At 41.2% G+C, this 265830-nt stretch overlaps 9 protein-coding genes, 6 long non-coding RNA genes and 5 pseudogenes across 47 annotated transcripts; 10 read left to right on the top strand and 10 right to left on the bottom strand.

Annotated features, from left to right (window-relative positions):
- Positions 1-3693: 3693 nt before the first annotated feature.
- Positions 3694-7733, bottom strand: LOC309857594. Its single transcript, XR_014307796.1, has 2 exons — positions 7372-7733; positions 3694-3995 (listed from the first exon to the last, which is right to left on the bottom strand). It is a non-coding gene; the product is annotated as an uncharacterized lncRNA (long non-coding RNA).
- Positions 7734-12821: 5088 nt separating this feature from the next.
- On the bottom strand, positions 12822-15265 carry LOC309857592 (mitochondrial import receptor subunit TOM20 homolog pseudogene; annotated as a pseudogene). The gene is made up of 2 exons: positions 15252-15265; positions 12822-13382 (listed from the first exon to the last, which is right to left on the bottom strand). The product of its transcript is annotated as a mitochondrial import receptor subunit TOM20 homolog pseudogene (transcript).
- Positions 15266-17336: 2071 nt separating this feature from the next.
- LOC309857593 (14-3-3 protein theta pseudogene) lies at positions 17337-18853 on the top strand (annotated as a pseudogene). Its single transcript has one exon. The product of its transcript is annotated as a 14-3-3 protein theta pseudogene (transcript).
- Positions 18854-42233: 23380 nt separating this feature from the next.
- On the top strand, positions 42234-139044 carry LOC309857599 (uncharacterized protein). 24 transcript variants are annotated; one of them, XM_082750320.1, is made up of 15 exons: positions 42238-42570; positions 46412-46601; positions 48082-48117; positions 48551-48598; positions 50555-50703; positions 53251-53361; positions 54416-54472; positions 97802-97963; positions 100429-100676; positions 101904-102103; positions 107516-107656; positions 134773-134797; positions 135913-135978; positions 136300-136461; positions 138939-139044. In XM_082750320.1, exons 1-5 carry the CDS (start codon positions 42465-42467, stop codon positions 50607-50609), a joined length of 435 nt encoding a protein of 144 aa, XP_082606446.1. In that variant the 5' UTR covers positions 42238-42464; the 3' UTR covers positions 50610-50703; positions 53251-53361; positions 54416-54472; positions 97802-97963; positions 100429-100676; positions 101904-102103; positions 107516-107656; positions 134773-134797; positions 135913-135978; positions 136300-136461; positions 138939-139044. The 24 variants fall into 24 exon arrangements, 19 of the variants coding, with proteins under 19 accessions (XP_082606451.1, XP_082606453.1, XP_082606452.1 ...); XM_082750328.1 differs by lacking the exons at positions 50555-50703; positions 135913-135978 and having other exon boundaries at positions 42243-42570; XM_082750332.1 differs by lacking the exons at positions 50555-50703; positions 134773-134797; positions 135913-135978; positions 136300-136461; positions 138939-139044 and adding an exon at positions 113233-113700 and having other exon boundaries at positions 42243-42570.
- LOC309857591 (ligand of Numb protein X 2-like) lies at positions 56314-75919 on the top strand (the record flags this gene model as incomplete). Its single annotated transcript, XM_082750312.1, has 9 exons — positions 56314-56330; positions 58892-58957; positions 59277-59439; positions 60225-60271; positions 61913-62160; positions 63388-63587; positions 69001-69141; positions 73246-73423; positions 74727-75919. The coding sequence occupies 9 exons, from the start codon at positions 56314-56316 to the stop codon at positions 74768-74770; spliced, it is 1104 nt and encodes a 367-aa protein (XP_082606438.1). The 3' UTR covers positions 74771-75919.
- LOC309857596 (ral guanine nucleotide dissociation stimulator-like) lies at positions 77180-82305 on the bottom strand. The gene is made up of 6 exons (XM_082750314.1): positions 81989-82305; positions 81483-81590; positions 79891-80084; positions 79247-79306; positions 78113-78312; positions 77180-77872 (listed from the first exon to the last, which is right to left on the bottom strand). Exons 1-6 carry the CDS (start codon positions 82124-82126, stop codon positions 77496-77498), a joined length of 1077 nt encoding a protein of 358 aa, XP_082606440.1. The 5' UTR covers positions 82127-82305; the 3' UTR covers positions 77180-77495.
- Positions 113279-120809, bottom strand: LOC309857590 (uncharacterized protein; the record flags this gene model as incomplete). The annotated part of the gene is made up of 7 exons (XM_082750311.1): positions 120493-120809; positions 119987-120094; positions 118398-118591; positions 117754-117813; positions 116620-116819; positions 116106-116379; positions 113279-113567 (listed from the first exon to the last, which is right to left on the bottom strand). The coding sequence occupies exons 1-7, from the start codon at positions 120628-120630 to the stop codon at positions 113279-113281; spliced, it is 1263 nt and encodes a 420-aa protein (XP_082606437.1). The 5' UTR covers positions 120631-120809.
- LOC309857589 (ligand of Numb protein X 2-like) lies at positions 132880-152934 on the top strand (the record flags this gene model as incomplete). The annotated part of the gene is made up of 8 exons (XM_082750310.1): positions 132880-132990; positions 136300-136461; positions 137246-137328; positions 138939-139186; positions 140414-140613; positions 146026-146166; positions 150261-150437; positions 151742-152934. 7 exons carry the CDS (start codon positions 132880-132882, stop codon positions 150333-150335), a joined length of 1020 nt encoding a protein of 339 aa, XP_082606436.1. The 3' UTR covers positions 150336-150437; positions 151742-152934.
- A 1354-nt stretch (positions 152935-154288) lies between these two features.
- On the bottom strand, positions 154289-159318 carry LOC309857597 (ral guanine nucleotide dissociation stimulator-like). The gene is made up of 6 exons (XM_082750315.1): positions 159002-159318; positions 158496-158603; positions 156907-157100; positions 156263-156322; positions 155129-155328; positions 154289-154888 (listed from the first exon to the last, which is right to left on the bottom strand). The coding sequence occupies exons 1-6, from the start codon at positions 159137-159139 to the stop codon at positions 154512-154514; spliced, it is 1077 nt and encodes a 358-aa protein (XP_082606441.1). The 5' UTR covers positions 159140-159318; the 3' UTR covers positions 154289-154511.
- A 3468-nt stretch (positions 159319-162786) lies between these two features.
- On the top strand, positions 162787-175819 carry LOC309857602. 4 transcript variants are annotated; one of them, XR_014307803.1, is made up of 7 exons: positions 162787-162906; positions 164419-164691; positions 166955-167144; positions 168821-168931; positions 173271-173295; positions 174798-174959; positions 175744-175819. It is a non-coding gene; the product is annotated as an uncharacterized lncRNA (long non-coding RNA). The 4 variants fall into 4 exon arrangements; XR_014307804.1 differs by lacking the exon at positions 173271-173295 and adding an exon at positions 169974-170032; XR_014307805.1 differs by lacking the exons at positions 173271-173295; positions 174798-174959; positions 175744-175819 and adding an exon at positions 174411-174480.
- On the bottom strand, positions 162793-166568 carry LOC309857604. Its single transcript, XR_014307809.1, has 2 exons — positions 166468-166568; positions 162793-162902 (listed from the first exon to the last, which is right to left on the bottom strand). It is a non-coding gene; the product is annotated as an uncharacterized lncRNA (long non-coding RNA).
- Positions 175820-177203: 1384 nt separating the features above from the next.
- On the top strand, positions 177204-226560 carry LOC309857588 (ligand of Numb protein X 2-like; annotated as a pseudogene). Its single transcript, XR_014316565.1, has 9 exons — positions 177204-177253; positions 177427-177674; positions 178902-179101; positions 184305-184677; positions 188367-188511; positions 192554-192731; positions 218754-218985; positions 226015-226164; positions 226472-226560. The product of XR_014316565.1 is annotated as a ligand of Numb protein X 2-like (transcript).
- Positions 196016-199967, bottom strand: LOC309857586 (uncharacterized protein; the record flags this gene model as incomplete). The annotated part of the gene is made up of 3 exons (XM_082750309.1): positions 196016-197216; positions 197468-197667; positions 199876-199967. 3 exons carry the CDS (start codon positions 199965-199967, stop codon positions 196840-196842), a joined length of 669 nt encoding a protein of 222 aa, XP_082606435.1. The 3' UTR covers positions 196016-196839.
- Positions 205590-217726, top strand: LOC309857585 (ligand of Numb protein X 2-like; annotated as a pseudogene). Its single transcript, XR_014316576.1, has 4 exons — positions 205590-205793; positions 209695-210066; positions 213508-213648; positions 217481-217726. The product of XR_014316576.1 is annotated as a ligand of Numb protein X 2-like (transcript).
- Positions 219186-222891, bottom strand: LOC309857595 (ral guanine nucleotide dissociation stimulator-like; the record flags this gene model as incomplete). Its single annotated transcript, XM_082750313.1, has 5 exons — positions 219186-219801; positions 220053-220252; positions 221183-221242; positions 221829-222022; positions 222862-222891. 5 exons carry the CDS (start codon positions 222889-222891, stop codon positions 219491-219493), a joined length of 795 nt encoding a protein of 264 aa, XP_082606439.1. The 3' UTR covers positions 219186-219490.
- Positions 226561-230832: 4272 nt separating the features above from the next.
- On the top strand, positions 230833-244040 carry LOC309857587 (ligand of Numb protein X 2-like; annotated as a pseudogene). The gene is made up of 5 exons: positions 230833-231036; positions 234938-235309; positions 238751-238891; positions 242724-242901; positions 243997-244040. The product of its transcript is annotated as a ligand of Numb protein X 2-like (transcript).
- A 167-nt stretch (positions 244041-244207) lies between these two features.
- Positions 244208-251801, top strand: LOC309857603. 2 transcript variants are annotated; one of them, XR_014307807.1, is made up of 3 exons: positions 244208-244228; positions 251256-251405; positions 251713-251801. It is a non-coding gene; the product is annotated as an uncharacterized lncRNA (long non-coding RNA). The 2 variants fall into 2 exon arrangements; XR_014307808.1 differs by lacking the exon at positions 244208-244228 and adding an exon at positions 249400-249487.
- LOC309857598 (ral guanine nucleotide dissociation stimulator-like) lies at positions 244429-249285 on the bottom strand (the record flags this gene model as incomplete). The annotated part of the gene is made up of 6 exons (XM_082750316.1): positions 244429-245044; positions 245296-245495; positions 246426-246485; positions 247072-247265; positions 248642-248749; positions 249148-249285. 6 exons carry the CDS (start codon positions 249283-249285, stop codon positions 244734-244736), a joined length of 1011 nt encoding a protein of 336 aa, XP_082606442.1. The 3' UTR covers positions 244429-244733.
- A 201-nt stretch (positions 251802-252002) lies between the features above and the next one.
- LOC309857605 lies at positions 252003-260171 on the bottom strand. Its single transcript, XR_014307810.1, has 2 exons — positions 256723-260171; positions 252003-252277 (listed from the first exon to the last, which is right to left on the bottom strand). It is a non-coding gene; the product is annotated as an uncharacterized lncRNA (long non-coding RNA).
- LOC309857601 lies at positions 256072-261334 on the top strand. Its single transcript, XR_014307802.1, has 2 exons — positions 256072-256277; positions 260179-261334. It is a non-coding gene; the product is annotated as an uncharacterized lncRNA (long non-coding RNA).
- The last annotated feature ends 4496 nt before the right edge of the window (positions 261335-265830 follow it).

The following is a 265830-nucleotide window of genomic DNA, read 5'->3' as shown; positions in this document are numbered from 1 at the left end:
GAGACTTTATCACTCCAATGTCCTGATTCCAGGTAACTTTGATTCATTCTACAAGAAGCTCCCCCATGCCTTGCCCTATGTTCTGGACTGTACAGTAGGGATAGGAGGAAAGCCCTTGTTCATTTTTCAAGCATTTATGGATCAGACCCTGTGCAGGGCACTGGGAACACAAAGGGGTTTAGCCCTGGCCCTGCTGTCCAAGCACTTACAGTATGGGTGGGTATGTGTTGGTGAAGACAGACATATCGGGAGCATCAGGGCTCGGCATCCCCATCAAACCCTATCCTGGCTTTTGGGGGAGAAGATGTGAAAATGTAAGCTATTCTTAAATAATCTAGCAGGTGACTTAGGATCAGACAGGCTGAAACAGATAGCAGGAACAGGTGGAACCTGGGAGAGGGAGTGATTGTTCTGGGTTGGATTAGTTTGGAACGATTTTCTACAAGAGAAGCAGTTTGAGCTAGACCTTCCAGAGGAGGAGAGTTTGATCACTTCCCTTAGCTCAATAACATCCTAGACATCGTCACATTAAATAAGTCTGATCTTCCACACCCAGAGCCCTAGTGACCACCTTTAGTTGACCCTGGGTGTCAGTTAACATTTTTTCCTCCGGAGTCCTGTGTTTCCTCTACACTAGTAGTTAGATCTAGAAGCTTGGCTGGGCTTGATTTTCTCTTTCCCTTCCCTTCTCTTCCCTTCCCTTTTCTTTCCTTCCCCCTTCCTTCTTTCCTCCCTTTTTCTTCCTTCCTTCCCTCATCTCTCTCTCTTTCTCTCTTTCCTCTCTCGTGCTTTCTCTCCTTCCTTCCTCCCTCCCTCCCTCCCTGCCTCTCTTCAGTCCTTGCTCTCTCTGTCTCTTTCAGGAATACTTACTTCACAGGTGGTGCCGTTGTTTCCACCAAGAACATGTGCGACAAAGGCTTACCACCTAAGTTTTCTTCTCTAATTAAAAATGTGCCAGCATCTCATTTGGATTATTTACTTACTTATTTATATTTATTTTATTTTAATATTTATTCAACTTGTCTTGGTGTTGGTTTGTTTTGGTTTGTCTGTTTTTTGGTTTTGTTTTGTTTTGTTTCATGTTTTGAATGCCTGCTCTGCTCCAGACAGATTGCCAAAGCAAATGCTTATTAATCTCAGCAGTCCTCATGGTGAAATTACTTGCTCCTGTAGGTATATGTGAAATAAGAATAAGATCAAGCCACCTAGACACCAGTGTTGGTAGAGTATCTCATCCAAAAGAAACCCAAATCCTGCTTTAAAACCAAACAAAACATTGAAAACTAATATAGCTCCTTACTGAAGATCTCTTGAGAAGGTAGAATAGGCTGAATTATACTAAACAACATCCATCAAGACTCCCTTAATAAAGCTTCTTTGTATACTGTTTCTCCCGCATTTTTTGTCACTTTCCCTATTTCCTGCTCATCTGCAGTTTGCGCTCACATACCAGGCTATCCTCCCCCACTCTTTTCTCTTATCATGTCTCCTTTTTTTTCTTTTACCAATTTTCATGGAGAGGTAATAACAGTAACTAACACTTACTAAGGGATTATCAGGAGACGGAAAGTGTAGCAAATGCATCACCTGTGTTATGAGGAAAATACTGTTCCTTTCCTCAGTTTAAAGATGAAGAAAGTGGAATACAATGCAGTTAAGTATCTTGCCCAATATCACAGAGAGTTAAAGCCTAGATCCACGATGTAAAGCCAGACAGTCTGACTCGAGAGTCTGTATTCTTTTTTTAAGAATTATTTTTATTGACATATAATGTATTATTTGCCTCAGGGGTACAGGTCTGTGAATCATCAGGCTTACACACTTCACAGCACTCACCATAGCACATACCCTCTCCAATGTCCATAACCCACCACCCTCTCCCTACCTCCCCACCCCCCAGCAACCCTTAGTATGTTTTGTGAGATTAAGAGTCTCTTATGGTTTGTTTTCCTCCCGTTCCCATCACTTTTTTTTCATTTTTTCCTTCCCTAATCCCACGACCCCTGCCCTGCCTCTCAAATTCCTCATATCAGAGAGATCATATGAGAATTGTCTTTCTCTGATTAAAGAGTCTGTATTTTTAACAGCTATTCTATACTGATTTCTTTTCCAAAATCTATATATAAGTTCCACTTATGATAATATAATAGGCTAGGAAATGACCCTGCCTTAAAAAAAATAATAATTAAAATAACAAAGTAGAAATCAAGTTCCGTAAAGCACCAGGTAACTGACAAGTTAGTGAGAAGGTACAAGATGGCTTTTTTCTCCAGTATACTCTTATCACCCTTCTCCTCTCATTGTCTCTTGATATGTTCATTGGACATGTGTGGATATATTCACCTCTGAACTTTGGTTCCTGCTCTTTACTGGCTTGCTGGGCCCCAACACACCCTGTTTTTTCTAACCAGCCTATAAGCTCAAGTTCCTATTCAATGGTGATGGCAGAATGAATAATTAGACAGAACTTAAACATCAGAATTATAAAACTAAGTCCATCACTCAGGTTATCCATTAGTAAATAATATTATTGCTGTGAAAATGATTGTATTGAAGTAAAGAAACTTTTCAGTGATAGGCCCTAAGAGAGATTATCTAGTCAAACACTTTTATACTTGAAGTTGAGGCCCAGAGAGGTTAAGTGATTTGCCCATATTGAAAATGCTAGTAGTGACCTAGAACCCAGATTTCTTTATTCCCATTTCAGTGCTCTTTTACCATATCCTACTGGACTTGTGTTTTTAAAGATCATCCCAAGCACATTTCATTTCTCCATGTATATAACAAGAATAAATTTTTGCTTCAAATTTTAAGAAAAGAGGGGCGCCTGGATGGCTCAGTCAGTTGAGCATCTGCCTTTGGTTCAGGTCATGATCTTGGGGTCCTGAGATCAAGCCCCATGTCAAACTTCCTGCTTTGGTGGGCAGTCTGTTTCTCCCTCTGCCTCTGCTTCCCCCACCCTCTTGTGTGAGTTCTCTCTCTCTGTGTGTGTGTCTCGAATCAATAAATAAAATCTTTTTTAAAAATTTTAGAAAAAGATTCTATTTTTTACAAAACTAAATCAAAAGCACTCCACACCACTAGAAAATTTTGGTATTGAACAAATTCTGTAAGTACCTATATTGTTTTAGACCAAAGCTGGTAAGAGAATGTTGCACTGTGCATAACTTTAAGTATATAACTACTTTTTTTAAAGTTTATTTACATTTTGGCATCTCATATAAAGATAGTTAACTAGTCATGATTCTCTATTTTAGTTAATTGCCTGAAGGAAGGATCCAAATGCTGTTTCCTATCCTATAAAATAAGAGTTTATTTGGAATGATAGCTCAAAATCTTTTCCAGTTCTGTACTTCTCTAAGTCACATTAACCAAAACTTAAATTTTACAATGCTGTGTCATCCTTTTTTTTTTTCTAATGCATTTAGAGGTAAGAAGGATGTATAGAACATGTCTAACATATTGTGAAAATCTGCAAAGATGTCTTAAATTATTTGAACTTCATTTGAGCTAAAACATTTTAAACTGACAAATTACTTAAGATTGTATTCAGAATTAATTATAAAGTAATTTTTATAGTGCCAGATTACATTAATATGTTTATGAAATATCTTTGAGATTGCTATAGATTTTAGAAAGCCTGCTCCAAGTAGAATTTCAACCTGTGTAATAAAACAAAGTAAGAAAATATACTTTACTGTTGGATAGCACTTTAATATTCCCAGAGCAAAAGATTTTCAGATCCTAACATTTGGAGATTCTTCTACAAATAGGACACTTCACCTTATTAACCTGATTAACTTGCAGTGAAAGTCACCAATTGACAGGTCCTACCCACACACTTCTTTCAGTGCTTCATTCTTTATATGAGTGATTGTCCAACAGTTCACTCCAACAATTGTCCATTAATTTAAGGAAAGTTTCCAACATGAAAAACATGATAATCGGAATCAAACAGTATTCTGTGATCCAGAAGAAACTGACAATGAAGATAGCTAGAAGATTAAAAGCAAAAGCAAAAAGAAAAAGAAACATATATAAGTTAGAGACAAACTATATTTTTAAAGAATCAGTGGAATTATTGAGTTTCTTAAATAAGAATAAGGGGCTACTTAAAATTTTCAAAATAGAAAAAGCAGAACTTTGAAAATAAAAATATAAATAAAATTTAATTATAAACAGAAATAGACTGGAAGAGAAAATTACGAAGAGCCCCTAGAATACAGAACAGGAAGCAAAGAGGTTAAGAGTAACAGATGGGGAAGGAAGAGAAAAAGGTTGGGGAGAGGCAAACCATAAAAGACTCTTAACTATAGAAAACAAACTGAGGGTTGCCAGAGGGGAAGTGGGTGGGGGATGGGCAAAACTGATGATGGATATTAAGGAAGGTACTTGTAATTGGCATCATGTATTATATGTAAGTGATGAATCACTAAATTCTACTCCTGAAACGAGTATTACCCTATCCATTAACCAACTAATTTAAATAAAAACCTGGGGGAAAAAAAAACACAAAAAACGAAGGCAGAAAGAACTTGAGATTCAAGGCTTAACTAGGATGCCCATCATATTGCAAGTAAGACTCCAATAAAGGCAGAATAGAAAAAGTATAGTGAGCATGAAATTATTAAAGAACTAATAAGTTTATTTTTTCTCAGAACTGATGGAAATGAGTCTCCACATGGAAAAAGCCCACTGAATATCCAGCACAATAAATGAAAAATACTCTTACCAAAGAAAAAGTCCCAAATTGCAGCATATCAAGGATAAACAAGAGGTTGTAAGAGCTTCCCAAACGCAAGGAATGCGGATAGTTCACATCCAAAAAGTAGAATGGCACTGGACTTCTCCACAACTACATTGTGAAACAATTTCTTCAAAATTGTAAGGGGAACAGTTTCACTAGTTAATTCTGAACTCAGCCAAATCAAGTGTGATAGTACAAAAGAAAGAGTAGTCCCTCCTTTCCCTAAAAAATACTTTCCATGGACCGTGGCCTATGAAATTTTGAAAGGATGTGATTTGTCCAGATGATTAAATAAGAAAGAGAAAGATATAGATGACTCAGGAGAGGGATAAAAAAGTGTCAGCATGGCTGCTATTCAACAAGCTATGAGGTCAGTCAGTTCCATATTGTACTCTCTAAACGAGAACCTTGGGAAGGAGCTCTCCAGGAAACAAAGAAATATAACATGTTGAGCATACAGAAAAAATATTAATTGCATGTAGCAGAGATTTGGAAGAGTATATAATAATTGTATTAAGTACATAGAAAACTAGAGTGTAAAAAAATTAGTAGTTATGAACTCCAGGAGAAATAATAGGCATGGTCCTAGTTCACCTCTTTGCTTAAAATATTTGCAACTCATAATAATGTAGACATTAGCTATTTATATTTATATTGGTGTTTATATAGTCCCACATTATAACATTATTTTGATATCAGAGATGGGTAGAAATGTGGGATAAGAATATAGAAGAGTGAAGTCTTCATATGATTGGGAGTTAACCAATTTTGTTTTAAATTGATAAATGAAGAAATATAGTATAAGGATATCATCTAGACCCACACTAATATTAATCTGTGGCAAAGGAGGTAAGAGTATACAATGGGAGAAAAGACAGTCTTCAACAAATTTTGCTTGGAAAACTGGACAGCTACATGCAAAAGAATGAAATTGGACCACTTTCTTATACTGTACATACACAATAATAAATCAAAATGGACTAAAGACCTAAGTGGGAGACCTGAAAAAACAAAACTCATAGAAGAAGACATAAGCAGTCATTTCTTTGACATCTGCCATCACAGCGTTTTCCTAGATATGTCTCCTGAGGCAAGGGCAACAAAAGCAAAAATAAACTGTTGGGACTACACCAAAATAAAAAGCTTTTGTGCAGCAGAGGAAACCATCACCAAAACAAAAAGGCAACCTACTAAGTAGGAGAAGGTATTTGCAAATGATATATCCAATAGGGATTAATATCCAAAATATATAAAGCATTTATACAAGTCAGTACCCCCCCCAAAAAGAACAAACAGATAATCTGATTTTTAAAAGGACAGAGGACCTGAATAGACATTTTTCCAAAGAAGACATACTCATGGCCAACAGATACATGAAAAGATGCTCAACATCATTATACAATGAAACACAAATGAAAACCACAGTGAGATATCATTTCACACCTGTCAGAATGGCAAAATCAAAAAGACAAGAAATAACAACTGTTGGAGAGGCTGTGGAGAAAAAGGAACCCGTGTGCACTGTTGGTAGGAATGCAAATTGGTACAACCACTGTGGAAAATAGTATACACCTTTCTCAAAAAATTAAAAATAGAAATTTAAAAAAGAAGCTCTGGCACATTGTTGGTGGGAATGCAAATTGACGCAACAACTGTAGAAAACAGCATGAAAGTTTTACAAAAAATTAAAAATAGAAATACCATATGACCCAGTGATTCAACTACTGGGTATTTACCCAAAGAAAATAAAACACTAATTTGAAAAGACAGATGCACTCCTATGTTTACTGCAGCATTATTTACAATAGCCAAAATATGGAAGCAACCCAAGTGTCCATTAATGACTGGATAAAGAAGATATGATTGATATATAGATAGAATATATATTCTTTATATATAGATATATATAAATAGATTAGGTAAATTAGATAAATCGATATATCTAAAGAAGATGTGATATATATATATATATACTTACTTTTAAGTGTATATATATATTTATATTATGTATAATATATATAATATATACAATATACATATATTATATATTATATATATACACATATATATAAATGGAATATTGCTCAACCATAAAAAGAATGAGTTCTTGCCATTTGTGACAACATGGATGGATATAGAGGTTATATTGCTAAATGGAATAAGTGAGAAAAAGACATACCATATGATTTTCCTCCTACGTGGAATTTAAGAATTAAAACAACGAAAAAGAAACCCAGACTCTTTAAGTACAGAGAACAAATGGGTGTTTGCTAGAGGAGTGGTAGGTGGGGGGCAGATAAAACACATAAGGGGGTTTAAGAGTTTACTTAATCATGATGAACACTGAGTAATGTATAGAATTGTTAAATCATTACATTTTACACCTGAAACTAATCTAATACTTACATTTATTTATATATATATATACACATATATATATGTGTATATATACGTGTATATGTGTATATTACATATATATGTGTATATATATGTATATATACGTATACATATATATATATATGAGACAGTATAGAGGGGTGTACCCGAAGGATGTAATTTTCACTATAAGACTTAATATAATTTTACTTAATAAACTATAACTAATAACTATATACATGTATTACCTTGATAACAATAAAATCATTCCTGCGGTTTCTCCGCAGACCACGGGAGGCCAGAGGCGGGAACCGGCCCCCCTGGCCGCGCGCAGGAGGGATTTCAGCGGAAGCTGTCGAGCGACTTTCATAAATGAAGCTTTAAAATGACCTTTTTAAAAGAAGAGTAAATCCTCGGTTTCCGTGTGACTGTGCAGACACAGCCCGGAGGTCAGCCCTGGGGGCCCGGAGCAGGCCGGTGCGTGTGGGTGGTCGCAGGCGGCCGGTGTCCAGCCTCGGGCCGCGCCAGCGCCGCAGGACGAAAACGCTCGTGTGGCCTTTCCCTGCGCCCCGACGGAGCCCGAGGCCGTTGTGAGGTGTTGGCCGCGGGCAGGACGGACGCGCCCCCACGCGCCTCCAGGGGCCCGGGAAGCTCGCGGTCATCTGGATGTACAGTCTCTGTTGTCTCTGTTTTTAAATAACAAGCCACTTAGAACCTGATCTTTACGGAGATTAAATTCATTGTCACTTCGCTTTGATCTTCAGCAATATTTATAAATTTAGTCATTGTAAAGGTTTCCTCATTTGATCCAGTTTTATACGAACTCTGGTTTGTTTGAGTCCGATGTCCAGGAAGAAACAGGACACCTTCACTTGGAGAACCGGGCTCGGGCCCAAGAAAGCTTTCCTACGAATAACGTGTTTTTCTAGGAGCCTCCGGGTGGAGACGCAGCGGCTCCTCCTGTGGTCCGGCACCACCTGCTGCTCAGTGGCAACTGTCCTGCCTCGGGAGGCTCAGGCCACCAACTGGAAAACACAATCTCACCATCTTCATTTTTGCTGAATTTATTAAGTGTAAAAGCCAATTATTTTTCTTTTGGAAACTATTTATTGGGCAGAAATACTTTTTATTGAGTAATTTTGGTCTGCCACACCTATATTTGATTTTGCTATTTGTGCGCTTTTGTTCCTAAACACAGGAAAGACCAAAAGTGCTCTCTCTTTGTGGTCTGGGGCAAGAGCTCAGATACACCCAGATTGATGGGCGCCAATGAACGTAGGAGCATCTTTTCTGGCACCCAACCAGTCAGAAGTGTTTTTGTGGTTTTGGTTGTTTTGTTCTTTTGGTTTTTGGTTTTTGGTTTTTGTTTTTTTGTTTTTTTACTACAGTAAGTATTATAGAACCAAAAACCTAATGCTACTTACTATCACAATGAAATGTTCTTTTACTAAGTTATTGCTGGTTATTGAATATCTTGTTGAGTACTGGGATCTGTTACCAAAAAGGAAATTACGTTTCTTACCATGTTTGAGCTAAGCAAATGCAAATAATTTTTTAAAGAAAGAAAAAAAAAGAAGCCTCCTCTGAGACTTGTATTCTGTTGTTCATAATTTTAGGAGTTCTGAATTTCTTGGAACAGCTGCTTGAGTGTATTTTTGTACCCATATCTTCACTTCTGCCTTTTTCTTCTTAAATTAAAAAAAAAAAACTATGATGTATTACACATTAAAGTTTTCTTGGTTTTATATATCAAAGAATAAAAACTTTTTTGTTACATTTAAAAAAAATAAAATAAAATCAATTTAAAAAATACAATATCTCAACTTCTATGAAGGCAAGAGTTAATTGTGTGTTGATTTGACATTTTGCAGAACTTAAGATACACAAACATTTAACACAACAGCAAAAACACTTTAATAAATATGCGTCTTATCTAGATTTTCTAATTTCTTGAAGTGTAATTATTGTTAGTATGCCCTTATAATCCTTTTTATTTCTATGTGATTGTAGTGTTATTCCTTCTTTGTTCCTGATTTGACTTGAGATTTTCTTCTTTTTTTAATATGGGCATTTATAGCTGTAAGTTCCCCTCTAAGCACTACTTTAATTAAGTCCCATCAGTTTGTGTATATTTTGTTTATGTTTTTATTAATTAAAATATTTTCTGATTTCTCTTGGGATATTTTGTTTGTTGATTATTTAGAAGTGTGCCATTTAATTTCCTCACATCTGTGAATTTCCATGCACATTTGAGAAGAAAGATATTCTACTGTTGTTGGGTAGAGTATTCTATAAATCTCTTACCTCTAGTTGATTTTTAGTACTATTTCAGTCTTCTATTTCCCTGTTGACTTTCTGGCTAGTTATTGAAAATGGCATACTGAAGTCTCCAGTTATTATTGCTTAATTGTGTATTTTTCCCTTCTGTTCTGTAAATTCTTCCTTCAGGTTTATCAGGGCTTTTTTTGTTAGATGTATATATTTATAATAGTTATTACTTTCTGATAGGTTGATCCTTTTATTATTGTAAAGTGTTCTTCGCCTCTAGGGAAAATTTTTGTCTTAAAGTTTCTTCTGATACTAGTACACACACTCCAACTTTCTTTTGATCATTGTTTGTATGGCATAGTCTTTTTATAGTATTCCTTTTTTTTTTTTTTTTTATAGTTTTCCTTTTTAACCAATCTCAAGTATATATTTTACAGAGAGTGAGAGTATAGTATCATGTTTTTTAATCCATTTTAGATTGTTTATTACATTTACATATAATGTAATTACTGTAAAATTAAGAATTACATCTGCCATTTTCCTGGTTGCTGTGTTTCTTATGTCTTCACCCATTGTTCCCATTCCTTCATTATTGCCTTCCTCTGTATTTGATAGATTTTTTTTTTAGTTTACCATTTTAATTTCTTCGTTTCTTTTACTGTATGCTTTAGAATTGTTTTCTTAATGGTTGTCCTGGTGATTATTATTAGCATGTTTACATAAAACAATCTAGTTTAGATTAATACCAATTTAATTTCATTGCAGAAACTTTGCTCCAGTATAGTTCCATTCACTTCCTTTACTTTGTGCTATTACTATCATATACATTACATTTTTATACATTGTAAACCCATCAACACAGTTTTAAAATTGTATAGCTGTGTTTTAAATCATATAGGAGAAGAAGAGAATTGCAATGAAAATATCTATTTATACTTTTATATTTACCTATATACTTTTATAGTAAATACTGGTGCTTTTTGTTTCCCTATGTAAAACAAAGGTATGTCTAGTGTTAGACTGAAATACTCTCCTCACTTCTTGGACACAAACAACTACTAGCAACATCTTCTCTTAGTTTTTGTTTTTTAGAAATATCTTGATTTCTCTTTCATTTTTAAAAATGGTTTTGCAGATGTAAGATTCTTTGTTAATAGTTGTTTTTTGCTTCTTTCTTTGTTTTCTTTCAGCACCTGGGATAATGTCATCTCAGTGCCATTTGGCCTCTATGGTTTCTAGTGAGAAGTCAGTCTTTACTTTTATTGAGGATCATGTTTTCCATTGCAGTTTTCAAGATTGTCTCTTGTCCTTTTCTTTTGACATTTTGACTATGAAATGTTTGAGCGTAGATCTTGTTGATTTATTGTACTCGAGTTTATTGAGCTTCTTGAATTCTAAGACTAATTCTTTTTGTTGTTGTTGTATCTGGAGAGTTTCTAGTCATTATTTCTTAAGATATTCCTTCTGCGCCTTCCTCTCTCTCCTCTCTCTCTCTCTTTCTCCCACCTTTCCCAGCCACTCCGTCCTTCTCTCTTTTTCCGGGACTCCCATTTTACATGTTGGGGATGTTGGATGGTGTCCCTCAGGTGTCTGAGGCTCTGTTAATTTCTCCTCATTCCTTTTGCTGTTTCCTTCTCATGCTGGATAGTTTCAATTGACCTGTATTCAGTTCATTGGCTTCAAGTTAACTGATTCTTTCTTCTGTAAATAATAAATATATTATTATATTTACATTTATATTATATAAATAATAAATATATTATTCAGACTAGAGAAGTTTTTCATTTTAGTTATACTTTTCAACATCAGAATTTCTCTTTGATTTCAAATAATAAGGGTGCCTGGCTGACTCAGTCAGTACAGCATGTGACTCTAGATCTCTGGGTTGTGAGTTTGAGCCCCGCACTGGGTGTAGACCATTACTTAAAAATAAAATCTTTTACAAATAAAAGGAATAATAATTTATATCTCTTTATTGTTATTCTCTATTTGATGAGACATCATTTGCATACTTTCCCATAGTTCTTAGACATGATTTCTTTCAGTTCTTTCAACTTATTTATTATAGGTGATTTAAAATCTTTGGCTAATAAATCCAACTTTTGGTTTTCTTCAGGGACAGTTTCTGTTCACTGCTATTTTTCCTGTTTATAGGCTATGCTTTTTTGTTTGATTATAATCTCTTTTTGTTGTTGTTGTAGAAACTGGATATTTATGATATATATATTTTTTTAAGTACCAAGGATCTTTATTCTCAGACCTAATGTTCAACCTGTGACTGCAGATAACATGTCACTATTTCGAGAACAGCTTCATTCTTTCCAAGTCTTCAGCCATAAGGTTATACCTTATTCTCATCATAACAAGATAAATGATTGAGATTGAAGGAGGATTAAGGAGATACACTGAAGATAAAAGCAAAGGAGAACAAACATTTTACAAGTTTATCATCCCAGTTACCCTAAAGGTTAAGTTTCAGATTTACAAGAGTAATGACAGAACCGCATGATTTCAGTGAAAACCAACACAAGTTAGATCTTTAAAAAAAAAAGGAGGGGGGGTGGGGGTGGGAGAATCAGTTCAGAAATACTAAGTCAGGCAAGCATGCAAACTTCAGAGTATAAAAAATGCAAGGCCTGGTTGTCCAAACAAATATATCCCTCAGGAGATGGTGGTGCTTAACAGAAACAAATGAATTAAAAGCTGAAAGGGACACTTCTCTGAATTAGCAGACCAATTCCCTCATTTTTTAAGTGAGGAAAGAGGGTAGACAGTAATTACTGAGGCTCACATGGCTAGATAAAGGATGTACATAGATTTAATTCCCGGTGCTATTTACTACATACATCTAAAATACGATAAATATCCAGAACACATTAAGCCCACCGATTAAAATGACAAATACACGGGGAGGAGGTGAATTAATACAGCACAGCAGCACTTCTCACGTCATATTTAAGAGATTAAAAGGAAAAAAATAATCTCTCAAAGATTTTAATGCTCAGTTTTGATAGACTCCATCCAATTCTTTAATGTAGAGCAAATGTACGAGCTTAAAAAGAACGTGCATTCTTCAGCTTTCTCCTATACTTTTTCGGCCTATCTTTCAAAACTAAGCACTGAGTATTTTTAACCTAAGTAATGTGATGTTATATGTACACTTTAATTGCACGTTTTAGGAATAAAATCCATGATATTTTGGTAACTCAGCGTATTTATAAAATGAAAAGCTTTCTACCAAAATACACTTTTCACTGGGAAAAATAAATAAAACAGACAAATGGATCTACACAAAGTAAAAATTAACTTTGGTAGATTTCAGTGTACGACAGTCCGTAACAAGCCTATTTGCCCTTTTTCCCCCAGAGCTGCTCATCTTCCAACTTAAGATTTTAAAAATATTTTGAATTGAGATTATGTTGACATGTTCTCATTCCACATCATCTTCAGCCAAGCTCTGAGCACTTACAATTCTCTAATTGTTGGAAGCTTGGTCAGAAGCATCTGGAACACTGGTGGTGGGAGAGTCCGCTGTAACCCTTGCAGCAACTGCTGTGGCTGTCCACACACAGCAACTGCATTTGTCAGATGGTCTACACCTTTCTCATACTCGCCTTGGGCTAGCAACTCTTCCCCAAGTTGTATTTCTTCAAGGAAGAATGTCTGAACAGCTTCGGCATTTTTAAGGTCAGGTAACTTGCAAAGTCCGGCTCTCTCCTTGGCAAGCTTTTGTTTCTTTCTTCGTTCTCGAAGCCTGTTCTCGAAGTTGGGGTCACTCGGACTCTTGCGGTCGAAGTAGATGCAGTACCCGCCGACGAGAGCCCCGCAGACGCCGGCGGCGACGGCGCTGTTCCGGCCACCACCTTCCCACGGCCCAGACGCAGGAGCGAGCGCGGCGGCGGCGGGGCCGGCGAAGAAGCTGTGGGCCGGGAGCCGCCGACCACGCCGCTGCGACCGGGCACTCGCCGTGGGAGACGCGGAAAGCTGCTCTCTGTGTTTTAAGTGATTTTTCTGTAAAGTCCGTTCTTTGTTGTGTGGGCACTGAAGTCTCTGTTCTGGTGCCTTAGCAGTCAGCCAATGATTGATGGGAGGTTGAACTAAGAAGTCTCTCAACCTTTGCTGAGGGGCTTGGTATATTTGTCGGGGCGTCCCTTAGTGCTCCACCGCGCAGTTCACAACCGTCCCTTGGCCTTAGCCTTCACTTTCTGCTGGCACAGAGTCTCAAAGTCAGCCAGAAAAGAGAGCTCAGAGCCTTCTCAAGCCTTTCATGGTCATGCACTAAGCTCTTTGCATGTACATGAGCCTCTAGAATCCCAGGAATATGTGGAAGTTTTTCAGGGTTCCATGTGCACATCTTAATTCTTCAATTTTCCCTTTAATTTGTGTTTGTTTGATCAGCCTCTCATTAGCCCCAAGCGTTAAAATTCTTTCCAACAGCTTCAGTGCTAACTAATTGCCACTGATTTTCTTTCGTAAGTGCTCCAAAGTAACACTGTTTGCACAGAGGCAGCTCTTGAGTCATGAAATAAAATGCCTTGAAAATGGAACCGTTTGGTGAGATGCTAGATAGGCAAATATTGACAGTTGTTTAGGTATGGACATTTCAGGGAATTCTAAACCTACCCTAATCCTATATGTATTGATAGGCTGCTAGTTTATCCAGCTACCAGAGTGGTGAGGCTCTTTGTTTTCATTGCTACTCCAGAACCTGATAGGGGAATGGGATTAAGAGAAAAATGAGATAACTAACTGAAGTCAATTTGCAGAGTTTGGAAAAAGATGATTCTGACAGTTTTGCCATTGTTGCTATTGCTTTTACTCCACCATTCCAAACATTAAGCTCTACTTTTTTAAAGACAGATACCATATGATTCCACTTATGTGTAGAATTTAAACAACAAAATGAATAAACAAACAAAAAGCAGAATCAGACCTATAAATACAGAAAACAAACTGATGGTGGCCAGAAGGGAAGGGCTGGGGGTGGGGCGGGGATGAACAAACCGTGAAGGAGCGTGCGAAATACAGGCTTCCAGTTATGGAATGAATAAGTCATGGGAATAAAAGGTACAGTGTAGGGAATATAATCAATGATATTGTAATAGCAATGTATGGGGACAGATAGTAGCTATACTTGTGGTATGGAAAGCATAATGTATACAGTTGTTGAATTACTATACTATTTTCACCTGAAACTAATGTAATGTGTATCCACTATAGTGAAATTAAAAAAAAAATAAAATAAAAAGCAATTCAAATAGTAGAAATAGAGCAAAAAAGTGTTGTAAATAAGGTTTCTACCCTAAACACCTCGACCCTGGATCCCAAACAGAATATTTTTTTAAAGATTGTGTATTTATTTATTATAGAGGGACAGCAAGAGAGTTAACACAAGCAGGGGGAACAGAGAGAGAGAGAGAAGCAGAGAAGCAAGCTTCCTGCTGAGCAGGGAGCCCAATGCAGAGTTTGATCCCAGGCCCCGGTACATGACCTAAGCCGAAGGCAGATGCTTAATGACTAAGCCACCCAGGTACTCCCAGAATATTAACTAGTGTTAACAGTTACTGTGTGTCTTTCATAAATACATGCCTAGAGAAGCATGTATATAGAGAGACAAAAGATCTGTATTTCCTTTTATACATATAGAAATATACTGTATTCTCTATTATTCACCATTTTTTTAAACTTGGTAATTTACCTTAGATGTTGCTACATAGAGCTATTTCAGTTTGTTGTTGTGGTTGTTGGTATTGTAAAGATGAACAGGGCATTATTTACACATTGTCTAGTAACAGACACTTGGATTGGTCTACTATTTTGTTATTTCAAACAATGATGGGATGAACACCATGGCATTTACATCTCTTTGACCATGTGTGCTATTACTGAAGGATAAGTTCCTAACTATGAAATGTAAGGTGTGTTTGTTTTCAGATATTGATGGATGTTGGAAAATTTCCTTCAATGATGTTTCATCAGTTTATACTTCTGTTTGTGGTAAAGGAGAATGCTGTTTCTCCTCATTGCCACATTGGATTATCAAGTATATTTTGCCAATTTCAAAGATGAAAATTTCTCCTTATTGTTTTACTTTTCTTCTCTTATAATACCTTCTCATATATTTCATATATTCATATGTTTGTGAGTCTTCTTCGCTTCACACACAGCATCTCTTTTCATATCCTTCTCTCATTTCTTTATTGAGTTTTAATTTGTAATGCTCTTTGTGAGTTAGAGTCGTTGGACTTTTGGTCTGTTTTACATATTACAAATATTCTTTTCTCTAGCTGATTATTGGTCACATGGTGTGGTTTACAGTACTTTTTTCTTTGTTAATTTTTTTTAAGTAGTCAGATTTTCCAGTCTTTCTGCTCCATTTATAAAAATTTCATCTCTTATTTCTTCCAGGAACCTATTGTTCCATTTAGTTATTTATTTGGGTGGCTTATTGTTTGTGAGTGCTAACCAGTTGTCTCTGCATCATTCCTCTCTGATTTAAAACACCACTCACTTAGGTACTAAATTCCTTTATGTAGAGAGAATATTTCTGGACTCTCTATTCTTTTCCATTGATTTCTTTGCCAATTTGTCCTTTCTGTAGTGCCAACATTTTTTTTTAATTAAAATTTTATTCATTTGACACACAGAGATCACAAGTAGGCAGAGAGAGAGAGAAGGAAGCAGGCTCCCCGCTCAGCAGAGATCCCGATGTTGGGCCCGATCCCAGGACCCTGGGGTCATGACCTGAGCCAAAGGCAGAGGCCTCAACCCACTGAGCCACCTAGGCGCCCCTGTAGTGCCAACATTTTAATGGGTATTTTTCCATATGACCTTTAGAATCAGCTTGTCTATTTCTATTTCCCTGTTGAGGAAAAATTTACGTTGTTACTTTTGTTAAAATTACATTAAAATGGGTGCCTGGGTGGCTCAGTGGTTTAAAACCTCTGCCTTCGGCTCAGGTCATGATCCCAGGGTCCTGGGATCAAGCTGGGCATCTGGATCTCTGCTCAGCCGGGAGCCTGCTTCCCTTCCTCTCTCTCTGCCTGCTTCTCTGCCTCATTGTGATCTCTGTCAAATAAATAAATAAATAAATAAATAAATAAATAAATAAATAAATCTTTTTTAAAAATGACATTAAAACAGGAATCTCAGATTTTTGCACCTATCCGTCAGAATCTTGCGGAAAGCTTGCTAAAACATAGTTGGTGGGGCCTCACCTTCAGAGTTTCTAATTCACTGAGTCTGAGTTGAGGCTTGGGATTTGTGTATCCTAAAATTCAAAGGGTGATGTTGATGCTGCTGGTCTGGGACAACTCTACTTTTGTGAAGTAAAAATGTATTCATTTTAAGAGAGTTGTTATCCTTCCAATATTCATTCTAACAGCAAGGTATGTTATTCCATTTATGTTCTATTTTCTTAGTAGAGTTTCAGTGTTTTCTTTATATTGATACAACTTATTGTTTTAAATTTATTCCTCTGCAGTTTCTTTTTTGTTGCATTGTAATAAAGGTTAGTTTAGGGGCACCTGGGTGGCTCAGTGGGTTAAAGCCTCTGCCTTTGGCTCAGGTCATGATCCCAGGGTCCTGGGATCAAGCTGGGCATCTGGCTCTCTGCTCAGCGGGGAGCCTGCTTGGCTTCTTCTCTTCTCTGCCTGCCTCTCTGCCTACTTGTGATGTCTGTCAAATAAATAAATAAAATCTTAAAAAAAAAAGAGTACTAGAAACATAAAGTTTAAAAAAATAAAGGTTAGTATATAATTATTATTTAATAATTATTTGGCAATTTGTGAATTATTATTTTAAATATTTATGGTTAGCAAGTCTTCCTTGTTCAACTTATTACAATGAAAGTGGGAATAATATTAGGTTACTTTCTGAGAATTTGGAGGACATATTAGGGAAAGAGAGGAAGGTGAGCTTTTAAAAAAAAAAAAAAAAAAAAGATTTTGGACTCGCGCCGCGGCCGCGGAGACGTGAAGGCCGTCCGCACGCCTCCTCGCGATCCGGGTCGGTGCTTGCCCTCGCTCTCCTCTCCGCGTCCCCATGGAGAAGACGGAGCTGATCCAGAAGGCGAAGCTGGCCGAACAGGCCGAGCGCTACGACCACATGGCCACCTGCATGAAGGCCGTGACCCAGCAGGGCGCCGAGCTGTCCAACGAGGAGCGCAACCTGCTCTCGGTGGCCTACAAGAACGTGGTCGGCGGCCGCAGGTCCGCCTGGAGGGTCATCTCGAGCATCGAGCAGAAAACCGACACCTCGGACAAGAAGTTGCAGCTGATTAAGGACTATCGGGAGAAAGTGGAGTCCGAGCTGAGGTCCATCTGCACCACGGTGCTGGAATTGTTGGATAAGTATTTAATAGCCAATGCAACTAATCCAGAGAGTAAGGTCTTCTATCTGAAAATGAAGGGAGATTACTTCCGGTACCTTGCTGAAGTTGCATGTGGTGATGATCGAAAGCAAACGATAGATAATTCCCAAGGATCTTACAAAGAAGCTTTTGATATAAGCAAGAAAGAGATGCAGCCTACGCACCCAATCCGCCTGGGGCTGGCTCTTAACTTTTCTGTATTTTACTATGAGATCCTTAATAACCCAGAGCTTGCCTGCACACTGGCTAAAACGGCTTTTGATGAGGCCATCGCAGAACTTGACACACTGAATGAAGATTCCTACAAAGACAGCACCCTCATCATGCAGTGGCTTAGAGACAACCTAACATTATGGACATCAGACAGTGCAGGAGAAGAATGTGATGCGGCAGAAGGGGCAGAAAACTAAATGCATACAGGGTGGTCATCCTTCTTCCCCTCAAGAAACCTTTTTACTCATCTCCATTCCTTATTCCATTTGGATTTCCTATAGCAAAGAACCCACTCATGTGTATGGAATCAACTGTTTATAGTCTTTTCACACTGCAGCTTTGGGAAAAACTACATACCTTGATTTTGTGTTTGTCTTGGCCTTCCTGGTGTGCAGTTACTACTGTAGAAAAGTATTAATAGCTTCATTTCATATAAACACAAGTAATTTCCAAACACTTCTATAGAGGACTAAAAATGTATCTGGTATTGAAGTAATCTGAACCAGTTTTGCAAGTGACTGTGTTTTGTATTACTGTGAAGATATGAAAATGTAGTCATTACAATTTACAAAGTGTTCTGCATAACTTCCTAATTTCTACATTCCTTCCTTCCCTCTTCAGGGGTTTCCTTTCCGTAAGCAACTTTTCCATGCTCTTAATGTATTCCTTTTTGGTAGGAATCCAGAAGTATTCGATTGAATGGAAAAGCATTTGGCATTTCTGCGCTGGGGGTCACAAATTAAAATGCCTCCTGTGTCATATATGATGGAGGTCTTGTGTATCAGGAGGTTTCCTTATTCATTCTTCATTTGCTGCTGTTTAAGTTGACAACTTCCCTTCCCAATAAAAATTCACTTACACCTTAAAAAAAAAAAAAAGATTTTATTTATTTATTTGACAGACAGAAATCACCAATAAGCAGAGAGGCAAGCAAAGAGAGAGGGGGAAGTAGGCTCCCCGCTGAGCAGAGAGCCCAATGCGGGGCTCGATCCCAGGACCCTGGGATCATGACCTGATCTGAAGGCAGAGGCTTTAACCCACTGAGCCACCCAGGCGCCCCAAGGAAGGTGAGCTTTGATAAGAAAATGTTACTAAAACTTTTTCCACTCGTGGCTTAAAAAATGTTTCCTTCAGGGACGCCTGGGTGGCTCAGTTGGTTAAGCAGCTGCCTTCAGCTCAGGTCATCATCCCAGAGTCATGGGATCGAGTCCCACATCGGGCTCCTTGCTCCGCAGGGAGCCTGCTTCTCCCTCTGACTCGGCCTGCCACTCTGTCTGCCTGTGCTCGCTCTCGCTCACTCTCTCTCTAACAAATAAATAAATGAAATCTTTAAAAAAAAAAAAAAATGTTTCCTTCATGTGATTCTAGGGCTGGAAAAATTAGTTGGAGTAATTAGTTTTTCTAAAGTATAGAAAAAGCTCTGAAAATCTGCAGGCTTCACTAACATGTATGAGGAATCACTAATATCAAAGATGGGTTACATTCAGATAGCTTGAATTTTGGTTATATATGTAAATTAGAGGCCAAAGGACATTCCTAGGAAGGGTGAAAGTGTAAATTGCAAGGGCAAAGGGTGAAGGGATGAATGAAGACTAACGAACAGATACTTTAACTTTTATAGAAAGTAAGCACCTTTCCGGACCATAGCATATGCCCCTATGTTTTATTGCCTAGACTGAGGATATCTGAAGACTACTTTTAAGATCTGCAAGATAAATTTTAAAAATTCAGCCTAAATATTTCTGCAAATAGTATAATCCAAATTAGTATTTCCCAATCAGCCTAGTATCTTTTTCCCTCTCCTTCTATTGGTAAAAAATAAAAAGAAAAAGAATTGGAGAACACATGTTCTCCATCCTGTTCTCCAATCATAGGAACATACTATGCTATAGGTGAGAATTTTCTTATTTACTGTGGTATGCAGAATACAAGTTCCCCAAAGATGCCTATGTTCTGATCTCCAGAACCTGTGAGTATGTTACATTACATAGCAAAGGGGAATTAAGGTTACAGATAGGGTCAAAGTTGCTAATCAGCTAACCTTAAGAGGGAGAGTATTCTAGATTATACAGGTGGGGCCAGTGTAATTACAGGGGTTCTTTAAGGTTTTATTTATTTACTTAACAGACAGAAATCACAAGTAGGCAGAGAGGCTGATCGAGAGAGAGGGAAGCAGGCTCCCTACTGAGCAGAAAGCCTGATGCGGGCCTCGATCCCAGGACCCTGAGATCATGACCTGAGCTGAAGGCAGAGGCTTTAAACCACTGAGCCACCCAGGCGCCCAATTACAGGGGTTCTTAAAAGAGCAAGAGGAGTGCAGGAAAGAAGGTGAAATATATTTCATGTGATAAAGACTCATTCTGCTCTTGTGGCTTTAAAAATGGAGGAAAGGAACCATAAGCCAAGGAAGATGTGCCATCTCAAGAATCTGGAAAAGGAAGGTTCCCCCAAAGAACCCATAGAAAGGAATGCAGCTGTCCCCAGCCTTAACTCAGTGAGACCTATACAAGGTTACTTGACCCTATACAACAACAAGGTAATAAAAAGCATTGTTTTAAAGCATGAATTTATGGTAATTTGGTAACAAATTGGAAATTAATGCAATTATTAAACTATTATGACAGAGTACTCACAAATACTGATGCTACATCTTTTTTTCTTAAATTGTTAGCATTTGTCCAAATATCTAAAAGGTTAACTTTTTTTCCCCCAATTAACAGCAAATTTTTGGAAGTTGGATATCTCAGAGTTCATTTAGGGCAATACTTATCCGGAAATCTGGTCTATCTGCAAAGTGACTAAGGACCTCATTGGCATATCACCCTGGAAAACAGCTGAGTCAGAATTAAGATTAAGAGCATTGGAGTTGGAGGCTCAGAGACCTAAAACCTCTGCTAGGACTGAATATGTGACATTGGATAAGTTATTTACTCTCTCCTCTTTTTCCTTATACTCGAACTTAAATCATAAGGTTATGGTGAGGATTACCTGAGAGGATATATGTATAGCACTTAGCATGGTTCTAGCCCATAGGCAAAAAAAAAAACACCATAAAATGAAGACACAGATTCTCAAAAAAAAAAAAAAAAAATTCATAGTGCCTTTCATCATAAAAGCAAAAAAATCTAAACGACTCAACTGTTTCCAAAGGCATAAATACAGCAATTGACATTCATAATGGCATTCCTAAATGATCAAGTATAAGGTTTTTTAACAATTCTTTTAAAGATCTTTAAAATATGTGACTTTTGGTCTTTAAAGTGGCAAGATTTTTGTACCTCAAAAATTTATGCATGTGGAATTTACATCAAGAGTGTCATATGAACAAAACATTTTATAAGGTATATTTTTACTGGGACTCAAACCTTAGCTCCTCCACTTTTTGTTCATCTGTAACATATGAAACACTTCATCTTACTTAGCCTAAGTTTTCTTCTATAAAATTTGGATAATAGGAGAGGTACTTGGTAATGTGGTTGGGAAGATTAGCGATAGTACATTTGAATCACCCCCTTGAATATACCTATAAGTGATTGTTCAATAAGTGGTGGTTATTCGTCATTGTTACTTTGTGATCCTCTAAAACTGCATTGACTAAAGTCAGTAGTAACGTAATTATGAAATACTCTGGGTATTTCTCTTCCTTTATTATAGTTTGTCTTACACTGGATACTACTGAACCTCTTAAAATTCTCTCCTTTCTCCTTTTCTGTTGGTGTTCTTAGCCTTTTTTTAACCCCTAGTTTGGTTATTTATTTATTTATTTATTTATCTATTTATTTATTTATTTATTTGACAGACAGAGATCACAACTAGGCAGAGAGGCAGGCAGGGAGAGAGGAAGGAAATCAGGCTCTCCGCTGAGCAGAGAGCCCAATGCGGGGCTCGATCCCAGGACCCTGGGATCATGACCTGATCTGAAGGCAGAGGCTTTAACCCACTGAGCCACCCAGGCGCCCCTTTTGCTTATTCTTCTTCCTTTGCCCAAACCTTAAATATTGGTGTTTCCCAATTTCTATACCTTTTTAAATTTTTCTTTTCCCCATGCACATTGTTTATGAGTATGATAATGCTTCTTATACTAGCTGAAACCTTTTCCCTGAGCACCAGTTGTATTGCTCAGAGCCCTCTTTCTTTTTTAAAGTGAGAGACAGGAATGCATTTTCTTTACGAGTTTGCTTCATTTATAGCCTTAAGTATTTATATGGTATGTGGGTATGCATTTGTATTGTGACTTTAACCCAAAAACATTAATTAGGTGGGTCTTTTCCAAATCTTTAATCTCTACTAATCTACTAATGGTTGAAAAATGGTACATGTAACTGTGATGGACATGTCTTTAGAATTAGTTAAACACATTTGCAAGTTTCTGAACCATTTACTTATTTTTCTGGGCACTACTTTATATCCTTTGTTCCTTTGCTTCTTTCTTTCCTCCATCCTTCCTTCCTCCTCCCTTCTTCTGTCCGCCCCTCCCTTCCTCCCTTTCTTTCTTTTTTTAAATTTCAAGTTAGGTAACATAGAATGTGGCTCTGCTTTCAAGAACAGAATCCAGTTATTCATCAGCTGCATACAACACCGAGTTCACATTCAAACCAGTGTCCTCCATAATGTCCATCACCCATCTAGCCCATTTTCCCACCCACCTCCCCTTCAGCAACTGTCAGCTTCTTGTCTACATTAAAGAGTCTCTTGTGGTTTGTCTCCTTCTGTTTTTTATTTTATTTTATTTTTCCTTCCCTTCCTCTTTGTTTATCAGTTTTTCTTAAATTGCACATATGAGTGAAATCACATAGTATTGGTCCTTCTCTGACTGACTTATTTCACATAATGCCCTCTAGTCCCATCCATATCATTGCAAGTGGCAAGATTTCATTCATTCCGATGATACCAAGTAGTATTCGATTGTACATATACCACATCTTCTTTATCCATTCATCTGTTAATGGACATCTGGGCTCTTTCCATAATTTGGCCATTATTGATAGTACTGCTATAAACTTGGGTTGCATGTGCCCCTTCTAATCAGAATTTTTGTATCCTTTGGATAAATAACTAATAATACAATTGCTGGGTCTTAGGGTAGCTCTCATTTTAACTTTCTGAGGAAAATCCATACTGTTTTCCAGAGTGGATGCACCAATTTGCCTTTTAACTAACAGTACAAGAAGGTTCCCCTTTCTCTGCACCCTCACAAACACCTGTTGTTTCTGAGTTGGTAATTTTAACCATTCTGACAGGTGTGAAGTAGTATCTCATTTTGGTTTTGATTTGTATTTCCCTGATGATGCGAGATGTTGAGCCTCTTTTCATGTGTCTGTTAGCCATCTGAATGTCTTTTTTGGACAAGGTTCTATTCAAGTCTTCTGCCCATTTCTTAACTGGATTATTTGTTTTTTGGGGTGTTGAGTTTGGTAAGTTCTTTATAGATTTTGGATACTAGCCCATTATCTGATATGTCATTTGCAAAACCCTTCTCCCATTCCATCGGTTGCCTTTTGGTTTTGTTGATTGTTTCCTTCAGTGTGCAAAAGCTTTTGTCTTGATGAGGTCCTGATAGTTCATCTTTGTTTTTGTTTCCCTTGCCTCCGGTGATATGTCTACTAAGAAATTTCTATGGCTGAGGTCAAAGAGGTTGCCACCTGTGTTCTTCTCTAGAATATTGATGGTTTCCTGTGTCACAGTTAGGTCTTTCATCCATTTTTAACTTATTTTTGTGTGTGGTGTAAGAAAGTAGTCTGGTGCCATTCTTCTGCATGTCACTGTCCAGTTTTTTCCAACACCATTTTTTGAAGATAGTGTCTTTTCTCCATTGGATATTATTTCCTGCTTTGTTGAAGATTAGTTGACCTTACACTTGTGGGTCCATTTCTGGTTTCTCTTTTCTGTTCCTTTGATCTATATGTCTGTTCTGTGCCAATACCATACTGTCTTAATGACTGCAGATTCGTAATAGAGCTTAAAGTCCGGAATTGTGATGCCTCCAGCGTTTCTTTTTTTTTTCTACATCACTTTAGTTATTTAGAGTTTTGTCTGGTTCCATACAAATTTTATAGTTGTTCGTTCTAGCTCTGTGAAAAATGCTGGTGTTATTTTTGATAGGGATTGCATTGAATATGTAGATTGCTTTGGGTGGAATAGACCATTTAACAATAGTTTTTTTTCTTCCAATCCATGACATGGAATGTTGTTCCATTCCTTTGTGCCTTCTTCAGTTTCTTTTATATGTGTTCACTAGCTTTCACAGTACAGAACTTTTATTTCTCTGGTTAGGTTTATTTCTAGGTATCTTATGGTCTTTGATGTAATTGTAAATGGGATTGATTCCTTGATCTCATTTTCTGCTGTTTTATTATAATTGGTGTATAGAAATGCAGCAGATTTCTGAATGTCCATTTTGTATCCTGTGACTTTGCTGAATTCATATATCAGTTCTAGCAATTTGTTGGTGGAATCTTTCAGGTTTTCTACATAAAGTATCATGTTGTCTGAGAAGAGTGAAAGTTTGACTTCTTCTGTGCTAATTTGGATGTTTTTTATTTTTTTTTTTTGTTGTTGTTGTCTGATTGCTGAGGCTAGGATTTTCAGGACTGTGTTGAACAATAACAGTAAGAGTGGACATCCCTATCATGTTCCTGACCTTAGGGGGAAAGCTCTCAGTTTTCCCCATTGAAGATCATATTAGCTCTTAGTCTTTTGTATACAGCCTTTATGATGTTGAGGTATGTTCTCCTATCCCTACATTCTTGAGGGTTTTTTTCGAGGAGGATGCTGTATTTTTTTCAAATGCTTTTCTGCATCTGTTGAGAGGATCATATGATTCTTATCCTTTTATTAATGTGGTGTATCGTGTTGATTGACCTGCGGAAACTGAACCAACCCTGTAGCCCAGGAATAAATTGCACTTGATCTTGGTGAATAATCCTTTTAGTTTACTGTTGAAATTGATTGGGTAGAATCTTGTTGAGAATTTTTGCACATGATCATTGGCCATATTGGTCTGTAATTCTTTTTAATGAGGTGTTTGTCTGGTTTTCAATCAAGGTGATGCTGGCCTCATAGAATGAGTTTGGAAGTTTTCCTTCTATTTCTACTTTTTTAAACAGCTTCAGAGGAATAGGTATTAATTCTTCTTTAAATGTTTGGTAGAATTCCACTGGGAAGTCACCCAGCCCTGGACCTTGTGTTTTGCGTTATTTTTGATGATTGATTTAATTTCTTTGCTGGTTATGGGTCTGTTCAGTTTTTCTATTCCTTCCTATTTCCGTTTTGGTAGTTTATATATTTCCAGGAACTTACCCTTTTCTCCCAGATTTTTGGCATATAATTGCTTATAAGATTCTCCTGTAATTATTTGAATTTCTTCATTGCTGGTTGTGGGCTCTCCTGTTTCATTTGTGATTTTATTTATTAGTGTCCTTTCTCTTTTCTTTTTGGTAAGTCTGGCCTAGGGATTTAACAATTGTGTTAATTCTTTCAGAAAACCAGCTCCTACTTTCATTGATGTGTCCTACTTTTTTTTTTTTTTTACTTGTATATCATTTATTTCTGCTCTAATCATAGTTATTTCCCTTCTTCTGCTGATTCTGGGCTTTATTTGCTGTTATTTTTCCTGCTTTTTTTAGGTGTAAGTTAAGGTTGTGTATTTGAGACTTTTCTTCTTGAGAAAGGCTTATATTGCTATAAAATTCCTTATAACTGCATGTGCTGCATCCCAAAAGTTTTGGACTGTTGTGTTTTCATTTTCTTTTGCTTCCAATTTTTTTTTAATTTCTTTAATTTCCTGCTTAACCCATTCATTCTTTAGTAGGATGTTCTTTTACCTCCATGTATTTGTGGTCCTTCTAAATTTTTTCTTGTGGTTGACTTCAAGTTTCCTAGCACTGTGGTCTGAAAATATGTATGGTATGATCTCAGTCTTCTTGTGCTTGGTGAGGCCTGAATTGTGATCCAGTATGTGATCTCTTCTGGAGAATGTTCCATGTGCACTCAAAAAGAATATGTACTCTGCTGCTTTAGGATGAAATGCTCTGAATATGTCCCTTACGTCCATCTGTTCCTGTGTGTCATTCAGTCTTTATTTCCTTGTTGATCTTTTTAAGATGATCTGTCCATTGGTGTGAGTGAGGTGTCAAAGGCCCCTCCTACTATCATATTATCACTGAGTTCCTTTAAGATTGTTACTAATTGATTTATATATTTGGCTGCTCCCAAGTTGGAGGTATAAATATTTGTAACTGTTAGAGCTTGTTGGATAGACCCCTTTATTATAATACAGTACTCTTCTTCATCTCTTACTACAATCTTTGGTTTAAAATATAGTTTTTCTGATGTAAGTATGGCTATTCCAGCTTTCTTTTGATGTCCACTAGCATGATTCATTAGCACGGTGTCCATTAGCCTGGTCCTCCACCCCCTCACCTTCAGTCTGGAGGTGTCATTTGGTCTAAAATGAGTCTCTTGTAAGCAGCATCTTGCTGGTTTTTTTTTTTTTCTTTTTTAATCCATTCTGAAGCTGTGTGTATTTGGATTAGAGCATTGAGCCTATTTACATTCAGAGTAATTATTGATAGATATGAATTTAGTGCCATTGTATTACTTGTAAAATCGCTGTTCCTGTAGATTGTCTGTGTTCCTTTTAAAAATGGTTTAAAAAGTTCCTGTGACTTTTGGTATCTATTTCCTGCTCTAAGAATCCCTTTTAGTATTACTTGCAGAGCTGGTTTAGTGTTCATGAACTCCTTTAGTTTTTGCTTATCTTGGAAACTCTTTATCTTTCCCTCCATTCTTAATGACAGCTTTGCTACTTGGCTGTGTTATTTTTCCCAGTCAGCGTGTTGAATATATCATGCTGCTTATTTCTGGCCTGCTACGTTTTTGTGGACAGGTCTGCAGCTAACCTTATGTGTCCACCTTTGTAGGTTAAGGACCTTTTGCCCCTTGCTACTTTCAGAATTCTCACTTTATCTTTTTTGTTTTGTGAGTTTCACTCTAATATATCTTGGTGTTGAACTGTTCTTTTTGGGTTTTGAGGGGAGTTCTCTGTGACTCTTGGACATAAATGCCTGTTTCCTTCCCCCAATTAGGGAAGTTGTCAGCTATAATTTGTTCAAATAAACTTTCTGCCCCATTTTCACACTTTTATTCTTCTGAGACTCCTGTGATACAGATAATATTGCACATTGTTGAATCACTAAATTCTCTAAGTTTGTATTCATGATGTTTTCTTTCCCTCTTCTTTTCAGCTTTGTTATTTTCCATAATTTTCACTCTGTATCACCTATTTGGTTCTCTGCCTCTTCCATCCTCATTGAGATTACATCCAATTGGTTCTGCATCTCAGCTATAGCATTTTTATTTCAGCATGACTAGTTTTATCTCTGCAGTGAGGATTTCTCTGGTGTCTTCTATGCTGCTTTGAAGCCCAGGTAGTATTCTTATTATTGTCATTCTAAATTCTTGTTCAGATATATTGCTTATATCTGTTTTGAGAAATCCCTGGCTGTGATTTCTTCTGCTATTTCTTTTAGGGAGAATCCCTCTGTCTTGTCATTATGTCTAGGTTTCTGTCTTTTGCATGTCATGAAAGAATGTTATGTTTCCTGCTCCTGAGAGGAATACTATATTAAGAGGGGTCACACACTGTCCAGGGTCTTGCACTTCAGGAAGTGTTTCTGTTGTATGCTGTGTGCACTCTGATGTTGTGTTTTGGCTGCCCTTTTCCACAGGTCAGTTTGCTCAGACTTCCACCTTGCTTGCAGTGGGAGGTGGTTGAACCTTTCACTAGGTGTGCTTTGATTTGTTTGTTGAGATAAGCCTAATTAAAAAAAAAAAACTAAAAAAAAAAGGGGCTGATCTAAGAAAAGAGAAAAGGAAAAGGAAGAAAAAACAGACAGACAAACAACTATAACCCTGATTCCAAATAATGAGAAAGAAGAAAGGAAAAGGGGGGAAACCAAACAAACAAAAAAGGGCTGCTCCTACAAAGGCAAAAAAGAAACAAACCAACAAATGAACAAAAAACTATAAGCCTAATGCCAAAGGAAGAAGAAAATAAAGAATAAAGAAATAAAAGAATTCTTAAGAAAAGAAAACCTGGTCCTATTTCCACCAGAACTGAAGCTGATGCTTTAGAGCACTCTGTGATTAGTAGACCTGGTACATGTGGGGCAGCGTATGTTGTTCTGATGGAGAGGCCCCCTGTGCTGGTTCACAGTCAGACCTGCCTTAGGAAACATGCCCCTGCTGGGTGCACAAGGGCAGGGTTTGGTGTAAGGGACTCCAGCCTCCCCTGGAGGTTCTGTTTCTCTCTTAAGTCCAACCATGGTGGTGGGGGGAAGGGAATGTGTGGAAGATCCTATCACCCCACCCTCTCAACCTGGGGGAAAACTCACAGCTGCTACTGTTTAGGAGGTCCTGATAAAAAAGTGAACAACTTCTTCTCCTGTGTTCCAGGCTTTCATCATATCACTGCACCTCAACTTCCCTGTGCCTGGCCATCTGCAAACCCTATGCCACAGTTATGTTTTTTATCTTTGTCCCATGGCTGGTATTGAAAACTCCAAATCTTTAAGGACCCAGCAAGGTGTGGACCTGCTTCTCTCCCTAGGAGGAGAGGCTTGCAGCTTGCCCAGCACCATTCTGTCCCATAAAAGCAGTCACACGGAGTGGAGTCTGTTGGGCCCCACAGTGGACAGCTGTGACCAGCATATCTGCCCTCTACACATGCTTCTGTCCCCTGCTGCTAAACAGCCACTCAGTGGCTCCTAGGGGGCCTTTTGTCCTCAGAAAAGCAAAATCCCTCTTCCACATGTACTCCAGGAGGGGGAGCGAATTCTCTCAGTGCCATTCAGGGGATCCCCTCCCCCCAGCATATTGCAGGAACCCTATATGCTGTTCTTTCTCCTGCCCTCTCCCTCTCTCCCTGGCTTCACTCTAAAAAAATGGCTCCCTCCCTTTCCCAGCACCACAGCTTTTCTCTCCCCTAGTTCATAGCTCCAAACCTCACATCGGCCACTTTCTCTCCCTCCAGTTATGCAGATTATTTTCTTAATCCTCAAATCTATTTCCTAGTTGTTCAAAATGATTTGATGTTGAGCTCCTCTGTTTGAGGGATAAAGCAAACCCAGGGTCCCCCTGCTACTCTTCCAATTTTATCTTTCTTCTCAGTGACCTCTTCTAATTGAGCATATTTAAAAGTGCACATAATCATTTTCTGCATACTTTTTCCCCACTCTGTACCGATGTTGATGCTACTGTTAATTCACTTGTTCAATCATTAATTAAACATATATTGAATGCCTACTATGTCCTAGGCCCTGAGGGTACAGTAGTGAAGTAAACAAATTAACAAATATTTACCCCTCAGGGAACACATCTGTAGTGGAAAAGACAAAGCAAATAAATATGTTGTGTGTCTGATATAAATTCTGTGGGGAAAAATAGAGGAGGGAAGAGGACCAAGGAGAGCCAAGATGCAGATAGGGTTATAATTCTAAGTGGGATGCTCAGGGAAGCCATCACTATACAGTTACCATTTGAGCAAAGATCTGAGGAGGTGAGGGAGCAAGCCATGGGGACATTTGGGGAATATTTTTCCAGGATGAAGGAACAGCAGTTGTCCATTTTGAAGCAAGAGTATGTCTCGCATTTTGGGAAAACTGAGGTAGGAGCAATAGGAGAGAGGTCAGAGAGAGAGAGTTTATAGGCAAGCATGTCCTAACTATTTTCTTAAAAATTGGTAACTATCCTTCACTACTTAATCTTTTTCCTTTTTTTCTTTCCTCTTTAACTCTGGTAAGTCACCAAGTTTTAGTGATCCTAACCCTCTTCAGTTCAGACCTTTATCATTGGTCACCCAATTGATCTACTGCTAGCTGCACACTTGATATTCAGCACCCATTCAAGAGCTATTTTTCAAACACTGTCTGTATTGCAGGGCTGCACTAGGTATTGTAGATACACAGGCCATCAAGCTTGCCCTTAGAAAATTCACAGTATCTGGAGAGAAAATCAACAGGGAGTTGGTCACGTTACAGTGAATTAAGTGCTTTGAGAAGGGAAGTACAAGCAGACTAAATACCACATGGTAGATGGGTAGCTCCAATTTTTGAGGGTTAGTGCAAGCTTTCCAACAGAAATTATCTTCCTGTTAAGCTTTAAAAGATAAGTTGAAGAGTTAGACCCTCAAAATGAAAAGAAAGAATTTCCAAGCAAAGGGACCACTTGTACAAATGCCCAGAAAAGAGAACCTAATGTGGTTTAGTGTTACCAGATAGAGGACAGAAGAGGATGACTCAAAATCAAGCTGGAGAAATACAAAGGAGCCAGATCATGTATGACCTCTAGAGGCCCTTTTAGGGTGTTTGGTTAATCCATCTGTTACCAACATCATCAGTTTCAAACTTGAATATAATACATAGTTTATCTCCGAGAACTGAAACCCACCAATGATTCCTTACTGGCTTTATGCTGAATTCAAACTGTAACAGGCACACGTGAGGTTCTCTAATCTGCCTTTGCCTCTTCAGCCTCAGGTCCCACAGGCCCCACTCTTACTTTATACACCAGCAGGGCGGGACAGCTTATAATTACATGCCAGGAGGGAGAAGTCTCCAGGACCTACCAAATGCTTGGAATGCTCTTTGGCCCTTCCCATTCTCGTGAATTCATATTTATCTTTCAAAAATAATCTCAGAGGTCATCCCATTTTTTTAAAAATATTTATTTATTTGAGTTAGAGTGAGCCTGAGCAGAAGGGGCAGAAGAAGAGGGAAAGAAAAACTCAAGCAGACTCTTCACTTAGTGCAGAGTCTGACACAGGACTCCATCCGTCAACCCCAAGACCATGAGCTGACGTGCAAACAGGAGGTCGGTATTCAACTGACTGTGCCATCCAGGTGCCCCTCAGAAGTCATCTTCTATAAGAATCTTCCCCAAAAAATTCAAAGGAAGTTAATCTTTACTCTTCCATGCTACCACCCCACTTCTGTGTGATCTTTTCATTGCAATCGCCTTCATCTGTAACAGGTTGTTTACATATTAAACTTCTCCACTGGTTTGAGCTCTTTGAGGGTCTCTGGGTTTGGTTTTGTCTGTGTATCCTTAGCCTGACAGTTAGCCACACTTAATAAGGCTCGGTTAATTTACACTAAAGAACAATGAGAATTATCTATAGGAAAGAATGAACACTAATTTATAGCTCATTTAAGTCACACAATTGTGATAGAGCTCAGCACATCTTAGCAAAAAAATCACAGACTTTTTTAAATTCTTAAATTCAGTTTAGTTAGCATATACTGTATTACTATTTTTAGGAGTAGAATGTAGTGATTCATCAGTTGCATATAGCACCCAGTGCTCATTATATCAGGTTATGTCCTTAATTCCAATCACCCAATTACCCCTTCCCCCAACCAACCTCCCATCCAGCAACCTTCAGTTTCTTTTCTAGAGTTCAGCCTTTCTTATGGTTTGCCTCCTTCTCCATTTTCATTTTGTTTTATTTTTCCTTCCCTTCCCTTATGTTAATCTGTTTTGTTTCTTAGATTGCACATATGAGTGAAATCATACAGTATTTGTCTTTCTCTGACTTACTTCACTTAGGATAATACTCTGTAGTTCCATCCATTGCAAAAGGCAAGATTTCATTCTTTTTGATGGCTGAGTGATATTCCATATAACACATGCACACACACACATAACAAATCTTTATCCATTCATCTGTTGATGGACATCTGGGCTCTTTCCATATTTTGGCTATTGTAGGTATGGCTGCTACAAACACTGGGGTGCAGGTGCTCCTTCAAACCACCATGTTTGTATCCTTTGGTTAAATACCTAGTAGTGCAATTTCTGGGTCATAGGGTAACTCTCTTTTTAAATTTTTGAGGAACCTCTATACTGTTTTCCGGAGTAGCTCTACCAGTTTGCATTCCCACCAACACTGGAAGAAGGTTCCCTTTTCTCTGCATCCTCACCAATATTTGTTGTTTCCTAAGTTGTTTATTTTAGTTATTCTGACTGGTGTGAGGTGGTATCTGGTGGTGGTCTTGATTTGTATTTCCCCGTTGGTGAGAAATGAGCATTTTTCATGTGTCTGCTGGCCATTTGTATGTCTTCATTGGAGAAACATTCATGTCTTCTGCCCATTTCTTGACTGGAATTTTTGTTTGTTGGGTTTGAGTTTGGTAGGTTCTTTATAGATTTTGGATACTAGCCCTTTATTTGATATGTCATTTGCAAATACCTTCTTTCATTCCATAGATTGCCTTTTAGTTTTGTTGACTATATCCTTTGCCATGCAAAAGCTTTTTATCTTGATGAAGTCCCAGTAGTTCATTTTTGCTTTTGTTTCTCTTGCCTTTGGAGATGTGTCAATCATCCAGAGTTTTGTCTTCTCTTAGTCTCTCAGTTCTCTCATCTGCTAAATGAGGATGATAATACCTATACCCTAAAATATCAGTGGTGATGAGATTTGGAACATACATGACATAAACTAGAAACTTAGTTAGATGTTCATGACCGGTGAGATTTTTATGAGTTGGACAAAATGTTATTTTATCCCTTTCAGACCTATAATCACTGTGATCACATTATTATAGATTGTCCCATTCAACAGTAATAGGAGTCTAGGTATTATGGATTCTGAGCATCTGACTTATGAAGACATAACTAAAGCTGTCTTTGTACTGTGCTCATGCTGTGTTCCTCTGGAGAGGAGGGCTTATTCCTTGAGCCTCCATGTTGCCTTTATGCCAGTGGCCATTATCCATGACAAATGGAAGACAGTTTCCCAGCCTCCAAACAAGGAACCTAGAAAATATTTTCTTATAAAAACTGTGCTATGAATTCTATTAATTCGTTATTAAGGTTCCCCCCCAAAGCTATTTTATTTTTAACATAAATAGTTGTGCATTTTTAAACATACAAATGTATTCACCATATTTTTATTGAAAATTGGTCTTTTTATCAAGGGGATCCAGACTAGTTTATCATCCTCCACATGTTGGTCTTTATTCTGAGCTAGCATTTCAAAGACTGAAACTTCCGTCGGTCTGTTCCATGTCCACAGCAAAAGATTCTGTACCCAGAGGACTTGTAATGAAGTAGTATTACATTGTTGCTTAAAAACTTTGTATGGATTGATGAAGAACTTTTCTCATATTATTTATATGTAGTTTGGGGGAAAGATGAAAAACAATAAAAATGGTAGAAGGGTAAAGGACTTTCAATTAGAGTGCTGGGTAATTTTCAAAAAGATTCATGTTCACTTCCCCTTTTTCATAATTTGCTTGATTTTAGAAGGTATGACTTTTAGAAAATAGGTCTATCTTTGAGATTGATGGTTGCTGTAAATTTTTAAAATTGTAGTAATTCAGATGTATTTCATGTTAATGAAATTGGTAAGAATAGTCTAAGGCAGCATTCTTAATATATACCTATATAGACACATCTTTTCTTAACTGTTCTTAGTAAAAAAATGAATTAAAAGTAGAGAGGTACAGATTTGAAATATGTTCATGTTGGGATGTGGTGCAATGCTTATAATATCTCCTACAAATATTATTTATGTGAAAATGTGTTGTGGAGCTCAAATGAAAAGCTCTGCAAATTGGAAAAGTTAATATTTCAAAACTATTTGTGTTAAGGACATCTGAGAGGAAATGATGAGACCTGGATCCTAGCCTTTTTATCACTGACTATGACCTCTGGCAAGTCAACCTTTTAGCTCTGTTTTCTCTTCTTAAAAATGAAGGCAAGGTCTAGGAGAGTACTAAGTTTCCTTCCAGCTGTAAATTTCTGTTATTGTTACTAAATCCTGATATAAGAAATTAGTCATGCTATACATAAAATTGTTTTACTCAAGAATTATTAACAGCATGAAATTTAATATTATAAATTGGTCTTTTAAAAAATAAAAATTTGAGGTTTTTTTTCCTAAATATTTGTTGTTTTATACACTATATTTCTTTACCAGACTTACTCTTTCTGAGAAAGAAAAGAAAATATTCTTCTCCTTTTTTTTTTCTTTTGGAAAATATTCTTCTTAGATAAATCTCTTACTGTTCATATTTCCTGTTGCCTCTCCCTCTGCCTACCTCCCACCCACCGCAAGTGCCTTTCCCACGCATACACACTGAAAGTAATCCTGACAACCACACAACCCACAGAGTAATAGCAGAGGTACCCTGACAAATTCCAGGCACTACTCTCTGCAGTAGAAATAGACCAACTTGGCAACTGTGTTGTGAAAATATAATTCAGAGGAAGTAAATACATGCACAATTGTCTCAAATAGTATGATTTATAGCTTTGCACAGTTTAGGGTAGAAATGGCATTTCTTCACTTACACACACACACATTTTAAACCTTTTTTCTCTACTCTCTTTAAAAAATAATGAACAAATTAGTTTCACATCTACAAATATTAGTTTTGGGTACAGATACATAGTTTACATACACTTAGCTTTTTCACCATGTTTAGCTTTCAGAAGATTATCACTCTTGAATAAACCCACTTTAGTGGGCAGTAAGTGACCAAAAGTGCCCTTAGGCACTTAGCCCATAGGGCTCAAGTCTTAGCCTTCTAGTCTGTTGTAGCAGTCCAGAGACTGCAAGGGCTAATCCAGTTTACAGAGTCAAGATCCAGAAATAATAATCCATCAGACTTGAATTTCATTAACCAAAGGAGTTTTGGAATTATGGTGAAGCCAGGACCTGGACCTGAGCTCTCCAAGTTGCCACCTATCACCTGACCTTGAGAAACATAATTGCTATGGCACACTCCAAAGGAAAGACTTTGAGAGTCAAGTCAGACAAATACTGAGAGGAACTAGAAAAGCTTTAAAGATGAGAAAGAATTAAATCAGAAAAATTCTACTTAGGTTGGAGAAGCATTTCTTGGAGAAAGTGCTTGTGGATTCTCCAAATGACTTTAATCCATAGTTCATTTATTTTATAGCATGTACCTTCAAGTTGCAATAGGAATGTACCCATTTACTAGTAAATAGTTTGGTTATTTGAGATGATGTTTCACATCTCTTGTTCTGGTCGGTGTTTGTCCTTGCTGTGGTTTGGTACATTATAGGGATCATGAGGATACTTTCATTTTTTCCTTTAATTTCTGGTTTATTAATTCTCTCATCAAAAATCTGCACAATCACCACAGATGAAGTCACTGCCAAGTGTTTCTCCTTCTGTTGTTGAATCTCCAGTTCACTTTTTGCCAGCACCATATTGGCTTTTTAGTCCCCCTGACTTTCTTCATTCTGCTCTTGCATTACTTTCACTGTTTTCGTGAGGTCTTTTTCTTCTCATACATCCTCTGTCTTGCAACTCAATTTTTGGGTTCATTTTTCTTTGCATTATCCAAGTAATCCTAAGTCATACCAAAGTCAGTTGTCTTGGCACCACTGAAATGGGTTTTGAATCCAAATACAAAGATGCCATCTCTTGTGGTCTCATACATTTTGGCTAGTTTTTCCCAAACTTTTGTCTCCTGTTCTGCTGCCTTTCTGGAGTGAAGAACATCAATGACCATTTGTTTCCACTGAGATAGTCTGATGGTGTGAACTTCCTGGTCCAGATAGTTATTGTGTCATTCATGATAGTTAACCAATCTTCAAGAGCCAAGGAGGAAACCAAGATTATTTCTTCAAAGAGTTAAATCATGGGCTGATATTATTCCTTGAGCTTGTTTCCTAGTGTCTCAGTACCCAGCCTCCTGTTTTGTTAGCATTTTGAGTAGAGAAGTTATACACTATACACTATAAGAAAGTGTACACCCAGAGAGGTAAGCAGAATAGTGAAATTGTGGCAAAAGGGCCATTTATATTTCTTACAGGATATAAAATCCAGACGTTAAAATCTAGGGCCTAATGAATGGGGAGTCTAATGAGGTACTCTTCCTACATAAAGCCAGGGACATATAAAAATACAACCAACCCAAACCATAGAATACATCAGAAAATTTGCTTTGACATTGAGAAATTGCCTGTCTTGGATATATCAGAACCACAAAAAAGTTAATAGATGGATTTGCAACCTATATTCTTACTACCCAAATAACTTCTCCCAAATGTCAAGCTGTGCATATAATAGAAAGTGTTTGCAATTAGTAGTGCCTAAGAATTTTATTACAGCAAATACAAATTCTTTTTGATTGGACTGTCTCTCTACAATAGGTTTCAAATAATTCTCACAATTAGTTTTCAAAGGAAAATAATTCATCACAACAACAACAACAAAACTAGTACACAAGGAAACAATTCTCAAGAGATTATTGGCAGTTACAACCTGATGGCAATAAAAGATTTTATAATTATCAGGCTTTGTTTATAAAGCAACTGTTTTATTTCAAGAAATTAAAGACCCTTAAAACATCTGCAGTCTATGGGAAAATGATTTTTGAATGATATAGAAAATATGAAGAAGAGCCAAATATAAGTTCTACAACTGAAATACAAAAATTGGAGTGGAAAGCTCATTGGGTGAGTTTAACAGATGAGACAAACTAGAAAAAGAATTAGAAAACTGGAAGTTACTAAAAGAAGATTATCCACAAAGAAAAGGAATACAGAGAGACAAAAAGATTATATGAAAAGAGGTTAAGAAAAATGAAGGATAGAATTAAAAGATCTAAAGCAAACTTGATCATAGTTTCACAAGAATAGGAGAGAAGGAGAGCAACTGGGGCAAAGATAATATTTGAAGAGACAATGCCTCATTTTTTTTTTCAGAATGCATGATAGACACCAATCCATGGAATAAAGCAACCAACGAATTCCAAGTATATTAAAAAGAAATCCAACTCTAGACACAGGCTAGTGAACTACAGGTTCACTATGGTGAATTCATTACAGCAACACCAAAGACAAAAATGGGGATTTTAAAACCATTCAGAATAGAAGTACAAATTACCTCCAGCAGATCAACAATTAAACTTCCAGTAGACTTCTTATCAGCGATAGAAGCCATGGAACATTGCAATGGTATCTTCCATATACAGAAAGAAACAACTGACAATCTCAAGTACTTTTCCCAGGGGCACCTGGCTGGCTCAGTCAGGGCGGCATAGGACACCTAATCTCAGGGTTGTAAGTTTGAGCCCCATGCTGGGTGCAGAGATTACTTGGGGAAAAAAAAATCTTTCAAAAAATGAATATAAATAATAAATAAATAAAATACTTCTCCCAGGAAAATATATCTTCCAGAAAATAAGAGTAGGGAGGAAAATTCATTTTTCCAACAAAGAAACAAACAAAAAGATGGAGTTTGCCATGATCCATACTAAAGCAAATTCTAAATTTATACTTCAGAATAAGTAAAATGATCAGAGATGGAAGATCTAAGCTACAAAAGAAATGAAGATTTTTTTAATGTAAAGAAATGAATAAATGTAAATAAACACTGACAGCATAAAACAATAATACTCAAGTTTTATAAAATTGAAAAGCAATTTAAATATATGAGTGAGGACTTAAATAAAGTATCTTAGGATCCTTGCATCATCTTGGTAGAAATTAGGAATGCTAGTTAACTTTCGTCTTAAAAAGTTGTGTGTAGGGACGCCTGGGGGGCTCAGTCAGTTAGAGCATCTGATTTTTTATTTTAGCTCAGGTTATGATCCTGGGTTGTGAGATCAATCCTGCTTAAGATTCTTTCTCTTTCCATTTCCTCTGCCCCTTCCCATATATCCCCACCCTGCTCTCTCCTTCTCTCTCTCTTTCTCAAAAAAGAAAAGAAAATAAAAAGGCTGTTTATAGCTTTTAATTGCTAGGGAAACTGCTTTTAGAAATAAAATATAAATTCCAATTGAATAGAAGATGAAAATGGGATTGTATTTGCCACAGCATAAAAATAATGTCAGATGTCAATGAACAAATTTAACAAAATACATGTAAGATATTTATAGAGAATGTTATAAAACTTCAAAATGGATGGATGAAAAGATATGTTGGGGTAGATCTATCTCAATTTCCCTCTCTCCCCCTGCCAACACACACACACGCGCGCGCACACACACACACACACACACACGAAGACCTAACTAAATTGAAGGGATGCACTATATTCATGGAATAAAAACCTCAATTTTAAAATATATGAATTCTTTCCAAACTAATCTATCTATAAATTCAGTGTATTCCCGATCACTATCCTAACAGGTTGGTGTGTGTATATATTTTGGGGGTGCAGGGATTTGTCAGTATGTATGTGTAATGAGCTGATTCTACAACCTATATGGTAATGTAAAGGGTTAAGAATAATTCTGAGGAAGAAAAAGAAGGCAAGACTTTCCCAAATTATAGTACTTAAGGTGGCATGTTACAAGAATAGGCAAACAGAATGAGAGTCTGGAAATAAAACCACATATATGTAGCTATCTGGTTTATGAAAAAATGTGATATTACAGATCAGTGTGGGGAAACTCTCTTTTCAATTCATGGGGCTGAGAAAATTTGCTATCTATATGGGTCAAAAGATGAAATTTGATTCTGACCCCACACTATCTATTCCTATGTTGATTGAAGACCCAAGTGTGAAAGGCAGCATTATAAACTTTTGGAGGATAAGTGAGAAGAGTCTCATGACTTTATTATAGAGGAAATTATTTAAAACAGACTATACAAACATTGTAGACAATAAATTGAACAGTACGTAAATTGTACAATTCTATTCCTTAAAAAAAGAAAAGACAACAATAAAGCAGTACAAGGACAAACCATAGAGTGTAAGGCAGGTTTTTAAAAACTATTTTATTTATTTGAGAAAGAGAGAGAGCATAGGGGGAAGGAGCAGAGGGAGAGGGACAAGCAGGCTCTGTGACGAGCACAGAGCCCCACATGGGGCTTGATCCCAGGACCCTGAGATCACGACCTGAGCTGAAATCCAGAGTTTGAGGCTTAATCAACTGTCCCACCCAGGCACCCAGAGAGTAAGGCAGTTTTAATACATATAATATACAAAGGATTCATATTAAGAAAATATAAAGAACTTCTATAAATAAATTAGAAAAAGGCAGAGGCTCCACAGAAAAACGGGAAAAACATTTAAACAGGACTTCACAAAATAAGACAGACAAAAGTTCAGTAAGCATATATGAAAGTATTTAACTTTATTTTTAATCAGGAAAATTCAAAAACGTTGACACTAACATGTTTTGGCAAGGATGGATAACAGCATGGACTCTCAGACCACGGTTGCTGTTGGGGTGTAATTTGTCACAAAACCTTTCAAGAACAATTTATCTTCCTCTTATCCAGTGGAACACATACATAGCCTAGGAACCATCAACTCACTCCTAAATGTGGATGCTAGAGAATTTTAAACATATGCAATAAGGTACATGTCTAATGTTTATAGCAACCCCATTCTAATAGCCCCAAACTGTAAACAATAGCAACAGTAAAATAGGTATATTTCTTTGGAGTTCTAGTTCTGTAGAATGAAGGAGGTAAAGTGTTTTCTTTTTGCTAGTATGACAAGCAGAAGAATTTATATGAGAAAAGGTCTTTGAGGTCCAGTCTTACACTCGGTGTATCTGGAGCCATGTTATAGATTGTAATACTGCTGTTCATTAAGTAGTCTGCTTTCCATCCCTGCAGCGCTCCTCTCCGTGGCAGCTCAGGGGTTACTTCTGCACAAGTTAAACTACTCTGCCAGATGCAAGACAAAAATGCCATACTAAAACTTTTATGAAGTTAAAGGAATACTTTATCAATTTGAATGGCTCCCCCCAAACTCAAACTTTTATCTAACTCAAACTTCTCACTTTCTTTTATAAACTTATATTTTATTTATTTAGTGTTTTTCAAATTAGACCTCACACCCAACATGGGCTTGAATTCACAACCCTGAGAATCAAGAGCTGCATGCTTTACCAACTAATCCATCCAGGTGCCCTTGATAAACTTATTTTTAAAACTGTTTAAGATTTACAGAATGATTGAGAAGTTAATTCCGATATGGCCCACATCAGTTTCCCTTATTATGAATATATATTAGTCCCTACTACATTTTTACATGCACTTTCCTTCCAGCTAACCTTACATGTTTTATTAATCAACATATAAACTGTATGTGCCAAGCATTTTTTTACAATATTTTATTTATTTATTTAAATGACAGAGAGATCCTGAGAGAGAGCACCAGCAGGGGGAGCGGCAGGCAGAAGGAGAGTGAGAAGTAGGCTCCCCGCTGAGCAAGGAGGCTGGTGCTGGGCTCCATCCCAGAACCCTGGGATCGTGACCTGAGTGGAAGGCAGACACTTAACTGACTGAGCCACCCAGGTACTCCTAGGCCAAGCCTTTTGAACTTACTAATTTTATGTTGATAGTCTTCAAAAGTTGTGGAAAGAATACACAATGGAATTAAAAGATGTAGGGAGCCACATTCTATCTTCCTCCAAAAATCATCTGGATCTTTTTTTTCCAGTCAAAATACCCTACATGTTTTCCTCATAGTCCTCTTAGTAACCATCTTATAAGTTATCACTGATAATAGCATTTTCTAGATGACTGAAGCTCTAAAACCCTTGATATTTCATTTTTTCCTCCTCCTGTTCAGTCACTATGAAATTTTTCTTTAAATTACAGTTCAAATACATCACTTTTAAGTTATTCTTATGGTGATGTCCATAATATCTAAAATGCTAGTTAGGTTTTTTAATTAAATACACACAGAGGTAATGTGTAAGTGCTCAGGCTGCCATAACAAAATACTACAGTCTGGGTGGCAACCGAAATTTCTCACAGTTTTGGAGGCTGAGAAGTTCAAGATCAAGGTGCCCATCAGCTCTCCTCTTGCCTAAGAAGGCTGCCTTTTAGCTGTATTCTCAAGAAATGGAGAAATAGAGGTCTCTAATGTTTCTTCTTCTGAGGGAATCAATCCCATCATGAGGGCCCCACCCTCGTGACCGCATCTAAACCTAAGACCTTCCACAGGCCCTATTTTGAAACACCATCCCATTGGAGGTGAAGGCTTTAACACATGAATTTTAGAGGGACAGGATTCAGTCCACAGGAGGCAGCAATGCCCAACCTCAACACTAGAGAAAGTGCTGCATTAAGAGGAATTGTGAGGCCCGAGCTTAGATTTGTCTTATGGAGGACGAATGCTAGCCTAAAGGGCCACTGGGTGTTTCATCAAGGCAGTGCAGGGGTGAAAATTGTGCTTTAGGAGAGCAAATCTGGTGGTTGCTTATGGGATGAATTTTACTGGAAGAAATCACAAGTAGGAAAAGCATTTGCGGGAGTAATGTAACAATCTCTGAATAAAGACCCACATTATGATGACAGCACCTTAAATGCACCAGACATGAAGCTTTTCCTGATGCTTCTACAAGAGTGGATCTCTTCCTTAAATCTACATTTTTCTTATGTTTAGGGGTTGCTCTTGGAACTCTTAAATTCCGCACTATATTGTGTTTGTTTCTGTACTTAGCCCTTCCACCTGGCAGTTCCTCTGGTAGGTAGCAAAGAGGCGTCAGAGCAATGCAAAACCCAAAGCCAGAAGGCAGCCATCGCCACGATGGGCCTGGATACCCAGACTCCTACCCAGCAGGATACGCTGCAAAAACTTCGTGGACTTGACCACATCGCTTGACGTCCAGGGGGTTTGCTCAGCGCCACCAACGGGATCGGCCACCCCCCACCAAAGGACGCTCTCTGAGCTTTCTGGCTGGCAACTCGCAATGACTGCGCTTATCGGGCTCCAAAAGCTGTGGAGCGGATGAATGAATTGCTCTCAGTTCATTTCCGAACTGTCAGGGAAACACAAGCTACCCCTCCTTCTTCGGGAAGGGACGGCAGCAGACCATGGACTGAGCGCGCCTCCTTTCCTCTAACAGGGCTTGGACTGCTCAATAGGGCCCTCCCCACCTTGGGATTCCACGCATCCTTTTACCAGTAAGGAAAGACATAAGCAATAATATTCAACAGGCCTGGAGTACAGATTACATCAACACGTATGCAAATACAGAACTAAGGGAACGGTTTTGCTGTTTAAGGCCAAGCGCCTACCCTTTAAGAGCACCGGAGTCCCACCCCTGCAAACCCGTCCCCGCCCCCCCCCACCCGCAGCCCGCCCCCCGCCCCCGTTTAACCCCCCCCTCCGCAGCCCGCCTCCCCCGCCCCCCCGCGCAACCACGGCAGCCCGCCCCCCCTCCCTGTCTACCCCCCCCCCCTCCGCCCGCGCAGCCCGCACCCTCCTAGGTTGCCCTGCCCCGGCGTGATGCACTGCTCTCATCCCAGGTTGCCTTGCGCGGCGGGCTCGCTCCCGGTTACGTGCGCGCGGCGGGAGCCGGAACGTGCTCTCGGGTGGTTGCCCCACCCACCTCGGCCTTGTTTGTTCAGCCTCTGGGGTTTGAAGTTCCCGCCAGTTCGCGGCTAGGCAAGAGCGATGCTGTTTCGTCCCCCCTTGGCTTTGAGGAGAGAGGAACGTCCAGAACCGCTGCAGCTTGCTTTCGGCGGTGAACCCCGGCGGCCATGTCCACGGGGTTCTCCTTCGGGACCCGCACGCTGGGCTCCACCACCGTAGCCCCCGGCGGGACCGGCGCAGGCGGCGGTTTCTCCTTCAGGACGGGGCATCTAGGTAACTGCGCTTCTGCGCCTTCCCGCCCTGGTCCTCTCCGTGAGACTCCCGTGGGTGGGCCCGTCCCTCTCCCTTCGCGCTGGGTTCCTTTCTAGTGGGTCTGGGAAAAAGAAAGACAGACTTGCGCAGCGCCAGCCTCATAGTCCTGCCGTTTTGGGCCTGGTCGGGAGGGTGGTCGTAGGGGTTGTGAGGTCCCCAGAATCCACAATGGTTCACCCAGTGTCCCTGTCGAGTGGGGTCTGGCTGGGTGAAAGGGCCTGGGGTTTCACGCTGAGCCCTAGCAGTGCGGCAGTCTGAGGCACAGAACGGAGAACGACATTGTGGGTCATTCTGGGGTTTCAGAAAAAGACAATAGAAAAATTTTAAGGGGGACAATTAGAGTTTTATCGCTGATAATTCAGAATTCATTGCAGGTTATACGGCTTTGGACATTCCACTGCTTTAATCATTTCGTGGTATTCTAAACGAGCTCACCTCTTGGTACCTCATGGAACCCTGTCCTTTTTTGCTGCAGGTTTTTGTTTTAAATACGTGTTGCAGCATTTCTTGGTGGTCATTTTGAACAGTGAGCGTATTAGTATACGTGAGTGTTATGGTGGAATGACTCACATTGTCTTCTAGTTACACTGAAAAATGTAGGTAGCTTATTTATCGTTTTTGTGCAACCTGCTAAACCACCGCTTCAGGCGATGACGAAATACAGTCAGCAGAGGTTTAGAAAGAGACAATAATAGTCAAAGGTCATTTTCATTGTGAGAGATTTAATTTTTAGAACTCCGTCTTTTTAAGGTAAAAGGGGAGGAGTTCATTACATCAAGAAGTGTGCATAGAAAATGTTACAAGGTATCTATCTCCTGAAGCTTGAGGGTTGTCATTGTAGAGTAAAAAGCCAAAAGTTATCTTCCTTATATTAAAAAGGGGAGGTACAGGGGCGCCTGGGTGGCTCAGTGGGTTAAGCCTCTGCCTTCTGCTCAGGTCATGATCCCAGGATCCTGGGGTTGAGCTCCGCATGGAGCTCTCTGCTTACCAAGGGGCATACCCCCTGCTTCTCTGCCTACTTGAGAGCTCTCTCTCTCTCTGTCAAATAATAAATAAAATATTTTAAAAAAATTAAAAAAAACATAATTTACCAAGAAAAATGGGGGAGGTACAGACTACACAGTCAAGGAAAAGTCTGGGAATTTCCCTTAATACCTTCTTTTCTCTCTGCACCCTTAATCAGCAAGGCCTGCTAATTTTAATTACCTAGTTTCCATTTGCTTCACTTCCAGTGCCACCGCCCTGTTGCAAGCTCTTGTCATTCATGGAACAGATATTTATTGAACACAGTTCCATATAATGGACTCTGTTTCAGATGGTGAAATAAATAAGGGTACTGGTTCTTTCTTCCAGGTTTTCAACCAGTAACCCTTCTCCGATTTGGCGAAAACTATTCCTATCATCTCCTACTTAGATTAGTTCAATGGAATCGCAATTGCTGTGTCAAAAATATACTTTTTTAAAAGATTTTATTTATTTATTTATTTGACAGACAGAGATCACCAGTAGGCAGAGAGGCAAGCAGAGAGAGAGGAGGAAGCAGTCTCCCTCCTGAGCAGAGAGCCCGATGCAGGACTCTATCTCAGGACCCTGGGATCATGACCTGAGCCGAAGGCAGAGGCTTTAACCCACTGAGCCACCCAGGCATCCCGATTTGGTCTCTTTAGGTAAATCATTTTAGGGAAGTTACTCTCCAAGCCTCAGTTCCCACATCTGGAGCAGAGATGCTAATGAATAAAGTACTTAACATCATATCTGGCACTTGGTAAGTGCTCCCTAAATGTTACTTTCTAAGTCCACATTAGGGCATGCTGGAGAAGTTAAAACAATATTCCTGACCTGTTGGAGTCAACAGTAACACATTGTGATGAGCCATTGGCAGATGATAGTGGGTTGAGGCAAAACTTGGTCCTGTTTGGGGTAGCTTTTAAATAAATTTCTCTCCTGTAGAGAAATTTCTCTTTTGCTTTCTTGAGTAAGAAGATACCACTTTGATGTATTTCTTCGGTAATGTATTCACATTTAATTATGAAACAGTCCCTTGTGTCTTCAGTTATCTTAAGTTGTCAAGAAATTTTAAATATTTTGTCTAAAAATACATAATTTCAGAAAAAAAAAATTTCATTGTGCATCTTTCTATATTTATGGAATAGCAGTAAAACCAAATGGGATCACTGAATTATTTGGGAGGGAGGACAGCATAACTACCATTTCCTTAATTTGAGGTCTTCAAAATTTGCCAATAACATTTATTAAAATACCTTTTTAGCTCAGTTGATTAAGTGTTCACAGTTTTGTGCTTTGTTGGTAATACCTTAAACCCTGTTTTGCCAACCTTCTGTACTTCACATACCCATGTTCCTAGAGATAATTTTAAAATCAATGATAAACTAAGACACCGGGCCCACTCCATTTTTTTTGAAAGATTTTATTTATTTATTTGACAGAGAGAGTTCACAAGTAGGCAGAGAGGCAGGCACAGAGAGAGAGAGGAGGAAGCAGAATCCCCGCCGAGCAGAGTGCCCGATGCAGGGCTCAATCCCAGGACCCTTTTTTTGACCCCCTACTCAGTGTTGATGACTGGTTTCAAGTTCTGTTCCCCTCACAGTGATTGGCTGTTGTAATACATTGTATAAAATGTGTTTAGTTGAATTTATTAAGGTCCTAATGTTGACAGTAATAACATTTATTAAGTGAAGTTAATTCACCATGCCTAATCTCTCAATATTTTGCAAAAAATCTGTTAAGTGGGCACAGTTATTAACATTTTGCATATGAGGAAACAGAGGATCAAGAAGGCTAAGTTATGTCACACAAGTCCCAGGACATTGGAGAGCTGTCCCTGGAACCCAGCTATAACACTGCTACCTCATTAAATTGCAGTGTCCCAGACATAAGCTTTTTAAAACTGACCTTGACTTCTCTTGGGATTATGTCTGTTTGGAAGGGCAGGCAGGATAGAATAAAGATACCTATATAGGATGAATGGGAGCTCCCATTATGTTATGTGTTATAGTCTCTTTTAACTCTCCTCTACAATTTTTGGAGTGTCAGGTTGTTGAGACATTTTGTTTATTTTAATAATTTGTTCTCCCACTATAGTTAGCAAATATGAGCCCTTGAGTTTTGATAAGAACATTTGAAAGTTGTGAACTTTGTTCACATCACTTGCTATCACCAGCTGTTCTTTTTGAGCTTTCAGAAACTCTGAAGAGAATTTCTGCTTATGAACACATAATCTGGATAGAGGGTAATTTTTACTTTGTATTTTCCTCTTGCCAGGTTATGTTTAGTCCTTTTCCTCTTCTCACCCCTACCCCAGTTCTTGATGCTGTTTTGGTGACAAGAAAAGTAACTGTATCTCCCTGTCCCTGCCTAAATCCACGAATATGGTGATAAAGCAACAGAGAGGTGGCAAAGATCACTTAAAAGAACTTTTCTGAGTATGTTTTATTTTTCTTTATTTAGTAGTTGGGAAAGAACAAATGTATTTAGAAATATGGACTATACGTGAGTCATTCAAGAGGAAAATGATCTACATTCATAGGACTTCTCTGTGGCCATTTTAAAATACGCTGTCAATAAAACTTAGAGAAGGAGAATATGTGATACTGTTTATGATTTCCTTGGGATCTGAAATCTTTTGAATGTGACTTATTTTTTAAAGAGAACAGGAGACTATTTGAATTGGGTTGGTTAAAAATCAATTGTTAGTTCTTTTTGTATTCTATAGCAATATATTGAATATGTGAAAAGAAAGAAAGTGTTTAACCTTGAAGAGTTAATTTTTATTTTTCTTTAGGAAATACTGGCTCCAGTAGACTTTATTTTGTGTTCTTTATAAATAAGAAACCCTTCAGTGGGGCTCAATTTTGGAACTCTTGGAAGCACTGCAACTCCTGCCACGACATCTGCTCCTTCAGGTGGTTTTGGAACCGGGCTCTTTGGAACAAAACCTACCACTGGGTTCACTCTGGGAGGAACAAATACAGGTAAGGAGGATTGTCACATTTCAGGGAGTAGCTATGGGATATTCTTTTTAAGGTTCCGGTTTATATCTCTGCCCTTTATAGGGATTGTCATTGGTGTCAGACCTAAAAAATGGTAAATATTAAGATGGAAAGATATATAGGGATGTTGACTTAAGGGCCAGTGGTAGGCCTAACATTGGTTATGATCTATTCTAGTGTAAATGAAAACACCCATTTAAGGGTTCTTGGATGGCTCAGTTGGTTAAGGGTCTAACTCTTGATTTCCACTCGGGTCATGATCTCATGCTTGCAGAATGAGACCTTCTTTGGGCTTTAAGCTCCTTGGGGAGTCTGCTTGAGATTCTCGCTCTATTTCCCTATCCTCCTGTTGCATACTGCACCCCCCTCCCCCAAGCTCTTTCTCAAAAATAAATAAATCTTCAAAAAAGAAGAGAAACAAATTTGAAGAAATGTGATTTTTTAAAGAAAGATTTTATTTATTCATCAGAGAGAGTGAGAATAAGCAGGGGGAGCAGGTGGCAGAGGGAGAGGCAGGCTCCTCACCGAGCAAGGAGCCCATTGCAGAACTTGATCCCAGGACCCTGGGATCATGATCTGAGCTGAAGGCAACCGCTTAAACAACTGAGCCAAGCAGGCATCCCAAGATTTCTTTTCAAAATAACTTATTTTTTGGTATATTTGACACAAAGAAGATATACCTCTTTAAATATAAAGAATTAATTTAATTTTTACAAGAGAGTATATAATGCAGTGTTTCACCTTAGTGAAGATAAATCAAGTTTACCAATTTGGACGTTTTTAATTTGCAAATATGGGGCAGTCAGCATCCTTTCTTGCTATAACATTATAATTTACCTTCCTAAGAGACGTTTTAAGTTTTTATATTATTAAAAGAGTTGTTTCGATGGGAAAAGGGCAAGAAGTCAAGGTTTCTGGTAGCCATTTCGGTAATAAAAATCTGTTTTTTAATACTTAAAGATATTTGGTTATTAAAAATATGTGTCAGTAATGCTGCCATTTCAAAAGCTTATTTCTTTATTTACTCTTTATTCTGTACCCGCAGGGCCTCTTGGTCTCTGTTACCACTTTATGCATTGACATTCCGGCTTTGATTGCAACTTTTCACAGCCACACATAGAAAATGTAAGAACTGCAGGAATGCGGGAGCCTCCAGTGAGCTCCTTGAAACGACTTTGTGTGGCAGTGTTGGCTTAGAGTAGCTTTCTTTCTCCTTGCCTAATGTTGTTATAAGCAGCAGTTGTTTGCATTTATAAATCTTATTCCCTATATAATTATATATAGCCGGTAATATGAAAACCAGTGCTCTAGGAAGAACGTTTCTATTAGCGGTCATGGTAGAAGATACTGGTTGTTGTAGTATCATATCCTGAGGATGACTCTAAGTCTTGCCCTTGTAATAACCCCCCCAAAATGTCATCTGCCATTAATGATTAAGTTTTATTTCTCTTTTTGTCCCCAGGAATAGCAACAAGTATAACTACAGCATTAACTCTGGGTAAGAATTTTTTGAGGAAAGATCCCAGATCTGTGGTTTTCTTCTCTTCTCTTTCTTATTATTTCACAGAGCTGGGGTATAGAAGGAAGCATGTAAAGAACCTAATAGATCACAGACACTGACTCATTATACAGCCTTTCAGTACTGGAGTTTTTAAAAAAGTCAATGACTGTTTAATTCAGGAAAAAAAACTTTAAATACAGCAATGGTTTTTTTCCTCTGGTTGTTTATTTTACATTGTATTTTTATAGTCATTTGAACCCTTTTAGTGGAAAAAAAAAAAAGCAACAAACTCTAGACCAGAAGTCTTAGAATTAAGCTTTGTTGTAATTCCAAATCATTTTGAGGTCTTAGGTAGTCATGTAGTATCTGGCAGCTTTTGGTTATCTGTAAAACAAGGGTAGGACTGAAAAGTTTTTGTATTTCTTTTCAGCTCAAAAATGCCATGGTTCTCTGTAGCGATACGCCAAAGGGAATGTGAGTAAGTAGGATGACAGTTAATAATGTCAAAGGAGGGAGAAGGGGTGTGGGGTTATGGACATTGGGGAGGGTATGTGCTTTGGTCAGTGCTGTGAAGTGTGTAAACCTGGAGATTCACAGACCTGTACCCCTGGGGATAAAAATATATGTTTATAAAAAGTAAAAAAATAAAAAAATAATAATGTCAAAGGAAATGAATGAATCAAAGGACAGTGAGGAAACTCAGTCAAAGTTAAATTTATTAATTAACATTTGAAGTAAACCAAAGATTGGTGGACTTTGTTCATTTGGATGCTACTCACCTGTGACCAGCAGAAAGTGTAACCCATTTGTTCACTACCAGAGTTTTGGACAGGATTGGCTTCGGGGCAAGCAGTCGGATTCTCTTGTTTTCTGAGATTTTAGAACCCATACAGGATTGTAGAGCACTGTACCCTGGCAGGAATTTCTGGTTGTGGTAAGGGCAATCCAGAAGTCTAATTTCTGGAAGCTGCTTCTCTCAGTGCCTTTAGGGAAAGCCAAAATGCAGGTCATTATGTATTTCCTCATTTAATAGTTTTGAGCAGCTACTACTTCCTAACTCTGTGGCCTTGGGTATACATAATGCTTTGAACATTTAGTATTAGCTGTTGGTGTGGTGATGATACTGGTGGTGCAGGTGATACTAATGTTGTCAAGAGCATGAGCATGAGTAAGGCATTCAGTGGGTGATGAGGTGAAGGTGACTGGCAGGTATAGTAACATGTTCTTGTATGACCTGATAAGTGCTCTAACATGTATGAAAGGCACCAAGAGAAGTAGAGGAAGATAAGAGTAGAAGTTTATTTTGGGGGCAGGAAACATCATTCCTGATGGAGACGTGCAACTGCCCAGTCATAAGGGGATTCAGGGAAGTAGGAAAAGTGTTTGGTTAGAATTTAGGTTTCAGAAGTGGGAATGGTAGGGAGAGAGGGGGTGTGAAGAGCAGATTGGAAGTAGATAGAAAAAGTGGTTGTGTGCCACGCCTTTTGACTCTAGGGTAGAGTTAGTATAGAGGTAATAAGAGCCTTCAGTCAGAGAGAATCACCAGGGTATTATTTTTTGTTGGTGTTCTCGCTTCTTCTTTTTTAAAGTGACTGAAATAATTCCAAGAATAGATTAAAGTTTAGAGGGACAGAAACAAATTAAGAGGTTATAATTGTTCTTGAGAAGAAGATGACATGAGCTAAGTGTTTTGAGGATGCTTTAATCCAGAGCTATTTCTGCAGTAGAATCAGCAGGATTCGTGGCTAGTAGAATGCAGGAGAGAGAAGGGATGTCAGGGGTAATTATGGTTTCTGGCTTGAGCAACTGCGTGGACCACGGCAGGGGGTTTAGGAAACGTTTTGTGTAGGGAGGCGTAGAGGTGGAAAGTTAAGGGACATCCCGGTAGAGCTAACCAGTGGAGACTCTGGTAGGTGTAGACTTAGGCCCGTGTTGCCCTAGCTGAGATCCTGTAGTTGGGAAGTATGGGAGCAGGCCTGGAGCCATAGGCAGTATCATTTAAGAACTGAACAGAGGAAGGAGATGGACAAAAGCAGACTGGAAGGAGTAGCCAGAGTTGACAGAAGTAAAGGAAGAGGAAACCGTAGAGAATGGTGGTTTAAATAGCATTGGAGGGGAGGAATATTTTTCTGTTGAGTATAGAGCAAAGGAAGGGTAAGTGCTGTTTTAGGTAAATCCAGGGGTAGAACTGAAATTGGATTTCAATATGACCACATTGATGGGACTTTTTCTTGCTTTTCCTAAGATCATAGCATCCTCTTTTAATTATTCATCATGATTTGGCTCCAACTTCTATATTTTCCTTTTTCATTCCTACCCACGTATCCTTCTGGCTACAAAAGTAGGGTCACGAACTTTTAGGGATCCTGATTGAAACCGATGTAATACATATACAGTCCTGGTAAAATAGGATTTGTTTGTTTGTTTGACTCAGAAACGCCAGCTACTACATCTGCATCTACAACAGGTTTCAGTTTAGGATTCAGTAAACCTGCCGCATCTGCCACACCATTTATCTCCCTATTACTTCTACCTCAGCTCGTGGTCTTACTCTTTCGTCTGCTCTGACGTCAACTCCAGCAGGTGAGGCAGAATGGAAAAGTCACGTTTTGTGGTTGAATTTTATTTTGTTTTTGGCTAGTGAATGTAGGTATCCACCTTATTCAAGATAACTTGAAAAGTTTTTTGCTTCTCAGTATTGACTGACTATATAAAGAAACAAAGAAGGGCCTGTTTAAGGAGCCTATAAACTATACTAGAGAAATTTATCAAGAAATGGTAGTTGTAGAGTCTTGGATCATTTGGTATCTAAGTTCGTTGCAAAACAACTTGACCTTTCAAGCTATGGTTTTAAGAATGGCTTTCCATTACAGGCATCAGCAAAGGGTATTAGTGTGCTTCGAAGAAAAGGTTTTAGAACACAAGTATTAAATTTATTCTAGTCAAGCAAAATACTAAAGTATCAATTCAATTGGCAGAGAATACTTCATATTTTCCATCTTGGATTGATTTTTCATTTCTTTCTTATTTTGAAATTAGCTTCATGTTAAGGATTCTGTCGATGTTTTGAGTATTAAGATATACTATAAATATATTTATATATAAATATAAATGAATGAATAATAGAGGAGACATGATACTATAAATAATGTAATATAATACCATGTAGGAGTGAGAAGAGCTTTCCTCTGATTTGAAAACATTGTATAATTATCTCACATAGCAATATAATATCAAGAATTTCTCTTTAACAATTTATGTGTTAGGAAAAACATATTTTTTGGCTTTGAAACATGTTAAAATCATAGCATTCCCAGTAATACATAGGTTCATGTATAATGGCTATTTAATATCAGAAGTTTACTCAACACCTCGTACGTGTCTAATACTTGGTCGTGTGGGAGAGATGAAGGAGAATGACCTAGTGTTTTCTATTAAACAGCTCTTTCATGTCCTCCGTTTAGGTACTAAATTTAGTGAAGAAACTCTGGGTCAGTGGAAGGGGAAAAAAGGAGTTGGTGAAGATAAACTGTAAAAATTGGTAGCATTCAGGTTTGCATTATCTTTCAGATACTTGTCTTTGTCACTGTAGTCTCACCTTGTAGGTATTCAAAATATCTCCTAATAACTGAATCACTGGATGACTGTAACATACATTTCTTTGTAGGATAAGTGTTTAAACATCTCTCCTAAAGAGTCCTATGAGAGCAAAACACAAAAATAACAGAAAGGGGAGGTGGAGGATTGTTTTTGTGTCTTTCTAATGAGTTTATAGGCCTGCTACAATTTTTCCTGGGCTCTAGACACACGTCAGTGCTTGATTTATGGTTGTGCTAACTAAACATACCCCTGTATTTTTTTTTTTAATGGACATTCATTTAGCTATATTTTTTTTCACACATTGTTAGTATTTAAATCCACTCTTCATATATCCCCTGCTTTTATTCAGTACCTCTACTGTTTCCTCTGTTTAAAGTAAATAGCATCTGTCCAAAAAGAACCACAGTTATGTGAGCTTGGTAATGCATGGACTTAGATGATTTAACAATGCGTGGTCTTTAAAATTTTGCTAGTTGTTTTACAAGCATACCTTCATGACTTAAGATTAACTGTAGTTTAGCCCCTTCAATTCCTTTTGTCAGTGAGGTAGGATTTAAATAAATGAAGTCTATTTCTTTCATTAAATTTTTTTTTAAAAAGCTTGGGAGTATGAAATTTGATGTTTGAACTGTAAGGCTTCTAACTCTCAGTTCTTTAGATTTCATGAATAATGAAACTATTTGCTTTATAAGATTTATAAGATTTGCTGAAATCTTATAAATCATTACCGTATTATTTTATTATTATTATTATTATTATTATTATTAATTTATTTATCTGTTACCAGCTTTCCTGAGGTATAATTGAGAAGTAAAAGTGTAAGATATTTAAAGTGTAGAGCATAGTGATTTCATATATACATGCACATTGTAAATGCCCATCAAGTTAATTAACACATCTAATACTTGATAATTTAAAAAGTATCCAATTACAAAGCATGACTAGAGGACAAGAAGTATTTACCTGGAAATATACAAACTAAAACTGCTTTTTCAGGAGGATTTAAAAAAAACAAGTAGTATGTTCACATTTTTTGAATTAACAGATAAACTCTGACCTTTTTAGTAAAGAAAAATTAATAGACCCATAAATACAGAGAACTGATGGTTGCCCGAAAGGGTAGGGAGGACAGGCAAAATGGCTGACGGGGAGTTGGTACAACCTTCCAGTTATGGAATCAGTCACAGGGATGGATATAATCCGTGGTATTGTAATTAGGTTGTATGGTGACAGATAGGGTAGTGACACTTGTGGCGAACATAGCATGTATAGAGTTTTCAAGTCACTGTTGTACACTAATGTGACATTGTGTGTCTACACTTTAAAAAATTACCTAAAACGTAAAGAAGTTAAAATTATATTATCCAGACTACATACACCATTAAATCCCAGCTTTAGACTTATTCCATGTTATTTGCTTAAAGCAATTTTGAAGAAAAATGGGATCCAGCTTGAAAGCATTTGAGAATTTTGTCCATTGAGGGAAAATCATTGTAAAGACTTTGTAAATTATATTTGGTTTGTTTGTAGGACTTGGACAGAATGCTTTAGGCTTGACTTTGGGAACCACAGCAGCTACTTCAACTGCAGGCAATGAAGGTCTTGGTGGTATAGATTTTCGTACCTCATCAGATAAAAAGAGTAAGTAATGTTCTGTTCTAACAGTAAGTTAAATTTCTATGTCAGTAAGATTTTTAGTTACATGTTCAGTAGTAAAGTTTTTACTTTTACATTTACTTTATATCTCACAAATTTTTTGTGTATTATGTGTTTAAGATTTTATTTTCATAGAAAACTGAGTTTTGTTTATGCATACGGTTATGTAGCTATCAGTGTGTGTATGAATATATGTTCTTAAGTTCGGATCATGAACACATGTATGGTATATAAGTTGATACTTGAACACATGCTTTGAACTGGTTAGGTCCACTTATATGTGAATTTTTTCCAGTAAAAGTGGAGTCCTGTAAATGTGTTTTCCTTACGATTTTCTTAATATTTTCTTTTCTCTATCTTACTTTATTGTAAGACTGCAGTATGTAGTTCATATCACATACAAAGTGTGCGTGAATAGACTTTATATTGTCAGTAAACATTCTGGTCAGCAGGAAGCTATTAGTAAAGATTTTGAGGAGTCAAATTATGTGTAGATTTTCAACTGCCTGGGTGTTTAGGACCCTTAATCCCTGCATTGTTCAAAGGTCAACTGTATTGCTTTGTAACCTGTTCTTTCTCATATGTTATATCACCAGTATTTGTCAGTTCATTAATTCTTTAGGAGTGTTTTATTGCTGCTTAAGTCAGCTTTATGAATCGATACATCATTAATCAGCCGTCCTTCCATTATTAGTGTTTGTATTCAGTTCGTATATTCTAGGAAGTATCAACATATTGAGCATCTTTATGGGGAGAGGCAATGTGGCATTGTAGCTTAAGGGGATAGACTTGAGCTGAAATCTGGCTTCAGATCCCCTCCACTGTTGATAAGCTCTGCGACCTTGTTCAAGTTATTTATCCCTCTGTGTTTAGTTTCTTTATCTGTAAAGTGGGGGAAAAGAACAGTAACTACTTGACATTGTTGGTCCAAGGATTACAGTTTATAAGACTTCAGTAGAGCCAGGCACATAATAAATGCTCTCTATGTGTTTGTTTTTCTTATAAATTTTCATTTATATTTTTTTATTATTTTTTAAAGACAACCTAGAAACTGAATCACTGGCTTAAAGAGAGGGGAGAGTTTTGGAGACTCTTGGTAAATATTGTAAAATTACTTTCTAGAAAGAGTTTACCAATTGATTACCCACCAGCCAGTATGAAAATGCCGTTCTTCCTGTGCTCTTGCAATGCTGAATATTCTTGTTAAAAAATTACCAATCCAGATTCATTTTGAAAGATGTTTTAGTTTTGTTGATTCCCTGTGCATGATTTTTTGTTTTGTCGATTCCCTGTGCATGATTTTTGTTTTGTCTTGCATTGCCTCATCTGCCTCTGATGAAAGCATGTTTCATGTATTGCATTGAATCCTCTGAAGAACTTAGAGTGAGTAACAGATGAAGGAGTCCATATATCTGTGTAGGAATTTTTTATTTGGATGTGGTTTTTATTATGTAGACGATTCTAGGTGACGTACTGTTTTAAAAGCTGGCTATCCTAAAATCCTTTTAAACTTAGAAAATTTAGGATAACTTTGAATGAAATTTGATTTTTATTTTATTTTACTTTTTTTTTTAATTTTATTTGACAGAGAAGAAGAGACAGCTAGAGAGGGAATACAAGTGGGGAGTGCGAGAGGGAGAAGCAGGCTTCCTACTGAGCCAGGAGCCTGATGCAGGGCTTGATCCCAGGACCCTGGATCATGACCTGAGCTGAAGGCAGATGCTTAACAACTGAGCCACTCAGGCGCCCCGAAAATTGATTTTTAAACATAGGGGTCTGTCTCTTGTTTTTACTTAGTTTTCTTTGTAGCCGCATCAAAATTAGAAGGAATTATCTTAGATATTTTAGCAGCTTATTTTTTAATCAGCTGAAGCAATCTGGTACCCTTGAACTACTTTGATTTTAATTATGAAACTGGTTCTCTCTTTATTGTAATTGCTTTTAGGCTCCACGTGAAAGACTTGATTGAGGCAAAGGAGTAAGAGAAATATAAGGAGTTAATCTCCCTTCGTGCCCTCCCCCCCATGCCACTCCACCTTCCCCCATTGTCTTCCTCTTGCGTTGTGCCTCAGATTTGAACCAAAGGAGTATGTAGAATAAGTGCACATGACCTGATATAGCACATCCAGTTCCTTTTAACCTGCTATACGTGTCCAGGGGTTGTTTATTAATCTAAAGGATTTCTCTGTTTCCCTAGCAGCTGCATCAGTTAGCCTGGACCTGCTGTATTGGGTTTGATAGATGAAGCGGGGTAGGAAGCAGTGGTCTATAAGTGGGGGCAGCATGGAGTAAGATCTAGAGACAAGGATGATCTTTACTCTTTTGAAGAACTGCTGGAAAACCGGCGAGCTGCAGCATGGGAAGATCAGATTCCAGATGTCATAAAGGGAAGGGCCGTGTATGTCATCTTAAAGAGTTTTGTAATTAGACGGAGGACAGTTGAGACCCACTAGGGTTTTGATGTGAATAATATGACATGAGATACGTGATTGAAGAAGAGCATTCTGGCAGCCATGTGGAAGATAATGTGCAGGAGGGCAGGAACAGAGGTGGAGTGCTGACAGTGAGCTTTGACAGCAGTCCACAGGTATTACAGATGCCAAGCTAGATGGACTAGTAAGGTCCCACGGTCGGCCAAAAACAGGCCTAAGTTTTCTATACGCAGGTTTGTGTGTATAGAGACTTCTGTAAATATAATAAAAATGGAATATCAAAGAGAGAGCAAAATAGGACGCTAATGAATAAAAAAGTTGAAGTCTGTGGGATAAAAATTAAATTCCTCCTTTATCTTACTGTGTCTCACCCAGTCAAAGGCTTGCATCGGTAGAACATGGATATCAATTTCAGAAATGTTAAACTATGAAAGAGAAATATCAACATACAAAGCAAGGAAAAATAAATTGTAGTTAGATTAAAAAGGTAAACAAAAGAAACCCTATGGACAAAGGCAAAAGGTAAAGGACAGGTTGGAAGTAAAATACTTGCTGTTTCGATGCTTTTTTTCTTCACATTTTAACATCCGAAATTGAGATGTATCTTGAAATCAAGGTCTCATTTTAGAAATAGACACATAAAGTATATGTATGAGATAATTAATATGCTTAATGTTGAAATAGCTCTGAGAAGTCAGTGAGAAACATACCTCGGATATACCTCAAATAGCCTGAATAGACCATGCCCTCAAGGAGAAATAGACTTGTCTAATTAATATTTGAAATGTTTTACTTAGTACTGTCAGAAATATGAATTTAGATGATAGTGAAGTGGCATTTCTCACCTATGTACTGGCAGTGATTGTTTCAGAAAAATGTCCATTGTTGTTGAGGGTGTGACGGAAAAATTACTTATTCGTAGTAGGTGGGAAGTTAAATTGGAACAGTTGTTTTAAAGGATCAGTTGATAATACGTAGGTTTTCCTTGATGTAATCTTTGACCTATAAATTCCTCTTTTTGTGGAATACAAATAAAGTCATGCACAAGTATTTGGAGATAAAGGCATTGACTGTAGCAGCATTGTTTATATAGTAAAGGTGTATATGTTAAGAAGAGGGTTGGGCATAAAGTTTCTGATACAGCTATGTCATTAGTATTCTGTGGTCATTTAAAACGATGTTAAGTGACATGAAAAATACTTAATTTCAACATCCTGAAAAAATATGTGCACATAACTTATGGTCATCCCGATCATGTTTAAAAATGTGTGTGTAAGTGCCAAAAGAGGTTGAAAGAGGAACCATTAAGGTTCTCTGATGGGATGAAGTTTTGTGTGTTCCTGTATTTCCTTCATTAAGCAGGTCTTATTTTGCAGTGTGAAGTAAATTCTAAAAAAGCAGAAAGTGAGTCACTGCATTTTGCTGACGGAGCATTTTTACCTTTCTACTTTTAGACATACACTAATAATGATAACCACTAAATAAGTGTTCATGAGAAAGCTGTTGATCTATCTGCACACATTAAAAACATCATCTTAAAAAATTGCTGCTTTTGTAAAATATTTAGAGACATCCGGGTAGTCTGACATATTTTAGTATTCTAAACTGATAGAATCTAAGAAAGCATCCAGTAGAACTTGCAGGAGGTCAACTGTGCTAGGAAGAATATTTTTCATAGAAGATAGTTGAAAGAGGAAGAATCTCTCCCTTGAAAGAAATAGATACAAATAGCTAGGTAATTATCTGTTTATGTGTATACAAACATGTCCCCATAGTATGTTGTTTGGAGTTTGTGACAAGTGACCTCATATGATGTCTACGAGGCTGTCCGAAAAATGCTTAGAAGTTTCTGTTTATACCTAAGTTTGTGTTAAATTAAAACTTGAATTTGGAATACATTGTTAAATGACCTGTTTTTACATAAAGCTTATTGAATTTTCTAGGTGATAAAACAGGAACAAGACCAGAGTAGGTTTACAATTTAACTTTTAAAGTATTTTATTTGAAGAATTTTATTTGTTAATTTATAGGCAGGTGGTCTCATCTGAAGTAAAAGAAACTATATAGACATTTAGAAGAAAAATTCTTTAAATCAGTTTTTGTCTAAAGTAAAATAATAAACATATGCTCTGGGAAGATTTTGGAAGGTCAGATCTTTAATTTTTAGTCATTAAGAAAGTTTATAACCAATGCTTTCTGGAATACTTTATGCTCAGTTTTAGGTATATATACCTTTTCTATATAAACTACTATACCAGTCCCATTTATTTTGTAATGATGAAGAGGGAGAAAAGCCTCTATCTATAATATACATCAGATAGGTTTGAAGATCATTATTTTTACTAGCACTTACATTTTCTCACCTAATTTGTATTACATTAGATAAAACATTTGTAAATAAATGATCAAGTTCATGCCTCCAAAATATCTTCTGTATACTTTAGCCCTATTGCATAAATGAGAAAGCTGTAGGAGACTGAGGTTTGCTTCAGGTTCTATCAAGGAAGTAGTAGCAGATCTGTGACTGAATTTTAACTCATAATTCCATTACAGCATGCCACATTTCACCTCTTCCTTTTCTCATTAAATATTTATGATTCCCTTAGTCTATCCATAGGTTTTATTTTGTTGAAGAATAAATTGAAATTCTAAAAATCAAGTAAAATATAATGAGAATCTCTATTATGAGAAGTTTGTAGACTTTCTTTAATGAATGCTTTAATATTTTTGATTGAAATAAAAGGTCAGTCATAGAGTTTTTGAGCCAGGGGAACTTAGTTCAATATTTAATCTCTTGTATTTTCTAATTTTTTTTCTTAAACATTTGGTCAGATGCATTTATGTGTACTTCTGATAGATGCCAGTCCTTTTAGAAGAGAACTCCCTGTCAGATGAATTGTTAAAGCTATTTTAAAGGTCAGGAAACAACATTTTTTTTATAAAGAGATTTGAAATCAACCATAAGAGCTATAAATGGGGAATATTTGTTTTACCTTCTCCCCTTTAACACTTATGTAGTGGAACTCAGCTGTCAGCTTTTTAGAACCTCAATGGCTTTAATCTATCTGTTGCATTTTTCTCAGGGATAGTAAAGCACTGAAGGATGAAAATCTCCTTCCTGTCATCTGCCAGGATGTTGAAAACCTCCAGTAAGTGTGTCAAATGTAATTAGATATATCATGTTGAAGAATGTTAGAATCTATTTTAAGGGGAACATCTCTTCTTCCTCTTAAACATTTTAACTTGGGTGTTGGTAAAAATTTTAATATTTTTATAAACAAAGCAGAATAATGGGAATTAAAATTCTTTTATTGTCAGTCTGAAAAAAGCATGTGAACTGTGGATGAATTTTTAATATTTCCTTTTTAAAAAACACTAGGACTCTGACCAGCCTATAGTAAATATACTTTTTCCTATAGAAAACCAAAGGTGTATTTTTTTGGAATTCAGTTTTATGTATCTTTTTAGGAAATTTGTGAAGGAACAGAAACAGGTACAAGAAGAAATTAGTAGAATGTCTTCAAAAGCCATGCTTAAAGTACAAGAAGATATTAAAACTCTGTCACTGGCTGCCAGTGGATTACAGAGGAACACCCTCAGTATTGACAAGTTGAAAACAGAAACTGCTCAGGTAAACTAACTTAAAGTAATTTTCTTGTAGGGTTTTGTTTTGTTTCGTTTTATTTAAGTCTTATTGGTTATAAGACTTGATACAGATGTACTGTAAGAAAACTGTATAGCATGTTTGCTTTTTAAAAAAAGATTTTATTTATTTGAGAGAGAGAGAAAGAGAGCATGAGAGGGGGGAGGGTCAAAGGGAGAAGCTGACCCCTTGCTGAGCAGGGAGTGAGTTGCAGGACTCAGTCTTGAGTTTCAGGATCATGACCTGAGCCGAAGGCAGTCGCTTGACCAACTGACACCCAGGAGCCCTAGCTTGAGTACTTTTAAGTTGCTATGATACTAGTAGTCACTAGTTTGTATTGAGTTCTGATTATTTATGAGGCAGTATTTTAAGCAATTTAGTTTTCATGACAGCTCTATGAGTTAGGCCGTCTTATCTTTGTTATATAAAGAAGAATATGGGCAGAGAGGTTGTTAATAAATGGAAGAGGTTGTCAATAAGTGGGAGAGCTGATACTCTTAACTAGTTTGTTTCCTAAGAGTACTTGCTGGCTAAATTGCTATATCATGCAAGCAAGGCAGAAAAATATGTTTTTAAAAATCTGTCATCCATTAAATAAAAACCATATTAAGCTTTTTAACTATTAAAAATTCTGATGACTTGCCATTCTTATGTCTTAGTTATAAATGTTAATGAGGCTCATGATTTTGCCATTCATATGTACTTGTTTTTTCTTTCTATGCTATAATCTATGTCGTTTTTTCTTTATTGACACTCTTGCCTCCCTTGTGTAGTTTGAAGTCTTTCATCGTCTCCTCCTGGCTACTTGTTCCGTCTCTGTGTACCCTGCTCCCCATCTGTTTAAAGGTGGGTGTTGCGTAGTCCTATGTAACCTTCCTGAGTGCTAGATGAATGCGTTCTTCCATAGTTCTCTGTGATATCACACAAAATACCTGTCTTTAGTCCCTCTTAGCAATTTGCTATCCCATTGGGATGTAAGTATACCTGGTTCTTTACCTAACAACTTCAGGGATCCAGTTTTAAATTTATTCATGGGGACACCTGGTTGGCTCAGTTGGTTAAGAGGCTGTCTTCCACTCGGGTCATGATCCCAGAGTCCTGGGATTGAGTCCCACATCTGGCTCCTTGCTCAGCAGCAGGCCTGCTTCTTTTTCTGCCTCTGCCTGTGCTCACTCTCTCTGACAAAAAAAAAAAAAAAAAAAAGAAAGAAAGAACAGAAAAAAAAATTTATTCTTGGATAAGATAAGAGGGGCTTTACAGTTACTTAGTTTGTAGGATTTTTTAGTTGTTAGCTAGGCTCTTTCCCAGCTGTGTACATTCTGCTTATGTTTCCTTCCCAAACCCTGTTTTTAGTCTGTTTCTACATCGAAGACTGGCTGTTAACGCACATGGATACCAGTGTGTGATATGCATTTGGGGAATTGAATCTTTCCCTATAGTTTTAGTCTCAAGTATTGTTTTATGATCCACTTTTTGTCACCATTTTTTAATTGAATGAAATAGTTTTAAAATGCATTTCTCATGCAATCTACTTACTTGACAAAAATCGTTTTTCTCAGTGATACAATATTCCAAGTTACTTGTCAGGTCCTTGCAGGAACATTTCCTGGAGTGCGGCACAACAGTGCAGAAGGGAAATCCTTTGTCCTCTTTCTTAATAAGGTGATGAGGAAACCGGGAATGAGAAAAAGCTGAATAAAGAAATTCCATAGCAATCTTTTGCAAGAAATTGAAACCCACAACTTATCTTTAGTTTGTGAGGGGAAATTCATTACTTTTACAGCTAAGGGATAGCTTCCAGTTTTCAATAAATTTATCCTATACTTGATTTTTCATGAAATTTGAGATTTTAAAAAACACTATCATTGAATGTAGTCTGCAGTCCTAGACATAAGACCACCACCCACCATACGCAGCCTCTTGAGCCTTTGCTCTGCTTTTCTGTAAGTGGCAGAGCCTCACATGTATTGCTTCTCACTAATTAATGAATGTGTACCCTTGGCCCTGAGATTGTAAAGGAACAGTGTCACTCAGGGTCCAAGTCTGGATGCAGGAGCACATTGTGGAAGAAGACTGCTGTTTCCACTCCTGTTAAGGAGTTAAGCCATCCCTGTGAAAAGGGGGTTATGCAATCAGGATCTCAGAATAGTATTTGCAGGGTACCGTCAACTGTGCTGGTGTATTTCTGGGACTAGTATGTATCCGAATACAGGTTTTTATTGAAGTATTTTTTGACACATGCACGAAGCCACTATTTATGCCAACGCCTGTTTTAAGTTTGCTACACAGTGTGGTAGGAACTTAGTTTGAGCAGAGGTTAAAATCAGAATTACATACCACTTGTGGATTACCTCTAGGTGAGTTTGGCAATGAAGCAGTGGCTATTCTGTTGTTAGGGCACAAGCTGTCTATCATTTTTCCTTTCAAATCATCTGGGAACCCCCTAATGCTCTCTCTCTAGATGTCCTGGAGCTTCTCATCGGAGACTTGCCCTAGAAAGGAGGAAAACTGATAAAGCTCAGACAGAGATTGAGAATGAAAATGGAACCACTGTAATAGATCTTCCAGGTACTTTATCCCTCGAAACGGACTGTTCAGGGACAGGCACAGAACCTGCTGAGCGCAGCTTGATATCAGCGTCTCTGCCCCCGTGGCCTGAGGAGCCTGGCCTGGACAACCCCGCCTTGGAGGAGAACACGGCCACTGACAGTATGTGCTCTTCACCTTGCTTTTGCTTTTCATCTGTTTTCAAATCAGATATTTCCTTTCTTCTCAGTACTCCCTATTACTTTCCCTCCATGGGGTGTTGTTGTTGTTCTTGTTGTTGTTGTTTTTCCTCTTCAACAAATAATTTTACTGAGATATGCTTCACGTATCACATATTCACCCTTTAAGTGTACAAGTCTTAACAGTTTGCCGTTTAGAAACAGAAAGCGAGTCTTACTTTGAGGCTTATGCTTCCCCCTCCCCCTCTTCTGTTGTAGTCCACAAATTCACTGGTCATCAGCAGGCTTCTTTTGTTTCTTTGTGTTGAAGCCTATTGCTTCTTGACTAAGAAATCCACAGCATCAAGAAGAACAAAAATAATACCTCAGCCTATGTGCTTATTCTGTGTCAGCACTGTGCCAAGCACTTTACATATATTAACTTATTAAATGCTTGTACCAATACTGGCTTTTTTTTAATGATGAGGAAATTTAGTCAGGGAGTCATTGGTCAAAGTCTGAGAGCCACGAAATCGCTATATATGTATCTGACTTCCAAGGCCATGTGTCTGACTATTGCTGTCCTCTGGTAGCAGCCACTGATCTGTCTACATGACCCACCAGGAAACAGGCAGAAAACCTCTAGTCCTAGATCTTGGGCATATCTTTGTAGTTGGCCCTTTGTCTTACTTTTAAATAGGTTTATCTCTTATGAAAATTCCAATTTTTCTACAAATCCCATTTTTCCCAGCCATGGCTATAACAATTCTTCTATCTCCTACTGCTCAGATCAAGACCCTCCTCTTCTTGCTTAATGTGGTTATTTTGTCAACCACTACGGTGATTGTATGTCACAGAGTTTGTCTTTTTTATTTCATATATACTGTCTTGCACTGTTTACAGCTGTTTCATGGGTCAGAGTTTCTCTGATCAATTAGGACAAGATGATATTGTCTATATATTTCTTTATCAGATCACTATGTGGTCCCTAGTGATCTGATGCATAGTAGTTATTTGTTGATTATTCACCTTTCGAAGAGGAAGTGTTTTGCTAATCTTATCTATTGGTGTTTTGGTCATTCTGTTTTTCTTATCCCGTGGTATTGCTTTGTTATGAATCATCTATTAACATAAGGTCATCACTAATGATAGACGATAACTTACGTGAAGATAATCAAAATATAAAACGTTTTTCTTTCTATTTTTCTCCCTCTCATTTTTAACTTGGCAGCTACGCAGCAGCCGGTTAGTTTTCCGGAATGCATTATTACCACAATTGAAATTCACCGGGCTGATCCTTATATTCAGCTAGGAATTAGCATTGTGGGAGGCAATGAAAGGCCACTGATCAACCTTGTTATCCAGGAAGTCTGTCGGCATGGGGTGATCGCCAAAGATGGAAGACTTCTTGCTGGAGACCCTATTCTTCAGGTATCAATTTTTTAAATTATTTTGTTAACTTGCCTCTTTTTTTGCTCTTATTCATCAATTTAAAACTTAGGAAATTATGGTACTGTGGAATCTGACTCATAAAAAGGTAAGTTTTACTGTTTTTTTTTTTATGCAAAAACAGATCAGAATTTATCTGTAATTTCTCCGATTTCCCCCAAACTCATGGAATGTATTTTTACCCCCATCTTAAATTTGATCCCACATGTGCCTCAGTGCGTGGCTCTCCAGGCCAGCTGGATTCCTCCTGGCTTGTACTCCATGGTTGGCTATTTCGGGGCCACCTTCACTGTTAAATTCTCTTGTCCCATTGTCTATATCCTTAGTCCCAGGGTACCATCCATCAGTTACCTTCGTTGTCTGATTCATCCTTCTCTACATGGATTACTATACTCTAGAAAAGACAGGTCACACAGCACAAGTTACTTAAAACTTATAGCATTGAATTTAAGATAGAATTCAGAAATCATGACCACCTCTTGTTGGTTCTCAAATGCACTCTTGTCCACAAACAGCCTGACTCTGCACTAATCCTTGGTGCTACCCTCTCCCTCTTCTCTTTAAAGAGAAATAGCTACTCCAACAAACGAACTAGCTTTGGGCAAGATGATATTGTGTTAGAGGGCATACTGATGAGCATGAGATGGCCAGAATTCCACTGTTCATGTGAATTCTAGAGTGTATGTGAAAATTGACCTGGATATATGACCCATACTAGTGTAAGTGGTACTTGAAGCTAAAAGAATGGATATTTAGGAGAGAAGAAATAGGCATGAATGAGAAAAGATGTCTTCTAGGAACCCAAGCTCAAGGATTCTTGCCTCCTCAATTTCACTGCTGGGTCCTTCCCCACGGTCTGTTGGTATTCACCCCTTCCCTTTTCCTTGCCACCTCTCTGGTCTGTGCCTTCACTGCTTCACGTCTAACCCAGTAGAATCAATACCCCGCCTTCCTACTCTGCTCTGAAATCTGGTACGACCATTGTCAGGTTAATTCATCTGTGACTCTGATTTCCCTGGGAAGATTGGACCAGAGAATCAAGTCCATACTGATTAATCTAACAGTCCGGGTCCTCTGTGGACTCTTACACAACCTGTCCCTTCAGCCTTCACCCTTGCTTTTTCTTTCAGCTGTAGCCATCGGTGTATTACTGAAACATCATAGGCATGGTGGTCAGTGCTGAGGGTATAATTAAGAGCTAAAAGCAACCCCTGCCCTCATAGAATGTATAATGTAGCAGAAAAGCCAGACATAACAGTCTCCTTGCTTCCCTCCACGTTCCAGCCTGTCCCCATTGTGCTACAGCTTCCCCACCTTCATCCAGAAAGCCCTGCCCTGCCATTTTCACCCATTCAGACCTCTTCTCACACTAAGTACTGAAGACATTCCTTCTCTTCACCACTTAATGCATAATTGGTCACAGAGAGTTATTCAAATGCAGTGTCTTCCTTTGGGGATGGGAGCCACCATTATTACGTACTCTGGGACAGGCTTCTCACAGAGCTGTGCCTGGAGTCGATACCCAGGACATACTTGCTGAGTCAATAAAAGAGTGGATTTGGTTATGATATCCTGTTGGGAATAGCTGTCTTCTTCATTAAAACCAAACTTAGAACCTCTAGGATTTTTAGTTCTTCAAGAGAAATGTCCAGAGGGGAAGACAGACAAACTAGGCTCCAAGAGCAGCAAGGATTGACCTTTCCACTGGGGGTTCCTGGCTTTGGTTTCCACGCCCATCTGTATTCTGCCTCTTGTAGTTTGTGATTTCCACTTCGACACTTGGGCCCAAAACCCCTCCTTCATTGCACTTGGCCTGGCTGACACAGACTGAACTTCCAGTGTTTTTTTCTTGACTAAATCTGAAGAGGCAATAGGAGAATACAGGAAGCATAACTAATCCAGCTTATGTAAAATCCAGTTTCTGATCCTACCATAGCTAGCATTAAGAGCATTTCAATCACATTATAACTTGTGTTCTTACAGTATCCCTGTGAAGTAAAGATGGTTATTATTAGAGAAAAAAAATTTTCAATAAGAACATTAAAGTAGGTAAAGTAGAGGGGCACCTGGGTGGCTCAGTCATTAAGCATCTGCCTTCGGTCAGGCATGATCCCAGGGTGCTGGCATCCAGTTTTACATCGGGGCTCTCTGCTCAGCCAGGAATCTGCTTCTCCCTCTCCCACTCCCTCTGCTTGTGTTCCTTCTCTTGCTCTCTGTCAAATAAATAAATAAATACATAATAAATAAAATCTTTAAAAAAAGAAAACAGCTTTAAAAATTTTTTTTAAAAAATAAGATAGAAAAAGTAGAAAATAATCCAGGCCAGACCTTCCGGTTCTATAACCTACCAGAGCATTTAATGATATGGGTATCTCCTACAGTGATAGGGGTAAAACAAAGATGTGTATGGTGTTTTATTTTGTTTTGTTTTGTTTTGTTTTAAGTAAGCACAAGAAAACACTCTGACATAAAGGAAACCAAGCAGTAACATAATCTAGCATCAGGAATTAAAGTAGGTTGATTGTCACTGGGAAATGTGTATAGTAAACAGAATTAACAATGAAGATTTAAGTACTGTGTAAGAAAACCCAAATTTAAATCCCATTTCATTACTCCTTTTCACAAATGTTTGGTTCATTATAACTATGGGAACACACACACCCAGTAGCCATCTTGCATTAGGAGGGAGATTCAGGCGTTGGTCTCTTGTCCCAGACTTGAGGTTTAAAAAAAATTGAATACAGATACTTATATATGATACCAAATATAATATATTGCTCAAGTTGTTTCTTTGTGTAAAACATCTTAATGTTTTGGATTCTGAGAATAACATGTATTCCATGTCTGAAAAGGAGACTAAGGAAGGCAAAATACAGAAAATGAAGAAGGAAGTCAAAATCACTGTCAGCCTAAAGTCCATAAGATAGTGACATTAAAGTTTTTTTTTTTTTTAATATTTTATTCATTTATTTGACAGAGAGAAATCACAAGTAGATGGAAAGGCAGGCAGAGAGAGAGAGGGAAGCAGGCTCCCTGCTGAGCAGAGAGCCCAATGCGGGACTCGATCCCAGGACCCTGAGATCATGACCTGAGCCGAAGGCAGCGGCTTAACCCACTGAGCCACCCAGGCGCCCACATTAAAGTTTTGAAGAACATCGTTACAAACATTTTTCTGTATATGCCTACAAATAAATAGGTACCTATTTATGTAGGTACTTAGACATGCACTCAGCTTGCAAATTCTGAGTTGGCCACCCTTTCTTTATGTCAGCTGTATGCTGTGGACTTCTTACCCTGAAAATAGATGCACCATGATATAGCTGTATAGTAGGCGTGTTGTGCTAAAACTTACATAAACACTCCCCTGTCAACAGACTTTAATGTTTTGTTTTCAAGATTAAGACATTTTGCTAAACTTCCCTCTAGAACGATCATACCAATATATACTCCCAGCAATAGGGCATGCCACTTTTTAATGAAATACAGGTATTGTCATTTAGGCATTCTGCAATTTTAAAAATCTTGACTTTAACAGAATTCTTTTGTTGTGCTTGAAACCCTGAAGTGTTAGATAGGCAGTTAGCCTAAACCCAAGCGATAGCCCATCGTTTAAAGCTTATATGTCCACTTCCATCACACACCCAGAATTTTGTCTTTTAAGAAATCAAAAAAGATCAGGGATTTGTTTGTTAATAGGTTTGCATGAGCAGGGGTCTTCCCATAAAGCTAAATTACTGGTTATAGAGTATTTGGTAGTGGTGAGGGTTAGGAGTAAAGCAAACAATTCTTAATATTGAAATGAGATCACAGAGGGGCCTCTCACCCCTCACACCGTGTGATCTAATACTCGGAAGTGTCAGAATCTCAAATATCTGGATTGTAAGCGTTCTACTTTGGAATTACCTGTTAGATCAAATCCCCAGACTCTGGTCACATGAGAAGTGTTATTCTTTCAGTTATTTGAAGAATTGTCTAAAACTAGTTTAATGAAATACTTGAATAAGTAAGTGACTTTAATAGGGCCTTAAAATTGTTTATCACTCAGAGGCACTTGGGTGGCTCCGTGGTTCAGCATCTGCCCTCGGCTCAGATCCTACATCGGGCTCTCTGCTCTGCGAGGAGTTGGCTTCTCCCTCTTCCTTTGCCCCTCCACCCTGCTCTCTCGCTTTCGCTCTCAAATAAATACATAAAATCATTTTTTTTAAATTATGTTTTTCACTCCTTTTCCAACTTGAGAACTGAAACTGGAGTGCTTTCTTAACATTAGTGACTGCAGTCATGGGGGAGGGTTCTACTTTCCAGCACAGCTTCTTGAAAGCAGGCTGTCAAATTTTCCCATAGCAATGATAGTAAACTTAGAAAGTTGTAGTCATGACCAAGAATCAGCATCAAGTAGACCAGGCCTGTACGTTAAAAGCAAAGATAAAATAGCTTTAAAAAGTATAATAAATGTGAATCTGTGTTTCAGATCTAGATCTATAAATACAGATAATGGACCTCTAAATTTAACGTGGCTGTCATCACCTCTAAAATTACATTTATGGGGCGCTTGGGTGGCTCAGTGGGTTAAAGTCTCTGCCTTCAGCTCGGGTCATAATTCCAGGTCCTGGGATCGAGCCTCACATCGGGCTCTCTGCTCGGCAGGGAGCCTGCTTCTCCGTCTTTCTCTCTGCCTGCCTCTCTCCCTACTTGTGATCTCTGTCTGTCAAATAAATAAATAAAATCTTAAAAAAAAATAAAATAAAATAAAAATTATATTTATGTGTGAGTGCACATATGGCATATATAGGCACACAATTTGTAATGTATATAAATACTAATCCTGTTTTACAGGACCTTTGTTATCATTCTTTTCAGGACTGTTTAAGGTGATCCCTATTTTTGATTTGAAGCTGTAGTGTGTGGAAACAGAGCTACACGTAGTTTCATTGATTATCAGTCTCAAAGTAGCCATCTTGGAATTTATTTCAGAAATCACAAAGGATTGTAATCCAGTTTTGAATCCGTTCGTCCTTTTATCTTCTTTGCTCTCTTTCTCTCAGTGCCAAGGCCAGTTTGCAGGGGAGGGAAGTATAAAAAGACAGTTACCCTTCAAGAAATCATGGGGAGATCAGAACCCAGGCTTTGCTTTGGTTATATCCTTGGTATTTCCAGGATTAGGGAAGGTTTACCCAAGAGGTCTGTGTGTGGCTCTTTTACCTGCAGAAGTTTTAAAGTATTAGCTCCTGAAATGAACTCCCTCATCTGCCCCACCCCCAGCAGGGGCCTGCAGTCCCCACTCAGGTGAGGCTCTGATACAGCGATAATAAGTGCATTGAAAATGACCCTCCCTATAATTTTTTTAAGTGAGAAGCATCATTAATGACTGGTGATTATATATGTGTGTTTTCTCCAGGCTAGTGGCCAGAGGGTGGATTTAATTATTGCTAGGCTGGGGAAATCCCAGCCTGGTAACCCTGTCCAGGACACAGGAGCTCAGACTAGCAGCCAGCACCATGCACAGCCGCTGTACCACAACAGACCCAGCTCACACAAGGTGAGGCCTCGAGTTTGCATGTTTTCATTCATCTGCTCTCAGGGAATCCTTGTGACAAACTGGTAAGATTTAAATGAAGGCTGTTACTCTGTTGGAAAAGGTGAGCACAGGTGTTTGGGGGTGTGGAATGTTGTTTGGCTACCTTGAGAGTCCCTGTACAATCTGTTCCTCAGCCAGTAGGGGTGGTTTCTTAGTAAGAAGGTCCCTCTGCCAGATTGATGAGAAGTGTTTGATCTTCTAGAAAGACTTCTTTGTTTGGTCCTGCTTGAAAGTGGGATTTATCTTGGTTTGCTCATTCAGTTGTAACAGGAGGTTATGTAACTGAAAAAACGACAATGACCAACAAGTCCATACTTAGCGGTTGGGCAGTTTGCCTACAACAACAGAATTCCCTATGTGAATATGAAGCACAAATCATACTTTCTGATAGGTACATGCAAAACACATAAAGCATTTCTTTTTATGTTACAGTTTATAGGAATACTACCCTAGATCATTTGAAATTCCTGTATGTTAAGCTTTTTGCTGCATCTTTCATATTTCAGTGCTTTTGTAATATATTCCTAGGTCATTTATCTGTGCCAAAAATTCTGATGCTGTCTCACTTTGGATGCAGAAATTAGTAGAAGTCAAAAAACAGTGGCACTTTACTGTGTTCTCAGTATTATTTACTTCATTTGATCTTTCATTTGAACTCAACTTCTAGTAGGCCAGAATTTTTACAACGATGCTATTTACCAACTGTGTGAAAATCACACATTGGAAACTTCCTATAGTTTTTTTGTTTTTTTGTTTTTATTTCCTATAGTTTTTAAGTAGACCAGTAAATAAGGTTTTATTTAGCAAAGCAATTTAATTTTACTTAAGGAGAATGACTTGAGAAACACATGTTTAGCTTAAAGTGGCTTCTTTTTTTTTTAAAGATTTTATTTATTTATTTGACAGACAGAGATCGTAAGTAGGCAGAGAGGCAGACAGAGAGAGAGGAGGAAGGAGGCTCCCTGCTGAGCAGAGAGCCAGATGCAGGGATCGATCCCAGGACCCTGGGATCATGACCCCAGCTGAAGGCAGCGGCTCAACCACTGAGCCACCCAGGCGCCCCTAAAGTGTTGGGATCATGACCCCAGCTGAAGGCAGCGGCTCAACCACTGAGCCACCCAGGCGCCCCTAAAGTGTCTTCTTAATGTAAGTATAATTTGAGAGAATAACTCTGTAATGTCACAGGAGCCCAAGAAAGCATTATTTATTTATTTATTTATTTATTTATTTATTTTTAAGATTTTATTTATTCATTTAGCACACAGAGATCACAAGTAGGCAGAGAGGTAGGCAGAGAGAGAGAGAGAGAGAGGGAAGCAGGCTCCCCGCTGAGCAGAGAGCCCCATGCGGGACTCGATCCCAGGAGCCAAGATCATGACCCGAGCGAAAGTGGCTCAACACACTGAGCTACCCAGGCGCCCCAAGAAAGCATCATTTAAAGGCACAAGTATTTTTGGCCCATCAGGTTTATCTTGTTTTCTGAGCTGAAGTATAGACTTGTCACTGGTCTTTGTTCAGTTAAAACTTTTAAGAAATTATAAGCACAATCTTCATCTTATTTCTGAACAGAAAACGAAATGTGTGAAGGGAACCTATAATTTTGCTTTCACAATGATGACTACGAAAAGCAGTTATTGTTTCGAAAAGGAATTTGAATAGGAGTTGTTCATATCGCTGGTCCTTGCTTTACAAGTTACATATATATACATATTCCTAAAGAATCATGATTAAGGCAAAAGTTGGTAACTGAATCCATGAATTCTACAGAAAGTGGAAATATGGGTGCTCAAAGACAACGCTACAAATTTAAGACTGTTTTAAGAACTACTTAACCATTTCAGCGTTCATATAGAGGATGATTTATGTCCTTTTGTTTGTTTGGGGCACAAATATTTTTCTTTTTACTAGTTCCTCTTCCTTAATTTTAAGTGGTGGTGTTTTAAATAGCAATGCTGAATTCTTACTCTAGGTGCTCTGTAAACCTGCTTGTTAGAACAGCCACATTAAATGTAATTTTAAGCATTAATTTAGCAATTTACCATTATCATACAGCATTTGTGATGTCAAATCCTACTTTAAAAAAATAAAGGTCTCCTAGGGAAAACAAATACAAATTCATCAAAACAACCTGTTCAGAGGATAATCATTGTTAAAAATTAAAGCACACATTACTCTATTACTAAGCCCCTGCATGGCCCCTGCTTGGAAACATTCATCCAGTGTTTAGCCCTTAGAAGTTTCCATGAATTATACCAAGAGTAATCTGTGAAGTTTGGCTAAAATGCATACATCTCAGCCATATGGAGGAATAAAACAACCACCTCTTCTCAATACCTGACAGACAGGAGCGTTGAAGTCAATGTGCTCCCAGCTGAGTTTACCTGGATTGTCTTCATAATAACGTGGGTCTTGCCCAGTTTTGAAGGATGCGAACATAGATGTCATATGCTACGATACCACCTGTGGACGTTTACAGGTTTTCTATGAGGTCAAAATTCTAGGAACTCTAGGCTATTTAAGTAGTGCCCTCAAGAAAATTTCAGAGTGTTGGTTTCAGGAGCAGAGAAGAGCAGACACCCCTGCAGGTCCAGGGCTTGACTGACACGTCGTACCTGTCCGCTGTGAAGCAGTGTCACTAAAGGAAATGTTACAGTTCTAGCAAAAGAATTTATCTAGTTCTACTGTTGATATTGTTAGTCGTGGTAATAGTTATCTTGTTATCTACACTATGCTGTTACAGTATATGTGTTAAGGAACCTTTTGAGATAGGAGCTTCCATTATTACACTTAATGGGATAGCACCCTTGTAGTGTGGATGCATATAGCATCATGCTGTATGAACATACACAACTACATATGAATAAATGTTTATGTATATACAGTATGTGTGTGTATGTGTATTTTTTTTAAACTTGAATCACTTCAAATCCAGTGTGATCATGCGTAGCTATATAATTTGGAGCAAATTACATGACCTTTCTTTTTTTTTTTTTTAAAGATTTTATTTATTTATTTGACAGACAGAGATCACAAGTAGGCAGAGAGAGTGGAGGAAGCAGGCCCCCCGCTGAGTAGAGAGCCCGATTTGGGGCTCAATCCCAGGACTCTGAGATCATGACCTGAGCCAAAGGCAGTGGCTTAACCCACTGAGCCACCCAGGCGCCCCTACATGACCTTTCTAATAAGGCTATTCCCTTCTTTATAAAATGGGGCCAACCATAGGATTTACACTCAGGACCATTGTAATGAAATGTAATGAAACCATGAAAATGAAATAATACATGTGAAGCCATTTGCTTTACGCATAGTAAATCTTCAATAAATGTTAGTTACTATTGCTATTTTAATATTAATATTGCATTGGTACACCTTGTTTTTTATAGCATTCTAATTTAAAAAAAGGTGATGTTTTAAAATTTCCTTTTCTTCTAGGAGTGTCCCCATAAATAGAAACAATCAATATCGATAAAAATTGCTTTTTCCTGAGAACACAGTTTGTTGGAAAATTGTTCTCTTCCTTAACTTTTTCAAAAATTCAGTTATTTCATATCCTTATAGCTTTCCGTGAAGGTTGTGAAGATGAGTTTGCACCCATTTCATGACCGAGCATTCTCATGAGTAAGAAACAGAAGATAGATCTATAGCTTTTTTCTGGCAGTTAACTAAATCCGCACTTTACTTTTGTACTATTCTGTCACCATTTCTCTCAAAGAATAGAGGAGAGAGAGAGAAATAAAATTAATTAGGTTGTCTTCAGAATCTTAAAACTCAAGTCCATTATTTACCTTTGTAGAATTGGCCCTCTTTTGACTTCCACATGTCAACAGTCCTGAGTTTTTTGTGTTCCATACATAGTCGTATGAAAATACAGCCGTCCAAAGTCTGACATTGTGATCCCCAGTGTTCAGTGTCATGTTTGTACCATGAGGAACTGTGTATTATTTCTTCAGTAACTGATTTTAACAGTGACTTTATCATTGCCATGGTATTTTTTCCTTCAGTTTCCTTACTTTACTTCAGCTATGTATTATTTATTTTGCAATGAATTTTCTTCTCCTGTGTTAGGATCTTACCCAGTGTGTTACATGCCAAGAAAAACACATTACTGTAAAGAAGGAACCACCTGAGTCCCTGGGAATGACAGTGGCAGGGGGCAGAGGAAGCAAGAGTGGTGAACTGCCCATCCTTGTAACCAGTGTCCCAGCTCATGGCTGTCTGGCACGTGATGGCCGCATCAAAAGAGGTAAGATAGGGAGGGCTGGGAACAGTGAAACTCTTCCCATCTTCTCCCTGCATGCAACTCATGTTTGAAAAAAGTAACAAATATTCCCCAAATGTTCTATTAAATATGATTTTTTAAAAATCTTCTAAAGTGTCCCTTCCAAATATAAGTGTAAAACCTCTCTCTAAGATTAGAAAAACGCCTATTGGGGGGCACCTGGGTGGTTCAGTGGGTTAAGGCTTCTTCTGCCTTCGGCTCGGGTCATGGTCCTAGGGTTCTGGGATCGAGCCCCGCATTGGGCTCTCTGCTCAGCAGGGAGCCTGCTTCTTCCTCTCTTTCTCTCTGCCTGCCTCTCTGCCGTTTGTGAACTCTGTCTGTCAAATAAATAAAGAAAATCTTAAAAAAAAAAAGAAAGAAAAGAAAAACGCCTAATGGGAAGGAAAATTGCTGCAGTTTGATGATGTTTCCATTCTTTTTTTTTTAAAGAATTTATTTATTTATCTGACAGGCAGAGATTACAAGTAGGCAGAGAGGCAGGCAGGGGGTGGTTGGGGGGAAGCAGGCTTCCGGCTGAGCAGAGCGCGATGCGGGCTCGATCCTAGGACCTGGGATCATTAACTGAGCTGAAGGCAGAGGCTTTAACCCACTGAGCCACCCAGGCGCCCTTTCCGTTATTTTCTAATGTTTATTTAGATCATTGCATTATTTTATGTTGGAACAAACCCTCTAAAAAATAGAACACTCATCTTTTCCTTCCTAACCTTTTATATAATCCTCATTGCCCTTTTTTTTTATTATATTACTTGTCAGGGCAGCAAACACTTTTTTTTCTTCCTTAAGCAAAAGATGCTCTAATCACAAGTTTCATTTCTTTGTGTAGACCCAAGGATCTCTTCTCTTTTAGTATTCTGATAGATTCATGCTGAGCAAACTCTGTAGGACTATATCTATAGAACTGTGTAACTCTAAAACAGGATATGTTAAAAATTTATTTCTAAGAGCAAAAGATCAGGAAAGAACTATAGAAATCACTGAAGCCCAAAGAAGAGAAATGAACATGCCCAGGTCCTGCACAGTAGGAAAACGAGGTCTAATGACTTGGACTTCCAGTCGAATCACAGTGCCTCAAGACACATTTTTTCCTATACATGATGAAATTACCTTAAAAGTTTTGAGTTGTTTTGGAATGTTTTCCATGAATTGGATTTTTCCCTCGATATCGTAAGAATGACAGAGATGTGAAAAAATTACAAATAACAGGATGTATAGGGAAGATAATGACTTGGTAGCTCATCTCATTTTTCTTGTTTATTCCTTTGGACAGGTGATATATTGCTGAATATCAATGGCATTGATTTGAACGATTGAAGTCACAGTGAGGCCATGGCAATGCTAAAAGCCAGCACCACGTCCCCTGCTGTTGTCCTGAAAGCACTTGAGGTCCAGACTGTCGAGGAGGCAGCCCAGGCTACCGAAGAGCAGCCAGGCACCTTCAGCGAGAATGAGTAGGACTCCAGCTGGTCCCCGTCGTGGGTCATGTGGCTTGGGCTTCCAAGGTACTGACAGCGTTTCAGCAGTTTCATGGAATAATCGTAGTGACAACATTTCTCAGTATGGAACACAGTACATTCATTCGTCCAGGGTGTGAGGGGGAAGGTCCTGGTCAGAGATGAAAGTGGCAATGGCATATCAAGTTATAGAAGAAAAGGGTATTTTTTCCCTTAGATTATTATATTTTAAAAGATAAGTTTAAGGGGCATCTAGGTGGCTCAGTTGGTTAAGCATCCAGCTCTGGATCTCAGCGCAGGTCTTGATCTCCGGGCCATGAATTTATAAAAAAGATTTTTTTTTTAACTTCTAAAAAATTAAAACATTCTTAAAAAATAAACCCTTTACCTTATTAAAGGTAAATTTAATAGTAAGAACTAAGCTAAAAAGCCTTGGTGTATCTGTTTATAAAAATGAATAAAGCCATTCTGTCCATGACTATTAAGAAGGTTCTCAAGTGGACCAGCCATGAGATTTGGATGTTCATGATCTTGCTTTAGAAAAGCTGTCATTTACCACACGTGTACATGCTTAGACTTCGTGTGCATTTTTAAGCAGAAAAAACAGGTCAAAGTGTGGGGCCTTTTGAAAAGCTTTTCTAAAACCCCTTTCTTAATCTTGTTAACTCTCTCTAAAAAGGCAGGATGTCAAAACTCAGTTTTCATTGGACATGAGAGACTCTTTCAGCCAAACCACTGGTGTCTGAGAGTAGGTCTTCTCACCACCTTCGGGACTGTCACCCACCAGGACATTCTGTAGTTGGTCATTGTCTGCTCATGAAAGTGTTTCAGCTCCTGATGAGTGTTGTATATACTTTGGTATTGAAGTTGGAAGAATGTGTATTACTGTCTTTGTTTCTAGATCACTTTAGAGGAATCCTAAAACTGAACTAAGATGAAACTTTCTGATTCTGAGCCAAGTAGGAAAATGACTGATTTTTTTAAATAAAAATAAACAATAAGAATGCCAGTTTCTGAGACTTCGAGCTTCATTTGGATGTAATTTGTAATAACTAGCATTTGTATAGTGCTATGTGATGGATATTTTAAAAGTACTTTCACGTAAAGAATAGCAGAAAAATCCAGGATGAATGGAATTCATTTGTCTATCATCTAACTTACTGACTTGTCCTTGTGGTAGTGAAAAAGACCAAAAAGGCCTGAAACAGTAACAGAATTCGTATCTCAGGGCCCTGTAGGCATAGATTGGAATGGTTGCTATGAAACCATGGCCGTTCTACCTAATGGTGAGGGCTCAGCCAGCAGAGGGAACTCATTTATCCTCTTGAGTACTCAGCCTGATACACTGACCTGTCACTTGAAACCCAGCATATCAGAAAGGCCCGGTCCCACTGGGGGAGAAGTGGTCTCCTCGGCGGCGCAGGAGCCGAGCATGTGCACACCACTGCTGGTGGCCAGGCCGTGCTGGCGCTCCTTTAGTTCTTGTTACCTGGTGTTCCAGGTGTCCAGCTCCCCTAAGAAGTCCAGAAATGCTCACCCCATTGATGAAGGACTCCCACTCCTAGCGGCTTTGGCCAGCCTGCCGTGTGGGAGCAGGCCTGTCTTGGGCAGGACTGCCAGGTCGCAGGTGGACAAGGAGTCTGACTGGTCTCGGACAGGAGCTGGCAGGCCAGGACCCATGTTCCCACATGGGTTCCTTGAGATTTTTGTTTGGATGCGTACCCTGTCCTCTGACTTCTCTGCCTCCATGTCTGTCCCCAGGGTGGAGCATTTTCAGGTGAATCACAAAAAACAATGATATTTCAGATGAACAGTACATGGGATAATGAAATCTATTTGGAGTGTCTGCCTGTATCGAAAGCGTGTCTATCAGTCCAAGGTCACTATTCTGTGGACTCCTGGGGTTGTGTGTTGTGTGCAGACCAGTATACACAACCAGGTATTGGGAGGGCCACTGCTCTGTGGGTACCGGCGGCTCTTTTCAGCACGTCGCACACCACACAGGGTAGCAGCTCTGCTCTTTCTCAAAAGGGAGGGTCTTTCTCTGCATTTAGCTGGCGGTGTACCAGACAAAAGAGTTATTTGTTTTGTGTTGTGCTGTTTCATTGTTTTGGGAGAAGATTCAGAAAAACGAAAATACCTATATCATCTCTACAAAAGTTTGAAAAGAGAGGAATCACTCTTATGTTCTGCAGACACACACAGAAGGCCATATTGTAGTTTCCAGGCAGAGGAAAATCCAATTGAGGTGAAGTGGCCATGACAGAGAGAAGAGAAGTGGTTGCAGGGACTGGGGGAGGGACAGAGCAGTGAGCGATGAGGAGCGCGGGTGTCTCTGTGAGGAAACGTCGTAGAAGACATGGTTGTGCAACACTCTGGATGGACCTAATGAGACCTCCATATCCCACTGCAAAGGATGCGAGTAAAATGTTATATAAACTCAAATTCTACTTTATTTAATAAATTAAATCTATGAAGTAATTATAGAGGTGAACACAGAACACAAATATGATAAAAAAGGAAATGACGGGGGAGGGGGATATATGCTCTGGGGGTCCAACCAGCACGAGCTGCTGCTCAGGGGCCTAGCCTGCTTGCTCCACGGAGACAGGGGGCGGCAGCTGGGGGGCCCAGCCTGCTTGCTCCACGGAGGCAGGGGGCGGCAGCTTGTGGGCCCAGACTGCTTGCTCCACGGAGGCAGGGGGCAGCAGCTCGGGGACAGGACCCTGCTGGTCATCCAGTAAAGGCAACATGCCAGGTGGCTCTTCCGTGGCAGAGAAGTGAACGAGGGCCCTGACGACCATCTGCCCTGGTCCCATCGGGTCAGGTGGGGTCACTGGTCTCCCTAACCCACTGTGAGCTGCTGCAGCAGGGATGGTAGAGACCAGCTCAGGCTCCAGAGGTGCAGCGGGTGCCAGAGGGGCTGCTGGAACAACTTCCAGATTTTGCTCTGGGGCCGGCGCTGTAGCTCCAAGAAGAAAAAGCATCATCAACTTGATTGACTTCCCTTTTGCCTTTCCCTTTCCCCACCACTCAGCGTAAGACCCAGCCCCCGGAAGGTATCCCCGACGGAAGCCCATGGGGACAGTGATCTGAGATGACTCACTCTCTTCGGCCCAATTACAATCTACGGAGGCTTCCTCTGGGTGGCCCACCCTGTCTCCTCCTCAGGCCCACAACAGTTACCCCGAGTCCTCCTCACCCCCAGCCTCTGGCTCCGTGGCCTTTCTGGGAGGGCATTGACTTTCTGGCAGCAGAAGCTGGGCACGGCGCTGCAGGTCCGAGCCCGGCACATAGACCTGCAGGTAGGCCAGCAGCGTATGCAAACTGGGAAACTCCGGAGGCTGCACAAAATCCCCTGGATACTTTTCCACCCAGGTGTTTAGGATGGCATAGATGGCCCTGGGGACAGACATGGAGACAGAAAAGTCAGAGGACAAGGTATGCATCCAAACCAATATCCCAGGGAACCCCTGTAGGAACCTGGGCCCCTGGGCTTCCAGCTCCTGTCCGAGACCAGTCGGAGTCCTTGTCCAATTGCGACCTGGCAGTCCTGCCCGAGACAGGCCTGCTCCCAGACGGCGGGCTGGCCAAAAGCCTCTAGGAGTGGGAGTCCGTGATCAATGGGGTGATCATTTCTGGACTTCTTAGTGGAGCTGGACACACTCCTCAGTCTGTCTCCTTGCCCACGAGCCACTTCAATTCAACTGCATGTGCCCAGGGAGAGGTGGTGTCTGGCCTCTTAATTACCCTCACTGCACTCGCCTCTGCTCCGTGAAGATCCAACCGAGGAGGGAACAAAGGGACTCTGTCTCTAGCCAGGCCTTCCCAGGACCCTCTCCATACCTCCACCGTTACCTCCTCTGCCCGTTCACTAGGTGCCATGAGAGTGGGTCTGTTTCCACTGACACTCACCTCCCACAGGGTGTGGGATGTCTGCTGCTCCCTGGGCTCTACTGGGTCACCACTCTCCCTGAGCCCCCTCTGAGCACCCAGCGTGCAGGTGCCAACAGAATGCTGTGCGAAGGTTCCTAAATCCTGCGTTCTGGGTCCCAGAATTGGGCAGAGAGAGGGTTGGGAGGTGGTAGGCATGGAGCATGACCCTCTCAGGGGTGGAAGCTGTCCTCCATGCCCCTCTGCTCTCCCACAGTGCTCACACACCTACCCCAGCTCCCCAGGGCACCTTCCTAGTTTCCAGTAGAAGCTCTCAGACCTTTACCCTAAAGCAGGAATCACAGAGGTGTGCATGAAGGTCCATCAGCCCCTTGAACTCACAGGACCCTCACTGCCCTGCAGGAGAGGGAAGGCCCTCCTGGAGCAGCCAAAGCTTACTCACATGTCTCGCTGCTCCTGGGATCTCTTGACCTCTTCATATGTGGAGTAATAGCACCCGAATCTGGAGGAGGCCAGGGGGCATCACATGAGATGTCTGCGGATGTTGGCTCTCACCCTCTGACCCTCGACTAGCCTGCAGCCCTGGGGTGCTCTCTGTTCTGTGCCGGGATCCCATTCAGCTCCGAGATAATCGCCTCCACCTACTGGGGCTTCCTGAATGCTTGCTGAATGAAAGGGCCCCAACCAGCCCATCACGAACATCTGCGGGGGCCTGGCCCTGCTCACCCCCAGGGATGACTGTTCTGGATTCATCCAGACACAGACCCCAGAAAGAATCTCAGATTCCCTTTCAATGGCAAAGGAGCCCTGCTCAAGATCACAGTGAGGGTCAGGGATTAGGCAGAGGCTTCATCATGAGGGGCACAGGAATGTTCAAAGAGCATGCCCACAGGCCCTCCAGCAGACTTTTCCACCGGCGCAGGCTGCCAGGTATCCTTTCTGACACCTACCACTGAGTCCCTATAATACCTCTGCCCCAGTTAGAAGCAAGGGGAAGTTTGGGGAAGCTTGGGGACCTGCCAAAGTCTCACAACCAGGCATTGGCCTAATCCCACAGGGCAGTTAGGGGCAGGGGAGGGTGCTCACCTTGCACATAGTTGGTCCAGCACCTCCCCAGAGCTGGCAAAGGTGTCGTATGTGTCCAGAAAGGTGTGGACACAGTGTAGATCTTGTCTGAGGATGGCAGGCACCAGGTGATCAATTGCGGCCTCCAGCTTGTTGGCCCGCTGTGCCATCAGCAGTGAGGTCCTCGTCCTCTTCCTGGTTGAACGATTTTTCCCCTGAGGTGAATCAGAGGAGACATGAGTCAGTGCTGTGGCCACCAGGAGGGTTGGGGCTTGGAGGGCAGAATGAGCCCCCAGATCTCAGGGACTTCTGCAAGAGGTGGGACAAGAGAGGCCAGAGTCCGAAAAAGAATCGGGTGACTCAGTGTCTCATTGGGTTCAGCCTAAGGCACTTGGTTTTGCTTCAGGTCATGGTCTCCGTGTCCTGAGGCTGCGCTCCTCGTAGGACTGTGTCCATAGGGCAGTGTCTGCTTGAGGATTCAGTCTCTCTGCTTCTCCCCACTCTCCCCCTGTCTCTCTCTCAAATCCATCAATCAGCCAATCAGTTAAGAAGCCTTTAAGGCAAAGAGAAAATGTTCTTGGAATCCATACAAAGAATTGAAAGAAATGATGTCTGAACTTGCTAGTATCTGAGGTCCCTTTGTGAGCGGAGTATGGATAGCACGTCCCTGCTTGAGTGGCATGGATCCTGTGATTTCTGATAACATAGCCCATTCTTTTTATTTTTTTGAAAGACTTGTTATTTATTTATTTGACAGAGAGAGAGGTGACAAGTAGGCAGAGAGGCAGCCAGACATAAAGGGGGAAGCAGGCTCCCCGCTGAACAGAGGACCCCACGCCCCCGACGTGGGCCTCGATCCCAGGACTGTGAGACCCAGGACCCATGACCTGAGCTGCAGGCCGAGGCTGAAACCCCTGAGCCACCCCGGCACCCAACATATCCCATTCTTGAGATGAGAACACAGAGATGTTTAAGGCGAGAGGGCTTAGGATAAGAAGGCACGGAGGCTGTAGGATGCCGCACTGTGCCTTGGCCTGAGAAGGGGATTACATCCAGTCCTGCCCCAGTAAAGGGCTCCATGGCTGTGATCAATGACTGGCCTTCCAGACCGCCGTGCAGTGCAGTGCAGTGAGGCCCCTGTTCCTTTTTTTTGCGGGGGGGGGGGGTGGGTCAACAATGTGTTCAATCAATACCAAAGCGCAGAGCAAGAGACAGAGTACCATGAGCCCCATGTCCCTTTGGATCAAAGTCTCTCAATTCACTCTTGCAAATAATCATTTGCAAGACTTGTAGAAGCTGAGGAATGACTGTTGGGCCAGTGGGGGCACCTGGGAGCACGAGTTAGGAAAATGCCTTGGCATGGGCAAAAGGAGTCTAAATCAATGATGAGACATGGTCTAGTCTCTTTAATGATACTCCTATAAGTATGTGGACAATGGCTGTGCTTCTGTCCAAGGCGTGGGCAGGACTATGTGGGCCAGTTTGGGGAAGAGATGGGATGCAGATTCACGGGAGTACAGGACTCTAGGAGGCCAGGTTGGCTTCTAGGAAGTGGGGCCCTTGGTGCTGCATGGGCGCCCCAGGGGTCGGGTCTCCCCAGCACCTGCACTCACCCTGAGCCAGCGCCAGACTCTGCTGGCCCTGTGCGGCTTCTTTTCCTTGGAGGAAGGAGAGCAGGCAATCTCCTCGGTCACCTCCTGCACCATGTCCTCTGGAGCATTCTATAAAGACAGTGCCCGACAGCCAGGCAGGAGGCCTTAGAGCCCTGTCTGGAGGCCTTTGCTGGTCTTCAGACCCAGGGCGCTCCATTCCAGACACACCACAGCCCAGGTGGCAGAGCCCTCCCCCAAGGAGAGAAACGTGGCCCAGCTTCAGGGCCTTGGATGTGCTCTGGCACAGCTCAGAGTCACCTCAGGAATCCCCTGTTTACCCTGCCCACCCTGACATTGGTGTGAACAAGAAGGGATCACAAGAGTATCCACTGTACTCACCCTCCTCCAGACCATGGGCAGGAACCCCCACATATCCCTCCTCCCCCCAAACTCCAGAGGAAGGGATAGGGCTTCCCTAGGACGGTTCAGAGGGGTGGGCATCGCCTAGTCTCCTCATAAGTAAGTACCTTATGGAGTCTCCCTCGAAAGGACCTGCGGCATTGTGGGGGTGGTTTTAGCCAATGTCTGCAGCATGGGATCAAGTCATTTTCCTGGGGGTTCTGGTACCCAGAGCCCCGGAAACTGGGTACACAACAGGAAAACATCTTTCTGTGTCTAGGTCCTGAGTCCAGTAACCCTGCTACTGGACTAGACTGGCTGCCTGGTTGCAGGGGTTCCAAGTTCTGAAGGCCTTTGTGATCCAGGCAGTGACATCACTTCCTGAGATGCCCTATTGGGGCCCACTCCTGGTTGGACCCCTACACGAACAGTGCTCCCGTCTGCAATCTCCTGTTCCCCCTTCTGATCTAAAGCAAACTTGATCATAGTTTCACAAGAATAAGAGAGAAGGAGAGCGACTGGAGCAAAGATAATATTTGAAGAGACAATCCCTCATTTTTTTTTTTTTCAGAATGCTTGATAGACACCAATCCATGGAATAAAGCAACCAATGAATTCCAAGTATATTAAAAAGAAATCCAACTCTAAACACAGGCTATTGAACTACAAATTCACTATGGTGAATTCATTATGGCAACACCAAGGACAAAAATGGGGATTTTAAAACCATCCAGAATAGAAGTACAAATTACCTCCAGCAGATCAACAATTAAACTTCCAGTAGACTTCTCTTCAGCGATAGAAGCCATGGAACATTGCAATGGTATCTTCCATATACAGAAAGAAACAACTGACAATCTCAAGTACTTTTCCCAGGGGCACCTGGCTGGCTCAGTCAGTGCGGCATAGGACACCTGATCTCAGGGTTGTAAGTTTGAGCCCCATGCTGAGTGTAGAGATTACTTGGGAAAAAAATCTTTCAAAAAATGAATATAAATAATAAATAAATAAAATACTTCTCCCAGGAAAAAATATCTTTCAGAAAATAAGAGTAGGGAGGAAAATTCATTTTTCCAACAAACAAACAAACAAAAAGATTGAGTTTGCCATGATCCATACTAAAGCAAATTCTAAATTTATACTTCAGATTAAGTAAAATGATCAGAGATGGAAGATATAAGCTACAAAGGAAAGGAAGATTTTTTTAATGTAAAGAAATGAATAAATGTAAATAAACACTGACTGCATAAAACAATAATACTCAAGTTTTATAAAATTGAAAAGCAATTTAAATATATGAGTGAGGACTGAAATAAAGTATCTTAGGATCCTTGCATCATCTTGGTAGAAATTAGGAATGCTAGTTAACTTTAGTCTTAAAAAGTTGTGTGTAGGGACGCCTGGGGGGCTCAGTCAGTTAGAGCATCTGATTTTTTATTTTAGCTCAGGTTATGATCCTGGGTTGTGAGATCAATCCTGCTTAAGATTCTTTCTCTTTCCCATTTTCTCTGCCCATTCCCATATATGCCCACCCTGCTGTCTCCTTCTCTCTCTCTTTCTCAAAAAAGAAAAGAAAAAAAAGGCTGTTTATATTTTTTAATTGCTAGTAAAACTGCTTTTAGAAATAGCATACAAATTCCAATTTAATAGAAGATGAAAATGGAATTGTATTTGCCACAGCATAAAAATAATGTCAGATGTCAATGAACAAATTTAACAAAATATGTGTAAGATATTTATAGAGAATGTTATAGAACCTCATAAATGGATGGATGAAAAGATATATTGGAGTAGATCTATCTCAATTTCTCTCTCTCCCCTTGCCAACACACACACACACACACACACACACACACACGAAGACCTAACTAAATGGAAGGGCTGCACTATATTCATGGAATAGAAAACTCAATTTTAAAATCTATCAATTCTTTCCAAACTAATCTATCTATAAATTCAATGTATTCCCAATCACTATCCTAACAGGTTGGTGTGTGTATATATTTTGGAGGTGCAGAGAAATTGTCAGTATGTATGTGTAATGAGCTGATTCTACAACCTATATGGTGATGTAAAGGTCTAAGAATAATTCTGAGGAAGAACAAGAAGGCAAGATTTTCCCAATATAGTACTTAAGGTGGCATGTTGCAAGAATAGGCAAACAGAATGAGAGTCTGGAAATAAAACCACATATATGTAGCTATCTGGTTTATGAAAAAATGTGATATTACAGATCAGTATGGGGAAACTCTCTTTTCAATACATGAGGCTGAGAAAATTTGCTATCTATATGGGTCAAAAGATGAAATTTGATTCTGACCCCACAGTATGCATTCCTATGTTGATTGAAGACCCAAGTGTGAAAGGAGGAATTATAAACTTTTGGAGGTTAAGTGAGAAGAGTCTCATGACTTTATTATAGAGGAAATTATTTAAAACAGACTATACAAACATTGTAGACAATAAATTGAACAGTACATAAATTGTACATTTCTATTCCTTAAAAAAAAAAAGACAACAATAAAGCAGTACAAGGACAATCCATAGAGTGTAAGGCAGGTTTTTAAAAACTATTTTATTTATTTGAGAAAGAGAGAGAGCATAGGGGGAAGGAGCAGAGGGAGAGGGACAAGCAGGCTCTGTGCCGAGCACAGAGCCCCACATGGGGCTTGATCCCAGGACCCTGAGATCACGACCTGAGCTAAAATCAAGAGTTTGAGGCTTAATCAACTTGCCACCCAGGCACCCAGCGTTTAAGGCAGTTTTTTTTTTTTAAAGATTTTATTTATTTATTTGACAGAGAGAGATCACAAGTAGGTAGAGAGGCAGGCAGAGAGAGAGAGAGAGGAGGAAGCAGGCTCCCTGCTGAGCAGAGAGCCCGATGCGGGACTCGATCCCAGGACCCTGAGATCATGACCTGAGCCGAAGGCAGCGGTTTAACCCACTGAGCCACCCAGGCGCCCCAAGGCAGTTTTAATACAAATAATATGCAAAGGATTCATATTAAGAAAATATAAAGAACTTCTATAAATAAATTAGAAAAAGGCAGAGGCTCCACAGAAAAACGGGAAAAACATTTAAACAGGACTTCACAAAATAAGACAGACAAAAGTTCAGTAAGCATATATGAAAGTATTTAACTTTATTTTTAATCAGGAAAATTCAAAAACGTTGACACTAACATGTTTTGGCAAGGATGGATAACAGCATGGATTCTCAGACCATGGTTGCTGTTGGGGTGTAATTTGTTACAAAACCTTTCAAGAACAATTTATCTTCCTCTTATCCAGTGGAACACATACATAGCCTAGGAACCTTGGACTGAGCGCGCCTCCTTTCCTCTAACAGGGCTTGGACTGCTCAATAGGGCCCTCCCCACCTTGGGATTCCACGCATCCTTTTACCAGTAAGGAAAGACATAAGCAATAATATTCAACATCCATGAGGTACAGATTACATCAACACGTATGCAAACACAGACCTAAGGGAACGGTTTTGCTGTTTAACGCCAAGCGCCTATCCTTTAAGAGGACGGGAGTCCCACCCCCACCATGCACGCCCCCCAGGCCACGCCCCCCCGCAGCCCGCCCCGCCGCCCAACCAGCCCAGCCGCCCCCCCCCCTCAGCCTTCCCCTTTCTATTATGCCCTGCGGCAGCGAGCTCCTCCCATCCTAGGGTGCCTTGCTCCGCGGGCTCGCTCCCGGTGGGTTACGTGCGCAATGCGGGCTCGCTCCCGGTGGATTACGTGCGCGGGCTGGAGCCGGAACGTGCTGTCGGGTGGTTGCCCCACCCACCTCGGCCTTGTCTTCTCAGCCTCTAGGGCTTGAAGTTCCCGCCATGTTGCGGCGGGGCAAGAGCGTTGCTGCCTGGCCCTCCTTGGCTTTGAAGAGACACGAACGTCCAGAACCCCTGCAGCTTCCTTTCGGCGCTGAGACCCGGCAGCCATGTCCACGGGGTTCTCCTTCGGGACCGGCACGCTGGGCTCCACCACCGTAGCCCCCGGCGGGACCGGCGCAGGCGGCGGTTTCTCCTTCGGGACGGGGCATCTAGGTAACTGCGCTTCTGCGCCTTCCCGGCCTGGTCCTCTCCGTGAGACTCCCGTGGGTGGGCCCGTCCCTCTCCCTTCGCGCTGGGTTCCTTTCTAGTGGGTCTGGGAAGAAGAAAGACAGACTTGCGCAGCGCCAGCCTCATAGTCCTGCCGTTTGGGGACCTGGTCGGGAGGGTGGTCACAGGGGTTGTGAGGTCCCCAGAATCCACAATGGTTCACCCAGTGTCCCTGTCGAGTGGGGTCTGGCTGGGTGAAAGGGCCTGGGGTTTCACGCCGAGCCCTAGCAGTGCGGCAGTCTGAGGCACAGAACGGAGAACGACATTGTGGGTCATTCTGGGGTTTCAGAAAAAGACAATAGGAAAATTTTAAGGGGGACAATTAGAGTTTTATCCCTGATAATTCAGAATTCATTGCAGGATATACGGCTTTGGACATTCCACTGCTTTAATGATTTCGTGGTATTCTAAACGAGCTCACCTCTTGGTACCTCATGGTCCTTTGTTACTGTAGTTTTTTGTTTTAAATACCTGTTGCAGCATTTCTTGGTGGTCATTTTGAACAGTGTGCGTAGTAGTATTCGTGAGTGTTATGGTGGAATGACTCACATTGTCTTCTAGTTACACTGAAAACTGTAGGTAGCATATTTATCGTTTTTGTGCAACCTGCTTAAGCACCGCTTCAGGCGATGACGAAATACAGCCAGCAGAGGTTTAGGAAGAGACATTAATAGTAAAAGGTCATTTTCATGGTGAGAGATTTAATTTTTAGAACTCCCGTCTTTTTAAGGTAAAAGAGGAGTTCATTACATCAAGAAGTGTGCATAGAAAATGTTACAAGGTATCTATCTCCTGAGGCTTGAGGGATGTCATTGTAGAGTAAAAAGCCCAAAGTATCTTCCTTATATTAAAAAGGGGAGGTACAGGGGCGCCTGGGTGGCTCAGTGGGTTAAGCCTCTGCCTTCAGCTCAGGTCATGATCCCAGGATCCTGGGGTTGAGCTCCACATGGGGCTCTCTGCTTACCAAGGGGCATACCCCCTGCTTCTCTGCCTACTTGAGAGCTCTCTGTCAAATAATAAATAAAATCTTTAAATATATATATATATATAATTTACCAAGAAAATTTGGGGAGGTACAGACTACACAGTCAAGGAAAAGTCTGGGAATTTCCCTTAATACCTCCTTTTCTCTCTGCACCCTTAATCAGCAAGGCCTGCTAATTTTAATTACCTAGTTTCCATTTGCTTCACTTCCAGTGCCACCCTCCTGTTGCAAGCTCTTGTCATTCATGGAGCTGATATTTATTGAACACAGTTCCATATAATGGACTCTGTTTCAGATGGTGAAATAAATAAGGGTACTGGTTCTTTCTTCCAGGTTTTCAACCAGTAACCCTTCTCCGATTTGGCGAAAACTATTCCTATCATCTCCAACTTAGATTAGTTCAATGGAATCGCAATTGCTGTGTCAAAAATATACTTTTTTTAAAAGATTTTATTTATTTATTTATTTGACAGACAGAGATCACCAGTAGGCAGAGAGGCAAGCAGAGAGAGAGGAGGAAGCAGTCTCCCTCCTGAGCAGAGAGCCCGATGCAGGACTCTATCTCAGGACCCTGGGATCATGACCTGAGCCGAAGGCAGAGGCTTTAACCCACTGAGCCACCCAGGCATCCCGATTTGGTCTCTTTAGGTAAATCATTTTAGGGAAGTTACTCTCCAAGCCTCAGTTCCCACATCTGGAGCAGAGATGCTGATGAATAAAGTACTTAACATCATATCTGGCACTTGGTAAGTGCTCCCTAAATGTTACTTTCTAAGTCCACATCAGGGCATGCTGGAGAAGTTAAAACAATATTCCTGACCTGATGGAGTCAACAGTAACACATTCTGATGAACCATTGGCAGATAATAGTGGGTTGAGGCAAAACTTGGTCCTGTTTGGGGTAGTTTTTAAATAAATTTCTCTCCTGTAGAGAAATTTCGCTTTTGCTTTCTTGAGTAAAAAGATACCACTTTGAAGTATTTCTTCGGTAATGTTTTCACATTTAATTATGAAACAGTGCCTTGTGTCTTCAGTTATCTTAAGTTGTCAAGAAATTTTAAATATTTTGTCTAAAAATACAAAATTTCAGAAAAAATAAAAATACATAATTTCATTGTGCATCTTTCTAATTTGTGGAATAGCAGTAAAACCAAAAGGGATCACTGAATTATTTGGCAGGGAGGAGAGCATAATTACCATTTCCTTAATTTGAGGTCTTCAAAATTTGCCAGCAACATTTATTAAAATACCTTTTTAGTTCAGTTGATTAAGTGTTCAACGTTTTGTGCTTTGTTGGTGAGACCTTGCAACCCTGTTTTGCCAACCTTCTGTACTTCACATACCCATGTTCCTAGAGATCATTTTAAAATGAATGATAGGGGTGCCTGGGTGGCTCAGTGGGTTAAGCCTCTGCCTTTGGCTAAGTTCATGATCCCAGGGTCCTGGGAACCAGCCCCGCTCGGGCTCTCTGCTCAGTGGGGAGCCTGCTTCCCTTTCTCTATCTCTGCCTGCCTTTCTACCTACTTGTGATCTCTGTCTGTCAAATAAATAAATAAAATCTTTTAAAAAATGAAATAAATAAAATAAAATAAAATCCATGATAAACTAAGACACAGGGACAGCTCCCTTTTTTTTTTTTTTAAGATTTTATTTATTTATTTGACAGAGAGAGATCACAATTAGGCAGAGAGGCAGGCAGAGAGAGAGAGAGATGAGGAAACAGACTCCCCGCTGAGCAGAGAGCCCGATGTGGGACTCGATCCCAGGACCCTTTTTTTGACCCCCTACTCACTGTTGATGACTGGTTTCAAGTTCTGTTCCCCTCACAGTGATTGGCTGGTGTAATACATTGTATAAAATGTGTATAGTAGAATTTATTAAGTTCCTAATGATGACAGTAATAACATTTATTAAGTGAAGTTAATTCACCATGCATAATCTCTCAAATCTTTTGCAAAAAATCTGTTAAGTGGGCAAAGTTATTAACATTTTGCATATGAGGAAACAGAGGATCAAGAAGCCTAAGTTATGTCACACAAGTCCCAGGACATTGGAGAGCTGGCCCTGGAACCCAGCCATAACACCGCTACCTCCTTAAATTGCAGTGTCCCAGACATAAGCTTTTTAAAACTGACTTTGACTTCTCTTGGGATTATGTCTGTTTGGAAGGGCAGGCAGGATAGAATAAAGATACCTATATAGGATGAATGGGAGCTCCCATTATGTTATGTGTTATAGTCTCTTTTAACTCTCCTCTACAATTTTTGGAGTGTCAGGTTGTTGAGACATTTTGATTATTTTAATAATTTGTTCTCCCACTATAGATAGCAAATATGAGCCCCTGAGTTTTGATAAGAACAGTTGAAAGTCGTGAACTTTGTTCACATCACTTGCTATCACCAGCTGTTCTTTTGAGCTTTCAGAAACTCTGAAGAGTATTTCTCCTTATGAACACATAATCTTGATAGAGGGTAATTTTTACTTTCTATTTTACTCTTGCCAGTTATGTTTCTCTCCCCTACCCCAGTTCTTGATGCTGTTTTGGTGACAAGAAAAGTAACTGTATCCCCCGTCCCTGCCTAAATCCATGAATATGGTGATAAAGCAACAGAGAGGTTGCAAAGATCACTTAAAAGAACTTTTCTGAGTATGTTTTATTTTTCTTTATTTAGTAGTTGGGAAAGAACAAATGTATTTAGAAAGATGAACTATACATGAGTCATTCAAGAGGAAAATGATCCACATTCATAGGATTGCTCTGTGGCCATTTTAAAATATGCTAACTGTCAATAAAACTTAGAGAAGGAGAATATGTGATACTGTTTATGATTTTCTTGGGATCTGAAATCTTTTGTATGTGACTTATTTTTAAAGAGAACAGGAGAATATTTGAATTGGGTTGGTTAAAAATAAATTGATAGTTCTTTTTGTATTCTATGGCATTATATTGAATATGTGAAAAGAAAGAAGGTGTTTAACCTTGAAGAGTTAATTTTTATTTTTCTTTAGGAAATACTGGCTCCAGTAGACTTTATTTTGTGTTCTTTATAAATAAGCAACCCTTCAGTGGGGCTCAATTTTGAAACTCTTGGAAGCACTGCAACTCCTGCCACGACATCTGCTCCTTCAGGTGGTTTTGGAACCGGGCTCTTTGGATCGAAACCTACCACTGGGTTCACTCTGGGAGGAACAAATACAGGTAAGGAGGATTGTCACATTTCAGGGAGTAGCTATGGGATATTCTTTTTAAAGTTCTGGTTTATATTTCTTCCCTTGATAGGGATTGTCAGACCTAAAAAATGGTAAATATTAAGATGAAAAAATATATAGTGGCGTGCACTTAAGGGCCAGTGGTAGGCCCAACATTGGTTATGATCTATTCTAGTGTAAAGGAAAACACCCATTTAGGGCTTCTTGGATGGCTCAGCTGGTTAAGGGTCTAACTCTTGATTTCCACTCGGGTCATGATCTCATGCTTGCAGAATGAGACCTTCTTTGGGCTTTAAGCTCCTTGGGGAGTCAGCTTGAGATTCTCTCTCTATTTCCCTATCCTCCTGTTGCATACTGCACCCCTCTCCCCCAAGCTCTTTCTCAAAAATAAATAAATCTTCAAAAAAGAAGAGAAACAAATTTAAAGAAATGCGATTTTTTAAAGAAAGATTTTATTAATTCATCAGAGAGAGCGAGAATAAGCAGGGGGAGCAGGAGGCAGAGGGAGAGGCAGGCTCCTCACCGAGCAAGGAGCCCATTGCAGAACTTGATCCCAGGACCCTGGGATCATGATCTGAGCTGAAGGCAGCCGCTTAACTAATTGAGCCACGCAGGCATCCCAAGATCTCTTTTCAAAATAACTTCTTTTTTGGTATACTTGACACAATGAAGATATACATCTTTAAATATAAAGAATTAATTTAGTTTTTACATGAGAGTATATAATGCAGTGTTTCACCTTAGTGAAAATAAATCAAGTTTACCAATTTGGACGTTAATTTAATTTAGTATATATGGGGCAGTCAGCATCCTTTCTTGCTATAACATTATAATTTACCTTGATTTGCTGAAATCTTATAAATCGTTACCAGATTATTTTATTATTATTATTATTATTATTAATTTATTTATCTGTTACCAGCTTTCCTGATGTATAATTGAGAAGTAAAAGTGTAAGATATTTAAAGTGTAGAGCATAGTGATTTCATATATACATGCACATTGTAAATGCCCATCAAGTTAATTAACACATCCAATACTTGATAATTTAAAAAGTATCCAATTACAAAGCATGACTAGAGGATAAGAAGTATTCACCTGGAAATATACAAACTAAAACTGCTTTTTCAGAAGGATTTAAGAAAAACAAGTAGTATGTTCACATTTTTTGAATTAACAGATAAACTCTGACCTTTTTAGTAAAGAAAAATTAATAGACCCATAAATACAGAGAACTGATGGTTGTCCGAAAGGGTAGGGAGGACAGGCAAAATGGCTGACGGGGAGTTGGTACAACCTTCCAGTTATGGAATCAGTCACAGGGATGGATATAATCCGTGGTATTGTAATTAGGTTGTATGGTGACAGATAGGGTAGTGACACTTGTGGCGAACATAGCATGTATAGAGTTTTCAAGTCACTGTTGTACACTAATGTGACATGGTGTGTCTACACTTTAAAAAATTACCTAAAACGTAAAGAAGTTAAAATTATATTATCCAGACTACATACACCATTAAATCCCAGCTTTAGACTTATTCCATGTTATTTGCTTAAAGCAATTTTGAAGAAAAATGGGATCCAGCTTGAAAGCATTTGAGAATTTTGTCCATTGAGGGAAAATCATTGTAAAGACTTTGTAAATTATATTTGGTTTGTTTGTAGGACTTGGACAGAATGCTTTAGGCTTGACTTTGGGAACCACAGCAGCTACTTCAACTGCAGGCAATGAAGGTCTTGGTGGTATAGATTTTCGTACCTCATCAGATAAAAAGAGTAAGTAATGTTCTGTTCTAACAGTAAGTTAAATTTCTATGTCAGTAAGATTTTTAGTTACATGTTCAGTAGTAAAGTTTTTACTTTATATCTCACAAATTTTTTGTGTATTATGTGTTTAAGATTTTATTTTCATAGAAGATTGAGTTTTGTTTATGCATACAGTTATGTAGCTATCAGTGTGTGTATGAATATATGTTCTTAAGTTGGGATCATGAACACATGTATGGTATATAAGTTGATACTTGAACAACATGCTTTGAACTGGTTAGGTCCACTTATATGTGAATTTTTTCCAGTAAAAGTGGAGTCCTGTAAATGTGTTTTCCTTACAATTTTCTTAATATTTTCTTTTCTCTATCTTACTTTATTGTAAGAATGCAGTATGTAGTACATATCACATACAAAGTGTGTGTGAATAGACTTTATATTGTTAGAAAACATTCTGGTCAGCAGGAAGCTATTAGTAAATATTTTGGGGAGTCAAATTATGTGTAGATTTTCAACTGCCTGGGTGTTTAGGACCCTTAATCCCTGCATTGTTCAAAGGTCAACTGGATTGCTTTGTAACCTGTTCTTTCTCATGTGTTATATCACCGATATTTGTCAGTTCAGTAATTCTTTAGGAGTGTTTTATTGCTGCTTAAATCAGCTTTATGAATCAATGCATCATTAATCAGTCGTCCTTCCATTATTAGTGTTTGTATTCAGTTCGTATATTCTAGGAAGTATCAACATATTGAGCATCTTTATGGGGAGAGGCAATGTGGTATTGTAGCTTAAGGGGTTAGACTTGAGCTGAAATCTGGCTTCAGACCCCTCCACTGTTGATAAGCTCTGTGACCTTGTTCAAGTTATTTATCCCTCTGTGCTTTAGTTTCTTTATCTGTAAAGTGGGGGAAAAGAACAGTAACTACTTGACATTGTTGGCCCAAGGATTACAGTTTATAAGACTTCAGTAGAGCCAGGCACATAATGAATGCTCTCTATGTGTTTGTTTTTCTTATAAATTTTCATTCATATTTTTGATTATTTTTTAAAGACAAATACCTAGAAACTGAATCACTGGCTTAAAGAGAGGGAGATTTTTGGAGACTCTTGGTAAATATTGTAAAATTACTTTCTAGATAGAGTTTACCAATTACCCACCAGCCAGTATGAAAATGCCGTTCTCACTGTGCTCTTGCAATGCTGAATATTCTTTTTAAAAAATTACCAATCCAGATTCATTTTGAAATATGTTTTAGTTTTGTTGATTCCCTGTGCATGATTTTTTGTTTTGTCTTGCATTGTGTCTTCTGCCTCTGATGAAAGCATGTATCTCGTATTGCATTGAATCCTCTGAAAAACTTAGAATGATTAACAGTTGAAGGTGTCCATATATCTGTGCAAGAATTTTTTATTTGGATGTAGACGATTCTAGGGTGAAGTACTGTTTTAAAAGCTGGCTATCCTAAAATCCTTTTAAACTTAGAAAATTTAGGATAACTTTGAATGAAAATTGATTTTTATTTTATTTTACTTTTTTTTAAAATTTTATTTGACAGAGAAGAAGAGACAGCTAGAGAGGGAATACAAGTGGGGAGTGGGAGAGGGAGAAGCAGGCTTCCTGCTGAGCCAGGAGACTGATGTGGGGCTTGATCCCAGGACCCTGGATCATGACCTGAGCTGAAGGCTGATGCTTAACAACTGAGCCATTTAGGTGCCCCGAAAATTGATTTTTAAACATAGGGGTTTGTCTCTTGGTTTTACTTAGTTTTCTTTGTTAGCCGCATCAAAATTAGAAGAAATTATTGTAGATGTTTTAGCAGCTTTTTTTATTAATCAGCTGAAGCAGTCTGGTACCCTTGAACTACTTTGATTTTAATTATGAAACTGGTTCTCTCTTTATTGTAATTGCTTTTAGGCTCCACATGAAAGACTTGATTGAGGCAAAGGAGTAAGAGAAATATAAGGAGTTAATCTCTCTTCACGCCCTTCCCCCCACCCCCGCGCCACTCCACCTTCCCCCATTGTCTTCTTCTTGTGTTGTGCCTCAGAGTTGAAACAAAGGGGTATGTAGAGTAAGTGCACATGACCTGATATACCACATCCAGTTCCTTTAACCTGCTATACGTGTCCAGGGGTTCTTTATTAATCTAAAGGATTTCTCTGTTTCCCTAGCTGCTGCATCAGTTAGCCTGGACCTGCTGTATTGGGTTTGATAGATGAAGAGGGGTAGGAAGCAGTGGTCTATAAGTGGGGGCAGCATGGAGTAAGATCTAGAGACAAGGATGCTCTTTACTCTTTTGAAGAACTGCTGGAAAACCGGCGAGCTGCAGTATGGGAAGATCAGATTCCAGATGTCATAAAGGGAAGGGCCGTGTATGTCATCTTAAAGAGTTTTGTAATTAGACGGAGGACAGTTGAGACCCACTAGGGTTTTGATGTGAATAATATGACATGAGATACGTGTTTGAAGAAGAGCATTCTGGCAGCCATGTGGAAGATAATGTGCAGGAGGGCAGGAACAGAGGTGGAGTGCTGACAGTGAGCTTTGACAGCAGTCCACAGGTATTACAGATGCCAAGCTAGATGGACTAGTCAGGGCCCACGGTAGGCCAAAAACAGGCCTAAGTTTCCTATACGCAGGTTTGTGTGTATAGAGACTTCTGTAAATATAATAAAAATGGAATATCAAAGAGAGAGCAAAATAGGATGCTAATGAATAAAAAAGTTGAAGTCTGTGGGATAAAAATTAAATCCCTCCTTTATCTTACTGTGTCTCGTCCAGTCAAAGGCTTGCATCTGTAGAACATGGATATCAATTTCAGAATTGTTAAACTATGAAAGAGAAATATCAACATACAAAGTAAGGAAAAATAAATTGTAGTTAGATTAAAAAGGTAAACAAAAGAAACCCTATGGACAAAGGCAAAAGGTAAAGGACAGGTTGGAAGTAAAATACTTGCTGTTTCGACGCTTTTTTTCTTCACATTTTAACATCCGAAATTGAGATGTATCTTGAAATGAAGGTCTCATTTTAGAAATAGACACATAAAGTGTATGTATGAGATAATTAATATGCTTAATGTTGAAATAGCTCTGAGAAGTCAGTGAGAAACATACCTCAGATATACCTCAAATAGCCTGAATAGACCATTCACTCAAGGAGAAATAGGCTTGTCTAATTAATATTTGAAATGTTTCACTTAGTACTGTCAGAAATATGAATTTAGATGATAATGAAGTGGCATTTCTCACCTATGTACTGGCAGTGATTGTTTCAGGAAAATGTCCATTGTTGTTGAGGGTGTGACGGAAAAATTACTTATTCGTAGTAGGTGGGAAGTTAAATTGGAACAGTTGTTTTAAAGGATCAGTTGATAATACGTAGGTTTTCCTTGATGTAATCTTTGACCTATAAATTCCTCTTTTTGTGGAATACAAATAAAGTCATGCACAAGTATTTGGAGATAAAGGCATTGACTGTAGCTGCATTGTTTATATAGTAAAGGTGTATATGTTAAGAAGAGGGTTGGGCAAAAAGTTTCTGATACAGCTATGTCATCAGTATTCTGTGGTCATTTAAAATCATGTTGACATGAAAAAGACTTAATTTCAACATCCTGAGAAAATATGTGCACATAACTTATGGTCATCCCGATCATGTTTAAAAATGTGTGTGTAAGTGCCAAAAGAGGTTGAAAGAGGAACCATTAAGGTTCTCTGATGGGATGAAGTTTTGTGTGTTCCTGTATTTCCTTCATTAAGCAGGTCTTATTTTGCAGTGTGAAGTAAATTCTGGAAAAGCAGAAAGTGAGTCACTGCAGTTTGCTGACGGAGCATTTTTACTTTTCTACTTTTAGACATACACTAATAATGATAACCACTAAATAAGTGTTCATAAGAAAGCTGTTGATCTATCTGCACACATTAAAAACATCATCTTAAAAAATTGCTGCTTCTGTAAAATATTTAGAGACATCCGCGTAGTCTGACATATTTTAGTATTCTAAACTGATAGAATCTAAGAAAGCATCCAGTAGAACTTGCAGGAGGTCAACTGTGCTAAGCAAGAATATTTTTCTTAGAAGATAGTTGAAAGAGGAAGAATCTCGCCCTTGAAAGAAATAGATACAAATCAGCTACGTAATTATCTGTTTATGTGTATACAAACATGTCCCCATAGTATGTTGTTTGGAGTTTGTGACAAGTGACCTCATATGATGTCTATAAGGCTGTCCGAAAAATGCTTAGAAGTTTCTATTTATACCTAAGTTTGTGTTAAATTAAAACTTGAATTTGGAATACATTGTTAAATGACCTGTTTTTACATAAAGCTTCTTGAATTTTCTAGGTGATAAAACAGGAACAAGACCAGAGTAGGTTTACAATTTAACTTTTAAAGTATTTTATTTGAAGAATTTTATTTGTTAATTTATAGGCAGGTGGTCTCATCGGAAGTAAAAGAAACTATATAGACATTTAGAAGAAAAATTCTTTGAATCAGTTTTTGTCTAAAGTAAAATAATAAACATATGCTCTGGAAAGATTTTGGAAGGTCAGATCTTTAATTTTTAGTCATTAGGAAAGTTTATATCCAATGCTTTCTGGAATACTTTATGATCAGTTTTAGGTATATATACCTTTTCTATATAAACTACTATACCAGTCCCATTTATTTTCTGATGATGAAGAGGGAGAAAAGCCTCTATCTATAATATACATCAGATAGGTTTGAAGATCACTATTTTTACTAGCACTTACATTTTCTCACCTAATTTGTATTACATTAGATAAAACATTTGTAAATAAATGATCAAGTTCATGCCTCCAAAATATCTTCTGTATACTTTAGCCCTATTGCATAAATGAGAAAGCTGTAGGAGACTGAGGTTTGCTTCAGGTTCTATCAAGGAAGTAGTAGCAGATCTGTGACTGAATTTTAACTCATAATTCCATTACAGCCTGCCACATTTCACCTCTTCCTTTTCTCATTAAATATTTATGATTCCCTTAGTCTATCCATAGGTTTTATTTTGTTGAAGAATAAATTGAAATTCTAAAAATCAACTAAAATATAATGAGAATCTCTATTATGAGAAGTTTGTAGACTTTCTTTAATGAATGCTTTAATATTTTTGAACGAAATAAAAGGTCAGTCATAGAGTTTTTGAGCCAGGGGAACTTAGTTCAATATTTAATCTCTTGTATTTTCTAATTTTTTTTCTTAAACATTTGGTCAGATGCATTTATGTGTACTTATGATAGGTGCCAGTCCTTTTAGAAGAGAACTCCCTGTCAGATGAATTGTTAAAGCTATTTTAAAGGTCAGGAAACAACATTTTTTTTATAAAGAGATTTGAAATCAACCATAAGAGCTCTAAATGGGGAATATTTGTTTTACCTCCTCCCCTTTAACACTTATGTAGTGGAACTCAGCTGTCAGCTTTTTAGAACCTCAATGGCTTTAATCTATCTGTGTCATTTTTCTCAGGGATAGTAAAGCACTGAAGTCTGAAAATCTCCCTCCTGTCATCTGCCAGGATGTTGAAAACCTCCAGTAAGTGTGTCATATGTAATTAGATATATCATGTTGAAGAATGTTAGAATCTACTTTAAGGGGAACATCTCTTCTTCCTCTTAAACATTTTAACTTGGGTGTTGGTAAAAATTTTAATATTTTTATAAACAAAGCAGAATAATGGGAATTAAAATTCTTTTATTGTCAATCTGAAAAAAGCATGTGAACTGTGGATGAATTTTTAATATTTCCTTTTTAAAAAACACTAGGACTCTGACCAGCCTATAGTAAATATACTTTTTTCCTATAGGAAACCAAAGGTGTATTTTTTTGGAATTCAGTTTTATATATCTTTTTAAGAAATTTGTGAAGGAACAGAAAAAGGTACAAGAAGAAATTAGTAGAATGTCTTCAAAAGCCATGCTTAAAGTACAAGAGGATATTAAAACTCTGTCACTGGCTGCCAGTGGATTACAGAGGAACACCCTCAGTATTGACAAGTTGAAAACAGAAACTGCTCAGGTAAACTAACTTAAAATAATTTTATTGTAGGGTTTTGTTTTGTTTTATTTAAGTCTTATAGGTTATAAGACTTGATACAGATGTACTGTAAGAAAACTGTATAGCATGTGTGCTTTTTAAAAAAAGATTTTATTTATTTGAGAGAGAGAGAGAAAGAGAGCATGAGAGGGGGGAGGGTCAAAGGGAGAAGCTGACCCCTTGCTGAGCAGGGAGTGAATTGCAGGACTCAGTCTTGGGTTTCAGGATCATGACCTGAGCCGAAGGCAGTCGCTTGACCAACTGACACCCAGGAGCCCTAGCTTGAGTACTTTTAAGTTGCTATGATACTAGTAGTCACTAGTTTGTATTGAGTTCTGATTATTTATGAGGCAGTATTTTAAGCAATTTAGTTTTCCTGAAAGCTCTATGAGTTAGGCCATCTTATCTTTGTTATATAAAGAAGAATATGGGCAGAGAGGTTGTTAATAAATGGAAGAGGTTGTCAATAAGTGGGAGAGCTGATACTCTTAACTAGTTTGTTTCCTAAGAGTACTTGCTGGCTAAATTGCTATATCATGCAAGCAAGGTAGAAAAATATGTTTTTAAAAATCTGTCATCCATTAAATAAAAATTATATTAAGCTTTTTAACTATTAAAAATTCTGGTGACTTGCCAGTCTTATGTCTTAGTTATAAATGTTAATGAGGCTCATGTTTTTTGCCATTCATATGTACTTGTTTTTTCTTTCTATGCTATAATCTATGTCATTTTTTCTTTGTTGACACTCTTGCCTCCCTTGTGTAGTTTGAAGTCTTTCATCGTCTCCTCCTGGCTACTTGTTCTGTCTCTGTGTACCCAGCTCCCCATCTGTTTAAAGGTGGTGTTGCGTAGTCTTCTGTAACCTTCCTGAGGGCTAGATGAATGCGTTCTTCCATAGTTCTCTGTGATATCACACAAAATACCTGTCTTTAGTCCCTCTTAGCAATTTGCTATTCCATTGGGATGTAAGTATACCTGGTTCTTTACCTAACAACTTCAGGGATCCAGTTTTAAATTTATTCATGGGGACACCTGGTTGGCTCAGTTGGTTAAGAGGCTGCCTTCCACTCGGGTCCTGATCCCAGAGTCCTGGGATTGAGTCCCACATCTGGCTCCTTGCTCAGCAGGAGGCCTGCTTCTTTTTCTGCCTCTGCCTGTGCTCACTCTCTCTGACAAAAAAAAAAAAAAAAAGAAAGAAAGAACAGAAAAAAAATTTACTCTTGGATAAGATAAGAGGGGCTTTTCAGTTACTTAGTTTGTAGGATTTTTTAGTTGTTAGCTAGGCTCTTTCCCAGCTGTGCACATTCTGCTTATGTTTCCTTCCCAAACCCTGTTCCTAGTCTGTTTCTCCATCGAAGACTGGCTGTTACGCATATGGATACCAGTGTGTGATATGCATTTGGGGAATTGAATCCTTCCCTATAGTTTTAGACTCAAGTATTGTTTTATGATCCACTTTTTGTCACCATTTTTTTATTGAATGATATAGTTTTAAAATGCATTTCTCATGCAATCTCCTTACTTGACAAAAATCGTTTTTCTCAGTGATACAATATTCCAAGTTACTTGTCAGGTCCTTGCAGGAACATTTCCTGGAGTGCGGCACAACAGTGCAGAAGGGAAATCCTTTGTCCTCTTTCTTAATAAGGTGATGAGGAAACCGGGAATGAGAAAAAGCTGAATAAAGAAATTCCATAGCAATCTTTTGCAAGAACTTGAAACCCACAACTTATCTTTAGTTTGTGAGGGGAAATTCATTACTTTTACAGCTAAGGGATAGCTTCCAGTTTTCAATAAATTTATCCTATACTTGATTTTTCATGAAATTTGAGATTTTAAAAAACACTATCATTGAATGTAGTCTGCAGTCCTAGACATAAGACCACCACCCACCATACGCAGCCTCTTGAGCCTTTGCTCTGCTTTTCTGTAAGTGGCAGAGCCTCACATGTATTGCTTCTCACTAATTAATGAATGTGTACCCTTGGCCCTGAGATTGTAAAGGAACAGTGTCACTCAGGGTCCAAGTCTGGATGCAGGAGCACATTGTGGAAGAAGACTGCTGTTTCCACTCCTGTTAAGGAGTTAAGCCATCCCTGTGAAAAGGGGGTTATGCAATCAGGATCTCAGAATAGTATTTGCAGGGTACCGTCAACTGTGCTGGTGTATTTCTGGGACTAGTATGTATCCGAATACAGGTTTTTATTGAAGTATTTTTTGACACATGCACGAAGCCACTATTTATGCCAACGCCTGTTTTAAGTTTGCTACACAGTGTGGTAGGAACTTAGTTTGAGCAGAGGTTAAAATCAGAATTACATACCACTTGTGGATTACCTCTAGGTGAGTTTGGCAATGAAGCAGTGGCTATTCTGTTGTTAGGGCACAAGCTGTCTATCATTTTTCCTTTCAAATCATCTGGGAACCCCCTAATGCTCTCTCTCTAGATGTCCTGGAGCTTCTCATCGGAGACTTGCCCTAGAAAGGAGGAAAACTGATAAAGCTCAGACAGAGATTGAGAATGAAAATGGAACCACTGTAATAGATCTTCCAGGTACTTTATCCCTCGAAACGGACTGTTCAGGGACAGGCACAGAACCTGCTGAGCGCAGCTTGATATCAGCGTCTCTGCCCCCGTGGCCTGAGGAGCCTGGCCTGGACAACCCCACCTTGGAGGAGAACACGGCCACTGACAGTATGTGCTCTTCACCTTGCTTTTGCTTTTCATCTGTTTTCAAATCAGATATTTCCTTTCTTCTCAGTACTCCCTATTACTTTCCCTCCATGGGGTGTTGTTGTTGTTCTTGTTGTTGTTGTTTTTCCTCTTCAACAAATAATTTTACTGAGATATGCTTCACGTATCACATATTCACCCTTTAAGTGTACAAGTCTTAACAGTTTGCCGTTTAGAAACAGAAAGCGAGTCTTACTTTGAGGCTTATGCTTCCCCCTCCCCCTCTTCTGTTGTAGTCCACAAATTCACTGGTCATCAGCAGGCTTCTTTTGTTTCTTTGTGTTGAAGCCTATTGCTTCTTGACTAAGAAATCCACAGCATCAAGAAGAACAAAAATAATACCTCAGCCTATGTGCTTATTCTGTGTCAGCACTGTGCCAAGCACTTTACATATATTAACTTATTAAATGCTTGTACCAATACTGGCTTTTTTTTAATGATGAGGAAATTTAGTCAGGGAGTCATTGGTCAAAGTCTGAGAGCCACGAAATCGCTATATATGTATCTGACTTCCAAGGCCATGTGTCTGACTATTGCTGTCCTCTGGTAGCAGCCACTGATCTGTCTACATGACCCACCAGGAAACAGGCAGAAAACCTCTAGTCCTAGATCTTGGGCATATCTTTGTAGTTGGCCCTTTGTCTTACTTTTAAATAGGTTTATCTCTTATGAAAATTCCAATTTTTCTACAAATCCCATTTTTCCCAGCCATGGCTATAACAATTCTTCTATCTCCTACTGCTCAGATCAAGACCCTCCTCTTCTTGCTTAATGTGGTTATTTTGTCAACCACTACGGTGATTGTATGTCACAGAGTTTGTCTTTTTTATTTCATATGTACTGTCTTGCACTGTTTACAGCTGTTTCATGGGTCAGAGTTTCTCTGATCAATTAGGACAAGATGATATTGTCTGTATATTTCTTTATCAGATCACTATGTGGTCCCTAGTGATCTGATGCATAGTAGTTATTTGTTGATTATTCACCTTTCGAAGAGGAAGTGTTTTGCTAATCTTATCTATTGGTGTTTTGGTCATTCTGTTTTTCTTATCCCGTGGTATTGCTTTGTTATGAATCATCTATTAACATAAGGTCATCACTAATGATAGACGATAACTTACGTGAAGATAATCAAAATATAAAACGTTTTTCTTTCTATTTTTCTCCCTCTCATTTTTAACTTGGCAGCTACGCAGCAGCCGGTTAGTTTTCCGGAATGCATTATTACTACAATTGAAATTCACCGGGCTGATCCTTATATTCAGCTAGGAATTAGCATTGTGGGAGGCAATGAAAGGCCACTGATCAACATTGTTATCCAGGAAGTCTGTCGGCATGGGGTGATCGCCAAAGATGGAAGACTTCTTGCTGGAGACCCTATTCTTCAGGTATCAATTTTTTAAATTATTTTGTTAACTTGCCTCTTTTTTTGCTCTTATTCATCAATTTAAAACTTAGGAAATTATGGTACTGTGGAATCTGACTCATAAAAAGGTAAGTTTTACTGGTTTTTTTTTTATGCAAAAACAGATCAGAATTTATCTGTAATTTCTCCGATTTCCCCCAAACTCATGGAATGTATTTTTACCCCCATCTTAAATTTGATCCCACATGTGCCTCAGTGCGTGGCTCTCCAGGCCAGCTGGATTCCTCCTGGCTTGTACTCCATGGTTGGCTATTTCGGGGCCACCTTCACTGTTAAATTCTCTTGTCCCATTGTCTATATCCTTAGTCCCAGGGTACCATCCATCAGTTACCTTCGTTGTCTGATTCATCCTTCTCTACATGGATTACTATACTCTAGAAAAGACAGGTCACACAGCACAAGTTACTTAAAACTTATAGCATTGAATTTAAGATAGAATTCAGAAATCATGACCACCTCTTGTTGGTTCTCAAATGCACTCTTGTCCACAAACAGCCTGACTCTGCACTAATCCTTGGTGCTACCCTCTCCCTCTTCTCTTTAAAGAGAAATAGCTACTCCAACAAACGAACTAGCTTTGGGCAAGATGATATTGTGTTAGAGGGCATACTGATGAGCATGAGATGGCCAGAATTCCACTGTTCATGTGAATTCTAGAGTGTATGTGAAAATTGACCTGGATATATGACCCATACTAGTGTAAGTGGTACTTGAAGCTAAAAGAATGGATATTTAGGAGAGAAGAAATAGGCATGAATGAGAAAAGATGTCTTCTAGGAACCCAAGCTCAAGGATTCTTGCCTCCTCAATTTCACTGCTGGGTCCTTCCCCACGGTCTGTTGGTATTCACCCCTTCCCTTTTCCTTGCCACCTCTCTGGTCTGTGCCTTCACTGCTTCACGTCTAACCCAGTAGAATCAATACCCCGCCTTCCTACTCTGCTCTGAAATCTGGTACGACCATTGTCAGGTTAATTCATCTGTGACTCTGCTTTCCCTGGGAAGATTGGACCAGAGAATCAAGTCCATACTGATTAATCTAACAGTCCGGGTCCTCTGTGGACTCTTACACAACCTGTCCCTTCAGCCTTCACCCTTGCTTTTTCTTTCAGCTGTAGCCATCGGTGTATTACTGAAACATCATAGGCATGGTGGTCAGTGCTGAGGGTATAATTAAGAGCTAAAAGCAACCCCTGCCCTCATAGAATGTATAATGTAGCAGAAAAGCCAGACATAACAGTCTCCTTGCTTCCCTCCACGTTCCAGCCTGTCCCCATTGTGCTACAGCTTCCCCACCTTCATCCAGAAAGCCCTGCCCTGCCATTTTCACCCATTCAGACCTCTTCTCACACTAAGTACTGAAGACATTCCTTCTCTTCACCACTTAATGCATAATTGGTCACAGAGAGTTATTCAAATGCAGTGTCTTCCTTTGGGGATGGGAGCCACCATTATTACGTACTCTGGGACAGGCTTCTCACAGAGCTGTGCCTGGAGTCGATACCCAGGACATACTTGCTGAGTCAATAAAAGAGTGGATTTGGTTATGATATCCTGTTGGGAATAGCTGTCTTCTTCATTAAAACCAAACTTAGAACCTCTAGGATTTTTAGTTCTTCAAGAGAAATGTCCAGAGGGGAAGACAGACAAACTAGGCTCCAAGAGCAGCAAGGATTGACCTTTCCACTGGGGGTTCCTGGCTTTGGTTTCCACGCCCATCCGTATTCTGCCTCTTGTAGTTTGTGATTTCCACTTCGACACTTGGGCCCAAAACCCCTCCTTCATTGCACTTGGCCTGGCTGACACAGACTGAACTTCCAGTGTTTTTTTCTTGACTAAATCTGAAGAGGCAATAGGAGAATACAGGAAGCATAACTAATCCAGCTTATGTAAAATCCAGTTTCTGATCCTACCATAGCTAGCATTAAGAGCATTTCAATCACATTATAACTTGTGTTCTTACAGTATCCCTGTGAAGTAAAGATGGTTATTATTAGAGAAAAAAAATTTTCAATAAGAACATTAAAGTAGGTAAAGTAGAGGGGCACCTGGGTGGCTCAGTCATTAAGCATCTGCCTTCGGTCAGGCATGATCCCAGGGTGCTGGCATCCAGTTTTACATCGGGGCTCTCTGCTCAGCCAGGAATCTGCTTCTCCCTCTCCCACTCCCTCTGCTTGTGTTCCTTCTCTTGCTCTCTGTCAAATAAATAAATAAATACATAATAAATAAAATCTTTAAAAAAAGAAAACAGCTTTAAAAATTTTTTTTAAAAAATAAGATAGAAAAAGTAGAAAATAATCCAGGCCAGACCTTCCGGTTCTATAACCTACCAGAGCATTTAATGATATGGGTATCTCCTACAGTGATAGGGGTGAAACAAAGATGTGTATGGTGTTTTATTTTGTTTTGTTTTGTTTTGTTTTAAGTAAGCACAAGAAAACACTCTGACATAAAGGAAACCAAGCAGTAACATAATCTAGCATCAGGAATTAAAGTAGGTTGATTGTCACTGGGAAATGTGTATAGTAAACAGAATTAACAATGAAGATTTAAGTACTGTGTAAGAAAACCCAAATTTAAATCCCATTTCATTACTCCTTTTCACAAATGTTTGGTTCATTATAACTATGGGAACACACACACCCAGTAGCCATCTTGCATTAGGAGGGAGATTCAGGCGTTGGTCTCTTGTCCCAGACTTGAGGTTTAAAAAAAATTGAATACAGATACTTATATATGATACCAAATATAATATATTGCTCAAGTTGTTTCTTTGTGAAAAACATCTTAATGTTTTGGATTCTGATAACAACATGTATTCCATGTCTGAAAAGGAGACTAAGGAAGGCAAAATACAGAAAATGAAGAAGGAAGTCAAAATCACTGTCAGCCTAAAGTCCATAAGATAGTGACATTAAAGTTTTTTTTTTTTAATATTTTATTTATTTATTTGACAGAGAGAAATCACAAGTAGATGGAAAGGCAGGCAGAGAGAGAGAGGGAAGCAGGCTCCCTGCTGAGCAGAGAGCCCAATGCGGGACTCGATCCCAGGACCCTGAGATCATGACCTGAGCCGAAGGCAGCGGCTTAACCCACTGAGCCACCCAGGCGCCCACATTAAAGTTTTGAAGAACATCGTTACAAACATTTTTCTGTATATGCCTACAAATAAATAGGTACCTATTTATGTAGGTACTTAGACATGCACTCAGCTTGCAAATTCTGAGTTGGCCACCCTTTCTTTATGTCAGCTGTATGCTGTGGACTTCTTACCCTGAAAATAGATGCACCATGATATAGCTGTATAGTAGGCGTGTTGTGCTAAAACTTACATAAACACTCCCCTGTCAACAGACTTTAATGTTTTGTTTTCAAGTTTAAGACATTTTGCTAAACTTCCCTCTAGAACGATCATACCAATATATACTCCCAGCAATAGGGCATGCCACTTTTTAATGAAATACAGGTATTGTCATTTAGGCATTCTGCAATTTTAAAAATCTTGACTTTAACAGAATTCTTTTGTTGTGCTTGAAACCCTGAAGTGTTAGATAGGCAGTTAGCCTAAACCCAAGCGATAGCCCATCGTTTAAAGCTTATATGTCCACTTCCATCACACACCCAGAATTTTGTCTTTTAAGAAATCAAAAAAGATCAGGGATTTGTTTGTTAATAGGTTTGCATGAGCAGGGGTATTCCCATAAAGCTAAATTACTGGTTATAGAGTATTTGGTAGTGGTGAGGGTTAGGCAGTAAAGCAAACAATTCTTAATATTGAAATGAGATCACAGAGGGGCCTCTCACCCCTCACACCGTGTGATCTAATACTCGGAAGTGTCAGAATCTCAAATATCTGGATTGTAAGCGTTCTACTTTGGAATTACCTGTTAGATCAAATCCCCAGACTCTGGTCACATGAGAAGTGTTATTCTTTCAGTTATTTGAAGAATTGTCTAAAACTAGTTTAATGAAATACTTGAATAAGTAAGTGACTTTAATAGGGCCTTAAAATTGTTTATCACTCAGAGGCACTTGGGTGGCTCCGTGGTTCAGCATCTGCCTTCGGCTCAGATCCTACATCGGGCTCTCTGCTCTGCGAGGAGTTGGCTTCTCCCTCTTCCTTTGCCCCTCCACCCTGCTCTCTCGCTTTCGCTCTCAAATAAATACATAAAATCATTTTTTTTAAATTATGTTTTTCACTCCTTTTCCAACTTGAGAACTGAAACTGGAGTGCTTTCTTAACATTAGTGACTGCAGTCATGGGGGAGGGTTCTACTTTCCAGCACAGCTTCTTGAAAGCAGGCTGTCAAATTTTCCCATAGCAATGATAGTAAACTTAGAAAGTTGTAGTCATGACCAAGAATCAGCATCAAGTAGACCAGGCCTGTACGTTAAAAGCAAAGATAAAATAGCTTTAAAAAGTATAATAAATGTGAATCTGTGTTTCAGATCTAGATCTATAAATACAGATAATGGACCTCTAAATTTAACGTGGTTGTCATCACCTCTAAAATTACATTTATGGGGCGCTTGGGTGGCTCAGTGGGTTAAAGTCTCTGCCTTCAGCTCGGGTCATAATTCCAGGTCCTGGGATCGAGCCTCACATCTGGCTCTCTGCTCGGCAGGGAGCCTGCTTCTCCGTCTTTCTCTCTGCCTGCCTCTCTCCCTACTTGTGATCTCTGTCTGTCAAATAAATAAATAAAATCTTTAAAAAAAATAAAATAAAATAAAAATTATATTTATGTGTGAGTGCACATATGGCATATATAGGCACACAATTTGTAATGTATATAAATACTAATCCTGTTTTACAGGACCTTTGTTATCATTCTTTTCAGGACTGTTTAAGGTGATCCCTATTTTTGATTTGAAGCTGTAGTGTGTGGAAACAGAGCTACACGTAGTTTCATTGATTATCAGTCTCAAAGTAGCCATCTTGGAATTTATTTCAGAAATCACAAAGGATTGTAATCCAGTTTTGAATCCGTTCGTCCTTTTATCTTCTTTGCTCTCTTTCTCTCAGTGCCAAGGCCAGTTTGCAGGGGAGGGAAGTATAAAAAGACAGTTACCCTTCAAGAAATCATGGGGAGATCAGAACCCAGGCTTTGCTTTGGTTATATCCTTGGTATTTCCAGGATTAGGGAAGGTTTACCCAAGAGGTCTGTGTGTGGCTCTTTTACCTGCAGAAGTTTTAAAGTATTAGCTCCTGAAATGAACTCCCTCATCTGCCCCACCCCCAGCAGGGGCCTGCAGTCCCCACTCAGGTGAGGCTCTGATACAGCGATAATAAGTGCATTGAAAATGACCCTCCCTATAATTTTTTTAAGTGAGAAGCATCATTAATGACTGGTGATTATATATGTGTGTTTTCTCCAGGCTAGTGGCCAGAGGGTGGATTTAATTATTGCTAGGCTGGGGAAATCCCAGCCTGGTAACCCTGTCCAGGACACAGGAGCTCAGACTAGCAGCCAGCACCATGCACAGCCGCTGTACCACAACAGACCCAGCTCACACAAGGTGAGGCCTCGAGTTTGCATGTTTTCATTCATCTGCTCTCAGGGAATCCTTGTGACAAACTGGTAAGATTTAAATGAAGGCTGTTACTCTGTTGGAAAAGGTGAGCACAGGTGTTTGGGGGTGTGGAATGTTGTTTGGCTACCTTGAGAGTCCCTGTACAATCTGTTCCTCAGCCAGTAGGGGTGGTTTCTTAGTAAGAAGGTCCCTCTGCCAGATTGATGAGAAGTGTTTGATCTTCTAGAAAGACTTCTTTGTTTGGTCCTGCTTGAAAGTGGGATTTATCTTGGTTTGCTCATTCAGTTGTAACAGGAGGTTATGTAACTGAAAAAACGACAATGACCAACAAGTCCATACTTAGCGGTTGGGCAGTTTGCCTACAACAACAGAATTCCCTATGTGAATATGAAGCACAAATCATACTTTCTGATAGGTACATGCAAAACACATAAAGCATTTCTTTTTATGTTACAGTTTATAGGAATACTACCCTAGATCATTTGAAATTCCTGTATGTTAAGCTTTTTGCTGCATCTTTCATATTTCAGTGCTTTTGTAATATATTCCTAGGTCATTTATCTGTGCCAAAAATTCTGATGCTGTCTCACTTTGGATGCAGAAATTAGTAGAAGTCAAAAAACAGTGGCACTTTACTGTGTTCTCAGTATTATTTACTTCATTTGATCTTTCATTTGAACTCAACTTCTAGTAGGCCAGAATTTTTACAACGATGCTATTTACCAACTGTGTGAAAATCACACATTGGAAACTTCCTATAGTTTTTTTGTTTTTTTGTTTTTATTTCCTATAGTTTTTAAGTAGACCAGTAAATAAGGTTTTATTTAGCAAAGCAATTTAATTTTACTTAAGGAGAATGACTTGAGAAACACATGTTTAGCTTAAAGTGGCTTCTTTTTTTTTTAAAGATTTTATTTATTTATTTGACAGACAGAGATCGTAAGTAGGCAGAGAGGCAGACAGAGAGAGAGGAGGAAGGAGGCTCCCTGCTGAGCAGAGAGCCAGATGCAGGGATCGATCCCAGGACCCTGGGATCATGACCCCAGCTGAAGGCAGCGGCTCAACCACTGAGCCACCCAGGCGCCCCTAAAGTGTTGGGATCATGACCCCAGCTGAAGGCAGCGGCTCAACCACTGAGCCACCCAGGCGCCCCTAAAGTGTCTTCTTAATGTAAGTATAATTTGAGAGAATAACTCTGTAATGTCACAGGAGCCCAAGAAAGCATTATTTATTTATTTATTTATTTTTAAGATTTTATTTATTCATTTAGCACACAGAGATCACAAGTAGGCAGAGAGGTAGGCAGAGAGAGAGAGAGAGAGAGAGGGAAGCAGGCTCCCCGCTGAGCAGAGAGCCCCATGCGGGACTCGATCCCAGGAGCCAAGATCATGACCCGAGCGAAAGTGGCTCAACACACTGAGCTACCCAGGCGCCCCAAGAAAGCATCATTTAAAGGCACAAGTATTTTTGGCCCATCAGGTTTATCTTGTTTTCTGAGCTGAAGTATAGACTTGTCACTGGTCTTTGTTCAGTTAAAACTTTTAAGAAATTATAAGCACAATCTTCATCTTATTTCTGAACAGAAAACGAAATGTGTGAAGGGAACCTATAATTTTGCTTTCACAATGATGACTACGAAAAGCAGTTATTGTTTCGAAAAGGAATTTGAATAGGAGTTGTTCATATCGCTGGTCCTTGCTTTACAAGTTACATATATATACATATTCCTAAAGAATCATGATTAAGGCAAAAGTTGGTAACTGAATCCATGAATTCTACAGAAAGTGGAAATATGGGTGCTCAAAGACAACGCTACAAATTTAAGACTGTTTTAAGAACTACTTAACCATTTCAGCGTTCATATAGAGGATGATTTATGTCCTTTTGTTTGTTTGGGGCACAAATATTTTTCTTTTTACTAGTTCCTCTTCCTTAATTTTAAGTGGTGGTGTTTTAAATAGCAATGCTGAATTCTTACTCTAGGTGCTCTGTAAACCTGCTTGTTAGAACAGCCACATTAAATGTAATTTTAAGCATTAATTTAGCAATTTACCATTATCATACAGCATTTGTGATGTCAAATCCTACTTTAAAAAAATAAAGGTCTCCTAGGGAAAACAAATACAAATTCATCAAAACAACCTGTTCAGAGGATAATCATTGTTAAAAATTAAAGCACACATTACTTTATTACTAAGCCCCTGCATGGCCCCTGCTTGGAAACATTCATACAGTGTTAAGCCCTTAGAAGTTTCCATGAAGTGTACCAAGAGTAATCTGTGAAGTTTGGCTAAAATGCATACATCTCAGCCATATGGAGGAATAAAACAACCACCTCTTCTCAATACCTGACAGACAGGAGCGTTGAAGTCAATGTGCTCCCAGCTGAGTTTACCTGGATTGTCTTCATAATCACGTGGGTCTTGCCCAGTTTTGAAGGATGCGAACATAGATGTCATATGCTATGATACCACCTGTGGACGTTTACAGGTTTTCTATGAGGTCAAAATTCTAGGAACTCTAGGCTATTTAAGTAGTGCCCTCAAGAAAATTTCAGAGTGTTGGTTTCAGGAGCAGAGAAGAGCAGACACCCCTGCAGGTCCAGGGCTTGACTGACACGTCGTACCTGTCCGCTCTGAAGCAGTGTCACTAAAGGAAATGTTACAGTTCTAGCAAAAGAATTTATCTAGTTCTACTGTTGATATTGTTAGTCGTGGTAATAGTTATCTTGTTATCTACACTATGCTGTTACAGTATATGTGTTAAGGAACCTTTTGAGATAGGAGCTTCCATTATTACACTTAATGGGATAGCACCCTTGTAGTGTGGATGCATATAGCATCATGCTGTATGAACATACACAACTACATATGAATAAATGTTTATGTATATACAGTATGTGTGTGTATGTGTATTTTTTTTAAACTTGAATCACTTCAAATCCAGTGTGATCATGCGTAGCTATATAATTTGGAGCAAATTACATGACCTTTCTTTTTTTTTTTTTTTAAAGATTTTATTTATTTATTTGACAGACAGAGATCACAAGTAGGCAGAGAGAGTGGAGGAAGCAGGCCCCCCGCTGAGTAGAGAGCCCGATTTGGGGCTCAATCCCAGGACTCTGAGATCATGACCTGAGCCAAAGGCAGTGGCTTAACCCACTGAGCCACCCAGGCGCCCCTACATGACCTTTCTAATAAGGCTATTCCCTTCTTTATAAAATGGGGCCAACCATAGGATTTACACTCAGGACCATTGTAATGAAATGTAATGAAAACATGAAAATGAAATAATACATGTGAAGCCATTTGCTTTACGCATAGTAAATCTTCAATAAATGTTAGTTACTATTGCTATTTTAATATTAATATTGCATTGGTACACCTTGTTTTTTATAGCATTCTAATTTAAAAAAAGGTGATGTTTTAAATTTTCCTTTTCTTCTAGGAGTGTCCCCATAAATAGAAACAATCAATATCGATAAAAATTGCTTTTTCCTGAGAACACAGTTTGTTGGAAAATTGTTCTCTTCCTTAACTTTTTCAAAAATTCAGTTATTTCATATCCTTATAGCTTTCCGTGAAGGTTGTGAAGATGAGTTTGCACCCATTTCATGACCGAGCATTCTCATGAGTAAGAAACAGAAGATAGATCTATAGCTTTTTTCTGGCAGTTAACTAAATCCGCACTTTACTTTTGTACTATTCTGTCACCATTTCTCTCAAAGAATAGAGGAGAGAGAGAGAAATAAAATTAATTAGGTTGTCTTCAGAATCTTAAAACTCAAGTCCATTATTTACCTTTGTAGAATTGGCCCTCTTTTGACTTCCACATGTCAACAGTCCTGAGTTTTTTGTGTTCCATACATAGTCGTATGAAAATACAGCCGTCCAAAGTCTGACATTGTGATCCCCAGTGTTCAGTGTCATGTTTGTACCATGAGGAACTGTGTATTATTTCTTCAGTAACTGATTTTAACAGTGACTTTATCATTGCCATGGTATTTTTTCCTTCAGTTTCCTTACTTTACTTCAGCTATGTATTATTTATTTTGCAATGAATTTTCTTCTCCTGTGTTAGGATCTTACCCAGTGTGTTACATGCCAAGAAAAACACATTACTGTAAAGAAGGAACCACCTGAGTCCCGGGAATGACAGTGGCAGGGGGCAGAGGAAGCAAGAGTGGTGAACTGCCCATCCTTGTAACCAGTGTCCCAGCTCATGGCTGTCTGGCACGTGATGGCCGCATCAAAAGAGGTAAGATAGGGAGGGCTGGGAACAGTGAAACTCTTCCCATCTTCTCCCTGCATGCAACTCATGTTTGAAAAAAGTAACAAATATTCCCCAAATGTTCTATTAAATATGATTTTTTAAAAATCTTCTAAAGTGTCCCTTCCAAATATAAGTGTAAAACCTCTCTCTAAGATTAGAAAAACGCCTAATGGGGGGCACCTGGGTGGTTCAGTGGGTTAAGGCTTCTTCTGCCTTCGGCTCGGGTCATGGTCCTAGGGTTCTGGGATCGAGCCCCGCATTGGGCTCCCTGCTCAGCAGGGAGCCTGCTTCTTCCTCTCTTTCTCTCTGCCTGCCTCTCTGCCGTTTGTGAACTCTGTCTGTCAAATAAATAAAGAAAATCTTAAAAAAAAAAAAGAAAGAAAAGAAAAACGCCTAATGGGAAGGAAAATTGCTGCAGTTTGATGATGTTTCCATTCTTTTTTTTTTAAAGAATTTATTTATTTATCTGACAGGCAGAGATTACAAGTAGGCAGAGAGGCAGGCAGGGGGTGGTTGGGGGGAAGCAGGCTTCCGGCTGAGCAGAGCGCGATGCGGGCTCGATCCTAGGACCTGGGATCATTAACTGAGCTGAAGGCAGAGGCTTTAACCCACTGAGCCACCCAGGCGCCCTTTCCGTTATTTTCTAATGTTTATTTAGATCATTGCATTATTTTATGTTGGAACAAACCCTCTAAAAAATAGAACACTCATCTTTTCCTTCCTAACCTTTTATATAATCCTCATTGCCCTTTTTTTTTATTATATTACTTGTCAGGGCAGCAAACACTTTTTTTTCTTCCTTAAGCAAAAGATGCTCTAATCACAAGTTTCATTTCTTTGTGTAGACCCAAGGATCTCTTCTCTTTTAGTATTCTGATAGATTCATGCTGAGCAAACTCTGTAGGACTATATCTATAGAACTGTGTAACTCTAAAACAGGATATGTTAAAAATTTATTTCTAAGAGCAAAAGATCAGGAAAGACCTATAGAAATCACTGAAGCCCAAAGAAGAGAAATGAACATGCCCAGGTCCTGCACAGTAGGAAAACGAGGTCTAATGACTTGGACTTCCAGTCGAATCACAGTGCCTCAAGACACATTTTTTCCTATACATGATGAAATTATCTTAAAAGTTTTGAGTTGTTTTGGAATGTTTTCCATGAATTGGATTTTTCCCTCGATATTGTAAGAATGACAGAGATGTGAAAAAATTACAAATAACAGGATGTATAGGGAAGATAATGACTTGGTAGCTCATCTCATTTTTCTTGTTTATTCCTTTGGACAGGTGATATATTGCTGAATATCAATGGCATTGATTTGAACGATTGAAGTCACAGTGAGGCCATGGCAATGCTAAAAGCCAGCACCACGTCCCCTGCTGTTGTCCTGAAAGCACTTGAGGTCCAGACTGTCGAGGAGGCAGCCCAGGCTACCGAAGAGCAGCCAGGCACCTTCAGCGAGAATGAGTAGGACTCCAGCTGGTCGCCGTCGTGGCTCATGTGGCTTGGGCTTCCAAGGTACTGACAGCGTTTCAGCAGTTTCATGGAATAATCGTAGTGACAACATTTCTCAGTATGGAACACAGTAAATTCATTCGTCCAGGGTGTGAGGGGGAAGGTCCTGGTCAGAGATGAAAGTGGCAATGGCATATCAAGTTATAGAAGAAAAGGGTATTTTTTCCCTTAGATTATTATATTTTAAAAGATAAGTTTAAGGGGCATCTAGGTGGCTCAGTTGGTTAAGCATCCAGCTCTGGATCTCAGCGCAGGTCTTGATCTCCGGGCCATGAATTTATAAAAAAGATTTTTTTTTTAACTTCTAAAAAATTAAAACATTCTTAAAAAATAAACCCTTTACCTTATTAAAGGTAAATTTAATAGTAAGAACTAAGCTAAAAAGCCTTGGTGTATCTGTTTATAAAAATGAATAAAGCCATTCTGTCCATGACTATTAAGAAGGTTTTCAAGTGGACCAGCCATGAGATTTGGATGTTCATGCTCTTGCTTTAGAAAAGCTGTCATTTACCACACGTGTACATGCTTAGACTTCGTGTGCATTTTTAAGCAGAAAAAACAGGTCAAAGTGTGGGGCCTTTTGAAAAGCTTTTCTAAAACCCCTTTCTTAATCTTGTTAACTCTCTCTAAAAAGGCAGGATGTCAAAACTCAGTTTTCATTGGACATGAGAGACTCTTTCAGCCAAACCACTGGTGTCCGAGAGTAGGTCTTCTCACCACCTTCGGGACTGTCACCCACCAGGACATTCTGTAGTTGGTCATTGTCTGCTCATGAAAGTGTTTCAGCTCCTGATGAGTGTTGTATATACTTTGGTATTGAAGTTGGAAGAATGTGTATTACTGTCTTTGTTTCTAGATCACTTTAGAGGAATCCTAAAACTGAACTAAGATGAAACTTTCTGATTCTGAGCCAAGTAGGAAAATGACTGATTTTTTTAAATAAAAATAAACAATAAGAATGCCAGTTTCTGAGACTTCGAGCTTCATTTGGATGTAATTTGTAATAACTAGCATTTGTATAGTGCTATGTGATGGATATTTTAAAAGTACTTTCACGTAAAGAATAGCAGAAAAATCCAGGATGAATGGAATTCATTTGTCTATCATCTAACTTACTGACTTGTCCTTGTGGTAGTGAAAAAGACCAAAAAGGCCTGAAACAGTAACAGAATTCGTATCTCAGGGCCCTGTAGGCATAGATTGGAATGGTTGCTATGAAACCATGGCCGTTCTACCTAATGGTGAGGGCTCAGCCAGCAGAGGGAACTCATTTATCCTCTTGAGTACTCAGCCTGATACACTGACCTGTCACTTGAAACCCAGCATATCAGAAAGGCCCGGTCCCACTGGGGGAGAAGTGGTCTCCTCGGCGGCGCAGGAGCCGAGCATGTGCACACCACTGCTGGTGGCCAGGCCGTGCTGGCGCTCCTTTAGTTCTTGTTACCTGGTGTTCCAGGTGTCCAGCTCCCCTAAGAAGTCCAGAAATGCTCACCCCATTGATGAAGGACTCCCACTCCTAGCGGCTTTGGCCAGCCTGCCGTGTGGGAGCAGGCCTGTCTTGGGCAGGACTGCCAGGTCGCAGGTGGACAAGGAGTCTGACTGGTCTCGGACAGGAGCTGGCAGGCCAGGACCCATGTTCCCACATGGGTTCCTTGAGATTTTCGTTTGGATGCGTACCCTGTCCTCTGACTTCTCTGCCTCCATGTCTGTCCCCAGGGTGGAGCATTTTCAGGTGAATCACAAAAAACAATGATATTTCAGATGAACAGTACATGGGATAATGAAATCTATTTGGAGTGTCTGCCTGTATCGAAAGCGTGTCTATCAGTCCAAGGTCACTATTCTGTGAACTCCTGGGGGTTGTGTGTTGTGTGCAGACCAGTATACACAACCAGGTATTGGGAGGGCCACTGCTCTGTGGGTACCGGCGGCTCTTTTCAGCACGTCGCACACCACACAGGGTAGCAGCTCTGCTCTTTCTCAAAAGGGAGGGTCTTTCTCTGCATTTAGCTGGCGGTGTACCAGACAAAAGAGTTATTTGTTTTGTGTTGTGCTGTTTCATTGTTTTGGGAGAAGATTCAGAAAAACGAAAATACCTATATCATCTCTACAAAAGTTTGAAAAGAGAGGAATCACTCTTATGTTCTGCAGACACACACAGAAGGCCATATTGTAGTTTCCAGGCAGAGGAAAATCCAATTGAGGTGAAGTGGCCATGACAGAGAGAAGAGAAGTGGTTGCAGGGACTGGGGGAGGGACAGAGCAGTGAGCGATGAGGAGCGCGGGTGTCTCTGTGAAGAAACGTCGTAGAAGACATGGTTGTGCAACACTCTGGATGGACCTAATGAGACCTCCATATCCCACTGCAAAGGATGCGAGTAAAATGTTATATAAACTCAAATTCTACTTTATTTAATAAATTAAATTTATGAAGTAATTATAGAGGTGAACACAGAACACAAATATGATAAAAAAGGAAATGACGGGGGAGGGGGATATATGCTCTGGGGGTCCAACCAGCACGAGCTGCTGCTCAGGGGCCTAGCCTGCTTGCTCCACGGAGACAGGGGGCGGCAGCTGGGGGGCCCAGCCTGCTTGCTCCACGGAGGCAGGGGGCGGCAGCTTGTGGGCCCAGACTGCTTGCTCCACGGAGGCAGGGGGCAGCAGCTCGGGGACAGGACCCTGCTGGTCATCCAGTAAAGGCAACATGCCAGGTGGCTCTTCCGTGGCAGAGAAGTGAACGAGGGCCCTGACGACCATCTGCCCTGGTCCCATCGGGTCAGGTGGGGTCACTGGTCTCCCTAACCCACTGTGAGCTGCTGCAGCAGGGATGGTAGAGACCAGCTCAGGCTCCAGAGGTGCAGTGGGTGCCAGAGGGGCTGCTGGAACAACTTCCAGATTTTGCTCTGGGGCCGGCGCTGTAGCTCCAAGAAGAAAAAGCATCATCAACTTGATTGACTTCCCTTTTGCCTTTCCCTTTCCCCACCACTCAGCGTAAGACCCAGCCCCCGGAAGGTATCCCCGACGGAAGCCCATGGGGACAGTGATCTGAGATGACTCACTCTCTTCGGCCCAATTACAATCTACGGAGGCTTCCTCTGGGTGGCCCACCCTGTCTCCTCCTCAGGCCCACAACAGTTACCCCGAGTCCTCCTCACCCCCAGCCTCTGGCTCCGTGGCCTTTCTGGGAGGGCATTGACTTTCTGGCAGCAGAAGCTGGGCACGGCGCTGCAGGTCCGAGCCCGGCACATAGACCTGCAGGTAGGCCAGCAGCGTATGCAAACTGGGAAACTCCGGAGGCTGCACAAAATCCCCTGGATACTTTTCCACCCAGGTGTTTAGGATGGCATAGATGGCCCTGGGGACAGACATGGAGACAGAAAAGTCAGAGGACAAGGTATGCATCCAAACCAATATCCCAGGGAACCCCTGTAGGAACCTGGGCCCCTGGGCTTCCAGCTCCTGTCCGAGACCAGTCGGAGTCCTTGTCCAATTGCGACCTGGCAGTCCTGCCCGAGACAGGCCTGCTCCCAGACGGCGGGCTGGCCAAAAGCCTCTAGGAGTGGGAGTCCGTGATCAATGGGGTGATCATTTCTGGACTTCTTAGTGGAGCTGGACACACTCCTCAGTCTGTCTCCTTGCCCACGAGCCACTTCAATTCAACTGCATGTGCCCAGGGAGAGGTGGTGTCTGGCCTCTTAATTACCCTCACTGCACTCGCCTCTGCTCCGTGAAGATCCAACCGAGGAGGGAACAAAGGGACTCTGTCTCTAGCCAGGCCTTCCCAGGACCCTCTCCATACCTCCACCGTTACCTCCTCTGCCCGTTCACTAGGTGCCATGAGAGTGGGTCTGTTTCCACTGACACTCACCTCCCACAGGGTGTGGGATGTCTGCTGCTCCCTGGGCTCTACTGGGTCACCACTCTCCCTGAGCCCCCTCTGAGCACCCAGCGTGCAGGTGCCAACAGAATGCTGTGCGAAGGTTCCTAAATCCTGCGTTCTGGGTCCCAGAATTGGGCAGAGAGAGGGTTGGGAGGTGGTAGGCATGGAGCATGACCCTCTCAGGGGTGGAAGCTGTCCTCCATGCCCCTCTGCTCTCCCACAGTGCTCACACACCTACCCCAGCTCCCCAGGGCACCTTCCTAGTTTCCAGTAGAAGCTCTCAGACCTTTACCCTAAAGCAGGAATCACAGAGGTGTGCATGAAGGTCCATCAGCCCCTTGAACTCACAGGACCCTCACTGCCCTGCAGGAGAGGGAAGGCCCTCCTGGAGCAGCCAAAGCTTACTCACATGTCTCGCTGCTCCTGGGATCTCTTGACCTCTTCATATGTGGAGTAATAGCACCCGAATCTGGAGGAGGCCAGGGGGCATCACATGAGATGTCTGCGGATGTTGGCTCTCACCCTCTGACCCTCGACTAGCCTGCAGCCCTGGGGTGCTGTCTGTTCTGTGCCGGGATCCCATTCAGCTCCGAGATAATCGCCTCCACCTACTGGGGCTTCCTGAATGCTTGCTGAATGAAAGGGCCCCAACCAGCCCATCACGAACATCTGCGGGGGCCTGGCCCTGCTCACCCCCAGGGATGACTGTTCTGGATTCATCCAGACACAGACCCCAGAAAGAATCTCAGATTCCCTTTCAATGGCAAAGGAGCCCTGCTCAAGATCACAGTGAGGGTCAGGGATTAGGCAGAGGCTTCATCATGAGGGGCACAGGAATGTTCAAAGAGCATGCCCACAGGCCCTCCAGCAGACTTTTCCACCGGCGCAGGCTGCCAGGTATCCTTTCTGACACCTACCACTGAGTCCCTATAATACCTCTGCCCCAGTTAGAAGCAAGGGGAAGTTTGGGGAAGCTTGGGGACCTGCCAAAGTCTCACAACCAGGCATTGGCCTAATCCCACAGGGCAGTTAGGGGCAGGGGAGGGTGCTCACCTTGCACATAGTTGGTCCAGCACCTCCCCAGAGCTGGCAAAGGTGTCGTATGTGTCCAGAAAGGTGTGGACACAGTGTAGATCTTGTCTGAGGATGGCAGGCACCAGGTGATCAATTGCGGCCTCCAGCTTGTTGGCCCGCTGTGCCATCAGCAGTGAGGTCCTCGTCCTCTTCCTGGTTGAACGATTTTTCCCCTGAGGTGAATCAGAGGAGACATGAGTCAGTGCTGTGGCCACCAGGAGGGTTGGGGCTTGGAGGGCAGAATGAGCCCCCAGATCTCAGGGACTTCTGCAAGAGGTGGGACAAGAGAGGCCAGAGTCCGAAAAAGAATCGGGTGACTCAGTGTCTCATTGGGTTCAGCCTAAGGCACTTGGTTTTGCTTCAGGTCATGGTCTCCGTGTCCTGAGGCTGCGCTCCTCGTAGGACTGTGTCCATAGGGCAGTGTCTGCTTGAGGATTCAGTCTCTCTGCTTCTCCCCACTCTCCCCCTGTCTCTCTCTCAAATCCATCAATCAGCCAATCAGTTAAGAAGCCTTTAAGGCAAAGAGAAAATGTTCTTGGAATCCATACAAAGAATTGAAAGAAATGATGTCTGAACTTGCTAGTATCTGAGGTCCCTTTGTGAGCGGAGTATGGATAGCACGTCCCTGCTTGAGTGGCATGGATCCTGTGATTTCTGATAACATAGCCCATTCTTTTTATTTTTTTGAAAGACTTGTTATTTATTTATTTGACAGAGAGAGAGGTGACAAGTAGGCAGAGAGGCAGCCAGACATAAAGGGGGAAGCAGGCTCCCCGCTGAACAGAGGACCCCACGCCCCCGACGTGGGCCTCGATCCCAGGACTGTGAGACCCAGGACCCATGACCTGAGCTGCAGGCCGAGGCTGAAACCCCTGAGCCACCCCGGCACCCAACATATCCCATTCTTGAGATGAGAACACAGAGATGTTTAAGGCGAGAGGGCTTAGGATAAGAAGGCACGGAGGCTGTAGGATGCCGCACTGTGCCTTGGCCTGAGAAGGGGATTACATCCAGTCCTGCCCCAGTAAAGGGCTCCATGGCTGTGATCAATGACTGGCCTTCCAGACCGCCGTGCAGTGCAGTGCAGTGAGGCCCCTGTTCCTTTTTTTTGCGGGGGGGGGTGGGTCAACAATGTGTTCAATCAATACCAAAGCGCAGAGCAAGAGACAGAGTACCATGAGCCCCATGTCCCTTTGGATCAAAGTCTCTCAATTCACTCTTGCAAATAATCATTTGCAAGACTTGTAGAAGCTGAGGAATGACTGTTGGGCCAGTGCGGGCACCTGGGAGCACGAGTTAGGAAAATGCCTTGGCATGGGCAAAAGGAGTCTAAATCAATGATGAGACATGGTCTAGTCTCTTTAATGATACTCCTATAAGTATGTGGACAATGGCTGTGCTTCTGTCCAAGGCGTGGGCAGGACTATGTGGGCCAGTTTGGGGAAGAGATGGGATGCAGATTCACGGGAGTACAGGACTCTAGGAGGCCAGGTTGGCTTCTAGGAAGTGGGGCCCTTGGTGCTGCATGGGCGCCCCAGGGGTCGGGTCTCCCCAGCACCTGCACTCACCCTGAGCCAGCGCCAGACTCTGCTGGCCCTGTGCGGCTTCTTTTCCTTGGAGGAAGGAGAGCAGGCAATCTCCTCGGTCACCTCCTGCACCATGTCCTCTGGAGCATTCTATAAAGACAGTGCCCGACAGCCAGGCAGGAGGCCTTAGAGCCCTGTCTGGAGGCCTTTGCTGGTCTTCAGACCCAGGGCGCTCCATTCCAGACACACCACAGCCCAGGTGTCAGAGCCCTCCCCCAAGGAGAGAAACGTGGCCCAGCTTCAGGGCCTTGGATGTGCTCTGGCACAGCTCAGAGTCACCTCAGGAATCCCCTGTGCACCCTGCCCACCCTGACATTGGTGTGAACAAGAAGGGATCACAAGAGTATCCACTGTACTCACCCTCCTCCAGACCATGGGCAGGAACCCCCACATATCCCTCCTCCCCCCAAACTCCAGAGGAAGGGATAGGGCTTCCCTAGGACGGTTCAGAGGGGTGGGCATCGCCTAGTCTCCTCATAAGTAAGTACCTTATGGAGTCTCCCTCGAAAGGACCTGCGGCATTGTGGGGGTGGTTTTAGCCAATGTCTGCAGCATGGGATCAAGTCATTTTCCTGGGGGTTCTGGTACCCAGAGCCCCGGAAACTGGGTACACAACAGGAAAACATCTTTCTGTGTCTAGGTCCTGAGTCCAGTAACCCTGCTACTGGACTAGACTGGCTGCCTGGTTGCAGGGGTTCCAAGTTCTGAAGGCCTTTGTGATCCAGGCAGTGACATCACTTCCTGAGATGCCCTATTGGGGCCCACTCCTGGTTGGACCCCTACACGAACAGTGCTCCCGTCTGCAATCTCCTGTTCCCCCTTCTGATCTAAAGCAAACTTGATCATAGTTTCACAAGAATAAGAGAGAAGGAGAGCGACTGGAGCAAAGATAATATTTGAAGAGACAATCCCTCATTTTTTTTTTTTCAGAATGCTTGATAGACACCAATCCATGGAATAAAGCAACCAATGAATTCCAAGTATATTAAAAAGAAATCCAACTCTAAACACAGGCTATTGAACTACAAATTCACTATGGTGAATTCATTATGGCAACACCAAGGACAAAAATGGGGATTTTAAAACCATCCAGAATAGAAGTACAAATTACCTCCAGCAGATCAACAATTAAACTTCCAGTAGACTTCTCTTCAGCGATAGAAGCCATGGAACATTGCAATGGTATCTTCCATATACAGAAAGAAACAACTGACAATCTCAAGTACTTTTCCCAGGGGCACCTGGCTGGCTCAGTCAGTGCGGCATAGGACACCTGATCTCAGGGTTGTAAGTTTGAGCCCCATGCTGAGTGTAGAGATTACTTGGGAAAAAAATCTTTCAAAAAATGAATATAAATAATAAATAAATAAAATACTTCTCCCAGGAAAAAATATCTTTCAGAAAATAAGAGTAGGGAGGAAAATTCATTTTTCCAACAAACAAACAAACAAAAAGATTGAGTTTGCCATGATCCATACTAAAGCAAATTCTAAATTTATACTTCAGATTAAGTAAAATGATCAGAGATGGAAGATATAAGCTACAAAAGAAATGAAGATTTTTTAATGTAAAGAAATGAATAAATGTAAATAAACACTGACTGCATAAAACAATAATACTCAAGTTTTATAAAATTGAAAAGCAATTTAAATATATGAGTGAGGACTGAAATAAAGTATCTTAGGATCCTTGCATCATCTTGGTAGAAATTAGGAATGCTAGTTAACTTTAGTCTTAAAAAGTTGTGTGTAGGGACGCCTGGGGGGCTCAGTCAGTTAGAGCATCTGATTTTTTATTTTAGCTCAGGTTATGATCCTGGGTTGTGAGATCAATCCTGCTTAAGATTCTTTCTCTTTCCCATTTTCTCTGCCCATTCCCATATATGCCCACCCTGCTGTCTCCTTCTCTCTCTCTTTCTCAAAAAAGAAAAGAAAAAAAAGGCTGTTTATATTTTTTAATTGCTAGTAAAACTGCTTTTAGAAATAGCATACAAATTCCAATTTAATAGAAGATGAAAATGGAATTGTATTTGCCACAGCATAAAAATAATGTCAGATGTCAATGAACAAATTTAACAAAATATGTGTAAGATATTTATAGAGAATGTTATAGATCTTCATAAATGGATGGATGAAAAGATATATTGGAGTAGATCTATCTCAATTTCTCTCTCTCCCCTTGCCAACACACACACACACACACACACACACACACACATGAAGACCTAACTAAATGGAAGGGCTGCACTATATTCATGGAATAGAAAACTCAATTTTAAAATCTATCAATTCTTTCCAAACTAATCTATCTATAAATTCAATGTATTCCCAATCACTATCCTAACAGGTTGGTGTGTGTATATATTTTGGAGGTGCAGAGAAATTGTCAGTATGTATGTGTAATGAGCTGATTCTACAACCTATATGGTGATGTAAAGGTCTAAGAATAATTCTGAGGAAGAACAAGAAGGCAAGATTTTCCCAATATAGTACTTAAGGTGGCATGTTGCAAGAATAGGCAAACAGAATGAGAGTCTGGAAATAAAACCACATATATGTAGCTATCTGGTTTATGAAAAAATGTGATATTACAGATCAGTATGGGGAAACTCTCTTTTCAATACATGAGGCTGAGAAAATTTGCTATCTATATGGGTCAAAAGATGAAATTTGATTCTGACCCCACAGTATGCATTCCTATGTTGATTGAAGACCCAAGTGTGAAAGGAGGAATTATAAACTTTTGGAGGTTAAGTGAGAAGAGTCTCATGACTTTATTATAGAGGAAATTATTTAAAACAGACTATACAAACATTGTAGACAATAAATTGAACAGTACATAAATTGTACATTTCTATTCCTTAAAAAAAAAAGACAACAATAAAGCAGTACAAGGACAATCCATAGAGTGTAAGGCAGGTTTTTAAAAACTATTTTATTTATTTGAGAAAGAGAGAGAGCATAGGGGGAAGGAGCAGAGGGAGAGGGACAAGCAGGCTCTGTGCCGAGCACAGAGCCCCACATGGGGCTTGATCCCAGGACCCTGAGATCACGACCTGAGCTAAAATCAAGAGTTTGAGGCTTAATCAACTTGCCACCCAGGCACCCAGCGTTTAAGGCAGTTTTTTTTTTTAAAGATTTTATTTATTTATTTGACAGAGAGAGATCACAAGTAGGTAGAGAGGCAGGCAGAGAGAGAGAGAGGAGGAAGCAGGCTCCCTGCTGAGCAGAGAGCCCGATGCGGGACTCGATCCCAGGACCCTGAGATCATGACCTGAGCCGAAGGCAGCGGTTTAACCCACTGAGCCACCCAGGCGCCCCAAGGCAGTTTTAATACAAATAATATGCAAAGGATTCATATTAAGAAAATATAAAGAACTTCTATAAATAAATTAGAAAAAGGCAGAGGCTCCACAGAAAAACGGGAAAAACATTTAAGCAGGACTTCACAAAATAAGACAGACAAAAGTTCAGTAAGCATATATGAAAGTATTTAACTTTATTTTTAATCAGGAAAATTCAAAAACGTTGACACTAACATGTTTTGGCAAGGATGGATAACAGCATGGATTCTCAGACCATGGTTGCTGTTGGGGTGTAATTTGTTACAAAACCTTTCAAGAACAATTTATCTTCCTCTTATCCAGTGGAACACATACATAGCCTAGGAACCTTGGACTGAGCGCGCCTCCTTTCCTCTAACAGGGCTTGGACTGCTCAATAGGGCCCTCCCCACCTTGGGATTCCACGCATCCTTTTACCAGTAAGGAAAGACATAAGCAATAATATTCAACATCCATGAGGTACAGATTACATCAACACGTATGCAAATACAGAACTAAGGGAACGGTTTTGCTGTTTAACGCCAAGCGCCTATCCTTTAAGAGGACGGGAGTCCCACCCCCACCATGCACGCCCCCCAGGCCACGCCCCCCCGCAGCCCGCCCCGCCGCCCAACCAGCCCAGCCGCCCCCCCCCCTCAGCCTTCCCCTTTCTATTATGCCCTGCGGCAGCGAGCTCCTCCCATCCTAGGGTGCCTTGCTCCGCGGGCTCGCTCCCGGTGGGTTACGTGCGCAATGCGGGCTCGCTCCCGGTGGATTACGTGCGCGCGGCTGGAGCCGGAACGTGCTGTCGGGTGGTTGCCCCACCCACCTCGGCCTTGTCTTCTCAGCCTCTAGGGCTTGAAGTTCCCGCCATGTTGCGGCGGGGCAAGAGCGTTGCTGCCTGGCCCTCCTTGGCTTTGAAGAGACACGAACGTCCAGAACCCCTGCAGCTTCCTTTCGGCGCTGAGACCCGGCAGCCATGTCCACGGGGTTCTCCTTCGGGACCGGCACGCTGGGCTCCACCACCGTAGCCCCCGGCGGGACCGGCGCAGGCGGCGGTTTCTCCTTCCGGACGGGGCATCTAGGTAACTGCGCTTCTGCGCCTTCCCGGCCCGGGTCCTCTCCGTGAGACTCCCGTGGGTGGGCCCGTCCCTCTCCCTTCGCGCTGGGTTCCTTTCTAGTGGGTCTGGGAAGAAGAAAGACAGACTTGCGCAGCGCCAGCCTCATAGTCCTGCCGTTTGGGGACCTGGTCGGGAGGGTGGTCACAGGGGTTGTGAGGTCCCCAGAATCCACAATGGTTCACCCAGTGTCCCTGTCGAGTGGGGTCTGGCTGGGTGAAAGGGCCTGGGGTTTCACGCTGAGCCCTAGCAGTGCGGCAGTCTGAGGCACAGAACGGAGAACGACATTGTGGGTCATTCTGGGGTTTCAGAAAAAGACAATAGGAAAATTTTAAGGGGGACAATTAGAGTTTTATCCCTGATAATTCAGAATTCATTGCAGGATATACGGCTTTGGACATTCCACTGCTTTAATGATTTCGTGGTATTCTAAACGAGCTCACCTCTTGGTACCTCATGGTCCTTTGTTACTGTAGTTTTTTGTTTTAAATACGTGTTGCAGCATTTCTTGGTGGTCATTTTGAACAGTGTGCGTAGTAGTATTCGTGAGTGTTATGGTGGAATGACTCACATTGTCTTCTAGTTACACTGAAAACTGTAGGTAGCATATTTATCGTTTTTGTGCAACCTGCTTAAGCACCGCTTCAGGCGATGACGAAATACAGCCAGCAGAGGTTTAGGAAGAGACATTAATAGTAAAAGGTCATTTTCATGGTGAGAGATTTAATTTTTAGAACTCCCGTCTTTTTAAGGTAAAAGAGGAGTTCATTACATCAAGAAGTGTGCATAGAAAATGTTACAAGGTATCTATCTCCTGAGGCTTGAGGGATGTCATTGTAGAGTAAAAAGCCCAAAGTATCTTCCTTATATTAAAAAGGGGAGGTACAGGGGCGCCTGGGTGGCTCAGTGGGTTAAGCCTCTGCCTTCAGCTCAGGTCATGATCCCAGGATCCTGGGGTTGAGCTCCACATGGGGCTCTCTGCTTACCAAGGGGCATACCCCCTGCTTCTCTGCCTACTTGAGAGCTCTCTGTCAAATAATAAATAAAATCTTTAAATATATATATATATATAATTTACCAAGAAAATTTGGGGAGGTACAGACTACACAGTCAAGGAAAAGTCTGGGAATTTCCCTTAATACCTCCTTTTCTCTCTGCACCCTTAATCAGCAAGGCCTGCTAATTTTAATTACCTAGTTTCCATTTGCTTCACTTCCAGTGCCACCCTCCTGTTGCAAGCTCTTGTCATTCATGGAGCTGATATTTATTGAACACAGTTCCATATAATGGACTCTGTTTCAGATGGTGAAATAAATAAGGGTACTGGCTCTTTCTTCCAGGTTGTCAACCAGTAACCCTTCTCCGATTTGGCGAAAACTATTCCTATCATCTCCTACTTAGATTAGTTCAATGGAATCGCAATTGCTGTGTCAAAAATATACTTTTTTAAAAAGATTTTATTTATTTATTTATTTGACAGACAGAGATCACCAGTAGGCAGAGAGGCAAGCAGAGAGAGAGGAGGAAGCAGTCTCCCTCCTGAGCAGAGAGCCCGATGCAGGACTCTATCTCAGGACCCTGGGATCATGACCTGAGCCGAAGGCAGAGGCTTTAACCCACTGAGCCACCCAGGCATCCCGATTTGGTCTCTTTAGGTAAATCATTTTAGGGAAGTTACTCTCCAAGCCTCAGTTCCCACATCTGGAGCAGAGATGCTGATGAATAAAGTACTTAACATCATATCTGGCACTTGGTAAGTGCTCCCTAAATGTTACTTTCTAAGTCCACATCAGGGCATGCTGGAGAAGTTAAAACAATATTCCTGACCTGATGGAGTCAACAGTAACACATTCTGATGAACCATTGGCAGATAATAGTGGGTTGAGGCAAAACTTGGTCCTGTTTGGGGTAGTTTTTAAATAAATTTCTCTCCTGTAGAGAAATTTCGCTTTTGCTTTCTTGAGTAAAAAGATACCACTTTGAAGTATTTCTTCGGTAATGTTTTCACATTTAATTATGAAACAGTGCCTTGTGTCTTCAGTTATCTTAAGTTGTCAAGAAATTTTAAATATTTTGTCTAAAAATACAAAATTTCAGAAAAAATAAAAATACATAATTTCATTGTGCATCTTTCTAATTTGTGGAATAGCAGTAAAACCAAAAGGGGTCACTGAATTATTTGGCAGGGAGGAGAGCATAATTACCATTTCCTTAATTTGAGGTCTTCAAAATTTGCCAGCAACATTTATTAAAATACCTTTTTAGTTCAGTTGATTAAGTGTTCAACGTTTTGTGCTTTGTTGGTGAGACCTTGCAACCCTGTTTTGCCAACCTTCTGTACTTCACATACCCATGTTCCTAGAGATCATTTTAAAATGAATGATAGGGGTGCCTGGGTGGCTCAGTGGGTTAAGCCTCTGCCTTTGGCTAAGTTCATGATCCCAGGGTCCTGGGAACCAGCCCCGCTCGGGCTCTCTGCTCAGTGGGGAGCCTGCTTCCCTTTCTCTATCTCTGCCTGCCTTTCTACCTACCTGTGATCTCTGTCTGTCAAATAAATAAATAAAATCTTTTAAAAAATGAAATAAATAAAATAAAATAAAATCCATGATAAACTAAGACACAGGGACAGCTCCCTTTTTTTTTTTTTTAAGATTTTATTTATTTATTTGACAGAGAGAGATCACAATTAGGCAGAGAGGCAGGCAGAGAGAGAGAGAGATGAGGAAACAGACTCCCCGCTGAGCAGAGAGCCCGATGTGGGACTCGATCCCAGGACCCTTTTTTTGACCCCCTACTCACTGTTGATGACTGGTTTCAAGTTCTGTTCCCCTCACAGTGATTGGCTGGTGTAATACATTGTATAAAATGTGTATAGTAGAATTTATTAAGTTCCTAATGATGACAGTAATAACATTTATTAAGTGAAGTTAATTCACCATGCATAATCTCTCAAATCTTTTGCAAAAAATCTGTTAAGTGGGCAAAGTTATTAACATTTTGCATATGAGGAAACAGAGGATCAAGAAGCCTAAGTTATGTCACACAAGTCCCAGGACATTGGAGAGCTGGCCCTGGAACCCAGCCATAACACCGCTACCTCCTTAAATTGCAGTGTCCCAGACATAAGCTTTTTAAAACTGACTTTGACTTCTCTTGGGATTATGTCTGTTTGGAAGGGCAGGCAGGATAGAATAAAGATACCTATATAGGATGAATGGGAGCTCCCATTATGTTATGTGTTATAGTCTCTTTTAACTCTCCTGTACAATTTTTGGAGTGTCAGGTTGTTGAGACATTTTGATTATTTTAATAATTTGTTCTCCCACTATAGATAGCAAATATGAGCCCCTGAGTTTTGATAAGAACAGTTGAAAGTCGTGAACTTTGTTCACATCACTTGCTATCACCAGCTGTTCTTTTGAGCTTTCAGAAACTCTGAAGAGTATTTCTCCTTATGAACACATAATCTGGATAGAGGGTAATTTTTACTTTCTATTTTACTCTTGCCAGTTATGTTTCTCTCCCCTACCCCAGTTCTTGATGCTGTTTTGGTGACAAGAAAAGTAACTGTATCCCCCGTCCCTGCCTAAATCCATGAATATGGTGATAAAGCAACAGAGAGGTTGCAAAGATCACTTAAAAGAACTTTTCTGAGTATGTTTTATTTTTCTTTATTTAGTAGTTGGGAAAGAACAAATGTATTTAGAAAGATGAACTATACATGAGTCATTCAAGAGGAAAATGATCCACATTCATAGGATTGCTCTGTGGCCATTTTAAAATATGCTAACTGTCAATAAAACTTAGAGAAGGAGAATATGTGATACTGTTTATGATTTTCTTGGGATCTGAAATCTTTTGTATGTGACTTATTTTTAAAGAGAACAGGAGAATATTTGAATTGGGTTGGTTAAAAATAAATTGATAGTTCTTTTTGTATTCTATGGCATTATATTGAATATGTGAAAAGAAAGAAGGTGTTTAACCTTGAAGAGTTAATTTTTATTTTTCTTTAGGAAATACTGGCTCCAGTAGACTTTATTTTGTGTTCTTTATAAATAAGCAACCCTTCAGTGGGGCTCAATTTTGAAACTCTTGGAAGCACTGCAACTCCTGCCACGACATCTGCTCCTTCAGGTGGTTTTGGAACCGGGCTCTTTGGATCGAAACCTACCACTGGGTTCACTCTGGGAGGAACAAATACAGGTAAGGAGGATTGTCACATTTCAGGGAGTAGCTATGGGATATTCTTTTTAAAGTTCTGGTTTATATTTCTTCCCTTGATAGGGATTGTCAGACCTAAAAAATGGTAAATATTAAGATGAAAAAATATATAGTGGCGTGCACTTAAGGGCCAGTGGTAGGCCCAACATTGGTTATGATCTATTCTAGTGTAAAGGAAAACACCCATTTAGGGCTTCTTGGATGGCTCAGCTGGTTAAGGGTCTAACTCTTGATTTCCACTCGGGTCATGATCTCATGCTTGCAGAATGAGACCTTCTTTGGGCTTTAAGCTCCTTGGGGAGTCAGCTTGAGATTCTCTCTCTATTTCCCTATCCTCCTGTTGCATACTGCACCCCTCTACCCCAAGCTCTTTCTCAAAAATAAATAAATCTTCAAAAAAGAAGAGAAACAAATTTAAAGAAATGCAATTTTTTAAAGAAAGATTTTATTAATTCATCAGAGAGAGCGAGAATAAGCAGGGGGAGCAGGAGGCAGAGGGAGAGGCAGGCTCCTCACCGAGCAAGGAGCCCATTGCAGAACTTGATCCCAGGACCCTGGGATCATGATCTGAGCTGAAGGCAGCCGCTTAACTAATTGAGCCACGCAGGCATCCCAAGATCTCTTTTCAAAATAACTTCTTTTTTGGTATACTTGACACAATGAAGATATACATCTTTAAATATAAAGAATTAATTTAGTTTTTACATGAGAGTATATAATGCAGTGTTTCACCTTAGTGAAAATAAATCAAGTTTACCAATTTGGACGTTAATTTAATTTAGTATATATGGGGCAGTCAGCATCCTTTCTTGCTATAACATTATAATTTACCTTGATTTGCTGAAATCTTATAAATCGTTACCAGATTATTTTATTATTATTATTATTATTATTAATTTATTTATCTGTTACCAGCTTTCCTGAGGTATAATTGAGAAGTAAAAGTGTAAGATATTTAAAGTGTAGAGCATAGTGATTTCATATATACATGCACATTGTAAATGCCCATCAAGTTAATTAACACATCCAATACTTGATAATTTAAAAAGTATCCAATTACAAAGCATGACTAGAGGATAAGAAGTATTCACCTGGAAATATACAAACTAAAACTGCTTTTTCAGAAGGATTTAAGAAAAACAAGTAGTATGTTCACATTTTTTGAATTAACAGATAAACTCTGACCTTTTTAGTAAAGAAAAATTAATAGACCCATAAATACAGAGAACTGATGGTTGTCCGAAAGGGTAGGGAGGACAGGCAAAATGGCTGACGGGGAGTTGGTACAACCTTCCAGTTATGGAATCAGTCACAGGGATGGATATAATCCGTGGTATTGTAATTAGGTTGTATGGTGACAGATAGGGTAGTGACACTTGTGGCGAACATAGCATGTATAGAGTTTTCAAGTCACTGTTGTACACTAATGTGACATGGTGTGTCTACACTTTAAAAAATTACCTAAAACGTAAAGAAGTTAAAATTATATTATCCAGACTACATACACCATTAAATCCCAGCTTTAGACTTATTCCATGTTATTTGCTTAAAGCAATTTTGAAGAAAAATGGGATCCAGCTTGAAAGCATTTGAGAATTTTGTCCATTGAGGGAAAATCATTGTAAAGACTTTGTAAATTATATTTGGTTTGTTTGTAGGACTTGGACAGAATGCTTTAGGCTTGACTTTGGGAACCACAGCAGCTACTTCAACTGCAGGCAATGAAGGTCTTGGTGGTATAGATTTTCGTACCTCATCAGATAAAAAGAGTAAGTAATGTTCTGTTCTAACAGTAAGTTAAATTTCTATGTCAGTAAGATTTTTAGTTACATGTTCAGTAGTAAAGTTTTTACTTTATATCTCACAAATTTTTTGTGTATTATGTGTTTAAGATTTTATTTTCATAGAAGATTGAGTTTTGTTTATGCATACAGTTATGTAGCTATCAGTGTGTGTATGAATATATGTTCTTAAGTTGGGATCATGAACACATGTATGGTATATAAGTTGATACTTGAACAACATGCTTTGAACTGGTTAGGTCCACTTATATGTGAATTTTTTCCAGTAAAAGTGGAGTCCTGTAAATGTGTTTTCCTTACGATTTTCTTAATATTTTCTTTTCTCTATCTTACTTTATTGTAAGAATGCAGTATGTAGTACATATCACATACAAAGTGTGTGTGAATAGACTTTATATTGTTAGAAAACATTCTGGTCAGCAGGAAGCTATTAGTAAATATTTTGGGGAGTCAAATTATGTGTAGATTTTCAACTGCCTGGGTGTTTAGGACCCTTAATCCCTGCATTGTTCAAAGGTCAACTGGATTGCTTTGTAACCTGTTCTTTCTCATGTGTTATATCACCGATATTTGTCAGTTCAGTAATTCTTTAGGAGTGTTTTATTGCTGCTTAAATCAGCTTTATGAATCAATGCATCATTAATCAGTCGTCCTTCCATTATTAGTGTTTGTATTCAGTTCGTATATTCTAGGAAGTATCAACATATTGAGCATCTTTATGGGGAGAGGCAATGTGGTATTGTAGCTTAAGGGGTTAGACTTGAGCTGAAATCTGGCTTCAGACCCCTCCACTGTTGATAAGCTCTGTGACCTTGTTCAAGTTATTTATCCCTCTGTGCTTTAGTTTCTTTATCTGTAAAGTGGGGGAAAAGAACAGTAACTACTTGACATTGTTGGCCCAAGGATTACAGTTTATAAGACTTCAGTAGAGCCAGGCACATAATGAATGCTCTCTATGTGTTTGTTTTTCTTATAAATTTTCATTCATATTTTTGATTATTTTTTAAAGACAAATACCTAGAAACTGAATCACTGGCTTAAAGAGAGGGAGATTTTTGGAGACTCTTGGTAAATATTGTAAAATTACTTTCTAGATAGAGTTTACCAATTACCCACCAGCCAGTATGAAAATGCCGTTCTCACTGTGCTCTTGCAATGCTGAATATTCTTTTTAAAAAATTACCAATCCAGATTCATTTCGAAATATGTTTTAGTTTTGTTGATTCCCTGTGCATGATTTTTTGTTTTGTCTTGCATTGTGTCTTCTGCCTCTGATGAAAGCATGTATCTCGTATTGCATTGAATCCTCTGAAAAACTTAGAATGATTAACAGTTGAAGGTGTCCATATATCTGTGCAAGAATTTTTTATTTGGATGTAGACGATTCTAGGGTGAAGTACTGTTTTAAAAGCTGGCTATCCTAAAATCCTTTTAAACTTAGAAAATTTAGGATAACTTTGAATGAAAATTGATTTTTATTTTATTTTACTTTTTTTTAAAATTTTATTTGACAGAGAAGAAGAGACAGCTAGAGAGGGAATACAAGTGGGGAGTGGGAGAGGGAGAAGCAGGCTTCCTGCTGAGCCAGGAGACTGATGTGGGGCTTGATCCCAGGACCCTGGATCATGACCTGAGCTGAAGGCTGATGCTTAACAACTGAGCCATTTAGGTGCCCCGAAAATTGATTTTTAAACATAGGGGTTTGTCTCTTGGTTTTACTTAGTTTTCTTTGTTAGCCGCATCAAAATTAGAAGAAATTATTGTAGATGTTTTAGCAGCTTTTTTTATTAATCAGCTGAAGCAGTCTGGTACCCTTGAACTACTTTGATTTTAATTATGAAACTGGTTCTCTCTTTATTGTAATTGCTTTTAGGCTCCACATGAAAGACTTGATTGAGGCAAAGGAGTAAGAGAAATATAAGGAGTTAATCTCTCTTCACGCCCTTCCCCCCACCCCCGCGCCACTCCACCTTCCCCCATTGTCTTCTTCTTGTGTTGTGCCTCAGAGTTGAAACAAAGGGGTATGTAGAGTAAGTGCACATGACCTGATATACCACATCCAGTTCCTTTAACCTGCTATACGTGTCCAGGGGTTCTTTATTAATCTAAAGGATTTCTCTGTTTCCCTAGCTGCTGCATCAGTTAGCCTGGACCTGCTGTATTGGGTTTGATAGATGAAGAGGGGTAGGAAGCAGTGGTCTATAAGTGGGGGCAGCATGGAGTAAGATCTAGAGACAAGGATGCTCTTTACTCTTTTGAAGAACTGCTGGAAAACCGGCGAGCTGCAGTATGGGAAGATCAGATTCCAGATGTCATAAAGGGAAGGGCCGTGTATGTCATCTTAAAGAGTTTTGTAATTAGACGGAGGACAGTTGAGACCCACTAGGGTTTTGATGTGAATAATATGACATGAGATACGTGTTTGAAGAAGAGCATTCTGGCAGCCATGTGGAAGATAATGTGCAGGAGGGCAGGAACAGAGGTGGAGTGCTGACAGTGAGCTTTGACAGCAGTCCACAGGTATTACAGATGCCAAGCTAGATGGACTAGTCAGGGCCCACGGTAGGCCAAAAACAGGCCTAAGTTTCCTATACGCAGGTTTGTGTGTATAGAGACTTCTGTAAATATAATAAAAATGGAATATCAAAGAGCAAAATAGGATGCTAATGAATAAAAAAGTTGAAGTCTGTGGGATAAAAATTAAATCCCTCCTTTATCTTACTGTGTCTCGTCCAGTCAAAGGCTTGCATCTGTAGAACATGGATATCAATTTCAGAATTGTTAAACTATGAAAGAGAAATATCAACATACAAAGTAAGGAAAAATAAATTGTAGTTAGATTAAAAAGGTAAACAAAAGAAACCCTATGGACAAAGGCAAAAGGTAAAGGACAGGTTGGAAGTAAAATACTTGCTGTTTCGATGCTTTTTTTCTTCACATTTTAACATCCGAAATTGAGATGTATCTTGAAATGAAGGTCTCATTTTAGAAATAGACACATAAAGTGTATGTATGAGATAATTAATATGCTTAATGTTGAAATAGCTCTGAGAAGTCAGTGAGAAACATACCTCAGATATACCTCAAATAGCCTGAATAGACCATTCACTCAAGGAGAAATAGGCTTGTCTAATTAATATTTGAAATGTTTCACTTAGTACTGTCAGAAATATGAATTTAGATGATAATGAAGTGGCATTTCTCACCTATGTACTGGCAGTGATTGTTTCAGGAAAATGTCCATTGTTGTTGAGGGTGTGACGGAAAAATTACTTATTCGTAGTAGGTGGGAAGTTAAATTGGAACAGTTGTTTTAAAGGATCAGTTGATAATACGTAGGTTTTCCTTGATGTAATCTTTGACCTATAAATTCCTCTTTTTGTGGAATACAAATAAAGTCATGCACAAGTATTTGGAGATAAAGGCATTGACTGTAGCTGCATTGTTTATATAGTAAAGGTGTATATGTTAAGAAGAGGGTTGGGCAAAAAGTTTCTGATACAGCTATGTCATCAGTATTCTGTGGTCATTTAAAATCATGTTGACATGAAAAAGACTTAATTTCAACATCCTGAGAAAATATGTGCACATAACTTATGGTCATCCCGATCATGTTTAAAAATGTGTGTGTAAGTGCCAAAAGAGGTTGAAAGAGGAACCATTAAGGTTCTCTGATGGGATGAAGTTTTGTGTGTTCCTGTATTTCCTTCATTAAGCAGGTCTTATTTTGCAGTGTGAAGTAAATTCTGGAAAAGCAGAAAGTGAGTCACTGCAGTTTGCTGACGGAGCATTTTTACTTTTCTACTTTTAGACATACACTAATAATGATAACCACTAAATAAGTGTTCATAAGAAAGCTGTTGATCTATCTGCACACATTAAAAACATCATCTTAAAAAATTGCTGCTTCTGTAAAATATTTAGAGACATCCGCGTAGTCTGACATATTTTAGTATTCTAAACTGATAGAATCTAAGAAAGCATCCAGTAGAACTTGCAGGAGGTCAACTGTGCTAAGCAAGAATATTTTTCTTAGAAGATAGTTGAAAGAGGAAGAATCTCGCCCTTGAAAGAAATAGATACAAATCAGCTACGTAATTATCTGTTTATGTGTATACAAACATGTCCCCATAGTATGTTGTTTGGAGTTTGTGACAAGTGACCTCATATGATGTCTATAAGGCTGTCCGAAAAATGCTTAGAAGTTTCTATTTATACCTAAGTTTGTGTTAAATTAAAACTTGAATTTGGAATACATTGTTAAATGACCTGTTTTTACATAAAGCTTCTTGAATTTTCTAGGTGATAAAACAGGAACAAGACCAGAGTAGGTTTACAATTTAACTTTTAAAGTATTTTATTTGAAGAATTTTATTTGTTAATTTATAGGCAGGTGGTCTCATCGGAAGTAAAAGAAACTATATAGACATTTAGAAGAAAAATTCTTTGAATCAGTTTTTGTCTAAAGTAAAATAATAAACATATGCTCTGGAAAGATTTTGGAAGGTCAGATCTTTAATTTTTAGTCATTAGGAAAGTTTATATCCAATGCTTTCTGGAATACTTTATGATCAGTTTTAGGTATATATACCTTTTCTATATAAACTACTATACCAGTCCCATTTATTTTCTGATGATGAAGAGGGAGAAAAGCCTCTATCTATAATATACATCAGATAGGTTTGAAGATCACTATTTTTACTAGCACTTACATTTTCTCACCTAATTTGTATTACATTAGATAAAACATTTGTAAATAAATGATCAAGTTCATGCCTCCAAAATATCTTCTGTATACTTTAGCCCTATTGCATAAATGAGAAAGCTGTAGGAGACTGAGGTTTGCTTCAGGTTCTATCAAGGAAGTAGTAGCAGATCTGTGACTGAATTTTAACTCATAATTCCATTACAGCCTGCCACATTTCACCTCTTCCTTTTCTCATTAAATATTTATGATTCCCTTAGTCTATCCATAGGTTTTATTTTGTTGAAGAATAAATTGAAATTCTAAAAATCAACTAAAATATAATGAGAATCTCTATTATGAGAAGTTTGTAGACTTTCTTTAATGAATGCTTTAATATTTTTGAACGAAATAAAAGGTCAGTCATAGAGTTTTTGAGCCAGGGGAACTTAGTTCAATATTTAATCTCTTGTATTTTCTAATTTTTTTTCTTAAACATTTGGTCAGATGCATTTATGTGTACTTATGATAGGTGCCAGTCCTTTTAGAAGAGAACTCCCTGTCAGATGAATTGTTAAAGCTATTTTAAAGGTCAGGAAACAACATTTTTTTTATAAAGAGATTTGAAATCAACCATAAGAGCTCTAAATGGGGAATATTTGTTTTACCTCCTCCCCTTTAACACTTATGTAGTGGAACTCAGCTGTCAGCTTTTTAGAACCTCAATGGCTTTAATCTATCTGTGTCATTTTTCTCAGGGATAGTAAAGCACTGAAGTCTGAAAATCTCCCTCCTGTCATCTGCCAGGATGTTGAAAACCTCCAGTAAGTGTGTCATATGTAATTAGATATATCATGTTGAAGAATGTTAGAATCTACTTTAAGGGGAACATCTCTTCTTCCTCTTAAACATTTTAACTTGGGTGTTGGTAAAAATTTTAATATTTTTATAAACAAAGCAGAATAATGGGAATTAAAATTCTTTTATTGTCAATCTGAAAAAAGCATGTGAACTGTGGATGAATTTTTAATATTTCCTTTTTAAAAAACACTAGGACTCTGACCAGCCTATAGTAAATATACTTTTTTCCTATAGGAAACCAAAGGTGTATTTTTTTGGAATTCAGTTTTATATATCTTTTTAAGAAATTTGTGAAGGAACAGAAAAAGGTACAAGAAGAAATTAGTAGAATGTCTTCAAAAGCCATGCTTAAAGTACAAGAGGATATTAAAACTCTGTCACTGGCTGCCAGTGGATTACAGAGGAACACCCTCAGTATTGACAAGTTGAAAACAGAAACTGCTCAGGTAAACTAACTTAAAATAATTTTATTGTAGGGTTTTGTTTTGTTTTATTTAAGTCTTATAGGTTATAAGACTTGATACAGATGTACTGTAAGAAAACTGTATAGCATGTGTGCTTTTTAAAAAAAAGATTTTATTTATTTGAGAGAGAGAGAGAAAGAGAGCATGAGAGGGGGGAGGGTCAAAGGGAGAAGCTGACCCCTTGCTGAGCAGGGAGTGAATTGCAGGACTCAGTCTTGGGTTTCAGGATCATGACCTGAGCCGAAGGCAGTCGCTTGACCAACTGACACCCAGGAGCCCTAGCTTGAGTACTTTTAAGTTGCTATGATACTAGTAGTCACTAGTTTGTATTGAGTTCTGATTATTTATGAGGCAGTATTTTAAGCAATTTAGTTTTCCTGAAAGCTCTATGAGTTAGGCCATCTTATCTTTGTTATATAAAGAAGAATATGGGCAGAGAGGTTGTTAATAAATGGAAGAGGTTGTCAATAAGTGGGAGAGCTGATACTCTTAACTAGTTTGTTTCCTAAGAGTACTTGCTGGCTAAATTGCTATATCATGCAAGCAAGGTAGAAAAATATGTTTTTAAAAATCTGTCATCCATTAAATAAAAATTATATTAAGCTTTTTAACTATTAAAAATTCTGGTGACTTGCCAGTCTTATGTCTTAGTTATAAATGTTAATGAGGCTCATGTTTTTTGCCATTCATATGTACTTGTTTTTTCTTTCTATGCTATAATCTATGTCATTTTTTCTTTGTTGACACTCTTGCCTCCCTTGTGTAGTTTGAAGTCTTTCATCGTCTCCTCCTGGCTACTTGTTCTGTCTCTGTGTACCCAGCTCCCCATCTGTTTAAAGGTGGTGTTGCGTAGTCTTCTGTAACCTTCCTGAGGGCTAGATGAATGCGTTCTTCCATAGTTCTCTGTGATATCACACAAAATACCTGTCTTTAGTCCCTCTTAGCAATTTGCTATTCCATTGGGATGTAAGTATACCTGGTTCTTTACCTAACAACTTCAGGGATCCAGTTTTAAATTTATTCATGGGGACACCTGGTTGGCTCAGTTGGTTAAGAGGCTGCCTTCCACTCGGGTCCTGATCCCAGAGTCCTGGGATTGAGTCCCACATCTGGCTCCTTGCTCAGCAGGAGGCCTGCTTCTTTTTCTGCCTCTGCCTGTGCTCACTCTCTCTGACAAAAAAAAAAAAAAAAAAAAAAAAAAAAGAAAGAAAGAACAGAAAAAAAATTTACTCTTGGATAAGATAAGAGGGGCTTTTCAGTTACTTAGTTTGTAGGATTTTTTAGTTGTTAGCTAGGCTCTTTCCCAGCTGTGCACATTCTGCTTATGTTTCCTTCCCAAACCCTGTTCCTAGTCTGTTTCTCCATCGAAGACTGGCTGTTACGCATATGGATACCAGTGTGTGATATGCATTTGGGGAATTGAATCCTTCCCTATAGTTTTAGACTCAAGTATTGTTTTATGATCCACTTTTTGTCACCATTTTTTTATTGAATGATATAGTTTTAAAATGCATTTCTCATGCAATCTCCTTACTTGACAAAAATCGTTTTTCTCAGTGATACAATATTCCAAGTTACTTGTCAGGTCCTTGCAGGAACATTTCCTGGAGTGCGGCACAACAGTGCAGAAGGGAAATCCTTTGTCCTCTTTCTTAATAAGGTGATGAGGAAACCGGGAATGAGAAAAAGCTGAATAAAGAAATTCCATAGCAATCTTTTGCAAGAACTTGAAACCCACAACTTATCTTTAGTTTGTGAGGGGAAATTCATTACTTTTACAGCTAAGGGATAGCTTCCAGTTTTCAATAAATTTATCCTATACTTGATTTTTCATGAAATTTGAGATTTTAAAAAACACTATCATTGAATGTAGTCTGCAGTCCTAGACATAAGACCACCACCCACCATACGCAGCCTCTTGAGCCTTTGCTCTGCTTTTCTGTAAGTGGCAGAGCCTCACATGTATTGCTTCTCACTAATTAATGAATGTGTACCCTTGGCCCTGAGATTGTAAAGGAACAGTGTCACTCAGGGTCCAAGTCTGGATGCAGGAGCACATTGTGGAAGAAGACTGCTGTTTCCACTCCTGTTAAGGAGTTAAGCCATCCCTGTGAAAAGGGGGTTATGCTATCAGGATCTCAGAATAGTATTTGCAGGGTACCGTCAACTGTGCTGGTGTATTTCTGGGACTAGTATGTATCCGAATACAGGTTTTTATTGAAGTATTTTTTGACACATGCACGAAGCCACTATTTATGCCAACGCCTGTTTTAAGTTTGCTACACAGTGTGGTAGGAACTTAGTTTGAGCAGAGGTTAAAATCAGAATTACATACCACTTGTGGATTACCTCTAGGTGAGTTTGGCAATGAAGCAGTGGCTATTCTGTTGTTAGGGCACAAGCTGTCTATCATTTTTCCTTTCAAATCATCTGGGAACCCCCTAATGCTCTCTCTCTAGATGTCCTGGAGCTTCTCATCGGAGACTTGCCCTAGAAAGGAGGAAAACTGATAAAGCTCAGACAGAGATTGAGAATGAAAATGGAACCACTGTAATAGATCTTCCAGGTACTTTATCCCTCGAAACGGACTGTTCAGGGACAGGCACAGAACCTGCTGAGCGCAGCTTGATATCAGCGTCTCTGCCCCCGTGGCCTGAGGAGCCTGGCCTGGACAACCCCGCCTTGGAGGAGAACACGGCCACTGACAGTATGTGCTCTTCACCTTGCTTTTGCTTTTCATCTGTTTTCAAATCAGATATTTCCTTTCTTCTCAGTACTCCCTATTACTTTCCCTCCATGGGGTGTTGTTGTTGTTCTTGTTGTTGTTGTTTTTCCTCTTCAACAAATAATTTTACTGAGATATGCTTCACGTATCACATATTCACCCTTTAAGTGTACAAGTCTTAACAGTTTGCCGTTTAGAAACAGAAAGCGAGTCTTACTTTGAGGCTTATGCTTCCCCCTCCCCCTCTTCTGTTGTAGTCCACAAATTCACTGGTCATCAGCAGGCTTCTTTTGTTTCTTTGTGTTGAAGCCTATTGCTTCTTGACTAAGAAATCCACAGCATCAAGAAGAACAAAAATAATACCTCAGCCTATGTGCTTATTCTGTGTCAGCACTGTGCCAAGCACTTTACATATATTAACTTATTAAATGCTTGTACCAATACTGGCTTTTTTTTAATGATGAGGAAATTTAGTCAGGGAGTCATTGGTCAAAGTCTGAGAGCCACGAAATCGCTATATATGTATCTGACTTCCAAGGCCATGTGTCTGACTATTGCTGTCCTCTGGTAGCAGCCACTGATCTGTCTACATGACCCACCAGGAAACAGGCAGAAAACCTCTAGTCCTAGATCTTGGGCATATCTTTGTAGTTGGCCCTTTGTCTTACTTTTAAATAGGTTTATCTCTTATGAAAATTCCAATTTTTCTACAAATCCCATTTTTCCCAGCCATGGCTATAACAATTCTTCTATCTCCTACTGCTCAGATCAAGACCCTCCTCTTCTTGCTTAATGTGGTTATTTTGTCAACCACTACGGTGATTGTATGTCACAGAGTTTGTCTTTTTTATTTCATATGTACTGTCTTGCACTGTTTACAGCTGTTTCATGGGTCAGAGTTTCTCTGATCAATTAGGACAAGATGATATTGTCTGTATATTTCTTTATCAGATCACTATGTGGTCCCTAGTGATCTGATGCATAGTAGTTATTTGTTGATTATTCACCTTTCGAAGAGGAAGTGTTTTGCTAATCTTATCTATTGGTGTTTTGGTCATTCTGTTTTTCTTATCCCGTGGTATTGCTTTGTTATGAATCATCTATTAACATAAGGTCATCACTAATGATAGACGATAACTTACGTGAAGATAATCAAAATATAAAACGTTTTTCTTTCTATTTTTCTCCCTCTCATTTTTAACTTGGCAGCTACGCAGCAGCCGGTTAGTTTTCCGGAATGCATTATTACTACAATTGAAATTCACCGGGCTGATCCTTATATTCAGCTAGGAATTAGCATTGTGGGAGGCAATGAAAGGCCACTGATCAACATTGTTATCCAGGAAGTCTGTCGGCATGGGGTGATCGCCAAAGATGGAAGACTTCTTGCTGGAGACCCTATTCTTCAGGTATCAATTTTTTAAATTATTTTGTTAACTTGCCTCTTTTTTTGCTCTTATTCATCAATTTAAAACTTAGGAAATTATGGTACTGTGGAATCTGACTCATAAAAAGGTAAGTTTTACTGGTTTTTTTTTTATGCAAAAACAGATCAGAATTTATCTGTAATTTCTCCGATTTCCCCCAAACTCATGGAATGTATTTTTACCCCCATCTTAAATTTGATCCCACATGTGCCTCAGTGCGTGGCTCTCCAGGCCAGCTGGATTCCTCCTGGCTTGTACTCCATGGTTGGCTATTTCGGGGCCACCTTCACTGTTAAATTCTCTTGTCCCATTGTCTATATCCTTAGTCCCAGGGTACCATCCATCAGTTACCTTCGTTGTCTGATTCATCCTTCTCTACATGGATTACTATACTCTAGAAAAGACAGGTCACACAGCACAAGTTACTTAAAACTTATAGCATTGAATTTAAGATAGAATTCAGAAATCATGACCACCTCTTGTTGGTTCTCAAATGCACTCTTGTCCACAAACAGCCTGACTCTGCACTAATCCTTGGTGCTACCCTCTCCCTCTTCTCTTTAAAGAGAAATAGCTACTCCAACAAACGAACTAGCTTTGGGCAAGATGATATTGTGTTAGAGGGCATACTGATGAGCATGAGATGGCCAGAATTCCACTGTTCATGTGAATTCTAGAGTGTATGTGAAAATTGACCTGGATATATGACCCATACTAGTGTAAGTGGTACTTGAAGCTAAAAGAATGGATATTTAGGAGAGAAGAAATAGGCATGAATGAGAAAAGATGTCTTCTAGGAACCCAAGCTCAAGGATTCTTGCCTCCTCAATTTCACTGCTGGGTCCTTCCCCACGGTCTGTTGGTATTCACCCCTTCCCTTTTCCTTGCCACCTCTCTGGTCTGTGCCTTCACTGCTTCACGTCTAACCCAGTAGAATCAATACCCTGCCTTCCTACTCTGCTCTGAAATCTGGTACGACCATTGTCAGGTTAATTCATCTGTGACTCTGCTTTCCCTGGGAAGATTGGACCAGAGAATCAAGTCCATACTGATTAATCTAACAGTCCGGGTCCTCTGTGGACTCTTACACAACCTGTCCCTTCAGCCTTCACCCTTGCTTTTTCTTTCAGCTGTAGCCATCGGTGTATTACTGAAACATCATAGGCATGGTGGTCAGTGCTGAGGGTATAATTAAGAGCTAAAAGCAACCCCTGCCCTCATAGAATGTATAATGTAGCAGAAAAGCCAGACATAACAGTCTCCTTGCTTCCCTCCACGTTCCAGCCTGTCCCCATTGTGCTACAGCTTCCCCACCTTCATCCAGAAAGCCCTGCCCTGCCATTTTCACCCATTCAGACCTCTTCTCACACTAAGTACTGAAGACATTCCTTCTCTTCACCACTTAATGCATAATTGGTCACAGAGAGTTATTCAAATGCAGTGTCTTCCTTTGGGGATGGGAGCCACCATTATTATGTACTCTGGGACAGGCTTCTCACAGAGCTGTGCCTGGAGTCGATACCCAGGACATACTTGCTGAGTCAATAAAAGAGTGGATTTGGTTATGATATCCTGTTGGGAATAGCTGTCTTCTTCATTAAAACCAAACTTAGAACCTCTAGGATTTTTAGTTCTTCAAGAGAAATGTCCAGAGGGGAAGACAGACAAACTAGGCTCCAAGAGCAGCAAGGATTGACCTTTCCACTGGGGGTTCCTGGCTTTGGTTTCCACGCCCATCCGTATTCTGCCTCTTGTAGTTTGTGATTTCCACTTCGACACTTGGGCCCAAAACCCCTCCTTCATTGCACTTGGCCTGGCTGACACAGACTGAACTTCCAGTGTTTTTTTCTTGACTAAATCTGAAGAGGCAATAGGAGAATACAGGAAGCATAACTAATCCAGCTTATGTAAAATCCAGTTTCTGATCCTACCATAGCTAGCATTAAGAGCATTTCAATCACATTATAACTTGTGTTCTTACAGTATCCCTGTGAAGTAAAGATGGTTATTATTAGAGAAAAAAAATTTTCAATAAGAACATTAAAGTAGGTAAAGTAGAGGGGCACCTGGGTGGCTCAGTCATTAAGCATCTGCCTTCGGTCAGGCATGATCCCAGGGTGCTGGCATCCAGTTTTACATCGGGGCTCTCTGCTCAGCCAGGAATCTGCTTCTCCCTCTCCCACTCCCTCTGCTTGTGTTCCTTCTCTTGCTCTCTGTCAAATAAATAAATAAATACATAATAAATAAAATCTTTAAAAAAAGAAAACAGCTTTAAAAATTTTTTTTAAAAAATAAGATAGAAAAAGTAGAAAATAATCCAGGCCAGACCTTCCGGTTCTATAACCTACCAGAGCATTTAATGATATGGGTATCTCCTACAGTGATAGGGGTGAAACAAAGATGTGTATGGTGTTTTATTTTGTTTTGTTTTGTTTTGTTTTAAGTAAGCACAAGAAAACACTCTGACATAAAGGAAACCAAGCAGTAACATAATCTAGCATCAGGAATTAAAGTAGGTTGATTGTCACTGGGAAATGTGTATAGTAAACAGAATTAACAATGAAGATTTAAGTACTGTGTAAGAAAACCCAAATTTAAATCCCATTTCATTACTCCTTTTCACAAATGTTTGGTTCATTATAACTATGGGAACACACACACCCAGTAGCCATCTTGCATTAGGAGGGAGATTCAGGCGTTGGTCTCTTGTCCCAGACTTGAGGTTTAAAAAAAATTGAATACAGATACTTATATATGATACCAAATATAATATATTGCTCAAGTTGTTTCTTTGTGAAAAACATCTTAATGTTTTGGATTCTGATAACAACATGTATTCCATGTCTGAAAAGGAGACTAAGGAAGGCAAAATACAGAAAATGAAGAAGGAAGTCAAAATCACTGTCAGCCTAAAGTCCATAAGATAGTGACATTAAAGTTTTTTTTTTTTAATATTTTATTTATTTATTTGACAGAGAGAAATCACAAGTAGATGGAAAGGCAGGCAGAGAGAGAGAGGGAAGCAGGCTCCCTGCTGAGCAGAGAGCCCAATGCGGGACTCGATCCCAGGACCCTGAGATCATGACCTGAGCCGAAGGCAGCGGCTTAACCCACTGAGCCACCCAGGCGCCCACATTAAAGTTTTGAAGAACATCGTTACAAACATTTTTCTGTATATGCCTACAAATAAATAGGTACCTATTTATGTAGGTACTTAGACATGCACTCAGCTTGCAAATTCTGAGTTGGCCACCCTTTCTTTATGTCAGCTGTATGCTGTGGACTTCTTACCCTGAAAATAGATGCACCATGATATAGCTGTATAGTAGGCGTGTTGTGCTAAAACTTACATAAACACTCCCCTGTCAACAGACTTTAATGTTTTGTTTTCAAGTTTAAGACATTTTGCTAAACTTCCCTCTAGAACGATCATACCAATATATACTCCCAGCAATAGGGCATGCCACTTTTTAATGAAATACAGGTATTGTCATTTAGGCATTCTGCAATTTTAAAAATCTTGACTTTAACAGAATTCTTTTGTTGTGCTTGAAACCCTGAAGTGTTAGATAGGCAGTTAGCCTAAACCCAAGCGATAGCCCATCGTTTAAAGCTTATATGTCCACTTCCATCACACACCCAGAATTTTGTCTTTTAAGAAATCAAAAAAGATCAGGGATTTGTTTGTTAATAGGTTTGCATGAGCAGGGGTATTCCCATAAAGCTAAATTACTGGTTATAGAGTATTTGGTAGTGGTGAGGGTTAGGCAGTAAAGCAAACAATTCTTAATATTGAAATGAGATCACAGAGGGGCCTCTCACCCCTCACACCGTGTGATCTAATACTCGGAAGTGTCAGAATCTCAAATATCTGGATTGTAAGCGTTCTACTTTGGAATTACCTGTTAGATCAAATCCCCAGACTCTGGTCACATGAGAAGTGTTATTCTTTCAGTTATTTGAAGAATTGTCTAAAACTAGTTTAATGAAATACTTGAATAAGTAAGTGACTTTAATAGGGCCTTAAAATTGTTTATCACTCAGAGGCACTTGGGTGGCTCCGTGGTTCAGCATCTGCCTTCGGCTCAGATCCTACATCGGGCTCTCTGCTCTGCGAGGAGTTGGCTTCTCCCTCTTCCTTTGCCCCTCCACCCTGCTCTCTCGCTTTCGCTCTCAAATAAATACATAAAATCATTTTTTTTAAATTATGTTTTTCACTCCTTTTCCAACTTGAGAACTGAAACTGGAGTGCTTTCTTAACATTAGTGACTGCAGTCATGGGGGAGGGTTCTACTTTCCAGCACAGCTTCTTGAAAGCAGGCTGTCAAATTTTCCCATAGCAATGATAGTAAACTTAGAAAGTTGTAGTCATGACCAAGAATCAGCATCAAGTAGACCAGGCCTGTACGTTAAAAGCAAAGATAAAATAGCTTTAAAAAGTATAATAAATGTGAATCTGTGTTTCAGATCTAGATCTATAAATACAGATAATGGACCTCTAAATTTAACGTGGTTGTCATCACCTCTAAAATTACATTTATGGGGCGCTTGGGTGGCTCAGTGGGTTAAAGTCTCTGCCTTCAGCTCGGGTCATAATTCCAGGTCCTGGGATCGAGCCTCACATCTGGCTCTCTGCTCGGCAGGGAGCCTGCTTCTCCGTCTTTCTCTCTGCCTGCCTCTCTCCCTACTTGTGATCTCTGTCTGTCAAATAAATAAATAAAATCTTTAAAAAAAATAAAATAAAATAAAAATTATATTTATGTGTGAGTGCACATATGGCATATATAGGCACACAATTTGTAATGTATATAAATACTAATCCTGTTTTACAGGACCTTTGTTATCATTCTTTTCAGGACTGTTTAAGGTGATCCCTATTTTTGATTTGAAGCTGTAGTGTGTGGAAACAGAGCTACACGTAGTTTCATTGATTATCAGTCTCAAAGTAGCCATCTTGGAATTTATTTCAGAAATCACAAAGGATTGTAATCCAGTTTTGAATCCGTTCGTCCTTTTATCTTCTTTGCTCTCTTTCTCTCAGTGCCAAGGCCAGTTTGCAGGGGAGGGAAGTATAAAAAGACAGTTACCCTTCAAGAAATCATGGGGAGATCAGAACCCAGGCTTTGCTTTGGTTATATCCTTGGTATTTCCAGGATTAGGGAAGGTTTACCCAAGAGGTCTGTGTGTGGCTCTTTTACCTGCAGAAGTTTTAAAGTATTAGCTCCTGAAATGAACTCCCTCATCTGCCCCACCCCCAGCAGGGGCCTGCAGTCCCCACTCAGGTGAGGCTCTGATACAGCGATAATAAGTGCATTGAAAATGACCCTCCCTATAATTTTTTTAAGTGAGAAGCATCATTAATGACTGGTGATTATATATGTGTGTTTTCTCCAGGCTAGTGGCCAGAGGGTGGATTTAATTATTGCTAGGCTGGGGAAATCCCAGCCTGGTAACCCTGTCCAGGACACAGGAGCTCAGACTAGCAGCCAGCACCATGCACAGCCGCTGTACCACAACAGACCCAGCTCACACAAGGTGAGGCCTCGAGTTTGCATGTTTTCATTCATCTGCTCTCAGGGAATCCTTGTGACAAACTGGTAAGATTTAAATGAAGGCTGTTACTCTGTTGGAAAAGGTGAGCACAGGTGTTTGGGGGTGTGGAATGTTGTTTGGCTACCTTGAGAGTCCCTGTACAATCTGTTCCTCAGCCAGTAGGGGTGGTTTCTTAGTAAGAAGGTCCCTCTGCCAGATTGATGAGAAGTGTTTGATCTTCTAGAAAGACTTCTTTGTTTGGTCCTGCTTGAAAGTGGGATTTATCTTGGTTTGCTCATTCAGTTGTAACAGGAGGTTATGTAACTGAAAAAACGACAATGACCAACAAGTCCATACTTAGCGGTTGGGCAGTTTGCCTACAACAACAGAATTCCCTATGTGAATATGAAGCACAAATCATACTTTCTGATAGGTACATGCAAAACACATAAAGCATTTCTTTTTATGTTACAGTTTATAGGAATACTACCCTAGATCATTTGAAATTCCTGTATGTTAAGCTTTTTGCTGCATCTTTCATATTTCAGTGCTTTTGTAATATATTCCTAGGTCATTTATCTGTGCCAAAAATTCTGATGCTGTCTCACTTTGGATGCAGAAATTAGTAGAAGTCAAAAAACAGTGGCACTTTACTGTGTTCTCAGTATTATTTACTTCATTTGATCTTTCATTTGAACTCAACTTCTAGTAGGCCAGAATTTTTACAACGATGCTATTTACCAACTGTGTGAAAATCACACATTGGAAACTTCCTATAGTTTTTTTGTTTTTTTGTTTTTATTTCCTATAGTTTTTAAGTAGACCAGTAAATAAGGTTTTATTTAGCAAAGCAATTTAATTTTACTTAAGGAGAATGACTTGAGAAACACATGTTTAGCTTAAAGTGGCTTCTTTTTTTTTTAAAGATTTTATTTATTTATTTGACAGACAGAGATCGTAAGTAGGCAGAGAGGCAGACAGAGAGAGAGGAGGAAGGAGGCTCCCTGCTGAGCAGAGAGCCAGATGCAGGGATCGATCCCAGGACCCTGGGATCATGACCCCAGCTGAAGGCAGCGGCTCAACCACTGAGCCACCCAGGCGCCCCTAAAGTGTTGGGATCATGACCCCAGCTGAAGGCAGCGGCTCAACCACTGAGCCACCCAGGCGCCCCTAAAGTGTCTTCTTAATGTAAGTATAATTTGAGAGAATAACTCTGTAATGTCACAGGAGCCCAAGAAAGCATTATTTATTTATTTATTTATTTTTAAGATTTTATTTATTCATTTAGCACACAGAGATCACAAGTAGGCAGAGAGGTAGGCAGAGAGAGAGAGAGAGAGAGAGGGAAGCAGGCTCCCCGCTGAGCAGAGAGCCCCATGCGGGACTCGATCCCAGGAGCCAAGATCATGACCCGAGCGAAAGTGGCTCAACACACTGAGCTACCCAGGCGCCCCAAGAAAGCATCATTTAAAGGCACAAGTATTTTTGGCCCATCAGGTTTATCTTGTTTTCTGAGCTGAAGTATAGACTTGTCACTGGTCTTTGTTCAGTTAAAACTTTTAAGAAATTATAAGCACAATCTTCATCTTATTTCTGAACAGAAAACGAAATGTGTGAAGGGAACCTATAATTTTGCTTTCACAATGATGACTACGAAAAGCAGTTATTGTTTCGAAAAGGAATTTGAATAGGAGTTGTTCATATCGCTGGTCCTTGCTTTACAAGTTACATATATATACATATTCCTAAAGAATCATGATTAAGGCAAAAGTTGGTAACTGAATCCATGAATTCTACAGAAAGTGGAAATATGGGTGCTCAAAGACAACGCTACAAATTTAAGACTGTTTTAAGAACTACTTAACCATTTCAGCGTTCATATAGAGGATGATTTATGTCCTTTTGTTTGTTTGGGGCACAAATATTTTTCTTTTTACTAGTTCCTCTTCCTTAATTTTAAGTGGTGGTGTTTTAAATAGCAATGCTGAATTCTTACTCTAGGTGCTCTGTAAACCTGCTTGTTAGAACAGCCACATTAAATGTAATTTTAAGCATTAATTTAGCAATTTACCATTATCATACAGCATTTGTGATGTCAAATCCTACTTTAAAAAAATAAAGGTCTCCTAGGGAAAACAAATACAAATTCATCAAAACAACCTGTTCAGAGGATAATCATTGTTAAAAATTAAAGCACACATTACTTTATTACTAAGCCCCTGCATGGCCCCTGCTTGGAAACATTCATACAGTGTTAAGCCCTTAGAAGTTTCCATGAAGTGTACCAAGAGTAATCTGTGAAGTTTGGCTAAAATGCATACATCTCAGCCATATGGAGGAATAAAACAACCACCTCTTCTCAATACCTGACAGACAGGAGCGTTGAAGTCAATGTGCTCCCAGCTGAGTTTACCTGGATTGTCTTCATAATCACGTGGGTCTTGCCCAGTTTTGAAGGATGCGAACATAGATGTCATATGCTATGATACCACCTGTGGACGTTTACAGGTTTTCTATGAGGTCAAAATTCTAGGAACTCTAGGCTATTTAAGTAGTGCCCTCAAGAAAATTTCAGAGTGTTGGTTTCAGGAGCAGAGAAGAGCAGACACCCCTGCAGGTCCAGGGCTTGACTGACACGTCGTACCTGTCCGCTCTGAAGCAGTGTCACTAAAGGAAATGTTACAGTTCTAGCAAAAGAATTTATCTAGTTCTACTGTTGATATTGTTAGTCGTGGTAATAGTTATCTTGTTATCTACACTATGCTGTTACAGTATATGTGTTAAGGAACCTTTTGAGATAGGAGCTTCCATTATTACACTTAATGGGATAGCACCCTTGTAGTGTGGATGCATATAGCATCATGCTGTATGAACATACACAACTACATATGAATAAATGTTTATGTATATACAGTATGTGTGTGTATGTGTATTTTTTTTAAACTTGAATCACTTCAAATCCAGTGTGATCATGCGTAGCTATATAATTTGGAGCAAATTACATGACCTTTCTTTTTTTTTTTTTTAAAGATTTTATTTATTTATTTGACAGACAGAGATCACAAGTAGGCAGAGAGAGTGGAGGAAGCAGGCCCCCCGCTGAGTAGAGAGCCCGATTTGGGGCTCAATCCCAGGACTCTGAGATCATGACCTGAGCCAAAGGCAGTGGCTTAACCCACTGAGCCACCCAGGCGCCCCTACATGACCTTTCTAATAAGGCTATTCCCTTCTTTATAAAATGGGGCCAACCATAGGATTTACACTCAGGACCATTGTAATGAAATGTAATGAAACCATGAAAATGAAATAATACATGTGAAGCCATTTGCTTTACGCATAGTAAATCTTCAATAAATGTTAGTTACTATTGCTATTTTAATATTAATATTGCATTGGTACACCTTGTTTTTTATAGCATTCTAATTTAAAAAAAGGTGATGTTTTAAATTTTCCTTTTCTTCTAGGAGTGTCCCCATAAATAGAAACAATCAATATCGATAAAAATTGCTTTTTCCTGAGAACACAGTTTGTTGGAAAATTGTTCTCTTCCTTAACTTTTTCAAAAATTCAGTTATTTCATATCCTTATAGCTTTCCGTGAAGGTTGTGAAGATGAGTTTGCACCCATTTCATGACCGAGCATTCTCATGAGTAAGAAACAGAAGATAGATCTATAGCTTTTTTCTGGCAGTTAACTAAATCCGCACTTTACTTTTGTACTATTCTGTCACCATTTCTCTCAAAGAATAGAGGAGAGAGAGAGAAATAAAATTAATTAGCTTGTCTTCAGAATCTTAAAACTCAAGTCCATTATTTACCTTTGTAGAATTGGCCCTCTTTTGACTTCCACATGTCAACAGTCCTGAGTTTTTTGTGTTCCATACATAGTCGTATGAAAATACAGCCGTCCAAAGTCTGACATTGTGATCCCCAGTGTTCAGTGTCATGTTTGTACCATGAGGAACTGTGTATTATTTCTTCAGTAACTGATTTTAACAGTGACTTTATCATTGCCATGGTATTTTTTCCTTCAGTTTCCTTACTTTACTTCAGCTATGTATTATTTATTTTGCAATGAATTTTCTTCTCCTGTGTTAGGATCTTACCCAGTGTGTTACATGCCAAGAAAAACACATTACTGTAAAGAAGGAACCACCTGAGTCCCGGGAATGACAGTGGCAGGGGGCAGAGGAAGCAAGAGTGGTGAACTGCCCATCCTTGTAACCAGTGTCCCAGCTCATGGCTGTCTGGCACGTGATGGCCGCATCAAAAGAGGTAAGATAGGGAGGGCTGGGAACAGTGAAACTCTTCCCATCTTCTCCCTGCATGCAACTCATGTTTGAAAAAAGTAACAAATATTCCCCAAATGTTCTATTAAATATGATTTTTTAAAAATCTTCTAAAGTGTCCCTTCCAAATATAAGTGTAAAACCTCTCTCTAAGATTAGAAAAACGCCTAATGGGGGGCACCTGGGTGGTTCAGTGGGTTAAGGCTTCTTCTGCCTTCGGCTCGGGTCATGGTCCTAGGGTTCTGGGATCGAGCCCCGCATTGGGCTCTCTGCTCAGCAGGGAGCCTGCTTCTTCCTCTCTTTCTCTCTGCCTGCCTCTCTGCCGTTTGTGAACTCTGTCTGTCAAATAAATAAAGAAAATCTTAAAAAAAAAAAAGAAAGAAAAGAAAAACGCCTAATGGGAAGGAAAATTGCTGCAGTTTGATGATGTTTCCATTCTTTTTTTTTTAAAGAATTTATTTATTTATCTGACAGGCAGAGATTACAAGTAGGCAGAGAGGCAGGCAGGGGGTGGTTGGGGGGAAGCAGGCTTCCGGCTGAGCAGAGCGCGATGCGGGCTCGATCCTAGGACCTGGGATCATTAACTGAGCTGAAGGCAGAGGCTTTAACCCACTGAGCCACCCAGGCGCCCTTTCCGTTATTTTCTAATGTTTATTTAGATCATTGCATTATTTTATGTTGGAACAAACCCTCTAAAAAATAGAACACTCATCTTTTCCTTCCTAACCTTTTATATAATCCTCATTGCCCTTTTTTTTTATTATATTACTTGTCAGGGCAGCAAACACTTTTTTTTCTTCCTTAAGCAAAAGATGCTCTAATCACAAGTTTCATTTCTTTGTGTAGACCCAAGGATCTCTTCTCTTTTAGTATTCTGATAGATTCATGCTGAGCAAACTCTGTAGGACTATATCTATAGAACTGTGTAACTCTAAAACAGGATATGTTAAAAATTTATTTCTAAGAGCAAAAGATCAGGAAAGACCTATAGAAATCACTGAAGCCCAAAGAAGAGAAATGAACATGCCCAGGTCCTGCACAGTAGGAAAACGAGGTCTAATGACTTGGACTTCCAGTCGAATCACAGTGCCTCAAGACACATTTTTTCCTATACATGATGAAATTATCTTAAAAGTTTTGAGTTGTTTTGGAATGTTTTCCATGAATTGGATTTTTCCCTCGATATTGTAAGAATGACAGAGATGTGAAAAAATTACAAATAACAGGATGTATAGGGAAGATAATGACTTGGTAGCTCATCTCATTTTTCTTGTTTATTCCTTTGGACAGGTGATATATTGCTGAATATCAATGGCATTGATTTGAACGATTGAAGTCACAGTGAGGCCATGGCAATGCTAAAAGCCAGCACCACGTCCCCTGCTGTTGTCCTGAAAGCACTTGAGGTCCAGACTGTCGAGGAGGCAGCCCAGGCTACCGAAGAGCAGCCAGGCACCTTCAGCGAGAATGAGTAGGACTCCAGCTGGTCGCCGTCGTGGCTCATGTGGCTTGGGCTTCCAAGGTACTGACAGCGTTTCAGCAGTTTCATGGAATAATCGTAGTGACAACATTTCTCAGTATGGAACACAGTAAATTCATTCGTCCAGGGTGTGAGGGGGAAGGTCCTGGTCAGAGATGAAAGTGGCAATGGCATATCAAGTTATAGAAGAAAAGGGTATTTTTTCCCTTAGATTATTATATTTTAAAAGATAAGTTTAAGGGGCATCTAGGTGGCTCAGTTGGTTAAGCATCCAGCTCTGGATCTCAGCGCAGGTCTTGATCTCCGGGCCATGAATTTATAAAAAAGATTTTTTTTTTAACTTCTAAAAAATTAAAACATTCTTAAAAAATAAACCCTTTACCTTATTAAAGGTAAATTTAATAGTAAGAACTAAGCTAAAAAGCCTTGGTGTATCTGTTTATAAAAATGAATAAAGCCATTCTGTCCATGACTATTAAGAAGGTTTTCAAGTGGACCAGCCATGAGATTTGGATGTTCATGCTCTTGCTTTAGAAAAGCTGTCATTTACCACACGTGTACATGCTTAGACTTCGTGTGCATTTTTAAGCAGAAAAAACAGGTCAAAGTGTGGGGCCTTTTGAAAAGCTTTTCTAAAACCCCTTTCTTAATCTTGTTAACTCTCTCTAAAAAGGCAGGATGTCAAAACTCAGTTTTCATTGGACATGAGAGACTCTTTCAGCCAAACCACTGGTGTCCGAGAGTAGGTCTTCTCACCACCTTCGGGACTGTCACCCACCAGGACATTCTGTAGTTGGTCATTGTCTGCTCATGAAAGTGTTTCAGCTCCTGATGAGTGTTGTATATACTTTGGTATTGAAGTTGGAAGAATGTGTATTACTGTCTTTGTTTCTAGATCACTTTAGAGGAATCCTAAAACTGAACTAAGATGAAACTTTCTGATTCTGAGCCAAGTAGGAAAATGACTGATTTTTTTAAATAAAAATAAACAATAAGAATGCCAGTTTCTGAGACTTCGAGCTTCATTTGGATGTAATTTGTAATAACTAGCATTTGTATAGTGCTATGTGATGGATATTTTAAAAGTACTTTCACGTAAAGAATAGCAGAAAAATCCAGGATGAATGGAATTCATTTGTCTATCATCTAACTTACTGACTTGTCCTTGTGGTAGTGAAAAAGACCAAAAAGGCCTGAAACAGTAACAGAATTCGTATCTCAGGGCCCTGTAGGCATAGATTGGAATGGTTGCTATGAAACCATGGCCGTTCTACCTAATGGTGAGGGCTCAGCCAGCAGAGGGAACTCATTTATCCTCTTGAGTACTCAGCCTGATACACTGACCTGTCACTTGAAACCCAGCATATCAGAAAGGCCCGGTCCCACTGGGGGAGAAGTGGTCTCCTCGGCGGCGCAGGAGCCGAGCATGTGCACACCACTGCTGGTGGCCAGGCCGTGCTGGCGCTCCTTTAGTTCTTGTTACCTGGTGTTCCAGGTGTCCAGCTCCCCTAAGAAGTCCAGAAATGCTCACCCCATTGATGAAGGACTCCCACTCCTAGCGGCTTTGGCCAGCCTGCCGTGTGGGAGCAGGCCTGTCTTGGGCAGGACTGCCAGGTCGCAGGTGGACAAGGAGTCTGACTGGTCTCGGACAGGAGCTGGCAGGCCAGGACCCATGTTCCCACATGGGTTCCTTGAGATTTTCGTTTGGATGCGTACCCTGTCCTCTGACTTCTCTGCCTCCATGTCTGTCCCCAGGGTGGAGCATTTTCAGGTGAATCACAAAAAACAATGATATTTCAGATGAACAGTACATGGGATAATGAAATCTATTTGGAGTGTCTGCCTGTATCGAAAGCGTGTCTATCAGTCCAAGGTCACTATTCTGTGAACTCCTGGGGGTTGTGTGTTGTGTGCAGACCAGTATACACAACCAGGTATTGGGAGGGCCACTGCTCTGTGGGTACCGGCGGCTCTTTTCAGCACGTCGCACACCACACAGGGTAGCAGCTCTGCTCTTTCTCAAAAGGGAGGGTCTTTCTCTGCATTTAGCTGGCGGTGTACCAGACAAAAGAGTTATTTGTTTTGTGTTGTGCTGTTTCATTGTTTTGGGAGAAGATTCAGAAAAACGAAAATACCTATATCATCTCTACAAAAGTTTGAAAAGAGAGGAATCACTCTTATGTTCTGCAGACACACACAGAAGGCCATATTGTAGTTTCCAGGCAGAGGAAAATCCAATTGAGGTGAAGTGGCCATGACAGAGAGAAGAGAAGTGGTTGCAGGGACTGGGGGAGGGACAGAGCAGTGAGCGATGAGGAGCGCGGGTGTCTCTGTGAAGAAATGTCGTAGAAGACATGGTTGTGCAACACTCTGGATGGACCTAATGAGACCTCCATATCCCACTGCAAAGGATGCGAGTAAAATGTTATATAAACTCAAATTCTACTTTATTTAATAAATTAAATTTATGAAGTAATTATAGAGGTGAACACAGAACACAAATATGATAAAAAAGGAAATGACGGGGGAGGGGGATATATGCTCTGGGGGTCCAACCAGCACGAGCTGCTGCTCAGGGGCCTAGCCTGCTTGCTCCACGGAGACAGGGGGCGGCAGCTGGGGGGCCCAGCCTGCTTGCTCCACGGAGGCAGGGGGCGGCAGCTTGTGGGCCCAGACTGCTTGCTCCACGGAGGCAGGGGGCAGCAGCTCGGGGACAGGACCCTGCTGGTCATCCAGTAAAGGCAACATGCCAGGTGGCTCTTCTGTGGCAGAGAAGTGAACGAGGGCCCTGACGACCATCTGCCCTGGTCCCATCGGGTCAGGTGGGGTCACTGGTCTCCCTAACCCACTGTGAGCTGCTGCAGCAGGGATGGTAGAGACCAGCTCAGGCTCCAGAGGTGCAGCGGGTGCCAGAGGGGCTGCTGGAACAACTTCCAGATTTTGCTCTGGGGCCGGCGCTGTAGCTCCAAGAAGAAAAAGCATCATCAACTTGATTGACTTCCCTTTTGCCTTTCCCTTTCCCCACCACTCAGCGTAAGACCCAGCCCCCGGAAGGTATCCCCGACGGAAGCCCATGGGGACAGTGATCTGAGATGACTCACTCTCTTCGGCCCAATTACAATCTACGGAGGCTTCCTCTGGGTGGCCCACCCTGTCTCCTCCTCAGGCCCACAACAGTTACCCCGAGTCCTCCTCACCCCCAGCCTCTGGCTCCGTGGCCTTTCTGGGAGGGCATTGACTTTCTGGCAGCAGAAGCTGGGCACGGCGCTGCAGGTCCGAGCCCGGCACATAGACCTGCAGGTAGGCCAGCAGCGTATGCAAACTGGGAAACTCCGGAGGCTGCACAAAATCCCCTGGATACTTTTCCACCCAGGTGTTTAGGATGGCATAGATGGCCCTGGGGACAGACATGGAGACAGAAAAGTCAGAGGACAAGGTATGCATCCAAACCAATATCCCAGGGAACCCCTGTAGGAACCTGGGCCCCTGGGCTTCCAGCTCCTGTCCGAGACCAGTCGGAGTCCTTGTCCAATTGCGACCTGGCAGTCCTGCCCGAGACAGGCCTGCTCCCAGACGGCGGGCTGGCCAAAAGCCTCTAGGAGTGGGAGTCCGTGATCAATGGGGTGATCATTTCTGGACTTCTTAGTGGAGCTGGACACACTCCTCAGTCTGTCTCCTTGCCCACGAGCCACTTCAATTCAACTGCATGTGCCCAGGGAGAGGTGGTGTCTGGCCTCTTAATTACCCTCACTGCACTCGCCTCTGCTCCGTGAAGATCCAACCGAGGAGGGAACAAAGGGACTCTGTCTCTAGCCAGGCCTTCCCAGGACCCTCTCCATACCTCCACCGTTACCTCCTCTGCCCGTTCACTAGGTGCCATGAGAGTGGGTCTGTTTCCACTGACACTCACCTCCCACAGGGTGTGGGATGTCTGCTGCTCCCTGGGCTCTACTGGGTCACCACTCTCCCTGAGCCCCCTCTGAGCACCCAGCGTGCAGGTGCCAACAGAATGCTGTGCGAAGGTTCCTAAATCCTGCGTTCTGGGTCCCAGAATTGGGCAGAGAGAGGGTTGGGAGGTGGTAGGCATGGAGCATGACCCTCTCAGGGGTGGAAGCTGTCCTCCATGCCCCTCTGCTCTCCCACAGTGCTCACACACCTACCCCAGCTCCCCAGGGCACCTTCCTAGTTTCCAGTAGAAGCTCTCAGACCTTTACCCTAAAGCAGGAATCACAGAGGTGTGCATGAAGGTCCATCAGCCCCTTGAACTCACAGGACCCTCACTGCCCTGCAGGAGAGGGAAGGCCCTCCTGGAGCAGCCAAAGCTTACTCACATGTCTCGCTGCTCCTGGGATCTCTTGACCTCTTCATATGTGGAGTAATAGCACCCGAATCTGGAGGAGGCCAGGGGGCATCACATGAGATGTCTGCGGATGTTGGCTCTCACCCTCTGACCCTCGACTAGCCTGCAGCCCTGGGGTGCTGTCTGTTCTGTGCCGGGATCCCATTCAGCTCCGAGATAATCGCCTCCACCTACTGGGGCTTCCTGAATGCTTGCTGAATGAAAGGGCCCCAACCAGCCCATCACGAACATCTGCGGGGGCCTGGCCCTGCTCACCCCCAGGGATGACTGTTCTGGATTCATCCAGACACAGACCCCAGAAAGAATCTCAGATTCCCTTTCAATGGCAAAGGAGCCCTGCTCAAGATCACAGTGAGGGTCAGGGATTAGGCAGAGGCTTCATCATGAGGGGCACAGGAATGTTCAAAGAGCATGCCCACAGGCCCTCCAGCAGACTTTTCCACCGGCGCAGGCTGCCAGGTATCCTTTCTGACACCTACCACTGAGTCCCTATAATACCTCTGCCCCAGTTAGAAGCAAGGGGAAGTTTGGGGAAGCTTGGGGACCTGCCAAAGTCTCACAACCAGGCATTGGCCTAATCCCACAGGGCAGTTAGGGGCAGGGGAGGGTGCTCACCTTGCACATAGTTGGTCCAGCACCTCCCCAGAGCTGGCAAAGGTGTCGTATGTGTCCAGAAAGGTGTGGACACAGTGTAGATCTTGTCTGAGGATGGCAGGCACCAGGTGATCAATTGCGGCCTCCAGCTTGTTGGCCCGCTGTGCCATCAGCAGTGAGGTCCTCGTCCTCTTCCTGGTTGAACGATTTTTCCCCTGAGGTGAATCAGAGGAGACATGAGTCAGTGCTGTGGCCACCAGGAGGGTTGGGGCTTGGAGGGCAGAATGAGCCCCCAGATCTCAGGGACTTCTGCAAGAGGTGGGACAAGAGAGGCCAGAGTCCGAAAAAGAATCGGGTGACTCAGTGTCTCATTGGGTTCAGCCTAAGGCACTTGGTTTTGCTTCAGGTCATGGTCTCCGTGTCCTGAGGCTGCGCTCCTCGTAGGACTGTGTCCATAGGGCAGTGTCTGCTTGAGGATTCAGTCTCTCTGCTTCTCCCCACTCTCCCCCTGTCTCTCTCTCAAATCCATCAATCAGCCAATCAGTTAAGAAGCCTTTAAGGCAAAGAGAAAATGTTCTTGGAATCCATACAAAGAATTGAAAGAAATGATGTCTGAACTTGCTAGTATCTGAGGTCCCTTTGTGAGCGGAGTATGGATAGCACGTCCCTGCTTGAGTGGCATGGATCCTGTGATTTCTGATAACATAGCCCATTCTTTTTATTTTTTTGAAAGACTTGTTATTTATTTATTTGACAGAGAGAGAGGTGACAAGTAGGCAGAGAGGCAGCCAGACATAAAGGGGGAAGCAGGCTCCCCGCTGAACAGAGGACCCCACGCCCCCGACGTGGGCCTCGATCCCAGGACTGTGAGACCCAGGACCCATGACCTGAGCTGCAGGCCGAGGCTGAAACCCCTGAGCCACCCCGGCACCCAACATATCCCATTCTTGAGATGAGAACACAGAGATGTTTAAGGCGAGAGGGCTTAGGATAAGAAGGCACGGAGGCTGTAGGATGCCGCACTGTGCCTTGGCCTGAGAAGGGGATTACATCCAGTCCTGCCCCAGTAAAGGGCTCCATGGCTGTGATCAATGACTGGCCTTCCAGACCGCCGTGCAGTGCAGTGCAGTGAGGCCCCTGTTCCTTTTTTTTGCGGGGGGGGGTGGGTCAACAATGTGTTCAATCAATACCAAAGCGCAGAGCAAGAGACAGAGTACCATGAGCCCCATGTCCCTTTGGATCAAAGTCTCTCAATTCACTCTTGCAAATAATCATTTGCAAGACTTGTAGAAGCTGAGGAATGACTGTTGGGCCAGTGCGGGCACCTGGGAGCACGAGTTAGGAAAATGCCTTGGCATGGGCAAAAGGAGTCTAAATCAATGATGAGACATGGTCTAGTCTCTTTAATGATACTCCTATAAGTATGTGGACAATGGCTGTGCTTCTGTCCAAGGCGTGGGCAGGACTATGTGGGCCAGTTTGGGGAAGAGATGGGATGCAGATTCACGGGAGTACAGGACTCTAGGAGGCCAGGTTGGCTTCTAGGAAGTGGGGCCCTTGGTGCTGCATGGGCGCCCCAGGGGTCGGGTCTCCCCAGCACCTGCACTCACCCTGAGCCAGCGCCAGACTCTGCTGGCCCTGTGCGGCTTCTTTTCCTTGGAGGAAGGAGAGCAGGCAATCTCCTCGGTCACCTCCTGCACCATGTCCTCTGGAGCATTCTATAAAGACAGTGCCCGACAGCCAGGCAGGAGGCCTTAGAGCCCTGTCTGGAGGCCTTTGCTGGTCTTCAGACCCAGGGCGCTCCATTCCAGACACACCACAGCCCAGGTGTCAGAGCCCTCCCCCAAGGAGAGAAACGTGGCCCAGCTTCAGGGCCTTGGATGTGCTCTGGCACAGCTCAGAGTCACCTCAGGAATCCCCTGTGCACCCTGCCCACCCTGACATTGGTGTGAACAAGAAGGGATCACAAGAGTATCCACTGTACTCACCCTCCTCCAGACCATGGGCAGGAACCCCCACATATCCCTCCTCCCCCCAAACTCCAGAGGAAGGGATAGGGCTTCCCTAGGACGGTTCAGAGGGGTGGGCATCGCCTAGTCTCCTCATAAGTAAGTACCTTATGGAGTCTCCCTCGAAAGGACCTGCGGCATTGTGGGGGTGGTTTTAGCCAATGTCTGCAGCATGGGATCAAGTCATTTTCCTGGGGGTTCTGGTACCCAGAGCCCCGGAAACTGGGTACACAACAGGAAAACATCTTTCTGTGTCTAGGTCCTGAGTCCAGTAACCCTGCTACTGGACTAGACTGGCTGCCTGGTTGCAGGGGTTCCAAGTTCTGAAGGCCTTTGTGATCCAGGCAGTGACATCACTTCCTGAGATGCCCTATTGGGGCCCACTCCTGGTTGGACCCCTACACGAACAGTGCTCCCGTCTGCAATCTCCTGTTCCCCCTTCTGATCTAAAGCAAACTTGATCATAGTTTCACAAGAATAAGAGAGAAGGAGAGCGACTGGAGCAAAGATAATATTTGAAGAGACAATCCCTCATTTTTTTTTTTTCAGAATGCTTGATAGACACCAATCCATGGAATAAAGCAACCAATGAATTCCAAGTATATTAAAAAGAAATCCAACTCTAAACACAGGCTATTGAACTACAAATTCACTATGGTGAATTCATTATGGCAACACCAAGGACAAAAATGGGGATTTTAAAACCATCCAGAATAGAAGTACAAATTACCTCCAGCAGATCAACAATTAAACTTCCAGTAGACTTCTCTTCAGCGATAGAAGCCATGGAACATTGCAATGGTATCTTCCATATACAGAAAGAAACAACTGACAATCTCAAGTACTTTTCCCAGGGGCACCTGGCTGGCTCAGTCAGTGCGGCATAGGACACCTGATCTCAGGGTTGTAAGTTTGAGCCCCATGCTGAGTGTAGAGATTACTTGGGAAAAAAATCTTTCAAAAAATGAATATAAATAATAAATAAATAAAATACTTCTCCCAGGAAAAAATATCTTTCAGAAAATAAGAGTAGGGAGGAAAATTCATTTTTCCAACAAACAAACAAAAAGATTGAGTTTGCCATGATCCATACTAAAGCAAATTCTAAATTTATACTTCAGATTAAGTAAAATGATCAGAGATGGAAGATATAAGCTACAAAAGAAATGAAGATTTTTTTAATGTAAAGAAATGAATAAATGTAAATAAACACTGACTGCATAAAACAATAATACTCAAGTTTTATAAAATTGAAAAGCAATTTAAATATATGAGTGAGGACTGAAATAAAGTATCTTAGGATCCTTGCATCATCTTGGTAGAAATTAGGAATGCTAGTTAACTTTAGTCTTAAAAAGTTGTGTGTAGGGACGCCTGGGGGGCTCAGTCAGTTAGAGCATCTGATTTTTTATTTTAGCTCAGGTTATGATCCTGGGTTGTGAGATCAATCCTGCTTAAGATTCTTTCTCTTTCCCATTTTCTCTGCCCATTCCCATATATGCCCACCCTGCTGTCTCCTTCTCTCTCTCTTTCTCAAAAAAGAAAAGAAAAAAAAGGCTGTTTATATTTTTTAATTGCTAGTAAAACTGCTTTTAGAAATAGCATACAAATTCCAATTTAATAGAAGATGAAAATGGAATTGTATTTGCCACAGCATAAAAATAATGTCAGATGTCAATGAACAAATTTAACAAAATATGTGTAAGATATTTATAGAGAATGTTATAGAACTTCATAAATGGATGGATGAAAAGATATATTGGAGTAGATCTATCTCAATTTCTCTCTCTCCCCTTGCCAACACACACACACACACACACACGAAGACCTAACTAAATGGAAGGGCTGCACTATATTCATGGAATAGAAAACTCAATTTTAAAATCTATCAATTCTTTCCAAACTAATCTATCTATAAATTCAATGTATTCCCAATCACTATCCTAACAGGTTGGTGTGTGTATATATTTTGGAGGTGCAGAGAAATTGTCAGTATGTATGTGTAATGAGCTGATTCTACAACCTATATGGTGATGTAAAGGTCTAAGAATAATTCTGAGGAAGAACAAGAAGGCAAGATTTTCCCAATATAGTACTTAAGGTGGCATGTTGCAAGAATAGGCAAACAGAATGAGAGTCTGGAAATAAAACCACATATATGTAGCTATCTGGTTTATGAAAAAATGTGATATTACAGATCAGTATGGGGAAACTCTCTTTTCAATACATGAGGCTGAGAAAATTTGCTATCTATATGGGTCAAAAGATGAAATTTGATTCTGACCCCACAGTATGCATTCCTATGTTGATTGAAGACCCAAGTGTGAAAGGAGGAATTATAAACTTTTGGAGGTTAAGTGAGAAGAGTCTCATGACTTTATTATAGAGGAAATTATTTAAAACAGACTATACAAACATTGTAGACAATAAATTGAACAGTACATAAATTGTACATTTCTATTCCTTAAAAAAAAAAGACAACAATAAAGCAGTACAAGAACAATCCATAGAGTGTAAGGCAGGTTTTTAAAAACTATTTTATTTATTTGAGAAAGAGAGAGAGCATAGGGGGAAGGAGCAGAGGGAGAGGGACAAGCAGGCTCTGTGCCGAGCACAGAGCCCCACATGGGGCTTGATCCCAGGACCCTGAGATCACGACCTGAGCTAAAATCAAGAGTTTGAGGCTTAATCAACTTGCCACCCAGGCACCCAGCGTTTAAGGCAGTTTTTTTTTTTAAAGATTTTATTTATTTATTTGACAGAGAGAGATCACAAGTAGGTAGAGAGGCAGGCAGAGAGAGAGAGAGAGGAGGAAGCAGGCTCCCTGCTGAGCAGAGAGCCCGATGCGGGACTCGATCCCAGGACCCTGAGATCATGACCTGAGCCGAAGGCAGCGGTTTAACCCACTGAGCCACCCAGGCGCCCCAAGGCAGTTTTAATACAAATAATATGCAAAGGATTCATATTAAGAAAATATAAAGAACTTCTATAAATAAATTAGAAAAAGGCAGAGGCTCCACAGAAAAACGGGAAAAACATTTAAGCAGGACTTCACAAAATAAGACAGACAAAAGTTCAGTAAGCATATATGAAAGTATTTAACTTTATTTTTAATCAGGAAAATTCAAAAACGTTGACACTAACATGTTTTGGCAAGGATAGATAACAGCATGGATTCTCAGACCATGGTTGCTGTTGGGGTGTAATTTGTTACAAAACCTTTCAAGAACAATTTATCTTCCTCTTATCCAGTGGAACACATACATAGCCTAGGAACCTTGGACTGAGCGCGCCTCCTTTCCTCTAACAGGGCTTGGACTGCTCAATAGGGCCCTCCCCACCTTGGGATTCCACGCATCCTTTTACCAGTAAGGAAAGACATAAGCAATAATATTCAACATCCATGAGGTACAGATTACATCAACACGTATGCAAACACAGACCTAAGGGAACGGTTTTGCTGTTTAACGCCAAGCGCCTATCCTTTAAGAGGACCGGAGTCCCACCCCCACCATGCACGCCCCCCAGGCCACGCCCCCCCGCAGCCCGCCCCGCCGCCCAACCCGCCCAGCCGCCCCCCCCCCTCAGCCTTCCCCTTTCTATTATGCCCTGCGGCAGCGAGCTCCTCCCATCCTAGGGTGCCTTGCTCCGCGGGCTCGCTCCCGGTGGGTTACGTGCGCAATGCGGGCTCGCTCCCGGTGGATTACGTGCGCGCGGCTGGAGCCGGAACGTGCTGTCGGGTGGTTGCCCCACCCACCTCGGCCTTGTCTTCTCAGCCTCTAGGGCTTGAAGTTCCCGCCATGTTGCGGCGGGGCAAGAGCGTTGCTGCCTGGCCCTCCTTGGCTTTGAAGAGACACGAACGTCCAGAACCCCTGCAGCTTCCTTTCGGCGCTGAGACCCGGCAGCCATGTCCACGGGGTTCTCCTTCGGACCGGCACGCTGGGCTCCACCACCGTAGCCCCCGGCGGGACCGGCGCAGGCGGCGGTTTCTCCTTCGGGACGGGGCATCTAGGTAACTGCGCTTCTGCGCCTTCCCGGCCTGGTCCTCTCCGTGAGACTCCCGTGGGTGGGCCCGTCCCTCTCCCTTCGCGCTGGGTTCCTTTCTAGTGGGTCTGGGAAGAAGAAAGACAGACTTGCGCAGCGCCAGCCTCATAGTCCTGCCGTTTGGGGGCCTGGTCGGGAGGGTGGTCACAGGGGTTGTGAGGTCCCCAGAATCCACAATGGTTCACCCAGTGTCCCTGTCGAGTGGGGTCTGGCTGGGTGAAAGGGCCTGGGGTTTCACGCCGAGCCCTAGCAGTGCGGCAGTCTGAGGCACAGAACGGAGAACGACATTGTGGGTCATTCTGGGGTTTCAGAAAAAGACAATAGGAAAATTTTAAGGGGGACAATTAGAGTTTTATCCCTGATAATTCAGAATTCATTGCAGGATATACGGCTTTGGACATTCCACTGCTTTAATGATTTCGTGGTATTCTAAACGAGCTCACCTCTTGGTACCTCATGGTCCTTTGTTACTGTAGTTTTTTGTTTTAAATACCTGTTGCAGCATTTCTTGGTGGTCATTTTGAACAGTGTGCGTAGTAGTATTCGTGAGTGTTATGGTGGAATGACTCACATTGTCTTCTAGTTACACTGAAAACTGTAGGTAGCATATTTATCGTTTTTGTGCAACCTGCTTAAGCACCGCTTCAGGCGATGACGAAATACAGCCAGCAGAGGTTTAGGAAGAGACATTAATAGTAAAAGGTCATTTTCATGGTGAGAGATTTAATTTTTAGAACTCCCGTCTTTTTAAGGTAAAAGAGGAGTTCATTACATCAAGAAGTGTGCATAGAAAATGTTACAAGGTATCTATCTCCTGAGGCTTGAGGGATGTCATTGTAGAGTAAAAAGCCCAAAGTATCTTCCTTATATTAAAAAGGGGAGGTACAGGGGCGCCTGGGTGGCTCAGTGGGTTAAGCCTCTGCCTTCAGCTCAGGTCATGATCCCAGGATCCTGGGGTTGAGCTCCACATGGGGCTCTCTGCTTACCAAGGGGCATACCCCCTGCTTCTCTGCCTACTTGAGAGCTCTCTGTCAAATAATAAATAAAATCTTTAAATATATATATATATATAATTTACCAAGAAAATTTGGGGAGGTACAGACTACACAGTCAAGGAAAAGTCTGGGAATTTCCCTTAATACCTCCTTTTCTCTCTGCACCCTTAATCAGCAAGGCCTGCTAATTTTAATTACCTAGTTTCCATTTGCTTCACTTCCAGTGCCACCCTCCTGTTGCAAGCTCTTGTCATTCATGGAGCTGATATTTATTGAACACAGTTCCATATAATGGACTCTGTTTCAGATGGTGAAATAAATAAGGGTACTGGTTCTTTCTTCCAGGTTGTCAACCAGTAACCCTTCTCCGATTTGGCGAAAACTATTCCTATCATCTCCTACTTAGATTAGTTCAATGGAATCGCAATTGCTGTGTCAAAAATATACTTTTTTTAAAAGATTTTATTTATTTATTTATTTGACAGACAGAGATCACCAGTAGGCAGAGAGGCAAGCAGAGAGAGAGGAGGAAGCAGTCTCCCTCCTGAGCAGAGAGCCCGATGCAGGACTCTATCTCAGGACCCTGGGATCATGACCTGAGCCGAAGGCAGAGGCTTTAACCCACTGAGCCACCCAGGCATCCCGATTTGGTCTCTTTAGGTAAATCATTTTAGGGAAGTTACTCTCCAAGCCTCAGTTCCCACATCTGGAGCAGAGATGCTGATGAATAAAGTACTTAACATCATATCTGGCACTTGGTAAGTGCTCCCTAAATGTTACTTTCTAAGTCCACATCAGGGCATGCTGGAGAAGTTAAAACAATATTCCTGACCTGATGGAGTCAACAGTAACACATTCTGATGAACCATTGGCAGATAATAGTGGGTTGAGGCAAAACTTGGTCCTGTTTGGGGTAGTTTTTAAATAAATTTCTCTCCTGTAGAGAAATTTCGCTTTTGCTTTCTTGAGTAAAAAGATACCACTTTGAAGTATTTCTTCGGTAATGTTTTCACATTTAATTATGAAACAGTGCCTTGTGTCTTCAGTTATCTTAAGTTGTCAAGAAATTTTAAATATTTTGTCTAAAAATACAAAATTTCAGAAAAAATAAAAATACATAATTTCATTGTGCATCTTTCTAATTTGTGGAATAGCAGTAAAACCAAAAGGGATCACTGAATTATTTGGCAGGGAGGAGAGCATAATTACCATTTCCTTAATTTGAGGTCTTCAAAATTTGCCAGCAACATTTATTAAAATACCTTTTTAGTTCAGTTGATTAAGTGTTCAACGTTTTGTGCTTTGTTGGTGAGACCTTGCAACCCTGTTTTGCCAACCTTCTGTACTTCACATACCCATGTTCCTAGAGATCATTTTAAAATGAATGATAGGGGTGCCTGGGTGGCTCAGTGGGTTAAGCCTCTGCCTTTGGCTAAGTTCATGATCCCAGGGTCCTGGGAACCAGCCCCGCTCGGGCTCTCTGCTCAGTGGGGAGCCTGCTTCCCTTTCTCTATCTCTGCCTGCCTTTCTACCTACTTGTGATCTCTGTCTGTCAAATAAATAAATAAAATCTTTTAAAAAATGAAATAAATAAAATAAAATAAAATCCATGATAAACTAAGACACAGGGACAGCTCCCTTTTTTTTTTTTTTAAGATTTTATTTATTTATTTGACAGAGAGAGATCACAATTAGGCAGAGAGGCAGGCAGAGAGAGAGAGAGATGAGGAAACAGACTCCCCGCTGAGCAGAGAGCCCGATGTGGGACTCGATCCCAGGACCCTTTTTTTGACCCCCTACTCACTGTTGATGACTGGTTTCAAGTTCTGTTCCCCTCACAGTGATTGGCTGGTGTAATACATTGTATAAAATGTGTATAGTAGAATTTATTAAGTTCCTAATGATGACAGTAATAACATTTATTAAGTGAAGTTAATTCACCATGCATAATCTCTCAAATCTTTTGCAAAAAATCTGTTAAGTGGGCAAAGTTATTAACATTTTGCATATGAGGAAACAGAGGATCAAGAAGCCTAAGTTATGTCACACAAGTCCCAGGACATTGGAGAGCTGGCCCTGGAACCCAGCCATAACACCGCTACCTCCTTAAGTTGCAGTGTCCCAGACATAAGCTTTTTAAAACTGACTTTGACTTCTCTTGGGATTATGTCTGTTTGGAAGGGCAGGCAGGATAGAATAAAGATACCTATATAGGATGAATGGGAGCTCCCATTATGTTATGTGTTATAGTCTCTTTTAACTCTCCTCTACAATTTTTGGAGTGTCAGGTTGTTGAGACATTTTGATTATTTTAATAATTTGTTCTCCCACTATAGATAGCAAATATGAGCCCCTGAGTTTTGATAAGAACAGTTGAAAGTCGTGAACTTTGTTCACATCACTTGCTATCACCAGCTGTTCTTTTGAGCTTTCAGAAACTCTGAAGAGTATTTCTCCTTATGAACACATAATCTGGATAGAGGGTAATTTTTACTTTCTATTTTACTCTTGCCAGTTATGTTTCACTCCCCTACCCCAGTTCTTGATGCTGTTTTGGTGACAAGAAAAGTAACTGTATCCCCCGTCCCTGCCTAAATCCATGAATATGGTGATAAAGCAACAGAGAGGTTGCAAAGAACACTTAAAAGAACTTTTCTGAGTATGTTTTATTTTTCTTTATTTAGTAGTTGGGAAAGAACAAATGTATCTAGAAAGATGAACTATACATGAGTCATTCAAGAGGAAAATGATCCACATTCATAGGATTGCTCTGTGGCCATTTTAAAATATGCTAACTGTCAATAAAACTTAGAGAAGGAGAATATGTGATACTGTTTATGATTTTCTTGGGATCTGAAATCTTTTGTATGTGACTTATTTTTAAAGAGAACAGGAGAATATTTGAATTGGGTTGGTTAAAAATAAATTGATAGTTCTTTTTGTATTCTATGGCATTATATTGAATATGTGAAAAGAAAGAAGGTGTTTAACCTTGAAGAGTTAATTTTTATTTTTCTTTAGGAAATACTGGCTCCAGTAGACTTTATTTTGTGTTCTTTATAAATAAGCAACCCTTCAGTGGGGCTCAATTTTGAAACTCTTGGAAGCACTGCAACTCCTGCCACGACATCTGCTCCTTCAGGTGGTTTTGGAACCGGGCTCTTTGGATCGAAACCTACCACTGGGTTCACTCTGGGAGGAACAAATACAGGTAAGGAGGATTGTCACATTTCAGGGAGTAGCTATGGGATATTCTTTTTAAAGTTCTGGTTTATATTTCTTCCCTTGATAGGGATTGTCAGACCTAAAAAATGGTAAATATTAAGATGAAAAAATATATAGTGGTGTGCACTTAAGGGCCAGTGGTAGGCCCAACATTGGTTATGATCTATTCTAGTGTAAAGGAAAACACCCATTTAGGGCTTCTTGGATGGCTCAGCTGGTTAAGGGTCTAACTCTTGATTTCCACTCGGGTCATGATCTCATGCTTGCAGAATGAGACCTTCTTTGGGCTTTAAGCTCCTTGGGGAGTCTGCTTGAGATTCTCTCTCTATTTCCCTATCCTCCTGTTGCATACTGCACCCCTCTCCCCCAAGCTCTTTCTCAAAAATAAATAAATCTTCAAAAAAGAAGAGAAACAAATTTAAAGAAATGCGATTTTTTAAAGAAAGATTTTATTAATTCATCAGAGAGAGCGAGAATAAGCAGGGGGAGCAGGAGGCAGAGGGAGAGGCAGGCTCCTCACCGAGCAAGGAGCCCATTGCAGAACTTGATCCCAGGACCCTGGGATCATGATCTGAGCTGAAGGCAGCCGCTTAACTAATTGAGCCACGCAGGCATCCCAAGATCTCTTTTCAAAATAACTTCTTTTTTGGTATACTTGACACAATGAAGATATACATCTTTAAATATAAAGAATTAATTTAGTTTTTACATGAGAGTATATAATGCAGTGTTTCACCTTAGTGAAAATAAATCAAGTTTACCAATTTGGACGTTAATTTAATTTAGTATATATGGGGCAGTCAGCATCCTTTCTTGCTATAACATTATAATTTACCTTGATTTGCTGAAATCTTATAAATCGTTACCAGATTATTTTATTATTATTATTATTATTATTAATTTATTTATCTGTTACCAGCTTTCCTGATGTATAATTGAGAAGTAAAAGTGTAAGATATTTAAAGTGTAGAGCATAGTGATTTCATATATACATGCACATTGTAAATGCCCATCAAGTTAATTAACACATCCAATACTTGATAATTTAAAAAGTATCCAATTACAAAGCATGACTAGAGGATAAGAAGTATTCACCTGGAAATATACAAACTAAAACTGCTTTTTCAGAAGGATTTAAGAAAAACAAGTAGTATGTTCACATTTTTTGAATTAACAGATAAACTCTGACCTTTTTAGTAAAGAAAAATTAATAGACCCATAAATACAGAGAACTGATGGTTGTCCGAAAGGGTAGGGAGGACAGGCAAAATGGCTGACGGGGAGTTGGTACAACCTTCCAGTTATGGAATCAGTCACAGGGATGGATATAATCCGTGGTATTGTAATTAGGTTGTATGGTGACAGATAGGGTAGTGACACTTGTGGCGAACATAGCATGTATAGAGTTTTCAAGTCACTGTTGTACACTAATGTGACATGGTGTGTCTACACTTTAAAAAATTACCTAAAACGTAAAGAAGTTAAAATTATATTATCCAGACTACATACACCATTAAATCCCAGCTTTAGACTTATTCCATGTTATTTGCTTAAAGCAATTTTGAAGAAAAATGGGATCCAGCTTGAAAGCATTTGAGAATTTTGTCCATTGAGGGAAAATCATTGTAAAGACTTTGTAAATTATATTTGGTTTGTTTGTAGGACTTGGACAGAATGCTTTAGGCTTGACTTTGGGAACCACAGCAGCTACTTCAACTGCAGGCAATGAAGGTCTTGGTGGTATAGATTTTCGTACCTCATCAGATAAAAAGAGTAAGTAATGTTCTGTTCTAACAGTAAGTTAAATTTCTATGTCAGTAAGATTTTTAGTTACATGTTCAGTAGTAAAGTTTTTACTTTATATCTCACAAATTTTTTGTGTATTATGTGTTTAAGATTTTATTTTCATAGAAGATTGAGTTTTGTTTATGCATACAGTTATGTAGCTATCAGTGTGTGTATGAATATATGTTCTTAAGTTGGGATCATGAACACATGTATGGTATATAAGTTGATACTTGAACAACATGCTTTAAACTGGTTAGGTCCACTTATATGTGAATTTTTTCCAGTAAAAGTGGAGTCCTGTAAATGTGTTTTCCTTACGATTTTCTTAATATTTTCTTTTCTCTATCTTACTTTATTGTAAGAATGCAGTATGTAGTACATATCACATACAAAGTGTGTGTGAATAGACTTTATATTGTTAGAAAACATTCTGGTCAGCAGGAAGCTATTAGTAAATATTTTGGGGAGTCAAATTATGTGTAGATTTTCAACTGCCTGGGTGTTTAGGACCCTTAATCCCTGCATTGTTCAAAGGTCAACTGGATTGCTTTGTAACCTGTTCTTTCTCATGTGTTATATCACCGATATTTGTCAGTTCAGTAATTCTTTAGGAGTGTTTTATTGCTGCTTAAATCAGCTTTATGAATCAATGCATCATTAATCAGTCGTCCTTCCATTATTAGTGTTTGTATTCAGTTCGTATATTCTAGGAAGTATCAACATATTGAGCATCTTTATGGGGAGAGGCAATGTGGTATTGTAGCTTAAGGGGTTAGACTTGAGCTGAAATCTGGCTTCAGACCCCTCCACTGTTGATAAGCTCTGTGACCTTGTTCAAGTTATTTATCCCTCTGTGCTTTAGTTTCTTTATCTGTAAAGTGGGGGAAAAGAACAGTAACTACTTGACATTGTTGGCCCAAGGATTACAGTTTATAAGACTTCAGTAGAGCCAGGCACATAATGAATGCTCTCTATGTGTTTGTTTTTCTTATAAATTTTCATTCATATTTTTGATTATTTTTTAAAGACAAATACCTAGAAACTGAATCACTGGCTTAAAGAGAGGGAGATTTTTGGAGACTCTTGGTAAATATTGTAAAATTACTTTCTAGATAGAGTTTACCAATTACCCACCAGCCAGTATGAAAATGCCGTTCTCACTGTGCTCTTGCAATGCTGAATATTCTTTTTAAAAAATTACCAATCCAGATTCATTTCGAAATATGTTTTAGTTTTGTTGATTCCCTGTGCATGATTTTTTGTTTTGTCTTGCATTGTGTCTTCTGCCTCTGATGAAAGCATGTATCTCGTATTGCATTGAATCCTCTGAAAAACTTAGAATGATTAACAGTTGAAGGTGTCCATATATCTGTGCAAGAATTTTTTATTTGGATGTAGACGATTCTAGGGTGAAGTACTGTTTTAAAAGCTGGCTATCCTAAAATCCTTTTAAACTTAGAAAATTTAGGATAACTTTGAATGAAAATTGATTTTTATTTTATTTTACTTTTTTTTAAAATTTTATTTGACAGAGAAGAAGAGACAGCTAGAGAGGGAATACAAGTGGGGAGTGGGAGAGGGAGAAGCAGGCTTCCTGCTGAGCCAGGAGACTGATGTGGGGCTTGATCCCAGGACCCTGGATCATGACCTGAGCTGAAGGCTGATGCTTAACAACTGAGCCATTTAGGTGCCCCGAAAATTGATTTTTAAACATAGGGGTTTGTCTCTTGGTTTTACTTAGTTTTCTTTGTTAGCCGCATCAAAATTAGAAGAAATTATTGTAGATGTTTTAGCAGCTTTTTTTATTAATCAGCTGAAGCAGTCTGGTACCCTTGAACTACTTTGATTTTAATTATGAAACTGGTTCTCTCTTTATTGTAATTGCTTTTAGGCTCCACATGAAAGACTTGATTGAGGCAAAGGAGTAAGAGAAATATAAGGAGTTAATCTCTCTTCACGCCCTTCCCCCCACCCCCGCGCCACTCCACCTTCCCCCATTGTCTTCTTCTTGTGTTGTGCCTCAGAGTTGAAACAAAGGGGTATGTAGAGTAAGTGCACATGACCTGATATACCACATCCAGTTCCTTTAACCTGCTATACGTGTCCAGGGGTTCTTTATTAATCTAAAGGATTTCTCTGTTTCCCTAGCTGCTGCATCAGTTAGCCTGGACCTGCTGTATTGGGTTTGATAGATGAAGAGGGGTAGGAAGCAGTGGTCTATAAGTGGGGGCAGCATGGAGTAAGATCTAGAGACAAGGATGCTCTTTACTCTTTTGAAGAACTGCTGGAAAACCGGCGAGCTGCAGTATGGGAAGATCAGATTCCAGATGTCATAAAGGGAAGGGCCGTGTATGTCATCTTAAAGAGTTTTGTAATTAGACGGAGGACAGTTGAGACCCACTAGGGTTTTGATGTGAATAATATGACATGAGATACGTGTTTGAAGAAGAGCATTCTGGCAGCCATGTGGAAGATAATGTGCAGGAGGGCAGGAACAGAGGTGGAGTGCTGACAGTGAGCTTTGACAGCAGTCCACAGGTATTACAGATGCCAAGCTAGATGGACTAGTCAGGGCCCACGGTAGGCCAAAAACAGGCCTAAGTTTCCTATACGCAGGTTTGTGTGTATAGAGACTTCTGTAAATATAATAAAAATGGAATATCAAAGAGAGAGCAAAATAGGATGCTAATGAATAAAAAAGTTGAAGTCTGTGGGATAAAAATTAAATCCCTCCTTTATCTTACTGTGTCTCGTCCAGTCAAAGGCTTGCATCTGTAGAACATGGATATCAATTTCAGAATTGTTAAACTATGAAAGAGAAATATCAACATACAAAGTAAGGAAAAATAAATTGTAGTTAGATTAAAAAGGTAAACAAAAGAAACCCTATGGACAAAGGCAAAAGGTAAAGGACAGGTTGGAAGTAAAATACTTGCTGTTTCGACGCTTTTTTTCTTCACATTTTAACATCCGAAATTGAGATGTATCTTGAAATGAAGGTCTCATTTTAGAAATAGACACATAAAGTGTATGTATGAGATAATTAATATGCTTAATGTTGAAATAGCTCTGAGAAGTCAGTGAGAAACATACCTCAGATATACCTCAAATAGCCTGAATAGACCATTCACTCAAGGAGAAATAGGCTTGTCTAATTAATATTTGAAATGTTTCACTTAGTACTGTCAGAAATATGAATTTAGATGATAATGAAGTGGCATTTCTCACCTATGTACTGGCAGTGATTGTTTCAGGAAAATGTCCATTGTTGTTGAGGGTGTGACGGAAAAATTACTTATTCGTAGTAGGTGGGAAGTTAAATTGGAACAGTTGTTTTAAAGGATCAGTTGATAATACGTAGGTTTTCCTTGATGTAATCTTTGACCTATAAATTCCTCTTTTTGTGGAATACAAATAAAGTCATGCACAAGTATTTGGAGATAAAGGCATTGACTGTAGCTGCATTGTTTATATAGTAAAGGTGTATATGTTAAGAAGAGGGTTGGGCAAAAAGTTTCTGATACAGCTATGTCATCAGTATTCTGTGGTCATTTAAAATCATGTTGACATGAAAAAGACTTAATTTCAACATCCTGAGAAAATATGTGCACATAACTTATGGTCATCCCGATCATGTTTAAAAATGTGTGTGTAAGTGCCAAAAGAGGTTGAAAGAGGAACCATTAAGGTTCTCTGATGGGATGAAGTTTTGTGTGTTCCTGTATTTCCTTCATTAAGCAGGTCTTATTTTGCAGTGTGAAGTAAATTCTGGAAAAGCAGAAAGTGAGTCACTGCAGTTTGCTGACGGAGCATTTTTACTTTTCTACTTTTAGACATACACTAATAATGATAACCACTAAATAAGTGTTCATAAGAAAGCTGTTGATCTATCTGCACACATTAAAAACATCATCTTAAAAAATTGCTGCTTCTGTAAAATATTTAGAGACATCCGCGTAGTCTGACATATTTTAGTATTCTAAACTGATAGAATCTAAGAAAGCATCCAGTAGAACTTGCAGGAGGTCAACTGTGCTAAGCAAGAATATTTTTCTTAGAAGATAGTTGAAAGAGGAAGAATCTCGCCCTTGAAAGAAATAGATACAAATCAGCTACGTAATTATCTGTTTATGTGTATACAAACATGTCCCCATAGTATGTTGTTTGGAGTTTGTGACAAGTGACCTCATATGATGTCTATAAGGCTGTCCGAAAAATGCTTAGAAGTTTCTATTTATACCTAAGTTTGTGTTAAATTAAAACTTGAATTTGGAATACATTGTTAAATGACCTGTTTTTACATAAAGCTTCTTGAATTTTCTAGGTGATAAAACAGGAACAAGACCAGAGTAGGTTTACAATTTAACTTTTAAAGTATTTTATTTGAAGAATTTTATTTGTTAATTTATAGGCAGGTGGTCTCATCGGAAGTAAAAGAAACTATATAGACATTTAGAAGAAAAATTCTTTGAATCAGTTTTTGTCTAAAGTAAAATAATAAACATATGCTCTGGAAAGATTTTGGAAGGTCAGATCTTTAATTTTTAGTCATTAGGAAAGTTTATATCCAATGCTTTCTGGAATACTTTATGATCAGTTTTAGGTATATATACCTTTTCTATATAAACTACTATACCAGTCCCATTTATTTTCTGATGATGAAGAGGGAGAAAAGCCTCTATCTATAATATACATCAGATAGGTTTGAAGATCACTATTTTTACTAGCACTTACATTTTCTCACCTAATTTGTATTACATTAGATAAAACATTTGTAAATAAATGATCAAGTTCATGCCTCCAAAATATCTTCTGTATACTTTAGCCCTATTGCATAAATGAGAAAGCTGTAGGAGACTGAGGTTTGCTTCAGGTTCTATCAAGGAAGTAGTAGCAGATCTGTGACTGAATTTTAACTCATAATTCCATTACAGCCTGCCACATTTCACCTCTTCCTTTTCTCATTAAATATTTATGATTCCCTTAGTCTATCCATAGGTTTTATTTTGTTGAAGAATAAATTGAAATTCTAAAAATCAACTAAAATATAATGAGAATCTCTATTATGAGAAGTTTGTAGACTTTCTTTAATGAATGCTTTAATATTTTTGAACGAAATAAAAGGTCAGTCATAGAGTTTTTGAGCCAGGGGAACTTAGTTCAATATTTAATCTCTTGTATTTTCTAATTTTTTTTCTTAAACATTTGGTCAGATGCATTTATGTGTACTTATGATAGGTGCCAGTCCTTTTAGAAGAGAACTCCCTGTCAGATGAATTGTTAAAGCTATTTTAAAGGTCAGGAAACAACATTTTTTTTATAAAGAGATTTGAAATCAACCATAAGAGCTCTAAATGGGGAATATTTGTTTTACCTCCTCCCCTTTAACACTTATGTAGTGGAACTCAGCTGTCAGCTTTTTAGAACCTCAATGGCTTTAATCTATCTGTGTCATTTTTCTCAGGGATAGTAAAGCACTGAAGTCTGAAAATCTCCCTCCTGTCATCTGCCAGGATGTTGAAAACCTCCAGTAAGTGTGTCATATGTAATTAGATATATCATGTTGAAGAATGTTAGAATCTACTTTAAGGGGAACATCTCTTCTTCCTCTTAAACATTTTAACTTGGGTGTTGGTAAAAATTTTAATATTTTTATAAACAAAGCAGAATAATGGGAATTAAAATTCTTTTATTGTCAATCTGAAAAAAGCATGTGAACTGTGGATGAATTTTTAATATTTCCTTTTTAAAAAACACTAGGACTCTGACCAGCCTATAGTAAATATACTTTTTTCCTATAGGAAACCAAAGGTGTATTTTTTTGGAATTCAGTTTTATATATCTTTTTAAGAAATTTGTGAAGGAACAGAAAAAGGTACAAGAAGAAATTAGTAGAATGTCTTCAAAAGCCATGCTTAAAGTACAAGAGGATATTAAAACTCTGTCACTGGCTGCCAGTGGATTACAGAGGAACACCCTCAGTATTGACAAGTTGAAAACAGAAACTGCTCAGGTAAACTAACTTAAAATAATTTTATTGTAGGGTTTTGTTTTGTTTTATTTAAGTCTTATAGGTTATAAGACTTGATACAGATGTACTGTAAGAAAACTGTATAGCATGTGTGCTTTTTAAAAAAAAGATTTTATTTATTTGAGAGAGAGAGAGAAAGAGAGCATGAGAGGGGGGAGGGTCAAAGGGAGAAGCTGACCCCTTGCTGAGCAGGGAGTGAATTGCAGGACTCAGTCTTGGGTTTCAGGATCATGACCTGAGCCGAAGGCAGTCGCTTGACCAACTGACACCCAGGAGCCCTAGCTTGAGTACTTTTAAGTTGCTATGATACTAGTAGTCACTAGTTTGTATTGAGTTCTGATTATTTATGAGGCAGTATTTTAAGCAATTTAGTTTTCCTGAAAGCTCTATGAGTTAGGCCATCTTATCTTTGTTATATAAAGAAGAATATGGGCAGAGAGGTTGTTAATAAATGGAAGAGGTTGTCAATAAGTGGGAGAGCTGATACTCTTAACTAGTTTGTTTCCTAAGAGTACTTGCTGGCTAAATTGCTATATCATGCAAGCAAGGTAGAAAAATATGTTTTTAAAAATCTGTCATCCATTAAATAAAAATTATATTAAGCTTTTTAACTATTAAAAATTCTGGTGACTTGCCAGTCTTATGTCTTAGTTATAAATGTTAATGAGGCTCATGTTTTTTGCCATTCATATGTACTTGTTTTTTCTTTCTATGCTATAATCTATGTCATTTTTTCTTTGTTGACACTCTTGCCTCCCTTGTGTAGTTTGAAGTCTTTCATCGTCTCCTCCTGGCTACTTGTTCTGTCTCTGTGTACCCAGCTCCCCATCTGTTTAAAGGTGGTGTTGCGTAGTCTTCTGTAACCTTCCTGAGGGCTAGATGAATGCGTTCTTCCATAGTTCTCTGTGATATCACACAAAATACCTGTCTTTAGTCCCTCTTAGCAATTTGCTATTCCATTGGGATGTAAGTATACCTGGTTCTTTACCTAACAACTTCAGGGATCCAGTTTTAAATTTATTCATGGGGACACCTGGTTGGCTCAGTTGGTTAAGAGGCTGCCTTCCACTCGGGTCCTGATCCCAGAGTCCTGGGATTGAGTCCCACATCTGGCTCCTTGCTCAGCAGGAGGCCTGCTTCTTTTTCTGCCTCTGCCTGTGCTCACTCTCTCTGACAAAAAAAAAAAAAAAAAAGAAAGAAAGAACAGAAAAAAAATTTACTCTTGGATAAGATAAGAGGGGCTTTTCAGTTACTTAGTTTGTAGGATTTTTTAGTTGTTAGCTAGGCTTTTTCCCAGCTGTGCACATTCTGCTTATGTTTCCTTCCCAAACCCTGTTCCTAGTCTGTTTCTCCATCGAAGACTGGCTGTTACGCATATGGATACCAGTGTGTGATATGCATTTGGGGAATTGAATCCTTCCCTATAGTTTTAGACTCAAGTATTGTTTTATGATCCACTTTTTGTCACCATTTTTTTATTGAATGATATAGTTTTAAAATGCATTTCTCATGCAATCTCCTTACTTGACAAAAATCGTTTTTCTCAGTGATACAATATTCCAAGTTACTTGTCAGGTCCTTGCAGGAACATTTCCTGGAGTGCGGCACAACAGTGCAGAAGGGAAATCCTTTGTCCTCTTTCTTAATAAGGTGATGAGGAAACCGGGAATGAGAAAAAGCTGAATAAAGAAATTCCATAGCAATCTTTTGCAAGAACTTGAAACCCACAACTTATCTTTAGTTTGTGAGGGGAAATTCATTACTTTTACAGCTAAGGGATAGCTTCCAGTTTTCAATAAATTTATCCTATACTTGATTTTTCATGAAATTTGAGATTTTAAAAAACACTATCATTGAATGTAGTCTGCAGTCCTAGACATAAGACCACCACCCACCATACGCAGCCTCTTGAGCCTTTGCTCTGCTTTTCTGTAAGTGGCAGAGCCTCACATGTATTGCTTCTCACTAATTAATGAATGTGTACCCTTGGCCCTGAGATTGGAAAGGAACAGTGTCACTCAGGGTCCAAGTCTGGATGCAGGAGCACATTGTGGAAGAAGACTGCTGTTTCCACTCCTGTTAAGGAGTTAAGCCATCCCTGTGAAAAGGGGGTTATGCAATCAGGATCTCAGAATAGTATTTGCAGGGTACCGTCAACTGTGCTGGTGTATTTCTGGGACTAGTATGTATCCGAATACAGGTTTTTATTGAAGTATTTTTTGACACATGCACGAAGCCACTATTTATGCCAACGCCTGTTTTAAGTTTGCTACACAGTGTGGTAGGAACTTAGTTTGAGCAGAGGTTAAAATCAGAATTACATACCACTTGTGGATTACCTCTAGGTGAGTTTGGCAATGAAGCAGTGGCTATTCTGTTGTTAGGGCACAAGCTGTCTATCATTTTTCCTTTCAAATCATCTGGGAACCCCCTAATGCTCTCTCTCTAGATGTCCTGGAGCTTCTCATCGGAGACTTGCCCTAGAAAGGAGGAAAACTGATAAAGCTCAGACAGAGATTGAGAATGAAAATGGAACCACTGTAATAGATCTTCCAGGTACTTTATCCCTCGAAACGGACTGTTCAGGGACAGGCACAGAACCTGCTGAGCGCAGCTTGATATCAGCGTCTCTGCCCCCGTGGCCTGAGGAGCCTGGCCTGGACAACCCCGCCTTGGAGGAGAACACGGCCACTGACAGTATGTGCTCTTCACCTTGCTTTTGCTTTTCATCTGTTTTCAAATCAGATATTTCCTTTCTTCTCAGTACTCCCTATTACTTTCCCTCCATGGGGTGGTGTTGTTGTTCTTGTTGTTGTTGTTTTTCCTCTTCAACAAATAATTTTACTGAGATATGCTTCACGTATCACATATTCACCCTTTAAGTGTACAAGTCTTAACAGTTTGCCGTTTAGAAACAGAAAGCGAGTCTTACTTTGAGGCTTATGCTTCCCCCTCCCCCTCTTCTGTTGTAGTCCACAAATTCACTGGTCATCAGCAGGCTTCTTTTGTTTCTTTGTGTTGAAGCCTATTGCTTCTTGACTAAGAAATCCACAGCATCAAGAAGAACAAAAATAATACCTCAGCCTATGTGCTTATTCTGTGTCAGCACTGTGCCAAGCACTTTACATATATTAACTTATTAAATGCTTGTACCAATACTGGCTTTTTTTTAATGATGAGGAAATTTAGTCAGGGAGTCATTGGTCAAAGTCTGAGAGCCACGAAATCGCTATATATGTATCTGACTTCCAAGGCCATGTGTCTGACTATTGCTGTCCTCTGGTAGCAGCCACTGATCTGTCTACATGACCCACCAGGAAACAGGCAGAAAACCTCTAGTCCTAGATCTTGGGCATATCTTTGTAGTTGGCCCTTTGTCTTACTTTTAAATAGGTTTATCTCTTATGAAAATTCCAATTTTTCTACAAATCCCATTTTTCCCAGCCATGGCTATAACAATTCTTCTATCTCCTACTGCTCAGATCAAGACCCTCCTCTTCTTGCTTAATGTGGTTATTTTGTCAACCACTACGGTGATTGTATGTCACAGAGTTTGTCTTTTTTATTTCATATGTACTGTCTTGCACTGTTTACAGCTGTTTCATGGGTCAGAGTTTCTCTGATCAATTAGGACAAGATGATATTGTCTGTATATTTCTTTATCAGATCACTATGTGGTCCCTAGTGATCTGATGCATAGTAGTTATTTGTTGATTATTCACCTTTCGAAGAGGAAGTGTTTTGCTAATCTTATCTATTGGTGTTTTGGTCATTCTGTTTTTCTTATCCCGTGGTATTGCTTTGTTATGAATCATCTATTAACATAAGGTCATCACTAATGATAGACGATAACTTACGTGAAGATAATCAAAATATAAAACGTTTTTCTTTCTATTTTTCTCCCTCTCATTTTTAACTTGGCAGCTACGCAGCAGCCGGTTAGTTTTCCGGAATGCATTATTACTACAATTGAAATTCACCGGGCTGATCCTTATATTCAGCTAGGAATTAGCATTGTGGGAGGCAATGAAAGGCCACTGATCAACATTGTTATCCAGGAAGTCTGTCGGCATGGGGTGATCGCCAAAGATGGAAGACTTCTTGCTGGAGACCCTATTCTTCAGGTATCAATTTTTTAAATTATTTTGTTAACTTGCCTCTTTTTTTGCTCTTATTCATCAATTTAAAACTTAGGAAATTATGGTACTGTGGAATCTGACTCATAAAAAGGTAAGTTTTACTGGTTTTTTTTTTATGCAAAAACAGATCAGAATTTATCTGTAATTTCTCCGATTTCCCCCAAACTCATGGAATGTATTTTTACCCCCATCTTAAATTTGATCCCACATGTGCCTCAGTGCGTGGCTCTCCAGGCCAGCTGGATTCCTCCTGGCTTGTACTCCATGGTTGGCTATTTCGGGGCCACCTTCACTGTTAAATTCTCTTGTCCCATTGTCTATATCCCTAGTCCCAGGGTACCATCCATCAGTTACCTTCGTTGTCTGATTCATCCTTCTCTACATGGATTACTATACTCTAGAAAAGACAGGTCACACAGCACAAGTTACTTAAAACTTATAGCATTGAATTTAAGATAGAATTCAGAAATCATGACCACCTCTTGTTGGTTCTCAAATGCACTCTTGTCCACAAACAGCCTGACTCTGCACTAATCCTTGGTGCTACCCTCTCCCTCTTCTCTTTAAAGAGAAATAGCTACTCCAACAAACGAACTAGCTTTGGGCAAGATGATATTGTGTTAGAGGGCATACTGATGAGCATGAGATGGCCAGAATTCCACTGTTCATGTGAATTCTAGAGTGTATGTGAAAATTGACCTGGATATATGACCCATACTAGTGTAAGTGGTACTTGAAGCTAAAAGAATGGATATTTAGGAGAGAAGAAATAGGCATGAATGAGAAAAGATGTCTTCTAGGAACCCAAGCTCAAGGATTCTTGCCTCCTCAATTTCACTGCTGGGTCCTTCCCCACGGTCTGTTGGTATTCACCCCTTCCCTTTTCCTTGCCACCTCTCTGGTCTGTGCCCTCACTGCTTCACGTCTAACCCAGTAGAATCAATACCCCGCCTTCCTACTCTGCTCTGAAATCCGGTACAACCATTGTCAGGTTAATTCATCTGTGACTCTGATTTCCCTGGGAAGATTGGACCAGAGAATCAAGTCCAAACTGATCAATCTAACAGTCTGGGTCCTCTGTGGACTCTTACACAACCTGTCCCCTCAGCTTTCACCCTTGCTTTTTCTTTCAGCTGTAGCCATCGGTGTATTACTGAAACATCATAGGCATGGTGGTCAGTGCTGAGGGTATAATTAAGAGCAAAAAGCAACCCCTACCCTCATAGAATGTATAATGTAGTAGAAAAGCCAGACATAACAGTCTCCTTGCTTCCCTCCACGTTCCAGCCTGTCCCCATTGTGCTACAGCTTCCCCACCTTCATCCAGAAAGCCCTGCCCTGCCATTTTCACCCATTCAGACCTCTTCTCACACTAAGTGCTGAAGACATTCCTTCTCTTCACCACTTAATGCATAATTGGTCATAGAGAGTTATTCAAATGCAGTGTCTTCCTTTGGGGATGGCAGCCGCCATTATTACATACTATGGGACAGGCTTCTCACAGAGCTGTGCCTGGAGTCGATACCCAGGACAAACTTGCTGAGTCAATAAAAGAGTGGATTTGGTTATGATATCCTGTTGGTAATAGCTGTCTTCTTCATTAAAACCAAACTTAGAACCTCTAGGATTTTTAGTTCTTCAAGGGAAATGTCCAGAGGGGAAGACAGACAAACTAGGCTCCAAGAGCAGCAAGGATTGACCTTTCCACTGGGGGTTCCTGGCTTTGGTTTCCACACCCATCTGTATTCTGCCTCTTGTAGTTTGTGATTTCCACTTCGACACTTGGGCCCAAAAGCCCTCCTTCATTGCACTTGGCCTGGCTGACACAGACTGAACTTGCAGTGTTTTGTTCTTGACTAAATCCGAAGAGGCAATAGGAGAATACAGGAAGCATATCTAATCCAGCTTATGTAAAATCCAGTTTCTGATCCTACCATAGCTAGGTATTTACCGCATTTCTGTGTTTGCTGTCCTTTTATGATATTAGTAGTACTCTGGTTGCATGAGGTTGGCACAGCTCTCTGGACACCTTACCCTGTATTCTTTCTACCCCATCTCCTAAACTGATTCTCCGTGGAGGAACTCTTGTAGCTGGTTTTGACATTTTGACACCTTTGTGGCCAAGAGAAAAAGAACCAGATTGCCCTTTTTTTCAGCTTACACAGTGTTCTTTACTTGTCCACTTCTGGCCTTTCTAGCTATAATTGAGTATACATTTATTTTCATCTTTTGTTCTTTGCTACCAGCAGTGTGCCAGCTTTGGATATTAAATTTTTTACATATTTTTCTTTTTACATATTTTACATATTTCATATGTTTTACATATTTTTATTTTTCATATTTCTCACGCTTTTTCTACATTTTCCAGGTAAAAACAAATGCTTTGTTCTTATTTGCATTTCTTTGAGTATAATTGAGGTTAAGTCTGTAACCTCAGATTTACTAATGTATTTAATATATAGTTTACTAATATATTAGCAAAAATATAAAAATGTATAAAATATATTTAATATATACTTTTGTTTGTTATAGGGTTTTGTTTGCTAATATATTTCATCTACAGGCTTTTTTACTGGTCTGCTTTGGAGAATTGTTTAATAACATAACTGAATCTGTATATCTCAAATAAAAAGCTAATTATCTGAAATACTGGCTATAATTTGGGGAATTAACTCAACGCTATAAATCAGCATTGTAGACATTCCAGTGCAGTATTATTATTTATGGAGGCATACATATTAATGACCCTAATAATGGCAATCTTAAATGCAGTTTAATGATTTCAAATTGATACAAAAACTATGAGCACATAACCTGATTATTGAATTCACAAAGGGTCTCTCCTCTTGTGGGCCTGACTTCTCATTGGCCTTTGGCTGGTATGCTGGAGGCAGTAAGTAAAGCCACACTACTTGCCCAAATACAGAGTAGTATTTATGTCCATTCAAAAGGAAACACTTGGAAAGAAGGCTCCTTAGTATATTTTTACTACCTGGTTATCTTCCACTTTTTGTGAGCTGCATAAATAATACCGTGAGCCAATTTGAAAGACCTTGGAGTCGTTAAGATGGTTTATTTACTGACCAAAGGGCTAGATAGCCTTTCTATTTAGTTTAGCAAACTAGATGTAGTAACAGTGGGTGGCTTTGGTTTTCTCACACTGATTATGTGTGTGTGTGTGTTTTATATATATACCCACACATCCATGTTATTCTATTAAATAACCTATTTGAAAAGGAGAACTATATACCCTCAGGGCCTTTCACAGTGCAGCATTTTGAGCAGTTTGAAGAATAAAATAGTGTAAGAGATTACATCAATATTACTATTAAAAATAATACAAATTTCAGAACATGATTAAGAGTACGAATTTACAGTGCGATCTGAGTCGTCAGTGATATATTCCCTTTTTTTTAAATTGATATTACTTTATTTTATTTTATTTTACTTTTAGATTTTATTTATTTATCAGAGAGAGAGAGAGAGGGAGAGAGAGCAAGCACAGGCAGAGGCCGAGGGAGAAGCAGGTTCCCTGCCGAGAAAGGAGCCCGATGTGGGACTCTATCCCAGGATGCTGGGATCATGACCTGAGCCGAAGGCAGATGCTTAACCAACTGAGCCACCTAGGTGTCCCATCACTTTTGGCTTTGAAGGAAAATAATTGCAGTCATGTGTTGACTGCATTGGTACAAAATAATATTTAGCTAAAGATGTGGTAAAGTTTACTCTGTTGGTGCTATTTCTACAACATCTAGCAACAGTATTTTATTTGGTCTCTGCTTTCTCTGTGTTTCACTGGCAACGACACTTTTGTGAAGCGAAAATCTCCGATTGTAGGATATTCCACAACCCACGTCACAAAAATGGTGTGAGGCTACAGACTCGCACGTGGCTAGCGCTGGATTCCAGCCAGATGTTTGTAGTCATTTGTGATAGATGTGAATTTAAGACGGAAAAATAAGAACCTAGAGATAAGTGGCTTTTTAGCTGAATAACCAGAAATGATGAGTTTTGACTAACAAATCCACGTCAGGCTGGTTTTTTAGAAGCTGCCTTAAAGTTCTATTCTTGACCCTATGTTACTCAAGTTTTTCATAAAGGATCTGGATGGCAGCCAAATGCACAGATGTTGCAAAATTGGGCAAAGAGCAAGTTTATGTGTGAGATCTATGGCATTTGATGCCTGAATTTTAAAAGATGTCCACAGGCCCAAATCAATAAAATTCAAGTTAGTGGTGCTCAAAACTGTCATCCCGAGATGAGTGGGAAGGGGGAAGGCTTTCCTTAAGATAGACTCACGTGAAAAAGATTGAAGGGTTTGGGTAATCACAAGCACCTAACCCAGAGCCTCTGCCACATAACACATCCAAGAGAATGTCGATTTCCTGCTTGCTGTTGGTGCAGACAGATGAGGAGAGGAATTCTAATTGTGATAAACACTCAGAGTTGCGCCAACCTCTTCCTCTGACTAGGTGAATAACTGAAGTGGTGTGTATTTTCTTAGTCCTGTTCCTGTCCCAGGATCAGTCACTATACTCTTTTCAGGGCCATAAGGTTTAGTAAATAAGTGTTCTGTGAGTACTGAGTTAAGCTTGTTGTATTAGATAGATGTTACACTTGAGTGCTAAACAGAGTGAAACTAATTACCTGCTTTTCTTTAAAGTAAAAATGACTGAACTGAGATCAGGTTGTGTATCTAGAATCTGTCCCTTTTCTTAGATTAAAACTCGGTGTATTTTTTCCAGGGTAGGTGTTTTTCATTTGGAAAAGCCACATCAATCCAGTAGAACTTCAGTTTCTGTTCCACTAGAACTAGTATTTTGTTGGCACTTGCCACATGCTGCTGCTGTCTCTGCATTCTCCTCCTGGTCCCGTGAAGTGGAGAGTAAAACCATCTCACCACTCAGGGGACACACTCAGACATCCCGCTACTGGCAGGACCAGGGACTCTGATTCAGCACCCTCGCTGAAGCCTGAGATCCTAACTGCCATTCTCTACTTCGTGCTAGTCATTGTGAGTGAAGCTTAGGAACTGTGCATTTTAAAACATCTTCAGAGGGCTTTTCTTTGTAAATAATGACTGTATGTCATTTTCCAAAGTCCATTTCTTTTGGAAATGGCATATAAATGTTTACCAGTTGAGAGGATAAAAGATTGTCCCACCTCGGTCATAATTCTTTTCTTCCAGGTCAACAACTGTAACACCAACAATGTGTCTCACAACTATGCCAGAGCTGCCCTTTGCCAGCCCTGTTCCATGCTGCACCTGACCGTGCTGCGAGAGCGGTGCTTTGGGGGCCGGACCTACAGCCACCCCGACAGTAGCTCTCCCCGGGAAGAGGTCTTCCACGTAGTCTTTCACAAATGGGACTCTGGTGAACAACTTGGCATTAAACTCATTCGAAGGACCAACGAACCAGGTGTTTTTATCCTTGATCTGTTGGAAGAGGGCCTGGCTGGCTGCACAGGATGGAAGGCTGAGCAGCAACGACCGAGTGCTCGCCATCAATGGACACGACCTGAAGCTCGGAACCCCTGAGCTTGCCGCCCAGATCATTCAGGTACACGCGGATATTCATTCCACGTGCTCAGCCTTTATGTCGATGTTTTCGTCACATGAGAACCTGAGGGATATTTGATATTTCATGGGGGAAATCAAACACGGCTCCCCAAATCCTTCAAAATGCACAAGAGATGATTTTATCATTACAGATAAAATCCTGTCCGGAAAACTGTATCCCTGTGAACATTTAGCCTTGCTCTTTATAGAGTGAAGGCTCTATTTTTGCACATGGGTTTTTCATTTGCTCCATGGGCTCCACCTAAGCCCACACATAAAAAACACATTTATGTCCACATTTAACAGGTGAGACAAGCAAAGCTTGAAGGAGCTGTGGTTCCAAAGTTGTGACTTCCCTGCTCTTGTAACGTTCACTCTCCGCTTCACCTCCATACAAGTGGGGAAAATCAATTTTTATTGAGAAGAACTCATTATCTGTGTAGTGCCCTTTTTATAAAGCATTCAGAGCATTTCAAACACATCATAACTTGTGTTCTTACAGTATCCTTTTGAAGTAAAGATGGTTATTATTAGAGAAAAAAATTTTCAATAAGAACATTAAAGTAGGTAAAGTAGAGGGGCACCTGGGTGGCTCAGTCATTAAGCATCTGCCTTCGGTCAGGCATGATCCCAGGGTGCTGGCATCCAGTTTCACATCGGGGCTCTCTGCTCAGCCAGGAATCTGCTTCTCCCTCTCCCACTCCCTCTGCTTGTGTTCCTTCTCTTGCTCTCTGTCAAATAAATAAATAAATACATAATAAATAAAATCTTTAAAAAAAGAAAACTGCTTTAAATTTTTTTTTAAAAAATAAAATAGAAAAAGTAGAAAATAATCCAGGCCAGACCTTCTGGTTCTATAACCTACCAGAGCATTTAATGATATGGGTATCTCCTACAGTCTAGGGGTGAAACAAAGATGTGTATGGTGTTTTATTTTGTTTTGTTTTGTTTTGTTTTAAGTAAGCACAAGAAAACACTCTGACATAAAGGAAACCAAGCAGTAACATAATCCAGCATCAGGAATTAAAGTAGGTTGACTGTCTCTGGGAAATGTGTATAGTAAACAGAATTAACAATGAAGATTTAAGTACTGTGTAAGAAAACCTAAATTTAAATCGCATTTCATTACTCCTTTTCACAAATGTTTGGTTCATTATAACTATGGGAACACACACACCCGGTAGCCATCTTGCATTAGGAGGGAGATTCAGGCGTTGGTCTCTTGTCCCAGTCTTGAGATTTAAAAAAATTGAATAAAGATACTTATATATGATACCAAATATAATATATTGCTCAAGTTGTTTCCTTGTGAAAAACATCTTAATGTTTTGGATTCTGAGAACAACATGTATTCCATGTCTGAAAAGGAGACTAAGGAAGACAAAATATAGAAAATAAAGAAGGAAGTCAAAATCACAGTCAGTCTAAAGTCCATAAGATAGTGACATTAAAGTTTTGAAGAACATCGTCATTTTTCTGTATATGCCTACAAATAAATAGGTACCTATTTACGTAGGTACTTAGACATGCAGTCAGCTTACAAATTCTGAGTTTGCCACCCATTCTTTACGTCAGCTGTATGTTGTGGACTTCTTACCCTGAAAATAGATGCACCATGATATAGCTGTATAGTAGGCGTGTTGTGCTAAAACTTACGTAAATACTCCCCTGTCAACAGACTTTAATGTTTTGTTTTCAAGTTTAAGACATTTTGCTTAACTTCCCTCTAGAAAGATCATACCAGTATATACTCCCAGCAATACGGCATGCCACTATTTTATGAAATACAGGTATTGTCATTTAGGCATCCTGCATTTTTAAAAATTTTGACTTTAACAGAATTCTTTTGTTGTGCTTGAAACCCTGAAGTGTTAGATAGGCAGTTAGCCTAAACCCAAGCGATAGCCCATCGTTTAAAGCTTATATGTCCACTTCCATCACACACCCAGAATTTTGTCTTTTAAGAAATCAAAAAAGATCAGGGATTTGTTTGTTAATAGGTTTGCATGAGCAGGGGTATTCCCATAAAGCTAAATTACTGTTTATAGAGTATTTGGTAGTGGTGAGGGTTAGGCAGTAAAGCAAACAATTCTTAATATTGAAATGAGATCACAGAGGGGCCTCTCACCCCTCAAACCGTGTGATCTAATACTCGGAAGTGTCAGAATCTCAAATATCTGGATTGTAAGCGTTCTACTTTGGAATTACCTGTTAGATCAAATCCCCAGACGCTGGTAACATGAGAAGTGTTATTCCTTCAGTTATTTGAAGAATTGTCTGAAACTAGTTTAATGAAATACTTGAATAAGTAAGTGACTTTAATAGGGCCTTAAAATTGGTTATCACTCACAGGCACTTGGGTGGCTCCGTGGTTCAGCATCTGCCTTTGGCTCGGATCCTACATCGGGCTCTCTGCTCTGCGAGGAGTTGGCTTCTCCCTCTTCCTTTGCCCCTCCACCCTGCTCTCTTGCTTTTGCGCTCAAATAAATACATAAAATCATTTTTTTAAAATTATGGTTTTCACTCCTTTTCCAACTTGAGAACTGAAACTGGAGTGCTTTCTTAACATTAGTGACTGCAGTCATGGGGGAGGGTTCTACTTTCCAGCACAGCTTCTTGAAAGCAGGCTGTCAAATTTTCCCATAGCAATGATAGTAAAGTTGGAAAGTTGTAGTCATGACCAAGAATCAGCATCAAGTAGACCAGGCCTGTACGTTAAAAGCAAAGATAAAATAGCTTTAAAAAGTATAATAAATGTGAATCTGTGTTTCAGATCTAGATCTATAAATACAGATAATGGACCTCTAAATTTAACGTGGTTGTCATCACCTCTAAAATTACATTTATGGGGCACTTGGGTGGCTCAGTGGGTTAAAGTGTCTGCCTTCAGCTCGGGTCATGATGTCAGGTCCTGGGATCGAGCCCCACATCGGGCTCTCTGCTCGGCAGGGAGCCTGCTTCTCCGTCTTTCTCTCTGCCTGCCTCTCTCCCTACTTGTGATCTCTGTCTGTCAAATAAATAAATAAAATCCTAAAAAAAAATAAAATAAAATTACATTTATGTGTGAGTGCACATATGGCATATATAGGCACACAATTTGTAATGTATATAAATAGTAATCCTATTTTACAGGACCTTTGTTATCATTCTTTCCAGGACTGTTTAAGCTGATCCCTATTTTCGATTCGAAGCTGTAGTGTGTGGAAACAGAGCTACACGTAGTTTCATTGATTATCACTCTCAAAGTAGCCATCTTGGAATTTAATTCAGAAATCACAAAGGATTGTAATCCAGTTTTGAATCCGTTTGTCCTTTTATCTTCTTTGCTCTCTCTCAGTGCCAAGGCCAGTTTTGCAGGGGAGGGAAGTATAAAAAGACAGTTACCCTTCAAGAAATCATGGGGAGATCAGAACCCAGGCGTTCTTTGGTTACATTCTTGGTATTTCCAGGATTAGGGAAGGTTTACCCAAGAGGTCTGTGTGTGGCTCTTTTACCTGCAGAAGTTTTAAAGTATTAGCTCCTGAAATGAACTACCTCGTCTGCCCCACCCCCAGCAGTGGCCTGCAGTCCCCACTCAGGTGAGGCTCTGATACAGCGATGATAAGTGCATTGACAATAACCCTCCTAATAATTTTTTTAAGTGAGAAGCATCATTAATGACTGGTGATTATATATGTGTGTTTTCTCCAGGCTAGTGGCAAGAGGGTGGATTTAACAATTGCTAGGCCAGGGAAATCCCAGCCTGGTAACCCTGTCCAGGACGCAGGAGCTCAGAGTAGCAGCCAGCACCATGCACAGCCACTGTACCACAGCTCTGTGACCCAGCTCACACAAGGTGAGGCCTCAAGTTTGCATGTTTTCATTCATCTGCCCTCAGGGAATCCTTGTGACAAACTGGTAAGATTTAAATGAGGGCTGTTACTCTGTTGGAAAAGGTGAGCACAGGTGTTTGGGGGTGTGGAATGTGTGTTTGGCTACCTTGAGAGTTCCTGTACAGTCTGTTCCTCAGCCAGTAGGGGTGGTTTCTTAGTAAGAAGGTCCCTCTGCCAGATTGATGAGAAGTGTTTGATCTTCTAGAAAGACTTCTTTGTTTGGTCCTGCTTGAAAGTGGGATTTATCTTGGTTTGCTCATTCAGTTGTAACAGGAGGTTATGTAACTGAAAAAAAGACAATGACCAACAAGTCCATACTTAGTGGTTGGGCAGGTTGCCCAACAGAATTCCCTATGTGAATATGAAGCATAAATCATACTTTCTGATAGGTACATGCAAAACACATAACGCATTTCTTTTTATGTTACAGTTTATAGGAATACTACCCTAGATCATTTTAAATTCCTGTATGTTGAGCTTTTTGCTGCATATTTCAGTGCTTTTGTAATATATTCCTAGGTCATTTATCTGTGCCTAAAATTTTGATGCAGTCTCACTTTGGATGCAGAAATTAGTAGAAGTCAAAAAACAGTGGCACTTTACTGTGTTCTCAGTATTATTTACTTCATTTGATCTTTCATTTTAACTCAACTTCTAGTAGGCCAGAATTTTTACAACGATGCTATTTACCAACTGTGTGAAAATCACACATCTGAAACTTCCTATAGTTTTTTTGTTTCTTTGTTTTTATTTCCTATAGTTTTTAAGTAGACCAGTAAATAAGTTTTTATTTAGCAAAGCAATTTAATTTTACGTAAGGAGAATGACTTGAGAAACACATGTTTAGCTTAAAGTGGCTTCTTTTTTTTTTAAGATTTTATTTATTTATTTGGCAGAGATCGTAAGTAGGCAGAGAGGCAGACAGAGAGAGAGGAGGAAGCAGGCTCCCTGCTGAGCAGAGAGCCAGATGCAGGGATTGATCCCAGGACCCTGGGATCATGACCCTAGCTGAAGGCAGCAGCTCAACCACTGAGCCACCCAGGCGCCCCTAAAGTGTCTTCTTAATGTAAGTACAATTTGAGAGAATAACTCTGTAATGTCACAGGAGCCCAAGAAAGCATTATTTATTTATTTATTTATTTATTTATTTATTTTTAAGATTTTATTTATTCATTTAGCACACAGAAATCACAAGTAGGCAGAGAGGCAGGCAGAGAGAGGGAGAGAGAGAGGGAAGCAGGCTCCCCGCTGAGCAGAGAGCCCCATGTGGGACTCGATCCCAGGAGCCCAAGATCATGACCGGAGCCGAAAGTGGCTCAACACACTGAGCTACCCAGGCGCCCCAAGAAAGCATCATTTAAAGGCACAAGTATTTTTGGCCCATCAGGTTTATCTTGTTTTCTGAGCTGAAGTATAGACTTGTCACTGGTCTTTATTCAGTTAAAACTTTTAAGAAATTATAAGCACAAACTTCATCTTATTTTTGAACAGAAAACGAAATGTGTGAAGGGAACCTATAATTTTGCTTTCACAATGATGACTACGAAAAGCAGTTATTGTTTCGAAAAGGAATTTGAATAGGAGTTGTTCATATCGCTGGTCCTTGCTTTACAAGTTACATATATATATACATATTCCTAAAGAATCATAATTAAGGCAAAAGTTGGTAACTGAATCCATGAATTCTACAGAAAGTGGAAATATGGGTGCTCAAAGACAACGGTACAAATTTAAGACTGTTTTAAGAACTTCTTAACCATTTCAGCGTTCATATAGACGACTATTTATGTCCTTTTGTTTGTTTGGGGCACAACTATTTTTCTTTTTACTAGTTCCTCTTCCTTAATTTTAAGTGGTGGTGTTTTAAATAGCAGTGTTGAATTCTTACTTTAGGTGCTCTGTAAACCTGATTGTTAGAACAGCCACATGAAATGTAATTTTAAGCATTAATTTAGCAATTTACCATTAACATACAGCATTTGTGATGTCAAATCCTACTTTAAAAAAATAAAGGTCTCCTAGGGAAAACAAATACAAATTCATCAAAACAACCTGTTCAGAGGATAATCATTGTTAAAAATTAAAGCACACATTACTCTATTACTAAGCCCCTGCGTGGCCCCTGCTTGGAAACATTCATCCAGTGTTAAGCCCTTAGAAGTTTCCATGAAGTGTACCAAGAGTAATCTGTGAAGTTTGGCTAAAATACATACATCTCAGCCATATGGAGGAATAAAACAACCACCTCTTATTGACTCGATACCTGACAGACACGAGCGTTGAAGTCAATGTGCTCCCAGCTGAGTTTACCTGGATTGTCTTCATAATAACGTGGGTCTTGCCCAGTTTTGAAGGATGCGAACATAGATGTCATATGCTACGATACCACCTGTGGACGTTTACAGGTTTTCTATGAGGTCAAAATTCTAGGAACTCTAGGCTATTTAAGTAGTGCCCTCAAGAAAATTTCAGAGTGTTGGTTTGAGGAGCAGAGAAGAGCAGACACCCCTGCAGGTCTAGGGCTTGACTGACACGTCGTACCTGTCCGCTCGGAAGCAGTGTCACTAAAGGAAATGTTACAGTTCTAGCAAAAGAATTCATCTAGTTCTACTATTGATATTGTTAGTGGTGGTAATAGTTATCTTGTTATCTACACTATGCTGTTACAGTATATGTGTTAAGGAACCTTTTGAGATAGGAGCTTCCATTATTACACTTAATGAGATAGCACCCTTGTAGTGTGGATGCATATAGCATCATGCTGTATGAACATACACAACTACATATGAATAAATGTTTATGTATATACAGTATGTGTGTGTATGTGTATTTTTTTTAAACTTGAATCACCTCAAATCCAGTGCGATCATGCGTAGCTATATAATTTGGAGCAAATTACATGACCTTTCTTTTTTTTTTTTTTTAAAGATTTTATTTATTTATTTGACAGACAGAGATCACAAGTAGGCAGAGAGGCAGGCAGAGAGAGAGGAGGAAGCAAGCCCCCCGCTGAGCAGAGAGCCCGATTCGGGGCTCAATCCCAGAACTCTGAGATCATGACCTGAGCCAAAGGCAGCGGCTTAACCCACTGAGCCACCCAGGCGCCCCTACATGACCTTTCTAATAAGGCTATTCCCTTGTTTATTAAATGGGGCCAACCATAGGATTTACACTCAGGACCATTGTAATGAAATGTAATGAAACCATGAAAATGAAATAATACATGTGAAGCCATTTGCTTTACGCATAGTAAATCTTCAATAAATGTTAGTTACTATTGCTATTTTAATATTAATATTGCATTGGTACACCTTGTTTTTTATAGCATTCTAATTTAAAAAAAGGTGATGTTTTAAATTTTCCTTTTCTTCTAGGAGTGTCCCCATAAATAGAAACAATCAATATCGATAAAAATTGCTTTTTCCTGAGAACACAGTTTGTTGGAAAATTGTTCTCTTCCTTAACTTTTTCAAAAATTCAGTTATTTCATATCCTTATAGCTTTCCGTGAAGGTTGTGAAGATGAGTTTGCACCCATTTCATGACCGAGCATTCTCATGAGTAAGAAACAGAAGATAGATCTATAGCTTTTTTCTGGCAGTTAACTAAATCCGCACTTTACTTTTGTACTATTCTGTCACCATTTCTCTCAAAGAATAGAGGAGAGACAGAAATAAAATTAATTAGCTTGTCTTCAGAATCTTAAAACTCAAGTGCATTATTTACCTTTGTAGAATTGGCCCTCTTTTGACTTCCATATGTCAACAGTCCTGAGTTTTTTGTGTTCCATACATAATCATATGAAAATACAGCCGTCCAAAGTCTGACATTGTGATCCCCAGTGTTCGGTGTCATGTTTGTACCATGAGGAACTGTGTATTATTTCTTCAGTAACTGATTTTAACAGTGACTTTATCATTGCCATGGTATTTTTTCCTTCCGTTTCCTTACTTTACTTCAGCTATGTATTATTTATTTTGCAATGAATTTTCTTCTCCTGTGTTAGGATCTTACCCAGTGTGTTACATGCCAAGAAAAACACATTACTGTAAAGAAGGAACCACCTGAGTCCCTGGGAATGACAGTGGCAGGGGGCAGAGGAAGCAAGAGTGGTGAACTGCCCATCCTTGTAACCAGTGTCCCAGCTCATGGCTGTCTGGCACGTGATGGCCGCATCAAAAGAGGTAAGATAGGGAGGGCTGGGAACAGTGAAACTCTTCCCATCTTCTCCCTGCATGCAACTCATGTTTGAAAAAAAGTAACAAATATTCCCCAAATTTTCTATTAAATATGATTTTTTAAAAATCTTCTAAAATGTACCTTCCATATATAAGTGTAAAACCTCTCTCTAAGATTAGAAAAACGCCGAATGGGGGGCACCTGGGTGGTTCAGTGGGTTAAGGCTTCTGCCTTCGGCTCGGGTCATGGTCCTAGGGTTCTGGGATCGAGCCCTGCATTGGGCTCTCTGCTCAGCAGGGAGCCTGCTTCTTCCTCTCTCTCTCTCTGCCTGCCTCTCTGCCGTTTGTGAACTCTGTCTGTCAAATAAATAAAGAAAATCTTAAAAAAAAAAAAAGAAAAGAAAAACGCCTAATGGGAAGGAAAATTGCTGCAGTTTGATGATGTTTCCGTTCTTTTTTTTTTTAAAGAATTTATTTATTTATCTGACAGACAGAGATTACAAGTAGGCAGAGAGGCAGGCGGGGGGTGGGTGGAGGGGAAGCAGGCTTCCGGCTGAGCAGAGCCCGATTCGGGCTCGATCCTAGGACCTGGGATCATGACCTGAGCTGCAGGCAGAGGCTTTAACCCACTGAGCCACCCAGGCGCCCTTTCCATTATTTTCTAATGTTTATTTAGATCATTGCATTATTTTATGTTGGAAAAAACCCTCTAAAAAATAGAACACTCATCTTTTCCTTCCTAACCTTTTATATAATTCTCATTGCCCTTTTTTTTTATTATATTACTTGTCAGGGCAGCAAACACTTTTTTTTCTTCCTTAAGCAAAAGATGCTCTAATCACAAGTTTCATTTCTTTGTGTAGACCCAAGGACCTCTTCTCTTTTAGTATTCTGATAGATTCATGCTGAGCAAACTCTGTAGGACTATATCTATAGAAATGTGTAACTCTAAAACAGGATATGTTAAAAATTCATTTCTAAGAGCAAAAGATCAGGAAAGAACTATAGAAATCACTGAAGCCCAAAGAAGAGAAATGAACATGCCCAGGTCCTGCACATTAGGAAAACGAGGTCTAAAGACTTGGACTTCCAGTCGAATCACAGTGCCTCAAGACACATTTTTTCCTATACATGATGAAATTATCTTAAAAGTTTTGAGTTGTTTTGGAATGTTTTCCATGAATTGGATTTTTCCTTCAATATTGTAAGAATGACAGAGATGTGAAAAAATTACAAATAACAGGATGTATAGGGAAGATAATGACTTGGTAGCTCATCTCATTTTTCTTGTTTATTCCTTTGGACAGGTGATATATTGCTGAATATCAATGGCATTGATTTGAACGATTGAAGTCACAGTGAGGCCATGGCAATGCTAAAAGCCAGCACTGCATCCCCTGCTTTTGTCCTGAAAGCACTTGAGGTCCAGACTGTCGAGGAGGCAGCCCAGGCTACCGAAGAGCAGCCAGGCACCTTCAGTGAGAATGAGTAGGACTCCAGCTGGTCCCCGTCGTGGGTCATGTGGCTTGGGCTTCCAAGGTACTGACAGCATTTCCGCAGTTTCATGGAATAATCGTAGTGACAACACTTCTCAGTATGGAACACAGTAAATTCATTCGTCCAGGGTGTGAGGGGGAAGGTCCTGGTCAGAGATGAAAGTGGCAATGGCATATCAAGTTATAGAAGAAAAGGGTATTTTTTCCCTTAGATTATTATATTTTAAAAGATAAGTTTAAGGGGCATCTAGGTGGCTCAGTTGGTTAAGCATCCAGCTCTGGATCTCAGCGCAGGTCTTGATCTCCGGGCCATGAATTTATAAAAAAGATTTTTTTTTTAACTTCTAAAAAATTAAAACATTCTTAAAAAATAAACCCTTTACCTTATTAAAGGTAAATTTAATAGTAAGAACTAAGCTAAAAAGCCTTGGTGTATCTGTTTATAAAAATGAATAAAGCCATTCTGTCCATGACTATTAAGAAGGTTTTCAAGTGGACCAGCCATGAGATTTGGATGTTCATGCTCTTGCTTTAGAAAAGCTGTCATTTACCACACGTGTACATGCTTAGACTTCATGTGCATTTTTAAGCAGAAAAAACAGGTCAAAGTGTGGGGCCTTTTGAAAAGCTTTTCTAAAACCCCTTTCTTAATCTTGTTAACTCTCTCTAAAAAGGCAGGATGTCAAAACTCAGTTTTCATTGGACATGAGAGACTCTTTCAGCCAAACCACTGGTGTCCGAGAGTAGGTCTTCTCACCACCTTCGGGACTGTCACCCACCAGGACATTCTGTAGTTGGTCATTGTCTGCTCATGAAAGTGTTTCAGCTCCTGATGAGTGTTGTATATACTTTGGTATTGAAGTTGGAAGAATGTGTATTACTGTCTTTGTTTCTAGATCACTTTAGAGGAATCCTAAAACTGAACTAAGATGAAACCTTCTGATTCTGAGCGAAGTAGAAAAATGACTGATTTTTTTAAATAAAAATAAACAATAAGAATGCCAGTTTCTGAGACATCAAGCTTCATTTGGATGTAATTTGTAATAACTATTATTTGTATAGTGCTATGTGATATATATATATATATATATATATATATATATATATATATAAAGTACTTTCACGTAAAGAATAGCAGAAAAATCCAGGATGAATGGAATTCATTTGTCTATCATCTAACTTACTGACTTGTCCTTGTGGTAGTGAAAAAGACCAAAAAGGCCTGAAACAGTAACAGAATTCGTATCTCAGGGCCCTGTAGGCATAGATTGGAATGGTTGCTATGAAACCATGGCCTTTCTACCTAATGGTGAGGGCTCAGCCAGCAGAAGGAACTCATTTATCCTCTTGAGTACTCAGCCTGATACACTGACCTGTCACTTGAAACCCAGCATGTCAGAAAGGCCCGGTCCCACACGAGTGGGGGAGAAGTGGTCTCCTCGGCGGCGCAGGAGCCGAGCATGTGCACACCACAGCTGGTGGCCAGGCCGTGCTGGCGCTCCTTTAGTTCTTGTTACCTGGTGTTCCGGGTGTCCAGCTCCCCTAAGAAGTCCAGAAATGCTCACCCCATTGATGAAGGACTCCCACTCCTAGCGGCTTTGGCCAGCCTGCCGTGTGGGAGCAGGCCTGTCTTGGGCAGGACTGCCAGGTCGCAGGTGGACAAGGAGTCCGACTGGTCTCAGACAGGAGCTGGCAGCCCAGGACCCAGGTTCCCACATGGGTTCCTTGGGATTTTGGTTTTTATGCGTACCCTGTCCTCTGAGTTCTCTGCCTCCATGTCTGTCCCCAGGGCGGAGCATTTTCAAGTGAATCACAAAGAACAATGATATTTCAGATGAACAGTACATGGGATAATGAAATCTCTTTGGGGGTTCTGCCTGTATCGAAAGGGTGTCTATCAGTCCAAGGTCACTATTCTGTGGACTCCTGGGGTTGTGTGTTGTGTGCAGACCAGTATACACAACCAGGTATTGGGAGGGCCACTGCTCTGTGGGTACCGGCGACTCTTTCCAACACGTCGCACACCACACAGGGTAGCAGCTCTGCTCTTTCTCAAAAGGGAGGGTCTTTCTCTGCATTTAGCTGGCGGTGTACCAGACAAAAGAGTTATTTGTTTTGTGTTGTGCTGTTTCATTGTTTGTTTTGGCAGAAGATTCAGAAAAACGAAAATACCTATATCGTCTCTACAAAAGTTTGAAAAGAGAGGAATCACTCTTATGTTCTGCAGACACACACAGAAGGCCATATTGTAGTTTCCAGGCAGAGGAAAATCCAATTGAGGTGAAGTGGCCAAGACAGAGAGAAGAGCAGTGGTTGCAGGGACTGGGGGAGGGACAGAGCAGTGAGCGATGAGGAGCGCGGGTGTCTCTGTGACAGAAACGTCGTAGAAGACATGGTTGTGCAACACTCTGGATGGACCTAATGAGACCTCCATATCCCACTGCAAAGGATGCAAGTAAAATGTTATATAAACTCAAATTCTACTTTATTTAATAAATAACATCTATGAAGTAATTATAGAGGTGAACACAGAACACAAATATGATAAAAAAGGAAATGACGGGGGAGGGGGATATATGCTCTGGGGGTCCAACCAGCACGAGCTGCTGCTCAGGGGCCTAGCCTGCTTGCTCCACGGAGACAGGGGGCGGCAGCTGGGGGGCCCAGCCTGCTTGCTCCACGGAGGCAGGGGGCGGCAGCTTGTGGGCCCAGACTGCTTGCTCCACGGAGGCAGGGGGCAGCAGCTCGGGGACAGGACCCTGCTGGTCATCCAGTAAAGGCAACATGCCAGGTGGCTCTTCCGTGGCAGAGAAGTGAACGAGGGCCCTGACGACCATCTGCCCTGGTCCCATCGGGTCAGGTGGGGTCACTGGTCTCCCTAACCCACTGTGAGCTGCTGCAGCAGGGATGGTAGAGACCAGCTCAGGCTCCAGAGGTGCAGCGGGTGCCAGAGGGGCTGCTGGAACAACTTCCAGATTTTGCTCTGGGGCCGGCGCTGTAGCTCCAAGAAGAAAAAGCATCATCAGCTTGATTGACTTCCCTTTTGCCTTTCCCTTTCCCAACCACTCAGCGTGGCCTGCGTTCAAGACCCAGCCCCCGGAAGGTATCCCCGACGGAAGCCCATGGGGACAGGGATCTGAGACGACTCACTCTCTTCGGCCCAACTACAATCTACGGAGGCTTCCTCAGGGTGGCCCACCCTGTCTCCTCCTCAGGCCCACACCAGTTACCCCCAGTCCTCCTCACCCCCAGCCTCTGGCTCCATGGCCTTTCTGGGAGGGCATTGACTTTCTGGCAGCAGAAGCTGGGCACAGCGCTGCATGTCCGAGCCCGGCACATAGACCTGCAGGTAGGCCAGCAGCGTATGCAAGCTGGGAAACTCCGGAGGCTGCACAAAATCCCCTGGATACTTTTCCAACCAGGTGTTTAGGATGGCATAGATGGCCCTGGGGACAGACATGGAGACAGAAAAGTCAGAGGACAAGGTATGCATCCAAACCAATATCCCAGGGAACCCCTGTAGGAACCTGGGCCCCTGGGCATCCAGCTCCTGTCCGAGACCTGTCAGACTCCTTGTCCAATTGCGATCAAAGTCTCTCAATTCACTCTTGCAAATTTGCAAGACTTGTAGAAGCTGAGGAATGACTGTTGGGCCAGTGGGGGCACCTGGGAGCACGAGTTAGGAAAATGCCTTGGCATGGGCAAAAGGAGTCTAAATCAATGATGAGACATGGTCTAGTCTCTTTAATGATACTCCTATAAGTATGTGGACAATGGCTGTGCTTCTGTCCAAGGCGTGGGCAGGACTATGTGGGCCAGTTTGGGGAAGAGATGGGATGCAGATTCACGGGAGTACAGGACTCTAGGAGGCCAGGTTGGCTTCTAGGAAGTGGGGCCCTTGGTGCTGCATGGGCACCCCAGGGGTCGGGTCTCCCCAGCACCGGCACTCACCCTGAGCCAGCGCCAGACTCTGCTGGCCCTGTTCGGCTTCTTTTCCTTGGAAGAAGGAGAGCAGGCAATCTCCTCGTTCACTTCCTGCACCATGTCCTCTGGAGCATTCTATAAAGACAGTGCCTGGCAGCCAGGCAGGAGGCCTTAGAGCCCTGTCTGGAGGCCTTTGCTGGTCTTCAGACCCAGGGCGCTCCATTCCAGACACACCACAGCCCAGGTGGCAGAGCCCTCCCCCAAGGAGAGAAACGTGGCCCAGCTTCAGGGCCTTGGATGTGCTCTGGCACAGCTCAGAGTCACCTCAGGAATCCCCTGTTTACCCTGCCCACCCTGACATTGGTGTGAACAAGAAGGGATCACAAGAGTATCCACTGTACTCACCCTCCTCCAGCCCATGGGCAGGAACCCCCACATATCCCTCCTCCCCCCAAACTCCAGAGAAAGGGATGGGGCTTCCCTAGGACGGTTCAGAGGGGTGGGCATCGCCTAGTCTCCTCAGAAGTAAGTACCTTATGGCGTCTCCCTCGAAAGGACCTGCGGCATTGTGGGGGTGGTTTTAGCCAATGTCTGCAGCATGGGATCAAGTCATTTTCCTGGGGGTTCTGGTACCCAGAGCCCCGGAAACTGGGTACACAACAGGAAAACATCTTTCTGTGTCTAGGTCCTGAGTCCAGTAACCCTGCTACTGGACTAGACTGGCTGCCTGGTTGCAGGGGTTCCAAGTTCTGAAGGCCTTTGTGATCAAGGCAGTGACATCACTTCCTGAGATGCCCTATCAGGGCCCACTCCTGGTTGGACCCCTACACGAACAGTGCTCCCGTCTGCCATCTCCTCTTCCCCCTTCTGCATGGAAGGACACAGTGACCCCAACACACCCCTCTCCACAGGCCCCCAGGGAAGGTCTGGGAGCAGCCAGGGCCCCAGCTTGCAAACACACCTGGTTTCAGACACAAGTCTCTATTCTTACCTGGTTCAGACCCTAGATAAGCCATTGTGGCAGACAAGGATGGTCTTCTTGCCAAATATGGATGAGTCCAGCATGTCTTTCTATCAGATGTCCACAGGCATAGGTTGGATAATAGCTATGATGTTAGAGGAGTGCTGTCACATGTAGGAAATACCTCCCACCCAATTTCCTCCCTCCTGTCAACTTCTTGGAATCTGCTACTCATCAGATCCCACCCCACAGTCCCTCCTGGGGTGTGTGTTTGTGTGCACCAGCACACTCGCTCCTGTGTGCACACATGTGTTCATCGGTGCTCACATTCTGGAGTCCCAGAAAGGACAGCCCCACTTACAGATGGCTGGGTAATAGCTTCCCAAGGTCTTAGGCTTTTTCTTTTCAATGCAAACTCTAAAGAAGGGACTGGAGTCTTGGCCCTTGATGGTCAGAATGTGCCCTTAGCCCTAGAGACCGCCTGTCCCAGGATGCAGTCCATTCTCTCCTTTCCAAAGGGTGTGATGCAGATAGGGGTCGATCCAGTGGGTTGCCATGACCCAGGATCCTCCTCAGACAAGAACCTGGGCATATGTCTCCTGTCTAGGAGACCAATGATCACCCTCAGCCCGATAACATTTCCAGGCCAACAGCCACTTCCTTCCAGAAAAACTTTTCCAGAGCCCCCAGTGAATGGCTACGTTGCATCCAGGACCCCAACTTTGAGGATACTCAAAGAGCTGGGTTCAAGCCGGCTAAGCATCCATACCAGTCTGATTCTGGGCAAGGCCCGGACCCTTCAAGGATCTTCACAGTCTCCCTTCGGGGGCTCCATTGGTTCCACAACTCCTGTGTAGACATGTTTGTGTGACCCCTCCCCAGAGTGTGGTCTGGACTTGGTGATTCACTTCCATGTCACAGAACGTGGCCACGTGACCCAAAGGCCCTTCTGAGATTTTGTTCGAAAACTCATTGCCCAGCCCCATGTTGACTCGGATCCATGTTCTCTCTCCAATCTTCATACTGGAGCACAAGCCCCTAGGTTGAACCATGACCCAGACATACGCACATGGCCCAGCCCTGTGGGCCCACAGCAGACAAAAGTCAGGTCTTTGAGATGGGCTGTATCTGGCCCATGCCCCTGAGTGCGCTCAGGTTCTCGGTGAAGCAGGTCCTCCCTTGGTGTTGTCAGCAGCCCAGTTTAAGGAGAGTCTCTGGCAGGAGCCCCCAGCAGAGCACTGCTGGATTCCTGATCCCCTGAGACCACGAGGCAGCATTTGTTGGTTCAGCCACTGAGTGTGGGGAAGTGTGGTCACACAGCCCTGGGAGAAGGGCACTGATACTGCCCAACTTCCCGGGCCCTGGCCCTCCTCCCCTCCCACTCTGGTCCTTCCTCAGCTTCTCTGGCCACCCTGGCCCCCTTTTCTAACCTCCAGTCCTCTGCTCCATGGTGCCCTCCGCCAGGTGGAATGCACTCGCATTTGTGCAGGGCTGTCTCCTTCTTTTCCTCCCGCAGGAATTCTCCGTGTCATCTCAGCACAGCCTTGTCATACCCCTCACCGGGTGGAGTTTGGGCCTTAGTTGTGTCCCTTGCTCTTTTGCTGTGGAGCAATCGCTTTTCCCGTTCACATTTTGGTTTCTCGTTTGTCCATCTTCTGCTCTAGACCCTGAGCTCTCACGAGGAGAACCCGCTGGGCTGATAAGCCCTGGCACCATCTGAGTGCGCAGTGCCCAGTGGCTGAATGAGCGGGAGACAGGATCCGTCCCAGCACAGACCAGCTTCGTTGTTTGAACCTCACTGATTTTAGTCCTGTGTACGCTTTTTGTTTTATTTTTAAGTTAACTGTGACTGATGTGAGCCTCAAACTCATAACCCTGAGATCAAGGATCCTAGTGCCTGAGGAAGCCAGGTGCCTCTTTGGTCCTCTTTAAAGGTTTTAGGCTGATCACTATTCAAGTGAACTTGGTCATTTCAACATGCTGTACGGAGCTATATTACATTACGCTGAATGACCATGTAACTCCCCAGGTTTTGGTAGCCTGTCACCACAGAGGTCCCCCCCTTGACAGTGCTGAGTGGATCTTCACATTAGAGACTGAAATCCTTTCTGTGTTCTTCAGGAGCCCAGAGTCTCTCCACCATCGGCCTTCTCCCTCCTTGGGATGACATGCACCTCTGACGCCATCAGCACAACAAGAAAGATGACAAGGAAATACACACAGGAGGGTGTTTCCGGCCAGGTCTTGAAGGCCTCAAGGTTCACTTTGATGCTCAATTTGTTATGTTTTATTTTAGGATTTTATTTCTTTATTAGAGGGAAAAGAGCACAAGCAGGGGGACTTGATACAGATGTACTGTAAGAAAACTGTATAGCATGTGTGCTTTTTAAAAAAAGATTTTATTTATTTGAGAGAGAGAGAAAGAGAGCATGAGAGGGGAGAGGGTCAAAGGGAGAAGCTGACCCCTTGCTGAGCAGGGAGTGAGTTGCAGGACTCAGTCTTGGGTTTCAGGATCATGACCTGAGCCGAAGGCAGTCGCTTGACCAACTGACACCCAGGAGCCCTAGCTTGAGTACTTTTAAGTTGCTATGATACTAGTAGTCACTAGTTTGTATTGAGTTCTGATTATTTATGAGGCAGTATTTTAAGCAATTTATATTAGTCCAGTTTAGTTTTCATGACAGCTCTATGAGTTAGGCCGTCTTATCTTTGTTATATAAAGAAGAATATGGGCAGAGAGGTTGTTAATAAATGGAAGAGGTTGTCAATAAGTGGAAGAGCTGATACTCTTAACTAGTTTGTTTCCTAAGAGTACTTGCTGGCTAAATTGCTCTATCGTACAAGCAAGGCAGAAAAATATGTTTTTAAAAATCTGTCATCCATTAAATAAAAACCATATTAAGCTTTTTAACTATTAAAAATTCTGATGACTTGCCAGTCTTATGTCTTAGTTATAAATGTTAATGTGGCTCATGATTTTTGCCATTCATATGTACTTGTTTTTTCTTTTTTTTTTTTTTTAAAGATTTTATTTATTTATTTGACAGACAGAAATCACAAGCAGGCAGAGAGGCAGGCACGGAGAGAGGAGGAAGCAGGATCCCTGCTGAGCAGAGAGCCCGATGCGGGGCTCAATCCCAGGACTCTGAGATCATGACCTGAGCCGAAGGCAGTGGCTTAACCCACTGAGCCATCCAGGCGCCCCTGTACTTGTTTTTTCTTTCTATGGTATAATCTATGTCATTTTTTCTTTGTTGGCACTCTTGCCTCCCTTGTGTAGTTTGAAGTCTTTCATCGTCTCCTCCTGGCTAGTTGTTCCGTCTCTGTGTGCCCAGCTCCCCATCTGTTTAAAGGTGGGTGTTGCGTAGTCTTCTGTAACCTTCCTGAGTGCTAGATGAATGCGTTCTTCCATAGTTCTCTGTGATATCACACAAAATACTTGTCTTTAGTCCCTCTTAGCAATTTGCTGTCCCATTGGGATGTAAGTATACCTGGTTCTTTACCTCTCTAACAACTTCAGGGTTCCAGTTTTAAATTTATTCTTGGGGACACCTGGGTGGCTCAGTTGGTTAAGAGGCTGCCTTCCACTCGGGTCATGATCCCAGAGTCCTGGGATCGAGTCCCACATTGGGCTCCTTGCTCAGCAGGAGGCCTGCTTCTCTTTCTGTCTCTGCCTGTGCTCACTCTCTCTGACAAAACAAAAAAAAAAAAAAAGAAAAGAAAAGAAAAAACAATTTATTCTTGCATCAGATAAGAGGGGCTTTACAGTTACTTAGTTTGTAGGATTTTTTAGTTGTTAGCTAGGCTCTTTCTCAGCTGTGCACATTCTGCTTATGTTTCCTTCCCACTTCCTGTTCCTAGTCTGTTTCTCCATCGAAGACTGGCTGTTACGCACATGGATACCAGTGTGTGATATGCATTTGGAGAATTGAATCTTTCCCTATAGTTTTAGTCTCAAGTATTGTTTTATGATCCACTTTTTGTCACCATTTTTTTATTGAATGAAATAGTTTTAAAATGCATTTCTCATGCAATCTACTTACTTGACAAAAATAATTTTTCTCAGTGATACAGTATTCCACGTTCCTTGTCAGGTCCTTGCAGGAACATTTCCTGGAGTGCAGCACAACAGTGCAGAAGGGAAATCCTTTGTCCTCTTTCTTAATAAGGTGATGAGGAAACCGGGAATGAGAAAAAGCTGGATAAAGAAATTCCATAGCAATCTTTTTCAAGAACTTGAAACCCACAACTTATCTTTAGTTTGTGAGGGGAAATTCATTACTTTTACAGCTAAGGGATAGCTTCCAGTTTTCAATAAATTTATCCTATACTTGATTTTTCATGAAATTTGAGATTTTAAAACACACTATCATTGAATGAAGTCTGCAGTCCTAGACATAAGACCGCCACCCACCATACGCAGCCTCTTGAGCCTTTGCTCTGCTTTTCTGCAAGTGGCAGAGCCTCAGATGTATTGCTTCTCACTAATACATGAATGTGTACCCTTGGCCCTGAGATTGGAAAGGAACAGTGTCACTCAGGGTCCAAGTCTGGATGCAGGAGCACATTGTGGAAGAAGACTGCTGTTTCCACTCCTGTTAAGGAGTTAAGCCATCCCTGTGAAAAGGGGGTTATGCAATCAGGATCTCAGAATAGTATTTGCAGTATACCGTCAACTGTGCTGGTGTATTTCTGGAACTAGTATGTATCTGAATACAGGTTTTTATTGAAGTATTTTTTGAGACATGCACGAAGCCACTATTTGTGCCAACGCCTGTTTTAAGTTTGCTACACAGTGTGGTAGGAATTTAGTTTGAGCAGAGGTTAAAATCAGATTACATACCACTTGTGGATTACCTCTAGGTGAGTTTGGCATTGAAGCAGTGGCTATTCTGTTGTTGGGGCACAAGCTGTCTATCATTTTTCCTTTCAAATCATCTGGGAACCCCCTAATGCTCTCTCTCTAGATGTCCTGGAGCTTTTCATCGGAGACTTGCCCTAGAAAGGAGGAAAACTGATAAAGCTCAGACAGAGATTGAGAATGAAAATGGAACCACTGTAATAGATCTTCCAGGTACTTTATCCCTCGAAACGGACTGTTCAGGGACAGGCACAGCACCTGCTGAGCGCAGCTTGATATCAGCGTCTCTGCCCCCGTGGCCTGAGGAGCCTGGCCTGGACAACCCCACCTTCGAGGAGAACACGGCCACTGACAGTATGTGCTCTTCACCTTGCTTTTGCTTTTCATCTGTTTTCAAATCAGATATTTCCTTTCTTCTCAGTACTGCCTATTACTTTCCCTACATGGGGTGTTGTTGTTGTTGTTGTTGTTTTTCCTCTTCAACAAATAATTTTACTGAGATATGCTTCACATATCACATATTCACCTTTTAAGTGTACAAGTCTAACAGTTTGCCGGTTAGAAACAGAAAGGGAGTCTTACCTTGAGGCTTATCCTTCCCCCTCCCCCTCTTCTGTTGTAGTCCACAAATTCACTGGTCATCAGCAGGCTTCTTTTGTTTGTTTGTTTTGATGCCTATTGCTTCTTGACTAAGAAATCCACAGCATCAAGAAGAACAAAAAAATACCTCAGCCTCCGTGCTTGTTCTGTGTCAGCACTGTGCCAAGCACTTTACATATATTAACTTATTAAATGCTTGTACCAATACTGGCTTTTTTTTAATGATGAGGAAACTTAGTCAGGGAGTCATTGGTCAAAGTCTGAGAGCCACGAAATGGCTAGGTATGTATCTGACTCCCAAGGCCATGTGTCTGACTATTGCTGTCCTCTGGTAGCAGCCACTGATCTGTCTACATGACCCACCAGGAAACAGGCAGAAAACCTCTAGTCCTAGATCTTGGGCATATCTTAGTAGTTGGCCCTTTGTCTTACTTTTAAATAGGTTTATCTCTTATGAAAATTCCAATTTTTCTACAAATCCCAGTTTTCCCAGCCTTGGCTATAACAATTCTTCTATCTCCTACTGCTCAGATCAAGACCCTCCTCTTCTTGCTTAATGTGGTTATTTTGTCAACCACTACGGTGATTGTATGTCACAGAGTTTGTCTTTTTTATTTCATATGTACTGCCTTGCACTGTTTACAGCTGTTTCATGGGTCAACTGACAAGATGATATTTTGTATATTGATATTTTGTCAATCTGATCAATTAGGACAAGATGATATTTTCTGTATATTTCTTTATCAGATCACTGTGTGGTCCCTAGTGATCTGATGCATAGTAGTTATTTGTTGATTATTTACTGATCACCTTTCAAAGAGGAAGTGTTTTGCTAATCTTACCTATTGGTGTTTTGGTCATTCTGTTTTTCTTATCCCGTGGTATTGCTTTGTTATGAATCATCTATTAACATAAGGTCATCACTAATGATAGACGATAACTTACTTACGTGAAGATAATCAAAATAGAAAACATTTTTCTTTCCACCTGTTTTTCTCCATCTCGTTTTTAACTTGGCAGCTATGCAGCAGCCGGTTAGTTTTCCGGAAGGCATAATTATAATTACTACAATTGAAATTCACCGGTCTGATCCTTATATTCAGCTAGGAATTAGCATTGTGGGCGGCAATGAAAGGCCACTGATCAACCTTGTTATCCAGGAAGTCTGTCGGCATGGGGTGATCGCCAAAGATGGAAGACTTCTTGCTGGAGACCCAATTCTTCAGGTATCAATTTTTTAAATGATTTTGTTAACTTGCCTCTTTTGTTGCTCTTATTCATCAATTGAAAACTTAGGAAATTAGGGTACTGTGGAATCTGACTTCTAAAAAGGTAAGTTTTACTGTTTTTTTTTTTTAGTGCTAAACAGATCAGAATTTATCTGTAATTTCTCTGATTTCCCCCAAACTCATGGAATGTATTTTTACCCCCATCTTAAATTTGATCCCACATGTGCCTCAGTGTGTGGCTCTCCAGGCCAGCTGGATTCCTCCTGGCTTGGTCTCCACGGTTGTCTATTTCGGGGCCACCTTCACTGCTAAATTCTCTTGTCCCATTGGCTCTATCCCTAGTCCCAGGGTACCATCCATCAGTTACCTTCGTTGTCTGATTCATCCTTCTCTACACGGATTTCTATAATCTAGAAAAGACAGGTCACACAGCACAAGTTACTTAAAACTTACAGCATTGAATTTAAGATAGAATTCGGAAATCATGACCACCTCTTGTTGGCTCTCAAACGCACTCTCATCCACAAACAGCCTGACTCTGCACTAATCCTTGGTGCTACCCTCTCCCTCTTCTCTTTAAAAAGAATGAGCTACTCCAACAAATGAACTTGCTTCGAGCAAGATGATGTTGTGTGTGAGGGCATACTGATGAGCATGAGATGGCCAGAATTCTACTGTTCATGTGAATTCTAGAGTGTATGTGAAAATTGACCTGGATATATGACCCATACAAGTGTATGTGGTACTTGAAGCTAAAAGAATGGATATTTAGGAGAGAAGAAATAGGCATGAATGAGAAAAGATGTCTTCTAGGAACCCAAGCTCAAGGACTCTTGCCTCCTCGATTTCACTGCTGGGTCCTTCCCCACGGTCTGTTGGTATTCACCCCTTCTCTTTTCCCTGCCATCTCTCTGGTCTGTGCCCTCACTGCTTCACGTCTAACCCAGGAGAATCAAAACCCCTGCCTCCCTACTCTGCTCTGAAATCCGGTACGACATTGTCCGGTTAATTCACCTGTGACTCTGCTTTTCCTGATAGATTGGACCAGAGAATCAAGTCCATACTGATTAATCTAATAGTCCAGGTCCTCTTTGAACTCTTACACAACCTGTCCCCTCAGCCTTCACCCTTGCTTTTTCTTTCAGCTGTAGCCATCGGTGTATTACTGAAACATCATAGGCATGGTGGTCAGAGCTGAGGGTGTAATTAAGAGCAAAAAGCAACCCCTGCCCTCATAGAATGTATAATGTAGCAGAAAAGCCAGACATAGCAGTCTCCTTGCTTCCCTCCATGTTCCAGCCTGTCCCCATTGTGCTACAGCTTCCCCACCTTCATCCAGAAAGCCCTGCCCTGCCATTTTCACCCATTCAGACCTCTTCTCACACTAAGTGCTGAAGACATTCCTTCTCTTCACCACTTAATGCATAATTGGTCACAGAGAGTTATTCAAATGTAGTGTCTTCCTTTGGGGATGGCAGCCGCCATTATTACATACTATGGGACAGGCTTCTCACAGAGCTGTGCCTGGAGTCGATACCCAGGACAAACTTGCTGAGTCAATAAAAGAGTGGATTTGGTTATGATATCCTGTTGGGAATAGCTGTCTTCTTCATTAAAACCAAACTTAGAACCTCTAGGATTTTTAGTTCTTCAAGAGAAATGTCCAGAGGGGAAGACAGACAAACTAGGCTCCAAGAGCAGCAAGGATTGACCTTTCCACTGGGGGTTCCTGGCTTTGGTTTCCACACCCATCTGTATTCTGCCTCTTGTAGTTTGTGATTTCCACTTCGACACTTGGGCCCAAAACCCCTCCTTCATTGCACTTGGCCTGGCTGACACAGACTGAACTTGCAGTGTTTTGTTCTTGACTAAATCCAAAGAGGCAATAGGAGAATACAGGAAACATAACTAATCCAGCTTATGTAAAATCCAGTTTCTGATCCTACCATAGCTAGCTATTTACCGCATTCCTGTGTTTGCTGTCCTTTTACGATATTAGTAGTATTCTGGTTGCATGAGGTTGGCACAGCTCTCTGGACACCTTATGCTGTATTCCTTCTACCCCAGCTCCTAAACTGATTCTCCGTGGAGGAACTCTTGTAGCTGGTTTTGACCTTTTGACACCTTTGTGGCCAAGACAAAAAGAACCAGATTGCCCTTTTTTGCAGCTTACACAGGGAGAGAGAGCAAGCACAGGCAGACAGAGTGGCCGGCAGAGGCCGAGGGAGAAGCAGGTTCCCTGCCGAGAAAGGAGCCCGATGCGGGACTCGATCCCAGGATGCTGGGATCATGACCTGAGCCGAAGGCAGCTGCTTAACCAACTGAGCCACCTAGGTGTCCCATCACTTTTGGTTTTTGAGGAAAATAATTGCAGTCATGTCTTGACTGCATTGGTCCAAAAGATAATTAGCTAAAGATGTGGTAAAGTTTACTCTGTTGGTGCTATTTCTACAACATCTAGCAACAGTATTTTATTTGGTTTCTGCTTTCTCTGTGTTTCACTGGCAACCACACTTTTGTGAAGGGAAAATCTCCGATTGTAGGATATTCCACAACCCACGTCACAAAAATGGTGTGAGGCTACATACTCGCACGTGGCTAGCGCTGGATTCCAGCCAGATGTTTGTAAAGTCATTTGTGATAGATGTGAATCAAAGACGGAAAAATAAGAACCTAGAGATAAGTGGCTTTTTAGCTGAATAACCAGAAATGATGAGTTTTGACTAACAAATCCACGTCAGGCTGGTTTTTTAGAAGCTGCCTTAAAGTTCTATTCTTGACCCTATGTTACTCAACTTTTTCATCAAGGATCTGGATGGCAACCAAATGCACAGATGTTGCAAAATTGGGCGAAGAGCAAGTTTATGTGTGAGATCTATGGCATTTGATGCCTGAATTTTAAAAGATGTCCACAGGCCCAAATCAATAAAATTCAAGTTAGTGGTGCTCAAAACTGTCATCCCGAGATGAGTAGGAAGGGGGAAGACTTTCCTTAAGATAGACTCACGTGAAAAAGATTGAAGGCTTTGGGTAATCACAAGCACCTAACCCAGAGCCTGTGCCACATAACACATCCAAGAGAATGTCGATTTCCTGCTTGCTGTTGGTGCAGGCAGATGAGGAGAGGAATTCTAATTGTGATAAACACTCAGAGTTGCACCAACCTCTTCCTCTGACTAGGTGAATAACTGAAGCTGGGTGTATTTTCTTAGTCCTGTTCCTGTCCCAGGATCAGTCACTATATTCCTTTCAGGGCCATAAGGTTTAGTAAATAAATGTTCTGTGAGTACTGAGTTAAGCTTGTTGTATTAGATAGATGTTACACTTGAGTGCTAAACAGAGTGAAACTGTAATTACCTGCTTTTCTTTAAAGTAAAAATGACTGAACTGAGATCAGGTTGTGTATCTAGAATCTGTCCCTTTTCTTAGATTAAAACTCGGTGTATTTTTTCCAGGGTAGGTGTTTTTCATTTGGAAAAGCCACATCAATCCAGTAGAACTTCAGTTTCTGTTCCACTAGAACTAGTATTTTGTTGGCACTTGCCACATGCTGCTGCTGTCTCTGCATTTTCCTCCTGGTCCCTTGAAGCGGAGAGTAAACCCATCTCACCACTCAGGGGACACCCTCAGACATCCCACTACTGGCAGGACCAGGGACTCTGATTCAGCACCCTCGCTGAAGCCTGAGATCCTAACTGCCATTCTCTACTTCGTGCTAGTCATTGTGAGTGAAGCTTAGGAACTGTGCATTTTAAAACATCTTCAGAGGGCTTTTCTTTGTAAATAATGACTGTATGTCATTTTCCAAAGTCCGTTTCTTTTGGAAATGGCGTATAAATGTTTACCAGTTGAGAGGATAAAAGATTGTCCCACCTCAGTCATAATTCTTTTCTTCCAGGTCAACAACTGTAACACCAACAATGTGTCTCACAACTATGCCAGAGCCGCCCTTTCCCAGCCCTATTCCACGCTGCACCTAAGCGTGCTGGAGAGCGGTGCTTTGGGGGCCGGACCTACAGCCACCCCGACAGTAGCTCTCCCCGGGAAGAGGTCTTCCACGTAGTCTTTCACAAACAGGACTCTGGTGAACAACTTGGCATTAAACCCATTCAAAGGACCGGTGAACCAGGTGTTTTTATCCTTGATCTGTTGGAAGAGGGCCTGGCTGGCTGCACAGGATGGAAGGCTGAGCAGCAACGACCGAGTGCTCGCCATCAATGGACACGACCTGAAGCTCGGAACCCCTGAGCTTGCCGCCCAGATCATTCAGGTACACGCGGATATTCATTCCACGTGCTCAGCCTTTATGTCGATGTTTTCGTAACATGAGAACCTGAGGGATATTTGATATTTCATGGGGGAAATCAAACACGGCTCCCCAAATCCTTCAAAATGCACAAGAGATGATTTTATCATTACAGATAAAATCCTGTCCGGAAAACTGTATCCCTGTGAACATTTAGCCTTGCTCTTTATAGAGTGAAGGCTCTATTTTTGCACATGGGTTTTTCATTTGCTCCATGGGCTCCACCTAAGCCCACACATAAAAAACACATTTATGTCCACATTTAACAGGTGAGACAAGAAAAGCTTGAAGGAGCTGTGGTTCCAAAGTTGTGACTTCCCTGCTCTTGTAACGTTCACTCTCCGCTTCACCTCCATACAAGTGGGGAAAATCAATTTTTATTGAGAAGAACTCATTATCTCTGTAGTGCCCTTTTTATAAAGCATTCAGAGCATTTCAAACACATCATAACTTGTGTTCTTACAGTATCCCTGTGAAGTAAAGATGGTTATTATTAGAGAAAAAAAAATTTCAATAAGAACATTAAAGTAGGTAAAGTAGAGGGGCACCTGGGTGGCTCAGTCATTAAGCATCTGCCTTCGGTCAGGCATGATCCCAGGGTGCTGGCATCCAGTTTCACATCGGGGCTCTCTGCTCAGCCAGGAATCTGCTTCTCCCTCTCCCACTCCCTCTGCTTGTGTTCCTTCTCTTGCTCTCTGTCAAATAAATAAATAAATACATAATAAATAAAATCTTTAAAAAAAGAAAACAGCTTTATAAATTTTTTTAAAAAATAAGATAGAAAAAGTAGAAAATAATCCAGGCCAGACCTTCCGGTTCTATAACCTACCAGAGCATTTAATGATATGGGTATCTCCTACAATGATAGGGGTGAAACAAAGATGTGTATGGTGTTTTATTTAGTTATGTTTTATTTTGTTTTTAGTAAGCACAAGAAAACACTCTGACATAGAGGAAACCAAGCAGTAAACATAATCGAGCATCAGGAATTAAAGTAGGTTGATAGTCACTGGGAAATGTGTATAGTAAACAGAATTAACAATGAAGATTTAAGTACTGTGTAAGAAAACCCAAATTTAAATCCCATTTCATTACTCCATTTCACAAATGTTTGGTTCATTATAATTTTGGGAACACACACACCCGGTAGCCGTCTTGCATTAGGAGGGAGATTCAGGAGTTGGTCTCTTGTCCCAGACTTGAGATTGAAAAAAATTGAATACAGATACATATATATGATACCAAATATATTTCTCAAGTTGTTTCTTTGTGGAAAACATCTTAATGTTTTGGATTCTGAGAATAACATGTATTCCATGTCTGAAAAGGAGACTAAGGAAGACAAAATACAGAAAATGAAGAAGGAAATCAAAATCACAGTCAGTCTAAAGTCCATAAGATAGTGACATTAAAGTTTTGAAGAACATTGTCATTTTTCTGTATATGCCTACAAATAAATAGGTTCCTATTTACGTAGGTACTTAGACATGCAGTCAGCTTACAAATTCTGAGTTTGCCACCCTTTCTTTACGTCAGCTGTATGTTGTGGCCTTCTTACCCTGAAAATAGATGCACCATGATATAGCTGTATAGTAGGCGTGTTGTGCTAAAACTTACGTAAACACTCCCCTGTCAACAGACTTTTTAATGTTTTGTTTTCAAGTTTAAGACATTTTGCTTAACTTCCCTCTAGAAAGATCATACCAGTATATACTCCCATCAAAAGGGCATGCCACTATTTTATGAAATACAGGTATTGTCATTTAGGCATCCTGCATTTTTAAAATCTTGACTTTAACAGAATTCTTTTGTTGTGCTTGAAACCCTGAAGAGTTAGATAGGCAGTTGGCCTAAACCCAAATGTTGGCCCATCGTTTAAAGCTTATATGTCCACTTCCATCACACAGCCAGAATTTTGTCTTTTAAGAAATCAAAAAAGATCAGGGATTTGTTTGTTAATAGGTTTGCATGAGCAGGGGTCTTCCCATAAAGCTGAATTACTGGTTATAGAGTATTTGGTAGTGGGGAGGGTTAGGCAGTAAAGCAAACAATTCTTAATATTGAAATGAGATCACAGGGGTTTCTCACCCTTCACACCGTGTGATCTAATACTGGGAAGTGTCAGAATCTCAAATATCTGGATTGTAAGCGTTCTATTTGGAATTTGCCTGTTAGATCAAATCCCCAGACTCTGGCCACATGAGGAGTGTTATTCTTTCAGTTATTGGAAGAATTGTCTGAAACTAGTTTAATGAAATACTTGAATAAGTAAGTGACTTTAATAGGGCCTTAAAATTGGTTATCACTCAGGCACCTGGGTGGCTCCGTGGTTCAGCATCTGCCTTCGGCTCAGATCCTACATTGGGCTCTCTGCTCTGCGAGGAGTCGGCTTCTCCCTCTTCCTTTGCCCCTCCACCTTGCTCTCTCGCTTTCGCTCTCAAATAAATAAATAAAATCATTTTTTTAAAATTATGGTTTTCACTCCTTTTCCAACTTGACTGCAGTCATGGGGGAGGAGTGCTCTACTTTCCACCACAGCTTCTTGAAAGCAGGCTGTCAAATTTTCCCATAGAAATGATAGTAAACTTGGAAAGTTGTAGTCATGACCAAGAATCAGCATCAAGTAGACCAGGCCTGTACGTTAAAAGCAAAGCTAAAATAGCTTTAAAAAGTATAATAAATGTGAATCTGTGTTTCAGATCTAGATCTATAAATACAGATAATGGACCTCTAAATTCAACGTGGTTGTCATCACCTCTAAAATTACATTTATGTGTGAGTGCACATATGGCATATATAGGCACACAATTTGTGATGTATATAAATACTAATCCTGTTTTACAGGACCTTTGTTATCATTCTTTTCAGGACTGTTTAAGCTGATCCCTATTTTCGATTCGAAGCTGTAGTGTGTGGAAACAGAGCTACACGTAGTTTCATTGATTATCACTCTCAAAGTAGCCATCTTGGAATTTATTTCAGAAATCACAAAGGATTGTAATCCAGTTTAGAATCCGTTCGTCCTTTTATCTTCTTTGCTCTCTTTCTCTCAGTCCAAGGCCAGTTTTGCAGGGGAGGGAAGTATAAAAAGACAGTTACCCTTCAAGAAATCATGGGGAGATCAGAACCCAGGCTTTCTTTGCTTACACCCTTGGTATTTCCAGGATTAGGGAAGGTTTACCCAAGAGGTCTGTGTGTGGCTCTTTTACCTGCAGAAGTTTTAAAGTATTAGCTCCTGAAATGAACTCCCTCGTCTGCCCCACCCCCAGCAGGGGCCTGCAGTCCCCACTCAGGTGAGGCTCTGATACAGCGATGATAAGTGCATTGAAAATGACCCTCCCTATAATTTTTTTAAGTGAGAAGCATCATTAATGACTGGTGATTATATATGTGTGTTTTCTCTAGGCTAGTGGCGAGAGGGTGGATTTAACAATTGCTAGGCCGGGGAAATCCCAGCCTGGTAACCCTGTCCAGGACGCAGGAGCTCAGAGTAGCAGCCAGCACCATGCACAGCCGCTGTACCACAACAGTCCCAGCTCACACAAGGTGAGGCCTCGAGTTTGCATGTTTTCATTCATCTGCCCTCAGGGAATCCTTGTGACAAACTGGTAAGATTTAAATGAGGGCTGTTACTCTGTTGGAAAAGGTGAGCACAAGGTGTTTGGGGGTGTGGAATGTGTGTTTGGCTACCTTGAGAGTCCCTGTACAGTCTGTTCCTCAGCCAGTAGGGGTGGTTTCTTAGTAAGAAGGTCCCTCTGCCAGATTGATGAGAAGTGTTTGATCTTCTAGAAAGACTTCTTTGTTTGGTCCTGCTTGAAAGTGGGATTTATCTTGGTTTGCTCATTCAGTTGTAACAGGAGGTTATGTAACTGAAAAAAAGACAATGACCAACAAGTCCATACTTAGCGGTTGGGCAGTTTGCCTACAACAACAGAATTCCCTATGTGAATATGAAGCATAAATCATACTTTCTGATACGTACATGCAAAACACATAAAGCATTTCTTTTTATGTTACAGTTCATAGGAATACTACCCTAGATCATTTTAAATTCCCGTATGTTGAGCTTTTTGCTGCATCTTTCATATTTCAGTGCTTTGATAATATATTCCTAGGTCATTTATCTGTGCCAAAAATTCTGATGTTGTCTCACTTTGGATGCTGAAATCAGTAGAAGTCAAAAAACAGTGGCACTTTACTGTGTTCTCAGTGTTATTTACTTCATTTCATCTTTCATTTGAACTCAACTTCTAGTAGGCCAGAATTTTTACAATGATGCTATTTACCAACTGTGTGAAAATCACACATCGGAACCTTCCTATCGATTTTTTGTTTGTTTGTTTGCTTTTACTTCCTATAGTTTTTAAGTAGACCAGTAAATAAGTTTTAATTTAGCAAAGCAATTTAATTTTACTTAAGGAGAATGACTTGAGAAACACATGTTTAGCTTAAAGTGGCTTCTTAATGTAAGTACAATTTGAGAGAATAACTCTGTAATGTCACAGGAGCCCAAGAAAGCATTATTTATTTTTGTATTTATTTATTTTTAAGATTTTATTTATTCATTTGACACACAGAGATCACAAGTAGGCAGAGAGGCAGGCAGAGAGAGAGAGAGAGAGAGAGAGAAGCAGGCTCCCCGCTGAGCAGAGAGCCCGATGTGGGACTCGATCCCAGGAGCCCGAGATCATGACCCGAGCCGAAGGCAGTGGCTCAACACCCTGAGCTACCCAGGCGCCCCAAGAAAGCATCATTTAAAGGCACAAGTATTTTTGGCCCATCAGGTTTATCTTGTTTTCTGAGCTGAAGTATACACTTGTCACTGGTCTTTGTTCAGTTAAAACTTTTAAGAAATTATAAGCACAAACTTCATCTTATTTTTGAACAGAATACAAAATGTGTGAAGGGAACCTATAATTTTGCTTTCACAATGATGACTACGAAAAGCAGTTATTGTTTCGAAAAGGAATTTGAATAGGAGTTGTTCATATAGCTGGTCCTTGATTTACAAGTTACCTATATATACATATTCCTAAAGAATCATGATTAAGGCAAAAGTTGGTAACTGAATCCATGAATTCTACAGAAAGTGGAAATATGGGTGCTCAAAGACAATGCTACAAATTTAACCATTTCAGCGTTCATATAGAGGACGATTTATGTCCTTTTTTTTGTTTTGGGCACAAATATTTTTCTTTTTACTAGTTCCTCTTCCTTAATTTTAAGTGGTGGTGTTTTAAATAGCAATGCTGAATTCTTACTCTAGGTGCTCTGTAAACCTGCTTGTTAGAACAGCCACATTAATGGAATTTTAAGCATTAATTTAGCAATTTACCATTAACATACAGCATTTGTGATGTCAAATCCTACTTTAAAATATAAAGGTCTCCTAGGGAAAACAAATACAAATTTATCAAAACAACCTGTTCAGAGGATAATCATTGTTAAAAATTAAAGCACACATTACTCTATTACTAAGCCCCTGCGTAGCCCCTGCTTGGAAACATTCATCCAGTGTTAAGCCCTTAGAAGTTTCCATGAAGTATACCAAGAGTAATCTGTGAAGTTTGGCTAAAATGCATACATCTCAGCCATTTGGAGGAATAAAACAACCACCTCTAATTGACTCGATACCTGACAGACACAAGCGTTGAAGTCAATGTGCTCCCAGCTGAGTTTACCTGGATTGTCTTCATAATCACGTGGGTCTTGCCCAGTTTTGAAGGATGCGAACATAGATGTCATATGCTATGATACCACCTGTGGACGTTTACAGGTTTTCTATGAGGTCAAAATTCTAGGAACTCTAGGCTATTTAAGTAGTGCCCTCAAGAAAATTTCAGAGTGTTGGTTTCAGGAGGAGAGAAGAGCAGACACCCCTGCCGGTGCAGGGCTTGACTGACACGTCGTACCTGTCCGCTCTGAAGCAGTGTCACTAAAGGAAATGTTACAGTTCTAGCAAAAGAACTCATCTAGTTCTGCTGTTGATATTGTTAGTCGTGGTAATAGTTATCTTGTTATCTACACTATGCTGTTACAGTATATGTGTTAAGGAACCTTTTGAGATAGGAGCTTCCATCATTACACTTAATGGGATAGCACCATTGTAGTGTGGATGCATATAGCATCATGCTGTATGAACATAGACAACTACATATGAATACATGTTTATGTATATACACTGTGTGTGTGTATGTGTATTTTTTTTAAACTTGAATCACCTCAAATCCCAGTGTGATCATGCGTAGCTATATAATTTGGAGCAAATTACATGAACTTTCTTTTTTTTTTTTTTAAAGATTTTATTTATTTATTTGACAGACAGAGATCACAAGTAGGCAGAGAGGCAGGCAGAGAGAGAGGAGGAAACAGGCCCCCCGCTGAGCAGAGAGCCGGATGCGGGGCTCAATCCCAGGACTCTGAGATCATGACCTGAGCCGAAGGCAGCGGCTTAACCCACTGAGCCACCCAGGTGCCCCTACATGACCTTTCTAATAAGGCTATTTCCTTGTTTATAAAATGGGGCCAACCATAGGATTTACACTCCGGACCATTGTAGTGAAATGTAATGAAACCATGAAAATGAAATAATACATGTGAAACCATTTGCTTTACACATAGTAAATCTTCAATAAATGTTAGTTACTATTGCTATTTTAATATTAATATTTCATAGGTACCCATTGTTTTTTATGGCATTCTAATTTAAAAAAAGGTGATGTTTTAAAGTTTCCTTTTCTTCTAGGAGTGTCCCCATAAATAGAAACAATCAATATCGGTAAAAATTGCTTTTTCCTGAGAACACAGTTTGTTGGAGAATTTTTCTCTTCCTTAACTTTTTCAAAAATTCAGTTATTTCATATCCTTATAGCTTTCCATGAAGGTTGTGAAGATCAGTTTGCACCCATTTCATGACCGAGCATTCTCATGAGTAAGAAACAGAAGATAGATCTATAGCTTTTTTCTGGCAGTTAACTAAATCCGCACTTTACTTTTGTACTATTCTGTCACCATTTCTCTCAAAGAATAGAGGAGAGAGAGAGAAATAAAATTAATTAGCTTGTCTTCAGAATCTTAAAACTCAAGTGCATTATTTACCTTTGTAGAATTGGCCCTATTTTGACTTCCACATGTCAACAGTCCTGAGTTTTTTCTGTTCCATACATAGTCATATGAAAATACAGCCATCCAAAGTCTGACATTGTGATCCCCAGTGTTCGGTGTCATGTTTGTACCATGAGGAACTGTGTATTATTTCTTCAGTAACTGATTTTAACAGTGACTTTATCATTGCCATGGTATTTTTTCCTTCAGTTTCCTTACTTTACTTCAGCTATGTATTATTTATTTTGCAATGAATTTTCTTCTCCTGTGTTAGGATCTTCCCCAGTGTGTTACATGCCAAGAAAAACACATTACTGTAAAGAAGGAACCACCTGAGTCCCTGGGAATGACAGTGGCAGGGGGCAGAGGAAGCAAGAGTGGTGAACTGCCCATCCTTGTAACCAGTGTGCCAGCTCATGGCTGTCTGGCACGTGATGGCCGCATCAAAGGAGGTAAGATAGGAAGGGCTGGGAACAGTGAAACTCTTCCCATCTTCTCCCTGCATGCAACTCATGTTTGAAAAAAGTAACAAATATTCCCCAAATTTTCTATCAAATATGATTTTTTAAAAATCTTCTAAAGTGTCCCTTCCATATATAAGTGTAAAACCTCTCTCTAAGGTTAGAAAAACGCCTAATGGGAAGGAAAATTGCTGCAGTTTGATGATGTTTCCGTTCTTTTTTTTTTTTAAGAATTTATTTATTTATCTGACAGACAGAGATTACAAGTAGGCAGAGAGGCAGGCGGGGGGTGGGTGGAGGGGAAGCAGGCTTCCGGCTGAGCAGAGCCCCATGCGGGCTCGATCCTAGGACCTGGGATCATGACCTGAGCTGCAGGCAGAGGCTTTAACCCACTGAGCCACCCAGGCGCCCTTTCCATTATTTTCTAATGTTTATTTAGATCATTGCATTATTTGATGTTGGAAAAAACCCTCTAAAAAATAGAACACTCATCCTTTCCTTCCTAACCTTTTATATAATCCTCGTTGCCCTTTTTTTATTATTATTATATTACTTGTCAGGGCAACAAACACCTTTTTTTCTTCCTTAAGCAAAAGATGCTCAAATCACAAGTTTCATTTCTTTGTGTAGACCCAAGGATCTCTTCTCTTTAAGTATTCTGATACATCCACGCTGAGCAAACTCTGTAGGACTATATCTATAAAACTGTGTAACTCTAAAACAGGATATGTTAAAAATTCATTTCTAAGAGCAAAAGATCAAATAATTTTTGAGCAGGAAAGAACTATAGAAATCACTGAAGCCCAAAGAAGAGAAATGAACATGCCCAGGTCCTGCACATTAGCAAAACCAGGTCTAATGACTTGGACGTCCAGTCAAATCACAGTGCCTCAAGCCACATTTTTTCCTATGTATGATGAAATTATCTTAAAGTTTTGAGTTGTTTTGGAATGTTTTCCATGAATTGGATTTTTCCCTCGATATCGTAAGAATGACAGAGATGTGAAAAATTACAAATAACAGGATGTATAGGGAAGATAATGACTTGGTAGCTCATCTCATTTTCTGGTTTATTCCTTTGGACAGGTGATATATTGCTGAATATCAATGGCATTGATTTGAACAATTGAAGTCACAGTGAGGCCATGGCTATGCTAAAAGCCAGCACCGCGTCCCCTGCTGTTGTCCTGAAAGCACTTGAGGTCCAGACTGTCGAGGAGGCAGCCCAGGCTACCGAAGAGCAGCCAGGCACCTTCAGCGAGAATGAGTAGGACTCCAGCTGGTCGCCGTCGTGGCTCATGTGGCTTGGGCTTCCAAGGTACTGACAGCGTTTCAGCAGTTTCATGGAATAATCGTAGTGACAACATTTCTCAGTATGGAACACAGTAAATTCATTTGTCCAGGATGTGAGGGGGAAGGTCCTGGTCAGAGATGAAGTGGCAATGGCATATCAAGTTATAGAAGAAAAGGGTATTTTTTTCCTTAGGTTATTATATTTTAAAAGATAAATTTAGAGAGAAGAGCAGTGGTTGCAGGGACTGGGGGAGGGACAGAGCAGTGAGCGATGAGGAGCGTGGGTGTCTCTGTGACAGAAACGTCGTAGAACGACATGGTTGTGCAACACTCTGGATGGACCTAATGAGACCTCCATATCCCACTGCAAAGGATGCGAGTAAAATGTTATATAAACTCAAATTCTACTTTATTTAATAAATAACATCTATGAAGTAATTATAGAGGTGAATACAGAAAACAAATACGATAAAGAAGGAAATGATGGGGGAGGGGGAGTCATGCTCTGGAGCTGCAGCCAGCACAAGCTGCTACTCGGGGGCCGAGCCTGCTTGCTCCACGGAGGCAGGGGGCGGCAGCTCGGTGGCAGGACCCTGCTGGTCATCCAGGAAAGTCAAAAGGCCTGGTGGCTCTTCCGTGGCAGAGAAGTGAACGAGGGCCCTGACGACCATCTGCCCTGGCCCCAATGGGTCAGGGGGGGTCACTGGTCTTCCTAACCCATAGTGAGCAGCCATAGCAGGGATGGCGGGGGCCAGCTCAGGCCCCAGAGGTGCAGCAGGTGCCAGAGTGGCTGGTGGAACAACTTCCCGAGACACATCCTGATCTGGCTCTGGGGCCGGTGCTGTAGCTCCAAGAAGAGAAAGCATCATCAGCTTGATTGACTTCCCTTTTGCCTTTCCCTTTCCCCACCACTCAGCATGGCCTGCGTTCAAGACCCAGCCCCCAGAAGGTGTCCCTGATGGAAGCCCATGGGGACAGGGATCTGAGACGACTCACTCTCTTCGGCCCAATTACAATCTACGGAGGCTTCCTCAGGGTGGCCCACCCTGCCTCCGCCTCAGGCCCACATGAGTCACCCCCAGTCCTCCTCACCCCTAGCCTCTGGCTCCGTGGTCTTTTCAGGAGCGCATTGCCTTTCTGGAAGCAGAAGCTGGGCACGGCGCTGCAGGTCCGAGCCCGGCACATTGACCTGCAGGTAGGCCAGCAGCGTATGCAAGCTGGGAAACTCCGGAGGCTGCACAAAATCCCCTGGATACTTTTCCACCCAGGTGTTCAGGATGGCATAGACGGCCCTGGGGACAGACATGGAGGCAGAGAAGTCAGAGGACAGGGTACGCATCCAAACCAAAATCCCAGGGAACCTATGTGGGAACCTGGGCCCCTGGGCTGTCAGCTCCTGTCTGAGACCAGTCGGACTCCTTGTCCAATTGCGACCTGGCAGTCCTGCGTGAGAAAGGCCTGCTCCCACACGGCAGGCTGGCCAAAAGCCGCTAGGAGTGGGAGTCCTTGGTCAATGGGGGGAGCATTTCTGGACTTCTTAGGGGAGCTGGACACACTCCTCAGTCTGTCTCCTTGCCCACGAGCCACTTGAATTCAACTGCATGTGCCTGGGGAGAAGTGGTGTCTGGCCTCTTAATTACCCTCACTGCACTCGCCTCTGCTCAGTGAAGATCCAACCGAGGAGGGAACAAAGGGACTCTGTCTCTAGCCAGGCCTTCCCAGGACCCTCCCCATACCTCCACCGTTCCCTCCTCTGCCCGTTCACTAGGTGCCATGAGAGTGGGTCTGTTTCCACTGACACTCACCTCCCACAGGGTGTGGGATGCCTGCTGCTCCCTGGGCTCTACTGGGTCACCCTCTCCCTGAGACCCCTCTGTGCACCCAACGTGCAGGTGCCAACACTGCTATGCGATGGTTCCTAAATCCTGTGTTCTGGGTCCCAGAATTGGGGCAGAGAGAGGGCTGGGAAGGGGCAGGGATGGAGCATGACCCTCTCAGGGGTGGAAGCTGTCCTCCATCCCCCTCTGCTCTCCCACAGTGCTCACACACCTACCCCAGTTCCCCAGGGCACCTTTCCAATTTCCAGTAGAAGCTCTCAGACATTTACCATAAAGCAGAATAACGAGGTGAGTCTGAAGGTCCGGCAGCCCCTCAAACTCACAGGACCCTCACTACCCTGGTGGAGAGGGAAGGCCCTCCTAAAGCAGCCAAAGCTTACTCACATGTTGCGCTGCTCCTGGGGTCCGCCGACCTCATCATAGCTGGAATAAACACATCCGAATCTAGAGGAGGCCAGGGGGCATCGCATGAGATGTCTGTGGATATTGGCTCTCACCGCCAGACCCTCGACTAGCCTGCAGCCCTGGGGTGCTCTCTGTTCTGTGCAGGGATCCCATTCAGCTCCTGGATAATCGCCTCCACCTACCGGGGCTTCCTAAATGCTTGCTGAATAAAAGGGCCCCAACCAGCCCATCACCGACATCTGAGTGGGCCCGGCCCCTGCTCACCCCCAGGGATGCTTGCTCTGGATTCAGCCAGACACAGGCCCCAGAAGGAGTCTCAGATCTCCCTTTCAGTGGCAAAGGAGCCCAGCTCAAGATCATAGTGAGAGTCAGGGATGAGGCAGAGGCTTCATCATGAGGGGCACAGGAATGAGCAAAGAGCATGCCCACAGGCCCTCCAGCAGAATTTTCCACTGGCGCAGGCTCCCAGGTGTCCTTTCCCTACAAGACCCCACTGAGTCCCTATAATACCTCTGCCCCAGTTAGGAGCAAGGGAAGCTTGGGGAAGCTTGGGGACCTGCCAGAGTCTCACAACAGGAATTGGCCAAATCTCACAGAGCAGTTAGGGGCAGGGGAGGGTGCTCACCTTGCAAAGAGGAGGTCCAGCACCTCCTGGGGGGTGGCCAAGTGACGGTATGTGTCCAGAAAGGTGTGGACACAGTGTAGATCTTGTCTGATGACGGCAGGCACCAGGTGATCTATTGCGGCCTGCAGCTTGTTGGCCCGCTTGGCCGTCAGCACCGAGGTCTTGCTCCTCTTCCTGGTTGAACGATTTTTCCCCTGAGGTGAATCAGAGGAGACATGAGTCAGTGCTGTGGCCACCAGGAGGGTTGGGGCTTGGAGGGCAGAATGAGCCCCCAGATCTCAGGGACTTCAGCAAGAGGTGGGACAAGAGAGCCCAGAGTCCGAAAAAGAATCGGGTGACTCAGTGTCTCATTGGGTTCAGCCTAAAGCTCTTGGTTTTGCTTCAGGTCATGGTCTCCGTGTTCTGAGGCTGCGATCCTCGTAGGGCTGTGTCCATAGGGCAGTGTCTGCTTGAGGATTCTGTTTCTCGGTCTACTTCTCCCCACTCTCCCCCTGTCTCTCTCTCAAATCCATCAATCAGCCAATCAGTTAAGAAGCCTTTAAGGCAATGAGAAAATGTTCTTGGTATCCATACAAAGAATTGAAAGAAATGATGTCTGAACTTGCTAGTATCTGAGGTCCCTTTGTGAGCGGAGTATGGATAGCACATCCCTGCCTGAGTGGCATGGATCCTGTTATTTCTGATAACATAGCCCATTCTTTTTACTTTTTTGAAAGACTTGTTATTTATTTATTTGACAGAGAGAGAGGTGACAAGTAGGCAGAGAGGCAGCCAGACATAAAGGGGGAAGCAGGCTCCCTGCTGAGCAGAGGACCCCACGCCCCCGACGTGGGCCTCGATCCCAGGACTGTGAGACCCAAGACCCATGACCTGAGCTGCAGGCAGAGGCTGAAACCCCTGAGCCACCCCGGCACCCAACATATCCCATTCTTGAGATGAGAACACAGAGATGTTTAAGGTGAGAGGGCTTAGGATAAGAAGGCACGGAGGCTGTAGGATGCAGCACTGTGCCTTGGCCAGAGAAGGGGATTACATCCAGTCCTGCCCCAGTAAAGGGCTCCATGGCTGTGATCAATGACTGGCCTTCCGGACTGCCGTGCAGTGCAGTGCAGTGAGGCCCCTGTTCCTTTTCCTTGGGGGGGGGGGGGGCAACAATGTGTTCCATCAATACCAAAGCGCAGAGCAAGAGACAGAGTACCATGTCCCTTTGGATCAAAGTCTCCCAATCCAGTCTTTGCAAGACTTGCAGAAGCTGAGGAAGGACTGTTGGGCCAGTGGGGGCACCTGGGAGCACGAGTTAGGAAAATGCCTTGGCCAGGGCAAAAGGAGTCTAAATCAACGGGATGAAACCTGGTCTAAAGTCTCTTTAATGATACTCCTATAAGTATGTGGACAATGGCAGTGCTTCTGTCCAAGGCGTGGGCAGAACGTTGTGGGCCAGTTTGGGGAAGAGATGGGATGCAGATTCACGGGAGTACAGGACTCTAGGAGGCCAGGTTGGCTTCTAGGAAGTGGGGCCCTTGGTGCTGCATGGGCGCCCCGGGGTTGGGTCTCCCCAGCACCTGCACTCACCCTGAGCCAGCGCCAGACTCTGTTGGCCGTGTGCGGCTTCGTGTCCTTGGAGGAAGGAGAGCAGGCAATCTCCTCGGTCACCTCCTGCACCATGTCCTCTGGGGCGTTCTTTAAAGACAGTGCCCGGCAGGCAGGCAGGAGGACTTAGAGCCCTGTCTGGAGGCCTTTGCTGGTCTTCAGACCCAGGGCGCTCCATTCCAGACACACCACAGCCCAGGTGGCAGAGCCCTCCCCCAAGGAGAGAAACGTGGCCCAGCTTCAGGGCCTTGGATGTGCTCTGGCACAGCTCAGAGTCACCTCAGGAATCCCCTGTGCACCCTGCCCACCCTGACATTGGTGTGAACAAGAAGGGATCACAAGAGTATCCACTGTACTCACCCTCCTCCAGCCCATGGGCAGGAACCCCCACATATCCCTCCTCCCCTCAAACTCCAGAGAAAGGGATGGGGCTTCCCTAGGACGGTTCAGAGGGGTGGGCATCGCCTAGTCTCCTCAGTAGTAAGTACCTTATGGCGTCTCCCTCGAAAGGTCCTGCGGCATTGGGGGGGTGGTTTTAGCCAATGTCTGCAGCATGGGAACAAGTCATTTTCTTGGGGGTTCTGGTACCCAGAGCCCCAGAAACTAGGTACACAACAGGAAAACATCTTTCTGTGTCAAGGTCCTGAGTCCAGTAACCCTGCTACTGGACTAGACTGGCTGCCTGGTTGCAGGGGTTCCAAGTTCTGAAGGCCTTTGTGATCCAGGCAGTGACATCACTTCCTGAGATGCCCTATCAGGGCCCACTCCTGATTGGACCCCTACACGAACAGTGCTCCCATCTGCCATCTCCTCTTCCCCCTTCTGCATGCAAGGCCACATCTTATCTGTACACAGTGACCCCAACACACCCCTCTCCACAGGCCCCCAGGGAAGGTCTGGGAGCAGCCAGGGCCCCAGCTTGCAAACACACCTGGTTTCAGACACAAGTCTCTATTCTTACCTGGTTCAGACCCTAGATAAGCCATTGTGGCAGACAAGGATGGTCTTCTTGCCAAATATGGATGAGTCCAGCATGTCTTTCTATCAGATGTCCACAGGCATAGGTTGGATAATAGCTATGATGTTAGAGGAGGGCTGTCACATGTAGGAAATACCTCCCACCCAATTTCCTCCCTCCTGTCAACTTCTTGGAATCTGCTACTCATCAGATCCCACCCCACAGTCCCTCCTGGGGTGTGTGTTTGTGTGCACCAGCACACAAGCTCCTGTGTGCACACATGTGTTCATCGGTGCTCACATTCTGGAGTCCCAGAAGAGGACATCCCCACTTACAGAGGGCTGGGTAATAGCTTCCCAAGGTCTTAGGCTTTTTCTTTTCAATGCAAACCCTAAAGAAGGGACTGGAGCCTTGGCCCTTGATGGTCAGAATGTGCCCTTAGCCCTAGAGACCGCCTGTCCCGGGATGCAGGCCATTCTCTCCTTTCCAAAGTGTGTGATGCAGATAGGGGTCCATCCAGTGGGTCGCCATGACCCGGGATCCTCCTCAGACAAGAACCTGGGCATATGTCTCCTGTCTAGGAGACCAATGATCACCCTCAGCCCGATAACATTTCCAGGCCAACAGCCACTTCCTTCCAGAAAAACTTTTCCAGAGCCCCCAGTGAATGGCTACGTTGCATCCAGGACCCCAACTTTGAGGATACTCAAAGAGCTGGGTTCAAGCCGGCTAAGCATCCATACCAGTCTGATTCTGGGCAAGGCCCGGACCCTTCAAGGATCTTCACAGTCTCCCTTCGGGGGCTCCATTGGTTCCACAACTCCTGTGTAGACATGTTTGTGTGACCCCTCCCCAGAGTGTGGTCTGGACTTGGTGATTCACTTCCATGTCACAGAACGTGGCCACGTGACCCAAAGGCCCTTCTGAGATTTTGTTCGAAAACTCATTGCCCAGCCCCATGTTGACTCGGATCCATGTTCTCTCTCCAATCTTCATACTGGAGCACAAGCCCCTAGGTTGAACCATGACCCAGACATACGCACATGGCCCAGCCCTGTGGGCCCACAGCAGACAAAAGTCAGGTCTTTGAGATGGGCTGTATCTGGCCCATGCCCCTGAGTGCGCTCAGGTTCTCGGTGAAGCAGGTCCTCCCTTGGTGTTGTCAGCAGCCCAGTTTAAGGAGAGTCTCTGGCAGGAGCCCCCAGCAGAGCACTGCTGGATTCCTGATCCCCTGAGACCACGAGGCAGCATTTGTTGGTTCAGCCACTGAGTGTGGGGAAGTGTGGTCACACAGCCCTGGGAGAAGGGCACTGATACTGCCCAACTTCCCGGGCCCTGGCCCTCCTCCCCTCCCACTCTGGTCCTTCCTCAGCTTCTCTGGCCACCCTGGCCCCCTTTTCTAACCTCCAGTCCTCTGCTCCATGGTGCCCTCCGCCAGGTGGAATGCACTCGCATTTGTGCAGGGCTGTCTCCTTCTTTTCCTCCCGCAGGAATTCTCCGTGTCATCTCAGCACAGCCTTGTCATACCCCTCACCGGGTGGAGTTTGGGCCTTAGTTGTGTCCCTTGCTCTTTTGCTGTGGAGCAATCGCTTTTCCCGTTCACATTTTGGTTTCTCGTTTGTCCATCTTCTGCTCTAGACCCTGAGCTCTCACGAGGAGAACCCGCTGGGCTGATAAGCCCTGGCACCATCTGAGTGCGCAGTGCCCAGTGGCTGAATGAGCGGGAGACAGGATCCGTCCCAGCACAGACCAGCTTCGTTGTTTGAGCCTCACTGATTTTAGTCCTGTGTACGCTTTTTGTTTTATTTTTAAGTTAACTGTGACTGATGTGAGCCTCAAACTCATAACCCTGAGATCAAGGATCCTAGTGCCTGAGGAAGCCAGGTGCCTCTTTGGTCCTCTTTAAAGGTTTTAGGCTGATCACTATTCAAGTGAACTTGGTCATTTCAACATGCTGTACGGAGCTATATTACATTACGCTGAATGACCATGTAACTCCCCAGGTTTTGGTAGCCTGTCACCACAGAGGTCCCCCCCTTGACAGTGCTGAGTGGATCTTCAGATTAGAGACTGAAATCCTTTCTGTGTTCTTCAGGAGCCCAGAGTCTCTCCACCATCGGCCTTCTCCCTCCTTGGGATGACATGCACCTCTGACGCCATCAGCACAACAAGAAAGATGACAAGGAAATACACACAGGAGGGTGTTTCCGGCCAGGTCTTGAAGGCCTCAAGGTTCACTTTGATGCTCAATTTGTTATGTTTTATTTTAGGATTTTATTTCTTTATTAGAGGGAAAAGAGCACAAGCAGGGGGACTTGATACAGATGTACTGTAAGAAAACTGTATAGCATGTGTGCTTTTTAAAAAAAGATTTTATTTATTTGAGAGAGAGAGAAAGAGAGCATGAGAGGGGGGAGGGTCAAAGGGAGAAGCTGACCCCTTGCTGAGCAGGGAGTGAGTTGCAGGACTCAGTCTTGGGTTTCAGGATCATGACCTGAGCCGAAGGCAGTCGCTTGACCAACTGACACCCAGGAGCCCTAGCTTGAGTACTTTTAAGTTGCTATGATACTAGTAGTCACTAGTTTGTATTGAGTTCTGATTATTTATGAGGCAGTATTTTAAGCAATTTATATTAGTCCAGTTTAGTTTTCATGACAGCTCTATGAGTTAGGCCGTCTTATCTTTGTTATATAAAGAAGAATATGGGCAGAGAGGTTGTTAATAAATGGAAGAGGTTGTCAATAAGTGGAAGAGCTGATACTCTTAACTAGTTTGTTTCCTAAGAGTACTTGCTGGCTAAATTGCTCTATCGTACAAGCAAGGCAGAAAAATATGTTTTTAAAAATCTGTCATCCATTAAATAAAAACCATATTAAGCTTTTTAACTATTAAAAATTCTGATGACTTGCCAGTCTTATGTCTTAGTTATAAATGTTAATGAGGCTCATGATTTTTGCCATTCATATGTACTTGTTTTTTCTTTTTTTTTTTTTTAAAGATTTTATTTATTTATTTGACAGACAGAAATCACAAGCAGGCAGAGAGGCAGGCACGGAGAGAGGAGGAAGCAGGATCCCTGCTGAGCAGAGAGCCCGATGCGGGGCTCAATCCCAGGACTCTGAGATCATGACCTGAGCCGAAGGCAGTGGCTTAACCCACTGAGCCATCCAGGCGCCCCTGTACTTGTTTTTTCTTTCTATGGTATAATCTATGTCATTTTTTCTTTGTTGGCACTCTTGCCTCCCTTGTGTAGTTTGAAGTCTTTCATCGTCTCCTCCTGGCTAGTTGTTCCGTCTCTGTGTGCCCAGCTCCCCATCTGTTTAAAGGTGGGTGTTGCGTAGTCTTCTGTAACCTTCCTGAGTGCTAGATGAATGCGTTCTTCCATAGTTCTCTGTGATATCACACAAAATACTTGTCTTTAGTCCCTCTTAGCAATTTGCTGTCCCATTGGGATGTAAGTATACCTGGTTCTTTACCTCTCTAACAACTTCAGGGTTCCAGTTTTAAATTTATTCTTGGGGACACCTGGGTGGCTCAGTTGGTTAAGAGGCTGCCTTCCACTCGGGTCATGATCCCAGAGTCCTGGGATCGAGTCCCACATCGGGCTCCTTGCTCAGCAGGAGGCCTGCTTCTCTTTCTGTCTCTGCCTGTGCTCACTCTCTCTGACAAAACAAAAAAAAAAAAAAAGAAAAGAAAAGAAAAAACAATTTATTCTTGCATCAGATAAGAGGGGCTTTACAGTTACTTAGTTTGTAGGATTTTTTAGTTGTTAGCTAGGCTCTTTCTCAGCTGTGCACATTCTGCTTATGTTTCCTTCCCACTTCCTGTTCCTAGTCTGTTTCTCCATCGAAGACTGGCTGTTACGCACATGGATACCAGTGTGTGATATGCATTTGGAGAATTGAATCTTTCCCTATAGTTTTAGTCTCAAGTATTGTTTTATGATCCACTTTTTGTCACCATTTTTTTATTGAATGAAATAGTTTTAAAATGCATTTCTCATGCAATCTACTTACTTGACAAAAATAATTTTTCTCAGTGATACAGTATTCCACGTTCCTTGTCAGGTCCTTGCAGGAACATTTCCTGGAGTGCAGCACAACAGTGCAGAAGGGAAATCCTTTGTCCTCTTTCTTAATAAGGTGATGAGGAAACCGGGAATGAGAAAAAGCTGGATAAAGAAATTCCATAGCAATCTTTTTCAAGAACTTGAAACCCACAACTTATCTTTAGTTTGTGAGGGGAAATTCATTACTTTTACAGCTAAGGGATAGCTTCCAGTTTTCAATAAATTTATCCTATACTTGATTTTTCATGAAATTTGAGATTTTAAAACACACTATCATTGAATGAAGTCTGCAGTCCTAGACATAAGACCGCCACCCACCATACGCAGCCTCTTGAGCCTTTGCTCTGCTTTTCTGCAAGTGGCAGAGCCTCAGATGTATTGCTTCTCACTAATACATGAATGTGTACCCTTGGCCCTGAGATTGGAAAGGAACAGTGTCACTCAGGGTCCAAGTCTGGATGCAGGAGCACATTGTGGAAGAAGACTGCTGTTTCCACTCCTGTTAAGGAGTTAAGCCATCCCTGTGAAAAGGGGGTTATGCAATCAGGATCTCAGAATAGTATTTGCAGTATACCGTCAACTGTGCTGGTGTATTTCTGGAACTAGTATGTATCTGAATACAGGTTTTTATTGAAGTATTTTTTGAGACATGCACGAAGCCACTATTTGTGCCAACGCCTGTTTTAAGTTTGCTACACAGTGTGGTAGGAATTTAGTTTGAGCAGAGGTTAAAATCAGATTACATACCACTTGTGGATTACCTCTAGGTGAGTTTGGCATTGAAGCAGTGGCTATTCTGTTGTTGGGGCACAAGCTGTCTATCATTTTTCCTTTCAAATCATCTGGGAACCCCCTAATGCTCTCTCTCTAGATGTCCTGGAGCTTTTCATCGGAGACTTGCCCTAGAAAGGAGGAAAACTGATAAAGCTCAGACAGAGATTGAGAATGAAAATGGAACCACTGTAATAGATCTTCCAGGTACTTTATCCCTCGAAACGGACTGTTCAGGGACAGGCACAGCACCTGCTGAGCGCAGCTTGATATCAGCGTCTCTGCCCCCGTGGCCTGAGGAGCCTGGCCTGGACAACCCCACCTTCGAGGAGAACACGGCCACTGACAGTATGTGCTCTTCACCTTGCTTTTGCTTTTCATCTGTTTTCAAATCAGATATTTCCTTTCTTCTCAGTACTGCCTATTACTTTCCCTACATGGGGTGTTGTTGTTGTTGTTGTTGTTTTTCCTCTTCAACAAATAATTTTACTGAGATATGCTTCACATATCACATATTCACCTTTTAAGTGTACAAGTCTAACAGTTTGCCGGTTAGAAACAGAAAGGGAGTCTTACCTTGAGGCTTATCCTTCCCCCTCCCCCTCTTCTGTTGTAGTCCACAAATTCACTGGTCATCAGCAGGCTTCTTTTGTTTGTTTGTTTTGATGCCTATTGCTTCTTGACTAAGAAATCCACAGCATCAAGAAGAACAAAAAAATACCTCAGCCTCCGTGCTTGTTCTGTGTCAGCACTGTGCCAAGCACTTTACATATATTAACTTATTAAATGCTTGTACCAATACTGGCTTTTTTTTAATGATGAGGAAACTTAGTCAGGGAGTCATTGGTCAAAGTCTGAGAGCCACGAAATGGCTAGGTATGTATCTGACTCCCAAGGCCATGTGTCTGACTATTGCTGTCCTCTGGTAGCAGCCACTGATCTGTCTACATGACCCACCAGGAAACAGGCAGAAAACCTCTAGTCCTAGATCTTGGGCATATCTTAGTAGTTGGCCCTTTGTCTTACTTTTAAATAGGTTTATCTCTTATGAAAATTCCAATTTTTCTACAAATCCCAGTTTTCCCAGCCTTGGCTATAACAATTCTTCTATCTCCTACTGCTCAGATCAAGACCCTCCTCTTCTTGCTTAATGTGGTTATTTTGTCAACCACTACGGTGATTGTATGTCACAGAGTTTGTCTTTTTTATTTCATATGTACTGCCTTGCACTGTTTACAGCTGTTTCATGGGTCAACTGACAAGATGATATTTTGTATATTGATATTTTGTCAATCTGATCAATTAGGACAAGATGATATTTTCTGTATATTTCTTTATCAGATCACTGTGTGGTCCCTAGTGATCTGATGCATAGTAGTTATTTGTTGATTATTTACTGATCACCTTTCAAAGAGGAAGTGTTTTGCTAATCTTACCTATTGGTGTTTTGGTCATTCTGTTTTTCTTATCCCGTGGTATTGCTTTGTTATGAATCATCTATTAACATAAGGTCATCACTAATGATAGACGATAACTTACTTACGTGAAGATAATCAAAATAGAAAACATTTTTCTTTCCACCTGTTTTTCTCCGTCTCGTTTTTAACTTGGCAGCTATGCAGCAGCCGGTTAGTTTTCCGGAAGGCATAATTATAATTACTACAATTGAAATTCACCGGTCTGATCCTTATATTCAGCTAGGAATTAGCATTGTGGGCGGCAATGAAAGGCCACTGATCAACCTTGTTATCCAGGAAGTCTGTCGGCATGGGGTGATCGCCAAAGATGGAAGACTTCTTGCTGGAGACCCAATTCTTCAGGTATCAATTTTTTAAATGATTTTGTTAACTTGCCTCTTTTGTTGCTCTTATTCATCAATTGAAAACTTAGGAAATTAGGGTACTGTGGAATCTGACTTCTAAAAAGGTAAGTTTTACTGTTTTTTTTTTTTAGTGCTAAACAGATCAGAATTTATCTGTAATTTCTCTGATTTCCCCCAAACTCATGGAATGTATTTTTACCCCCATCTTAAATTTGATCCCGCATGTGCCTCAGTGTGTGGCTCTCCAGGCCAGCTGGATTCCTCCTGGCTTGGTCTCCACGGTTGTCTATTTCGGGGCCACCTTCACTGCTAAATTCTCTTGTCCCATTGGCTCTATCCCTAGTCCCAGGGTACCATCCATCAGTTACCTTCGTTGTCTGATTCATCCTTCTCTACACGGATTTCTATAATCTAGAAAAGACAGGTCACACAGCACAAGTTACTTAAAACTTACAGCATTGAATTTAAGATAGAATTCGGAAATCATGACCACCTCTTGTTGGCTCTCAAACGCACTCTCATCCACAAACAGCCTGACTCTGCACTAATCCTTGGTGCTACCCTCTCCCTCTTCTCTTTAAAAAGAATGAGCTACTCCAACAAATGAACTTGCTTCGGGCAAGATGATGTTGTGTGTGAGGGCATACTGATGAGCATGAGATGGCCAGAATTCTACTGTTCATGTGAATTCTAGAGTGTATGTGAAAATTGACCTGGATATATGACCCATACAAGTGTATGTGGTACTTGAAGCTAAAAGAATGGATATTTAGGAGAGAAGAAATAGGCATGAATGAGAAAAGATGTCTTCTAGGAACCCAAGCTCAAGGACTCTTGCCTCCTCGATTTCACTGCTGGGTCCTTCCCCACGGTCTGTTGGTATTCACCCCTTCTCTTTTCCCTGCCATCTCTCTGGTCTGTGCCCTCACTGCTTCACGTCTAACCCAGGAGAATCAAAACCCCTGCCTCCCTACTCTGCTCTGAAATCCGGTACGACATTGTCCGGTTAATTCACCTGTGACTCTGCTTTTCCTGATAGATTGGACCAGAGAATCAAGTCCATACTGATTAATCTAATAGTCCAGGTCCTCTTTGAACTCTTACACAACCTGTCCCCTCAGCCTTAACCCTTGCTTTTTCTTTCAGCTGTAGCCATCGGTGTATTACTGAAACATCATAGGCATGGTGGTCAGAGCTGAGGGTGTAATTAAGAGCAAAAAGCAACCCCTGCCCTCATAGAATGTATAATGTAGCAGAAAAGCCAGACATAGCAGTCTCCTTGCTTCCCTCCATGTTCCAGCCTGTCCCCATTGTGCTACAGCTTCCCCACCTTCATCCAGAAAGCCCTGCCCTGCCATTTTCACCCATTCAGACCTCTTCTCACACTAAGTGCTGAAGACATTCCTTCTCTTCACCACTTAATGCATAATTGGTCACAGAGAGTTATTCAAATGTAGTGTCTTCCTTTGGGGATGGCAGCCGCCATTATTACATACTATGGGACAGGCTTCTCACAGAGCTGTGCCTGGAGTCGATACCCAGGACAAACTTGCTGAGTCAATAAAAGAGTGGATTTGGTTATGATATCCTGTTGGGAATAGCTGTCTTCTTCATTAAAACCAAACTTAGAACCTCTAGGATTTTTAGTTCTTCAAGAGAAATGTCCAGAGGGGAAGACAGACAAACTAGGCTCCAAGAGCAGCAAGGATTGACCTTTCCACTGGGGGTTCCTGGCTTTGGTTTCCACACCCATCTGTATTCTGCCTCTTGTAGTTTGTGATTTCCACTTCGACACTTGGGCCCAAAACCCCTCCTTCATTGCACTTGGCCTGGCTGACACAGACTGAACTTGCAGTGTTTTGTTCTTGACTAAATCCAAAGAGGCAATAGGAGAATACAGGAAACATAACTAATCCAGCTTATGTAAAATCCAGTTTCTGATCCTACCATAGCTAGCTATTTACCGCATTCCTGTGTTTGCTGTCCTTTTACGATATTAGTAGTATTCTGGTTGCATGAGGTTGGCACAGCTCTCTGGACACCTTATGCTGTATTCCTTCTACCCCAGCTCCTAAACTGATTCTCCGTGGAGGAACTCTTGTAGCTGGTTTTGACCTTTTGACACCTTTGTGGCCAAGACAAAAAGAACCAGATTGCCCTTTTTTGCAGCTTACACAGGGAGAGAGAGCAAGCACAGGCAGACAGAGTGGCCGGCAGAGGCCGAGGGAGAAGCAGGTTCCCTGCCGAGAAAGGAGCCCGATGCGGGACTCGATCCCAGGATGCTGGGATCATGACCTGAGCCGAAGGCAGCTGCTTAACCAACTGAGCCACCTAGGTGTCCCATCACTTTTGGTTTTTGAGGAAAATAATTGCAGTCATGTCTTGACTGCATTGGTCCAAAAGATAATTAGCTAAAGATGTGGTAAAGTTTACTCTGTTGGTGCTATTTCTACAACATCTAGCAACAGTATTTTATTTGGTTTCTGCTTTCTCTGTGTTTCACTGGCAACCACACTTTTGTGAAGGGAAAATCTCCGATTGTAGGATATTCCACAACCCACGTCACAAAAATGGTGTGAGGCTACATACTCGCACGTGGCTAGCGCTGGATTCCAGCCAGATGTTTGTAAAGTCATTTGTGATAGATGTGAATCAAAGACGGAAAAATAAGAACCTAGAGATAAGTGGCTTTTTAGCTGAATAACCAGAAATGATGAGTTTTGACTAACAAATCCACGTCAGGCTGGTTTTTTAGAAGCTGCCTTAAAGTTCTATTCTTGACCCTATGTTACTCAACTTTTTCATCAAGGATCTGGATGGCAACCAAATGCACAGATGTTGCAAAATTGGGCGAAGAGCAAGTTTATGTGTGAGATCTATGGCATTTGATGCCTGAATTTTAAAAGATGTCCACAGGCCCAAATCAATAAAATTCAAGTTAGTGGTGCTCAAAACTGTCATCCCGAGATGAGTAGGAAGGGGGAAGACTTTCCTTAAGATAGACTCACGTGAAAAAGATTGAAGGCTTTGGGTAATCACAAGCACCTAACCCAGAGCCTGTGCCACATAACACATCCAAGAGAATGTCGATTTCCTGCTTGCTGTTGGTGCAGGCAGATGAGGAGAGGAATTCTAATTGTGATAAACACTCAGAGTTGCACCAACCTCTTCCTCTGACTAGGTGAATAACTGAAGCTGGGTGTATTTTCTTAGTCCTGTTCCTGTCCCAGGATCAGTCACTATATTCCTTTCAGGGCCATAAGGTTTAGTAAATAAATGTTCTGTGAGTACTGAGTTAAGCTTGTTGTATTAGATAGATGTTACACTTGAGTGCTAAACAGAGTGAAACTGTAATTACCTGCTTTTCTTTAAAGTAAAAATGACTGAACTGAGATCAGGTTGTGTATCTAGAATCTGTCCCTTTTCTTAGATTAAAACTCGGTGTATTTTTTCCAGGGTAGGTGTTTTTCATTTGGAAAAGCCACATCAATCCAGTAGAACTTCAGTTTCTGTTCCACTAGAACTAGTATTTTGTTGGCACTTGCCACATGCTGCTGCTGTCTCTGCATTTTCCTCCTGGTCCCTTGAAGCGGAGAGTAAACCCATCTCACCACTCAGGGGACACCCTCAGACATCCCACTACTGGCAGGACCAGGGACTCTGATTCAGCACCCTCGCTGAAGCCTGAGATCCTAACTGCCATTCTCTACTTCGTGCTAGTCATTGTGAGTGAAGCTTAGGAACTGTGCATTTTAAAACATCTTCAGAGGGCTTTTCTTTGTAAATAATGACTGTATGTCATTTTCCAAAGTCCGTTTCTTTTGGAAATGGCGTATAAATGTTTACCAGTTGAGAGGATAAAAGATTGTCCCACCTCAGTCATAATTCTTTTCTTCCAGGTCAACAACTGTAACACCAACAATGTGTCTCACAACTATGCCAGAGCCGCCCTTTCCCAGCCCTGTTCCACGCTGCACCTAAGCGTGCTGGAGAGCGGTGCTTTGGGGGCCGGACCTACAGCCACCCCGACAGTAGCTCTCCCCGGGAAGAGGTCTTCCACGTAGTCTTTCACAAACAGGACTCTGGTGAACAACTTGGCATTAAACCCATTCAAAGGACCGGTGAACCAGGTGTTTTTATCCTTGATCTGTTGGAAGAGGGCCTGGCTGGCTGCACAGGATGGAAGGCTGAGCAGCAACGACCGAGTGCTCGCCATCAATGGACACGACCTGAAGCTCGGAACCCCTGAGCTTGCCGCCCAGATCATTCAGGTACACGCGGATATTCATTCCACGTGCTCAGCCTTTATGTCGATGTTTTCGTAACATGAGAACCTGAGGGATATTTGATATTTCATGGGGGAAATCAAACACGGCTCCCCAAATCCTTCAAAATGCACAAGAGATGATTTTATCATTACAGATAAAATCCTGTCCGGAAAACTGTATCCCTGTGAACATTTAGCCTTGCTCTTTATAGAGTGAAGGCTCTATTTTTGCACATGGGTTTTTCATTTGCTCCATGGGCTCCACCTAAGCCCACACATAAAAAACACATTTATGTCCACATTTAACAGGTGAGACAAGAAAAGCTTGAAGGAGCTGTGGTTCCAAAGTTGTGACTTCCCTGCTCTTGTAACGTTCACTCTCCGCTTCACCTCCATACAAGTGGGGAAAATCAATTTTTATTGAGAAGAACTCATTATCTCTGTAGTGCCCTTTTTATAAAGCATTCAGAGCATTTCAAACACATCATAACTTGTGTTCTTACAGTATCCCTGTGAAGTAAAGATGGTTATTATTAGAGAAAAAAAAATTTCAATAAGAACATTAAAGTAGGTAAAGTAGAGGGGCACCTGGGTGGCTCAGTCATTAAGCATCTGCCTTCGGTCAGGCATGATCCCAGGGTGCTGGCATCCAGTTTCACATCGGGGCTCTCTGCTCAGCCAGGAATCTGCTTCTCCCTCTCCCACTCCCTCTGCTTGTGTTCCTTCTCTTGCTCTCTGTCAAATAAATAAATAAATACATAATAAATAAAATCTTTAAAAAAAGAAAACAGCTTTATAAATTTTTTTAAAAAATAAGATAGAAAAAGTAGAAAATAATCCAGGCCAGACCTTCCGGTTCTATAACCTACCAGAGCATTTAATGATATGGGTATCTCCTACAATGATAGGGGTGAAACAAAGATGTGTATGGTGTTTTATTTAGTTATGTTTTATTTTGTTTTTAGTAAGCACAAGAAAACACTCTGACATAGAGGAAACCAAGCAGTAAACATAATCGAGCATCAGGAATTAAAGTAGGTTGATAGTCACTGGGAAATGTGTATAGTAAACAGAATTAACAATGAAGATTTAAGTACTGTGTAAGAAAACCCAAATTTAAATCCCATTTCATTACTCCATTTCACAAATGTTTGGCTCATTATAATTTTGGGAACACACACACCCGGTAGCCGTCTTGCATTAGGAGGGAGATTCAGGAGTTGGTCTCTTGTCCCAGACTTGAGATTGAAAAAAATTGAATACAGATACATATATATGATACCAAATATATTTCTCAAGTTGTTTCTTTGTGGAAAACATCTTAATGTTTTGGATTCTGAGAATAACATGTATTCCATGTCTGAAAAGGAGACTAAGGAAGACAAAATACAGAAAATGAAGAAGGAAATCAAAATCACAGTCAGTCTAAAGTCCATAAGATAGTGACATTAAAGTTTTGAAGAACATTGTCATTTTTCTGTATATGCCTACAAATAAATAGGTTCCTATTTACGTAGGTACTTAGACATGCAGTCAGCTTACAAATTCTGAGTTTGCCACCCTTTCTTTACGTCAGCTGTATGTTGTGGCCTTCTTACCCTGAAAATAGATGCACCATGATATAGCTGTATAGTAGGCGTGTTGTGCTAAAACTTACGTAAACACTCCCCTGTCAACAGACTTTTTAATGTTTTGTTTTCAAGTTTAAGACATTTTGCTTAACTTCCCTCTAGAAAGATCATACCAGTATATACTCCCATCAAAAGGGCATGCCACTATTTTATGAAATACAGGTATTGTCATTTAGGCATCCTGCATTTTTAAAATCTTGACTTTAACAGAATTCTTTTGTTGTGCTTGAAACCCTGAAGAGTTAGATAGGCAGTTGGCCTAAACCCAAATGTTGGCCCATCGTTTAAAGCTTATATGTCCACTTCCATCACACAGCCAGAATTTTGTCTTTTAAGAAATCAAAAAAGATCAGGGATTTGTTTGTTAATAGGTTTGCATGAGCAGGGGTCTTCCCATAAAGCTGAATTACTGGTTATAGAGTATTTGGTAGTGGGGAGGGTTAGGCAGTAAAGCAAACAATTCTTAATATTGAAATGAGATCACAGGGGTTTCTCACCCTTCACACCGTGTGATCTAATACTGGGAAGTGTCAGAATCTCAAATATCTGGATTGTAAGCGTTCTATTTGGAATTTGCCTGTTAGATCAAATCCCCAGACTCTGGCCACATGAGGAGTGTTATTCTTTCAGTTATTGGAAGAATTGTCTGAAACTAGTTTAATGAAATACTTGAATAAGTAAGTGACTTTAATAGGGCCTTAAAATTGGTTATCACTCAGGCACCTGGGTGGCTCCGTGGTTCAGCATCTGCCTTCGGCTCAGATCCTACATTGGGCTCTCTGCTCTGCGAGGAGTCGGCTTCTCCCTCTTCCTTTGCCCCTCCACCTTGCTCTCTCGCTTTTGCTCTCAAATAAATAAATAAAATCATTTTTTTAAAATTATGGTTTTCACTCCTTTTCCAACTTGACTGCAGTCATGGGGGAGGAGTGCTCTACTTTCCACCACAGCTTCTTGAAAGCAGGCTGTCAAATTTTCCCATAGAAATGATAGTAAACTTGGAAAGTTGTAGTCATGACCAAGAATCAGCATCAAGTAGACCAGGCCTGTACGTTAAAAGCAAAGCTAAAATAGCTTTAAAAAGTATAATAAATGTGAATCTGTGTTTCAGATCTAGATCTATAAATACAGATAATGGACCTCTAAATTCAACGTGGTTGTCATCACCTCTAAAATTACATTTATGTGTGAGTGCACATATGGCATATATAGGCACACAATTTGTGATGTATATAAATACTAATCCTGTTTTACAGGACCTTTGTTATCATTCTTTTCAGGACTGTTTAAGCTGATCCCTATTTTCGATTCGAAGCTGTAGTGTGTGGAAACAGAGCTACACGTAGTTTCATTGATTATCACTCTCAAAGTAGCCATCTTGGAATTTATTTCAGAAATCACAAAGGATTGTAATCCAGTTTAGAATCCGTTCGTCCTTTTATCTTCTTTGCTCTCTTTCTCTCAGTCCAAGGCCAGTTTTGCAGGGGAGGGAAGTATAAAAAGACAGTTACCCTTCAAGAAATCATGGGGAGATCAGAACCCAGGCTTTCTTTGCTTACACCCTTGGTATTTCCAGGATTAGGGAAGGTTTACCCAAGAGGTCTGTGTGTGGCTCTTTTACCTGCAGAAGTTTTAAAGTATTAGCTCCTGAAATGAACTCCCTCGTCTGCCCCACCCCCAGCAGGGGCCTGCAGTCCCCACTCAGGTGAGGCTCTGATACAGCGATGATAAGTGCATTGAAAATGACCCTCCCTATAATTTTTTTAAGTGAGAAGCATCATTAATGACTGGTGATTATATATGTGTGTTTTCTCCAGGCTAGTGGCGAGAGGGTGGATTTAACAATTGCTAGGCCGGGGAAATCCCAGCCTGGTAACCCTGTCCAGGACGCAGGAGCTCAGAGTAGCAGCCAGCACCATGCACAGCCGCTGTACCACAACAGTCCCAGCTCACACAAGGTGAGGCCTCGAGTTTGCATGTTTTCATTCATCTGCCCTCAGGGAATCCTTGTGACAAACTGGTAAGATTTAAATGAGGGCTGTTACTCTGTTGGAAAAGGTGAGCACAAGGTGTTTGGGGGTGTGGAATGTGTGTTTGGCTACCTTGAGAGTCCCTGTACAGTCTGTTCCTCAGCCAGTAGGGGTGGTTTCTTAGTAAGAAGGTCCCTCTGCCAGATTGATGAGAAGTGTTTGATCTTCTAGAAAGACTTCTTTGTTTGGTCCTGCTTGAAAGTGGGATTTATCTTGGTTTGCTCATTCAGTTGTAACAGGAGGTTATGTAACTGAAAAAAAGACAATGACCAACAAGTCCATACTTAGCGGTTGGGCAGTTTGCCTACAACAACAGAATTCCCTATGTGAATATGAAGCATAAATCATACTTTCTGATACGTACATGCAAAACACATAAAGCATTTCTTTTTATGTTACAGTTCATAGGAATACTACCCTAGATCATTTTAAATTCCCGTATGTTGAGCTTTTTGCTGCATCTTTCATATTTCAGTGCTTTGATAATATATTCCTAGGTCATTTATCTGTGCCAAAAATTCTGATGTTGTCTCACTTTGGATGCTGAAATCAGTAGAAGTCAAAAAACAGTGGCACTTTACTGTGTTCTCAGTGTTACTTACTTCATTTCATCTTTCATTTGAACTCAACTTCTAGTAGGCCAGAATTTTTACAATGATGCTATTTACCAACTGTGTGAAAATCACACATCGGAACCTTCCTATCGATTTTTTGTTTGTTTGTTTGCTTTTACTTCCTATAGTTTTTAAGTAGACCAGTAAATAAGTTTTAATTTAGCAAAGCAATTTAATTTTACTTAAGGAGAATGACTTGAGAAACACATGTTTAGCTTAAAGTGGCTTCTTAATGTAAGTACAATTTGAGAGAATAACTCTGTAATGTCACAGGAGCCCAAGAAAGCATTATTTATTTTTGTATTTATTTATTTTTAAGATTTTATTTATTCATTTGACACACAGAGATCACAAGTAGGCAGAGAGGCAGGCAGAGAGAGAGAGAGAGAGAGAGAGAAGCAGGCTCCCCGCTGAGCAGAGAGCCCGATGTGGGACTCGATCCCAGGAGCCCGAGATCATGACCCGAGCCGAAGGCAGTGGCTCAACACCCTGAGCTACCCAGGCGCCCCAAGAAAGCATCATTTAAAGGCACAAGTATTTTTGGCCCATCAGGTTTATCTTGTTTTCTGAGCTGAAGTATACACTTGTCACTGGTCTTTGTTCAGTTAAAACTTTTAAGAAATTATAAGCACAAACTTCATCTTATTTTTGAACAGAATACAAAATGTGTGAAGGGAACCTATAATTTTGCTTTCACAATGATGACTACGAAAAGCAGTTATTGTTTCGAAAAGGAATTTGAATAGGAGTTGTTCATATAGCTGGTCCTTGATTTACAAGTTACCTATATATACATATTCCTAAAGAATCATGATTAAGGCAAAAGTTGGTAACTGAATCCATGAATTCTACAGAAAGTGGAAATATGGGTGCTCAAAGACAATGCTACAAATTTAACCATTTCAGCGTTCATATAGAGGACGATTTATGTCCTTTTTTTTGTTTTGGGCACAAATATTTTTCTTTTTACTAGTTCCTCTTCCTTAATTTTAAGTGGTGGTGTTTTAAATAGCAATGCTGAATTCTTACTCTAGGTGCTCTGTAAACCTGCTTGTTAGAACAGCCACATTAATGGAATTTTAAGCATTAATTTAGCAATTTACCATTAACATACAGCATTTGTGATGTCAAATCCTACTTTAAAATATAAAGGTCTCCTAGGGAAAACAAATACAAATTTATCAAAACAACCTGTTCAGAGGATAATCATTGTTAAAAATTAAAGCACACATTACTCTATTACTAAGCCCCTGCGTAGCCCCTGCTTGGAAACATTCATCCAGTGTTAAGCCCTTAGAAGTTTCCATGAAGTATACCAAGAGTAATCTGTGAAGTTTGGCTAAAATGCATACATCTCAGCCATTTGGAGGAATAAAACAACCACCTCTAATTGACTCGATACCTGACAGACACAAGCGTTGAAGTCAATGTGCTCCCAGCTGAGTTTACCTGGATTGTCTTCATAATCACGTGGGTCTTGCCCAGTTTTGAAGGATGCGAACATAGATGTCATATGCTATGATACCACCTGTGGACGTTTACAGGTTTTCTATGAGGTCAAAATTCTAGGAACTCTAGGCTATTTAAGTAGTGCCCTCAAGAAAATTTCAGAGTGTTGGTTTCAGGAGGAGAGAAGAGCAGACACCCCTGCCGGTGCAGGGCTTGACTGACACGTCGTACCTGTCCGCTCTGAAGCAGTGTCACTAAAGGAAATGTTACAGTTCTAGCAAAAGAACTCATCTAGTTCTGCTGTTGATATTGTTAGTCGTGGTAATAGTTATCTTGTTATCTACACTATGCTGTTACAGTATATGTGTTAAGGAACCTTTTGAGATAGGAGCTTCCATCATTACACTTAATGGGATAGCACCATTGTAGTGTGGATGCATATAGCATCATGCTGTATGAACATAGACAACTACATATGAATACATGTTTATGTATATACACTGTGTGTGTGTATGTGTATTTTTTTTAAACTTGAATCACCTCAAATCCCAGTGTGATCATGCGTAGCTATATAATTTGGAGCAAATTACATGAACTTTCTTTTTTTTTTTTTTAAAGATTTTATTTATTTATTTGACAGACAGAGATCACAAGTAGGCAGAGAGGCAGGCAGAGAGAGAGGAGGAAACAGGCCCCCCGCTGAGCAGAGAGCCGGATTCGGGGCTCAATCCCAGGACTCTGAGATCATGACCTGAGCCGAAGGCAGCGGCTTAACCCACTGAGCCACCCAGGTGCCCCTACATGACCTTTCTAATAAGGCTATTTCCTTGTTTATAAAATGGGGCCAACCATAGGATTTACACTCCGGACCATTGTAGTGAAATGTAATGAAACCATGAAAATGAAATAATACATGTGAAACCATTTGCTTTACACATAGTAAATCTTCAATAAATGTTAGTTACTATTGCTATTTTAATATTAATATTTCATAGGTACCCATTGTTTTTTATGGCATTCTAATTTAAAAAAAGGTGATGTTTTAAAGTTTCCTTTTCTTCTAGGAGTGTCCCCATAAATAGAAACAATCAATATCGGTAAAAATTGCTTTTTCCTGAGAACACAGTTTGTTGGAGAATTTTTCTCTTCCTTAACTTTTTCAAAAATTCAGTTATTTCATATCCTTATAGCTTTCCATGAAGGTTGTGAAGATCAGTTTGCACCCATTTCATGACCGAGCATTCTCATGAGTAAGAAACAGAAGATAGATCTATAGCTTTTTTCTGGCAGTTAACTAAATCCGCACTTTACTTTTGTACTATTCTGTCACCATTTCTCTCAAAGAATAGAGGAGAGAGAGAGAAATAAAATTAATTAGCTTGTCTTCAGAATCTTAAAACTCAAGTGCATTATTTACCTTTGTAGAATTGGCCCTATTTTGACTTCCACATGTCAACAGTCCTGAGTTTTTTCTGTTCCATACATAGTCATATGAAAATACAGCCATCCAAAGTCTGACATTGTGATCCCCAGTGTTCGGTGTCATGTTTGTACCATGAGGAACTGTGTATTATTTCTTCAGTAACTGATTTTAACAGTGACTTTATCATTGCCATGGTATTTTTTCCTTCAGTTTCCTTACTTTACTTCAGCTATGTATTATTTATTTTGCAATGAATTTTCTTCTCCTGTGTTAGGATCTTCCCCAGTGTGTTACATGCCAAGAAAAACACATTACTGTAAAGAAGGAACCACCTGAGTCCCTGGGAATGACAGTGGCAGGGGGCAGAGGAAGCAAGAGTGGTGAACTGCCCATCCTTGTAACCAGTGTGCCAGCTCATGGCTGTCTGGCACGTGATGGCCGCATCAAAGGAGGTAAGATAGGAAGGGCTGGGAACAGTGAAACTCTTCCCATCTTCTCCCTGCATGCAACTCATGTTTGAAAAAAGTAACAAATATTCCCCAAATTTTCTATCAAATATGATTTTTTAAAAATCTTCTAAAGTGTCCCTTCCATATATAAGTGTAAAACCTCTCTCTAAGGTTAGAAAAACGCCTAATGGGAAGGAAAATTGCTGCAGTTTGATGATGTTTCCGTTCTTTTTTTTTTTTAAGAATTTATTTATTTATCTGACAGACAGAGATTACAAGTAGGCAGAGAGGCAGGCGGGGGGTGGGTGGAGGGGAAGCAGGCTTCCGGCTGAGCAGAGCCCCATGCGGGCTCGATCCTAGGACCTGGGATCATGACCTGAGCTGCAGGCAGAGGCTTTAACCCACTGAGCCACCCAGGCGCCCTTTCCATTATTTTCTAATGTTTATTTAGATCATTGCATTATTTGATGTTGGAAAAAACCCTCTAAAAAATAGAACACTCATCCTTTCCTTCCTAACCTTTTATATAATCCTCGTTGCCCTTTTTTTATTATTATTATATTACTTGTCAGGGCAACAAACACCTTTTTTTCTTCCTTAAGCAAAAGATGCTCAAATCACAAGTTTCATTTCTTTGTGTAGACCCAAGGATCTCTTCTCTTTAAGTATTCTGATACATCCACGCTGAGCAAACTCTGTAGGACTATATCTATAAAACTGTGTAACTCTAAAACAGGATATGTTAAAAATTCATTTCTAAGAGCAAAAGATCAAATAATTTTTGAGCAGGAAAGAACTATAGAAATCACTGAAGCCCAAAGAAGAGAAATGAACATGCCCAGGTCCTGCACATTAGCAAAACCAGGTCTAATGACTTGGACGTCCAGTCAAATCACAGTGCCTCAAGCCACATTTTTTCCTATGTATGATGAAATTATCTTAAAGTTTTGAGTTGTTTTGGAATGTTTTCCATGAATTGGATTTTTCCCTCGATATCGTAAGAATGACAGAGATGTGAAAAATTACAAATAACAGGATGTATAGGGAAGATAATGACTTGGTAGCTCATCTCATTTTCTGGTTTATTCCTTTGGACAGGTGATATATTGCTGAATATCAATGGCATTGATTTGAACAATTGAAGTCACAGTGAGGCCATGGCTATGCTAAAAGCCAGCACCGCGTCCCCTGCTGTTGTCCTGAAAGCACTTGAGGTCCAGACTGTCGAGGAGGCAGCCCAGGCTACCGAAGAGCAGCCAGGCACCTTCAGCGAGAATGAGTAGGACTCCAGCTGGTCGCCGTCGTGGCTCATGTGGCTTGGGCTTCCAAGGTACTGACAGCGTTTCAGCAGTTTCATGGAATAATCGTAGTGACAACATTTCTCAGTATGGAACACAGTAAATTCATTTGTCCAGGATGTGAGGGGGAAGGTCCTGGTCAGAGATGAAGTGGCAATGGCATATCAAGTTATAGAAGAAAAGGGTATTTTTTTCCTTAGGTTATTATATTTTAAAAGATAAATTTAGAGAGAAGAGCAGTGGTTGCAGGGACTGGGGGAGGGACAGAGCAGTGAGCGATGAGGAGCGTGGGTGTCTCTGTGACAGAAACGTCGTAGAACGACATGGTTGTGCAACACTCTGGATGGACCTAATGAGACCTCCATATCCCACTGCAAAGGATGCGAGTAAAATGTTATATAAACTCAAATTCTACTTTATTTAATAAATAACATCTATGAAGTAATTATAGAGGTGAATACAGAAAACAAATACGATAAAGAAGGAAATGATGGGGGAGGGGGAGTCATGCTCTGGAGCTGCAGCCAGTACAAGCTGCTACTCGGGGGCCGAGCCTGCTTGCTCCACGGAGGCAGGGGGCGGCAGCTCGGTGGCAGGACCCTGCTGGTCATCCAGGAAAGTCAAAAGGCCTGGTGGCTCTTCCGTGGCAGAGAAGTGAACGAGGGCCCTGACGACCATCTGCCCTGGCCCCAATGGGTCAGGGGGGGTTACTGGTCTTCCTAACCCATAGTGAGCAGCCATAGCAGGGATGGCGGGGGCCAGCTCAGGCCCCAGAGGTGCAGCAGGTGCCAGAGTGGCTGGTGGAACAACTTCCCGAGACACATCCTGATCTGGCTCTGGGGCCGGTGCTGTAGCTCCAAGAAGAGAAAGCATCATCAGCTTGATTGACTTCCCTTTTGCCTTTCCCTTTCCCCACCACTCAGCGTGGCCTGCGTTCAAGACCCAGCCCCCAGAAGGTGTCCCCGATGGAAGCCCATGGGGACAGGGATCTGAGACGACTCACTCTCTTCGGCCCAATTACAATCTACGGAGGCTTCCTCAGGGTGGCCCACCCTGCCTCCGCCTCAGGCCCACATGAGTCACCCCCAGTCCTCCTCACCCCTAGCCTCTGGCTCCGTGGTCTTTTCAGGAGCGCATTGCCTTTCTGGAAGCAGAAGCTGGGCACGGCGCTGCAGGTCCGAGCCCGGCACATTGACCTGCAGGTAGGCCAGCAGCGTATGCAAGCTGGGAAACTCCGGAGGCTGCACAAAATCCCCTGGATACTTTTCCACCCAGGTGTTCAGGATGGCATAGACGGCCCTGGGGACAGACATGGAGGCAGAGAAGTCAGAGGACAGGGTACGCATCCAAACCAAAATCCCAGGGAACCTATGTGGGAACCTGGGCCCCTGGGCTGTCAGCTCCTGTCTGAGACCAGTCGGACTCCTTGTCCAATTGCGACCTGGCAGTCCTGCGTGAGAAAGGCCTGCTCCCACACGGCAGGCTGGCCAAAAGCCGCTAGGAGTGGGAGTCCTTGGTCAATGGGGGGAGCATTTCTGGACTTCTTAGGGGAGCTGGACACACTCCTCAGTCTGTCTCCTTGCCCACGAGCCACTTGAATTCAACTGCATGTGCCTGGGGAGAAGTGGTGTCTGGCCTCTTAATTACCCTCACTGCACTCGCCTCTGCTCAGTGAAGATCCAACCGAGGAGGGAACAAAGGGACTCTGTCTCTAGCCAGGCCTTCCCAGGACCCTCCCCATACCTCCACCGTTCCCTCCTCTGCCCGTTCACTAGGTGCCATGAGAGTGGGTCTGTTTCCACTGACACTCACCTCCCACAGGGTGTGGGATGCCTGCTGCTCCCTGGGCTCTACTGGGTCACCCTCTCCCTGAGACCCCTCTGTGCACCCAACGTGCAGGTGCCAACACTGCTATGCGATGGTTCCTAAATCCTGTGTTCTGGGTCCCAGAATTGGGGCAGAGAGAGGGCTGGGAAGGGGCAGGGATGGAGCATGACCCTCTCAGGGGTGGAAGCTGTCCTCCATCCCCCTCTGCTCTCCCACAGTGCTCACACACCTACCCCAGTTCCCCAGGGCACCTTTCCAATTTCCAGTAGAAGCTCTCAGACATTTACCATAAAGCAGAATAACGAGGTGAGTCTGAAGGTCCGGCAGCCCCTCAAACTCACAGGACCCTCACTACCCTGGTGGAGAGGGAAGGCCCTCCTAAAGCAGCCAAAGCTTACTCACATGTTGCACTGCTCCTGGGGTCCGCCAACCTCATCATAGCTGGAATAAACACATCCGAATCTAGAGGAGGCCAGGGGGCATCGCATGAGATGTCTGTGGATATTGGCTCTCACCGCCAGACCCTCGACTAGCCTGCAGCCCTGGGGTGCTCTCTGTTCTGTGCAGGGATCCCATTCAGCTCCTGGATAATCGCCTCCACCTACCGGGGCTTCCTGAATGCTTGCTGAATAAAAGGGCCCCAACCAGCCCATCACCGACATCTGAGTGGGCCCGGCCCCTGCTCACCCCCAGGGATGCTTGCTCTGGATTCAGCCAGACACAGGCCCCAGAAGGAGTCTCAGATCTCCCTTTCAGTGGCAAAGGAGCCCAGCTCAAGATCATAGTGAGAGTCAGGGATGAGGCAGAGGCTTCATCATGAGGGGCACAGGAATGAGCAAAGAGCATGCCCACAGGCCCTCCAGCAGAATTTTCCACTGGCGCAGGCTCCCAGGTGTCCTTTCCCTACAAGACCCCACTGAGTCCCTATAATACCTCTGCCCCAGTTAGGAGCAAGGGAAGCTTGGGGAAGCTTGGGGACCTGCCAGAGTCTCACAACAGGAATTGGCCAAATCTCACAGAGCAGTTAGGGGCAGGGGAGGGTGCTCACCTTGCAAAGAGGAGGTCCAGCACCTCCTGGGGGGTGGCCAAGTGACGGTATGTGTCCAGAAAGGTGTGGACACAGTGTAGATCTTGTCTGATGACGGCAGGCACCAGGTGATCTATTGCGGCCTGCAGCTTGTTGGCCCGCTTGGCCATCAGCACCGAGGTCTTGCTCCTCTTCCTGGTTGAACGATTTTTCCCCTGAGGTGAATCAGAGGAGACATGAGTCAGTGCTGTGGCCACCAGGAGGGTTGGGGCTTGGAGGGCAGAATGAGCCCCCAGATCTCAGGGACTTCAGCAAGAGGTGGGACAAGAGAGCCCAGAGTCCGAAAAAGAATCGGGTGACTCAGTGTCTCATTGGGTTCAGCCTAAAGCTCTTGGTTTTGCTTCAGGTCATGGTCTCCGTGTTCTGAGGCTGCGATCCTCGTAGGGCTGTGTCCATAGGGCAGTGTCTGCTTGAGGATTCTGTTTCTCGGTCTACTTCTCCCCACTCTCCCCCTGTCTCTCTCTCAAATCCATCAATCAGCCAATCAGTTAAGAAGCCTTTAAGGCAATGAGAAAATGTTCTTGGTATCCATACAAAGAATTGAAAGAAATGATGTCTGAACTTGCTAGTATCTGAGGTCCCTTTGTGAGCGGAGTATGGATAGCACATCCCTGCCTGAGTGGCATGGATCCTGTTATTTCTGATAACATAGCCCATTCTTTTTACTTTTTTGAAAGACTTGTTATTTATTTATTTGACAGAGAGAGAGGTGACAAGTAGGCAGAGAGGCAGCCAGACATAAAGGGGGAAGCAGGCTCCCTGCTGAGCAGAGGACCCCACGCCCCCGACGTGGGCCTCGATCCCAGGACTGTGAGACCCAAGACCCATGACCTGAGCTGCAGGCAGAGGCTGAAACCCCTGAGCCACCCCGGCACCCAACATATCCCATTCTTGAGATGAGAACACAGAGATGTTTAAGGTGAGAGGGCTTAGGATAAGAAGGCACGGAGGCTGTAGGATGCAGCACTGTGCCTTGGCCAGAGAAGGGGATTACATCCAGTCCTGCCCCAGTAAAGGGCTCCATGGCTGTGATCAATGACTGGCCTTCCGGACTGCCGTGCAGTGCAGTGCAGTGAGGCCCCTGTTCCTTTTCCTTGGGGGGGGGGGGCAACAATGTGTTCCATCAATACCAAAGCGCAGAGCAAGAGACAGAGTACCATGTCCCTTTGGATCAAAGTCTCCCAATCCAGTCTTTGCAAGACTTGCAGAAGCTGAGGAAGGACTGTTGGGCCAGTGGGGGCACCTGGGAGCACGAGTTAGGAAAATGCCTTGGCCAGGGCAAAAGGAGTCTAAATCAACGGGATGAAACCTGGTCTAAAGTCTCTTTAATGATACTCCTATAAGTATGTGGACAATGGCAGTGCTTCTGTCCAAGGCGTGGGCAGAACGTTGTGGGCCAGTTTGGGGAAGAGATGGGATGCAGATTCACGGGAGTACAGGACTCTAGGAGGCCAGGTTGGCTTCTAGGAAGTGGGGCCCTTGGTGCTGCATGGGCGCCCCGGGGTTGGGTCTCCCCAGCACCTGCACTCACCCTGAGCCAGCGCCAGACTCTGTTGGCCGTGTGCGGCTTCGTGTCCTTGGAGGAAGGAGAGCAGGCAATCTCCTCGGTCACCTCCTGCACCATGTCCTCTGGGGCGTTCTTTAAAGACAGTGCCCGGCAGGCAGGCAGGAGGACTTAGAGCCCTGTCTGGAGGCCTTTGCTGGTCTTCAGACCCAGGGCGCTCCATTCCAGACACACCACAGCCCAGGTGGCAGAGCCCTCCCCCAAGGAGAGAAACGTGGCCCAGCTTCAGGGCCTTGGATGTGCTCTGGCACAGCTCAGAGTCACCTCAGGAATCCCCTGTGCACCCTGCCCACCCTGACATTGGTGTGAACAAGAAGGGATCACAAGAGTATCCACTGTACTCACCCTCCTCCAGCCCATGGGCAGGAACCCCCACATATCCCTCCTCCCCTCAAACTCCAGAGAAAGGGATGGGGCTTCCCTAGGACGGTTCAGAGGGGTGGGCATCGCCTAGTCTCCTCAGTAGTAAGTACCTTATGGCGTCTCCCTCGAAAGGTCCTGCGGCATTGGGGGGGTGGTTTTAGCCAATGTCTGCAGCATGGGAACAAGTCATTTTCTTGGGGGTTCTGGTACCCAGAGCCCCAGAAACTAGGTACACAACAGGAAAACATCTTTCTGTGTCAAGGTCCTGAGTCCAGTAACCCTGCTACTGGACTAGACTGGCTGCCTGGTTGCAGGGGTTCCAAGTTCTGAAGGCCTTTGTGATCCAGGCAGTGACATCACTTCCTGAGATGCCCTATCAGGGCCCACTCCTGATTGGACCCCTACACGAACAGTGCTCCCATCTGCCATCTCCTCTTCCCCCTTCTGCATGCAAGGCCACATCTTATCTGTACACAGTGACCCCAACACACCCCTCTCCACAGGCCCCCAGGGAAGGTCTGGGAGCAGCCAGGGCCCCAGCTTGCAAACACACCTGGTTTCAGACACAAGTCTCTATTCTTACCTGGTTCAGACCCTAGATAAGCCATTGTGGCAGACAAGGATGGTCTTCTTGCCAAATATGGATGAGTCCAGCATGTCTTTCTATCAGATGTCCACAGGCATAGGTTGGATAATAGCTATGATGTTAGAGGAGGGCTGTCACATGTAGGAAATACCTCCCACCCAATTTCCTCCCTCCTGTCAACTTCTTGGAATCTGCTACTAATCAGATCCCACCCCACAGTCCCTCCTGGGGTGTGTGTTTGTGTGCACAAGCACACTCGCTCCTGTGTGCACACATGTGTTCATCGGTGCTCACATTCTGGAGTCCCAGAAGAGGACAGCCCCACTTACAGAGGGCTGGGTAATAGCTTCCCAAGGTCTTAGGCTTTTTCTTTTCAATGCAAACCCTAAAGAAGGGACTGGAGCCTTGGCCCTTGATGGTCAGAATGTGCCCTTAGCCCTAGAGACCGCCTGTCCCGGGATGCAGGCCATTCTCTCCTTTCCAAAGTGTGTGATGCAGATAGGGGTCCATCCAGTGGGTCGCCATGACCCGGGATCCTCCTCAGACAAGAACCTGGGCATATGTCTCCTGTCTAGGAGACCAATGATCACCCTCAGCCCGATAACATTTCCAGGCCAACAGCCACTTCCTTCCAGAAAAACTTTTCCAGAGCCCCCAGTGAATGGCTACGTTGCATCCAGGACCCCAACTTTGAGGATACTCAAAGAGCTGGGTTCAAGCCGGCTAAGCATCCATACCAGTCTGATTCTGGGCAAGGCCCGGACCCTTCAAGGATCTTCACAGTCTCCCTTCGGGGGCTCCATTGGTTCCACAACTCCTGTGTAGACATGTTTGTGTGACCCCTCCCCAGAGTGTGGTCTGGACTTGGTGATTCACTTCCATGTCACAGAACGTGGCCACGTGACCCAAAGGCCCTTCTGAGATTTTGTTCGAAAACTCATTGCCCAGCCCCATGTTGACTCGGATCCATGTTCTCTCTCCAATCTTCATACTGGAGCACAAGCCCCTAGGTTGAACCATGACCCAGACATACGCACATGGCCCAGCCCTGTGGGCCCACAGCAGACAAAAGTCAGGTCTTTGAGATGGGCTGTATCTGGCCCATGCCCCTGAGTGCGCTCAGGTTCTCGGTGAAGCAGGTCCTCCCTTGGTGTTGTCAGCAGCCCAGTTTAAGGAGAGTCTCTGGCAGGAGCCCCCAGCAGAGCACTGCTGGATTCCTGATCCCCTGAGACCACGAGGCAGCATTTGTTGGTTCAGCCACTGAGTGTGGGGAAGTGTGGTCACACAGCCCTGGGAGAAGGGCACTGATACTGCCCAACTTCCCGGGCCCTGGCCCTCCTCCCCTCCCACTCTGGTCCTTCCTCAGCTTCTCTGGCCACCCTGGCCCCCTTTTCTAACCTCCAGTCCTCTGCTCCATGGTGCCCTCCGCCAGGTGGAATGCACTCGCATTTGTGCAGGGCTGTCTCCTTCTTTTCCTCCCGCAGGAATTCTCCGTGTCATCTCAGCACAGCCTTGTCATACCCCTCACCGGGTGGAGTTTGGGCCTTAGTTGTGTCCCTTGCTCTTTTGCTGTGGAGCAATCGCTTTTCCCGTTCACATTTTGGTTTCTCATTTGTCCATCTTCTGCTCTAGACCCTGAGCTCTCACGAGGAGAACCCGCTGGGCTGATAAGCCCTGGCACCATCTGAGTGCGCAGTGCCCAGTGGCTGAATGAGCGGGAGACAGGATCCGTCCCAGCACAGACCAGCTTCGTTGTTTGAGCCTCACTGATTTTAGTCCTGTGTACGCTTTTTGTTTTATTTTTAAGTTAACTGTGACTGATGTGAGCCTCAAACTCATAACCCTGAGATCAAGGATCCTAGTGCCTGAGGAAGCCAGGTGCCTCTTTGGTCCTCTTTAAAGGTTTTAGGCTGATCACTATTCAAGTGAACTTGGTCATTTCAACATGCTGTACGGAGCTATATTACATTACGCTGAATGACCATGTAACTCCCCAGGTTTTGGTAGCCTGTCACCACAGAGGTCCCCCCCTTGACAGTGCTGAGTGGATCTTCAGATTAGAGACTGAAATCCTTTCTGTGTTCTTCAGGAGCCCAGAGTCTCTCCACCATCGGCCTTCTCCCTCCTTGGGATGACATGCACCTCTGACGCCATCAGCACAACAAGAAAGATGACAAGGAAATACACACAGGAGGGTGTTTCCGGCCAGGTCTTGAAGGCCTCAAGGTTCACTTTGATGCTCAATTTGTTATGTTTTATTTTAGGATTTTATTTCTTTATTAGAGGGAAAAGAGCACAAGCAGGGGGACTTGATACAGATGTACTGTAAGAAAACTGTATAGCATGTGTGCTTTTTAAAAAAAGATTTTATTTATTTGAGAGAGAGAGAAAGAGAGCATGAGAGGGGGGAGGGTCAAAGGGAGAAGCTGACCCCTTGCTGAGCAGGGAGTGAGTTGCAGGACTCAGTCTTGGGTTTCAGGATCATGACCTGAGCCGAAGGCAGTCGCTTGACCAACTGACACCCAGGAGCCCTAGCTTGAGTACTTTTAAGTTGCTATGATACTAGTAGTCACTAGTTTGTATTGAGTTCTGATTATTTATGAGGCAGTATTTTAAGCAATTTATATTAGTCCAGTTTAGTTTTCATGACAGCTCTATGAGTTAGGCCGTCTTATCTTTGTTATATAAAGAAGAATATGGGCAGAGAGGTTGTTAATAAATGGAAGAGGTTGTCAATAAGTGGAAGAGCTGATACTCTTAACTAGTTTGTTTCCTAAGAGTACTTGCTGGCTAAATTGCTCTATCGTACAAGCAAGGCAGAAAAATATGTTTTTAAAAATCTGTCATCCATTAAATAAAAACCATATTAAGCTTTTTAACTATTAAAAATTCTGATGACTTGCCAGTCTTATGTCTTAGTTATAAATGTTAATGAGGCTCATGATTTTTGCCATTCATATGTACTTGTTTTTTCTTTTTTTTTTTTTTAAAGATTTTATTTATTTATTTGACAGACAGAAATCACAAGCAGGCAGAGAGGCAGGCACGGAGAGAGGAGGAAGCAGGATCCCTGCTGAGCAGAGAGCCCGATGCGGGGCTCAATCCCAGGACTCTGAGATCATGACCTGAGCCGAAGGCAGTGGCTTAACCCACTGAGCCATCCAGGCGCCCCTGTACTTGTTTTTTCTTTCTATGGTATAATCTATGTCATTTTTTCTTTGTTGGCACTCTTGCCTCCCTTGTGTAGTTTGAAGTCTTTCATCGTCTCCTCCTGGCTAGTTGTTCCGTCTCTGTGTGCCCAGCTCCCCATCTGTTTAAAGGTGGGTGTTGCGTAGTCTTCTGTAACCTTCCTGAGTGCTAGATGAATGCGTTCTTCCATAGTTCTCTGTGATATCACACAAAATACTTGTCTTTAGTCCCTCTTAGCAATTTGCTGTCCCATTGGGATGTAAGTATACCTGGTTCTTTACCTCTCTAACAACTTCAGGGTTCCAGTTTTAAATTTATTCTTGGGGACACCTGGGTGGCTCAGTTGGTTAAGAGGCTGCCTTCCACTCGGGTCATGATCCCAGAGTCCTGGGATCGAGTCCCACATCGGGCTCCTTGCTCAGCAGGAGGCCTGCTTCTCTTTCTGTCTCTGCCTGTGCTCACTCTCTCTGACAAAACAAAAAAAAAAAAAAAGAAAAGAAAAGAAAAAACAATTTATTCTTGCATCAGATAAGAGGGGCTTTACAGTTACTTAGTTTGTAGGATTTTTTAGTTGTTAGCTAGGCTCTTTCTCAGCTGTGCACATTCTGCTTATGTTTCCTTCCCACTTCCTGTTCCTAGTCTGTTTCTCCATCGAAGACTGGCTGTTACGCACATGGATACCAGTGTGTGATATGCATTTGGAGAATTGAATCTTTCCCTATAGTTTTAGTCTCAAGTATTGTTTTATGATCCACTTTTTGTCACCATTTTTTTATTGAATGAAATAGTTTTAAAATGCATTTCTCATGCAATCTACTTACTTGACAAAAATAATTTTTCTCAGTGATACAGTATTCCACGTTACTTGTCAGGTCCTTGCAGGAACATTTCCTGGAGTGCAGCACAACAGTGCAGAAGGGAAATCCTTTGTCCTCTTTCTTAATAAGGTGATGAGGAAACCGGGAATGAGAAAAAGCTGGATAAAGAAATTCCATAGCAATCTTTTTCAAGAACTTGAAACCCACAACTTATCTTTAGTTTGTGAGGGGAAATTCATTACTTTTACAGCTAAGGGATAGCTTCCAGTTTTCAATAAATTTATCCTATACTTGATTTTTCATGAAATTTGAGATTTTAAAACACACTATCATTGAATGAAGTCTGCAGTCCTAGACATAAGACCGCCACCCACCATACGCAGCCTCTTGAGCCTTTGCTCTGCTTTTCTGCAAGTGGCAGAGCCTCAGATGTATTGCTTCTCACTAATACATGAATGTGTACCCTTGGCCCTGAGATTGGAAAGGAACAGTGTCACTCAGGGTCCAAGTCTGGATGCAGGAGCACATTGTGGAAGAAGACTGCTGTTTCCACTCCTGTTAAGGAGTTAAGCCATCCCTGTGAAAAGGGGGTTATGCAATCAGGATCTCAGAATAGTATTTGCAGTATACCGTCAACTGTGCTGGTGTATTTCTGGAACTAGTATGTATCTGAATACAGGTTTTTATTGAAGTATTTTTTGAGACATGCACGAAGCCACTATTTGTGCCAACGCCTGTTTTAAGTTTGCTACACAGTGTGGTAGGAATTTAGTTTGAGCAGAGGTTAAAATCAGATTACATACCACTTGTGGATTACCTCTAGGTGAGTTTGGCATTGAAGCAGTGGCTATTCTGTTGTTGGGGCACAAGCTGTCTATCATTTTTCCTTTCAAATCATCTGGGAACCCCCTAATGCTCTCTCTCTAGATGTCCTGGAGCTTTTCATCGGAGACTTGCCCTAGAAAGGAGGAAAACTGATAAAGCTCAGACAGAGATTGAGAATGAAAATGGAACCACTGTAATAGATCTTCCAGGTACTTTATCCCTCGAAACGGACTGTTCAGGGACAGGCACAGCACCTGCTGAGCGCAGCTTGATATCAGCGTCTCTGCCCCCGTGGCCTGAGGAGCCTGGCCTGGACAACCCCACCTTCGAGGAGAACACGGCCACTGACAGTATGTGCTCTTCACCTTGCTTTTGCTTTTCATCTGTTTTCAAATCAGATATTTCCTTTCTTCTCAGTACTGCCTATTACTTTCCCTACATGGGGTGTTGTTGTTGTTGTTGTTGTTTTTCCTCTTCAACAAATAATTTTACTGAGATATGCTTCACATATCACATATTCACCTTTTAAGTGTACAAGTCTAACAGTTTGCCGGTTAGAAACAGAAAGGGAGTCTTACCTTGAGGCTTATCCTTCCCCCTCCCCCTCTTCTGTTGTAGTCCACAAATTCACTGGTCATCAGCAGGCTTCTTTTGTTTGTTTGTTTTGATGCCTATTGCTTCTTGACTAAGAAATCCACAGCATCAAGAAGAACAAAAAAATACCTCAGCCTCCGTGCTTGTTCTGTGTCAGCACTGTGCCAAGCACTTTACATATATTAACTTATTAAATGCTTGTACCAATACTGGCTTTTTTTTAATGATGAGGAAACTTAGTCAGGGAGTCATTGGTCAAAGTCTGAGAGCCACGAAATGGCTAGGTATGTATCTGACTCCCAAGGCCATGTGTCTGACTATTGCTGTCCTCTGGTAGCAGCCACTGATCTGTCTACATGACCCACCAGGAAACAGGCAGAAAACCTCTAGTCCTAGATCTTGGGCATATCTTAGTAGTTGGCCCTTTGTCTTACTTTTAAATAGGTTTATCTCTTATGAAAATTCCAATTTTTCTACAAATCCCAGTTTTCCCAGCCTTGGCTATAACAATTCTTCTATCTCCTACTGCTCAGATCAAGACCCTCCTCTTCTTGCTTAATGTGGTTATTTTGTCAACCACTACGGTGATTGTATGTCACAGAGTTTGTCTTTTTTATTTCATATGTACTGCCTTGCACTGTTTACAGCTGTTTCATGGGTCAACTGACAAGATGATATTTTGTATATTGATATTTTGTCAATCTGATCAATTAGGACAAGATGATATTTTCTGTATATTTCTTTATCAGATCACTGTGTGGTCCCTAGTGATCTGATGCATAGTAGTTATTTGTTGATTATTTACTGATCACCTTTCAAAGAGGAAGTGTTTTGCTAATCTTACCTATTGGTGTTTTGGTCATTCTGTTTTTCTTATCCCGTGGTATTGCTTTGTTATGAATCATCTATTAACATAAGGTCATCACTAATGATAGACGATAACTTACTTACGTGAAGATAATCAAAATAGAAAACATTTTTCTTTCCACCTGTTTTTCTCCGTCTCGTTTTTAACTTGGCAGCTATGCAGCAGCCGGTTAGTTTTCCGGAAGGCATAATTATAATTACTACAATTGAAATTCACCGGTCTGATCCTTATATTCAGCTAGGAATTAGCATTGTGGGCGGCAATGAAAGGCCACTGATCAACCTTGTTATCCAGGAAGTCTGTCGGCATGGGGTGATCGCCAAAGATGGAAGACTTCTTGCTGGAGACCCAATTCTTCAGGTATCAATTTTTTAAATGATTTTGTTAACTTGCCTCTTTTGTTGCTCTTATTCATCAATTGAAAACTTAGGAAATTAGGGTACTGTGGAATCTGACTTCTAAAAAGGTAAGTTTTACTGTTTTTTTTTTTTAGTGCTAAACAGATCAGAATTTATCTGTAATTTCTCTGATTTCCCCCAAACTCATGGAATGTATTTTTACCCCCATCTTAAATTTGATCCCGCATGTGCCTCAGTGTGTGGCTCTCCAGGCCAGCTGGATTCCTCCTGGCTTGGTCTCCACGGTTGTCTATTTCGGGGCCACCTTCACTGCTAAATTCTCTTGTCCCATTGGCTCTATCCCTAGTCCCAGGGTACCATCCATCAGTTACCTTCGTTGTCTGATTCATCCTTCTCTACACGGATTTCTATAATCTAGAAAAGACAGGTCACACAGCACAAGTTACTTAAAACTTACAGCATTGAATTTAAGATAGAATTCGGAAATCATGACCACCTCTTGTTGGCTCTCAAACGCACTCTCATCCACAAACAGCCTGACTCTGCACTAATCCTTGGTGCTACCCTCTCCCTCTTCTCTTTAAAAAGAATGAGCTACTCCAACAAATGAACTTGCTTCGGGCAAGATGATGTTGTGTGTGAGGGCATACTGATGAGCATGAGATGGCCAGAATTCTACTGTTCATGTGAATTCTAGAGTGTATGTGAAAATTGACCTGGATATATGACCCATACAAGTGTATGTGGTACTTGAAGCTAAAAGAATGGATATTTAGGAGAGAAGAAATAGGCATGAATGAGAAAAGATGTCTTCTAGGAACCCAAGCTCAAGGACTCTTGCCTCCTCGATTTCACTGCTGGGTCCTTCCCCACGGTCTGTTGGTATTCACCCCTTCTCTTTTCCCTGCCATCTCTCTGGTCTGTGCCCTCACTGCTTCACGTCTAACCCAGGAGAATCAAAACCCCTGCCTCCCTACTCTGCTCTGAAATCCGGTACGACATTGTCCGGTTAATTCACCTGTGACTCTGCTTTTCCTGATAGATTGGACCAGAGAATCAAGTCCATACTGATTAATCTAATAGTCCAGGTCCTCTTTGAACTCTTACACAACCTGTCCCCTCAGCCTTCACCCTTGCTTTTTCTTTCAGCTGTAGCCATCGGTGTATTACTGAAACATCATAGGCATGGTGGTCAGAGCTGAGGGTATAATTAAGAGCAAAAAGCAACCCCTGCCCTCATAGAATGTATAATGTAGCAGAAAAGCCAGACATAGCAGTCTCCTTGCTTCCCTCCATGTTCCAGCCTGTCCCCATTGTGCTACAGCTTCCCCACCTTCATCCAGAAAGCCCTGCCCTGCCATTTTCACCCATTCAGACCTCTTCTCACACTAAGTGCTGAAGACATTCCTTCTCTTCACCACTTAATGCATAATTGGTCACAGAGAGTTATTCAAATGCAGTGTCTTCCTTTGGGGATGGCAGCCGCCATTATTACATACTATGGGACAGGCTTCTCACAGAGCTGTGCCTGGAGTCGATACCCAGGACAAACTTGCTGAGTCAATAAAAGAGTGGATTTGGTTATGATATCCTGTTGGGAATAGCTGTCTTCTTCATTAAAACCAAACTTAGAACCTCTAGGATTTTTAGTTCTTCAAGAGAAATGTCCAGAGGGGAAGACAGACAAACTAGGCTCCAAGAGCAGCAAGGATTGACCTTTCCACTGGGGGTTCCTGGCTTTGGTTTCCACACCCATCTGTATTCTGCCTCTTGTAGTTTGTGATTTCCACTTCGACACTTGGGCCCAAAACCCCTCCTTCATTGCACTTGGCCTGGCTGACACAGACTGAACTTGCAGTGTTTTGTTCTTGACTAAATCCAAAGAGGCAATAGGAGAATACAGGAAACATAACTAATCCAGCTTATGTAAAATCCAGTTTCTGATCCTACCATAGCTAGCTATTTACCGCATTCCTGTGTTTGCTGTCCTTTTACGATATTAGTAGTATTCTGGTTGCATGAGGTTGGCACAGCTCTCTGGACACCTTATGCTGTATTCCTTCTACCCCAGCTCCTAAACTGATTCTCCGTGGAGGAACTCTTGTAGCTGGTTTTGACCTTTTGACACCTTTGTGGCCAAGACAAAAAGAACCAGATTGCCCTTTTTTGCAGCTTACACAGGGAGAGAGAGCAAGCACAGGCAGACAGAGTGGCCGGCAGAGGCCGAGGGAGAAGCAGGTTCCCTGCCGAGAAAGGAGCCCGATGCGGGACTCGATCCCAGGATGCTGGGATCATGACCTGAGCCGAAGGCAGCTGCTTAACCAACTGAGCCACCTAGGTGTCCCATCACTTTTGGTTTTTGAGGAAAATAATTGCAGTCATGTCTTGACTGCATTGGTCCAAAAGATAATTAGCTAAAGATGTGGTAAAGTTTACTCTGTTGGTGCTATTTCTACAACATCTAGCAACAGTATTTTATTTGGTTTCTGCTTTCTCTGTGTTTCACTGGCAACCACACTTTTGTGAAGGGAAAATCTCCGATTGTAGGATATTCCACAACCCACGTCACAAAAATGGTGTGAGGCTACATACTCGCACGTGGCTAGCGCTGGATTCCAGCCAGATGTTTGTAAAGTCATTTGTGATAGATGTGAATCAAAGACGGAAAAATAAGAACCTAGAGATAAGTGGCTTTTTAGCTGAATAACCAGAAATGATGAGTTTTGACTAACAAATCCACGTCAGGCTGGTTTTTTAGAAGCTGCCTTAAAGTTCTATTCTTGACCCTATGTTACTCAACTTTTTCATCAAGGATCTGGATGGCAACCAAATGCACAGATGTTGCAAAATTGGGCGAAGAGCAAGTTTATGTGTGAGATCTATGGCATTTGATGCCTGAATTTTAAAAGATGTCCACAGGCCCAAATCAATAAAATTCAAGTTAGTGGTGCTCAAAACTGTCATCCCGAGATGAGTAGGAAGGGGGAAGACTTTCCTTAAGATAGACTCACGTGAAAAAGATTGAAGGCTTTGGGTAATCACAAGCACCTAACCCAGAGCCTGTGCCACATAACACATCCAAGAGAATGTCGATTTCCTGCTTGCTGTTGGTGCAGGCAGATGAGGAGAGGAATTCTAATTGTGATAAACACTCAGAGTTGCACCAACCTCTTCCTCTGACTAGGTGAATAACTGAAGCTGGGTGTATTTTCTTAGTCCTGTTCCTGTCCCAGGATCAGTCACTATATTCCTTTCAGGGCCATAAGGTTTAGTAAATAAATGTTCTGTGAGTACTGAGTTAAGCTTGTTGTATTAGATAGATGTTACACTTGAGTGCTAAACAGAGTGAAACTGTAATTACCTGCTTTTCTTTAAAGTAAAAATGACTGAACTGAGATCAGGTTGTGTATCTAGAATCTGTCCCTTTTCTTAGATTAAAACTCGGTGTATTTTTTCCAGGGTAGGTGTTTTTCATTTGGAAAAGCCACATCAATCCAGTAGAACTTCAGTTTCTGTTCCACTAGAACTAGTATTTTGTTGGCACTTGCCACATGCTGCTGCTGTCTCTGCATTTTCCTCCTGGTCCCTTGAAGCGGAGAGTAAACCCATCTCACCACTCAGGGGACACCCTCAGACATCCCACTACTGGCAGGACCAGGGACTCTGATTCAGCACCCTCGCTGAAGCCTGAGATCCTAACTGCCATTCTCTACTTCGTGCTAGTCATTGTGAGTGAAGCTTAGGAACTGTGCATTTTAAAACATCTTCAGAGGGCTTTTCTTTGTAAATAATGACTGTATGTCATTTTCCAAAGTCCGTTTCTTTTGGAAATGGCGTATAAATGTTTACCAGTTGAGAGGATAAAAGATTGTCCCACCTCAGTCATAATTCTTTTCTTCCAGGTCAACAACTGTAACACCAACAATGTGTCTCACAACTATGCCAGAGCCGCCCTTTCCCAGCCCTGTTCCACGCTGCACCTAAGCGTGCTGGAGAGCGGTGCTTTGGGGGCCGGACCTACAGCCACCCCGACAGTAGCTCTCCCCGGGAAGAGGTCTTCCACGTAGTCTTTCACAAACAGGACTCTGGTGAACAACTTGGCATTAAACCCATTCAAAGGACCGGTGAACCAGGTGTTTTTATCCTTGATCTGTTGGAAGAGGGCCTGGCTGGCTGCACAGGATGGAAGGCTGAGCAGCAACGACCGAGTGCTCGCCATCAATGGACACGACCTGAAGCTCGGAACCCCTGAGCTTGCCGCCCAGATCATTCAGGTACACGCGGATATTCATTCCACGTGCTCAGCCTTTATGTCGATGTTTTCGTAACATGAGAACCTGAGGGATATTTGATATTTCATGGGGGAAATCAAACACGGCTCCCCAAATCCTTCAAAATGCACAAGAGATGATTTTATCATTACAGATAAAATCCTGTCCGGAAAACTGTATCCCTGTGAACATTTAGCCTTGCTCTTTATAGAGTGAAGGCTCTATTTTTGCACATGGGTTTTTCATTTGCTCCATGGGCTCCACCTAAGCCCACACATAAAAAACACATTTATGTCCACATTTAACAGGTGAGACAAGAAAAGCTTGAAGGAGCTGTGGTTCCAAAGTTGTGACTTCCCTGCTCTTGTAACGTTCACTCTCCGCTTCACCTCCATACAAGTGGGGAAAATCAATTTTTATTGAGAAGAACTCATTATCTCTGTAGTGCCCTTTTTATAAAGCATTCAGAGCATTTCAAACACATCATAACTTGTGTTCTTACAGTATCCCTGTGAAGTAAAGATGGTTATTATTAGAGAAAAAAAAATTTCAATAAGAACATTAAAGTAGGTAAAGTAGAGGGGCACCTGGGTGGCTCAGTCATTAAGCATCTGCCTTCGGTCAGGCATGATCCCAGGGTGCTGGCATCCAGTTTCACATCGGGGCTCTCTGCTCAGCCAGGAATCTGCTTCTCCCTCTCCCACTCCCTCTGCTTGTGTTCCTTCTCTTGCTCTCTGTCAAATAAATAAATAAATACATAATAAATAAAATCTTTAAAAAAAGAAAACAGCTTTATAAATTTTTTTAAAAAATAAGATAGAAAAAGTAGAAAATAATCCAGGCCAGACCTTCCGGTTCTATAACCTACCAGAGCATTTAATGATATGGGTATCTCCTACAATGATAGGGGTGAAACAAAGATGTGTATGGTGTTTTATTTAGTTATGTTTTATTTTGTTTTTAGTAAGCACAAGAAAACACTCTGACATAGAGGAAACCAAGCAGTAAACATAATCGAGCATCAGGAATTAAAGTAGGTTGATAGTCACTGGGAAATGTGTATAGTAAACAGAATTAACAATGAAGATTTAAGTACTGTGTAAGAAAACCCAAATTTAAATCCCATTTCATTACTCCATTTCACAAATGTTTGGTTCATTATAATTTTGGGAACACACACACCCGGTAGCCGTCTTGCATTAGGAGGGAGATTCAGGAGTTGGTCTCTTGTCCCAGACTTGAGATTGAAAAAAATTGAATACAGATACATATATATGATACCAAATATATTTCTCAAGTTGTTTCTTTGTGGAAAACATCTTAATGTTTTGGATTCTGAGAATAACATGTATTCCATGTCTGAAAAGGAGACTAAGGAAGACAAAATACAGAAAATGAAGAAGGAAATCAAAATCACAGTCAGTCTAAAGTCCATAAGATAGTGACATTAAAGTTTTGAAGAACATTGTCATTTTTCTGTATATGCCTACAAATAAATAGGTTCCTATTTACGTAGGTACTTAGACATGCAGTCAGCTTACAAATTCTGAGTTTGCCACCCTTTCTTTACGTCAGCTGTATGTTGTGGCCTTCTTACCCTGAAAATAGATGCACCATGATATAGCTGTATAGTAGGCGTGTTGTGCTAAAACTTACGTAAACACTCCCCTGTCAACAGACTTTTTAATGTTTTGTTTTCAAGTTTAAGACATTTTGCTTAACTTCCCTCTAGAAAGATCATACCAGTATATACTCCCATCAAAAGGGCATGCCACTATTTTATGAAATACAGGTATTGTCATTTAGGCATCCTGCATTTTTAAAATCTTGACTTTAACAGAATTCTTTTGTTGTGCTTGAAACCCTGAAGAGTTAGATAGGCAGTTGGCCTAAACCCAAATGTTGGCCCATCGTTTAAAGCTTATATGTCCACTTCCATCACACAGCCAGAATTTTGTCTTTTAAGAAATCAAAAAAGATCAGGGATTTGTTTGTTAATAGGTTTGCATGAGCAGGGGTCTTCCCATAAAGCTGAATTACTGGTTATAGAGTATTTGGTAGTGGGGAGGGTTAGGCAGTAAAGCAAACAATTCTTAATATTGAAATGAGATCACAGGGGTTTCTCACCCTTCACACCGTGTGATCTAATACTGGGAAGTGTCAGAATCTCAAATATCTGGATTGTAAGCGTTCTATTTGGAATTTGCCTGTTAGATCAAATCCCCAGACTCTGGCCACATGAGGAGTGTTATTCTTTCAGTTATTGGAAGAATTGTCTGAAACTAGTTTAATGAAATACTTGAATAAGTAAGTGACTTTAATAGGGCCTTAAAATTGGTTATCACTCAGGCACCTGGGTGGCTCCGTGGTTCAGCATCTGCCTTCGGCTCAGATCCTACATTGGGCTCTCTGCTCTGCGAGGAGTCGGCTTCTCCCTCTTCCTTTGCCCCTCCACCTTGCTCTCTCGCTTTCGCTCTCAAATAAATAAATAAAATCATTTTTTTAAAATTATGGTTTTCACTCCTTTTCCAACTTGACTGCAGTCATGGGGGAGGAGTGCTCTACTTTCCACCACAGCTTCTTGAAAGCAGGCTGTCAAATTTTCCCATAGAAATGATAGTAAACTTGGAAAGTTGTAGTCATGACCAAGAATCAGCATCAAGTAGACCAGGCCTGTACGTTAAAAGCAAAGCTAAAATAGCTTTAAAAAGTATAATAAATGTGAATCTGTGTTTCAGATCTAGATCTATAAATACAGATAATGGACCTCTAAATTCAACGTGGTTGTCATCACCTCTAAAATTACATTTATGTGTGAGTGCACATATGGCATATATAGGCACACAATTTGTGATGTATATAAATACTAATCCTGTTTTACAGGACCTTTGTTATCATTCTTTTCAGGACTGTTTAAGCTGATCCCTATTTTCGATTCGAAGCTGTAGTGTGTGGAAACAGAGCTACACGTAGTTTCATTGATTATCACTCTCAAAGTAGCCATCTTGGAATTTATTTCAGAAATCACAAAGGATTGTAATCCAGTTTAGAATCCGTTCGTCCTTTTATCTTCTTTGCTCTCTTTCTCTCAGTCCAAGGCCAGTTTTGCAGGGGAGGGAAGTATAAAAAGACAGTTACCCTTCAAGAAATCATGGGGAGATCAGAACCCAGGCTTTCTTTGCTTACACCCTTGGTATTTCCAGGATTAGGGAAGGTTTACCCAAGAGGTCTGTGTGTGGCTCTTTTACCTGCAGAAGTTTTAAAGTATTAGCTCCTGAAATGAACTCCCTCGTCTGCCCCACCCCCAGCAGGGGCCTGCAGTCCCCACTCAGGTGAGGCTCTGATACAGCGATGATAAGTGCATTGAAAATGACCCTCCCTATAATTTTTTTAAGTGAGAAGCATCATTAATGACTGGTGATTATATATGTGTGTTTTCTCCAGGCTAGTGGCGAGAGGGTGGATTTAACAATTGCTAGGCCGGGGAAATCCCAGCCTGGTAACCCTGTCCAGGACGCAGGAGCTCAGAGTAGCAGCCAGCACCATGCACAGCCGCTGTACCACAACAGTCCCAGCTCACACAAGGTGAGGCCTCGAGTTTGCATGTTTTCATTCATCTGCCCTCAGGGAATCCTTGTGACAAACTGGTAAGATTTAAATGAGGGCTGTTACTCTGTTGGAAAAGGTGAGCACAAGGTGTTTGGGGGTGTGGAATGTGTGTTTGGCTACCTTGAGAGTCCCTGTACAGTCTGTTCCTCAGCCAGTAGGGGTGGTTTCTTAGTAAGAAGGTCCCTCTGCCAGATTGATGAGAAGTGTTTGATCTTCTAGAAAGACTTCTTTGTTTGGTCCTGCTTGAAAGTGGGATTTATCTTGGTTTGCTCATTCAGTTGTAACAGGAGGTTATGTAACTGAAAAAAAGACAATGACCAACAAGTCCATACTTAGCGGTTGGGCAGTTTGCCTACAACAACAGAATTCCCTATGTGAATATGAAGCATAAATCATACTTTCTGATACGTACATGCAAAACACATAAAGCATTTCTTTTTATGTTACAGTTCATAGGAATACTACCCTAGATCATTTTAAATTCCCGTATGTTGAGCTTTTTGCTGCATCTTTCATATTTCAGTGCTTTGATAATATATTCCTAGGTCATTTATCTGTGCCAAAAATTCTGATGTTGTCTCACTTTGGATGCTGAAATCAGTAGAAGTCAAAAAACAGTGGCACTTTACTGTGTTCTCAGTGTTATTTACTTCATTTCATCTTTCATTTGAACTCAACTTCTAGTAGGCCAGAATTTTTACAATGATGCTATTTACCAACTGTGTGAAAATCACACATCGGAACCTTCCTATCGATTTTTTGTTTGTTTGTTTGCTTTTACTTCCTATAGTTTTTAAGTAGACCAGTAAATAAGTTTTAATTTAGCAAAGCAATTTAATTTTACTTAAGGAGAATGACTTGAGAAACACATGTTTAGCTTAAAGTGGCTTCTTAATGTAAGTACAATTTGAGAGAATAACTCTGTAATGTCACAGGAGCCCAAGAAAGCATTATTTATTTTTGTATTTATTTATTTTTAAGATTTTATTTATTCATTTGACACACAGAGATCACAAGTAGGCAGAGAGGCAGGCAGAGAGAGAGAGAGAGAGAGAGAGAAGCAGGCTCCCCGCTGAGCAGAGAGCCCGATGTGGGACTCGATCCCAGGAGCCCGAGATCATGACCCGAGCCGAAGGCAGTGGCTCAACACCCTGAGCTACCCAGGCGCCCCAAGAAAGCATCATTTAAAGGCACAAGTATTTTTGGCCCATCAGGTTTATCTTGTTTTCTGAGCTGAAGTATACACTTGTCACTGGTCTTTGTTCAGTTAAAACTTTTAAGAAATTATAAGCACAAACTTCATCTTATTTTTGAACAGAATACAAAATGTGTGAAGGGAACCTATAATTTTGCTTTCACAATGATGACTACGAAAAGCAGTTATTGTTTCGAAAAGGAATTTGAATAGGAGTTGTTCATATAGCTGGTCCTTGATTTACAAGTTACCTATATATACATATTCCTAAAGAATCATGATTAAGGCAAAAGTTGGTAACTGAATCCATGAATTCTACAGAAAGTGGAAATATGGGTGCTCAAAGACAATGCTACAAATTTAACCATTTCAGCGTTCATATAGAGGACGATTTATGTCCTTTTTTTTGTTTTGGGCACAAATATTTTTCTTTTTACTAGTTCCTCTTCCTTAATTTTAAGTGGTGGTGTTTTAAATAG

Source organism: Mustela nivalis (assembly GCF_964662115.1).
Source record: "Mustela nivalis genome assembly, contig: HAP1_SCAFFOLD_934, whole genome shotgun sequence".
In the NCBI taxonomy this organism is placed as follows: domain Eukaryota; kingdom Metazoa; phylum Chordata; class Mammalia; order Carnivora; family Mustelidae; genus Mustela; species Mustela nivalis.
This window is presented reverse-complemented; position numbering and strand designations above follow the sequence as displayed.

Coding starts and splice junctions, on each gene's coding strand:
- LOC309857599 (XM_082750328.1), top strand. CDS start 42,465: ATGTCCACGGGGTTCTCCTTCGGGACCCGCACGCTGGGCTCCACCACC. Junction 42,571..46,411: donor CTTCAGGACGGGGCATCTAG/GTAACTGCGCTT, acceptor ATTTTTCTTTAG/GAAATACTGGCTCCAGTAGA. Junction 48,599..53,250: donor ATACGCCAAAGGGAATGTGA/GTAAGTAGGATG, acceptor GTTTGTTTGTAG/GACTTGGACAGAATGCTTTA.
- LOC309857596 (XM_082750314.1), bottom strand. CDS start 82,126: ATGTTTTCCTGTTGTGTACCCAGTTTCCGGGGCTCTGGGTACCAGAAC. Junction 79,307..79,890: donor CTGGACCAACTATGTGCAAG/GTGAGCACCCTC, acceptor GGCCTCCTCCAG/ATTCGGGTGCTATTACTCCA. Junction 77,873..78,112: donor CACGGAGCCAGAGGCTGGGG/GTGAGGAGGACT, acceptor TTGGAGCTACAG/CGCCGGCCCCAGAGCAAAAT.
- LOC309857597 (XM_082750315.1), bottom strand. CDS start 159,139: ATGTTTTCCTGTTGTGTACCCAGTTTCCGGGGCTCTGGGTACCAGAAC. Junction 155,329..156,262: donor TCCCAGGAGCAGCGAGACAT/GTGAGTAAGCTT, acceptor GTCTGTCCCCAG/GGCCATCTATGCCATCCTAA. Junction 154,889..155,128: donor CACGGAGCCAGAGGCTGGGG/GTGAGGAGGACT, acceptor TTGGAGCTACAG/CGCCGGCCCCAGAGCAAAAT.